Raw genomic sequence first — 288,358 nt, 5'->3', positions numbered from 1 at the left:
ATCTACTTTATAAACAGTTTATTTAATATTATTCAAAATAAGTGGACCCCTCTTTTAGAAAATTTGTTTAAAATATGATGTATTTCTCCTCTTTTTGAGTAAAAAAATCTATATTTTCAAAGGTTTTGTATAGTAGCACTATACAAATCCTTGGTATTTCTATTTTCTTTTCTACAACAGTAAAATTACACCTTGTCTGAGAAAGGGTTGTTCACAACCTGATAATAACAAACACAGGTCAAAGTACGACTTTTTACACAGGGCTTTGATCCAGACTAAACAGCAGGCTTTAAGGGACCCCACAATTATTGGTGTACACAATTCGAACAAGAAAACCAACTATCTAATTTATATGTCCAAAGGGAAAATACCAATGAACCACATCTACAAACGATAACTGCTGAAGGGCAGGCCCCTGAATCAATAAAGACAGGTACATAAAGATGCAGCGGCTATATATAGTTTTGTTTCGCCAGCATACAATATAATTGCTGTTCAAGACAAACCCTTCAGAAGTTCTTAGTACTTTATTCTAACAACGAACATTTTTTTTTATAGGGAATATAAGTAAGGGGGAAAGAAACCAATGTTTTGTTCTGTATAGGTATTCAGTTCCGCTGTTATATATTTATATCGGAACTCTCCCACGTTTCATGCTGAAAAAAATATTCTCACAGATATTTACAGTGTTATGGGGTGCTTATAGGTTTAAAATAAACAGGTTAGAATGGGATTTTAAAAAACAAATGTTGATATCTTTTTAATATATTTACAAAAAAAAAAAAAAAAAGTGCGGGAAATGGACATGATTACATTTCCGGATGCGGGAAGCGTGAATATAAAAAAAAATTAAAAAAATCTGTTTTGAAAAAAATAGGTGCGGGCGGGTCCGTCGAACAAGAAATTAAATTGGTGTGGCCTAACGATATATTGTGTACTCTTCGCGAATATTGTAAACCAGGTCTGCTATAGTAATGACTGTACCGTATATCTATACAACTATGTATCACTAATGCAAAACTATTGCTATTACTTCCTTCAATACTATTTGTACTTATCATGATACAAATTATAACGTTTGCGTTCTCGACTAATAAAAATTACAGAACCTATTAATCATTTCAAAATCACTATCGATATTCATATATTTTTTTTTGAAAGATTCACAATTGACGATGGTATTAACAAATATTGTACATAAAAAATACCCACATAATTATCATCTTTCTTCGTGATGGTTTTGAATGGTTTACACTAGTAATTTCAAGGCCCTTTATACCTTGTTGTTCGGTGTGAGCCAAGGCTCCGTGTTGAAGGCCGTACATTGACCAATAATGGTTTACTTTTTTAAATCGTTATTTGGGTGGAGAGTATTTCATTGGTTCTCACACCACATCTTCCTATAGTCAACAAAAGAAACGATACACGACTTTGGAAAAAAAATATAGCAAAAAGAATTAAATATAAAACAAGATACACTATTTTAAAAAGCTTTAATTTGCAATGTATGCGCATATGATAATGAGAAACTAATCCTGACGGAAAGTAACAAAATTCCGTGTAAACGATCTTAGGGTGCAAATTATATTTGCGGAAAGTTGGATAAAAAAAAGACACACAATTTTCAAAGTACTAAAAGAATTTTCAAATTTGTTTAAAAAACATACAATATGCTAATCAAGTTATGTTCATATTGTAATAAATGTGTTGAAATAATGTTTTTGTTTTAATTTTTGGTAAAAAAAATACTTTTTGAAATCTCAAAAAATGCAAAAAAAGAAAAAAAAAGTTTTCGTCTCAAATCAATGCTTTAGATATGAAAACAACACACTGTAAATTTTGGACCGTTCGGATTAGTTTCAAGATTGTTATAGTTTTTTTTAAGTTCACTTTACACATACTGTCTATGGTATATCAATGGATAATGTATACATTTGAACGATTGCTTGTGGGGCCGAACTTTGTTTTACAAATAAAGAGAGCAACAGTACGATTTTTTTTAAAAGAATTGATGGCACAAATTGTCTTAACCTTTCAATGACAGGTTGGCATCATTAGTAAATAGTTATCAAAGGTACCAGGATTATAATTTTGTTCGCCAGACGCGCGTTTCGTCTACATAAGACTCATCAGTGACGCTCATATCAAAATATTTATAAAGCCAAACAAGTACAAAGTTGAAGAGCATTAAGGATCCAAAATTCCAAAAAGTTGTGCCAAATACGGCTTAGGTAATCTATGCCTGGAATAAGAAAATCCTTAGTTTTTTTCAAAAATTTAAAGTTTGGGAAACTTCTGTTTTTAAAATTGTCGTTTTTTGTAAATGTTGTCCCAAAAAAATAATTTCGCCAAAAGACGTCATAAAGAATTTGTTTTTAAACGGATTTATATTTCCATGGTCATTATGTATTATTACCTTCAATACTGGTCCTATAAATGGAAAACTTCATCTTGAAATTTGAAAAAAAGTCGTGTATCGTTTCTTGTGTTGAATAGTAAAAGTTTCTTCTTTAACTTCTTCTAACGTCGAATCTGACGTCTTTTCAATTGAACAGTCACTATTGAGAGTGACATGGGGCTTGCCTGTACAGGAGACACAGGTGGAGACATACCATGATAGACTTTTCACGTTTCAGTGTAAAATGAATATATATATTTTCCTATTTGGCCTATCTTCGTAATTTCTTTAATATGTATTGAAACCAATAAAACCAATTTGTTGTATGTGGTTGATACAAAAGTAATTATAGAGATGGGTATGATAGAGAGAAAAAAATGTCCATATCCCTAGGTGGGCGATATTCTTATCCTGTTGAGTCATCACACACTGTCATTGGCTGTATTCTACCCTAAAAAATCAACAAATATAAATTCATATCACTGTAATCACTCTCGTATTGTAAGGACGTTGACATCTCCTGACATTTAGTTGTCAACATTTACATTAATACGGTAACGGTTATCCCTAAGGTCCGTGTATTGTTGGAAAAAGCAATATAGCTCTTATTAGCACACTAATATGTCTCTTACAAGAGTTGTCTTGTAAATTGTATATGTAACAATTTTACAATTCATAAATTCATACATTCACCAATGCTCATCCCTGAAAATCATGAAGTACGTCCTCTCTACTGATATAGATGATATATTCTGTAACGATTATACACACCATTATATAGGTTTCCCCTTGTAAGTGTTGGTGTAAAATACTATGCAAATATCTGAACGAAATGAATTACAGGCTTGTCATAATGCACAGCTCTTGTAACCCCGGAATATAGAATGCCTTATGTTGTGATTATATTTAACGCAAAATCTAAGGGGTCATATCATATTACGATCATCTACATTTATCTATCATTCTTTGATTGTCATCATTTCAGTATAAACGTGCAGGGATTCATACTGTTGTAGATAATAACATGTTAATATGGTAATCATTTAATGAATAAGAATCATATATCAGAATAACATAATTAATTGAGTAACATTTGTTTTGATGATTTCAGTTGTATGGAACCGTTAGTAGTTTTGTAATCATACGATTAATATCATGTCATTGATTACGGATCTGTAACTCAATTTGATACAGAAGATATATGTTTTAATACGGGCATATTTATCACAAAACACAATCAAATGGTGCAAATTATGGGAAATATTACAATCCTCCATGTGGTACGAAGTGGTATGCAAAATAATGTTGCATATGGTACGAAATGGGATACATTTTAATGTTCCATTATAATATAAAATTGTTATTGTACGAAATGAATTTTGTTAAGTAGGAAATAGGTCGTATGAGTCTTATGTAGACGAAACGCGCATCTGGCGTAACGTTCAAAAAATAAAAACTGATGTACAAAATGATATGTTGACATGTAAATTATGTAATGAATTACATCAATAAAAATTACATTATTAATTGAATTATTTTGATTTATCATTATAGGACAATGGGAGAGTAAGTAAACATATGATAATCGATATATTAACGGTAATTGATTAAAGGTATTTAAATCAATTAAAAATAGACATGTCTAAAAAACAGCATTTTGTGTTACGAAAACAAGAAATGCTATCGTACATTGTTTTATATCAAAATAAGTTGACATGCTTATACTGGATATATCATTAATGGTGTCTTAATAACGTTTAATTTTACCAGATACTGTACATGTTGTAAACTTTAATTTGCCGTTATAATGATTATTCAAACACTTCACATTTCAGGGGTAAAATGAATAAATATATTTTCATATATGACTATTCTTAATAATTTCATAAAGTAATATGTTCAAACGTGTAAATACGGTAACGACTGGAGACTTACTGTGATAGAGGTATTACTTAACGGGGTTAAATTTATATATATATATATATTTTTCTTCATATAATTTCTGTTTACTCTTAACATGAGTAATACAAAAGTTACCATAAAAATTAGTTCAAATAAAGAATATATATATTTATTATATACTTAGAAGTAAATACAGATAAATTGTATGTGTAATACAATCAATGGCAAGCGTGCTGTATCAGCCACCCGTGATGATATCGATATCAGCACGGTTGCAAAAGCTTTATCACACCTTTAATCTGTATGACGTCAAGTCATCGATTGCACTGTTGCAAAGGCTTTATGTTATCAAATCCCTAAGCTGTATGACGTCATGTCAACCCTATAATCTGTATGACGTCATTTCAAATCTCCTTATCTGTATGACGTCATGTTGTATAAAAAACATCTACTTGAGGTATATGTATATAATAAAGTGTATATGATATGGCTTTTTCAATATCACACACCGTATCAACCCTCAACCAATATAATCCCTCGAGCAAAGCTCTTGGGATTATATTGGTGTCTCGGGTTGATACGGATGCGATATTGAAAAATCCATATAGTATTCTCTATATATTTTTATCACATTATGTCTTTGGCTTATATGTTATCACCGAAATCTATTAATATATAGGCTAGTACTGTAATAAATCACTTTTTCTAAGGACATCGACATCTCTCACACGTTTTAGTTGTGTGTCAACACATTGGAGATTAAGTCAACGATTAGTCAAAGTAGATCCGTGCAACGTTTTGGAAAATCAAGATAAGTCTTGTTAGCACAAAACTATTTCTTAATCCCTTAACATAAAAAAAGAAAGGTTTGATTGCAATGTAACACATTCAATGAATACAATTGATGTATTAAATTAACTATATCAATAGAGTTATATTTGATTTAAGGTTGCGCAAGCAACAAGAGTAAGTCTTGCTATAATTATACAGGGTACAAAATGTATCTGCTGTCATTGATCATTGGTATGTAGTTTATTTAGATGAAGAAGAGACGTGTCTTAATCAGTGCATTTTTATGATTAAAAGAGTTTAAAAAAATCAAACATTACGTTCCTTCAACCTCAGTTTAAATGTTAATACTAGGACATATCAATAGTGATGTCTTAAAAACGTTTAGTCTTAGAAAATATTGTAAACTATGATCTACTATATCAATACTTGTTCGATAAATATACAAATATAGCCCTTTTATGAGGTCGATACAAGGATCTTTTGACATGAAAGAAGTATAATATCCTGTATTGACTTCATACAAAGGCTATATTGGTCCTCAATGCTCTTCAACTTCGTACTTTATTTGGCCTGTTTATCTTTTTTGGATTCGAGTGTCACTGATGAGTTTCTTGTAGACGAAACGCGCGTCTGGCGTCTATACAAAAATTTAGTCCTAGTATCTATAATGAGTTTATTTACAACCACTGGGTCGTTACCACTGCTGGTGGAGATTTATTTCCCCGAGGGTATCAGCAGCCCAGTAGTCAGCACTTTTCGTGCTGACATGAATTATCATTGATATGGTTATATTTATAAATTAACTGTTAACAAAATTTTGAATTTTTGAAATACTGAGGCTTTTCTTCCTCAGGCATATATTACCTTAGCTTGATTTGGCAAAACTTATAGGAATTTTGGTCCTCAATGCTTTTCAACTTCGTACTTTATTTGGCCTTTTTAACTTTATTGGATTCGAGCGTCACTGATGAGTCTTTTGTAGACGAATCGCGCGTCTGGCGTCTATACAAAATTTAGTCCTGGTGTCTATGATGAGTTTATTTGTTATATTAATAATTTACGAATATATTTGTATCAAAATCGTCATTTGATTTTGTAGGAATTTTATAGATACCGTATTGTGTCCTCACAGATTAACAAAATATTTGTTGTTTTTTTTTTATTTACTTTTTTGATTGTTTGACATCTTATGTATTTGAAGATTGTTTTCGTCAAATAATCGATCCCAGATATCGTTGTTTCAAAACGTTAAACAATATCCTGAAATTCATTACATGAAGTCACGAAGTATATCGGGTTTTAGATATTCTAAAAATAACCGTGCAATATGATTTTTGCTATCCACCGTTTTCTCTCTACCTTCCAAAATATAGTTTAACATGTGATTATCCCTAAACGAATCAAATTTATAAGAATATACGAATTAATAATATTTATAACGTATATCTTTACAACTCATTTATAACTAATGCAAACTTATTGATACTACTTCCATCATTATGATATTTGTATCAATCATGATTCAAATTATAACGTTTACTATTTTGATTAGTAAGAATTACCGATAGACAGGTTTTAAGTAATATTGAATTACCTAAATATAAGCATCTTTGTTTGTTACAGGGATAGCCGTTTTACCCCCTTTCAAATGTATAAGCTGCTCTATAAAGTAATTGTTTCTCATATTAATAAATATGTTAAGCATGTCATTTTGCGAAGTTTTTTGTATTCTTTTCATGGGAACATCTTCTGACTGGTCAAAGGAGTAGGTCCAGTAAGACCCCTTTTTGGCCCCAAAATATAGCAGTTTTACGAAATTGTTTAAATTTAAACTTTTGGTTATCTATTGGAAAGTAGAATGCTTCTGCTACATAAATATGGGCTGTTTTTGACAATACAATGCACATACATCGGGTAATAGCATCATTAAGTCATGCTAAATGACTGAAATCTTTACAATGTTAGCCTTTTAGTTAAATTTTAGACGGTTTCCGTCTTAAATGAAAGTTGCCGCATTTTTGTTTATTCTTAATATTGACATGTCAGTTGTATTTGATGATAATACATAACATATATAAAGGTTAAGGATGAATACGGATGCGGCCACTTTCATTTTTGACAAAAACCATCTGAAAAGTGACATTTTTTGGCTGATAGATTTTTCATATCGAAGCTTGAATCAGAGCGTTTTTAATGAGTAAATCAGTTAAAATCTTACACATAGACTTATTGAATCAACTGAAATAGACACTTACGTGTTTAAAAAGTGTCCAATATCTTTCGTCAGATGAACCTGAAATTTAAGGCCAAAATCGGACCTTACCAGACCTACTACTTTCAACGTCTTGAGGATTTAGACAAATGTACTTTAGAATCATTCACGGTTTAGAATTTTAAGATAGATATTGTTGACACCTTTAATAAATCTTACTCTCATTCCAAAATGTTTTTGTAAATTTGTGCATTCTTACTTCCTCTAGTGCTCGTCCATATACTATGTCCTCCGTTTTGATATAGATGATATCTTTTCCAATGCGTCACCAAACTATAACAAATAGTCCCATTTTAATATACAAATCTGTTTAAATTTCCAGGCATGATAAGGTACATCATCTTCATAATTCACAGTTTTTGTTACCCCTGACTTTAGTATGCCTAATGTTGTGATTTTATTTTAAACACAATCTAATTGGTCATACATGTACCATATTTCGATTATTATTTACAATCAGGAAATCATACTTTTGTAATGCATAACATCATGAACATTGATTTATTAAATTTAAAATATTAAGAGAGTTATATTTGATTGATGATTTCAGCTATTTCAGACGACGAGAGTAAGTACTGCTATATCTATTTATTTGCTGTCATTGATCATTTAAATGGAGAAGAGACATGAAAACGTAAAGAAAAATCCAACATTACGTTCCTTCAACCTCAGTTTAAATGTTAATTCTAGAATGTATCAATAATGCTGTCTTAAAAGTTCTAATCTTAGCGAATATTGTAAACTATATAAATGATTGATCAAATGATAACGTAGATTTTTAAAACAATATGTATCACTAATGCAAACCTATTGATACTACTTTCATCAATATAATATTTGTATTTATCATGATTCAAATTATAACTTTTGCTGTTTTAATAAATAAGAATTACAGACGGACAGATGTTAAGTAATAATAAATAGCCACATTATGAAAATCTATCTTTATATAGCCGTTTTCTCCCTTGCAAATGTATCTGCTGCTCTAAAAAGTAGTTGTTTCTCACATTAATAAATATGTTAAGCAAATGTCATTGTTGGAAGTTTCTTGTACATATTTGGATGATGACTCTGACTTCTCTTAACCGGGACATCCAACTTTTCAAATTTCAACGTCTAGAGCATTTAGACAAATGTTGTACTTCATAATCGTGCAGAGTTTAGAATTTCAAGATAGGTGTTTCTTTACACCTTCAATATGTCTTACTCCTATTATTACTCAAAATTTTGTTGTAAATTTTAGAATTCTCACTTCCTCCAATGCACGTCCATAAACTGTGTACTCTGTTTTGACATAAATGAGATCTTTTTCAATGCTTCATCAAACAATAACATAATGTTCCCACTTTAATATACAAATCTGTTAAACTTTCTCGGCATGATAAGGTACTTCATTTTCACAGCTCTTGTTGCTCCTGATTTTAGTATGCCTAATTTTGTATTTTTTCTTTTGACAAACAATCTTAGTAGTATTACGATTATCATTGGCGTATTTACCCTCAGGAAATCATACTGTTGTACAAACCAATTTTTATTACTGCTTGGTCGATTTCACTGCTGGAGTAGTTTTTGTTTCCCAAGGGGTTCACAAGCCTAATAGTCAGGACTGTTTTTGTTGACATGCATTATAATTTATATGCTCATTATTACAAATTAACTGTCAACACAACTTTGAGTTATCGAAACACTCACTAAAGGCTTTTGTACCTCAGGAATAAATAACTGTAGCTGTATATGCCGAAATGTATAGGCACTTTAGGTCCTTAATATCCTTTAACTTTGTACTTTATTTGGCCTGTCTTCCTCTTTGATCAGAAGGTTATTGAAGAGTCTTTTGTGGATCAAACGAGCAAAATTCAATCCTAGTGTGATGAATAAGTTATTTATATCTAACATGTAACTCCTTTAATGAAAACCATTCATATATTAAAAAAAGCATTATATAATTGATCAAGGATTTTTTACTTAATTTCACATAAAACAGACATGTCTAAACAAGTGACACTGTGTGTTTTTTTTAAATTGCGAAACATTAAATGATATCCCATATTACGTTCATTCAACTTCAGTTTAAATGTCAAAACGGTGATGTGTTTAAAGCGATGTATTTAAAACATTAAATTGAAGTGAATATTTAATAATTTGCAATGATAATGATTATTCAAATGCACAACGTATATCTTAACAATTATATCTACAATATTGATAATAACTCTTTATTATATGATTTTATATTTACTTTAATATTAATACACAACTTCGGCTGTTTCGGTTTTCAAAACGTACATAACCGTTTATTGTTTATTGTTATAAACACTGTCGATGTTCATGGTAATTGTTTTGAAAAGATTCACACTTGACATTGATATTAAAAAATATGTTTATCTTTATTCGTAACAAGACTAGCCGTTTCAGCTCTTTTTCAAATGTGTTTTGCTATTCTAAAAGGGATTGGTGTCTCATTTTAGTAAATGTTCTAAGCAAAATAATATCCTCACTAGGAAATTGTTTCATGATTCCATGTAATGATATTAAGTCCTAATCTATAAATAACTGTCTCGAGAAGGACAAAAGGTTTTATTAACTTTTATGAGTTTAAATATTTTATCTAGAGTACGGCATTGCCTCATAACCTCATTAAAGTAAAATCATATAAATACTGAACTCCGATGTTAATTTAAAACGGAAAGTCCCTATTCAAATGGCAAAATCAAAACTCAAACACATCAAACAAATGGACAGAAACTGTCATATTCCTGACATCAAACTAAAAGCCAAATAATAACTGCCACTCTTTATATAGCCACGAGCACAATCAATAGCCTTATTCATCAATCATTTAATCATTCAGTGCATGATTAAAACCAGTTGATTAGAACTGGTATGAATATTGGTTACATCAAAACTTTAAAAAAGACTGAAGTTTACAACAACAAATACTTAAATTTATTTACATGTATTAAAAGTATGAACTACAGTCAAACTACTTATATGTATTTCTTAACGTTATTTATCTTTCTATTTTAGGGCCAGAGAAGCAGCTAAAGCAGCTGAAGAAGATTGAAAATGGTTTAACAACAATGAGGCATAATGTAACGGAAAGGTTTATAAAATAAATGAAATAAATAAAGTCAGGATTCCTATCACTTGCATTGATTTCAATGATTGATTATCTGATGGCCATTACTTCATAAAAGAAATCCCTTTCAAAGCCATGTACTAAATTGAATGATCTATTTATACATCTTCACAGTAGACCAGTAAATATATTGAAATAGAATTGTATACATTATGGCCAATAAAGATAATAATTCGAACGAATATATGCAACTTCAAAAAATATGATCATATGATTTTATTATCTATTTATTCTGTACCTAGCTCATTTCCCCAATTAGTATTGTACTACATAAATATGTTCTTACCAACAGCTTTTCTTTATATGTTTTTGCGTATTATTTTCAATATTTAGTATGTTTTGCTATTTTTTATCTGTTCCTTCTTTCTATGTTATTATTCTCTATCTGTTAACCAATATGTGAACTTTATAAAGGCCCTTGCATTATAACTTGATGTCGATCCTCTGTCTCATTTGCATTATATTAATTCTTATTTAGTATTGATAACACGAATCTTTGTAAACTTTATAAACAATACGTGGTTAAAGTTTTTTTTAATAAAAATATGTTTCATAAGGTTTGATTGAAATATAAGAAAAGCGAAATAATATTGGGATGAATTTTAGAATAAAGAAATATATGCTCCCTAATAGATTGCAATGTGCATTGTGGAAAAGAAAGCAGATACCTTATATTAATAAGACTCTGTCAATTTCATTATGGAAAAAGAGCCGGCCTCGCTGAAAAAAACCAAGATATCTCTTTGCCAAAATGAGTCCATAGGTATAACAATAAAACAATTTACCATACAGTTGAGATCGGGAATTGGGAGAAATGTCAAACAGATAACAACAAAAACCTTACCAAAGAGCAGATAAGGACACTGATATGTCTTCAACAAAGCGAGAAAACCCCTGCATCCAGAGGTTGCAATTAGTTGGTCCCTTAATAAAAATGAAACTAGTTAAATGAAAATTAAATATCTTCATTTTTCCATTAATCACTTATTCACCTCTTTTTTTAAGAGCTGTTATTTTTATGGCTGTTCAGTGGTCATACAGCTATCAAAAATGTCATACTAAACTCCAAATCAAAAAAATTAACTAAATTTAAAATACATCACACAAGATCTAGACTTACAAAAGTCAGAGGCATCTGACTTGGGATAAGGGGTAAGCATTGGACGGGATTGAATATGCTTTTGAGACTTCAACCCTACCCTATACATATACTTCTAGCCAATGTAAAATGAAAAACACATAGTATTACGCACTATAAAATTCATTTTAAAAGAAGTCCATTTCGGATTTTTAGAAAAGTCGCAAAAGAAAACAATTAAACGACAATGATACATAAATTCACAAAGAACTACTTGCAGTCACTGACAGCTTCATAACTCATTTAAACTGACTTATAGGTTAAGTCTTCATCATATGAAAAATCAAACACCATCCCTCCCGTTAGTATCATACTACATGTTCCATCATAAAACATTTAAAAAGAACATAGCTTGAAGCATGTCAACAATAGGTTTTAGTATAAATGTGTTTATTTCCAATGCAAAGACCTGATAAGTGAATCAATATTAACACCAACATATGATATCCTTAATGAATTGACAAAAAGTCTGGATAAGTCTGTTAAATGGTTTGATAAGCTTTTGATGGGAAGTCTGATATTTATTGGGCTTTGTAAAGAAAATTACCATAACAGATTGCATGTGAAATGCCTGAACGTATAATACGTCTGCACGTTAATTGATATTAACGAATGATGTCAATGATCCAATGATAACATTAAGTAAATGTTTATGTGATATCAAAAACCCTGGTGTAATTATTTTGTCAGTTAAACAGAGATTTCTTTGGTTAAAATCAAATACTTTGTTACATACCCGATCGAATCTATATTTATAAACACCATAATTTTGGTACAAAGGGAGCGTCAATATGAAATGAATTATCAACAACGGAAAGTGAATATTCATCTCTTTAATCATACATTTTGACATTAAGCTTCTTTTTAAAATGTTGAAGATATAGATATCAAGAACCCGGAAAGGGCAATGTTCATTGCTAGTTTAATATTTATCTAAAGTCAGTTCGTCAGGGTATATCTCTTGTCTATATATATTGCCAAAAATTATGGTTCTCCTTAGTTGTGTTGCTGTAGATTAAAAACTATTAATATTTATGACACCATACTAGTATATCCTTTACTGTTGCCAACATTAAGGTTTAGGTTAAATTTTAATCTTATGATATGAAACTTGAGCTCTGTGTAATATTCTGTGAACTTTGGTGTCTCTTTGTCTTTCTCGTTTTAGTCGTGGTGTTTTTAAATTTAAGAACATATGGTATGCTTGTCTTTGAGATATATATCCACTATAGTCTAATGATGCAGATATTAGCAAAAAAAAGTCACTGTTAGACCTCCTATAATGCACTCGATAACGAATAAAAATTAGCCAAAGGATTATTATTCCAGGTTGTTTTCTTATGTGTGATTTTGCGTTACTTACTGACGCATACAATGCACATAATGAAGCAGCGATGTTTTTGTTTATTGCAAAGCAATTTGAAAAGTTGCAATGCCTACAGTCTGCAGAAAAATCAATTTACCAAACTCAAAAAGTTTTTTCGCAACATAAAAGTAAGGACATGTGGTGTTACTGCCAAGGAGACAACTATCATCAAGGTTCAAATGACGAAAGTGTAATTTATTATATAGGCAATCGTAAGTCTTAGGCATTGAGAAAAAAAAACCGGTCGGCCTCCTTATGACATGAAAATTGCGGAACTATTCAAACGTGAAAACTAACGGCCATATGTAAAGCAAGAATGAGGAAAGTAATTAATATTGTTACGTGGACAAAGTAGCACAATACAAACATTTTTTCACCCCAAATCAGACAACTGTAAACTGATGTAATTTCTATCATCCATCTTTAAATTTTACAAATCAGATACCAAAAGAAAGATTCAATGGAGATAATTTCAATATGACATAATACAAAATGAATCATTATGTAATTAGTTGCTGTTTTGTTATGTCCTTACTTGCGAATGAAACTAGCTTCTTGGATATTCATAGCATCCCCAACTATTTTAAAGATTCTTGTATAACACAGTTTGACCTTCAAAAAGAAGTCCCAGATATTTCCTATTGTGTTTCCTTCTCTCATAGACCTTCAATGAAGGTCACAACCTCAATTCATAAATGGTCACTAAATTTGTATGGTTGAACATTTGTTCTATTGTGGTTTTGAGAAAGCTAAGACAACCTTGTGACGATCACTGGTCATGGAACAACATGTGTGAAAATTTTGCATATAGGGGCATCAATCTAGGAGCTAAATGCGTTTAAAACTACATTTTCATGACAAAAATTAATGTGTTTCAATTAAATGAATAAGGATTTTCCTACTTTTATCCCATTAACTTCTATTAATTCACACTTGTAACATATTGATAATTCAGGATCGGTCTTTATTCATAAATCAATTAGGTTTTGACCAGTAAGAACACAATCTATTTCAGCAATTCTAAATATATAAAGAAAATGCACACCCTATGCACCAATAATTATATCTGGCGGGGTGTATAGTCTATTGACCTTGTTGTAAGTCAGTTGGTACTGATATGGTAAAAACTCTGCCAATCATGATAAACATTTACTATTAATTATCTCAGAAGTTTAATTACACATTGCATTAACTCTTTTTCAATATGGATTATAACCATTTAGTACATTAAATAATATTTTTTGTTTTTCTATTGTTACAAGAGGTTAGCTATGCATGTGTACACAAAATGTGTAGTTGGGCAGTCTTGAAGATCCTTATAGGTGATTTCTAGAATTATAATAGTATACAACGACAATATAGTGTTTTTGCACAAAGTAGATTTTTTTTTTCTTCATTTTTGCAGATTGAAAATGAAAATATTTAATTTCTATTTTCATTAAAAAAAGAATTCATATTTTAAGCAATATTCCTCAAATAATTATAGTATATACATCAAAAAGATTAACTGTTGTATACGTATATTAGTTAAATAGCTGTACATTAATATTTAGATTCCTTCTGTTTCTCCAAATCGTGGGATTTTTTCCTCTTCATAGTTCCAATTTAGAAATATATTATTGATTGGAATTCATTATCTTCATTTTCCATTAATCTCTTATCCACCTCTTTTTTTAATAACTGTTAGTTTTATGGCTGGTCAGTGGTCATGCTGCTATCAAATGATTATACTGATTAACCACAATGTACTGCCCACATGTTCTTATTTTGTATCAGTCAGTCACGTTTATAAAATAATTATCAAAACTATTAGCAGTGCGATAAATGTAAATTTGTTTTTCTCCTGTAGTTTTTTAATTTAAGGGTAAAACAAATGAAAACGAAATTCTAAAAACAATTAGTTGATTTGTATTGTGCTTCCTTAAACATGTTTTTGAGCGCTAATACATTCATAACCATGGATAATGGTGTAACAGCAAAAAACACAAGTTTTCAAGTCGAAGTTATTTTGTCCTTTTGTACATAAAGCATCTGTTAAGTCTACACCTATAACAATAAGGGGCACAATAAAGTTTTCCTTTTACTTTTTTGCAATTTGAGGTTTTTCTAAGTTGTTATGTCACACATTGACAAATCTGTGGAACCCAAAACTTATACAGTATATGCGCAATTTTGCTACTTAGTCCAGAGCGTACAATTGTATGGTGTCTTTTTCTGATTATTAACGACGTAAAGTAGTGTTCATTTGATTACACAATTGGATACTAGTCCTTGGTTTTGTAACCTCATGGTGCGTTGTTTAGTCTACTTTTACATCAAATAATACAATATCTTCTAAATAAATATCAAAGGTACCAGACTTATATTGTTATACACCAGACGTGTGTTTTGTCTACATAAGACTCATCAGTGACTCTCAGACCAAAATAGTTATATACTAGGTTTCAGTCTTAACAATTAACTGCCCTATAGGCTTACATGCAAAACAGTTAAAAACTTTGAAAATAAAAAAATAAAAAATGGTACATAGGAATTTGTTTTCATGTTCATATCATGTATATACTCATGTGAAATTGTAGATAAATCGAAAAAAGTGGGTATAGAAGAATAAAAAGTTACGCTACCTTGAAGTCAAAACATTTTTTTGGAATCATATCCCCAATAACATACAAGATTTTCTTTAAATTTATATATATATGTTTCAATTCAGCATAAACATATAATCAAACAGAAAAAAATAGTCCAGAAAAAAATTCAGAAAAAAATTGACAATTTTGTTTCCCTCTATGTTTTGAGATGCACCGGAAATTGGAGTTGTAATACAAGACTGGTACTTATAGACAAACAAGTATAAAGTTGGGGAGCATTGAGGACCCATAATTCCAAACAGTAGTGCCCAATACGCTAAGTTAATCTATGTCTGGGATTAGAAAATTCTTAGTATTTTGAAAAAGTCATTCTTTTGTAAACAGGAAATTTTTAAATAATGACCATGTAATTGATATTCATGTAAACACTGAAGTACTGACTACTGAACTGGTAATACCCTCGGGGACGAGACGTTCACAATCGTTGGCATCGACACAGTGGTGGTTCAAATAGTTATCAAAGGTTCCAAGCTTATAATTTTACACCAGACGCGCGTTTCTTCTACATAAGACTAATAAGTCACGCTCAGATCAAATAGTTATAAGGCTAAACAAGTACAAAGTTGAAGAGTATTGAGGACCTAATATTCCACAATGCTCTGCCAAACACGGCCAAGGTAACTACACATAAATACAGTCTCAGTTAACGATGGAATTTTCTGTTTAGATAATGGTATAAAATAATCAATCACCGATTTTAAGGAGGTCCGCTGGTCTAGCTATGAAAATACCGACAGACAAACAGAAAATAGCCAATAAAACATGTTAAAGTAATCTTTATGTTCTTACCAAGCCACTTTGAAGGCTAATCGTCAGCTGTCTAAAATGAAATGTATTGCACAATAACTTTCATATTTGATAAAACCATTATTGGCAACATGCGATACTACATTTTTAACTGTGTATTGCTTTCGTATTCGATAGGGTACATTTGAGAAAGAGGACACGATTGTATTTACGACATAGGTACATATTCGTCAAATATTTTTGATATTTTCAAATAATGGCCAACCAACTTGTGATGCAGTCTGTATCATTTACTAAATAATGCTTACAACTTGACCACTTGGAACTCCTGGTTAAGCAGCTTCCTTGTAAACAGCAACCCTGTCAATGTAATCATGACAGATGGTACAAGTCCTTGAATTCCGTATCGACTGGGAGATATATTCTATATTTATTAGCCTGGTTGTCGAACTGTTTTGTTTTCAACTGACCCACAATTTCTAGATTTGAGGCACACTTAACTGTATCTGTAGAATCTTTAGCTGCAAGTTAGATTGGATGAATACGTTCAACAAAGTCAACAAGCTTTGATCTATATATTTAGTGAGAGTAAATACATTATATAGCGAAAAGAAAATTACAAGATAATGGTTCCTTCTTTTCTGTCTTACAAAAAGGCTCCTGTATAAAGTCCGTCTCATAGCGGCAGGTAGTTCATGTATGTTCGGTACGATAAAGAAGAGTGTAAGTATTTTTAATGATAATTATCGTTTTGTTGTTATTGAAACAAAATGATTAAAAGTCACTTAATATCGAAGGTGGTATTACTCAATTTATTTCACTTGACTGGGCAGAGTTTAACTGTTTCGCTCATAATAAACCATTCCATCCATAGAAAGGTGTTTTAGGATAAACTCATCAAGGAAGTGTCCAGTTATTCTTTTGTTAATTCCTTTGATGTCACTGATAGGTGATTAGAAATAAGTAATAATTATAACGGCAATCATCCTAATCACAAACATCTTCAAATAGACTGTCCTTATGCAAATTTAAACGTAAGCTCCTCCCGATCAGTTGAAATGACATTGGTAATAAAAACTAGGGTAACTGTCATACAAAAAAAATCCATATGGCAATAAGCATGTTTCCAAAATTGTTCTTATCATATTTGATACAAACACATCTTTGTGGTATGTACTCAATTCTAAAGATTTAAGAAATTATTTTTAATGCGTTGTAAGTAAACTACTATCAACACAACGATTTTTTTTTATGTCAGATGTTTTATGAAGTTGGAAAATGTCTCTGCAAATTTTGCCATCTTACTGTTTTAATAATAAGCAGGGCTTTTTCCACGATATTTGAAACACGAGGCGGGGAATGAAATAGTTCGGACCTAATCTTTGCCAAAAAAACATTAAATCATTATGAAGTGCACTATTGTAACGGTTCCTGACTTAGAGAATGTTTATTTTACAGTTACAAGTGTCAGGGTTTGAATTTTTTTATGCCGAATTCTCTTCATTTTTTGTAGCTGAAGACCAATTACGAGAAATTCAAAATCCTACGGTATAAGGCGTTACTAAACATTTCAATTGTCCTAGTTTATGATTTTATGAACGGGAGTCGTAATTACGTTTGCCCTGGTAGAGGGTCCACGGGGAAGCTCAGAAGCTGGGTTTCAACATTTAAGCATCCAATTATGAAGAGGCCAGACTTATAAATATCTCTCTATTATATATTAGGTTCTGGTTTCACTGGAGAACACATATAATGCAAGACAAACAAACACTGAAGTATAAAGGTCGTTCGTTCTTAATATTGTAGGCTTTAATGTGGAATAGATGTTTGAATATGAAAATTGACGTTATTATACAACAGTACTAAATTAAAGCAATCATGTCACTGTCTTGTTCCGATAGATTGTATATGGTACATGAATACATATGGTGCTTTGACTTGATGGCAAAATGTAAGCCCGAAGGTACTCACTAATGCATATTGAAACAATATGATACTACCAAAAGCTATCCAGATTGGGAAGTAAAAATACTATACCAAATATACCAGTATATGTTACTAAAATTGAGAAAGGAAATGGGGAATGTGTCAAAGCGACAACAACCCGATCATAGAGCAGACAACAGCCGAAGGCCACCTATGGGTCTTCAATGTAGCGAGAAACTTTCGCATCCGTAGGCGTCCTTCAGCTGCCCCTTAAAAATATGTATACTAGTACAGTGATAATGGACGTCATACTTAACTCCGAATTATACACAAAAAACTAAAATTAAAAATAATACAAGACTAACAAAGGACGGAGGCTCCTGACTTGGGATAGGCGCAAAATTGCGGCGGGGTTAAACATGTTTATGAGATCTCAACCCCCCCCCCCATCCCAATACCTCTAGCCAATGTAGAAAAGTAAACGCATAACAATACGCACATTAAAATTCAGTTCAGGAGAAGTCCGAGTCCGATTTCAGAAGATGAAACAAAATTAAAAAAAAAAACAAAATGACAATAATACATAAATAACAACAGACTACTAGCAGTTAACTGAATTGCCCGGTCCAACCCCCAATTAAACTGATAGTATTAATATAACTTTTTAAACCACTAGGTTGATGCCCTTTGCTGGTGGACGTTTTGTATCCGAGGGTATCACCAGCCCAGTAGTCAGCACTTCGTTGTTGACATAAATATCAATTATATGGTCATTTTCTAAATTTCCTGCTACAAAACTTTTTCGAAAAAACTAAGGATTTCCGTATTCCAGGAATAGATTACCGTAGCCGTATTTAGCACAACTATTTTGAATTTTGGGTCCTCAATGCTCTTCAACCTTGTACTTGTTTGGCTTTATCACTATTTTGATCTGAGCGTCACTGATGAATCTTATGTAGACAAAACGCGCGTCTGACGTACTAAATTATAATCTTGGTACATTTGATTACTGTTTACTATTATTAATGTACATTAACGCAAAACTCCGAGACACGGCCGCCGGACTCTCGTGTCCAATGAATGGTTAGAGTAGAGTGGAATCATAAGAAGCATTTCACACTAATTCCATTATGGAGTTTAATGGCCCCCCCTCCCCTCCACATTAAATGTCCCTGTGATTCCGATTATACATAAAAAGGATTTAGATTATATGTTTATTTAATGAATATGATAAACATGATAAATTGCCATATTCAATAGTAGACTACGATATTTTTGTTATCTATTTTTTTTTTAAAGTGTGGCGTACGCGCATAACGCACTTACGTGGACCTGCCCCTGATAAGTATAGCTAAGAAGAATTTATGGATGGTGACTCATCAATTTCCTTAAACAAGAGTGACTAGGCAGGCGTCCCAATTCTCGAGCACATTAAATTTGCTGTAAGTGTTATCATGCGTTTTTTTTAGTTAATTTTCCTGTTAGTGTTGTTTTACTTTTGATTGGTTAGTACCTCTAAAGCACTTTCGCCATCTTTTTTATCATCTAAACAGCAACATTTCCAGTGCAGTTTTCAACATCTTTCTTTTTAGTCTTTGATTAGTCTTTGTTCCATTCCCAACCACGTTTGAAAGAGCAAAGTACTAAACTTCTTTGTCATCGCTTATTGTCATCTACCGTGACATCCATTTAATATCTGTCGATTTTATTAACTCATTACAAAAGGCTTAATCATTGATTAATGTTCAATAAGATGTATGCAATCTACATTTTACTTGCAAAATCACTCTAGATGAAAGTTCGAAACACCACTCTGCCTAAAGCTTTTACCTGCTTTGAGAGTGTTGTGTGTTTGCTATTAACCGTTCATGATTTAGAACATAATGTGCTTTTCTTTATTACATAAATAATTCAAAAGTGCATTGAAACTGGTTTTAAAATTACTATCATCATGATCATAATGATCATGACCATTTCTAGGCAACACACTTTTGAATGCAGTAGCTGTGCGATATTGATGGCCAATCTCAATTACCCTCCTCGTCCTTTTACATGTGTGTAGTTCTATTCATGGGCTTAATCTACATCTGCATGACTAAACCTTATGCATTATACATGTACTTGTAAATGATAAAACTAGTATACAAACATATTGACAAGGATTGTTATTCCCGTTTTGTTGTTTAAAACCTGCACAATTACCCCAAATTGTAAAAGATCTCGACAAAAAGGACAAACAAAAAAGGAGTTATAATTCATGATGCATGTACATGTAATACAAAGCCAATAGAATCATGAAACATATTTGACAGAAAACTTATCCACCATTACTGCGTTCACCTGAAGGCCGTATGGTGACCAACTGTTGTTAATTTCTGTGTCATTTGGTCTCTTGTGAATTAGCAACACGACGTCCACATCATCATTTGTATATTCATAATGATTAAAAATAAATATTACAACCTACAATCGACTTATCTGTATAATGACAAACAATTCAGTAAACACATGGTTTTTATATCTTGACAACTTTCACCATTCCAAAACATCTCATAAAGTTGCACGATAAATATGTATTTTATCTGTTAAACTCTTCTGCCTTGAAATAAACCTCACCTTTCCGTTAATGAAGAAACCTTTAACAACCGCAACAGATGATCATAATTCAATTGTCATCAATTTAAAGAAGTTGGGAACGAAACAATGAAAAAAGTCAGAGACAAGTTTCCATTGGCTAATATTTTTACATCACAAGTGACGGAAAGTTACTTATCAATCAGTTGTTCACATTTCCATAATATGTACATTGAAGAAATAGAACGAACTAACATCATCGTTAAAAGTTATAATTTCCAACGTTATTTGTCTCTGATTGAGAGATGTCGCATTGCAATTGTACCTTATCGTCAGTTTTGTTCAAATGATTGCATTCACAACTACTTTTCAACCTGGATAATAACGATTTTGAAGACAAAAAACTGTCTAGACACATGTATAAAGAAAGTATATTTATCCTTTAGACATGTTTTGTTCACTTTTATTGTTTTGAATTGACGAATGTCATACAACATATATTTTATCATTTTTTTCAACAATTAAGATATTTTGTAACAGTTTTATTGATTACGTAGTCGTTGAAATGATATGTAGCTTGTCACTGTTTGTAGCATCATTTTTCACCATAGAGACTTTTGGTCCACATTCCTTTTATTTTTCCTACCAGTCTCAGGATTAAATATATGATGTGACTGTTGATTGTACGGAAAAAGATCTAAAAGAAAGAAATCAAAATCAATGAATTTTATTACAAGTGTTTCTGTTATTCTGTATATCGTTAAACATATAAATGCTAAAGGAATGTGTTTTCTAATATTTTAAGTCAACTTAAAGGTAGACTCATCCGGTAGCCAAGATAGTTATCACAAAATATTTACAAGGTCAAGAAGCAATTTAAAGGTCGAATTCAGACACCAATATGCAATTCCTTCTTCGCATGCTGTATCCCTTTTTTATTACAAACTCAAGACCTTAATGGTTTTTCTTTTTTTCAAATTTTGACTTGGATTGAAAGGTGTCTAATTGACACTCTTGTCGCTTCGTAACTTCGTCTTATATCTCTCAATCGTTAACATTTGGAAACAAATACAACTTAAACACAAGCGGCGCTGTGTGACCTAAATAGACCTAAAGCATAAGTCAAATTTCTATAAGGACAACTTTACTTGAAGTAGTTGGAAAGCTAGTTTTTTTTTTATTCTTTTGTTTAATTTATCAACGAATAATTTAAGGATTTAATCCACTAATTTGTAAATAAGAAAATGTCCATACCAAGTTAGGAATATGACAGTTGTTAGCAATGCGTTTGATGTGTTTTATTAAATGATTTTGCCATTTGATTAGGGACTTTCTGTTTATCATTTTCCTCGGAGTTCAGTATTTTTGTGATTTTACTTTTTGTTGTAAAGCATATCAATACCGAATCATTGACTACATGCACGTAGCTGATCCTATTCTTTAACATTTACAAATTATGATACCAGCACTTGATACTACTATTGGAATTTAAATATATGTTAACTGTAAAATCAATTCAACAATAGGCATTATTTGTAACAGTAAATTAGATTTTTTTTAATAACACTGCCGTCAAATTCAACATTTGTATTGTGTATATTGAGTTGACCACTGTGCGTAGATCTAAGCTAACATCTTTTAGTTAATAAGGTTTGATGAAGCTTAAGGTTGTTTCTCTTTGATATATTGATGTTGGGGAACATACGTTTATACTAAAACATTAGCATGCATGTCTAGTAGCGGTAGAAAAAGGTCGCTAATTACTTACTCTTTGAAGAACTTAAACTATCGAATGAGTCCATTGACGATCTGTTAGCGTTTGTAGTGCCTTGGCTTCCTTGGTCTGAACTATTGATTGATTTGTCATCACTACGTTTATTTTTTCTGTTTATTGCAGGAGCAGGGTCTTGCTTCTGCAAAAATGTTTTAAAACATCGAAAACCATACTAGTTGAGCTTGTTATTACAAAACAGCTTCATTTATTGGTCAAATGTTAAATTTAAAAATAAATCTGATTTCAATTTACAGGAAAATTAAAAACAAAAGAAATGTTTAATATCTTTCAATTACTTATACATTTTGATTTTTTTACACGTATAATGTTGTTTTGTCTTCAACTTTCTTTTCAGTATTTTCTTGTATGCATTTCCTTAGTCTTATTTGAATTAACTTTTTTGGAACTTTGTGTCCTCAATGCTCTTCCACATGGTCCACCTTTTACTTCTTTGGCTTTATAACTATATTGATCTGAGCGTCACTGATAGGTCTTATATAGACGTATCTGTCGTATCAAATTATAAGCCTGTACCTTTGATAACTATGTGTGCTTGCAAATAATGAATGTCGTTTCAGAATGGGACATCCGGAAATTACTATGCAATTGCGTCTACTAAATTTTGATATCTGATAACTAATTTCAATATTCAAAGAAATACCTACTTCTTTATTAAAATGTTACTCGACTTATTTCCGAGTTGACATATTTAAATATTTTAAACTTCACCTGAACTAATAGTTTTAATTTTTCCATCTTTGTAATACATTTTAAATCAATCCTTTCTTTCTATATTCATTGAACGGTACCCTTATTACTCTTTCCAGGAATACTCATACTTTAGCACTAAATTATTTAACTAACCTCTGACACATTTTTACTTTGATACTTATTCACACTCCAAGGATCGTCTGTCGAAAAAAAATCAGATTGACTTTAGCTTTTCTTTCCTGTGCAGCCTTTATTCTATCAGCTCTCTTTTGGGCATCTGTCTTTTTGTCAATCCTACAACAGACAAAAATAACTGATATTTAATGAATTACTGTGGTATGTTTTTTTTTCTGTTTTTGAAGAAATAAATTCAAAATTTGGGATGCACAATAAAAAGCGCGTTTACCTCGTTTTGAAAAGTGTTCATCACATTTTTTAAGTTATTTCATATGGACAGAAAAAACAGTAACGTAAATTCTTATAATTCAATTATAAATTCCATTTCAAAAGAGTTGATCATGAAAAAAAACGTTGATGACGTCACGGTTAAATATGTCTATGATCTGATATACACAAAACTTTTAGCAAACTGGAAGCAGTGTTTCATCAAAAATACAAAAAAACACATACGACTGTAATATCAGACTCATGTTTAAAACCAAATGTACAGTACACCTCATCTAAGGTTTCATAAAGTCCACCCTGATCACACTTTGAAAGATGTATATACTTATATTAGTCTTATACTATATATTTTCTATATATTTGATCACGGTGTGCTCTGTATGTCAAAATGGAGGTCTGTTATATATATACTAGTATTAACAACCATTTGAAAGTTATTTGAGAGTCTCATAAGAGATCTTATTACTTACTCTGCACAAGGCCTGCAATATCTTATGCACAGCTTTGTTATCAGGACAGCATTCATCATCAGAACTATCCCTGCTAATAGATACCAGTACCCATTGTCAGGGTACGTTTCAGTTTTGAAAGGACGTTCAGTAGTTGTTGATGACGTTGTAGTTGTCTAAAATATATATCACATCAATGTGAGAGAATTTCAAAAAATTAATAGCTATATACAACGGTGAAAAGGGACCATTTGAATTGTTTGTTTCTCTTTTGTGTAAGGGAAATAATGTGGACGGGTATTGGATGGGCAGAAAATCAACACATTTAACTTTCAAATATGTTTTTTTTTCTCATGCGCATGTCTAGTGTATTTTTTTTTGGAGAAGTCGGGGTTCGATGTGATATGTTATTTTTTTATTATATTTTTGGTTATATTTCATAAAATATCTATTTCAACTAAATATTCGTATTTTATGTCGGTTTCAATGAAAGTTGAGTTGGTTGACTGTCAATTACATTTATAACCGCGTTTGTACTAACATGAGCAACATGGCGGTTGCCACCTGTGAGTCAGGATAGGCTTACCCTTCGGAGCACCTTAGATAATTCCAACTTGTTTTAATGGTTCAGTCTTTTGTTTTCTATTTTGTGTGTTGTGTGCTATTGTTTGTGTGGTGGTCTTTTTTCTGTTTAGCCATGGTGTTGTCAATTTATTTTTAGTTTATTATGCCTCTTGTATAGATAGTTTTTATGTTTAGACCAATACGTTTCCCTTTTCCCTACCTCTGGGAAAATCAGTGACAAGGTAGAATATCCCACAAGTCCTCCACCATCAGTTGCACTTAAGGTCAAGATCACTGTCTGGCCGTAATTAAAGGATGCAGAAATATCCATGGCCACAGTTATTGTCCCATTTTCATCGATATTGAAATAGCTATTCCCTAAACCTGATTGATCCAAGCCGTAGGTTATTGTATTCCAAGTTTCTGTAATGTCTCCATCCGATGCCGATACATTGATTAGTATCGTTCCAATATCTTCCGTTGGAAATAAGAATACATTGTAGTAATCTCGCTCAAATATCGGTGTAAAGTCATTAGTGTCTGCTATGTTTATAGTTAAAAATGCTGTATCTGTCAAACCTCCTGGATCTGTTACGGTGACATTGCATTCAGTGACCGGTGGATGACCAATATCAGAATCAAAATAGCCGCCAAAATAAACATCGCCGGTACTTTTGTCCATTTCAAAATATGTTGTATTATATCCATTACAGTCCAATGTGTATCTTAAAGTTTCATTTTCTGGATCTGATGCATCAATATTAGGTGATGACAGAAGTGTTTCTCCCTGAAATTGAAATTTCTTTAACATACATTGTACCAACATAATAATCTAACAGTCAATGTAACGTATATTATTTTTGATACATACTGCTACGTTATTTGACTTTTATAGTAATACAGATCGGATTTGATTTACACAAATATTACTACTAATAATGTAGAAATTCATCATGGTACACATAACAATGTCTTATGTCATGTGTGTGTGTGTGTGTGTCAACCTATAAGGAACGTGTTCTCTGTGTATTAGATTTGTAATAACATAACATTGCATAAGGAAAGGATTACAAATATGTAGATCTGTCGTGTCCGAAATACAATGACACATCTTAAAGGTACAAATGGTACTGCATTTCGACAATTGGTATCTCTTTGCAGTGATATCTGGGGCCACAATATTTGAAAATGCAAAATGTATAGGGCTTATTTAACCAACACAAAATATGTATAGCCATATCCGGGCAAGGGACTACGTCCATGAATTTAAAAGAATTTCCAAAAATTGTGTATACGAAAAATTCAATTACACACTATCCGTAAGGTGTTGCCAGTACCAGAGGTCTGGCTACTGGCTGGTGATATGTTTGAAACCTTACCTTACCTTAATAGCAAAATTATCGACCTAGTGGCGTAAGGATATTTTGACACGTTTTTACAATTTAAGGCTACATGTATTTTGTACATGGATTATTTCTTCGATAACCGTTACTTGTAGGTGTACTTATTATATATATTGTATTGTGCACTCATAAATACTAATTGTCTGTATTTACTAATCAGACTCAAACGCAATAACTAGTTTACTAGTTTTCGGGCTATAAAAATGCAATTAGGAGATAACTGTACTGTTTTTTAAGCTCCGACGGCATCAATAGAGAAAGATAAATTTAAAAAAATAAGAATAGAGATAAATGAACAAAAAGAATCAAGAATAGAGAAAAGTTGACAAAAACATTAAGAGTAAAGAAAAAAGGTCTACACAATAAAAGAAAAGAAACTTATATGAAGTACACCATCCAAACCCTCATAACTGTATGAAAACAATGTTTTTGAAATGCATAAAGGAAATGCGTATGTGTTAAATCATTGTTAGTGATTGTAAACCAAAACATTAAGCGTTTAAGACCATATATATTATTGGAAAGTATAAACAGATACATAAAACCTTCTACATATATGTTGGTTAGAACTTTAACTGCATTAAATGGTAAAAAGGTATTGACATGAATTTAACTTTATCGTACGTACCACGTTCTCTGTGTCATTTAAAACGTAATGGGTATTACTGAGTGTTGGAACATCGTTCACATTTACAACAGAGATTGTGACAGTTGTTGTTGCAGTGTCTTTCGTATCAGTGGCTCTCACAACGAACCGGAAGCTGGTAGCAAACCCAACATAGAACAGATTGTCGTAGTCAAATTCTGCAGTAGTTGAAATCTGTCCACCTGAAAAAAAGTAGTGTTACGACAAAAGGTTAATTTAGTTACCAATGAAACAGTGAGACGGTGAGAAATTACCTAGTTTTTGTTCTTACTTAGTGAATTTCCCCTAATATGGTGTTGTGGTCAAGTACAAACGAGTCATTCCATGCTATAAATCATTTTCAGAATGAGTAATAAATGAGTCACTTTTCATTCATGAGGTCAATGTTTTTTTATGAATATATATAAGGTCATAAATACAATTTTCAATATCAGTGTATCAAAAGATGTAAGCCAAACGCGTGCAGATGATTTAAAATTGGGGATTTTTATTGATGAATTGATGTTCACTACAATTGTAATAATAATATTAACTAAATGAAATACTTACTCGCTGAATCTATATCAAAGTAACTGTTTGTAGTCGGTGTCCATGAATATGTAACGACGTCTACCGAATCAAGATCTGTTGTAAAATATGTATATAAAAGTGTACCTACAGCGGTATTTTCTTCTACCCCGATTTTTAGGTCAGATTCAGCATTTGCGAAAACCGGAATATCATTAATGTCTGAAAGAAAGAAAAACTTGTGATCTAACAAAAAAATAAAATTGTCATCTCTGTTTAAGGACAAATTGGAGAAAAGACACTGAGGTTAACACTTAATTAGAAATAAAATAAACAGCTGCGCCATGAGCGCATGATACGCCCGTCGTCTTGTGTGTGAAGTTTTATTCAATAATCATAAATAGTTTCTGAGATACGGCGCAACACATGAAATCCCCCTTTTTTAACAAAATACTCAATAACTGTAAAATTAAAATTTTGAATCATCACAAAAAAGTATACAGATCTTATTATTAATATAACTGTAAGAAGTGTGTAAATTTTAAAGCAATAATCATTGATGGTTTTTAATATACGGTGTGAACCCCCTCCCCCTTTTATAAAAAACCTCCATTACTCTAAAATTAAATTTGGAATCATCACCAAAAAGTATACAGATCTTCAGATTAATATAACCATGGAAGTATTATATTGACAGAATCTACAACGATTTATTAGCACTTATTTATAACCCGGGGAGCTCTGTAGAAAAGATATGGAAACTGACTAATTAGTATGTTATCGTAATAGCCCTTTGCGACCATGTGCGATGCCGCCATCCTAAACTGACCAGACATACTTCTTATCATCACGTGGTTTTTATTGCGAAAGGTTATCTCTAATACCTGTCGGAAAACCCCTTTGTTTATTTCAATCTCGTCTGTGGTCTTTCAGAATTATTCAATTTTTCAAAACAAATCGACTGATGTACAAAACAAAAAAATCGGACGAGAACTTTGAATACTACAACGTTTTGAAATGGTGAGTGACAATATTTCATTAGTTTGTGGGGAAAGTTTAAATCGTAATTAAGGTGTGTTCCGGTTACCGCCGGTTAAAAATAAATATATTTGATAAAAATAAATACTGTGAAGTTTTGAGTAATCTATATAGTTAAGGTAACATGTACTGGATAATCCTGGAAAGTAGAAATTTCCAGTTTAAAATACGAAAATTAATCGAACAAGTACCAACATCAACAAAATACAGCAGAAGAAAACAGAGATCTCACTTCGTTATGTAGCTATTTATATAATGTTGGTTAATATCTTTTTAATTGTGAATATAAAATCTTCATGTCTACCCGCAATGGAAAGACCTCTCCGATCATATAAAGCAATGGTCAGTATTTTATCATTTGAACATGTATGACTATGCCAATACTAGTCAAGATTTAAAAAAAGTCTCATGACCCGAGTATTGTTTTCTCACAAGGACAAATCTTAAAGTTATCAACTTCTACTGTAAATCTTATACTTTATATATTCACTTAAAAAACAAGGTTTAATGTCTATATCAAACACGTAAATTGAAACTGTTTTACAGTGCACTTAACATATACATGTCCATGAAATCAGAATTCAGGGATGTATATTTGGCAGTCAGGATATTTCATATATAATTATATACGTAAAGCCTTATTTAACATGGTGTTATACCAACCCTGGATTTGGAGTAATTCTTATAATTGCTCTATAATCAAATTGTCTTTTTTTAAATCTTGAATAAATCGGCTCAATTTTCAATATGTACAGTCCCGAATATGAATGAAATACATGCCACTGGACGTAAGACAAATAACTTTCAATCACAACTTATGATGTGCTTTTTCTACCCTTCAACCCTTTAAAACAAATCCAATATAGTCTTTTTTGTCAACAGATATGGTAAATAATGAACCCAGACTATAACTGTCGTTTATGTGGAACTACAGAAAAGAGAACTGCTCACCACCTACCATACGAACAATCAAAATATGCTAGAGACATAAAACTCTCACTAAACAAATTATGGTCACTTTATAAAACTATTCACATCATATCCAATCCAAGGGTCTATCGCTGCCAATTTGCAATCCAACACATTGTATGTGATAAAACATTTTATTTTGCACTCTTTGCTTTTACATTCGATAAGATGTGACGAATCATCCGTTTTACACGAACAATATATCTCACTTTCAAAATGTGAGGAAAAAAAATCATCGGGTATATTATTTGTCTCAAATTCATCCATTGTCAAAGTGTTTCTTTGTAATTAATGATTGTATGTCTCGTTCACATTCATCTATACACGTGTGTATAAACTGTTTCCTTAGGATTTATGACAACATCCGCTTTCTTCGTGTATTGCCGTACCCAGGAAACAACCGACACATGACTTTATCGCAATGTGCCACACGCTGGTGTATTAATATAGTGCCATGTTTCAAGTTAATTAACATGTCATTAAATGGTACGCGGCATCGCGGATGAACCGTTTGAAGTCGGGTCGTAGTAGTTCCTGTCAATATAATACTTCCATGATATAACTAAGAAGTGTGTAAAGTTTTAAGCAATAGTCATTAATCATAAAACACCCCTGTTTTAGTTATAAAGTGCCGTATCTGAAAAAGTTGAAGGTTTTTTTCACCAAAAAGTATACAGATCATTTGATCATCATAAGAAACAACTATGTTAAGTTTCGTGAAATTTAAATGAGTGGTTCTCAAGTTACGGTGCGACATGCTTACGCAGGACAGACAGACAGACGAACATACGGACGACATTTGTATTTCACAATACATTTCGTCAAAATTTCGACGGGAGTACACATCCTTATCAAATAAAAGACAACAGAAATCAAAGACCATACTCAGAAGAAATAATAAACAGCTGCGCCATGAGCGCATGATACGCCCGACGTCTTGTGTGGAAGTTTTATGCAATAACCATCAATAGTTTCTGAGGAAGTTTTAAGCAATAATCATTTATTGTTTTTAAGACACGGCGGGACATGTTACCCCTCCCCGACCCTGTTTTTTTTTATACAAATATCACATAAATAAAATTGTGAATCAAACCAAAAAGTATACAGATCTTTAAATTAGTACAACAAAGAAGTCTGTACCGTTTCAAGCAATCATAAATTGTTTTTGAGATACGGCGCGACATGTAAAAAAAAACCTCCCCTTTTTTACAAAATACTCAATAACTCAAAAATAAAATTTTGAGTCATCACCAAAAAGTATACAGATCTTTAGATTAATATAACAAAGAAGTGTGTAAAGTTTTAAGCAATAATCATAAATCATTTTTGAGATACGGCGCGACATGTAAAAAAAACCTCCCCCATTTTTACAAAATACTCAAAAACTCAAAAATGAAATTTTGAATCATCACCAAAAAGTATACAGATATTAAGATTCATAAGAAGTGTGTAAAGTTTTAAGCAATAATCAAGAAACGTTTTTGAGATACGGTGCGACATGTGAAAAAAAGCACACCCCTGTTTAAGTTACAAAGTGCCATAACTCAAAAAGTTTAAATCTTATTTTTACCAAAAAGTATACAGATCATTTGACCACCATAAAAAACAACTATATTAAGTTTCATGAAATTTGGATAAGTCGTTCTCAAGTTATGGTGCGACATGTTTACGCCGGACAGACGGACAGACGGACGGACACTGGACATTTGTATACCATAATACGTCCTGTAAAAATTTTGACGGGCGTATAAAAATTGAACAATGATCTCAATTGTGAATTGCTAATTCGACATATCTCGAATGCTTTACTCAACATAAACCATAACCGAATGCACGCACTCTTTTAGTCAGCATACCCAAATCGTATTTCAAAGTATAAGAAATCAAAGAGAATGTGTCTAACATATATGCATAATGTAGACACATTACAACTCATCACCATTGAGCTGCTGACCAATCATCAAGTCATTCTACTTAGCAATTTAAGATAAATTGTGAGTATTGAAGGAATATAAAAAAAAAAGAAACCAAAAAAAAAAACCAAAAAAAAAACTCAAATTATTTGAAAATAGAAAGTAAAAATGTTTTAGTCATTTTTATTATAAACTTTAACATCAGGATTCTGTTGATCTATAAAATGAAATATATTTAGAAATATGTTACACAGGTGATACTGACACAAATGAATACTAGTACTATTCTTTTACTAGTCTGAAGTTAAAAACTCATCAGAAATGCAAGACATACTTTGGTATAGGACTGCCATACAAGTGAGAGGTTTAGCTAGCTATAAAACCAGGTTCAAGCCACCATTTTCTACATTTGATGTACAATGCCTGTACCAAGTCAGGAATATGAGAGTTCTTGTCCATTCGTTTTTGATGCGTTTTGTTATGTGATTTTTCCATGTGATTATGGACTTTCCGAATTGATTTTCCTCTGAGTTCAGTATTTTTGTGATTTTACTTTTTTTGGTAATAAAACCACGTATTGTTTTCTCAACAACAATCACAAATGGAACCCGCATTATAACAGTTGGGAATCAACAACCAATACAATCTTAGAGATCTTTGACATTCAGAAACCTTATGCAAAGAATAAGTTATTTCAGCCATGTGTAAGTATATTTTCATCACCTACTTATCAAAAGAATGTTTGTGAACTTAAAAAATAAATGCGTCGTATAATTTAGCAAGATAAATGAAATCGTTACTGCACTGTCCAGGCAGCAAGATGTAATTACTTGTCATGTTTCATTTGAAAGAGGATTAACGGTTAACAAAACTATATGATAAACCAAACTCATATAAATGACCTTTACTTTGCCACTGCTGGTGGACGTTTCGTCCCCGAGGGTATCACCAGCCCAGTAGTCAGCACTTCGGTGTTGACATGAATATCAATTATATGGTAATTTTTATAAATTTTCTGTTTACAAAACTTTGAATTTTTCGAAAAACTAAGGATTTTCTTACCCCAGGAGTAGATTACCTTAGCCGTATTTGGCACAACTTTTTGGAATTTTGGGTCCTCAATGCTCTTCAACTCTGTAATTGTTTGGCTTTTTAACTATTTTGATATGAGCGCCACTGATGAGTCTTATGTAGACGAAACTCGCGTCTGGCGTATAAAATTATAATCCTGGTACTTTTACGATAGGTTTCATGGCACAAAACGTCCCGAGTTTATCCAAGTATAAAAACAATGTTGCATACGAGCATAGAGATACATCACAATTTCAGGGACTGAATTTCGGCTCTCCCTTGACACCATTTGCAATTATGGTCTTGATGAAGCGATGATTGTCCGTCGGGAGAGGACGATAAATGCCTGACTCGCGTTAAACTAGAGGCTCTAAAGAGCCTGTGTCGCTCACCTTGGTCTATGTGAATATTAAACAATGGACACAGATGGATTCATGACAAACTTGTGTTTTGGTGATGGTGATGTGTTTGTAGATCTTACCACTGCATGAAAACGAACCTTTTGTTCATATTTTTCAGAAGCCAAAATGTGCTCAAAAGGTGATCCATTTTGGAAGTTTACATTTTGTTACCTTTCGTAGAACAAAAGGTGGTCTTTCATCTTTCGTCATTGTAAAAATGTCTAAAAATGTCATCTTGCTACTTTTGATGCTACAAAAGGTAAACAAATGTCGCCTTTCACCTTTTGTTGTTGAAAAAAGATTTATTAATATCACCTTCCACCTTTTTCTAACTTTTGAAAATATGCAAAAGGTTGTCTTTCATCTTTTCACACATTTTGAAAAGTTGTTTATGTTACCCTTCACCGTTTACACCTTTCCATATCTTTATTTAAATATGTTTAACTGGATTTTTAGAGATTTTTTAAAAATTCTGTTGTAGCAGCAGACAATTTAATTCCTGCAACATTCCATTGCCCTTCATTGATTATGTTTAGCTGTAACACCACTGTTCCGAGTTAGGGAGAGGGTTGATTGCTCACAAATATGTTTAACCCGCCACATGTATATATTCCTGTCTGTGGCTTGCCCCAAGTCAGGCGCCTGTTTTTCGTATTTGTTTTGTTATATATTGGACTTTAAAGTTTTCTCAATTGAATTGATTCACGTTTACAATATTAGAGCCTTTTAAAACTGATTATCTGGTATGGGTTTTCTAATTGGAGGCTGTACCTTTAAAACTTCCTGTTAATTGCTTAAATCGATCCACTTCATTTGAACTTTATTTGATATATAGTTGTCTCAGAAGCAAACATAGCACATCTCCATATGTTTATATCCTTCTTCATTGAATGGTTGATTTATTGTAAGTTGTTTAAAATCCAATACCTTGTTCATTGATCTCCGGATAAAACTATTGTTGATTTTTGAATTTAGTGTCACTATTCATAATTGAATTGGTCTTCATATAAACTAAAATAAACTAAAAACAAGGACCCAGTCAAATTTATTGTTCATACAGTTCTTTTGATTAAATCATTAAATTGGTTTCTCTGTTGAATTATTATTTTGATCTGTAAGTGCAGGGCCTTCGATTTCTAGAAATACTTGGTTTTGGGTTTTGCTCATTGTTGAAGTCCTTACATGATTTTTATTTGTGAATTCTTTGTCATTTCTTCCTTATTGAAAAGAGGTCTCATTGGCATTCATACCACATTTTCCAAATTCATAAGAAGATTACAATAACACATAGAAGATGAATGTGTTAAAAATAAGAACAATTAGAGTTACACTGAGTATTCATTTAATTTCATTTACAATTATTTCGATAAGGTGTACTTGTCATATTTGATTACAACATGTTTATCAAAAACTTTAATGTCAAATGTTTCTGTCAATGAACATACAAAGGTAAAATTATCCACCCTTTTTTCTATATACATATAAATAAAATTATTAACTTAAGGCTTAAAATTGCTTTAAACACTAATATAAAATAAATTTTTTGACAAAAAATGCCTATTTACATTCCTCACTTAAGTTGACATGCACCGACCAATATTATTGCACAAACTTTTGATGGTCAATAGTTTTGCACAAACGTTTCATATTATTTTAAGATGGATCATCACTTATTCTGTCCTCAGATAATTTAAAATACTTTGTCAAAATGTATATTTCATATAATTAACAAATTGGTTTCCTTGTTATTTTTCAAGCTTTGGTGTGTGCAAAGTTGACCAATATTGTATAGATTTTTTACAGAAGATTGTTTCCTTGACAGGAGAACACAATTTGTAAATGCAAAAAAGTCTACCAGATGAAGTTTAAAATGATAAAACAGTGGTGCAACCTTTCTTGTTAATTTCATTCTACTAAAGGCAAAGTAAAAAATAAAAATTTCATAATCATTCAAAAAATAAAAAATAGATATATGAGTTATCTTTTTTTTATGGTTCAGTTGAAAAATATTAATTTACAAAAACAAATATTCAGTCATAATCAAAATTTTCTAAATGATACAATGGATAACATTTTTTTTAATTAAGAACAAGTCTTGCATATAAATTGTGTACTACTACATGTATATTAAAATCATAGATTGTGATATAAACATTTATTTTGAGATGATCTACCTTAAAACTATTTTAGCATTAAGTTAGTAAAATTTAACACTGCTAAAAATCTATTACTTCTTTTTTTCCATTAAACCAAACAAAAAAATTTTACAAATTTTTAGGAATCTGTTTTAATGTTTACAGATAGGATTAATATTAATGCAAATAACATTTATTGAAAACACTATCTTTACCAAGCCTAATATTGTCTCATTATCATCTTGTTTGACCCCTCATACAATAAAGAATAGTCATATAAATTTTCTAAATAAGTAAATAAATGTAATATCATGTTATAAAATATAACGCTCTCTAGGTGAAATAACCAAAACATCTTTGTTAAACAATTTTGTCTTAGCAAACACAAATCTGCATTTAATTCTATGAACAGGAATAAATGAGGCAAAACCATTTTGTCTGTACAAATTCGAAGACCAAACTTCTACTGGCTTCCCATAAAAATGTCTAATTCGATCTTCCAACTTCTGAAACCAACGTACTTTTGCCACGTAATGAGTTTTTATTGTACCATTTAGAATAATAGAGTGTATAAGAAACTTTTCAATTTGTCCCGGAGAAGGATTGAAATCATTATTCTCAAGTTCAATGCTACCATTATCACCACACCAAAATCCCATTACATACGAAGACCTCACACTTCTACTATATTGTGATCCTAAAATAGAACCATGTAAATAGGCTTCTTTAGCCTTTTGGTATGATCTACAAATTTCAAATTCAGAAGTATACAAAGTACTATAAAAACCAGATAAAATTCTTGCATCCTCGTCACACAATGACTCAGATTTAGGTTTTTGTACAAAAATACCTTCAGATAAATTCCAAGGAACATCTGCTATATTACAATTAAGTGATGACCTTTCTATTAGACTAGCTTACTGCAAGCAATTTATTTCAGCTAAGGTTCCTCTTTCCCTAACTGTGCCAGATAGTTCTTCAAACAGCTGTGCAAAATTTGGACTTATGACCTCGTCTTTATCTCTTGCTCTGGATTCAGCAAGAAATCTCTTCATTATCTGCACTTCGACATTTTTTTATTGGTTTTATAAGATCCTAAAATTCCATTTTGCCTTTCAAAACTGAACAACCAAAATGAATTCTATTCAAATACTCTTACTTGCTATAGATTCAATTGTCAAATGAAATATAAAAGTTACAAAATCATTGTGTTACAATGTTTATATTGCTATTGATATTACAAAGTAGATTAAAAATAACAAAGTATATTAAAATATCTTAATGTATGAAAATAACAAAGTAAACTGAAAATAACAAAGTTTACAAAAGAGGGGAATAAACATGAAAATTTTCTTATCAATTATAATTAAACATTCTTTTGTTGCACCCTGTTGTGCAAGAAAGCAGAAAAACGTTTACATTTTTGGTATTGAACCATTCTGGAGAAGAGTGGGTCATCGTTCATTTCTTTGTAAAATTCATCTGTATCTGTTATTGCCTGATGTTTCTTTGGCGTGTTTTTTCTTTCTTGTGGGCTCTCAATTGTTTCAACATTATTTATTTCACACACTTGCTCTTCATTTTCTCTTTTTTTATTCAGATATCTGAACAATAATAAAATACAATAAATATACAAGTTTATTTTATCCAACAGTAGTTTCATCTTAGGCCAAACAAAAATATCTGTTTAAGGTTACATCATAAAAAGCTAGAGGCTCTGTCGCTCACCTGTATTTGCTAATACTTTGAAAATCATGTAAAATAAGGTTAAAACATAATTGATAGTATTAAATATTAAATATTATTAGATACTATATTGATCATGTTGATATCAAAGATAATAACAAAAAACTGAAAAATTTCTGTAAAACTACTTACTCAAGGCAGCAACCCAACAACAAGTTGTTGATTTTGTCTGAAAACTTCAGGGCAGACAAATCTTAATGTGATAAACATTTTTGCCACCCATCAAATTTGCTCTAAATGATTTAGTGTCAGAGATATAAACCAAAAACTGCATTTTACCCCTATGTCCAATTTTAACCATGTCCGCCATGTTGGTTGACAGGCAGGGGTCATCGGACACATGTATTAAACTTCATACCCTAGCAATGATGGTGGCCAAGTATGGTTTAATTTGGTTTAAAAGTTTCAGAAGATTTTTGTAAAAGATTACAAAATTTATGATAACTGTTAAAAATTGACTATAAAGGGCAATAACTCCTTAAGGGGTTGACTGACAATTTTGGTCATGTTATGAGAAAAGCTTACTTGACATGTCAATTCAGGTGAGCTAAAAATTGGGCAGGGAGGTCAATTTTTCCATTTTACTTTATTTTTTAATTTTAATTTTTGCACAATGATATTAAATTATGTGGTCTGTTTTTTATGGTCAAGTTGTCTATCGGGCAACTTGAACCATGTCTTTAATGGTTGGATTTATATTATTCCACATGGTTTATGTTGGAAAAAAATGGTTTCAGAGTGATTTGTTTCTTCATCTATCATCAACCAAAAAACTATGAACATTGGGATATCTAACTACACCTTTGAGACTTGGTCAATTAATTTCTTTCTTTTTGACAATGGAAATTAAATGCTGTTGATCAGCCCTAATCTTAGGGTCAGTATGGTATCCGTAAACAGACATATATTTTGTTTTGGCAAAGGTAAGACAACCTGATCGACACCAAGCTAAAAGAAAGATCAACAAGAATAAACACAGACCAGTGTGGATAGTTTTAAGCATTCTGAGAGTGTTGCACAGAGCTGTGAATCAACTCCCTACAGGATAAACTAGTTCAATTGTCTCCCTTAAAATATTTGGGACCAGGATTAGTTGCTCTTACAAGACATATGGACAGACAGAGAGACAGGGTGAATCGTTTTTACCCCCCAAAACTTTGTCTGTGGGGTATAATAAGTCTTTTTAGCAATGTAATTTCAAACTCAATAGTAAACATGATATCATTATATAATCCATGCAGTGAATCGTCTTTACGTTAGATCTCCCTTACCTCTGTTTCTTGTATATGCGTCGTTGTTTACTTCTGGCCTTTACAGCAGCTTTATTTTTCTTGCTTTTACCCATGGAAATGCAAAAACATCTAGGTATAATTCTGAAACTAATAAAGATGAAAGAACCTTAGTAAGTTCACTCACATATCCCACAACACCACTGTGTCGCTAGGCAAACAAAATATTATACATCTATGATTTGTAAAAAAAAACTCACATTAAATGATTAATATATCTTATGTACTTCTTGTATTATGCATACAAAGTACTGGGTCCTACAGATAACAAATAACTTTAAATACAAAAGATTACATAAAAAAATATGGAAAAAGTCGTTTATAATTAAACATGTAAACATATTTTTAGGAAATATTTTCTTTAATCTTAATCATATACATATATAACTGTCTAATAAATATACAATATATGGTCAATGTCAGGAAAATACTTTTTTTTTTTAAATTGACATTATACAAAATATAGCTATGTTACTATTTTTTTGGAAATAAACACAGGTACATGTAGTTGCAGTATAAAATAAAAACAAGTCATTTAGAGTTACTGTATGTAATTAATGTCACATTTTTGAGACAGTCCCAATTCAGGAGCCTCTGTCCTTTGTAAGTCTTCTAAGGTTTTTTTAAAATTTTAAACATTTATATGTTTTGGAGTTTATTATGGCGTCAATTTTATCTGAACTAGTACACCTTTTTGTTAAGGTGCCAGCTCAAGTACGACTCTGGGTGTATGATGTTCTCCGTGTTGAAGACCAATTGGTAGCCTTGTGCTGCGTTCTGCTCTTTGGTTGGGTTGTTGTCTCTTTGACACATTCCCTATTTCCATTCTCAATTTGATCTTAAATATGTTTTAAACCTTACCAAGGGTGTTCAAGTACATGAAGCAAACTTTCATAATACACTCTTTTTCAACAATCAAGCTCAAGCTCCATGTTTCTAGCAACCTCGGTTGTTAATTCAATGAAAATTCTTGTATATAATACTCTGAAATAAACAACATAAATAAGATTAAACATTAGCAATAGTATTGACCACAGGTACAGTCATAAAGAAGTTAGTCTTGTTAGCCTTGTAATCGTTTGAAAACAGTTTGGAAAAAAAAAATATTCAACACTTTTCAGTTTACTGTCAATAAAGCTATAACACGTATAAATCAGAACAGTGCATACACATGCAGCAGGTATGGATATTTTTGTTTCGCAAGCATACAATATAATTGCAGTTGAAGGCAACTTGGAAGTTTTTTTTGTACTTTATTCTAACAAAGTGCATTTTTTTATTAGGAATGAATGTAAGGGGAAAGGAAACCAATGTTTTGTTCTGTACAGCTATTTTCCTCAATTTTATATTTATATCGGAGCACTCAAACTTGGGATAAATGTTTCATGCTGAATCAAATATTATCACAGATATTTACAGTGTGGTGGGGTGCTTATATGTTAATAAACAGCTGCGCCATGAGCGCATGATACACCCTTTGTCTTGTGTGAGAAGTTTTATGCTATAATCATAAATAGTTTCTGAAATACGGCACAACATGTGAAAAAATACTCTAAAATAATCACCAAAAAACATACAGATATTTAGATTAATATAACTAAGAAGTGTGTAAAGTTTTAAGCAATAGTCATTTAATAATGGTTTTCAAGATATGATGCAACATGTGAAAAAACACTTTTTTACAAAAAACTCAATTACTCCAAAATAAAATTTTGAATCATCACCAAAAAGTATACAGATCTTTAGCTTTATATAACTAAGAAGTGTGTAAAGTTTTAAGCAGTGATCATAAATCGTTTATGTGATATGACGCGACATGTGGAACCCCCCTTTTTTTACAAAACAAGAGTGCACACACTGAAATGTCTCCCCTTCTTTACTAATCATTGATATTATGTTGATAGACCTAAATATAAAGCTTTATTACAACTGTCACATAAACTCAACATTAACCAAGAAAACAAAACATTGATCAATGAACCATGAAAATGAGGACAAGGTCAGATAAACCATGCCAGGCAGACATGTACAGCTTACAATTCTTCAATACAACAAATATAGTTGACTTATTGCTTATAAATTAAGAAAAACAGACCAAAACACAAACACTTAACAATCATGACAATTAGCAATGGAACGTGAAAATGATGTCAAGGTAAAATTAAACCTGCGTAACAGACATATAGATCATAAAATATTTCCATACACCAAATATAGTTGACCTAATGCATAAAAAATGGAAAACAACACGTTTAATGATTTAATGCGTCGAAGCACTTTTCTGGATTTACCTTCATCAGGAATGCTCAAAGCCAAACATTTGAAATCCGAAGATGGGTAAGTACCGAAAATCGTTGAAGAGCTATATGTCAAAAATACCTAAAATAAATAGCCAAATTCATCTGAAGCCAACTTTGCCTGAGGGAGTTGAAACCTTAGTTTTATAATAATTGAAAAATTTATAAACGGACAATTTTAGTAAAGTTTGTTAAATCATGTCAGTACTTAAGCACTGACTACTGAGCTGATGATACCCTCGGGGACTGATAGTCCACCAGCAGAGGTATCGACCCAGTGATGTATAAAGTATTCGAAAAATAGACCAAAACTCAAAAACTTAACTTTGACCACTGAACCATGAAAATGAGGTCAAGGTCAGATGACACCTACCAGCTAGACATGTACACCTTACAATCATTCCATACACCAAATATAGTAGACCTATTGCATAAAGTATAAGAAAAACAGACCAAAACACAAAAACTTAGCTATAACCACTGAACCATGAAAATGAGGTCAAGGTCAGATGACACCTGCCAGTTGGACATGTACACCTTAAAGTCCTTCCATACACCGAATATATACTAGACCTATTGCTTATAGTATCTGAGATATGGACTTGACCACCAAAAATTTAACCTTGTTCACTGATCCATGAAATGAGGTCGAGGTCAAGTGAAAACTGTCTAACAGGCATGAGGACCTTGCAAGGTACGCACATACCAAATATATATATAGTTATCCAATTACTTATAGTAAGAGAGAATTTAACATTACAAAAATCTTAACTTTTTTCAAGTAGTCACTGAACCATGAAAATGAGGTCAAGGACATTAGACATGTGACTGACAGAAAGTTCGTAACATGAGGCATCTATATACAAAGTATGACACATCCAGGTCATCCAGGTCTTCTACCTTCTAAAATATAAAACTTTTAAGAAGTTAGCTAACGCCGCCGTAGCCGCCGCCGGATCACTATCCCTATGTCGAACTTTCTGCAACATAAGTTGCAGGTTATACAAAAACTCAATAACTTTAAAATAAAATTTTGAACTATCACCCAAAAAAATATCCTTAAGAAGTGTGTGAAGTTAAAAGCAATAATCAGAAATTAGAGATACAGCGTGACATGTAAAAAATACACACCCCTGTTTTAGTTATAAAGTCCTGAAACTCAAAAAGTATAAATCCTATTTTCACCAAAAAGTATACAGATCGTTTGACCATCATATAAAGAAACATTTATGTTAATTTCATGAAATAGGGATTAGCGGTTCTCATGTTACGGTGCAACATGTGGACGCCGGACATACAGACGCCGGACATGTGTATAACATAATATTGATGGGGGTATAAAAATCGTTTTATACCGGTGAGACAGTGGTTTTAAAAACAAGTGTTATTTTTTTACAATATTTACAAAAAAACGGTGCGAGAAATGGACATGTCACATGATTACATTTCCGGATGCTGGAACACGAAAACATTTTTTTCCTGTTTTGAAAAAATAGGTGCGGGCAGGTCCTTAGAACAAGTAATAAAATTGGTGTAGCCTAACCATTTAATAACAGGCATTCAAAATGCATGTACACAACATGTACAAAAATGTACTTCATTAAATAAATATAAAAAAATGTTTATTCTAATTACCTGGTATATATATAGTCTTGCTCTACAATCAAACGCTTTCACTCTTTGAACCGCAATTGACACAACACAAAACCACCTTAAAAATCTGAAATAAACCGGATGAACTAACAATTACTAATGTGATTCGAAATTACATGTACATTTTTATATTAGCTACTGTAGTCTTTTAAACAAGTCAAACTTACCATCTCATAGCTATAGGCATGCAATATATATATATACATGTAAGGGTTCTCACTAGGAATTTTTCATGGTGAGTCCTGGGACTCATCACTTTTAGAAATGGTAAGTCCAAAAATTAAAAGATTTTGATGAGTCCAGGATGCATGTAATTTTTGGTGTAACCACATTGTGCGATAAAAATAAAATAAATCTTATACTTAATCATTTGTTAATAATACATCTTATACGGCACTAAAATTATCTTCCTCTTTGGTAACAAATTGTTTAAATGCAAGAAGTAATCTATTGTAATAGATTTTCATTATACCTTTAATCGTTTATTCACATATATATATATATAATTGTTTGTATTTTACTACCATGTATAGCAAATTGTTTATCCATTCGGTCATTACCATTTATTGTAAACATTTATTGTAAATGCATTTGTGCCAATAAAATATTGTCTATTGTCTATTGATAAAATAGAATCTTCCCAGAAAAGAAAACATTCTTTATGAAAAGAGAAACATTGCTGCAACCTTGCCAGAAGGCTGACAAAATTACTTGTCTGGTTGTTCAAATGTATGGGGCATAGAACATGTATTTCCCCACCCCTGTAGATACATACAAATGTACATCCAATCATGCTTATACAAAGTTCTGTCATTTAATACATGTACATAACATTGGTATTTAAATCAACATGTATTGGCTTTCACCTTACATGCCTTAGTTTGGAGGTCAAGCATGCACACTCCAAAAAAATTAATACAATGTAAATTGTTTGCATGTGGTTTGTGTATAAAACAAAGAAATAACATACAAATATTGTTTAAAACATTGAAATTTGTAAATAATTAAACAAAGTTAACATAAAACTATTATTTTTTCATATACTTACAATTTACAAGTATCAAAGTGCAAGCATAATTTCTGATGATAGTGATACAGTGAAAAATGACTGAAAAATTGATGGCGCCTTTTCTTTGTCTTCTTTCCACGTTGTTGGAAATTTCCATTCCGTAAATGGACATGGCATGGTTGTTTCCTTATCTCTGGCCAATCACCATCATCAATATTGAAGATTCAAGATAATCAGATTAATAGATAAGCCCGCCGTTAGAATCGTCTTCATTTGTATCACAAGCGCCATTATCATAGTCATTCCCAGATTATTAATTTAATATATTGTTGCACAAATTGAGAAAGTCAAGTCAAAATGAGCGATTTGTCAGAAATATCAGATGATGAATCAGGAACGTAAGTCCAGAATCAACGAAAGGAGAAGGGTATCAAGAGAAGCAGAGAACTACCAAACTTTGATAGTGAGGAGGACGATGATCTTCAACACGATGGTCTGGCTGACAGTATAAGTTCAACTGTAAGTGTAACATTCTTTAAACTATCCCAATTTCTTTCCATTTTTGTCATGTTTTCAGGTTAATAACGGCAAATACAAGGCTGACTGTTTGAATTTTGCGCCACTTAGGCCATTGGCAAGCGCCATCTTTTTAATAAACAAATATGGGAGTCACATGACTATCACTGACAGGAGTGAACATAACAAAAGAGGGACGAAAGTTAGATTCACGTTTCCATTGAAAAACAATAGTTTTCGGAGGTTTTCGCACCGGAACCAAATAAAGGATTTTTTAGTATGTTCAAACATAAAGGATATTGATCCAGCAACTTCGATACAAGGAAAAATTCCTGTTATACGTTAATATAATGCACAATCGTTCCTAGTCGTTTCGCCACACTTTCTCAGTAAGACAGCTATTTGGGACTAGGATGAAATTTGGAAAAAAAAACAGGACAAGAGTTTGATTAAAAAATGGCATCATGAGCAACTGGCCAAAAAAAAAACCAGGATGAAAAAATATTTTTAAGTCAGGATAAACTAAAGAAATGTGTGTGTTTTAAATAAAAGGCAGGAAAGAGCTTCATTTACAAATAAAAAAAATATGCCGGACACAATTTTCATCTAGCCCCATTCTCCTCTCCCACCCACAAGAATCAAATATTTATTCCACGAGAGATCATTTCCCATTTCATATAAGTTTCTTTAACTTTTATAACTTTAGATATTTCCATATTTATTCCAATTATTTATTTATTTGTTATTTATTTTATTTTTTTTCTTTCTTAGGGGAGGGGGAGTCCCTTGGTTGGAACCCTTTACAGTATATATGTTCATGGTTAAAAAATAAATTATTTTGCCCTTTTTTTAGATTTCATTTGACTGCACTTTCATGGCTTTATTTTTTTAGCATTTGAATATGATCAATGATGATACACTGGTTTATTTATTGTATTTCTAAGTTATATAACAAAGAAGATATGGTATGATTGCAAATGAGACAACTATCCACAAAAGACCAAATGACACAGACATTAACAACTATAGGTTACCCTACAGCCTTCAACAATGAGCAAAGCCAATACCGCATAACCAGCTATAAAAGGCCCCGATAAGACAATGTAAAACAATTCAAACGAGTAAACTAACGGCCTTATTTATGTAAAAAAATGTACTTTTGTTAAATGTATATGTACATGATGTACTATACTGACAACTAAAATACATTATTACAAGATAATGCTAAATATATAATAATACTTTATTCAGAAGCAATATAACTTCAAGTGTTGCATACATGTATCAGTGTGTATATACCAAATGCTAATGTAAACTTTATGTAAGTAAAAATAAGCCTATTAATTATTGGAATTTGCTAGGAATACCTGTGGTTTTTTTTTTTTTTATCATGCATGCCTCTTTGATTTACATATATGAGACAATATCTGAAAAAGTCTAATTTCCATGTCCCGCACTTCACCAGCAATTATTGTTTTATTCAACCATCTTTTTTGAAAATTTTAAGTTTTAGTATAAACTGAATTATATAATGCACCATGGCCTGCCAATTAAACACTCATTCTTATATTTCTTCCAATAAAATATTGTAATTTAAATGTTCACCCCCCCCCCCCTAAAATCATGTTGTCCCCTGTGTTTTTTTTTAAACTAAATCATTCAAATAATATCCAAATTAACTAAACAGGCGTCCGATTCTCACATATATGATGTATTATTTAATAAACTTGCCCCTAATTTGTCTTTTTATATTATAACTATAGCATGTAATAAAATTTTGCAAATTTTAAGAGAAAAAAAATTTGTCCCCAGGGGTGATTTCCCTCCTGTTACCACTGTTTTTTTTTACCTGTGGAAACGTTTACAAGACCAAAAGTTATTTTCCCATAATGTATTGTGAAGAGCATCATTCCCTGAATGTATTAGTACAAAGAAATATTTGGAAAGGCGGCCAGGTTTGAAAATTCAAGCCCATCCAAGGTAAGAATTTATAGAAAAATACTTATTGGTGTTCTATCCTGTTATAGCCTTTTTTTACACTTTCTGAGAATATTTTTAAGTGTGCACCACAACATTAAGTGTGTTTTTATATCATCTTTTTAAAAGTTATATGTCACAGGAAATACACTTACATTTAATGTGATAAAAAGGACAAAAACTATCGCGTAATTCCTTTCTGTTACGTTCTGTCATGTTACCTGATCAAAAGTAACAGCATAACCATCATCAGTAACAGGAAGGATGTTCAAGACAATTTCACTGAAGAATCGAACAGTTAATCTACTATATGCCAACCATTTCATTTAATATAAGTTATCACCCCCATATCAAATAAATTTCAAAATAATATACAGTATATTGAATAAAAAAATAGGTTTTTTGCTTTTGATAACAGCAGAGAACATTGTGCAATTCTAGTATAGTAGATAGTAACAGAAAGGAATTTATTTTAGAATTTTTCATTACCTGGGCAGATTTTTCATCTTGCAAATACAGTTTCAAAGGATAAATGACATTGTTTGCTGTTATCTTCCAATTGTGACCAATCTAAAATGATTTATTTTTCTTAAACTTTAAAATAAATTAGAAAAATCCTTTCTGTTACCAACTCTGTCCTGTTACCGTTGTCCTGTTACTCAAGATTCTTTCATGTTACCGACATATCTGACTATATTTAAGTATATTTCTAAACCTTTTGTATTGCAAATGCTAAAATCAATAATTGGCATTTGATAAACTATTGCAGGATATACTAGTAAACCACAAATAGTGTCTTAAACTTATTCCTTATTCCCATTAGAAACTTTTTAAAATTGATTCACTTTGGTAACAGGAAAGAACTGGATTTTTTTTATACCATTTTTTAAATTGCCATTGTTTCCTTATTAAACAAGTATTTGAATTACAGACAACAGTTCCTAGATCCCCAATGTGTGTTCTTCGATTTGTGAGCACTATTAAAATACCGGGTCTAAAGAATTTTTTGTGTTTTTTTGTTATTGCCAAAAACTAGACTTTTTCAGATATTGTCTCATATATATATTTCTAGACATTTCATAAAATTGGTTGAGAGCTTTATTAATTTATTCTAATTTTATACAGGATGACATCCAACCGCCTCCTTTCAGACAGTCTTCTTCAGGGAATACTCGACACTTGTCAGTTAATCAAGTTTTGAATCAAATTGATGATGAGGATAATGATGATGACCATGATGACAGTACAACTACAAGTATGGAAACTGTTCCATATACATGTAGTTCCACCCCAGTAAGGCAGACAATCACAGCAGCAGTGCATAGAGGTGAAACACCTCCAGTTCAATCAGCCCGCAGATGTCAAGAACCAGTTGCGAGAATGCTGAACCGGCCTGCATCATCATCACACAGTGCAACTACACCAAGTACTCGACACTCTGTTAATACATCCACACCATCACCAAACATGACAAAAGGAACATCTAGTAAGAGTGCATCTGCTATATTGTATTAGGGACCGATCATTTAATTTCAAGGGGGAAATTTGGGTTTTTTTTTTGTCAGTCAGAATATTATTTTTTTTAATCTGCAATGTTTTTGTCTATCTAATTGGGGATCAGAATATTTTTTCTTTTTTTTTATAGAAAAATCAAGATATATCATTTAAACAAATAAAAAAAAGCCAGGACTGAATAGAGTGAAAAAATAAATAGGCAGGTCAGAGATTACAGCGAAAAAAAGGGTTTAACCCCCCACCCCCCGAAAAAAATCAAATAACAGCTCCTTTAAAATGTTAAAAAACAAAACGGTTCATACAATGATTTTTTTTAAAATTCAAGTCACAAGCTTATTTAGCTACATTTATTAGATTAGTATATAGAGTAAGTTAATGATCACACTGTTGTTGACAAAATAGATATGAGACAAACCATATTCAACAGTGACAAAATTATGTGAATGTTTATTTTTTAACTTTAATATTGTAAATATAGTTCTCAGTCGTATCAGTAAAGCTTTCAACAATGAGTAAAACCTATGCTATATACTAGTACAGTTAAAGCTATTGAATATTCTAAGGAAGAAAAAAATGGAAAATCAATAAATTGAATCTAATATAACTGACACATTATGTTAACTTAAATCAATTAGCCTTTTCAAATTTAGCATTGCAAGGTAATTATGCACTCATTGAAACATATTTTTCATAGGCATTTTCTTGGAAAATGGTGGGTTGACAGAGATGGATGTTAGATTGGGGCTTTAATATACATGTTATATATATAGATTAAAATGGAATTTTAAATCAAAGAGGATAGGTCTCAAATACATTGAAATGGAATTTTAAGTTTAAAGGATGGGAGCACCACCATGCATAAATCTTGTAGGGAAAACACTGAAATACATGTATATATTTTTATATGAACAAAATTATTGTCAAACATAAATATATCATTAAACATATGTTTTTATTTGAAAGGTACACAACAACTGTTGCTAAAAGTATTGGAAAATCAGCAGAGATTCTTAAAAGAATAAAGACAATTGAAATGGAAGTAAAGATTAAAAAAACAACTGAAAAGCCAGTTGATATTAAAGTACCAAATGGAATGAAGGTTTGTATATCATGTCAAATAAATAATCATGATTTGATACTTTATAAATCTCAAAAATTGTGATAATAATGCTTCCAGTTCCATGATATTGATATTAAAAGAAACTGTATCAAAATTAATCATACATGTTTGTAACATTTAAAATTGAGAAAGGAAATGGGGAATGTGTCAAAGCTACAAGTGCCTGTACTTTAAAAGGATAAAAGTACATTTTTTATATAAAAGACTGATTTAGATTCTATCTTAATATCATATATATTAATAAAAAGATATATTATAGTTCATGATGAATATATAAAGCACAAATATATATTACCTCATATATGAAATATGCAAATTGTATGATTTGAATTTATTTCATTGTATTTTCAGAATGCTGTTTAAGTTGGCTATAAAGAAGGTGTACGGCAAGGTTTGAAATGGCAGTTTGAAGGAAAACGGTGAGCACATGTACAATTTATATTAATGTTTTCATATTTGCAGAAATCCACATTAAGTGACTAAATACTGAAGATGACCATGAAGATGACAGCAAACTCAGTATTATTTTTCATTCTTTCATTCAATTATCTCCTCTTCAAGTTTGAGATAAGTGGTGCCAGTTAAATGGTATCTATTATATATAGCAGTTTGAAAAACACTAATGTTGAACATGGAAAAGCTCGTTATCTCTTTTTTTATGTTAAAATTATTAAAAAAATCAGCTAATTTTTAAAGAGTTAACTCCCTTAGGTGTTCTGTCCCTCTAAACAACTAAATCGTACATTGTCCTGTAGGTTAGAGGACAGCTTATTTATTCTTATCCAGCCATGGTCTCATTTTATTCGGCAATCCTCTGTAGAATCTGCTACTCTACTTCTATCCTTAAGTTAGATGAGGGTACAGAATCGGCCGAGTTGATACAAATGGGGCTCATTTATAATTATTTTCAGTTATCAACAGACTGGATTATTCATTTTCAAAATGCCCCTCCCCAGCTATTAAAGGTGGTCTCTTTCAAATAATATCAAATAAAATGAATATTATATAGTTTTATAATATTTTTTGTTTACTTTGAATTTTATTTATTTTGATTTTATAGCAAATTATAGCTTAGGTTGCACCATACTTCTTTTAAAAACAGAAATTGAAGGTTCAACTGTTATTTTATTTCTTTAATTTATAAAAGCAGTAGTGATAGTTGTGTTTGCCATGTTTATTTATTCTGAAACTATATGTCATTCTATGGCTGTGTTTTACAGATGATATGTTTTGTATGAAGTTATTATATAGTCTATCAGACACAAAATAATTACATTTTGGTATTGTACATGTTGTAGGGTAAATGATGCTGACAACAGGGAGATGTCCGATTACATTATCACTTTTGTTAAAGGTTGGAACTCAGCCTATTCAGACCAGACTGTAATTAATTGTAAGTAGTGATAGTAGTGCATTTAAAAAAAATGTTTGACCACATTTTAAAATTTTTAAAAACTTTATATTTGAATAATTCCTATATGATTTTCATATTAGGGAATATGTTGATATGATTGGTTCAGAGGACTTCTGGTAGTTGTTCCAATTCTTGACTCGTTTATTTTTCTATCTATATATATAGACACTGTGACTGAACTTCTTTTTGTACACAATATTAATAAAATGGGCACACTAGGTTTGCGCACATTTGGGAATTAAAATGTTTTAATTACGTTTGCGCACAGCTTTTGATTACATTTGCACGCAATTATCTTACAGGTAAACTTAAGTAAAAAAGAGTATATAATGAAATATGAATAATATAAAATCCATTAACTTTGAAAATATATTTTAATCATATATTTATTTATCATTAGTATGTGATGAGTATTAAAATTTTCAGATTGATAGAATATAAATTAAGCAACTGACTTATCCTGCTTGTATCCAACTTCTACCTCCTCGTGGTTGAGTAGGTGACTTAGTCAAGGAAACAGAAAGGGTACTTTTACTTAAAATAATTGAATAGATTTATAGATAAAAAGGAGTTATTGCCAAAGCTTACCTGAGTTTACCTGTCAAATAAATGCGTGCAATTGTTATGAAAAGCTGCGCGCAAACGTAATGATTTTTTGCGTGCAAATGTAATGGTAATGCACTCAAACATAATGCACCACATAAAATGGTGGTGATATAATGACACATTCCAGATGTACACAAACAAAATTTATTTTCACTTCACATTAATTGTTTAGTTAAATAATAAACAAATGAAAAATATTTGTTTGAATTATAAGCACTCAGTTTTTGTAGTTTATTTTTTTTTTAATCAGAATGCAAATTTCATGGAGTATGCATATTTTTTGTTACAGTAACCAACAAATATATTCATGTGCAAGGATTTTAAGTGTGATAGAAGTTATGAATGTGGAAAAATACATTCCTAATCTTCAATTTTTAAGAATTATATTAAGGATTAAACAATTCTTTAAAGAAATTTATTTAATAGTGTATAGATAATAAAATGTATAAACTGTACACAGTCACTCACAAACATATCATTAAAGTCCTTCAGTGTGTGAATTGGTCAAGTTTTATAATACACCAATAAATTTCTTTACTTAATTAAGACATTAAAATGTTGCAGCCATAATCTTAGGTCTAAAAGTTTAATTAAACTCTCTTATTTTTTTTGTTAAGGTGCCTTGTCAAGATACTTTTTGACAAAGAGACAAGAGGAGACAGCCATAAAGAAAGACAGATTAGAAGGAGAGAAGAAAAGGAGAGCAGCATATGAAAGGAAAAAAGGAGGTAATTAGAATAACATGATTGTAGTTCTGTCATCAGATTAATTTGTTTAGGATTAAATCTCCTTATATGGAAGTTTTGGTGTGTAATAAAACATAACAAATCCATTCTATAGTCGTCAAGTGTAAACAGTGTCACAATGTTGTAAAACATATGTTATAAAAATTCTTATTTTCAGTTTAACAAATTTAAATCCTTAATTCTTAAAATCAAACCATTGTGTACAATTTGGAAATTAGTATGGCGGTCATTATCACTGAACTAGTATATATTTGTTTAGGGGCCAGCTGAAGGACGCCTCCGGGTTTGGGAATTTCTCGCTACATTGAAGACCTGTTGGTGACCTTCTGCTGTTGTTTTTTTCTATTGTCGGGTTGTTGTCTCTTTGACACATTCCCCATTTCCATTCTCAATTTTATTTATACTCACTATTCAATAGCTTTTTACAATTTAAAGAAATAATTAGATATAAAACATACATTGAACAATGATAATATAACCATAAATGTTTTTCTTTTCAGAAAGTAAAACGGAGACTATGTGCTTTGGAGAAAATGGAGCTAGGTCTTAATAAGAAGGCAAAGATAATGGAGGTCATGAAGCCTGCTTACATGTCTTCGGATGAGGAGAATGGCCAGGATGGGTTCATAACTCATCAACCATCCTGGCAGTCCAGTAAATTTAAAGACTATAAGTCAAAACTTGACAATGCCTACAAAAATGTTTGTTCCAAGGCCAGTTTAAGGCTGCTGCAGAAGAGGACAATTGGCAATCAAAGCCAAAAGGATGTGCCTCAGTTGGCTGAAAATTGCCAGTGGATTGTCCGAGATCTGGAGCCACAGAATATTGGGAATCAATAAAAATTTGAAATCTAATTGTATTTTAAATTTCTTTTAGCATTTATATAGTTATAACGTACTAAGTAGTGTGTTTTGTATAAAGATTCCCAAATGTTCTACTTTATTTGTAAAAGTACTGCTTTTGGATTAACAAAATTGAAATAAAACAACAAAACTAAAAACTGAAGTGCTTTAAGGAATGGTTAGCAGTTCCTGATGAACAAGCCATGAGTCATGGAGGTTATTTGTGCATTATATAACTCAGTTATAGTAAACTGGTTTGCCTATTGTCTAACAGTTGTATCATTGAATCCATTAATCTGGTTTCGATTGGAAGTCTTTCAATTGAAGTCAATGTGAATTTTTTCACAAAACACAATTAATTTGATTACTATATGAGAGACAAAACATTTGCTGGTAGTTCATCATTGGTAATATTTTTTTACCTGAAACAATAACTATGGTAACCAACCTTAAAGTTGTGACAAGAATGTGAAGATTTTTTGGTTTCAATCATCTTTTGGTCTGACGGAATAAACTGACAGTTCATATTTTGGTCATCTTTTTTTACTATGGAAAGGTATCTTTTGTTACCATTTGTGTGACAAGACTATACAGAAAGTTCATATTTTGGTCACCTTTTTTACCATGGAAAGGTATCTTTTGTTTCCATTTGTGGGACAAGACTATTTGGAAAGTTCATATTTTGTTACCATTTGTGTGACAGAAATGTATAGAAAGATCATATTTTGTTACCATTTGTGTGACAGAAATGTATAGAAAGTTCATATTTTGTTATCATTTGTGTGACAGAAATGTATAGAAAGTTCATATTTTGTTACCATTTGTGTGACAGAAATGTATAGAAAGTTCATATTTTGGTCACCTTTTTATCATGGAAAGATATCTTTTGTTAACATTTTTGTGACAAAATGTGCAAAAAGTTCATATTTTTCTCATCTTTTGATCACCAACAGGTTATCTTTTATTACCTTTTGTCATTCAAAAGATCCTATTTGACATCTTTTATAATTACACAAAAGGTCACAAGTTGTTACCTTTTGTTGTAAACAAAAGGCAACATGTTGTTTACCTTTTGTGAAAACAAAAGTGGGCCATTTGTTTACCTTTTGTTGCATCAAAATGTGAACAAAAGATAATCTTTTATATCTTTTGTATTTTTTTAAAAGGTCTAGAAAAGATCAAAAAAGGTATATCAAATGTGGTCTTTTAGCAATCTTTTGGTGAAAACAAAAGATAAGTTTTCATGCAGTGTACTTTACTAAACATTCTTGCCGCTTACAATTATCTCTATCTATAATAGTACTTTCTATGGAAAAAGTTATTGAAAATCTTCAAATTTTAAGAAAATTGTTAAAAATTAACTATGAACGGCAATAACTCCTTAGAGGGTCAATTGACTATTTTGGTCATACTGACTTATTTTTAGTTCTTACTTTGCTGTACATTATTGCTGTTTACAGTTTATCTCTATCTATAATAATATTCAAGATAATAACCAAAAACAGCAAAATTTCCTTAAAATAACCATTTCAGGGGCAGCAACCCAATAACAGAATGTCCGATTCATCTGAAAAATTCAGGGCAGATAGATCTTAACCTGATCAACAATTTTACCATTGTCAGATTTGCTCTAAATGCTTTGGTTTTTGAGTTATAAGCCAAAAACTGCATTTTACCCCTATGTTCTATTTTTAGCCATGACGGCCATCTGTGTTGGTTGGCCGGGTCACCGGACACATTTTTTTAACTAGATACATGTACCCCAATGATGATTATGGCCAAGTTTGGTTAAATTTGGCCCAGTAGTTTCAGAGGAGAAGATTTTTGTAAAAGATTACTAAGATTTACGAAAAATGGTTAAAAATTGACTATAAAGGGCAATAACTCCTAAAGTGGTCAACTGACCATTTTGGTCATGTCAACTTATTTGTAGATCTTACTTTGCTGAACATTATTGCTGTTTACAGTTTATCTCTATCTATAATAATATTCAAGATAATAACCAAAAACAGCAAAATTTCCTTAAAATTACCATTTCAGGGGCAGCAACCCAACAACGGGTTGTCCGATTCATCTGAAAATTTCAAGGCAGATAGATCTTGACCTGATGAACAATATTATCACAGTCAGATTTGCTCTTTATGCTTTGGTTTTTGAGTTATAAGCCAAAAACTGCATTTTACCCCTATGTTCTATTTTTAGCCATGGCGGCCATCTTGGTTGGTTGGCCAGGTCACCGGACACATTTTTTAAACTAGATACCCCAATGATAATTGTGGCCAAGTTTGGTTAAATTTGGCCCAGTAGTTTCAGAGGAGAAGATTTTTGTAAAAGTTAACGCAGGATGACGACGGACGACGACGGACGACGACGACGACGACGACGGACGACGGACGCCGGACGCCAAGTGATGAGAAAAGCTCACTTGGCCTTTCGGCCAGGTGAGCTAAAAAGAGAGAGATGTCTTTTGCAAGTAAAAGATACCCTTGTAGATTTCGAAAAAGAACAGGCTATTGACGCTACAAGGCATCACTGGCACCTGCAAAGTGGAAAAGGTTTAATTTAAGTTGCAATAACTTGTTTCCAAATCCACTATAAATAAATACGTTTAGACTAATCATATCTTATCCATGCGAATCATTTTAAATCAGATGTCTTACTTTCTATATAAACACTAAGAACATTTGACCCCACTGTAGTGTCTCCATCATTCATTGTAACATGGATATCAAAAGCAGGTACTTGTATTGTGGAAAAATAAACAGTGGTTTTTATATTTGCTCCTGTTGGTGCTTGAAATAAAAGATAACGAATAGATCAAAATCTTCATAAAATCTGTGTTTGTTTATTTTTTGTTGGGTTTAAAAATACAAATATCTGTTGTTCTTTGTTTTGGATTGGTTGTCTGTATATCATACCAGATTTTTAAACAAGACATTTGAATGAACCATTGTGACGACCGTTTGATGTAGCGGATAAAACCCAAAGTCATTTTTATTGACTTTCCCCTCTTTAAATATAATTTCTTGTTTTTTTGATGGTTTTATGCTTATTTCGTGTTGCCGGAAATTAATATTTCTTCAATAATACCATTTTTATCTTTTATTTTTTTCTATCACTATTCTGTGTGTGATTGTACATTTTATTTTTACTCATTTTTATGGTAATCTATTATGTTCAGCATCACAACGGTTTAACATATTTTGTACTTGCGATACTTTGTTGGGTGACCAAAGTTTATAAACTCATTCGTAATCTATATGATCAACAAAGTAATGAGTTATGCATTGTGATTATTATTGATGCATAACCATACTTAATAAATTAAAATATTCTGACTAAAATCAAATGATGTAACATTGTTTGGTCATTTTGAAAATATGAGGGCAATAGCTGTAAACATTACTGTCTCAACTATGAACGTTATTTGAAAAATTGCGATAGTAAAGCATTCAACCAGGATACAGAGGATTAAAACGGGATAACTATCCGAGATAATAAGTAATATTACAGTAAACATCTCTAAAGTCAAATTTGATTTCACGTTAAATTTATAAAATGAAAAAAAAAACATGTTGTATAATTTTCGCGCTTTATGAATTTACTTTCATATGGTGCGCTCAAATTTAAACATTTAATAACCTTGGGTAACCAAATGTAGAACGCAATGACCTATATAACTAAAAAGAACCTAAAATAGTTACCGATTTCAATTATTTCATTTTACTCCCACTTACTTGTTGTCCGGGAGAAAGGACATCACGTTGAAGGTTCGCAATTGATTGCATATGACAGTGACGTCGTAGCCGTATCGGCGTCAGTCACAACAATAGGAATCGTAAAATCGGAACTTGTTGACTGTTGAGACAGGATCTCTTCACCTAAATATAAATGTAAATATGATATCCATTTCAAAGATGTTTTTTATTAATCTATAAAAATAAGGATCAATATAAAATTCATAAGTTTTTGTACTAATTTAGTGAGTTGAAGAAAACAATTATCATAATTGCATGCACAAGAAAAAGACTGTAAAAATAACGAATGAAACTTTCATTTGGTACCTGTATTACTGTTATACCTGTACAGGATAATATCACATGTCAATCGTATACTTTATCATTTTGCACTTAATTTGGTACCATTATTGGGGTAAAATATTATTGCAGAAGAATATCGTTTTACTAAATTAAGAGTATCATTACATGTACATGATACAAATAAACAATGCAAAATGGTTACATTTAATCGTTATGTCAGAACTTTTGCAATGGGGTATTCATTGACATACAACATGTACAATTAAGTACAACGAGTTCATCATTTTTTCTACATCTTTCAATCACTTTCCATGTGAATGCTTAACTCCATTAGTGTGTATATGACTTATACACACTTTTATGTTATACCTGTCAAATTTGAAGAAACATCTAAATAAATTCTACATGTTTTATACTGCGGGTTGCAGTTTCTTAAACGTTGACTAAGCGATGTTTTTCGTTCATATCACCAAAACATAAAAATTTAAATGCAAGCAAAAACTAATTGGGTTTTACGCTGAATGCGGACAAGAGAAAAGTTATGACTATTATTATTATTATGTGCATGTGATTCATCGACAATTTAGTTTGCAATTAACCTTTGATAAACAGGAATTTCCAGTTAAGATAGATAAATACTTACGTGGAAGGTCTGTAAATTCGGGTCGTATGTTTTTGATTACATAAACCATTAAGTGTCCTTCGTCAGAAGGCTGCCTCCCATCTGTACACGTGACATATATTACTACATTGTCATAATCAAGGCTTCTGTTCTTGGTATATAAACATAATATATTCCATATTCTTAAAAAAAACATCAATATTTTGAATATATTTAAGTACATTTTCATAAATCAACAAAACAAAAGCGAATGGATACAAATGATTCTACTATATACATTTCATTATTGAATGCTTTCCCAATCTTGATGTTTTATTAATCAATGTTGGTGCGTACAAAATGGAGAGAATTGTTCAAAAGTATTTGACTTTCGAGTTTTTCGGAAACCTAAAAGAAAACCAATGATCATGTCACTATTTGAGTTCTCGCATTGCAAATATTTCATTTGATGGTATTTAATCGAAGACGATTCGTTTAAAAAAATGTCATTAGAAAGGAACGTAATACTAGTTTTGTTTATATCGATCATATTTTAATGTACTCGAAAACGCTTGACCAGCTTTAACTTAAAGCGAAAATTGAGCCATGGAAGAACAACCTGATCTAGTAATGCGTGCACTGAAATATAAATAAATCCATACACAGTACTTATAAAAATAGATACACTAGAAATACTGACACATTACTGACTAAATCAGTACTGAAACAGTACTAACGAAAACAGTACCGACAACATCAGAACTGAAACAGTAGTGACAAAATCAGTACTAAAACAGTACTGGGAAAATCAGTACTGAAACAGTACTGACAAAATTAGTGCTGAATTCATAGACAGTATAACATTATAAGTGTTTAGTCTTTCCTAACAGTACTGATATGTACGAGGGTAGAAATGTACAAAAAAAACGTGGGTAAATTCTTGGTAGTGATACAGGATACCCGTGATTTTATGTAATGAAAAATTACACATTTTAAATTTCGAGCATCCGTATCAATTATTTAGATGTATCTTCATCAGAAACGATCAACCCTTAAAAATTGAAAGCAAAGCATGTATACAACATAAACACATGTCGCGCTACATAACTTAAAGGAACCGTAAATATAAGCCAAATTTATCTAAGGTCAACTTTACATGAAGAAGTTGAAACACTAGTTTCTTTATTTTCTTGTTTAATTTATCAACGAGAAAAGTTTGTAATAAATCATGTCAATACCGAAGCAGTGTCTATAGAGTTAATGATATCCTTAAGAATCTACACATTATGTTACTAGCTCTCTATTCAACTTTTTAGAACATTACGTATATATCAAGTTATTAATTATAAAATTGATTCAACATTAGCCAAAATTAGTATTTGTAACAGCGATTCAGAAATGCTTCAATGATATATAAAATTAACATTGTAATGGTGTCTTCATTGTGTTTAACTGATTTTCGTCACTACGCTTATTCTGAGAAAACCGGTTCATCTATTTATGAAATGTATCAATTAGTGAATAGATTGGATTTCCAACGTGAGGAAAATTAAAAAAAAAAATGATGGTGAATGTCATTCAATTACTCATACAATTTTGAATTTTTCTTTTGATGTTTTTTTTTCTTAAATCATCTCTTTACCAAACAGTAGTTGGTCGTAGGTCCAATGTGTACTTGATAATGATGAATGTTGTAATTGAGATTGGAACATCTAGAAAATTACTGCTGCTTCTTCTTTATTTTGATATCTCAAAACTTATATTCAAAATGCATAGAAGAAAGAACCTTTCCATCTTCATTTTTCAAGTGTATTTCATTTTACTGCTTATTTGTGAATGGGCAAATTTAAAGAAATATATATATAATCATTAAAATTTCAATTTAATCACATTTAAAAATAAATGTGGTCATGTTTTATAAATTTCCTGTTTATAAAACTTTATTTTTTTTCAAAATACTAAGGATTTTCTTATCCGAGGCATAGATAACCCTAGCATTATTTGGCACAACTTGAAGGAATTTTGGATCCTCAATGCTTTTCCATTTTGTACTTGTTTGGCTTTAAAAATGTTTTGATATGAGCGTCACTGATGAGTCTTAAGTAGACGAAATGTGCGTCTGGCGTACTTAATTAAAATCCTGGTACCTGTGATCACTATTTACACCACTGGGTCGATACCACTGCTGGTGGACGTTTCGTCCCCGAGGGTATCACCAGCCCAGTGGTCAACACTTTGGTGTTGACATGAATATCAATAATGTGGTCATTTTATTTTTATAAAATTTCCTGTTTATAAAACTTTGATTTTTTAAAAAAACTAAGGATTTTCTTATCCCAGGCATAGATTACCTTAGCATTATTTGGCACAATTTAAGGAATTGGCTTCATAAATATTTTAATATGTGCGTTACTGATGAGTCTTATGTAGACAAAACGCGCGTCTGGCGTACTACATTATAATACTGGTACATTTGATAACTATTTTAATACATCCATTAGTAGAGCTAAACAAAATACAATTTAAATCAAGCATTTCATTATATATTTATCAAACATTTTGTCAAATGGTTTCCCTCTTATTCATCTTTTCAGGAATACTCATTCTTTTGTAGCAAAATATTCGACTAACCTCTGGCACATTTGTACTTTGATACCTGTTCACACTCTAAGGATCGTCTGTCAAAAAAACATCAGATCTAACTTTAGTTTTTTGTTCTTGTGCAGCCATAATTCTATCAGCTCTCTTCTGGGCTTTTGTTCTTTTGTCAATTGTATAAGAGGAAAAAAAATAAGTGATCTTGTTTTAATCACAAAAAAACCACATAAGACTAAAATATCAGACTCCTGTGCAACAATGTAAGTACAGTAAACCTCAACTGAGGTTTCATAAAGTCCACCCCTGATTAGAATTTTATATAATACAAATATTATTTGTCTATTTACTGTTTCATGTGTTTATAAAAAAGATCAAATGATTTTCTTATATACGAAGAAAAAAAAAACTAACATAAAATCCAGGATTGCATATTGAATCAATAAACGTATGGAAACTCATATGTCACCATCCTTGTTTTTAAGATAAATGGCTTCACAGTTGATCGATAAGGCTACAATTTGACTAAAAACGTGTGACGTTATAGTATACATAATATAGCGTTATCCTTTTTCAGAGAAATGATAAACAAAATATGTGTCGGGATCTGAATGAGTATATTTCATTTTTGTATAACCCCTGTGGTAAATTTTCGAGTAGTGCAATATAAAATTCTACAGATATAATTTATTTCGTCCTGCACATGGAATTTTATTCATATGAAATAACATTAACCTCGTCTGATTTTCACATCAAACGAGCATATACTTGAAACTTGCTTGAACTGGTTGATTCCACGTGAATATTATATATGATAATAGTTTATGCATACATCAAGGAATTTTGTACACGTTAAATTCACGTTATTTTATTTTAAATAAAATTATTCAGATAATGTCTTTATTCTAAAATTTAATTAAAATCCTGAAAAATACCTTAAGATTTTTGTAAAGTTTACAGGAAAATTAAATGAAAAATTTCACTTGAGATTCATTCTTATTACTGATTTTTAACTCCATCGTTTTACACAATGGAGGTATCATCGCTGTATCCAGAAATAGAGCACTTCAAAAATTTTGATTCAGTTTTTTAATTGTTCGGTTTGATGGTTGTTTAACGTTCAGTGGCATATAGTTTATGCATTTTTGGGACGATACAATACATTTTTGAAAATCCATTTGATGCACCAGTTAAACAAGGTTTAGCATTTTGTTATGTGCGTAAATTATGAGGGAAAAAACGATACAGATAAAATACACATTCTAAAAAGTAGACTAACAAAACTCCAAGAAAAATTCAAAATGAAAAAAGTTCAAAAAATATCAAAAGAATGATAAACAGCCGTCATATTTCTTGACTTGGTAGATACATTGGTATAGTGTACTCTGTGTGGTGAAAATGTGTGACTTGTTTGCTCAGCAAGTCGGACACATTTTGCAAACTGTATGCAAAATTTTACAAAGACAACATTTTGTCGTTTGTGAAAAATTGTTTCAAAATAAATCTTGAGATCACGCGGTCTACGTTTTTAAAACTATGTCGATTTCTTTGAAAAAAATGAGGAATTGATTCAAATTTTAACAACTTTTAAGTTTCAAACTACGGGTGTAAATTGTAGGATTGATTGATTGAATTGCTGTTTGGTTAACATCCAGTGCCAATGTTTCATGCATGTTCAGGACGAGAACAAGTTAACAATAAATACAATAGGAAGGTTTTGCAATACAGGCAGGCCACTAGGGATGGTGGTCGGGGAATTTTGGACAGGGACAGAAATTTTGCCTTGCAACAGGCCACTTACGGATCCCTACGGGTTCCTAATGTGCAAAGAGCGTGGCACTCTATTTATACACAGCATCGGATTTAACGCCCCCTGTCTGACAAGACGTGGCTGCAAACTTTATACATCCAGCACAGCCAAACGGACACCCCACTTTGGCATGCGTTTTACTGCCTGTCGGAAGAATACCAAATGACATCATTTCTATTACCCAGTCGTCCTGGAAAAAAGGGAAGGGGGTAAAATTGAGGAATAAAAACAACATAAAAATTATGTACATTGTCAGAAATATAAAATATAACATTTATTTGTACTCACTAAGAAACAAGCGGAAAGCTCGGCGAGTCTCGCATTTCGTCGTTTTTCGTTTTTCTAAAGCTCGTACGAATACATTTTATTTTATCCGGCAATGTAGATGTTATATATAGTATATTTATCCACACAAAGAAATACAAACACTTCTTTTTACATGTACATACTTGTATACTTTTTCTAAAAGCTAACTCCCCTGGCCTTTTCCGATGCCTATTATGTGGGCAATATGCCCCTCAGGGTCCGCTCAAAAGGCAAATTTGTAAATTTTCTTTCAGTCGTTTTGTCTCCAAACTTGTTCATGTACATTATTTCCAACTCAAAACACACAAAAAAAAACCACAGTACCACCGAATACCATGCAAGCGTAAATTAACATGAATATAAAATCTAAACGATTTCAAGATCTAGCATTTTTTACAGTCTCTTTCTGCCGGTTGAAATAAAATAATAAGTCAGTCGTTTGCATGTAAATTTCGATAACAATCAATATAACGGAATCAGGTACCATGGACGCAGTCTGACTACAGCCAGCCCTAGCGATCAATTTGCGCTTATAGACGCCATTGGATACTTTGGACTGGCTTTACACAGACCGTAACGGGACCTGGATTTTATAAATTTTATTTCTGCCGAATCAAGTGCCCATATATTTCTCAGCCTTTGTTAACTTTCTCAGGCCTCATCCGATGTTGATGTCTGTCCTGTGTAGACATTGTTTATACGATTACAAAGCTAGCACTTTATTATTAAAATGTTTCCAAAACTTTATCGGAATTACTCTGTACAGACCAAGGAATTTCAGAGACTGTTTATACTTAGACACAGGAAAATTTATTAGGCAAAAATAACCATTTGTTTTGCATTCTTTACAAACAAAATACTTTCTGCACGATTTTAAACGTCTGCTTTTATTGTTCCTTTTCGCCAAATTATATCCGCATTCTCATCCATATAAGTTTCAATTTTGTCCGAACGGTGTTTATTTATGAAATTTTTAAAACGAATTAATAATTGTATGTATTCCCCGTTTTTTCAAACATCATCTTAAGCTTCTATAAATTAGAATTCTACTTTAAAAACAAAGTTGCATGGGGATACGACGTGAATCATGAATACTTTTTTATCGCAAAAATTAACCAAGAATAAAATAAAGTGATACAACTCTGTTATGAAAAAAGAACATATATAGATAAATCGTACAGATGCTTAAATATCAAAGAAACAGAATATTTAAAAAGTAGAATAATACTTTTTAAAGATCAACAATGAGCAGGAGAATTACCCGAGGACGATAAACCAATCTTTGTTAAATAACCGTTACGTATTGCATCAAAACTCTCGGCACTCTGCATTTAGAGAAATTTACCGTTCAAAATGTCACATAATTACCAACAAAAAGGACTGTTATTATGTAATCACTTTGTGATTGCAGAATCTAGACTCTGCTGCAGTGGCTTGTATGTGTGAACGTTATTCAATATCGTCAGGAACGATAACTCGTGGCGTAACGTCATTCGGTATCGTGTTACCTTAACATAATCATATCAGTATTATAATCTATATTTCCTCCATTCCATATTTAATTCTTTTGGGATGATCTTGCTTTATATAATCGCAGAGTATTTTATATTTCAAAGTTGAGGTGTATTATGCCTATAACAGTAATAACAATAACTTAAAAGCAAATTTGAAGTCTCCACAAGAAAGAAAAAAACCTTAATAACTTACTCTGCACAAGGTCTGTTATATTTCATGCACAGGTTAATAATCAATACTGCATTCATCAAAACAACTTTCCTTGCGAATAAGTACCAGTACTCAGGGTATGTTTCACTTTTGAAATGACCAGCAGTAATAGTAGTAGACGTTTTAATTGTCTTAAACATATGACACAACAAAGTGAGAGCATTTTTAAATTCAAAAGCTAAATACAACGCTGGAAGAAAACGATTATTGATTTTTTTTCTCTTTTAGATCAGGGAAATCGAGTGAATGGGGTTGGGAACAGAAGATCAACACATATATCTTTTGAAATTATATATACAATAGTGTTTTTTGTCTTTGTTTGTATGTCTGATATACTATTCGAAGAAGTTGGGTTGAACTGATTGATGTAATATGTTGTGCTGTTTGGTATTTTAATGATTTTAGTCATCTAATGTGTGCATCAATTTAACCTTGCAATGTGTCAACTGATTTATTTTAAGTCGGGGGAAAATATAACATTTGAAATATTGCGACTTTCAATATATATACCAGGTTTGTGTTATTTCATGAAATATCTATTTTATTGATAACAAGTGTTGACACAAATCAATGTGAATAGTATGTTTGGAGGTTTGAAGGTTTTTTTCTGACATGAAGAGGTTTCTGGTTTTTTCTTTAGGGTACTATGATGAACTGTACATGTGGTGCACAGTGACAGCAAAACTGTACTAAACACTAAAATAGCAGTGTCTTTTATTCAATGTCCAAGATTGTCATGGAGGAGACACTAAAATTTAAATAAAAGTTTCGTTTTTTCGTACAAAAAATCTCTTTTCCTATCGAAATTAATTTAAAAGATTTACCGGTTTTCTCGACATGATTTGAAATAGAAAAAAAATAATAATAGTTAATAGAAAAACAACTGTATGTAAACTAAGTTATTAGCTTTTCTACAACTTAATAAATTATATGACAACACAATCCTGTATTTGACGTTTCTTGACCAATTTGTTTTATTTTATTTGATTTTCAAATCAGTTAAATTCACTTTTTATAAAGTAAATCATTCTTTTGCACTAATAAATTGCAGTGATGACTACATTTTTTCACAAAGTATCAGGGATTCATGGTATTGCAGGTAAAGTGCGGCTTCATGCAGTAGTGGTATCTGGGCATAAGATAAGTGCTGTTACATTTTTATCTCAGAACAAATTTTAAAAGGAAGGTTTCTGTAATAAAATTAATTGGATTTATATTCAGAAATTTATAAAACATGTTGTAGTTATTGTACGGCGTGTTGACGACAGACAGATGGTCATACAACGGAATACCATAATTTGTCCCGTCTACATCACAGTCGTATAAAAATAAGACAAAGCTGAAATTTTTAATCATTTAAAGTTTTTGTGATGTTTGGTTGAGATTTAAAAAGTACTACTTTCAACGAAACTGTTTTAAGTTATTACAGGAAACCTAAACTAAGATTTATTCAATACAATTGAGAATGGAAATGGGGAATGTGTCAAAGAGACAACAACCCGACCATAGAAAAAACAACAGCAGAAGGTCACTAACAGGTCTTCAATGTAGCGAGACATTCCCGCACCCGGAGGCGTCCTTTCAGCTGGCCCCTAAAAAAATATATACTAGTTCAGTGATAATGAACGCCATACTAATTTCCGAATTGTACACAAGAAACTAAAATTAAAAAAATACAAGACTAAAAATGGCCAGAGGCTCTTGACTTGGGACAGGCGCAAAAATGCGGCGGGGTTAAACATGTTTATGAGATCTCAACCCTCCCCCTATACCTCTAGCCAATGTAGAAAAGTAAATGCATAACAATACGCACATTTAAAATTCAATTCAAGAGAAGTCCGAGTCTGATGTCAGAAGATGTAACCAAAGAAAATAAACAAAATGACAATAATACATAAATAACAACAGACTACTAGCAGTTAACTGACATGCCAGCTCCAGACTTTAATTAAACTGATTGAAAGATTATGATTTCATCATATGAATATCAGGCACAATCCTTCCCGTTAGGGGTTTAATATCATACCATCATAACATATATGACAAGAACATAACCCGTGTCATGCCAACAACTGGTTTTTGAATAAATGTGTTTAGTTCCGATGCAAAGACCCTATAAGTGAATCAATATTAACGCCAAAATAAGCAATCTTTAGTGACCTGACAACAGTATCGTAACTATATCCTTTCTTGATAAGTCTATTTAAAGGTTTTGTTAGTTTCTGAGGTGAATACTGACATTTTTGTGCTTTATAAAGAATATTTCCATAAAAAATTGGATGTGAAATACCTGAACGTATAAGAAGTCTGCATGTTGAGCTATATTTACGAATGATGTCCTTATACCGATGATAAAGTTTAGTAAATGTTTTGACTAGTTTGTGATATCGAAAACCCTGGTGTAATAATTTTTCAGTAATACATAAATTTCTCTCGTTTAAATCTAAAACATTGTTACATACACGAGCGAATCGTACAAGTTGAGATATATAAACACCGTAAGATGGTGACAATGGAACGTCACCATCTAAAAATGGATAATTAACGATAGGAAATGAAAAATCATCTCTTTTATCATAAATTTTAGTATTAAGCTTTCCGTTAGTGATATAGATATCAAGATCGAGGAAAGGGCAGTGGTCCTTGTTAGTATTAGCCTTATTTAAAGTAAGTTCAACAGGATAAATTTCTTTAGTATACATACTGAAGTCGTCATTATTGAGAGCCAAAATGTCATCCAAATATCTAAAAGTATTATTAAATTTGTTTATGAGATGTTGTTTCGATGGGTCTTTGCTGATTTTTGTCATAAATTGTAAATCATAGCAATACAAAAACAGGTCCGCCATTAGTGGTGCACAGTTAGTCTCCATTGGAATGCCAGTAACTTGACGATATACGGAATCTCCAAAGCGAACAAAAATGTTATCTAGTAAAAATTCAAGGGCATATATACATGATATAGTATCAAAACATGTCCAATTGACATAGTTTTTTTGTTTATTATTACTAAAAAATGACCTAAAAGAGTTTGAACATATATATTCACTTTCTGACATTTTAAATGCCCATTTAATTAGGTGGGTGAATTTTTTCTTAATGAGAATGTGAGGCAATGTGGTATACAGGGTAGAAAAATCAAAACTTTGAACAGATTCAAAATCACCAATATAAGCATGCAATTTATCAAGTACTTACAACGAGTTCTTGACACTCCAAAAGTAATTAATTCCACTATTTTCGAAGGCCTAATTTGAACAATTTATTATCAGGTTTTTGATTGTACCAAGTCAACTGGTAAGAAGAATAGACAATTTAGTAGTGGAACAATGGCTTGAAGACGAAATAAATCTATATTTGTAAGGTGTTTTGTGTAGCGTCGGAAGCCAATACATAGTAGGGACTTTCATTGTATTCGGTTCTGCTTGTAAAGCGGTAGCTAAAAGTTTATGTTTGTTACAGATGTCGATTTCTGAAAATGGAGTCAGTTGGAATGTTGGTGAATTGGTAATTTCTTTTTTTAGAACCTAAATGTAAAATTTACGTCAAACAATAATAATATTATTAGCAGCTTTATCGGCCGGGACAAAAACAAATTCCCTGGCTAGTTCTTTTAGTTTATGTTTGATACGAGAAATAGGTTTATTGTGGTTATTGTTTATAATAAAATGTTCTTTAAAATGTTGAATACGTATATCAACTATGTTCATTACTGAATTAAAGAAAGAGTCCAAAGATTTGTTGCCAGCTTTTTCCCGTTTTATCCATTTCAAACAGTAAGTACGGAGTGAGTCGTGGATGATATTACGACACTCATTCCAATTTATAACTGACGGGGGACGATATTTAGGTCCTTTACTGAGGAATGAGTTTAACTCTCGGTCTTGAACGATGTTAAGATCTCCTGTTATAACATGGGAAATGGGTCCATAAATGTATGCGGAATTACTACAATTACATGAAGTAGGTGTATTTTCACTGATATTAGCATCTTTACACAATTGGTTATAATTAAACACAAATTTCCGGGTAGATTTCTTGTAAATATAACAAATAAGAGGGAGCTCAGTATTGTCAAAATATCCAGGAATTTGTTCTTTAACAGAATGGTCGTTATATTTATAAAATCAAAACCTTTATTGACATACTTTATTTTAATAAAATGTTTTTTATGATCTTCAGGGCGATCAATTTTTGGAAATAGTTTAGAATAACAATATGCCATAATAATTTGAACTATTTCATACTTTGGCCTGTTATATGAAATTGTGTTGCAATCCTCCAAAATTTTATTTAACCTATTAACCGGTAATGAACAGAGCTTTACACCTATTTAAGTGACTTAATCTACCGACCCTTGTAATGGAGGGTGAACATGGAATGATTACCACTTGCCTCCCCCTTACTTTTTTTTTAGGAGAAGCAGAAATCATTCCTTTTTTACCGTCGCCATCTGGTTCCTGCACTAATCTCAATTCCCTCGTACCTAAACCCCACTCATTCACAGAATCGTGTGAACTCAAGGGTATCTAGGGGAGGGGTTTCGTGGGTTGGAAGCCCTCTTTTTGGACGATCGATGCATTTGAATGGGACATATGGTTGAACCCCCCATTTTCCACTACCTTCTTGGTTGGGATACCCCTTTTAAAATTGACTGGATCTGCCCTTACACCTCTTCAATTCGTATTTGTATCATAGCGTGTACTGTGATTTCTCACCTGTGGGTCTAATTTGGAACAAAAAATATCTAATCTGTATGTGTCATAAAACAAACTGCGACATTTATGAAGTAAAATGCCAAATAAAAAAAAAAATATCAAATAGGTACTACTTCGATGGTATAACAGAATCTAAAGTATATCTTAAGCGTTAATTAAAGAAATATTATCATATAATTATATCACGGCCAGTTTTCTCATGATTTTGGATTACCTCTTTTATCAATAAGTTAATTCTGTTCGTTGTAAGTCTTGTTTTTGTTGCTTTTATGAATTTCTTATTTAAAAAGATTTATCCTCGTCCGTCTTTGGAATATCTAAATTGACCTCTGGTGTTGCTCTTATTCTTCCTTACATCATTTTCAACTACAATCAAAAAGAAATAAGCAACAAAGTAATGCTTCTAAAATTTGAAAGATCATGCCGCAAAACAAGGGCCATGAACAACCTAAACCTTATCCTGTGTACAAAGTACGAGTCTATAACTTACTTCATGAAATAGGGGTCTATAATAGTTTTTATCATTTGCAGGATACAGCGTTTATTGACAAGTTGTTGTTTTTAAGTCTCGTGTTATTACTTAAATATGAATGTAATGCAACAGTTCGCTTATGAACGACTATGAATATGGGAAGCAGAAAAAAGGAAAACAATTCTGCATTTTATCTGTCAAACAAATCAATCGTGTGTCCGATTTGCACTTTGTTCGCAGTGATCGTTTTATATTTAAAAAAAAAAATTCAAAAGAAAATGGAGACCCAATAACGTTTCGGTTACATTTAAAAAACACTATGGACTCAAAACCCACAGAAACAAAAAACGAAAAAAAAAAGAGCGACAAAACCTTGCAGAGAGAAAAGAAAAGGGGGTAGGGGATATTCAGGTAGTACCGTTTTGACATCCCTTGCGACCCATTTTGTTTACATCAGCTACAACGTAAGTGCAGACGCCTCTGACGTCATCACGCAAGTGTCAGATGACAACCACGTGTTTTTCCACATGACCATCTATATATAAATTCATTGCAATCCCGATTGTGACATTGAGACGACGATCAAATCTTGTTTACCCTTCCGTGACGTGACCGCCATTGTTGTTTTACGAATACTTATGGCGGAGTACTGTATTTGGTAGTTCATCAGACGATCAATACCATCTATAGCAGGATCCTCTGTCAAATGAACAAATTTTCTCGTTTCTCGTTTTGTTTATATAGATTAGACCGTTGGTTTTCCCGTTTGAATGGTTTTACACTAGTAATTTTGGGGCCCTTTATAGCTTGTTGTTCGGTGTGAGCCAAAGCTCCGTGTTGAAGGCCGTACTTTAACCTATAATGGTTTACTTTTTAAATTGTTATTTGTATGGAGAGTTGTCTCATTGGCACTCACACCACATCTTCCTATATCTATTTTAAACAATAGAAATCATAGTATATTTCATATTGATTAAGAAACGATATAACAACATAAAATCTACTCATCTGAACAAATAACAAACATACATATTTTGTTTTTAAAAATTATTATACAATGTAATATAAACCTGACCTTTCTTCCAAGTAAGAGTATCTAACAAATTGGTCCACAATTCAATTCTTATTAGCTTGAGGAGTATACTATGAAAGTTAAAAACACATCAATGAACAAACGTACCGATCATTCGTGGGACCTAAGTGCATTTCAGAAAAACGTCCATCATGAAAACTGAAACATAAACATGTGAAAACGGGGGTGTATATCAAAAAAACCTTTAACATATGTAAGACCAAAGGAGACAAAAATACTTTGTAGGATCAACCTTGCCCTATACAGTTTAAACATTAATTAATCAGATTACAAAAATAATGCTTGCAAAAGTATCGATTGTGTTTGCATCTATATTAGTATGAGACACATGTGATCCTTTCCTATAGGCATACGTATAGGCAAAGTGTCGTTTACAATTTTTGGTCTTCAATTTCACAATGTAATATGCTAATTTAAAAACACTCCGTCACATTTGCATTTGAAACAAGAGGGTAACACATACAATTTTAATCACATACAATCATATGAACCAATTAAAGGATTTGTTTACCCAGGCATAGGTTAGTTTAGCCGCATTTTGAATTTTGTTGTCTTCAATGCGCTTTACCTCTATATTTGTATGGCTTTTTACCAATTTTTACCTGAGCGTCACTGACGAGTCTTATGTAAATTATAAGCCTGTGATCTCTGATTACTAATTATAGTAATATTATATATATCAATGTCCACAACTGGTTTTTACCCTAGATGATGCCGAACCTGACAAATACACATGTACGGTTTAAAGTGTACCATGTGTACATGTAGGTTTTATCACCTGTATATGTTGTCTGTTCATTTTCGTTGTTTCGAATTGACGAATTAATTATTATCTGTCACAAAAGAGAAAACTCTATCGTGTATTTATAGTTGACTTTCAGTCGTAAAAATATGTTGAGAACTATTTTATAGTATGATGAAAAATCCTTCTTTTAAACATTTTAAAGAAGGGTTATTTATGGAAAACTAAACATGTACCATCAAAGAAACGAAAGAGATTGGATTGACAAATATATAAAATATTAAGTAGCACCTGTTTTCATATCTCTAGATCAAAATGCATTTGCCAAATGGTCTTTAATGATGTGATCACAACTATGCCATCTCATCGCCACAGCAATTTAAAATTCAAAACGACTTTTCTGTTTCGATAATTGTTGGAATATTTAAACAGCAAAGGGACAAATACAATCAAAACCAATTAGAAAGCAGCAAAATATGAAATTAACAAGACAACCATAACAGGAATAAAATCGGAAAGCACCGTCAACGACTTAAGCCGACTCTTCCGTAACAAATAATTAAAAAAACATAGAAACAATGTTATTAAACACTGCAATCCAACATGTTCAAAGTATATACATATTAGTAGTATTAGGGTATTTCAATGACCGTTTGTTTCATTGTAAAAACTGAAAATAAACATGTCATTTCTTTTCAAGTGCAATGTACTTTATTACAATTTCCAACATTTATTTTTACTATCTAAATTACACGTAGATAGTTGTATAAAGTCCAGTTATGTGGCAACTGATAGTGAACAAATATTTCATTGTGGACATGATAACGGAAATAACCTGTGTAGTCGTGTGACATAAATGAAAGTCCATATGACAGAATTACTACGACACGAATGATTTGAGATGGAAAAGACTTAAATAATCATGAACAATCTATACGTAAGTATTTAAATTTGATGTCAGTAATAAGTTTCTATTTTGTGTTACAATTTCAATTATCCAACGCATTTGGTGAACTTAAAAAAAAAGAGGTATGCGCTTCAAAATCACATAATTTGAATAGACAATGCACATAATTTAAACAACATGTTTATGATTTATGTAGTGATATACGCAGATGGCAGTACAGAGTCCAGTTATATGTTTACTGATAATGAATAAATCTATATTGTAAACATGAGAACGGGAAATAATATATAAAATCGTGTGACATTCAAATACATGGATGCCCGATTTTTACAGACCACATGATTTGAGATGTAAAAGACTTAAAGAAGCATAAGAAATCTTATCGCTAGTATTCAAATGCCAATAATAAGTTTCTACCTTTTCTTACAATTTCAGTTTTCCAACGCATTTGATAATCTTAAAAATATGTAAGCGTTTAAGAATTACACACTTTGATTAAACAATGCACATTGATGAAGCAATGCTTATTATAGTTTTTGTAGTAATAAAACTAAAATAAAACAGTATTAAGACTTCATGACGCACGATCGTCCGTGTACATTTTATAAAAAAAAAATCTTTTTCAGAATGAAATGTGAAATTTGTAATATTCAAGACGTTGTATATTTTTTCTGTTTCACGAGGATATTAAAAAAAAAGATAAATTAAGTTTATGTTTAAAATGATTTAATCTATCAACAGTTCGAATAAATTAAAACATTTGCATTTGCTTGTTTATGTAAAAAAAAACATATTTCAATCTCATTCTAAAGAGCAAATAATAAAATTGCTGACCTTAATCATTTTTCAATTTCATTTTGAATATGAAAATTAAAAATGCTCTAACGTGAAACATTTTTCATTTTGACTTTTAATATTGAAAAATGAAAAATACTCTAAATGATTTTTCGTAAGTGACTTCAAAAGATTTTTGTTACATTTTTAAAACCAATTAATTGAATTTTTTTTTACAGCATTTTGCAAAACTCTTTTTCCGTTTAAAATGTTTTGCGAAAATATATACGGTCTCACTGTGCTATAACTTATCGTTTCTAATTATCTTGATACTGCTAAATAGAATGTGATTTAGTAAACATACTCTTAACAGACATTAGATCACATTATCCTCTAGTTATCTCTTTCAAAACAAATCTGAAATAGATTAGTTAAAGTGTAAGATTAAAAAGTTACCGCTGTAGTGGAGTTTCATAAATTGATTTACCTGTACGTATTGTTTTTCATAGAGGTTCAACATCAACTTAAAATGGAAGTATCCTTTACTTTGTGTATGTAAGCATATTTAAGTTACGAAGCACACGTTTTCCCCTATACATTCAATACAAATATGTTTAACCGATTGATATTGAAAAATAACCAATAGTTATTACTCCATTTATTCAATGTCAGTGTCACTGATGAGTCTTTTGTATACGAAACGCGCGTCTGGCGTATATACAAAATTTAGTCCTGGTATCTATGATGAGTTTATTTACAATCACTGGGTCGATGCCACTGCTGGTGGAGATTTATTTCCAGGGGCGGATGCAGGAATTTTCGAAAGTGGGGGTGCTAACCCAGGGCAAAAGGGGGGTGCAGGGGGGTGCAAATCATATGTCTCGATACAAATGCATTGATCGGCAAAAATAAAGGGGGGGTTCGCACCCCCCGGAACCCCCCCCTGGATCCGCCACTGATTTCCCCGAGGGTATCACCAGCCAAGTAGTTAGCACTTTTGTGCTGACATGAAATATCATTGATATGGTTATATTTATATATTAACTGTTTTCAAGTTTTTGAATTTTTGAAATACTAAGGCTTTTCTACCTCAGACATAGATTACCTTAGCTGTATTTGGCAAAACTTTTAGAAAGTTTGGTCCTCAATGCTCTTCAACTTCGTTCTTTAGTTGGCCTTTTTAATTTTTCTGGATTCGAGCGTCACTGGTGAGTCTTTTGTAGACGAAACGCGCGTCTTGTGTATCTACAAAATGTAGTCCTTGTATCTATGATGAGTTTATTTACAGAACAGGCTATTTCTTTCGCACATCGAAGTCCTTAATATTGTTAAAATATATAAAATCTGATTTATTTGTATTCTTTAACAAATATTACATTGAAGAAATAGTTGAGTTTGTCAATATGCACATGCATGCACGTGTATGGTGATATTCTATTTATAAATACGACACTGTAGGAATTATGGTATATTTGTCTTGAGATTATCGGTGTGTAAGCTGGGGCCAATAACTCACAAATTCAATAAAAATCACAAGACTTTTAAGTGAAGTTTATAAGTTAGAGTTCAGTTATATGTATACTGATAATAAACAAATCTTTCATTGTAAACATGATACAAAATATACCGAATACGTATTACCAAGTATACCTAGAATATTAGCATATCAAGGGAAGAAAACACTTTGCTCTACAGAAACCGTACATTTCTTATATATTTTTTAGATACTTGTAACGGCAACTGGATATGTTTATTAGTTAAGAACAAAGGTTAACACATCAGTAACCTATCGAAAAAATGTGTGTTTGTCCTGAACATTTTTTAGTCAAACTCGCGTGAATTTTAATTCACACTTTTTGTAACGGCCTATACCATGAAATGTACAAATGACATGTTGTTACTATGGACTTAGCTGCCGTTATCAAATTTTATACATTTCCAAAGCTTTAGTGCATTATATCTTTTAATTATGTAAGCACATGATGCATTTGAACAGAAATAAAACGTTATGAATATTTTTTAAATTAATTTTTTAAAATCAAGTAATCCCTGCGTGCATGTACATCTCACATGAATAGATGAATATTACGAAAGTAGTATCGAACACATGGTTTATCGAACTCACCAAACAGTTTCCAGAATGTATAGATATGCAAATCAATAAAGAATTATAATTTTGTAATTATAATTTTCTTTAAACAAAGTTCAAGCAGACATTCAGAAAAATCCTCATGTTTTTATTTTGGATGAGCTCTAGTCCATCACTGGTAGACAATTGTCACGGATTCTACTAGCTATATAGGTTAGACATCTGAATTGAAAATCATTACACTAGTTTTCAATACAAACTTTTCTTAAACATTCTCAATTGTTTTCACTTTTGTACTTAAAAAGACAACACAATGGGTGCAGATTGTATTTCTCTTTGTAGGTTAGATTTATCAGAGAATGATGAAATGCTTGATGTTTAGCAAGTAATGAGGCAAAATGTTTACTAGTATTCTGCTGTTATTGGTAAATATTTGAAGAATATTATTTATCAAGAATTATCTACAGTTAACACTTTTGACTTCATTTGAAATTGTTTATAATCAGGCTTAGATATGAGATATCATATGCTTATTTACCTTATAATGTTTATACTAGAATATTCTATGAATCAATATAGGTTCACTAGTAAGAAATTCTAGATTAAGTCATAACCATAACCAATCAAACATAACATCAAGAAACTTGTTACGCTGAGTAAACTTCTAACACTTCAGTAAAAGGGTACATTATTTTGTCTTATATACCATTATATTTGTTCAAATTCACAATCTGTCTGTAAAAAAAAACAAAGTTCAGTAATAAGACAGTTAGTTTACCCTTATGGAAAGTATTAAAGAGTTGTTCAACTTGAATTAGTAATTGTATGTAATTAAGGAACATAATATTTTATATACTTGTATATAGTGAAATCAACAACCTATTTTCTACACCTACAAATATAGTTTTTAGTTTGGTCAGAATGCTTTATTTAACCCTTTGCAGTTTAATAAAACACGGAATTTGCAAACTCCAAAATAACTAGATTAGTAGATGACTGCAGACGAAATGTATCTTTACAGTAGACTTCACAAAAGTAGTGAAAACATTGAAGATATTATAAATTGAAACGCATCATTTCACATCGTGACTAAATACCATAAGTATTTCCTTTATAAGTTTATATATGTTACATGTGTATCTAAAGTCCAAAAAGCATTTCTAGTTAAAAACGTATTACAAAATATACCTTATACGGATTACAAAATATTCCTAATACGTATTACAAAATATACATTATACGTATTACAAAATACACCTAATACGTATTACAATATATACCTAATACGTATTGCAAAATATACCAAGCATATTAGCATAAAAAAGGGAAGAAACACTTTGCTCTACAGAAACCGCACATTTTTTTATATTTTTTAGATACTTGTAACGGCAACTGGATATGACATTAAATGTCCGGCCAAAGCTGAATGGAGGCTTAGAGGAAACATTTCGTGTTCTTCGGAAGACAAATATGTTTGTTTGTTCCATTCACTGGAAATGAAATATACGGAAAATTGTTTAGGTTTAGATCTAAGTAGAATAGGTAAAACATATTTAAAAAATAATACAACTTTTTAAGGTTAAGCCCATTTACATTCTTTAAAAAAAATTCTTCTTGATATTTTGAATTGTTCGACATTGTAGGAGATATCTTATAATGGAATATCATAGTGATTTTAATTATATAATAAAAAATACATGCCGTATGAGTTTGTTCGCATGACGCGAGTTTCGTCCATGCACAGAAGACACATAAGTGACGCTTTGATCAAGAAATATTAATGTCAGACAGTATATTAAAATGAGGACCTTTGAGGATCATCCTATTTCAAAATATACATATTCATAAAAGTAAGCTATCCATAAATTATTATGACTCATTTATGGAATGTGTTGCAGTATGTGCTGTAATTATGTTCATCAAAGTAATAAAACTAATCTATAGTCAAGACATCAATACATCAAGATGTCTGATTTAGCTTTAAACATTTGAAATAGTATCATGTTCATGAAGATTAAAGTAAAAGCTAATCTTATAATTTTTCGGATTTTTTAAAATAATTTTGTGAAAACAAATATTGATAATTATGAAATTGAGATAAAAATATGTTTAAGGAATATTCAAACGCATTAAAAAACAAACAGAAAAAAACGCGATCAGTTGAGAAATAACATTACACAAAACATAGCGATGAAAACCAAAGACTAACCAACATTAATTTCACTAAAACTGGGATATATCTCAGGTGCTCTGAAAGGGCAGAAAATCTTGTTCCACATGTGGTATTCGTTGTGCTGATCATGTAAATACAAACTACAATATTCAATCTACACTGTTACAATGAACTAAATATGGAACAGAAATCGTTATTTTCTTTAAGGTAGTAAGCTAGTGTTTCAACCGTTGTTTAACCTAGCCAAGTGTAATGACGGAAGATATCAACCTATTGTGTTCACAACCCATGGAAACAGTGAATGTATCTACAGTAAATCAAAGTGTGCTGATGAGGGACAATTAGTATTCAGCAATGATTCTTCTAGCGCCGATACTGCTTGTCGCTGTGACTACACAAAGGGGTATGCCTTTGTCACAAGACCAAAGAACCGTTGTTTCTGTAACCCATCTGACGAAGATTGCTCGTGTTTTAGATCTACGTGTACAACACTGTCTGCAGGTGAGTTTTTATTAAAATAAAAAGTGATCGACATGAACAGTTAACGAAAAAACAAATCCCATACCTTGTGTTTATCTCTTAAATGTGTACCCTTGTATATACCTTGTAAAATAAACAAATAGAAGATTTCACTACCGATACTAGTAGCTGATTGTTGGTTTCAAATCGTATGTTGTCAAGGCATTCAATCATCTGATATGGTGCAACAAACAAGCTATTGTTTAAATTATTTCAGCAATAACAAGACCGATACAAATTGCCTGTAGTTGTTTAATTGATGGTCAGGGCACATTTAAACATATCAATAACCTAACATCAACGTCAAAGAGAAGCAAAAGCCAAGCATTTCTGGTTCTGAAAAATGTTGTCCCCTTACTAAATTAAATATTTGTCTGTTTTTTTTTCTAATTGAGATTATGACACCGTGATGACTGCTGTATCCCTAGTATGTCAATTTTAACTATTATGTCTGTTTTGTTTACGCATCGTTGTAAATATAATTGAGTTTGATGTGACTGTCATACAAGTGAGAGGTTAAGCGCGTTAAAACCAGGTTCAATTCATCATTTTCTATATTTGAAAATGCCTGTACCAAGTCAGGAATGTGACAGTTGTTGTCCATCCGTTTGGTGTTTTGTATCAATTGATTTTGCCATTTGATTAGGGACTTTTGAATTTTCCTCGGAGTTCAGTATTTTAGGGATTTTACTTTTAGGTTACATAACCTTTTTTTTGACAAAATTTGTCGGAATTTCGGGTAATTAAAATTTAAATATTGTTATCTATGATGAGCTTTATTATAATTAAATAAATTGATTTGTCTTCTCCGTAGATTATCAATGCGTCACTGACGGGGATATAATGGTGAATTCAACGTGCCAGAAAATACTTCCAAACATGTAAGTAAGATCGTTGCTGGAAAATTCTATCCTCTAAGAAATGTTATTGTATTAACCTTTTTAAAAACATCTTAAATGTGGCTGTTTTGCTGAGTATAAATTGAAATAAGACGTGTACATTTTTACACATAACAATCATGTATTTACATATGCTGTATCATCTGTAAATTTGATCGGATATTGTTTTATATTGTTTTCGGATGTGTCTACTTTTGTGTTTCAAATGTCTGGTTATGTAAATGTATTTCAGTTGTTTCCTGTAATTAGTTAATACTTCAGCTTTATCATGTACATCTTTTGAATATTCATTTTATTAAATTTACTGTTTGCAAAAGTATAAATTACTCTAAATTATAGGGATTTTCTGGTAACTTAACAGAAAACCCTTGCCGTTTTTGGCACAACCTTTTTGATCTTTTGGTCCTCGATGCTGTTCAACTTTGTACTCGTTTCGGCTTTCAGACTTTTGTATCTGTGCGTCACACATAGGTCTTGTGTGGACAAAATACACTTCTGGCGTATTAAAATTTTGAACTTGTTGCCGTTTGTTGGCTGTTGTTCGTGTGATTCTTTGTCAATTGTGTTCTCCAATTTATTTATATTGTAGTCCTGTGTTGTCATTTTGATGTTATATTTCACATGGCCATAAAAGTGCGAGGTTTGGCATGCCACAAAACCAGGTTCAACCCACCATTTTTTTCCTTTAAAAATGCCCTGTACCAAGTCAGGAATATGGTCATTGTTATATTATAGTTCGTTTCTGTGTGTATTACATTATAACGTTGTGTCGTTTGTTTTCTCTTATTTTTGAGTGTAAATTCACATTGCGATAAGACGTGTCACGGTACTTGTCTATCCCAAATTCATGTATTTGGTTTTGATGTTATATATATTATTCTCGTGGGATTTTGTCTATGTGTGTTACATTTTAGTGTTATGTCGTTGTTCTCCTCTTATATTTAATGCGTTTCCCTCGGTTTTAGTTTGTTATCCCGATTTTGTTTTTTGTCCATGGATTTATGAGTTTTGAACAGCGGTATACTACTGTTGCCTTATTTATATCTTATTTTTTCTTTCTTCATATTTTACAATAGGTGAAAACTGTCAAGAAAACAAATACAGTCGGCTGGAATCGGTCTTACAGTTGTGATTATATAACATAAACATATATTATTTTAAAGATTACCATGGAACTTAAAACGGAGATTTTTAAAACATATTGAAGAACTTTTTTGCTGATTTAAGACTTTTTCCTTTAAGAATTAAAAATGTTATAAATCAGTAATATAGATCATTTTTTTTTTTGGGTACATTTACCTTAATCATCATGATCATGTTAAATCGTTAAAAAGTAGAAGCAGCAAAATCGCTTACTTACCACTGATTTGTTTTTAAAAATACACATTTTAGAAAATTGCGGAAGACATATATAATTGTGGTATAATGAAATATTTTTTTTTCATAAATTGTGAGTGAGGCACGAAGAAGAATTAAATTGATAACCGAATTGATGACCTTTTTATATATGCAATTGAGTAAATTGTTAGAACTATTAACATGACTCTTTTTCAGACCATACAACACAGATAAAAATACAGCCCAGTTAAATGAAAGCAGCACAAAAGGTTATAATTTAAAGATAATATTTTTACTGAAAAAAAACAATGTCAAAAACTTGTTAAGTCAAAAGCAAAATCCCCCCAAAAATGAACTCCGAGGAAAATAAGAAAAAAGGCAATATCAAAAGCTCAAACACATTAAACGCATGGACAACAACTGCCATCGGACCATATGAGTATATACCCATATGGTCATGACCATACGCGTATGGTCCAAATACTCATATAGTCCGGAACATATACACATGTTTTGTTTAAAATGAGATACGTCTTATACGTCATAAAAAAGCTGCATTGGCCTTGAGTTTTAATTTATTTTTTAATATTCAACAATGTTTGATAATGACGTTCGGACGCCATTCTTCATTTAATCAAACCAATGCAAACAGCAAAAACAAAAGTTCAAACAAAACACTTTAAACGAATTGAAAACAACTGTCATATTCTCGACTTAGTACTAGAATATTTTGCATGCCGTTTGAACTCTATGGAGATCGAATCTTATTTAAAAATGACATGTTTAAGTTATCATTTTAGGCAACTCCAATGCTCATCACGTTGCATATATCATCATTGCTAGTATAGTTGGTAAGTACACGTTTGTGATATATCTGTAACACGCAGAGTAACCCATTTTAGAAATGAGGAGGTGTGCCACTGAAACATCTATCCACCAAAAGTGTATGAGGATAAAATAAAGAATGGAAACAGTAAGGCCTTCAACAATAACGAAGCTGCTTAAAGGAAAAGTATTCTAACAAATCATACACGCTAGGTAATTAAAGAAAAAACACCATACGAATCGACTACAATACATTTAATACCACCAAAGCTAAAAAGGCCTGTTTGATTTAGCTTTCAAGTCTTTTCTTTGTTATATAATTAAGATTCATTGAGTAGGTGTGTTCCAATACATATCATTTGCTGTTATAACCTGAGTAAGCTGAATTCTTTTAGAATACATATAATATTCAAAATAAAATTTGATTATTAAACGGAAATGAATCATCAATGCATCTTTTATCAAAACAAAGAGGTTCAAATATTTTGTTAAAATGTGTTTTTGTTTTTAATAGTTGATTTTATTTAAGACAGAATTTTCATACATTTGTAACATATCTAGAACGAGTTTAGAAGTTACAGGTTATAGTGTATTCTTCTATGATCACTTACATATTTTGTTTTCAGAAACTTGGTTTAATAATTTTGTCGTCAAACATAAGTCATATTGTTTAGAGTCATTACTTTGAATAAAAAAATAGCTTATATAAAATTATGAAAAGGAGCAATACAATCTAATGATAAATTGCACTGTTTCCTTTTTTCAGGTTGTTTTGTTTTTGCTGTGATAGTGTTGTTAAAGGTCGGCGACTTTGGTAAGCTCTTTTCTACTAGTATAACAAAGACACCTAACTTATAGAAGAAAAGAAAAGAAATTGGGTCAAATAGGCAAATAAAGCGTTCATTGGATTCTTCAAACACTCTTACACGCACACAATAACCTGGAGAATGAAATTTGTATCCATAATTAGAAGTTTATCTATTTGAAGAGAGCACATATTTCCTGTTTGTGTAAATGTAGTTAATATGATATTCCGTGTATCAGCATTACTAATTTCTAAACAAAAGAAAACAAATATAAACAAAATATGAAAGTAAAGACAAGTTCAGTTGAAGGGATTTGAAAAATATCTTAAGCCACATTGTAATTGTCATGCGACAATGTGTCTTGAATATTGGCAAATAAAATGAATTAATACATGATAGTACATAATCTTTGTCAAATTAGGCTATAAACTGCACTTAGTAACCAAAAATTCACAAGAAGGTATCCTGTATCTCAAACAGATATCTACAATGTTCATATAATCTTCATTGCAAAATAGAGTAAAACGTAAGTGTTTAGTAATACCAGCTAGACTCATTTTTACAATATTTATGTTTATAATTATTGTTATGCAAAACACAATGATGCCAAAGTTTATGCCCGTATAAAGATGCAGTACGTGATGACAATGTTTTATTTATAATGCAATGTCTCTTTCATGTCAATTTCATCAATATTACTATATCTATTTTAAATAATCTTTATCTTTATCTTTGTCTTCTAACAATATATGTAATTGCAGATGACGTGTCCGTACGAACTAATGAAAATAAAACGACAATTATTTAAACATTCAATGAGCATTTTTGTTCTTATAATTTGCCGTTACACTACAATCGCAGTTTAGAGGAAGGGTTTGCGTCTTCAAATATTTAACATCGCCACATTATCTATGTTTCTGACCAAAGTCAAAAGCATACAGTTCTATGGTTGGCGTTAGTTCATATCTGTCCTATTTGTTTTAGGTAGAATGCATTATTATCAATTAAGCTATTTTTTTCAATTGAATTGTAAAGGTTATGTATGTTGGGGCTTTTTATAGATGAAATACGGTATGGTGTTCTGTGATTATTGAAGGCAGTACGGCTTATCGCTGCTTGCATCTATTTGATTTGAACTTTGGTTAACTGACAATTATACCACATCTCTTTATTTGTATAATCATCTGTTAGACAAAACATGTTTTGAGACACGTTATCAAACATACCGTTACTGAGCAGATATCCCTATATATAGTTGCAGATGACATATCAACGCAAATAGATGGAAATGAAACGACAGGTATGTTAAAGTGTTAATGAATATTTATTTGTTAGAATATACAATAAAGTAAATCAATGTCATTAGACGTAACAGAAAAATTACTCCAAGTTAAATTCAATATGGGCAATCCCTTATCAAATGACAAAAATAAAAGGTTCAAATACACCTAACGAATGTGAAACAACTTTCATACTCCTGACTAGGTACAGGCATTTCGTTGAGTAAAAAATGGTGAATTAAACCTGTTTTTATAGCTAGTTGAACATCTTATTTGTATGACAGTCGCATAAAATTATGTTATATTTAAAAGAATGTGTGAACTAAACAAACAGAAAATATGTTAAAAAGTCAAAACTGTGTTATAATCTTAATTACAAATAGAACAACACAAAAACTCCAACTTATATATCAACAAAAAAAAAACCACCAACATTAACATGTATATATAAGGCAAAAAGAAAAAAATGAAAGACAAGAAAACTGATCCTGACATGACACAATATAATGGCTAGATGTATGATATGAACCGAACAGCGCCAAATTGCAAAAAAAATGTACATTTTTTGAACTAATAGAAAATGTATTTGTTTTTGTTTGTCTTTTGTCAATTAGATGATGAAACACAAAAGTTTATACACGAACTTTTCCTAAAAGGTGAATGTGGAAAACATCATTTTGCAAGACTTGTTTTTATTGGAAAAAACGGAGTAGGAAAAACAAGTTTAATGAAAAGATTGCTGTGGCACAACAAGGAAGATGTCACTTCTACACAGAGTACAGACGGTATTGAAGTTGAGAAATGCAATATAAATATCGCTGATGGGAAATGGAGCCCATGTAATAGTGAGATTCTATTTGTTTATTCAGTTTAAGGTTTATTCAGTAAAAACAAAAAGTGTGCCGTTTATTACATTAATGTATTGCGTTACAAGTTTGAACAGCTGTGAAGACAGTGATGTTGTGTTAGTGGTCTTCATATTTACCATTTAAGCCGATTACAAAATTACTAAGCGACTATGAATAGATTTAAAAACCAATAATTTTTTTTTGGCAGGGAACTTAAACTAGAAAACAGTAAAATAATAAAATTCCGTATTCCAAGGAAAATTCAAAACGAAAACTCCCTTATCAAATGTCAATCATAGTACAAATGAAGCGATTTGAAGCAAATACCGGTAATCATACCCTTTTCAACAATAAGCAAAACACATACTGTATAGTCAGCTTTCAAAAGCTCCACTTGACAAAACGTGTTACAATGTTACAATTCAAACAAAACAATCAAGAATTTGCTTGATGAAAAAACAATATACAAAAAAGCTTAGTTTGCAGAAGGCTTTTCATTAGAAAATGTATCAAGATTTTGCTACCTATTATATAGTTATAATAATGAAAAAAGCAAATTGTTATGTCGGTATTGTCTTTATAGGGAATCATATTCAAATTGATAAAAATTTGTCCTAACCTAACGGCTTTTACAACTTTTTTGTATGACAAAATTTTATATAATATCACGATTAAGTGTTCAAAAATGTGTTGTACCATTTCTTCAGGAATGCTGAAATGATTAATCTGAAAGTAGAGCAGAGGCAACTGATATCATATATTCAGATCAATCCCTGGTGATTACTTTTCGGATTTTGATAATCGAATTGTACAAATACCAATAGACGAACAGTAAAATTTTATCCTAATTTCATTTTTTTTTCCATCTTACGGTAAATATACAATTTCTAATATTTTATACACGGGTACCCTTTTTACACAATGAGGAGTAACTAGTGAAACAACCATTGTTCCATCATCATTTATTCTTTATATGATCGTTTAATTCCGTCAAAATCGATCATAGAAATACCGTATTATTATCAACTAACTAAGTTAGATAAAGAATCTTTTTTATCTCATTTGTTTGTATAGTAGTGAAAATATTGATGTTGTAATTTTTATGCCCTTTGTGTCCCATAATTGGAAAATAAAATATCTTCTTCTTCTTTTTTCTTCTTCTATTATATAGAGATTATAAGCTGCTGAGTTAGGGTTTTTTCAAATAACGTTTTACCAGTTTTTTAAACACTTTCGTCAGAATGAATTTGATAAATTATAGATTTATATGCAATGCTTAACTTTTTTTAGGATGATCTTGAGTTTCAGATTCTATGTGCTGACGTTGTGTGTCGTGTTAACCTACTGTACAGTTCAACTTATTTGTAAAACCATGTCTTACAAACCTTTCCTTATGTACAATTCTTTATCAAGTGAGATGTGAAAGTGGTTTTCCTATTACTTCGTTGGTTGATACATCTGAGCATTTGATTTTGTCAGCTTTCTCGACTTTACCAATATCGAATTGGTTTGGATTTTTTTTTTTTAGATAAAAACCATAGAATACAACCCATAATAAATGTGACTTCGTCTTAATGACAGCTTTACTAGGATACTACAAAACACCTAAAAACACTTACACAATATTTGTATTTAATTTTAAAGATAAAAGAAACATCCAAATAATTGTTTACATATATATGTGTATTTGTTCATATGCTTTGTTGTCTTACAAGGAAAGAAACAAAACGTATACATATTGCTTTTGATTCACATGTTTACTTATATAAGTGTCGTTTAAATGCTTCCAGAGATTGATGATGATCTAACTAGATTGATTCACCAAGTTTATAAAGAGAAGAATCTTAATGTAGAGTATGCAACTGCAGAGATTGTTGATAACGAAGACCCTTTTCTACGTTCAGCCAATTCAAGAGGTTTTTTGGACATGCACCATTTCAAAGATTTTGATGAATCTGATGACATAGGTATATTTCACAACGATACTGACAGCAAAGGTTATGAAAGTGACGACATAAATATACTGAACTACGATGCTGAAAGTAATAAAAGTGACGATAAATATAGATTGAACGACCTGTACGATATTGACAGCGAAAGTAATGAAGGTGACAGTAGAACAGACATTAATTCAGTTACCTCCAACAATAGGGACAGTCATGTAGCAGAAGATAATGATTTTAATCAAATTCAACCGCATAACTTTAAATTAGAACATGTGAATGACAGAATCAAATCTACCAGCTACCAAAATGCAAATGAGTCTGAACCTGTTAACGATGACAATATAAACAAAATGACCTCTACAATTATGAAATCATATCTTAAATCTACGATAGAGGAGCAGAATGATATGTTAGCGTTTTGCTTGTTGTGGGATTTCGCTGGCCAGAAGGATTTTTATGCCACACACCAAGTCTTCCTGTCAAAATGCGCGGTGTATTTGCTTGTTACAGATAGTTTAGAGTTCAGCACTGTTGAGAACCAAGGTCTAGATTTTGAAGGCTCGGCAAGTAGGTTCTTAAAATGAAAATAACTAAAACAAAATACCTTCGTCATATTGTAATGCTTCTTAATTCTGTATAGGTTTCAATGATGACCTGGTAGCATAGTAAATGCAATAGTTAAGCTACCACCGGTACTGTGATACATTTTACAAACTTGAATTTTGAAACATGTGCTTTGAACCTTTTATCTCTAAATAACATAACACATCTATGTAACTGTCATATACATATTATTATTCTTGGAACCTAACGTTATGTCATATTGTAATTTATCAAACAAGACCAAAAAAAAATGTTCTGTTCGAAGAAAGACATCATTGCATTTATTTGGATGTCACATATTTACAGAAAATGAGATTTTATCACCATTATGCAGTTTATTGCGTCACTTGTGTGATTTTGATGAAAATGTAAATGTTTACACTAATTACTTTTTGGAACAATTCCGTTAATGATGTTTATTCGAATTTGTTGATGCAATTGAATATGTGCAACACAATTTGTAATAAGTTCCTTACGACTATTTATTGTTTTATTAGAATAAAATGTTTTATACCTTTAAAATTGTTTATATATATATATACATTGTATAAATATAAAAGTCTATAAAAAAGACCAACCAGCAAATTTACTATGTACCGGATCGTCTAAAATAGGCGATTCTATGCAGATAAGGAAAAAATTATATCAGTCTAAAGATTTGCACAACGGTACTGATATAAGATGTTATAATACGAAAATGTTGTTATCAAATCGTGTTCACAAATATTTCGGCTCAACAAGCTTCAAGTGAAGAAGGCCATTTGTTGAGCCGAAATATTTGTCAACACGATTTAATAACAACATTTTCGTATTATAACATCTTATATCAGTACCGTTGTGCAAATCTTTAGACTGATATATATATATATATATATAGATATATATTGATAGATTATGTCAGTTTCTGGTTTGACGCCATCCATTGCTACTGGTCAACTACAAAGAAAGGCAAACTCGACCCTCCGATCATTGTTGTTTGTACAAACGAAGATAAAAGAAAGGTACACATTTATAGATTTATAGTCCTGTAATTAGATTACTTCACATAACATGTTCACTATAATAATATTTGGAATACTCCCGTTATTAATCGCTCTGGTAACTTTTAAGTAATATACAAAAGTCAGTTTATCATATACTTGATGGTATGGTTATACCTCATGATAAAACTAATTTGTACATGTATTTATTCATGAAATTTTAAAAATTGCTTTAGTCGTGTGATATGACTTTTGTTATCAACAGCTTCCGGTTTATATCAACTGCTTCCGGTTATTATCGAATGGTTTTCTGTCACAGGCACTTGTCTCAGATTTGTTTCCCTACATACCTTAATATAACACTAGGTACTTAACAATTTTTTTTTTGAAAAATGACACTCAGTCCCGAATTCCCGTTATTTGTCGATTTCTCGGTTGTCAAACCTACTTGAACTTTTTTCATCATTATAGCACGCTTTCAAGAAATAATAAACAGTATAGAGATACGTGTACAAAACACAGACCACCTGAAAAATGAAATTGGTGTCAACGACAAAGAACGTTACGAAATATTACTAGATTCAATTTTCGGTTCCATCGGATTTATCCGGCAAAGCCCAGTATTGAGGACTGTACACGGCCGATAACTTGTAACTTTTCATTTTGAATTATCAGGTGTATAATATACATCTTTGTTTTGCGTGTCCGAAAGTGATATACTAGTCATTACTTGAAGGCCGTACGGTGACCAATAGTTGTTAAATTCTACGTCATGTGATCTTTGCTAGAGAATTGTCTCATTGTCAATCTTACCACATCTTTTTAGCTTTCTATGTTCCTCAAATTTCCCCCAGAACTATAAAACATCGATGTTCGGGATTATGAAAATGAATAAAATCTTTCCTTTATTTATAGATAGATAACCATGAAAATGCACCGGACATAAACTGTTCATTTCAAATTTCCCGTAGTTACTTTATAGAAACTCATTGACAGACCATGGTTATTTAAAAAATACTTGAAAAACATTTTCCGTATAACGTAAGATAGTCGGATAAAACAACCATACGATTGGAGCAATGCAATACAAACAAAGTATGCTATCAAACAAAATTAAAAACTTTTAAATGTAACAAGATAGTACGAATCTGTTTGATTTAACGAATTTGCATATTTTTTTTTATCGAAATGAAAATGTTATAAACTGCTGCCGGTTAATATTAATAAGAAGATGTGGTATGTATATCACTGAAGCAACTCTCCATCAAGTCACATAGTATAAAACATTCCATAATAATAGTACGGCCTGAACACGGAGCTTTGGCCCACACCGAACAGCAAGCTATAATTATAACGGTCCCTAAAATGACTAGTATACAACAAATCAAAACGGACAAAGAAAAGTCTAATCTATAAGTACGGCCATTTCGCTACGTTATTTTATAGCTTTTTGGTCAGTTCAAAAATAGCAAGTAAGCGTATCACTGGGGTTTTTTTTAAATAAGAAGTAACACTGGTGCTTAAAAACAATCTTACACGAAACAGAAATATAAACCGTACATTAGTTTTTATCAATCGTTTCTAACTATAACATTGTTTGATATTTTTCTGTGATCGATTGACTCCTGTATAAGTTTGTGCTAAAATTAATGGTGATCACAAAAATTTTAAACTATGCTTGTATTGTTTTATGTTTTATAAAAATGTTTTATTTGTAAATGTAATAATTTAAGCCGGTGAATCTTATAAAAAAACAACATATGAAACTTTATTCATTTAACATTCACGGATGGGTAATTATTTAGTTAGTTTATGAGAATCCCTATCGGTTGACTGCTTAGATAATCCGTTTATTAAAATGTAAATAACTTTCACCAAGCATCTGTCATCTGTATATAATTTTGAAATATAAAATAAAGTATATACTTGAAATATACATTTCTTGACCAAATATAGATAAGAACTAATAGTTTCATTAGAAACAAAAAAAATGTTAAAGCACATCTTTGAGATATATTACTGATCATTATATCGTAGAAACGGAATGAATGCATACAGGACTATTTTATGTCAGAAAGCACGACTGCAAAGTTTTTTATGACACATTTTTACAAAAAGTTATCGTTCCTTGCATATCCAATATCAAAATTATATAGGGAAAAATGAATTGTTTTTAAAGTTTTCATACTTTATTTAATGAAATAGATATACAGTCACATTAAAAGACCACAAAGGAATATCATTCAAGCTATAGAAATTTTATTCATAAAGGAGGAGTAACCCTTGAAAAAAAAACATATCAAGGGTGGTCCGTTTTATTCAAAATATTTAAAATCTTAACACGACTGAACACGATCTTACAGCTACCAAACAGATTTTTTACCTTTGGTCTGATTTGATCTAAACGTGATCTAATCAAGTCTTATTTGAATGCTAGAGGAGTCTGTCTTGTTTATCTTGACACGACTGATCTGACTTATCACGGTATATATGAAAAGAGTCTGAGTGTCTAAACAGGTCTTACCGTTTTTTCCTAGCGGTAAATTAAGTCGATCAAGACTTGATCAGACCAAAATAACCGTTTCAGATTTAAATCTGGCTTTTGGTGAACTTTTACACGGCGAGAAAGAAAGTTGAACAGTGGAGCTCGTTAGCAATACTTTTTCAATCTGAACATGCAAATTGAAGATTATGTTATATATTTTATAATGAACATGTTCGCAGAACAAAAACATTTATTTTGTAAAAACATTTATTTTGAGAGTCCCAGGGACCATATTACTGGACTGTTTTGTTCACTTATTCCACGTGTTTTCGAGTAGTAGTAGAATCTTAGTAGTCCACAATGCATTGTAGTTCATTGGGTCGATAGGTCAGTTTTTCAAGGCCATTTTGCCTTTGTGTTTTGAAAATTACTATGCAAATTTATTCTGACGTCAAGAATCTAGAGTTCTCGACCTGAGTAACGGACACCCAAAATTGAATGTCATTTTCCATTTGGCACCATGCACAAGGAGTAAAACCACTGTTCATATATGATTGAATTAATCCAAAATAATGTATTTTAATCTACTGAACGTAAATGAAGTTACAGTTATTTAAATGAACTTACTCTGCAATAATTCCAACTTGTTTAACTTTTTACACAAAGTCCCCGAAATTACTGGATTTATTATGTTTGAAATCGCAAAATCAAATGCACAAGCTGATTAACCAAAAAGCCTGAAGTAATATACCACAGGTAACATTAGTCGCTCAAGGGAGCTCGCGGGTAAAAGATTTTCAGAAAAAAAATAAACTTTAATTTTTCATTACAAGTTTTATTTCTTATCTTTAGTTGTTGTTACTTTATCATATGGTACAAACATCATTCCAAAAAATTAATTCGTGTTGGCCTTAGGTGACTTTTAAAATGTAAATATCATTGAAAAAGCTCCAAATTATCTCCCTTTGGTGCAAAAAAACCATGTTTGGCATTAAAATTGAAATATCTTTTTTTTTACTCATCGGTGACCTATATTTTTATTGTTGTTTTCAAATAAACTGTACATAAACTAAATAATTGTAAAATTTAAGCGATTTCTGTAATTAAGTTCTTTTTTTAATTCGATATTACCTCTATTTCTCCTAATAGTTCTACCGACAAAAAGGACATTTACAAAAATATATGCTTCTTTCAAAGGCAGATTGTGAACGTAAATGAACGGTGACTCCATTTTTTTATTTCATTTTGCTATTATGTATAAGATAAAATTCATTTATAGAAAAAAATAGAGAAATACTATAGTAAATAAAAAAAAATGATTTAGACCCTCGAGCCCCCTAAAAACATAATAATAAACAAAACCAAATATAAATAAAGTCTTCTCAATCGTTCAAAAATATAAAAAGAAATTATCTGAGGACAGAAATGCCCGGTTCAAGCTTTGCAATTTTCCAGAGTTTAAAGTACATGACTCGGTAAATGACTCATTGCCACAATTCGAACTTTTTCGCTGTGTAGTGGTTCTTAGAATTTTGTATGATTACCATAGAACTTGGATGAGAAAAACTGCAGTAAGAGAGCAGAAAAAATGAGAGAAATAATGGTAGGACAATGGAACTAAAGGACCACGGGACGGTCAAGCAGTTAATGTTCACATTGCCTTCGACTGAGGTTGATACATTGATTCGTATAGATCAAATTTTAAATTAGATTGTTCAATAAAAAATGTTGATAATTAACTATGCCTTTAATATGTTGAAGGAACCATCAGAGAGAGATAAACTACAAAAACAATTTAAAGAAAATTTAGGACAAGTTATGAAAGACCAGGACAAGAAAGGACACTTGAGAAACGTTTATTTTATTTCTAATACTGAGGATACTGATATTGTGTTTGAAGAGATTAGAAAAGACATTTCACGACAAGCTATGGATATGCAAGATTGGTGCAAAAATTGTCCGTTAAAATGGCTTTTATTTCAACAAGTCTTATTAAAGTTGAAAGACAGCAAAATACCAATTTCATCTACTAAAACATTGCTGAAAATTGCAAAACATGAAGATATTGATATTAGCGAAAAAAGTGAAGTCAAACGATGCTTGCAATACTGTAATGACAATGGAACAGTTATCTACTTTGATGAAGAGAACTTAGAAGATTATGTTATTTTGGACCCTAAATGGTTGATAAATGCCTTCAGATGTCTGGTGAGTGATAAAATTGATAATGTTATCGAAGTTTCAGATGACTGGCAAAAACTGAAAGACACTGGCCAACTAACAGATTCACTAATATCTCGGCTATTCCAAAAGGAACCAACATTGAAATTTGACGACAACAAAGCACATTTAATTGAAGTGATGAAACGATTTGATATTATTGTGAACTTGAAAGATTCAACCGAATTATACATGCCATGTATGATAAAGTCATGCTCTTTCTCTGAAGTTCAGAGGCAGTTTTTTGATGGAAGTCAATCAATTCACAAAACTAGTTGGTTATGCTTAGAGTTTAAGTTTCTTCCTCCAGCTTTCTTCAACCATATTATTGCCTGGTACACAAAGCAGTACCATGTGAGTGTTATACTCGATAAACAAATCCGACGCAAAAGAAAAGCATTATATCGCCAAATTGGTGTATTTGATTTGGATTTGTCTGGTTGTGAACAACTTGTGGTTTGTGAAGGACCTAATACCATAGCCCTCCAGGTATGGGATTCAAGTAAGCCAAATAAAACCGACCGAAAATTAGGATCCGATTTATTTCAATTCGTAGACACACTGCGGAAGCGCTACAGTCTTCACATACAATATTCACTTACATTTACCTGTAAAGATGGTGATTTTACAATCAATCGAAAAACAATTGAAGATTTAGTCCCTCAGGAATACCGGTGCCTTGAGCATAACACTAATCACGTATCAGACGATTTAGTAAAGCCGTGGGATTCTTGGGATGCATTAGAGTAAGTACACATAACGATTGCACAACACAAGGATTTGTTAACTCCCAATAAGACAACTTTAAACTGATGTAATTTCCTTCATCTAGCTTTAAATGTTGCAAATGAGGTAATAGATAAAAGAAGAAAGATTAATCTTTCAAATGGTGATAATTTTATTTGGACATAATTATTGTGTGATTAGTTGCTTTTTTGTGATGTCCATACCTGAATGAAAGTAGCTTTTTTATTACTCATAACATCCCAAAATATTTTATAGATTCATGTATAACACAGTTTTTGTTCTATTGGTGTTTTTGAAAATCTGAGACACCGTTTTGAAGATAACTGGTCTAAGGAACATGAGAAACAACATGTATGAAAATCAGGCATATAGCGGAACCCATCCAGACGCTAAATTTATTTAAAACAACATTTTCATGACAAAAAATGAATGTTTCACAATTGAAATAATAAACAAAACGTTTCTACTTGTACCCAATTTACTTTAATATGATTCACAAATGTACCATGAGGATACTTCAGAATTGGCATAAATCAATAAGGTTTTGACCAGTAAGAAAGCATTCCATTTCAACAGTTCTTATATATAAAGAAAATGGACACCATATGTATAAGAATCCAGATCTTGCGGGAGTTGTAATATTATCATTGACCTTACTGTAACGGTGTTGATTCCGGAAAAAATAAATGCGATGAAAAAGAAAAAAAAATGTAATGTATGTGTATAATCACAATAGTTTATCAAATATATTTTGTGAATTGTCTTATGTTATGAATACTAATCATGCTAATATTATGAACAAATAATATCTTGCCAAATAGTGGTTCCCTTAATTATTAGGTAAGCTAACATGAGGGATACTAAGTTAAAGCTGTAAACTTAGTAAATTGTTACAAAAAATATGCAATAAAGATATTGTTACGTTGGTGAAAAAAAGTCTGATAGCAAGAGATGGGTTGAATGAGTTTAACAAATTCATTTTAAATTTCAACAAATAATAATCCTGTTTTCCTGTCATGCAACACAATATGATGTGGCTACAGAGAAGTATATTACAATAGTTTTAATTTTTCATTCATGTCCAGTGCACGATGATTAATCAATATTGTAGACATCGCAATATCTACAATGTTAACACGATATTGTTTCAACATTGTTTACATTGTTTGAACCCTTATACATTGTTTACATCGTTGACATTGTTAACATCGTGATGTATACAATCTAGAAAATATATTGTGTTTACATCGCGATGTATACAATGTTAACACGATGTTGTGTCAACATCGCATACATTGTTTCAACCCTTATATATTGTTTACATCGTCGACATTGTTAACATCGCAATGTATACAATGTTAACACGATGTTGTGACACAACATCGTATACATTGCTTGAACTCCTATATATTGATTACATCGTTATCATCGCGATGTACAATGTTTACACAATATTGTGTGTACATCGTTTACATTGTCTTAACTCTTATATATTGTTTACATCGTTGACATCGTAAACATCGTTATGTATACAACGTTAAAAAGATTTTGTGTTTACTTCGCCATATAAACTATGTTGACACTGTTTTGTGTCAAATTAGAGCTATAACATCAAATGTAATTAAAATATTTGTTGTTAAAAAAACATAAAAATGCAAACTGTATACATGAAATCGACAAACTTCAATGAATAATTATTATATGAATGAATACAAAAACTTTTTAGTGATATTGTCAACATCACAGTCAATGTATACGATGTGAACGATGTAAATACAAAGGTATAGACTTGGTTCACATTTTTTATACGATGTTGATGATGTAAATGATGTATAAACAATATTTAAACATAACGATACAAACGATGTTAACGATGTTAACAGAAAGTGATAGAGTCGATATACAACATAAACACGATGTTGACACGATATTGTAAACATTGCGATGTATACGATGTGAACGATGTAAACACAAAGGTAAAGACTTGGTTCACAACGTCAATACGATGTTGACGATGTAAAAACGATATTGTCAACATCACGATGTATATGATGTCAACGATGTAAACAGAAAGTTATAGAGTCGATGTACAACATAAACACGATGTTGACACGAATTGTTAACATCACGAATATACGATGTGACAAAGGTACAGAACATAAAGATAGGACACAATGTTAACACAATAACGACACTATACAGTTGACATTGCGATGTTAACAATATCGACAAAACATCGTGCACTGGACATACTTCGTCTAGCGTACTAAATCCTGGTACCTTTGATAACTATTTTATAGCTAACTATGCAGTATGGGCTGGGCTAATTGTTAAAGGTCATATGATGACTAATATATGTTAATTTCTGTTTCCTTTAATTCAGTCTTCTTTAAAAGTTGTCTCATTGACAATCACACCTCATCTTATTTTAAGCTCACCGTGCCTGAAGGGCCAAGTGAGCTTTTCTCATCAATTGCCGTCCATCGTCGTTAACTTTTACAAAAATCTTTTCCTCTGACAATACTGGGCCAAATTAAACCAAACTTTGCCACAACCATCATTGGGGCATCTAGTTTAAAACATGTGTCCCGTGACTTCGCCAACCAACTTAGATGGCCGCCATGGCTAAAAATAGAACATATGGGTAAAACGTAGATTTTGGCTTATATCTTTGAAACCAAAGCAGTTAGAGCAAATCTGACAAAATAATTTAACAGATCAATTTCTTTCTGCCCGTAAATTTTCAGATGACATAGACAACCGGTTGTAACATTACTGCCCCTGAATTGATAATTGTAAGGACATTTTGCCGTTATCTTATTATCTTGAAAATTATTAGGATATAAATGAACTGTAAACAGCATTATTGTACGGCAAAGTAAGACGTACAAATAAGTCAACATGACCAAAATATTTTCTTTTGTAACTATTTGGGCCATGGAAAGATAGAGATAATTGTAAGCGGCAATATTGTTAAGTAAAATAAGATCTGCAAACACGTTACCATCACCAACACACAATTTTGTCATGAATCCATCTCTTTCCTTTGTTAAAAATATACACATATACCAAGGTGAGCGATACAGGCTCTCGAGAGCCTCTAGTTTATAATTATCATATAGTGATAAAGTTTGTGTCAAGTAATTTAATTAACAAACTGCTGGAATTTTCTCATATAACAAAAAGACTCCCTCTGTTTTTCCAATAAACATATTAAAGTCTTTCCACTTAAAACTCCAAGATAGTAATACAGTCATCTAATCATCTAATAAAAATTGTGTTATTGTTTCACATCACATAATTATCCATTATTCAATTCTTTGCCTGATTTACTTATCTTATTATAATCTTTGCTGTGTCAACTTTGTAGAAATTAAAAGTGTTTCTCTTAATAATAACTACAATATTTTAATGTTACTATGTTGGATATAACTCTAGTATAGTTTTTGGATCAATATATATACGCAGTTAACAGATAGCCAAATTGTAAACCAAATTATCAATAAATACTAAACTGGTAATATATACTTATATATTATAATGCTAACACAATTTTAAATTTACAGTTCAGTTTTTTTTTGTAATTTCCATCAATTCAAGTTATCGAACATAAGTTTTGTTAACAATGGTTCATAAATATGATCATGAAATTAATTGCGACACATACTTTGTAGAAAGAAAAGGCAGATACTTGAAAGCTTGCAATTCAGTCATTCACTATACAGTTACTAGTTTCCATGGCGTTGTCATTTTGTTTTATATTTATGAGTTTGACTGTCCCTTTTGTTTCTTTCGTCCCTCTTTTCCAACAACTTGCATGTAAAATGTAGATTGCTGTTGTCTCATCAGGGAAGATACGGAAAAAGTCAACAGACTAAGATTATTGAAAGGATTTTTTGTTTTATCATTTTTCGTACAAATGTACATGCTATTTATATCTAATAATATTTTTTTAATTGATTGCATTTATGTTAGGTATCAGAATATTAGTAGTTTATTTTCATGTTATTATATGATCATAACTTATTTTTTAATATGGAACATATTGTAATAATAACATTAATGCCTGGAATTTTTTTTCCTCAAATTAAAAAAAAAATCCAAAAATTATAATGTGACCTTTTTTCAAACAAACTTTGAAAACAAAAAAAAATATACCCTCTGAGATATTTTTATCAAGAATGCATCAGATGCAATATTTCGTAATGACGATCTTCGTTTATGCAAAAAACATCTGGAATAAAAAAAATTGGAGCCTAAAAAATGGGTTATTTTGACATTTTATGGCAAATCTTGATGTTGGGAACACATCAAATTTTAAAATTCAAAATTTTTACTTTAGATGAAATAACTTTCAAAACTTTCAAATATATTTTGAAACACTAATAGATGATAGTTTGATAGCAAAAAAAAACTGGGGATAGGTGTGTTCATTCTGATACAAGAAAAGTGGTAAAAACAGGTAAAAAAGGAGTTTTCATCGAGTATTTTTGAGATTTTCAACCAAATTCAGAGTATCCCATGGCAACGAGCATTTCAAATTTTGAAATGATATATTATATTTGTTGTCAGTGCACTATAACTTACCCATGATATTAAAATAAAGGAACTTTAGGAGTATGCATTTCTCATTACCTTTGAAATTATTTGATGCTTACGAAGAATGACTCTTAACAGGATGCATATTTTTGTTTTTTGATTGATACAAAAAGTATTGTATGCATGTGTACACAAAATGATCAGTTGGGCAGTCTTGCGGGTCCTTATTGGGAATTTCTAGAATTATAATTGTGACTTATTTCAAAAAGACGCTTAGACTTTCATGCACCCACCTAACACACAGCTGTATTATATATCATTCGAAAGCTAATAATCTGTACTTTCTGTTTTTCCTGGTCGTAAAATATCGTACGGTGCATTTTCTGTTAAATCTAGGTCAAAGGTCATGAAAAAAAATCCAATTTTTGCCATTACTAAACAAAAAGCTATTTTCTAATTCGTGTACCATAAAGTTTTCCAAAACATCATATGAATTAATATAGCATGATACATTATTTCCAAATCAAACACAAAATAAGTGGTTACATGCGTAATATTATTCGAAAATTGAAATTCATCAAAGAAACTAAAAAAAAAGAGAAAAATTGTTCCAAATTTAAAATGTATCTTGGGGGATTGATATTTGTTTGATAAAAAAATAGATAAATGTATATGCTTTAGGTCAAGGAATATTTGTTTTGTGACTTTTAAGGTAGATCATAAGTATATATTTTTTGAGACAGAATTTTCTTATAAATTGCTAAAAGGAAGATTGTACTATGCTCTTTTCAAATATTTAATAAAAAGTATGGGTCACCGTGCTATTTTTCAAGTCGTTGAAAATTGCAAAAATTTAGTTAGTTTGTTCATGAAAAAACACATTAGTGTGCCTAAAAAAAAATCTATGAGATCGAATTTTGAAATAAATTGTGGGAAGATAGGTTTCATTATATGTTTTAAGAAAATAAAAAGAAAACATGGTGTCACCGAACTTGTTTTCTTGCTAAAAGTAAAAATAAAAAATTTCCCTATTAGTCCAGTATAAATTGTGTACTAAAAGAGTTATCTCCCCTTAAATGGCTCATTTTAAAAAAATGTTTCTAAAACAAAACAAATTGATATTTGTTCAAACATTTTGTATAATACAATTAATTAACAAGTTCCTTTATATAGAAAAAACAGTCTAACCATTGAATTGCAAATCTGTCTCCAAATGTGCAGATTTAGGCAAACAACTAGACCGATTTTGTACTGAGATTGTACAATCCAAGATGGCGGTATACCATGTATCTACCTTAAGATGCAATTATCAATTATTGTTCATAGAACAGCCTTCTATTAATGTGTTTGCAGTTGCCCACATATCTGCCATCTGCAAATAATGATAATTTTGTTATTCTATGTTAAGATATATGTCAATATCAGGGAGGAGAATGATTTATCATAATAAAAAAATTGGTATTCAAAGTTAGAAAATAATGTAGACGAGTTTATTGAGGTAAAAATATGTTTTTTACGAATTCAAACTTATTCACCTTTTGTTATCATGTTTACATGCAAAACCTGACTTTGCGACTAAATCGTAGACAACATTAAAATAAGTATCCTTGTTTTGAAACATTTGGTTGTCTGAAGCGTTATGTAAACGAACTAAATATATTGCAGCTGCTTTTTATTTAGTTTAAAAAGTGTTAGACATATTAAATGTGTTTAAACGTTTAATCTTTTTAATAATTTGAATAAAAGTAAAATAATTTTAGCTTTTAAAATACGAAGGCAGGTCATCATATATATAAAACACTAAAAGCAGTTCTGATTTAAATAAATGAAACAGTTGAATACCCTTCCTGACCTCGTAAGATATTTCGCTGTATTAGGCAGTGATCGTTTTCATACTGTGCTGTGTGTTGTGAACTGCTGTTCGTCTCTTGGATTTTAATTCTATTTTGTTCATGGTTTTATTTAAGTTAATTTGATACATGGTTTGAGATGTTGATTGTTCCTTTGGTATTATTTTACTTCAAAGACATTAACTTCCAGAAATTCAAAATCGGCAAAAAATCGCCTAAAAGTAAAATGAAGAAGATTAACGCAATAAGACAAATATCAGTGGAAATAACTTACTTTGCTCACGGTGATATATATACCCCAAAGGGTAAGCAAATCATGTTCCACATGTGTCATCCGTCTTGAGGCTTATGTAATTCCTACCTCGGTGCAAAGCCTTATTCGGTAGGTGACATTAAAGGCAGAGATGACGGTATTTTGGTTAGGTCGAAAGTAACTTATCAGTCGTCATCTGGCAAAACAGATATTTCATAATTGTCAACTCGTAGTGACGTCCATACACGTTTCAAAGGGATGATTTCAACTTTGCATTTGAACTCTGTCTTAAAACCATGTTCAAACCACCAATTTTCTTCAAATATCCTGTACCAAGTCAGGCATATGGTTGAAGACATGTCCTGACAGGCACGAAGAGGATGAGTGAGTGAGTGAAGTCAGGCGTATGGCGGATGGTATGGGATAATCTGTTTCTTTGTATGTTGGCGTTTGTTTTTGTAGCAGTTCAGTGTTTCTGTTCCATTGTGTTCCTCTAATAGTTGAAGCGTTTCCCTCGATTTCGGTTTTTGACACGGATTTATTTCAGTTACTAGTAAATCCATTGATGACTATTGAATAGCGGTATTCTATATATTTGCCATTTTTTAATATCTTCATTATGAACAGTTACGCACTATCACGATAATCATGAAAGTAAATGCAACCTCTGGAATATTTTATCAACTTCGGGATATATACTCCACAAGAAGATGCCGTAAAATCGCGTTACAATTGGGTAAGTGATTAAATAAAGATTGTTATCTAATTTCGCGGACAGTATGTTGACTGATCATGCACAGGCAAACTTGGGAAATACAAAACTCTACATCTATACGTCATATCATGAATATTTCCGACTTGTTATTGGTTCAGAAAAATTGAGGCCCAATGAAATCAATCTCCTTCTTTAGTAGTATAGATAAGTAGGCATTGCTATAATGTTGCTACATAGAAATGAAAAGTTTATAATTGGGAAGTAAGGAGTGTTTTATGGGTTGATTTATGCTCATCTCTTTTGTCGTAAAGCTTCTTCTCAAACAACCCTCATCGTCAATTTCAAATACGTGATAGAGTAAACTATATCTGTTGAGGCTTTTTTTAATTTCAATGGAAAATGCGAGTATAACATTGTCACACATTTGGCACTATTCAGTGAGATGTTATTATCCATATAGTGGAGTGTGAAGTTTTAAGATAATGGTAGCTTATTTCAGTCGTCATCAGAAGCTCTCGCATGAAGTCATCCTCGTATGAAAAAAAACTAGTCATGCTAGAAATTCAGGAAGTCTAGTTGTAACTAGAATCAAGATTAATCTTATTAAATGAATTAATACATTTAAACAATGAACATTGCAATCTAAGCAATCAAGAAGTCAAGTGTTATACTGTATTTACTGGTTTTTCAATTCTATCAATTTTCATCAATCATTTTTTTATTCATTTTTGTCTAAATTTTCACTTTATGGTTCACAATATATAAATGAAAGGTCTTTTTCACTATTTTTGAAATGAAGCTACAAATTAAACAATTGGAAAAATCGAAGATGTTAATTTTTGTCTGGTAGTTACAAAGCAGAATGGAATCTCTTAGTTTCGCCCCCTTATTTGAACCAATAGTATGAATCGCAGACATTTTTTTTAAAGGAATTTTAAAAGATTCTTAGGAATTGGTGTATTAAATCTGATATTGACTACATACAATGTTTAAATAGGAAGAAATGATTAAAAGCATTTTTTCGCAGATGCCGGTATTTTGGACAAATGTATGAGTTGTTATGATTTGCTGTTTGATTAGAAGTAAGCATACTTTCAGGAAATGTATGATGACAAAAACTTCTTTGATAGTTATAACATGGTTTTACTTAGTTTCAAGTGATGAGCAATTGCATCAGAAAATAAATTAACGGTTTTCACACATTTTGTTTACTTTTACTAGAATTTCAGGAAACATGTGCTGTCTTTCAAAAACACGCTTTAAATATTTAACAATGCATATTTGAATTTAGTATTTTAAAGACATATTATGCAATCGAGCTGATATCTCAGAAAATATGCACTTATTCGTCCTTGACCTTTGATCTTTATTGTACGGAAATTGCACCGTACGATTTTGTTACAACCGGACAAAACAGATAGTAGTACATATTTGTATCTTTCAAATGATATATAATTTAGCCGTGTGATTGGTGAGTGCATTAAAAATTTAATATTATGGTTAAAGTCACTCGCCTATATACAATGACAATTTGGTGTTTTACACAATTTTTTTTTTCTCATTTTTGAAGCTTGAAAATTGAATATTGACTTTGTAATTTCTTTTTAAAGGAACTCATATTTAATAATTCTCCTCAAGAAGTTATAGTTTAAACATCAGAAACATTAACTGTCGTAATATTAAATATATGTACATCTTTACTGTGATTCCCTCTGTAACTTCAAGTTATTGTTTTGAGTTTCTCTTCTGTCAGCTCCAATATAGAAATGCATTTTTATTTGGAATATCTTCATTTTTCAATTTAATACCTAATCTTTTTCTTTTTCATAACTGTTATTTTTATTGCTGGTCAGTGGTCATAAAGCTATCAAATGATTCCATTGACCTACCACAAAGTACTGCTCACATGTTATTATCTTGTATCAGTCAGACACGTGTTTGTAAAAATAATTATCACCAAAACTCATTAACAGTGTACGATATGTAAATAAAGGTTTCTTCTGTGGTTTTGATATATAACGAAGTAACCAAAACTGCGGAAAATGAAATTTTGATAAAATTTTGTTGCTTTTGTATTGTGCTACCTTTACTAATTAAAATTGTTTTAGTATGTTTGCAATGATTTGACATCATATAACGCAGCGAAAATGTATGGTTCTATATATAATATTATAAATAAAGGCAACAGTAGTATACCGCTGTTCAAAACTCATAAATTCATGGACAAAAAACAAAATCGGGGTAACAAACTAAAACTGAAACGCATTAAATATAAGAGGAAAACAACGACACAACATTAAATGGAACACACACACACACAGAAACTGACTAAGCATTAGAACAAATCCTATGAGAATAACAAATATAACATCTAAACCAAATACATGAATTTGGGATAGATAAGTACCGTAACATGTCTTATAGTTATATAACTGTATATAATTATAATCATAGTGTTGTCAATTGCAAACACTTGGTTTGGTGCCCTGTTCCTTATGACACATACAACCATACAACCAAAATGTACGGACACGTCGCCATACAACGTCATCAAAATGTCATCTTTTTTAAAATTAGCAAACACAATATGTTAAAAATATCCATTTCTTAAGAAATGAAGAGTTCGCATGGACTAATATCCAATTGTTCAAAATATTTGAAGAAATTTAACAAAAGCACTGTTATTAGGCTTTTGGCGATGCGAATTTAAGCATGGATAAATAGGGGTACTTCTCATTACAGAATCATTGATGGTTTGGAGGTCAGTTCAGACCAATTTTTTATGATTCCATATGGATTCAACATTAAATTGGTGTAACCATAATGCAAATAATGATACATCTACATCTACAAAATGTAAACATAATGAAAACTTTTGTCTGAAGCATTTATAAACGTAGGTAAACAAACTGTCAAAATAGGTGCAATTTGGGTACTCTTATGTTATATAATAATGAAAATTGAATAGTTAAGTAAGTATTTAGCAAATACCTTTAAGAAAGAAAAACTAAGTGTTCGTATGAATATGTGTGCTTGATGATTCACATAAAATGCTTTAGGAAGAGAATTATAAAATAGTCCTATTTTGGGGAAAGTATATATTTAGAATGTAAAAACAGCCAATGACAATGACTTTCCTTTTATTAATTATCATAGTTATGGTGAGAATCATATTTGAATAGAGAACATATGACTTAAAAAGATGATACATTACAAAATATGCAATAGCATTGTGTATGTAACTTTGCTTTAAAGGATATTACTTCTACGTAAAGAACTGACTGATACATGTTATCTTCAAACTCTAGTTTTCAGAAATGATCATTTAACCAAGCGTAATTATCTTTAAAAATTGTAAATAAGTTATTAGCGTTTAAAAGCTATAGATACCTACCTCTAATAGTTTACTACGAATACATAAGATGTGATATTGTTAATGAAATATCCGTGTTGATAAATTTGAAATCAATATATAATTTCATCTGCGCTAACATGCTGATACTTAGCTAATATACTTATAATTATCTATAAAATATTGAGTGAATAAAATATAATAGATAGTATATGAATAAGACCGCTGATTTTCTCGATTTTTATCATTGTGTCATATCGGGGCCGTTTGTACCTACAAAAAAAAATGTAGATATTATTTTGGTTTGCTAATTTTGTAATACCGGACCTTGACCTATTTGTGCTCATATCTAAAGTGATATGCACAATTTTTTTTTTTAGTTCCCTTTAATGAATTTTTTTTAATCTGAAACAGTCATTTTGAAAGTCCATTACCGACTGATTAAAGTCATGTATAGTCTTTCATTTATTTTCACGATATATCCTCTGCAGTGTTTGCAGCTTCCAGCATTGCTCAGACAATCGACTACTGTCAATTTAAATTAGTTTTATCGATTAAAAATATAAAGATGTGTTGTGATTGCCATATATTGTTTTGCAATGTAGTTACCTGTCTTCACTTACCATTGTCTGAAGTGCTACTGAACATAGCTGAATAAACTCTAAGAAAATTGTAATAACAGTCTTGTATACCATACTCTGAAAATTGATAGAATGATTATAATGACTCAATGTTTGGACTTTTCAAACAGTCCTAAAATCCTAATAATCGTTTAATACTTTGAAAGTGTAATGTTGTTATAGAAGTCATTAAATGTATGTGCAACCTTTTCAAACGGTAAACTAAAACAGTAAAGACTCGGTTAGTGTAATAGGTATTAAATTTGTCAGCGTTTGTAAACGAGCGTTATTAGTGACCAATATTTGCATACATCTACCTAAATTGGTCCCTCGAAATAGATGTCACATTGTCATCCGTACCCATCTCTTTATTGGAACACTGTTATAATAAATCAAGTATGTCATATTTCTTGAAAAGCAGCATGATACAGTTGAAAATTCCAACAGGATGTGCTGCAACATTTCCAAAGCTTTATGACTACGAAAGTAAGTTCTTGTTGACCCTTATTGTTTATTTGACAATGCACAGATTATCAGTAATGCAGACGAAAGGAATTTACCGTATATTATATGACAAAGATGATTGGTCTATCATGTCTATCCTATTAATAATTAACTTCGTTTATCCTTTCATCCGTTTATTTGTCACCAAATTGTACATATGAAGTGTATAATATCTTGATACAAAGGCAACCTTTACGAATTATCAATCATGTTATATTGTATTTATGATTTCAGGTTTGAGAGATTAAAGAGGTAAGTAGCTGTTTGGTTTTACATGCTCATTAGAGTGTCGTGATTCGGACATGAAAATACGGTACAACCAAATTCATACCGTGATAACGGTATCACCTATCGGGATACAACATGTACAAGGAATATTCATATATCGTTTTTCTATATGACATATCTTCAAAATTTATTTGATACCTAGAGCAACAAACCGAACACGCTTAACATGCTTAATACAAAAGCAATAATACTACAGATTGGTTCAACAGATGTAAAATCTATCCATTTTGCGTTTATCACGATGAGTCATCAGATTAAGTCTAGGACTGTTCTGTACTCTCCTAAAGCTGTAGACATAAATTCATAGCACTGCATAATAACTCTTTGATTTTAAGGAAATCAACACCTCGTAACGCTTTGTAAATGTATTTTTTGGTCAAGTGCCAAAGTCTTGGACATAAAACAATGTAATGTTCAAAACTTTGCAATTATCTCAGCATACATAATGACAGCGTCGTCAATATTAACATATCCCTTTTTCACCCTCATTGCTTATGCATAATTTTATTTTTATGTTGAACGCACATTCTCAATATTTATACCATGTTGCGATTATCTAAAGTCATCTATTGATGAATCATTTCAATCGTCATTGAAAACGTTGAATTGTCTGAATATCAATTTTGATGCTCAAGATTATTTTAATAACAGAGGTAAGAATACGATTGGGATTTGTATTGGAACAATCGACGTACTAATGTAAACAATAAAAAAAGATATTATTTCCATTGTTGTTCGTAACGACGTTTGATCTTCTCCCCTTTCCAAATGTGATTACTGCTCTATAGAGCAATTGCTTCTAATTGAACAAATGTACAAAATAAAATACTGTCCTCAATGCAACTTTGCTACATGTAAGTTTCTTCTGCTTCATGTTAATATGAGGAAGGCGCTACCTTAATGCCAGCTTTATACTAAGACAATGTCCTATATATTGATTGGTTGTTGGTTGTTTAACGTCCAGTGGCAAATATTCCATGCATGTTCAGAACGAATGTCCTAGGCTACAAATACGTATTGTTTATGCCTAAAATAAAATTATAAGTTCAGATGGAAAATGTTTAGGGAACAAACATTGAACTTGAAAAAAACATGAGGGGTTATGCTATTTTTCCTGAAAAAAATATTCTGATTCCCAAATTGATGAATAAAAAATCTGTTCAAGCATAGGACAAAACAAATATTTTGAATCCAGATCTTCACCAAAAATGATTTTATCTTTCAGATGTGCAAAATAAATTTAACTTTTATATATATATCTAAAAACATAAAAACTTCCCAAATAATAAGTAAGATAATAAGGCCGTATTTGCCAATTAGTTTTTATAAACCTTAATACTAGTGTTAAATTTTGACTAAATAATTTTAATTGATAGCGCTGAAGGGCTTCGGTAATAAAAAACTGACTTGAATAAAAAAAAAACATTAGTATTTCTGATCATCTTCAGTTTGTGAGTTCTACATCAATTTCATGTACTAATTCAGAGTCGGTTTTATGTCATTTCTTGCATATATTTTTTTTGGTTACATGTACATGATGTAGCTTACTTTTCAAGTTTTTATGTGACAGCAAAATAAAATTGAGAATGGAAATGGGAAATACAAGCATGTCAAAAATTTGCTTTCGAGTAATGCTTAATCATATCATCAGTTGTTTTCACGAAGACACATTTGGTTTCAGACAATAACTTGATTATAAGTGAATGGATCTCCATGAAATTTTACTAGGAGGTTCAATACACAAAAGGAAGATTAAAATTGATTTTGGGGTTATGGTACAACATTATTGAGTTGGTGTTTTTCTTCAAAATTTTGGGTTTTTCTTCCAAAAATTACCTTATTTACATTGATTTACTCATCTAGTATATATAGATGCAACAAATACTGATTTGGCAGGAGATGCACTCAAAATAGGGTGTTTTAAGGTGATACCTAACACTTTAACAAAAATTTATTTGGCTCGCTTAATTTTGATAAAATTTTGACAAAGTATTTACTTTGACCCTTTAACAAAAATATAAAAATTTCAAAAATTTTGAACCAACCGCTTTGTCAGAAAAATTATACTGGTTATATAGCAGTTTGACAAACACCAATTTTGATCTTTGTGAAGCTTATTATTCCCTTTAAAATACAACGTAAATAAAACGTTTAGCTGACTTTACAGAGTTATCTCCCTGTAGTGTTAGGTACCACCTAAAATATTTTATCTGTAATTTGTGTATTTTTCCTATGATATATACTTCTTGATATTGATGATGTGAGTAACATGATAAAGAAAACATATTTGGTAAGTATATATTCACAATTGACATGCGCCAGTGCGCTGCAAAAGGATCTTCTTTCCCTTTAATTCCAAAAATTGCACATGATTTTTTTTTCTCACAGAAACACATAAGTTATTTGGTAAACGAAACACTTGTCATTGTTTGAAACTTTCAGTAATAAAAATTTAGTTTAGCCTGTTTGAATGTTTCACTGATTGTGTGAAAATTTTTACAGAAAATGTACAAAACACTTGATAAAATTGCATTATCTGCAGAATTATTTATAACTTTCCTCACAATATATTCACAAGGACATAGAACTAACATATTGTGCATGCTATTCTGATCTGAGTTTTATTCATACATACATGTATACTGGCATGGCTGGTGCTGTTTCAGGTTGTCTTCTTTTTTGGTTTCTTGAGAAGTATTTGTTTAACCTGTTCAGTCACTATAAAGTGTTACAATTCTTATTTAGACGCAACACATAAATAGTGACCAAAAAGGTACTGCTTTCACATGAGAGAAGCTAGAAAAAAAATTAAATGTACACATTTTCAATATTTTTGTAGGACTTGCTATCATATGAAATTAAGGAGATATGTAGTTAGAGACTCCTGCTGAATAGAAATATGTGGGTTCACCTGATACCTGTTTTCAAATTAGTCCATATTGAAGTTTAAAGGATCCAAAATTAAAATATGTTTGATTTCAACTGACATAAAAAATTTGGAGTTTTTTATAAGCTAAATATACATCTGTGGTCGTATTAGGCTGTGCGTGGCGAAGCATTTTATTGCTTTTAGGTTTGTACTTTTTTTGACTTTTTTGGTCATGAAAATAAATTTGTAGTTCTGTTGGGAGTTGCTAACATGAGAATACCCAAATTGCACCTAAATTGTCAGTTTTTTTACCATTTGTTTTTATGTACCAGACAAAAGTTTATTCTGTGCTAATTTGTAGACTATCCTTGTTTACAATATAAGTTACACCAATTTAATTTTGAGTCCATGTAGAGTCATTGAAAAATGGGTTTGAAATTACATCCAAACAATCCATGATACTGTAATGAGGTCAGTACCCAAATTCCATACATCATTACATGTATGGTTAATTTCAAATCCTTAAAACTGGGATATAAACAGAGATTTTGTTTTATTTCTTCAAATATTTTGAACAATTTGACATTATTCCATGCTTTAACTATTACTTTTTGAAGAAAAGGATGCTGGTAACAAATTTAATTTGCTCATTTTAAAAAGATGATAATAAGATAACTTCACATGGTGAAAGAAAACTTGTAAGATTTTTGCAGATTTTTTTTTTGCTGAAAGAGTGCAATTTGGTTACTGAGTACAATCAATTTTGGTACTGTGATGTTATATAACTATAAGTGTGTATTGCTAAATAGGTTGAAATGTGAACCTGATAGTAATATAGTGATAAAGTACTCGGTAGAGTGAAAATGTTTTGATCTGACAGGTTTAAACTGATGCATAAAACATGCAGGCGACTAGTCTGCTGCAGCTTTAATTTTATGATGTAGCCCACACACTTCCAAGTAACATGCCTTGTATATACCTATCAAAGTCATGGTATTCTATGGGTTATCATAAAATCCAATTTTGGACAATATGGGAGCATGCAATATATACAGTAGTCAGTTCTAAATGTACTACTCAGACTCAAGTCTCCTTTTATGATTAAACTTAGAGAGAGAAAACAAAACAGTTTCCATCTCCTGGGACTGTGTAAGGTGTGACATAATCAATGAAAAGATTTGTTGAGAGTTTGCCAAAGGAAGTACAGAATTAGAAGATTGTGAATTATTTGAATAATTTTTTATGTTTTAAACTTTTGTTATGTTTTGAATTAGTCTGTGGGCTACCATAGGATCCAGAAAGAGGGGGGGGGGTCCCCCCTTTTCTTCGGAAAAAAATGTTGACTGTATAGGGAATCACTGAAGCATCACTAGAGCGCCCCGTCAGCGGGCCCTCCTTATGAAAAATGCTGGATTCGTCATTGACTAACCGTGATCACATTCAACAGTATAATTATCAGTGTTCCTTGATGTGGGGAATAATGGCAGATGAACATAAGTAGTCATGGTCAACCAGTGTACCGGATTTACCCCACATGCCGCATGGCCATTATAAAAAAATTCCGAAATGTATTGCCTACAGAGTTTTTTCTGTGTTCCCATGGCTGGACGGAACTTTTACGCTAAATATGTTATCGTTTACTATGATTTTGTGACTTTTAAATGAAGTACCTGTTATTATTTAGGTAATTTGTTTTGACCTCACTGATAATGGACTGTTGAAGCAGACGAAACATGGCGTCAGATGTTGTTGTCCTAACTTCGGTAATTTCCGTGGTACAACATTTTTTTAAATAAGCTACACAAGTTACCAAAATTTCTGAATTCTTGTTTTATCAAACAAATAAAAATTCATGTCGTATTTAACATCGAAATTATTCCGATCTGTCCCGTTTTTTCCAGATCGCGTTGAAACGTTAAATTCGGCCGCCATTAAAAAAAATAATCGTACGAGATTTTACGAGAGTGACGAAACTTTTCAGATGGGTCGTGTAGAGAGAGTTATCGTTCTTTATTCCAAAACGATGCTTCTACCATAAGTGCCAGCTAAAGCTGGCATATAACGTCAGAGTACATTTACTGTTATATAGTGGGATATATTATGGACATAATTGTGCAAATCGTGATACAAGCATGAAATTTGGTATACTGGTTGACTAAACGATACTAAAAAAATCCGTTGCTGGCCAGAAAAAAAAATCATTTTTTCAAGATGGCCAACACACATTTGAAAATGACGTCATTATAAATTGACAATAATTCGTTAATCCTTTAAAAGGTGTGTTATATGTAAAATCCAATGTTAGATTTGATAAAAAGTAAATGACAGTTCCTAAATTACGACTAGACAATACATTAATGAAACTAAAGATGACTTCCGGTTTCGAAATGCCGGTAAAAAAAGTCAAAATTTCAATTTTTATACTTTCAAGCAACTTCACAAGGGATGTATAATCCAATGTAAGTTATGATAAAACGTTTAATAAAGTTCGACGAAACAACACATAATGAAGAAAAATAGTGACTTCCGGTTCCAAAATGGCGGCAAATACGTAAAAAATATTTTTATAATTTCCATCAACTTAACAAGTGTTAACACTCGTTGTTAAGTTTAAATGCCTAGTTTGGGTAGAAAGACAGGTTGCTTATTCTATAATTATCTGATAGTTGCCTATACAACAACCCGTACAAAGAAGGCCAGAACGGTAGCATCTACAGTTACCAACACAGCTCGGTTTTCGCCTCCGCGTTTCAAAATTTTCTGACACGAGGATGCAACGGCTCTCAAAGAAGTCCATTTTGGTTTCCAACTGTCATTGATTCTTTCTTTCATCCAACCACATTGTTCATGACTTCGAAAACGCACCTGTCGATTATATGAATCAGGCTGAGCCCAAGCAACTCCTCCTTGATATACTTCTCTTTTGATGTGCTCTGGAAAAGAACCTCTTGTAGGCGGAATTGCATCACAATGCCGCTGCTTCCTGGCAAACAATTCACATCGTGCCTCGCTCCAAACTTAAGCCTAAAAAGAACATCCTTTACATCTGGAAAACCTTCCATTGTTAGCCAAGCTGACCTTTTGCCTTTCTCATGACAATTCGACAAAGTGCCTCATCCACTAAATGCATGGACGAAAGGAAAAGCAGCTACACAAGGACAAAACGCATTTGATATGTCACGTGCGGGAAGCCATCAAAAGTCGTTATTCCTTCCATAACCTATCCGCAATTTGTTCTACCTAATTTGGCGATTGCTGCAATTCTTGATACTATTACATCTGTGTCAATACTACCTAAAATAACATTTTACAACACTTTTCATAATCATGCCGAACATGGACAAACATTCGTGTATCTGCTTCTTCATGATTACAAGGGGATATATAGCAAGTATCTTTATTGAAATTGCAAAGAATATTTTCACCGTGAGTAACATACACATTTGTATTAGTCTCTTAAGAAGACAGTTTCTAATGAAAGTGATGCGATTTTTACATGTAAATACAGTACAGCCGGAGACATATCGTGATAGTGGTAGCACGGTGTAAAATGAATATATATATATATATATGTAGGACTCTGAACCGTGATGGTCCTTTGAAACGCGATGGTCACGCTAAGGTGCTATGACTTTACGCTACGATGTTGGCATTGCGACTAATTCTTGTTGATAACTACACCGAAATGCGGTAGGCGTAACGCTGAAGTGCGATGGTCTGCACAGTTTACATTTTCAATGCTGTATATGTCAGTATAGTTAATACTTTACATGTGGGAAGTTGTCTTCCAGGTCTGTAAGTTGATAATAGGCTTACCGAATTTAAACAAAAATGAGAAACAGGGAGATTTGTAACCCTCTGTAGTTATTTTTTTCTAAATCTACAAAAGGTTAAATAAAAAAATAAACACGGGTCCGCAGAATTACGTCCATATTAACAGTTCTTACCCCGGATTACAGTATGCCTAATTTTGTGATTATATAAAACGCAAAATCTTAGTGGTCATACCATATAACGATTATCTAAGTTCATCTCTCTTTTTTTGCATCATTTTAGTATCATTTCAGTATCAACGTTCAGGGAATCAAAATGTTGTACATAAAATGCCAACATGTAAATCAATTAATGAATACGATTCATATTTCAAACTAACATAAATAATACTGTACTGTAAATTCAGAAATTATTGCGTGCATTTATTATTGCGATTTTGTCAATTTAGACTTAAATGCAATTTTCATTTTTACGATTTTGAGAAAAATCCTGATTAATTCATATAAAATACTTCAAAACGCGAGTTTAAATTATTGTGTTTACAACTCTGTCGCATTTTTCGCAATAATAAAAACCTAGCAATAATTTCTGAAAATGTTATCTATGTCAAATTATACATACCTATATATATAGAAGTCAATCTTAATTACAGAGCTTGAGTAAACATTTATACAAACAGCGCAAGGACGCCAACCAAAGTTTTACATTACATGCATTAGGAAATTAGCTGTAAGGCAAAAAATTATTAAAAAAATCAATACTCAGCAAATGTGAATTAAAATAAAAATTTTTGGTGTTTAAAACTGAATTGTTGTAAATTTAACTTATGACAAAAGCAATTGCTCCAAGAATAATATCCTACATAAAATCGCTCCCTTTCATTTAGCTACAACTGTGACCGGAGAGATTACAAACTAATTTCAATTTTTAATGCCGGCAACAACTTTTTCTTTGTTTTAATTCTCAAAAGCAGCAATTTAGATTTATATTATTTGATCCTGTTCGAGAAATCTTACTTTGTAGTTTTCAACGGGAAATTATTTCTTAATTAATTTTTGAGTCAAAATCTTTTTGTATTTTATATTTACTGGCTCGTTTATTCAAAACACGTGAGGTAGTAATACAAGGATTGTATTTTAAGATAGACGTATAACGTTTTAGAATCAAAAACTTTCATTCATATATTATAAAATGTTATATCTATATTTTTAATTTCCTTATATCTTCAATATTCAAAAATAATGAATTCACAAACTTGATGCAATAATTTCTAAACGTTCGTCTTAGTCGGGGAAAATAATGGTATAAAGTAGTCCGTCCATTCTTTTGCATGTCCGTCTGTCAACAGTATCGAATGAGTTCGTTACGGCAAACTTCTAAAATTGACGCGAAAAGAAACAAGCACATCTAGTCTGATATAGTCAAATACTATATAAGTTAACCAGTACCATCTTTCATTTCTTTTTTAATTTTCAATAATTTTGCTAATGAGGGACAGAGGACAAAAATAGACTTTCAATACAAAAGCGGCATGAAAGGTTATTTCAAACAATATTCCATTCCGACGGATGGTGTTTCTGAAGGTTAATATTGTGTCACAACAACATCATAAGATCTGATACTGGTACATGCTAAATCTCTTGTAATACCTGATAATTAAGTAGGTAAATATAGTTGTTATTCTTGGAAATTAAAACGTGGGTTTCAAACGTCCAATTTGCGATTTTTTTTTTCAAATAGTGCGCCAGCAAGGAAAGTTTGTACTATGACGTCAGATGCAATGTTCTGAAGAAAGACTAACTCTTTTCTTCAAAACGAACGAGAAAAAACATGAAATTTTTTTTGAAAGGTCGGTAACATACACTTTTTTGCTTTATTTTGAAGAGTACATATGGCACTTTCCTTTTTTTTAATTTTTATGAAGAAATCACTGGTAGATACTTTTTAATACTGGAAACATTGTTTTCCTTTTTACGTTTAATTTTTGGCGGGAATGAAATAAATCATATTTTTAAAGATCAAAACAATATGAGTCTTAAACTCTTGAACCTGTTTTTGAAAGATACAAATCTACTGTTTAACGTGAAACAAGAATTATGCGTGTTCGATATCAAGCATTTTTCGGAGAGTTTAGATAACAAGCAAATATAATGTTAATATTCGGGAAAACACGAAACCGAGGTTGCTATAGTGACAAAACTATGTCGGAGGGCTCCAATTTGTTTCATCATATTTTGTTCCTCAAATCATGCAACAAGGAACAATCAGTGATAGAAATGAATAGGCTGTTTGGTCTTTAAGTAAAACGTCATTGTGCTAAGTTTCTTCTTTTTCTTCTTCTAACGTCAAATCTGACGTCGTTTGAACTGAACAGTCACTATTGAAAGTGACATTGGGCTGGTCTGTGCAAGAGAAACAGGCGGACATACCATGATAGAATTTTCACGTTTCAGGGTAAAATGAATAAATATATTTTGCTATTTGGCCTGTCTTCGTAATTTCTTTAATATATATTTAAAGCACAAAAAAAAACCAAGCGGTATTACGTGGTAAATACACAAGAAATAATAGAGATGGGTCTAAAAGAAATGCCCATCTCCCTTAGTGAGCGATATTATCATCATATTGAGTCATAACATACTGTCATTGGCTGTACTATACTCTCCCAATCTGTACATTTAAACACATACCACTATTATCATTCTCTTAATGTAAGGACTTCGACGTCTCCTGATATACAATATTAAGACAATGTTTATATGTAAGGTCAGCGCACTGTTTGGAGATGCAATATATGTCTCATTAGCATAGCAATATGTCGTACTCCCTTACTCTTGTAAATCTTACATTTATACTTTCGCCAATGGTCGTCCATGAATATAGATGATATTTTATGTAATGATTACGACCATCATTGTCTATGACCTCCCTAGTAAGGGTTGGTGTACATAACTGTGCAAATTCTCAGCAAAATGGATTGCAGTCCTGTCATTATTTACAGCTCTTGTTACGCCGGATTATTGAATGCCTAATTTAGTCCTTATATTTAGTGCAACATCATAGTGGTCATACCATATAACGATTATCTAGGTTCATCTGACATCATCTATCTTTCTTATGTCGTCATCATTACAGTATCAACGTTCAGGGAATCATACTGTTGTATATACTATGCTAACATGTAAATTATTTAATGAAAAATAAGCATATATCAAAATAAGATAATCAATAGAATAATGTTTGTTTTATGATTTCAGGGATTTGTACCTCTAAGTAATTATATAATTATACGTATTATTTTAGGTCATGTTCTATCAGTAACTCAAATATGATCAGAAGAGATGTGTATAAAGAAGGTCATTTCTATAACAATAGTTATCAAAGGTACCAGAATTATAATTTAGTATGCCAGACGCGCGTTTCGTCTACATAAGACTCTTCAGTGACGCTCATATCAAAATATTTAAAAGCTAAACAAGCACAAAATTGAAGAGCATTGAGGATCCAAAATTCCAAAAAGTTGCTAAGGTAAGCTATGCCTTGGATACGATAGTAATGATTCTCGCACATTACGTACTTTAACCCTCAGTTTATACGTATACCAGTCCTTCCATATGCCTATATATCACCTTACCTAGCCGCCAAAATTTTAGTATTACGGCTTTCAGGCAAGAGCGGGCATTATCAGTGACGTCAAAATAACTGGGGAGAAGTAATCAAGGTTTAGGTAGAGGAAAAATACCAGTAATTGAAAGACAAACTCCTAAACGGGTTTTATTCACATTAATATTGTAAAACACTCCCACTCCAAAACGGTTCACATTGTGGCTTGCAGCTGATATTGTACGATACGGATAGGAAGAAAATCCCATATAATCTATACATATAAATAGTGGTGTGCAAATAACGATTGTTTGGGGAGGATATTGTAAACTTTGATTAGCTATGATGTTATTCAAATGCATAAGCCATTTTTTTCTTACTCATTTATCAATGAAATCAACACGAGAAACTTCCGTCAATATTACATTTTTTTTATTTATCATGATATCAAATAATTTTACATGTCGCCATTTTTAAATAATACAGACACGTTTAGATGTATAAATATGAATGTCTATACTAATGATCATTTTACTTAAATAAGTGAGATTGAAACATTTGACGAAATATTCTAAATTTTGGAAACGAATATTAATTCAAGTGTTGTTCTTAGCAAGGCTCTTAACGTCCCTTCCTTTTTAAATATGTATACTGTTCTCAAACGTAAAGGTTTCTCATTTAGGTAAGTGTGCAATACAATCTATTGTCCTCCATGTAATGTCATTTATTACAACTTTAGACTTTTACCTCTTTTGTTCTAGACAGTCACTAATGAGAGTGACATGATTTATACATGCAAATGCAGTCTAACCGGAGACATACCGAGATAGACGTTTAACATAAAGGGGTAAAATAAATATATATATATATGTAGGACTCTAAAGTGCGATGGTACTCTAAAGTACGATGGTCACGCTAAAGTGCGATGGTCTACGCTAAAGTGCGATGGTGTCAGACGCTAAAGTGCGATGGTTGTTTGTTCTTTATATGCGATCAGATGACACGCTAAAGTGTGATGGTATGCCACGCTAAGGTGCGATGGTATATGACACGTTAAAGGACGTTGGTTTTCACGCCAAAGTGCGATGGTTTAACGGGAATGGTGTTCAAGCAATGTATTTTGATTTTTACTGTGTTAATATTAGTTTTTGTGTATTGTTTATAAATTATGCCGTTGTTTTTCTCTTTTGAATAGTTGTACACGAGTTATTGTGTGGTTTATATTACCAGCTATTCGACTATAGCCGATACTCAACGCCTTGGGTCATAAGTTATTAAGTGCGCACATCATCAACACGTACCAATTGTTTTGCAATGGTCGTTCTGATAACCTGAAGTCACAAAACTACTATGTATCTGCTGGGTTAGCCATACGCTTCCGTTCTTAGATCGAGATTTGTGTCATCGGCAATCATATGATGATACTTCACGACATAGAAGGAGTTTCTAAATTAAATTTGGACGAATTGAAATACTTTGACACTTGGTATATTTTGACTTTTTCTCTCTCTTTTACGGTTTACACCTTCCCCTTACTGTCGCCAGTTTTCTATGTTGATGAGAAAACCTTTTATCCACTATCCTGACAGAGAAACGTTTGTCCTCGCCGACACAGCGAGTTCAAAGGTTTTGTACTGTGGGTGATTTTGTTGGAAAAAAATCGTCCGCATACAGTCTTCTATATCACCTATTAAAAATGTTTTGTTTCATCTATATCTCTTTTTTTGTTTTGTAAAAAACCTTCATCGGGAGCCACAAATATTCTCGTTTACCGGCATGTCAATTTTTGTATTTTCAGACTGCTTGAAGCATCATAATGCAAACATGTATTCGCGGAAAAAAGCACTTTAGCGTGTCGTGTCATAGCATTTTAGCGTATACCATCGCACTTTAGCGTGACCATCGCACTTTAGCGTCCTACATATATATATATATATATATATTTGTTCTGTATGACCTAGATTCCTAATTTGTTTTTTATTTTGAATGATTAAACTGACCACTTTCAACATGATTTATACCAAAGTAATCATAAAGATTAATTAGAAGAATATATATAGTATCACCACGATAGGTAAACACATTTTGTCAATTGCTAGTCTGTTATCACCAAAATCTGTAAATATAAATTCAGTGCACTGTAATAATTTTCTGTGTAAGAACGTCGACCCCTTCTGACACTCCGTAATTGTATGTCAGTACATTCGAAATTTAGTCAGTTGTTATACGTTTGGTCCGTGCAACGTTTTGGAAAAGCAAGATATATCACCACAATATTTCTTAATCCCTTAACATAGCTGCTTTGTCACTTTTAGAATTCGTTAATCCTCTAATTCTTATGAATGCCTCCGTTCTGACATGTTTAAAATCCACACAATATGACATATATGTTCCATCTTATGATTGGTGATGTACAAAACTCTTCAAATTTTTAAAACAAAAATAAGTACAGCCTCGTCATAATTCACAGCTCCAGTTTCCCCTGATTTTAGTTTGCCATATTTTAGGATTATATTGATTGCATTCTAACTACTTATACTATATTACAATTATCGAAATTCATCTACTTCGTGTTTGACATCATTTCAGTAATAATGTTAATTAAATTATACTGCTGTACATAAGAAGTTAACAAGTAATATATTCAATGAAAACAATGTATTTCTCAAGTTAACAATATTAAGGGGGCTCGCGGGTCTAAATCACCTTTTTTTTTTTATCTAATATAGGATTTTGCTATTTTTTCCTATAATTAAACTTTATCTTATACCTAATAGAAATATAAAATAAAAATATGGGGTCACCGTTCATTTAAGCGCACAATCTGCCTCCAAAAGAAGCATAAATTTTTGTTAATGTCCCTTTTTTTCTGTAGAACTAATAGGAGAAATGTTGGTAATATCGAAATAAAAAAAGAACTAAATTACAGAAATCGCTTAAATTTTACAATTATTTACTTTATTTACAGCTTGTTTGAAAACAATAATAAAAAATTTGGTCATCGATGAGTTACAAAAGATATTTCAATTTAAACGTCAAAAAATTACATTTTTGCACCAAAGGGAGATAATTTGGAGTTTTTTCAATGATATAAACATTTTAAAAGTCATCTGTGGCCAACCTAAATCGATTTGTCTGTATGATTTTTGTACCATACTATAAAGTAATAACTAACAGTGTATTACATAAAATTTGCAATGAAAAAACAAATGTTTAATTTTTGGCTGATATTTTTTTACTCCTTTAATAGAGTTATATTTGATTTTTTTTATTGCAGGCAGCAAAGACAACTAGGGTAAGTACTGCTATATTTACCCGATTAGTTTGCTGTCATTGATCATTGTTCTGTAACTCGATTTAAAGAAGAAAAGCAGTGTTTTTTATGTGCATTTTTTTACAGTAAATGTTTCTCAGCATTACGTTTCTACAACTCTAGTTAAAAAGTCAATACTTGGATAAATCCAAATTAATGTCTTCATAACGTTTAATATTCGTTAATATTGTAAACTATGATCTGCTATGGTAATGATTGTTCAAATGATAACGTATATCTTTAAAACTTATTGATCACTAATGCAAAACTATTGATACTACTTCCGTTATAATACATTGTATTTTTATTTATCATGATTCACATTATAACTTTCGCTGTCTTAATCAATAAGAATTACAGATTGATTGAAATTTAATCCACGTTATGAATTACCACATTATTAGAATCTTTGTTCGTAATAGGGATGGCCGTTTTATCCCTTTTTCACACTGACTTCTTAATAAATTAACAATCACTTATGAGAGTGACGCGATTCTTACAAGTACACACAGGTCAGTCAGATACCTTGATAAACATATCTAATAACTTGATAAAATAAACACACATTCTTTTTCTGTTTGACCTATCATCTAAAGTAGTCGTGTATTTTAAGCAATAACATCCACCATTCTTAAGATGATTTATGTTAAGGTTGCCATACTGCATATGCAACCTGGTTAGTATCGATGTAAACAAACTGCGAATTTCTCACACCTATTGATTACAGCTTCGTCATAATACATAACTCGAGATACCTCTGATTGAAGTGTGATTCAATTTATGATTTAAGTAAGGAAAAATCTTAGTGATCATAACATATTACGATCATCTATTTATACTTTTTATCATTATCATTATGATATTAACGTCCAAGGAATCATACTATAAATCATGGATTCTTATAAATTCTATATAACTTTTGGACTATTTCAAATCTCGGTCTATTTCTGACTTTTGATTTTTTAACCCTGTATGTTAACATTGCCTATGTGAAATTTTAAAATTGTTTGTGTGTACATTGAACGACAAATATATGTGACGTATAAAATATTCTGACGTCAGACACGCAAATCAATGAAATTCAATGTGTTTGTAAATAGATGTTTTTGTGTTCTGTTTAATTGATCCTTTTATAATTGTTACACGATGATGACTGCTGTACACATATTTTGGCTATTTTATTTATTGTGTCTGTTTAGTTAACGCATCATTGTAAATATAACGGAATTTGATGAGACTGTCATCAAAGTGAGAGGGTTGGCGCTATAAAACCAGGTTTAATCCACCATTTTCTACATTTGAAAATACCAAGTCAAGAATATAACAGGTCATGTCCATTCGTTTTTGATGCGTTTGTTTTTTTTGATTTTGCCATGTGATTATGGACTTTCCGAATTGATTTTCCTCTAAGTTCAGTATTTTTGTGATTTTACTTTTTCATTAGGTTAATTTCGTTCATATATATTTTTTTATGATATCAGGAATATACTTCAGTAAGTAGTGATATAATTATACGATTTATTTTCTGTCTTTACTTATGAATCTGCAACTCAATTTAATACAGGAGACGCGTGTGTGAATATGTCCATTTTGTTACGGGAACAGTAAACAATCTCACACATAAACGTTCCTCCAAACTTTTTTTAAGTGTCAATACCGGGATAAACATATAGCAAAATTGATATCTTAATAACGTGTAATCTAAGCTAATATTATAAACTAAAATTTGTCATGATATTGATAATTCAAACACATGAAATGCATTTTTAAATTCATTAATTACTAATGCAATAAAATCAACAGTATACATAGTATTTTCGTCAATAAATAATTTTCATTATTACAGATATGCTTAATTGTATTAATATCACTGTATGTAGATGTGTATGATTATTTTATCAAAAGACGTACCATCCACAATTGGTAAATATCATTGAAAAGTTTTCGTAATATTGTAATATTGTTATAATGTGTCCAAGTGTTGAGCATTACTGACGGCAATGCTTGGTATAATACTTTTAGCGGTATACTACTGTTGCCTTTATTTAGACCATAAACTGTTTGGGAAAGCAAAACAGGTGTTGTTTAAAATTTTAGAAATCTAACTTCCTCCATTGTTCGTTCATGAACTATGACCTCCTTTGTTACATGAATGAAATCTTCTATTACAGTAATGATTCTACACAATATAACATGTGTTCCCCCTGGTTAATGTTGTATATTTTAGCCGAAAAAAAAATACCTGCACAGTGACCCTATCTTTTCTCTTGATTTTCTCAAAGCATTTACGAAAAGTTATTTTTTCGTATTTTATTTTACAATTCTATGAGTTAGCTTAGCTTCCTATCTCATGAGTTTTTTTTCCTGTATAATCGAAACATTTTGTCACCACCTGTTGTATGAGAAAATGTCCTGTGACCTATCATCTTTATAATTTTCCTGTGACCTAACATTTTTATAATTGTCCTGTGACCTATCATTTTTATCTTTTTTTGGAACTTATCACAACATATACTACGTTTTGGCAAATTGTGTACAAGTTCTATCATTTTTTTACCAAGACTCAAATACCACCTGAATCGGTACTGTTGTTATATAAAAATGACATATTTAGCGTAAGAACTTTTTTTTATAATTTCAGGAACTGGCAACAGTGAGTAGTAACATTTTTATTTTCTAATTAAACGGTTTATTTGCTGTAATTGATCATTGATCAGTAACTCAATATAATATAGAAAGACGTGGTATGAGTGCCAACTCTCCCTCCAAGTTACATTCTGTAAAAGTACATCATTGTAGGTCGAGGTACGGCCTTCAACACGGAGCCTTGGCCCGAACAACAGGCTATAACGGGCCCCAAAATTACTATTGTAAAACCATTCAAACAGGGAAACCAACGATCTAATATATATAAAATCGAGAAACGAAAAACACTTATGAACTACATAAACAGATAATCTACTGTTCATGTCTAAATAAGTGTTTTTATTACGAAACCAGTAAATGTTTTCGAATATTACTTTCCTTCAACCTCAGTTTAAATGTCAAAACTGGCATATATCAAAAGTGGTGTATTTATAACGTTAAAATAAAGCGAAAATTATAAACTATATTTTGCATAAGAATGATTATTGAAATACACAGCGCACATCTTTATAACGTTTTTATCAATAATGCAATGATATTAACAGTACATATAATACTTCAGTTCAGATTTATTGTATTTCTCAAAATTTTAATAAACACCTTCGGCGATTTAGTTTAACACAATTACAAAAAATGGTTAGATATTCAAACATCATTGTCGATCCTCATGGAAATATTGTTGAAAGATTCTTATTTGACATTGGTATTGACATTTTTTGGAGCAATATTTTCAAATATATGTGATGCTCTATAAGGGAATGGTTTCTTATTATTGTAAATGATGGAAGCTTTAATAAATGCATCGTTGTTTTCAAGGCTCAACAGTTTTTTTACTTTTCCAATATATGTGATGCTCTATGATGGAATTGTTTCTTATTATAGTAAATGTGTAAAGCAAACTATTGTCCTCTGGAATATTGTCCACCAAGAAAATATTTCATAAATCTATTAATGATATTAAGTACTTATCTAATAAAAGGACAACTTCGATATTAGTTTAAATGTTTCGTTTTCATATACAGTACTTCCATGTCTCATAATCTTATTAAGAAATAATAATACATCAGAAAGCAAATGGATTTATAAAGTTAGAATGTGTATAAATGTGAAAACTCTCACCAGCTCGGTAGTTAACACTTCGGTGTTGACATGAATATCAATAATGTGGTCATTTTTATAAATTTCCTGTTTACTAAACTTTGAATTTTTCGTAAAACTAAGGATTTTCTTATCCAAGGCATAGATTACCTTAGCCGTATTTGGCACATTTTTTTTGGAATTTTGGATCCTCAATGCTCTTCAACTTTGTACTAGTTTTGGGTTTATACATATTTTTGATTTGAGTGTCACTGATGAGTCTTATGTAGACGAAACGCGCGTCTGGCGTACTTAATTATAATCCTGGTACCTTTGATAACTATCATTGAAATTGTGTAAATAGTGTTTTATTAACGATTTATTTTTTGTCTTCACTGGGTTATATTGTAGGTCCGTGCACTGTAGTTAAGACTAATGAAAGCTAACCCAATGTAAAAATATTTCTTTGCAATTTTTTAAAACTTCCTCAGAAAAATACTCGAGCCACTTGACTTTCATAGCTCAAAATTAACGTTTTTACACAATATTTGAATAAAGTAGATGAAGATTATTCGCTTCTCAAAGTGTAAGACGCAATAAAAATCGTATGCTTGTACCATCCTACCGAAATACGGATTTAATTAAGTCCTGAACATTTCGACATTTCTTCGTATTTTTTTTTAACAAAACCGGTTTTAACCAAATCACAAGTACGTGTTAAGATCCGACTAAATACCTATTTTCCTATATGGTCAGGTAAAGTTGCTACATGATGTATCAATGCATGTTGTTTACCTTCAGCTGTACTTTCTTTTTGTCTATTTATTACGTTAAACTACTGTTTAAAGGGGCCAACATGTAGGGTATATTTTAATGTAAGAAAAGTTTATTCACAAAACAATTTTCATACTTGATGAAAATATATCTTTGCTTGCTTTTTCTTTTTGATTTACCCTTTCCGCCATGTTAAACAATGTTTTAAGTACAGGTGTCTCCTGAGGAATCAAGAAAATGGTGATATAATGAAATTTTAAGATTTAGTAAGAAATGTAGTTTACTTATCTATTTAAGTGTAAAAGTATGATTTATCATTAAAAAAAAATGGGCAAATAAATTGTTGCCATGCTAACAGTGTTAAAACCATTAAATAAAAAAAAATTGCTGTTTTTCATTGAAAATATATTAAATATTAATCTGATTATGGATATGATATCGTTATTTTTTCCCGCCTTTATTTATTATCTTCATTATGAGCAGTTGCGCACTATCACGATAATCATGAAAGTAAATACAACCTCTGGAATATTGTATCAACTTGGAGATATATATTCCACAGGAAGATGCCGCAAAATCGCGTTACAATTGGGCAAGTGTTGAAATAAAGAGTTTTATCTAATGTCGCGGGCAGTACGTAATCGAGCATGCAAAGGCAAACTTAGGAAATACAAAACCCTACATCTATACGTCATATCATGAATATTTCCAACTTGTTATTGGTTCAGAAAAATTGAGGCCTAATCAAATCGATCTCCTTCTTTAGTAGTATAGATATGTAGGCATTGCTATAATGTTGCTACATAGCAATGAAAGGTTTATAATTGGGAAGTAAGGAGTGTTTTATGGGTTGATTTATGCTCATCTCGTTTGTCGTAAAGCTTCTTCTCAAACAACCCTCATCGTCAATTTCAAATACGTGATAGACAGGGCCGTAACTACCTATGAGGCAGGGGAGGCAACTGCCTCCCCTGAATTTTCTACACCAAAATTTTGTTTGAAGTAATAAAATGAAATATAAATAATTGACAATATGTCCACGAAGAATTTGAATTTATAGTATAAACAACACAAGTTTACAGTTTTTACAGTGTTATAATGATACGTGATATATGTCATTTTCCGGATTTTTGATCGATAGTGAAACATTTCAGTATTAGTTTGGTTTTTTTTGTGTGGCCGTCCGTCTGTTATTCAGTATTCGTACGCGGAGAACACATATTAAACTTTGCTTTTCGATAATTTTGAATAAAAAATAACTGTTCACATATATTTAGGGACTCAATTAAGCATAGGAAGTTCCCTTTTGTATTGTGAATCTTTAATAATATTGGAAATTCGTTACCAGCTGAATCAGCAGTTGGATCATTTTTTTAACGTTTCCCGATCGTACGAGAACATTATGGTCAATGCCTTAGTAGATAAACACTCCCATTCGTTGTAGCAGGGACTTTCTATACTAAGTATATATACTAGTATAGAAAGTCCGTGGTTGTAGTTATATACATGTTTGTTCAGCTTTCAAAAATACTGAAATTCCATGTCCTCGATAAAACAAATATATCTTGCGTTCTATGATCTTGCTTTATATGTTTTTTTTTTCACTTACCAGTTTGATTTCTAACAAAAAGATTTTTAAATACAAATAATAATTGTTTGCATAAAAATTGCTTCCAGGATCCAGCAATACTGATGTTTCTTAAAGAAAGGAAATCGAAGGAAAACGGGTCATTTTAGGTAGATTTTATTGAGAAAAACATCCGCGATTACAATGTATTTAATAATAAAAGGTCAAAGTAATGCCTTCAAAACGGAGCATTGGCTCACCCCGAACAGCAATCTCAGCTTGTTTTTGCATAAAAATTGCTTCCAGTTTCAAGCAAAACTGATGTTTCTTAAAGTAAGGAAATCAACTGAAAACTGAGGGTCCTGATGAAGGGAAATCCAGAAAAGCGCTTCGGACGCAATAACTTATTAAACGTGTTGTTTTCCATTTTTTTTTAGCCATTTTAATGAGAGGAAAAAATCGGCGGGGGCTGCGCCCCCAACCCTCTCTTTTAGGGGCCTCATTCGGCGGCCCCAAACCCCTGCCTCCCCTGAATTCGAACCCTAGTTACGGCTCTGATAGAGTAAACTATATCTGTTGAGGCTTTTTTTAATTTCAATGAAAAATACGAGTCCAGCATTGTCACAAATATGGCACTATTCAGTGAAATGACATTATCCATATGGCGGAGAGTGAAGTTTTAAGATAATGGTAGCTTATTTCAGCCGTCATCAGAAGCTCTCGCATGAAGTCATCCTCGTATGAAAAATAAACTAGTCATGCTAGATATTCAGGAAGTCTAGTAGTAACTAGAATCAAGATTAATCTTATTTAATGAATTAATACATTTAAACAATGAACATTGCAATGTAAGCAATCAAGAAGTCAAGTTTTATCATGTGTTTACTAGTTTTGTAATTCTATCAATTTTCACCAATAATTTTTTCGATTTTTGTCTAAATTTTCACTTTCTTTTTTATTGTTCACATTATATGAATGAAAGGTCTTTTTAGTACATCAATTTTCATAATGAAGCTACAAATCAAACAATTAGAAAAATCGAAAGATGTTGATTTGTGTCTGGTAGTTACAAAGCAGAATGGAATCTCTTAGTTTCGCCCCCTTGTTTGAACAAAGAGTATGAATCACGCACATATTTTTTTTAGGAATTTTTAAAAGATTCTTATGAATTTGTGTATTAAATCTTATATTGACTACATACAATGTTTAAATAGGACGAAATAATTAAAAGCATTTTTTTCGCAGATGCTGGTATTATGGGCAAATGTATGAGTTGTTATGATTTGCTGTATGATTAGAAATATGCATACTTTTAGGAAATGCATGATGTCAAAAACTTCTTTGATAACATGGTTTTACTTAGTTTTAAGTGATGAGCAGTTGCATCAGAAAATAAATTGACGGTTTTCACACATTTTGTTTACTTTTACTAGAATTTCAGGAAACATGTGCTGTCTTTCAAAAACACGCTTTAAATATTTAACAAAACATTTGATTAATGACGTAATTGCAATACTCATAGAAGAAGACCCTAAATCAATACTGAACGAATAACAATGAGATGAAGGACAACGATAAACAGTTGTTGACGCATTTTCTAAACTATGTTGAAGTCCTTTAATGACAAAGTGAGTTAAAATTAATATAGAGTTGTATGTTTGTCTGTTGGTAACTTATACAAAAACAATCTTTTGAATTAAACATACATTTTATTACACCAACTTGTATTTACATGTTCCTGACAAGAATATTCATTTTTACTTTGTGGCATTACTTTTGCCACAGAGTATTCTAGAATATTTTGTTGAGGCGCCAGGATGACTTCCAATTACTAATACACAATGGCTATTAGCTGACCTATGTTGACATAGTGTCATAAAACCCCTGGTAGTTAAACACGGTTACACCACCACCTAACATGGGGAGTGACCGGGGAAAACACTCGTATTACCAATGCTCTAGTTATCAGTGTCCCACCTGTTGGCAGGCGTAGGCCTCCCCTTTATAAGATGAGGTGGAGGAGGTCTCAGAGCTACCCATCTGTAGACCCCACCGTTACCACTTACCACATTTTCAAAACCTGCAAATTGTAGAACTTGTCAGGCCCAGAGCAATGACCGAGTTAAATAATCCCCCAATAACAACCAGTCTCCCTGGACCGCCACATGAGAGCTCAAGTCTGCTACAAAATCTGACTTGGGTTCTCACCTCCTCAACATTTTGATTATTGAATCATTGGAAAATTTGATTTTGTTGTGCGAAGACTCACCCCTCCTTGTATATTATTTAAAAAAAACTTGATTTCCAGTTTGTGACAAATGAGTTCTATCTGTTTGTATATTCTCATGTAATATAGCTTCCCCTCATTTTCTATTACAACGTTTTTGGCCATTGATTTCACTCTTTTTCTCTTCTGTTCGATTATTGCACCCGCATTCAAGGGTGCATAATGCCAGTATCTGCGTTGCAGCATTGTAGGACCATATTATACTAAATATTTTAAATAAAGCCTGGTAACGGAGGATAGAACATTTTACATTTTCAATTAAACCCTTTCCTGTCAATTCTAAATTGATCAAATCATTAGCTCCACATTGAATAATAATAAAATGAGGAGAAGGTAAAAAAAATCCAAATCTTTAATCTGCGTTAAAGGAGAATCTGTGTTAGTTAGAGACTATAGAGACAATAACTTGTGGAAACAAGGAGTTATCGTTCAAAAACTTGGACCAGTAACTTATCAAGTCCCAGTTGGAGATTTAGTACGGAAGAGACATATTGATCAGAGTCGTAAATTTGAACCGCAGGAAAATTAACACTGAATCAATTACAGTACCAACATGAAGTTCAAACCGCGATACCGAAATCTCTGAAAATAACAATGAATCCGAACAAAATAAAATAACCGAAAATAAAACAGTTGAAAATGCTAATGACACTATCGTTACGCGACGCTCAGAAAAAGTAAGAAAAACACCAGAGAGACTTAGTGATATAACTGTAGGTTAAGAATATCATAATGGAACATTTAAGTACAGCTCTTCATAATAATCAGGCAGATTGCCATATACACGTGATTTATGAGGGTTTCACATTTTATCTATAAATGGCCTAGAAGAAGTAGTAACCACATACTGCTAAAAAAAAAATTTGAGTGGGAAAATATGATTGGTTGCCATGGTAACGGACACTCTTTTTTTGGTTGTTAAGAGTGGTAAAATCTTTCAAAAATCAGCTAAATCACTACAATTCAGAACCTGATTATGAATAGAATCAAGCATTTTTCATTAATTATCATATGTAACATAGATACAACTTGTTTTAAGCTTCATTTTAGTTAAGATTGCATGTAAATCAAATTTGTAAATTTTTTGAAAAAATATTTTGCCAAAAAATGCATATTTTTAACTTTTTTGAATTTGGGATTTTTGCAAAATTATCAAATTTTCTCGGTTTTTTTTCAGAAAACTGCAAATGTGTACAGCATAGTTAGCACTGTACTTATGAAGTTTGGATACTACTTTACCAAATTAAATAGAAAAATGCTTGGGACCTTTTCAGTTTGATCACATAGAAACTGAATTTTTCCTTAGAAACGGAGTTATTATTTGCAGATTATAGCAGTTTAAGAGCTTAAATGTACTGAATTGTTTCATAACCGATAAGAAAATACATAAAAGTATACGCTAGCTCTAAATCACCATCAGTAAGAGTTGCTGACTTCAATAATTACCATGGAAACACATAATATCCATAGCAACATCTATTTTTAAATCTATCAATGGATTTATGTAAAAAAAATACATATATAGAGAGTATATATTCAAATTTGAATATGACAGCATGCTTTTCTTCTCTCACAATCTCTTCTGTTCTTTTCAGAAGGTTCAACAAATGTAATATATAATGTAACATTGGGGTTGGAAGGTTGGGAAAAGGGAGGGGGTAGGTTTATTTAAAAAAAAATGCATGTAGATTCTTGAAACAATAATGTTTGGTCATAGAGCCTGATTATGAAAAGTATCAAACTTTTTTTCAGAAATTTCATATATAACATCGATATAACTGGGGTTTAGCTTCAGAGCTTAGTAAAGATTAAAGTTTAACCCGACTGTTACATTTTTTTGTAAAAATATACTAAAAAAACACATATTTTCTTTTTTGTTGAAATATAGAGTTTTGTGAAATTATAAATTTTTTTCGTGTGTTTTTCCGAAAATGCAAATATGTAAAACATAAAAAAAATGCAAGCATTGTAGTAATAAAATTTGAATACTACTTGACCAAAATAGATAGAATATTGCGTGTTGCTCTCTTGAATTTTATCACCATATTAACGTATTTTCCCCTTGGCAAACATAGATATTATTTGTAGAATTCTGCATCATAGGAAATATAATGTTCCCAATTGTTTCTAAAACTTTATAAAAATACAAAGAAGCATACATATATAACTCGTCTAAACATCAACCCAACAATGTTAGATCTGTAAATTTGCTTTCGCAAATTTTTGGTTCTTCCCTCGCCGGGATTCGAACCCATGCTACTGTGATATCGTGACACCAAATCGTCTGCACTGCAGCCATCCCGCTAGATCACACGACCACCTGGGATCTCAAAAAAAGAGCTTTCGCTGGCCGTGTGTTACCTTTCTTCGTCAGTTTTAATCTAGCGGCGTACTACAGTACATGATGTTGGGTTGATGTTTAGACGTGTTGTATATACATTATGTACACAGGCATGTATCACAATCATTGATGGCGATCCGATGGATACATCTGTTGTAGAGTTGTCACTGACTCAGACGTACTTATATATGTATGTGGTCTAGCGGGACGGCTGCAGTGCAGGCGATTTGGTGTCACGATATCACAGTAGCATGGGTTCGAATCCCGGCGAGGGAAGAACCAAAAATTTGCGAAAGCAAATTTACAGATCTAACATTGTTGGGTTGATGTTTAGACGAGTTGTATATATATATATATATATATATATATATATATATATATATATATATATATATATACTCTATATATATATATATATATATACTCTATATATATATATATATATATACTCTAACTCTAAACTACAATCCTTAAGTATTATTACAACAGTAGCCATGGTAAAAAATATCACCAACACCCAATTAAAAGATATATAATATAATTTTATGCTAAAAATTATATATAATTAAGTTTGATAATGTTAATTTTTCTAATGGGGATATAACTGCATGCTTTGCTTTGTCTCACTCTCAGTCCTGTCTTTGCTCTTTGGGAAGACTCAACAAATTTAAAAATATACACTGTGGCATTTTGGGGGAGTAATGGAGGCTGGGTGGTTTTTGTTTGAATCTTTCATAGATTCTTAAGAGGAAAATTGAGAGGTTTAGCTATAAAACCAGGTTTAATCTATCATTTTCTACATAAGAAAATGTCTGTACCAAGTCGGTAATATATGACAGTTTTTATCTTTTCGTTTGATGTATTTAAGGTTTTGATTTTGCCATTTGCTTAGGGATTTTCCATTTAGAATTTTCCTCAGTGTTCCGTATATTTGTTATTTTACTTTTTCCTACAACGTTTTGTCAGGTTTTGTTCAGAGTTTCAATCTGGAAATCTATAATTATTCATTAAATTTTACTAACAGATGATGGACATCATGGGGATTGAAATAGCACATTCTAACTTTTGTCAAGGTCCATATAATTTTTGAAAGTATAGCTGTGACAATATAATGTCCTTTACCACTGGTAGGAAATAAAGAAAGTTTGGCAAACTTCTAATTTTCCTAGCGCAATAACACTCCCAAGTCAGGAGCAATCATGTATGTGTTACACATTTTTTTCCGTTCACCTTTTGTACATAAATTAGGCCGTTAGGTTTTCTTGTTTGAATTATTTTACATTGTCATTTTGGAACCTTTTACAGCAGATTATGCGGCATGGGCTTTGCTCATTATTGAAGACTCCATGATAACCTACAGTTGTTTATTTCTGTGTCTTTTAAGTCTCTTGTTGAGAGTTGTCTAATTGGAAATTATACCACCTCTTCTTTTTTTTATATTAACAGAAATGATAAAAAATAATCTACACTAAAGTCGAAAAATATTATATGGTATGTATGACAGAAAAAAGGGCTCCAGAAAGGTTTTCCTAAGAGGAAATAGTTACGTTTAGAAATTTCGCCAGTTAACCAGGCCATTTAAGACAAACTATACAGTTCTAACCTTGTCTGGTTCTGGGTTTTAAACATTTTTAAAGTATCAAACATTCTAACTTTTGTCAAGGTCCATATAATTTTTGAAAGTATAGCTGTGACAATATAATGTCCTTTACCACTGGTAGGAAATAAAGAAAGTTTGACAAACTTCTAATTTTCCTAGCGCAATAACACTCCCAAGTCAGGAGCCTGCATGTATGTGTTACACATTTTTTTCCGTTCACCTTTTGTACATAAATTAGGCCGTTAGGTTTTCTTGTTTGAATTATTTTACATTGTCATTTTGAGACCTTTGACAGCAGATTATGCGGCATGGGCTTTGCTCATTATTGAAGACTGCATGATAACCTACAGTTGTTAATTTCTGTGTCTTTTAAGTCTCTTGTTGAGAGTTGTCTAATTGGAAATTATACCACCTCTTCTTTTTTTTATATTAACAGAAATGATAAAAAATAATCTACACTAAAGTAGAAAAATATTATATGGTATGTATGACAGAAAAAAGGGCTCCAGAAAGGTTCTCCTAAGATGAAATAGTTACGTTTAGAAATTTCGCCAGTTAACCAGGCCATTTAAGACAAACTATACAGTTCTAACCTTGTCTGGTTCTAGGTTTTAAACATTTTTAAAGTATCAAACAAAGAAACGTAAAGCAAAATGGGCATAACTCGGAAAGAGTTAAAGTGACACCAACAAATTAAAACTTGATACCTGTTTTGTGTTTATCAGCATTGCCTACATTTTTCATAATATTTGGTTGATGCAAACTAAAATTAGAAAATGGAAACAAACTTTGAGACGACTACCGTACTGACAAGACATGGGTAAAACTTACTCCTACCCAACATTGCGACGCGGCCATAAACATGTGTATTTTAGTTTGGCCCTTATAGATAAAATGTGTGCAATGCGCGAGACACTGACATTTACTCTTTTTTTCACATGGGACGCTAGTCTTATATTTAACTTGTTGGGACTAGAAAGCATTGATAATTACAAAGACAAATAAGATTGGTATTTACTGCACTGTTTCTAGTGTTGCAGTTAATTAAAAAATACCATGTGTGTATTTTGTCTTAAAATTTACTGTTATTAATCTTGTATTTCTTCACACATTCTCAGCTTAGTGGTTTCATTCCAAATCTCGGGATTACTGCACAGTCTTTTATAAAGGTTACAGAGACAGATACAGAAAATAGAGGCGTAATTAAAGAAAAGGTTAAAAAAAGACATTGAGAGTAGCAAAACGATTTTTTTGAAGATTTCACCTAAACAAATGATACATATTTACTATCTTAAAGGAGAAGGGGATTTCAGAAGGATTAGAAGTGTGCCTCAGCTGAACCCCCCCCCCCCCCCATCACACACACACACACACACACACAAAACAAGATATAATGTTATCGGAAGCATGAACATATGAGATGTTACAGTATGTAGTACGGTGCAGAGTAAGAAATGATTCATAATTAATACAATTATTTGTACAATAATTTTGTTTTGATAATTTTGCCGGTAATAGCATAATCATTTTACCCGGTAGCACAATTCTAACCTAGCAGATGTATCTTTTTCGGAGATCCTGAATTACAATTGGAGTTATTAATGACTATTATTATTTTTGAAGTCCCCACCGACTTAATAATTGTTCAATTTGTCTGTACATCACACTTCAGTTTCAGTTTAGAAATGCTTTGGCCAAATGATTCTATTTGTTTTTATTTGTAAGCTTATTATTATGTAACAAGTTTGTGAAATATGCTTGTGGGATAACATCTCAAACTTGTATGTGCTCTAAGAAATCAAGAATTTTCTTACAACTGTTAAGGGCCATATTCATCTTGCCTTAGGTTTGCCCGGCTATTGCAATCCAATGAAGTCCATCATCTGTTAACTTTTAAAAAAATGATTATCAGATTATGAACTCGAAATTAAGTCCGACAAAACGCAATTATCTATCCAAAGATCAACTTGTATGAAACATTTGAAAAAATTAACATACCCCTTTCTTTCCCAACTCTCCAACCCCAATGTTACATTATATATTACATTTAATGAACTGGCTGAAAAAAAATATCAGACAAGACTGCCAGTGAAGCTAAGAATAAATTTATATTCCAATTTAAAAATAAACACCCTCAATTTGTGTATTTTTTTACATGGATTTCCATTTATTCAGTTTTTAGATGGATGTTGCTATGGATAATCTTCATATTTTCTACTTGATTTTTGGTAATGTTCAAAACTTTTCAATTATCTCAGCATAAATAATGACCGCGTCGTCAATATTTGCATAGCCCTTTTTCGCCTTCATTTGATTATACATAATTTTATTTTTATGTTGAACATACATTCTCAATATTTATACCATATTGCGATTATATAAAGTCATCTATCGATGAATCATTTCCGTCATCATTGAAAACGTTGAATTGTCTGAATATCAATGTTGATGCTCAAGTTTACTTTAATAATAGAAGTAAGAATACGATTGGCATTGGTATTGGAACAACTGATATACTAATGTAGACAATTAAAAAGGATATCATTTCTACGAAAGCCGAGAAGGATCATTCAAAATTCAAAATTCAAAATTCAAAATTCAAAATTCAAAACAAAAAAATAAATATTGCGAAAACATAGCACGTGTTTCCGGTATGAAGAACTGTCATCCTGACAATTTTTAGACAGTTCTACCTAGAACTGATCCTGACAATTTTTAGACAGTTCTACCTAGAACTGATCCTGACAGTTCTACCCTATAGAACAGTTTTAGACAGTTCTACCTAGAACTGACCAAAGTTTTAGACAGTTCTACGACTAGAACAGTTCTACGACTAAAACAGTTCTACGATTAGAACTGACCAAGCTAGAATTGATTTAGTCAGTTCTATTCATAGAAAACTTTTAAGAACTCTTTGTCTTAAATATTGATTAGTCAAAAGAATATAATATATTTTGCGTGTGGCTGTATCAACGATAGTAATAACACTGATTGGTGACCAGTGAGATACCGTAACTGCAGTGACGTAATTTAGAACTGTTCTACAATCCTGACAGGTTTGGTAAGTTCTACGGCTAGACAGTAGACAGTGACAGTTCTGTTGACAGTTCTACGGTTTTAACTGATTTAATCAGTTCGGATGACAGTTCTACAGTTAGAATTGATTTGGTCATTTCTGCTGACAGTTCTACGACAAGAACTGATTTGGAAAGTTCTACCCTAGAACTGATTCTGACAGTGTTACTTAGTACAGTTCTAGGTAGATATATTTTCTAGTGACACGTTTAGAATTTCCTTATTATTTGACGGAATAGAAAATCCTAGTTTGTCGTAATTTGAAATGTCGATTATACATGTGGTTGTTTTGTTGGTGTGTTTCGTTTTTGTTAACTCTATAGTACGTCGGAAATGACTAACAGTATTTTACAATCCAAACAATTTAGGCCCGTTTTACTGAGTTGATAGAGGTTCCGTACTGGAAAGTTATTGTAAATCAATACACGAGACTGGATACATGAACGTTCACATACTTTATTTTTCCATCCAACATATATACAAAATTAATCACAGTTCATAAAGCATATTTACAAAACAGTAATCATGGCAACATATATATTAACCCTGATCGTAGATCGAGAGTGGGGCGAACCGGTGCGTCACATGGTTCTCTCTATTTCTCTCTACCCCTTCGTTATAAAATTAATCTTTATAAAACATGATCATACAAACGCTTTGACCAATGAAAAAAAAGAAAAAGGTGCTTATACACAAATAGTTTCCAAACAATGAAACGTACCAAAAGCAGATTAAATTAAGACTTAGTGTTAATTGACATTATTCACTCTATATACAGTTTGAGTGTTGACAAATAAATTACATTGATGACCATTGTTGTCAAAAAGTATTCTCACGACATAATCTTAATCTTAATCCATAAATATTTCCTAGTAAGGCCAGGATTTTTTAATTTGTTGGTTTACGGATCCGCCGACCCGATTTTGCCGATTCCTAGAATAAAAATAAAATTGACTTTTCATGCTTTTTTATTCCCGCCGACCCAAACAAATACATTATCCCTGAAAAATAATTAAATGATTCTTTTTTTATGAAATGAAATGCATGAATCAATAACAAAATTGATAACACTCTCTGTTGTGAAAAAATAAAACTTCCAGTTTACGTTTCTAAAAATAGACAAATCAATTATAACTGACCTTGAAATATCGTTTACGCAAATAATTTTGCGGAACGAAATCTGTGTTTAAAACCCATTACACAATAAGTTCGTTTCCCTTATTTGTCATCAGTCTGTAAGATGCATAATCTCCTAGAAATAGACTTGTCCAAATAAGCACCTTGGAAGTAAAAGTTCAACAAGTCATTTAGAATTTTCTTGTTTCATGGATAATAAAAAAAAAATATCGTCCATTAGGATAAACAACGGGAATGCATGACACTAGATTATAAACCCGATATTCTCGTTTTTTCCGTGGACGAGTCTATTACGTTTTTGACACGTGTGTTGAAACTTATTTTCGTACGACGTTTTTTACATTTTTTTCTTTATCAGTTTTCGTTTTTGAAGATCATTACTCACCAAGTTTTCTGGAATTGATTAAGAGCTACGCGAATTTGTTTTTCTTGTTTGTGAAAAGACGATTTAATTTCGTCTTTGTCTGTGAACACCCCCCTTTTTTACGGCAAATCATTAGACAATGTCATGCGATATTTATGACAGCTGAGAAAGAATATTTCATGAACTAAAATTTGAAATGATGACAAAATAGCATAAAAAACATTTTGTTAGAATGGTGAAATGCATATTTATTTTGCATTTTTTTTTCTGTCTTGAAAGATATTTTTTTTTCTTTTTTTTCCCGACCGACCGACCCGACTTTTTCATGGGGAAAATCCGTAAACCAACAAATTAAAAAATCGTGGCCTAACGCTAAAATGACTAATACATGTTTTTTATAAAAGTATTTGAGAAATAGTAATGAATGTTGTTTTCCGACTAAAATGCACTTCTGGCGTAATAAAAATATTGAAACTTAATTACACATAAGGAATAATGACTGTCTATACCAAACACGACACTAAAAGATGAAAATGTTAAAATTCACAATTTCACGCATTTTTACAACATGACACTAGGACAGTCTAGAACAGTTCTATTACAGATTATTCTGAGAGTTCAAATGAGAGGGTAGAAGTGATCTATAATGTACAAGGGCAATAACTTTAATAACCAAAAACATTTTTAATTTGTTCTTAAAAACTTTTTATTAATATCTTGAAAGCTTCAGAGCAAAAGCTGGTGACCAAACCTTTTACACAAAATAGACTGACACGATCGCGAGATAATTTAGATTATAGCTAGATACCCACTGCCGATCAGATCAATTCTATACCCGATTACTTAAATTTCCACGATCAAGCGTAACCAATTTTTTGATCGGGCCTGTTTGCATTTGGAATTTCTAACCGACTGCTAACAGACCGTAAAAGACTCAAAATCGACCATTAACGACTTCTTCATAACTGATCATGGAATCCAACCACTAATTCAATATCTTTTCGATGATTCTGACCAATTTACGATCCTTACATGACCTTTACTCGCTCGACTTTCTCGACTAAATCAACAATACTCGATCTCAAACCGATTCTGACCAGACCAGAGCGACCTGATCGTATATAATAGTATTGGTCGCAGAAATAATCCATATTGGTCGGGTGATAACATATTCAGTATAAAACGTACAATGAATGAAATGTCTAATTTTCGAGCCCCCGCCACAATAGAGGAGAAATTAAGTGTTACCCTTTTCAGTCTCATCGCCCGACAGACCGTACGCTGTCTAACTCTAGTTTGCTCCAACAAATAGTATATAAAACTTATATGCAATGTTTTGCACCACAAATCACAGAAAAAAATAATCTAGGTTGTGTCAAATTTTCAGTTCTATCGTTATGCCCCTTTAGAAATGAAAAAAATAGCCGAATTTTTCGTTTCCATTCTCTAAGTTATGTTTGCCTAAACAAAATGTTATAAAACTTACACAATACATACATGTATAACCCCAAAACTCAGATCAAGTTGAAATAGCGGGTCATCGTATGTGTATGTGTCCCGTGGACAAAACTTGAAGTGTGGCGAAGAAAATGAACATGAAGCCATGACGCCAAGAATTATGTGTGAGGCTTATGTTGGCTGTCACGTCGATTCTTGTATGAGTTGCCCGAGAGACAGTTGCGGAATGTTTTTTGTTTTTTGTTCCTTGTAGAACAAAAATGCCTTAATTTTCCAAAAGGGTCTAAGAGAACTGAAAATTGTAATGCAGTAAAATAAATTCTTCACAAAGCACACTATGAATGAAACAAGAGGCTCTGAAGAGCCTGTGTCGCTCACCTGTGTATAATGGTTTTGGAAATCATGTTAAATAAGGTGAAAATCATAACAAATAGTACAAGATACCCATGTAACGATTAAGACTAAGTTTGGTTTAATTTGACCTAAAAGTTAAATTGATAAATGTAGTGTAGTCTAATACTGAAGACCACTTGTCATTATTTAAAAAAATGTTCAAGTTATGACCATTTGAAATTGTTTTTTAACATTTCCCATGGACCTCTATACAGAAAACCCCTATGCTTTAATTTCGTCCTGAACATGCATGTAATTTTTGCCACTGGATGTTAATCAAATAATCAATAGATTTTCAGCCATGGCGGCAATGTTAATTGGATGGCAGGATCATCAGATACATTTTTTAATCAAGATACCCTACTGAAAATTGTGGCTAAGTTTATAAATCTATTTGTACGAGTTGATTGAGTGAAGAAGATTTTTGTAAAAGTTTACAAAATTTACATAAAAATGTTAACAATTAAGTATAAAGGGCAATAGCTCCTTAGGGGTCAATTGACCATTTTGGCTATGTTTGATTATTTGTTGATCTTACTTTGCTGAACAGTATTGCTGTTTACAGTTTACCTCTATCTATAATAATATTCAAAATAAACCAAGAACTGCAAATTGTCCTTACAATTACCAATTCAGGGACAGCAACCCAACTACGGGTTGTCTGATTTGTCTGGAAATTTCAGGGCAGATATATCATAACCACATGGAATCTTTTACCGCATTTCAGATTTGCTTTAAATGCTTTAGTTTCAAAGATATTTATATATAAGCAAACATTTGCATTTTACCACCTATGTACTATTTTAGACATGTCAGCCATGTTAGTTGGTAGGTGGGGAGATCACACCACGCCCACAAGTTCTGGTAGATGATGGTGGCATGTCAGTTTTGTGTTCGGGAATTATACGCATCAATGACAATTGGAAGGAATGGAACAGTATTAATATGGAACATGATATTGACATTATTGATGAGAGCGGTATGAACGTGATAAGATCGTATAATGATCGTGATAAGAGCGTGCTATAATTGCAGAAGATGCTTGGTAAGATCGTGTTTCAATCGGATAAATCGTGGTATGTCGTAGTGAGAACTTGATGAGCGTAGTAAGATCGCAATAATCGTATTGATGTCGAAGAATAAGAGTGGTGAGAACGTGGAATAATCGTTACGGGATCGTTGAAGAAGCGTAATGAGAACATAGTAGCATCGTGGAAACAACAAAAATTTACATTTTTATGCCGCTCATACCGCGACTTCACCACGATCTGAATTCATTTTAGATCGTAGTGAGCGTAGTGCGATCGTGGTCTAGTGTGACTGGGGCATTAGGGGTGTATTGACAATTGTGGTCATTTAACTTATTTGTAGATCGTAGTTTTCATAACATTATTGCTGCTTACAGTTTATCTTATACTTATCTATAATAATATTCAAGATGATAACCATAAATTTCATAATTTCCTTAGAATTGCTAATTCAGAGGCAGCAACCCAGCAGCGGGTTCTCTGATTCGTCTGAAAATTTCAGGGCAGATATATCTAACTCTTATCAACATTCTTACCTTGTCAAATTTACCTTAAATGCTTTAGTTTCAACGATATACTGAAATTTCATTTATTTTCGATGGTATCAATTTTCGTGGATTAAGGAAAACTTGCATATTCGTGGATATTTACAAGCCTTTATGAAATTTGACATTCGTTGATCATTTTAAATTCGTGGTTCACTTGTACCAACGAAATCCACGAATATATGTATCCAACGAATAATAATGAATCTACAGTAAGCCAAAAAGCTGCATTCACCCCTATGTTGTATTTTTAGCAATGGCGGTCATGCGGGATCGTCGGACGCATTTTCAAACTAGATACCCCAATGATGATTGTGGCCAAGTTTGTTTTAAATTAATTGGCCCAGACCGCGACGACAGAAATGAATATCTTGATTAGATTGTTCTTAAACTAAATGCAATCAATATTGAACTCTACGCCAGGTCGACTGTTGCGGTCCTACTAAATAGCGCCCGGGAGCGCCCGGGAAAAGAAAATGCGCCCGGGGAAAAGAAAAAGCGCCCGGAGAAGGAAAATTAGCGCCCGGAGAAGAAAATTAGCGCCCGGGAGAAAAAAAATATAATATTTTATAACAATATTTTTTTCCCTTAAAAAATAACTAATCATTGCTTGTAAATTTGGTCCTTAATATAAATGGGGATATGTACGATGACATCATGTTACATCTGAAGTGTTGTTGTACTTTTACATTTTAGATTTCAAAATTATATATAAGTAAGTAAATAGATATAAATAAGAGTATATAGAAGAATCATGAAAGATATTGTCCTCGATCAAAATGTATATTTTGTTACTAAAACTAATCGGTGCCTGAGGTCTAATATTTTCACAACTGCATGGTGAACACTTTTTTTATACAGATGCTGAGATAGATATATTATATCTTTTTATAAAACTAAAACTGTGAAATTTGAGTTGTCTTATACACTTTTCATTTTGATATCGTTTTTGAAAAATACGTCTTTTGATGTCTTACATGTTATAAATATTCAGCATAAACTGTGATACATTATTATCAGTCTTTCGAAATAGTATTCATATACTATTGTTAAATTTGAAATATTCATATTTGTTAAATTTGAAATATTCATATTTGTTAAATTTGAAATATTCATATTTGTTAAATTTGAAATATTCATATTTGTTAAATTTGTGCTTTATTACAAATGTCTATTATCTGAATTTTCAAATTACTTGTCCAAAAATCAATGTCCGTACCTTAACAAAGTTGTCGCATGCCAATAAAATATCTAAATATTTACCCCGGGCGCTTTTTCTGTTCCCCGGGCGCTATATTTTCTTCTCCGGGCGCTTTTTTTTTCCCGGGCGCTTTTTTTTTCACCCGGGCGCTCCCGGGCGCATTTTAGTAGCACTCGACTGTTGACCGCAATTGACTTGAGAGTGCAGACGCATATTTGATTGCATCGGCAACATAGCATGAAAGGAGAATCAATTTAAAATACGATCTAATAAGAAATAAATAGTTCTGGCATGACAAGCTAGGGGGGTCTAGGATTTTGGAAAGGGGGCGAGGTATAAAAAGATCTTTTTTTAACGTTTTTTTTTTGCTAAAACTACATAAAATAAGTGTAAAATGCACTTTTGAAACGGTTCTTGACGCTGGACATGTATATTTTATAGTTAAAGTGTAATGGTTGGTTGTCTCTTATTAAACTATTGAAATCTGTTGGGTTTTTTTGCCAAAAAAAAACCCATTAAATAAGTGTAAAATGCACTTTTGCAACGGTTCCTGGCGCGGAACATGTATATCTTATATGTAAAGTGTAAGGGTTGGACATTTTTTATGCCGTATTCTCCCTATCAATTGTCTATTATAAAATTATTGAAACCTTTTTTTATGGCTAAAAACCATAAAATAAGTGTAAAATGCCCTTTTGCAACGGTTCCTGACGCGGGACATGTATATTTTATACGTAAAGTGTAAGGGTTGGACATTGTTGATTTCATATTCTCCCCATTAATTGCCTGTTATAAAATGATTGTATGGATCCAAAGAAACCTATGTACTACTATATTTGATGTGGGATTTGTCAGAAAAAAATGTACATGGAAGATTTTCATTTGTTGTATGTTTAGGTATCATAACCTCACAGACCTCTTGTGTAAAGGAGGTATAAGCCGGGCTATTCAATGAAATTACTATAATTAAACTGAGAATGGAAATGGGAAATGTATCAAAGAGACAACAATCCGACCATAGTGGAGACAACAGCTGTAGGCCACCAAAGGTTCTTCAATGTAGCGAGAAACTCCCGCACATGAGATAAGAAAGACAAACAAGCAATGATTATCCGAGTCAGTGGCGAGTTAAGAAAAACATCAAGCAATATTTGTCCAAAAATGTCTGAAACCCAACAAGGGAAGTGAGGGGTTCCAAATCAACCAAGGCTACGAATGAGTCTGAAATGACAGCGTATTTATGAATGATGGTCAGCAAATGGAGACATAAAGGTCACATCCAGCAGACAGGTTGCACTCGTGCCTTGAAAAAAATATTAAATATATCAGTCCGGCGAAACAGACACTCTGGTCAGATATGGGATTTGCATGCACACCGTGAATCCAGACCCCCCCCCCCAAAAAAAAAAAAACAAAAAAAACGACGCCGTTTTTTATTTGAACATCATGTTCATTTATTTTTAGAAATGTTTGTTTCTAATAGCCAAAAACAAAAACCCGGACAAGATTATCGTTTTTAATGCAGATATATACAGCCAGAATCTTTGTTTAAGGCAAAACTCAGACTGCCACCTTAAATCAAATGGTTCTTACCTTAGAATCAAAATCTATTTGGAGCTTACTGACTGGGGATCATTGTTCAGCTATGTTAAAAAAAGACTGTGGCGTGTGGGGTTAAACATTGCTTTCGCAGGTAAATACTATTGATGTGGAACTTTTTCACGAGAGTGTAATAGAGTATTACTTTCTGTTTAGTGAAATTGTGAAATAGAAGTCTATATATTCTTGCTTAATTCTTTTCCGCTTTGAAGGTGTCATGCTTTTCATCCTCAGCCTACGCAATGTGAAACTGTAATTTGAATTTCAAAATGACTTGAGTAACGCCTTTTTCGACGCACGGGTCAACTCCACCGCAGCGAATCACATGACTTTGACATAATCAATAATATATTACAGTAAATACGAGCGAAAAATCTCTTTATAAGTACAGAATTGTCGCATAAAAATTAGATACACGCACGGGAAATAGCAAAGTTCAAGAGGTCTGATCTGACTAGTCTGATTAATCATTGTACAAAAAACGAAAGTGCAAGCAAAAAGGGGGGCTACGCCCTCTACGACCCCCTCTGGATCCGCCACTGCAAGCACAAATTAAAGGAAATGCTGTAACAGAAAGGAGATGTCATGAGAAATGACTTTGAAATAACTTATTAAACCCGAGATAATTGCATAGAAGAGATACATTCAATATGTAACTTGACCGAGGGGGTCGAGGAACGACACTGACACAGACGTACGGACATAATCATACTATGGCACAACAATACGACAATGTATCCTATAGTAATTCACTTGAACTAAATAAGACGTTAATAATAGTTGCAAGTTTATTAACAAATTTCATTACTTCAGATGCATTGACAAAGTTAGCTACAAAGTTTTAACCTTATAAACCAAGTCTTTCAGTATCTATACTAATTAAAACAATCAAAGAAAATTCTTACAGTCGTGACAGTACTACAGCTTCTAGTTTATTGACCAACTGACCTTTATCATAGAGTTTTATTACTTCCTCTTTAGACAAAACAAATAGGCATAACTAATTTTTATTACCCTACACCTCGAGACATCGTTACTTGTGTTAATTAATCTCACAGTTCAACTTTAACTGCAGATAATAAAACTAGCCATTTGACAAATAAGCCTTGCGTCATTAATATTCTATGTACACAAACAAACAGTTATAAAGCAAATGAGTAAGAGGTATATTTACAAAACATTAAAATATTTCAATATTAAAAAAATATTGGTTATTTATATTTTGCCAAAAATGCTCCTGTTTCTTTTATTTAAACTTTATATCAAAGTAGTTGTTGAGCGGAAACCGTTTTTGAAAGAGTCCTATTCATCCAATCTTTTTTTTGTAATTGCAACAAAATTGTTAGCTAATTTTCTTTAGCCTTTTTGTAATTATTATTCATTATTTCAATTAATAAATTAGTATACATTTCTTAACATTATAATAAACACTGTTACATATCTTAACCGGCAGCCATCCTTCACCGAGGTAAATCGAGGCACAGAGACCACATGACAAAGAAATGGCGGGAACTGGAATCGGAATTCTTGATGTGAGAATTTTGAGTTTTGAATTATGAATTTTGAATTTTGAATTTTGAATTTTAAATTTTGAATTTTGAATGATCCTTCTCGGCTTTCGTACATTTCCATTGTTGTTCGTAACGACGTTTGATCTTTTCCTTCCTTTCCAAGCGTAGTTGCTGTTCTATAGAGTTTTATCTGCTTCCTGTTTTAACGTCAGAGTACATTTTCTGTTATACTAAACAGTTTTTAAAGAAAGTGATGAGATTCTTACTTGTAAATACAGCACAGCCGGAGACATATCGATGGTCACGCTGATGTGCGATGACTTGACGCTGCGATGGTTGCACTGTGACTAATTCTTGTTTAAAGCTACACCGAAATGCGTTAGGCGTAACGCTAAAGTGCGATGGTCTGCACAGTTTACATTGTCAATGCTGTTTATATCAGTATAGTTGATAATTTTCATGATGGAAGTTGTTTATCAGGTTTGTAAGTTGATAATAGGCTTACAGACTTTAAACAAAAATGAGAAACAGGGAGATTTGTAACCCTCTGCAGTTATTTTTTTGAAATCTACAAAAGAATAAATAAAACAATAAATACGGGTTCGCAGAATTACGTCCAAAATAATAGTTCTTGCTACCCTAGAATACAGTATGTCTAATTTTGTGATTATATTTAACGCAAAATGTAAGTGGTCATACCATATAACGATGATCTAAGTTCATCTCTCTTTTTTTTTTTGCATCATTTTAGTATCATTTCAGTATCAACGTTCAGGGAATCAAAATGTTGTACATAATATGCCAACATGTAAATCTAAGTAATGAATAATATTCATATTTCAAAGTAACATAATTAATAGAGTAATATTTGTTTCATGATTTCAGGCAATTGGAACAGTAAGTAATTATGTAATTATAAGATTAATTGTAGATCATTGCGGGTCTGTACCTTAACTGAATACAGTAGAGATATGTCTAACTAAGGTCTTTTTTTATTACAAAACAGTAATTGTTCCCGCAAATTACGTACCATAACCCTTAGTTTAAATGCGAATACTGAGATTTATCTTCATCCTCTAAGGTTATATAATCATGCTCAGTCGTTAAAAAAATGCTCGTCTCATGTCTTTAAGACGAGAGCGGGCATTATAATCGACATCACAATGTCTGATGAGAAGTTACTAGCGACGTCACAATGTGTGAGGGGACGGTACTAAGATTTGTTTTTGTCAATTGTAAATCTGTTGAGAGACTTGTAATAGAAAGACAAACCCATAATCGGGTTTTATACACATTGATATCGTAAAATATAAGCCATTTGATACAATGCAAAACTTTTTATCACGTTCGATGTACTCACATGTGTAACTAGTTAACATTATAGCTTGCAGCTGATATTTGACGATCTACATGTGAACAGAACCCAAAAATCTAAGCATAGAGATAGTGGTATATTAAAAATGATTATTTGAATCTGATACTGTGAACAATAATTTGCCGTTTTAATAATTATTGAAATACATAACGTATTTGTTTCAAACTTCTGTATAAATGAAATCACCATTAGCATGATAGGATATTTCCATCAATAATACATTGCTATCAAATAACTTCATCTGTCTCGATTTTCAAAATGTACAAATATCAATATCGATGCTCATGGTTATTTACTTGAGAGAATCAGATTTACAGTGGACGTTGGAATTAAAACATTCGACGAAATATTCTAAATGATAGAAACGGATATCATTTCAATTGTTGTACATAGCAAGGCTATCACTTTCCTTTTCTGTTAAATGTATTTACTTCTCTATAACGTACTGTTTCTCATTCAGGTTAGTGTGTTACATAAACTATTGTCCTGAATGAAATGTATCACAGTTTTTCCCAATTACCTGTGACAACGTTAAACTCCTTTCGAAATAGACAGTCACTAATGAGAGTGATATCATTCAAGCATGTAACAAAAGTACAACATGTATATAAATTTTTCTGTATGACATATCTTCTACGTTTATCTTGTATTTAGAGTAATTAAACTAACCACTCTTAACATTACTTATACAAATAGAATTATTGAGATTGTACAAATGAAGAAAACTTATATCCCTTCGCAAAGGTGTAGATGTATCACGTTGATTCATAACATGATGTCACTGGCTGTTCTGTTCTCGCCAAAATCTATAAACTGATATCGCTTTAATAATTTTTTGATTGTAAGGACGCGGATATCTCCTGACTCATGCAATTGGTAAATTGTTTTTGTCCTGATATGTCAACTTATTGAGTATTAATGCCATGGTTATATTCAAGGTCCTTGTTCTGTTTGCAAAAGCAATATATATCTCATTAACACCACAATATATATTGTCCCTTAGCATAGGTCTCTTGATTATTTTATATCAGTGTGTTGTTTGTAATATCTTTATTTTTGCTGTTGTGTTTATACGTGCTACTTTTTATGTTTGTGTGGTACATATGACGTAGTTTCGTACTTTTAAATAGGGGTGAATATCAACAATACAACTATACAATTAGAGCTAGCTAAAACATCCCTGGACAGATTTAAGGAGAATAATCTTGAAGTTCATACATATGTAGTACGAAGAAGTGAAAATTAGAAGATATTCCAAATAATCAAAGCTGGTATATAGACAAGATCCATATCAATATAAAATAACAAAAAAAAAACATTATAAACAGTATAACAGGTGTATGTTATTGATCTTTAATAATTTTATTGTTCTATTATAATATTGTAAATACTTTGAACGACAACATTTTTTAAAGGCACTAGCTACGGTTACATGGAAATGTAAAAATAATAAAAATAGTATTGTTACATTGGAGACTAAATGCCGGAATGCATGGTTGGGTAAGGACCTGATTAATTTCAAATGTAACAATTATTATTAAGGCTACTGTTACATTGCGTTATTTTTACCTGCAAAACAGCCATGTTTGATGGGACTAACTTATTAATAAAAGTTAAAGACATTTATTCTATATAAAAAATAGAAATTGTAATATGAATCTCTTCTTCCATTTTCATTCTCAATTTTTATTCCAAGCACAATTTCAATTTTTAATATATAGTTCTTCATGGATACATGTATACAGAAGTTCACAGTTTGCAAAATCTGCTTTTGTGTATCAATTTTTTTAGTACTGCGTTTGTACAGCTGTATGAAATTTGTGCCTTGATATTGTTTCAGTTTCGTTTTCAAACGCATCCCAAGTTTAAAATTTTTCATCCCAAAAACAATTTATAATATGAATCTCTGCAAGCATAATGACAGTAATAAGACTGTATGTGTGCAGCTAGATACTTAAAAGTGAACAATTTTCTCAGTCCGAGTTCTCAACAATAAACCATTGAACTATATTTTTTCGTCTTTGGCACCAGTAATCTGAAGTAGTATATTGAAGAACATCAACACCATTAATACATAAAACCATTTAAACACCATTTGTTGAATAATAATATTTGTTATTCAAGGAATGAATGTAATATTTTTACTGTCTATGAAGAAATAACATGAAAAATTTGGTGCACAGTGAATAACGCGCGTAGCAGGTTATTTAGCAGTGTGCACCACATTTTTTTGGTTATTTCGAATAAACAGAAAAAATATTACAGTCATTTCTTATAATTTAATTCTAAATTTCATTTTAAACTGTAGAAAACCATGACAAAACGTTGATGACGTCACGGTCACATGACTAAATTATGTCTATGGGCTCATAACAAAATAACGTCAGCCAATCAGAAGACGCGTTACATCCAAAATTAAATTATTTATCATTATTTACAAGTATTAATTAGTACATACGAAAGAATTAAGCAACACATCTATAGAAGATTTAAGTTTAATAAATCTAGCATACACTGCTGTCATGTAACAATAGCGTAATGTAACCATAGCCTCAATAATTATTGTTGACTTTGTAAATAATCTGTTCCGTTACCCATGATTTTAATATGCCTTATTTGTCATTATTCTGAACGCCCGATCTCAGTGGTCATACCATATTGCGATTGTCAAAATTTATCTATCTCAACATCATTAGAGTAGTAACGCCAAAGGAATCATACTGTTGTATATGATTATATATTTTAGCATGTAACACATACAAGTAACCACATTGTTAAATCATAGTAATGATAACAACCGCCTCAGTGGTCTCATGGTAGCATGTTTACTTATAGTGTAGGAGGTCGTGGGATCGACCCATTTCCGGGTCAAATCAAATACTTCGTAATCGGTATTTGCGTCTTCTCCGCTAAGCTCTCATCTTTAAAGAATAAGAGGAAAAACTGGTACAGTATAAATTATCTTGTACAAACTAGGGTTACAAATTACATTCACGTCAATAATATACAGATCAGACGTTAAACACTAATTCATCATCATCATCATCATCATCATCATCATCATCTACATATTTATATTCCTATTAAAATATTAACATGAATAATATATTTTTATTGATCATGATTTCAAAATATATCTGCGGACGTCTCAATTAAACCAAAATAATAAAAAAAACAGTTAGTTATTCAAACATCGATGCTTAAGATAGTTGTTTTGACTTATTCACATTTGACATTGGTATTGTCTTTTTTTTTTAAATGATATTGTAAATGATGAAAGCTCTTATTATATACATTGTTCCGTGTAACAAGGCTTGCCTGTATCCTTCAATTTCAAATGTATGTGTTTTAAAGGAATGGTGTCTCATTTGAGTAAATGTGTTAAGCCAAATCATATCGCATGAATATTTCAGAATTTAATATATATATATATATATATATATATATATATATATATATATATATATATATATATATATATACAAAGTCCTTATCTATGAAAATTTGTCCAAAAAGGACATAAAGTTTTATGAATTTTGATATAAAATTTAAATTTTCATTTACAGTTCTTTCTTGCCCAAAAATCTCATTTAGAAAAAAATACATAATAAATACACGAGAAATAATAATGATGAGTCTAAAAGAAATGCCAATCTCCCTAAGTGGGCGATATCCTTATCATTTTGAGTCATCACATACTGTCGTTGGTTGTACTGTACTCTCCAAATCTGTACATATAAACAAATATCACTGTTGTCACTCTCTTAATGTAAGGACGGCGACGTCTCCTGATATACAATATTAAGACAATGTTTATATAAGGTGAGCGAACTGTTTGGAGCTGCAATTTATGTTTCATTGGCATAAAAATATGTCGTACTTCCTTGCTCTTGTAAATCTTACAATTCATACTTTCTTCAAAGGTCGTCCATGAATAATAAATAATATGTTATGTAATGATTACGACCTTCCTAGTAAGGGTTGGTGTACATAACCGTGCATATTCTCAGCAAAATGGATTGCAGTCCCGTCCTTATTTACAGCTCTTGTTACGCCAGATTATAGAATGCCTAATTTAGTCCTTATACATGTATTTAGTGCAACATCATCGTGGTCATACCATATAACGATGATCTAAGTTCATCTCTCTTTTTTTTGCATCATTTTAGTATCATTTCAGTATCAACGTTCAGGGAATCAAAATGTTGTACATAATATGCCAACATGTAAATCTAAGTAATAAATAATATTCATATTTCAAAGTAACATAATTAATAGAGTAATATTTGTTTTATGATTTCAGGCAGTTGGAACAGTAAGTAATTATGTAAATATAAGATTAATTGTAGATCATTGCGGGTCTGATTCTCAACTGAATACAGTAGAGATATGTCTAACTAAGGTCTTTTTTTTTTATTACAAAACAGTAATTGTTCCCGCAAATTACGCGTCATAATCCTTAGTTTAAATGGGAATACTGAGATTTATTTTCATTCTCTAAGATTTTATAATCATGCTCAGTCTTTAAAAAATGCTCGTATCATGTCTTTGAAACGAGAGCAGACAAAATAATCGACCTCACAATGTCTAATGAGACGTTACCAGCGACGTCACAATGTGTGAGGGGACGGTACTAAGCTTTGCTTTTGTCAATTGTAAATCTGTCGAGAGACTAGTAATAGACAGATAAACTCATAATCGAGTTTTATACACATTGATATCGTAAAATATAAGCCACTTGATATACTGTAAACATTTTAGCCGTTCGATGCACTCACATGCCACAAAGGTTCACATTGTGGCTTGCAGCTGATATTTGACGATCTACATGTGTACAAAACCCTAAAATCTAAACAGATAGATAGTGGTGTGTTAAAACTGATTATACAAAGCTGATACTGTGAACAATAATTTGCCGTTTTAATAATTATTCCAATACATAACGTACTAATTTCAAACTTGTTGATATATAAAATCAACATTAGCATGATAGGATACTTCCGTCAATAAAACATTTTGTATGCATCATGTTATCAAATCACTTCATTTGTCTGAATTTTCAAAATGTACAAACATCAATATCGTTCATGGTTATTTTATTGAAAAAAAATACAATTACAGTGGACATCGGTATTAAAACATTCGACGAAATATTCTAAATTATAGAAACGGATATCATTTCAATTGTTGTACGTAGCAAGGCTTTCCCTTTCCTTTTTTTTTAAAGGCATATACTTCTCTATTACGTACTGGTTTCTCATTCAGGTTCCACAAACTTTTGTCCTCAATGTAATATATCTCAGTTTTTCTCTATTACCTGTTACAACGTTAGACTCCTTTTGAAATAGACAGTGACTAATGAGCGTGATATTATTCAAGCATGTAACAAAAGTACAGCCGTAGACATACTGTGACGGAGGTATCACCTAACGGGGTTAAATTGCTATAAACATATATATATTTCTGTATGACATATCTTCTACATTTATCTTGTATTTAGAGTAATTAGATTTAAGGAGAATAATCTTGAAGTTTATACATACATGTATGTAGTACGAAGAAGTGAAAGTTATTCCAAATAGTCAAAGCTGGTATATAGACAAGATCCATATCAATATGATAACAAAAAAGCATTATAAACAGTTTAACAGGTGTATGTTATTGGTCTATAATAATTTTATTGTTTTATTATAATATTGGAAATACTTTGCACGACAACATTATATTAATAAAGGCAATAGCTACGGTTACATGGAAATGTAACAATAATAAAACTATTATTGTTACATTGGAGACTAGATGCCGGAATGCATGGTTGGGTAAGGACCTGATTAATTTCAAATGTAACAATAATTATTAAGGCTACTGTTACATTGCGTTATTTTTACATGAAAAACAGCAGTATACGATGGGACTAACTTAATAATAAAAGTTGAAGACATTTATTCTATTTTAAAAAAAATAGAAATTGTAATATGAATCTCTTCATCCATTTTCATTCTCAATTTTTATTCGAAGCACAATTTCAAGTGTTTATATAACGTTCTCCATCGATACATGTATACAGTTCACAGTTAGCAAAATCTGCTTTTGGTGAATCAATGTTTTAGTACTGCGTTTGTACAGCTGTATAAAATGTGTGCCTTGATATTGTTTCAGTTTCGTTTTCAAACGCATCCAAAGTTTAAAATTTGTCATCCCAAAAAAAATTTGTAATATGAATCTCTTCATCCATTTTCATTCTCAATTTTTATTCAAAGCATAATGACAGTAATAGGACTGTAGGTGTGCTGCTAGATACTTAAAAGTGAACAGTTCTCTCAGTCCAAGTTCTCAACAATAAACCATTGAAGTATATTTTTCCGCCTTTGGCACTACTAATCTGAAGTAGTACCTTTAAGAACCTCAAAAACATTTATACATAAAACTATTTAAACACCATTTGTTGAATAATAATATTTATTATTTATCATTATCACAAGTATTATTTAGTACATATGAAAGAATTAAGCTACACAACATTAGACGATTTAAGCTTAATAAATCTAGCATACATTGCTGTTTTTCATGTTACAATAACGCAATGTAACCGTATCCTCAATAATTATTGTTGCATTTGAAAATAATCGGTTCCGTTACCCATGATTTTAATATGCCTGATTTGTCATTATACTGAATGCACGATCTCAATGGTCATACCATACTGCGATTGTCAAAATTGATTTATTTGACTCATTATCAATAGAGTAGAAACTTTAAACATGTTAAAGGAATCATACTATTGTATATGGTTATATATTTTAGCATGTAACACATACAAGTAATCGCATTAAAAAATAAAAGTTATGATAACAACCGCCTCAGTGGTCTCGTGGTAACATGTTTACCTAGAGTGTGGGAGGTCGTGGTCATATACATATCAAAATAGCATAAATAATACAGTAATATTTGTTTTCTAATTTCAAATGGAATAAAAAGTAAGTAGTGATGAGATAATATGATTTATTTGTTATCATTGATTAAGGATCTGTAACTCATTTTTACAAAGGTTATACATGTCTAATAAGAGATTTTGTAATTCGAAAACAGTTAAAGTTCTTTAAGATTACGTCCCTTCAAATACTGGGATATATCAAAAGTGATGTCTTAATAACGTGTTATAGTGTAAATAATGATTCTTATAATAATGATTATTCAAACACAAGACGTTTATCTTTAAAACTTATTAATCTATAATGCTATCAAATCAAACTTAAAGATTTAACTTGCGTCAATGTTATATTTTTATTGATCATGATTTCAAAAGATAACTTCGGACGTCTCAAATTAACCAAAATAACAAACAAAACAGTTAGTTATTCAAACATCGATTCTTATGATAGTTGTTTTGAAATATTCAAATTTGTCATTGGTATTGACTTTTTTGAAAAAATAATATTGTAAATGATGAAAGCTCTTATTATATGCATTGTCCTATGTAACAAGGCTTGCCCTTATCCTTCAATTTCAGAATATGTGTTTTAAAGGAATGGTGTCTCATTTGAATAAATGTGTTAAGCCAAGTCATTATCTATTGAATATTTTACAATTTAATATATATATGTTAGCGATAATAAGTGAAATTAGGCATTAAGCTTTAATCCTATGCAATAAGCTAACGTCTAGGCAGTAAGTCTATTGCCTAAATGATGTTAGTCATTAGTCTAAAATCATGAGACATATGTGCAGGCATTACTCATGTTAAGCTTAATACCTGAAATATAATGCGAGTAAATAAAGGACATTTATTCATTTAAATAAAAATATATTTGTTACATAATAATAGTATGAGAACTAGGTTTATCGAAACTGTCCTAAGATTGGTCCTTTATATACTTAGGACAGAAATGCTGATAAAGTAAGGACCGACTTACGACATGTCTCAGCATGCACATCGAAGCTATCTGAGCTTTATCTTTGAGGGTAATCTTAGCTAGGATGTTCTAACCGCTGTCCTAAGTATTGGCGTAAAAGAAAATAGCAAATGAAAAATTTGAAATATTGTATCAAACTTAACCAATGCAAGTTAACCAACAACTTTAATTTAAAGACCAGTTAATTATTAGAAAATACTTATAAATTTTAGATTTAAGGGTAATAAATAATTTTGTTATTATAAAATGTACATTTAAACTCTTTGAAACAAAAAATAAGCAAAAAAAATATATAACTACGTTTTATATTAGAATTGAATTGTTAAAAGTTATAATTAAATATACAATCGTACATCTTTCATATAAATACTGAGTACTTCAAATAATTTATTTTTTTACTGCAAAAGAACAAAAAAATAGTTTACTGATGCAAAACTACAGGGCCCAGTTTCATCCTGAATATAAAAAAAAAATGATATCGGAAATGTTCCTTACGTCGTAACTACAAACCGTTTCCCTTTCATACATGTGACCTACCAAATTATACTATTTACCGGATTTATCATCTAATAAGCAACACGACGGGTGCCACATGTGGAGCAGGATCTGCTCACCGGAGATCACCCCTAGTGTTTGGTGGGGTTCGTATTTTCATTTTTAGCCATGGCGTTGTCAGTTAATTTTCGATTTCTGAGTTTGACTGTCCCTCTGGTATCTTTCGTCCCTCATTTTCAATTGGATACAGTCGCTTTTATTGATTTTAAATCTTTTTAATATGTTGTAATACCACAAAAGCATGAAAAAAGTATGAGTTAATTCTGTTTTTTAACTGTTAAAATTACTAATTAAACAAACTTTTGAAGATCTGTCAAATGAATGTAATTTATATATGTAGTATTAGAAATATAATTAAGAATTCTTATATCTATATGAAGAATAAATCACTAAATATGCAAAAATTCCAGAGTTTACTTATTGCCTAAAATTATGTTCGGCAATAGGAAGAATAATCATTATCAAATTTCAGGAATAAGCTTAATGCCTAAAAATTTCAGGCAATAACTTAATAACTAGGCGTTAGGTTATTGCATAGGATTTCAGCGTAATGCCTAATTTCACTTATTGCCGCTAACATATATACAAAGTCTATGAAAATCTGTCCAAAAAAGGAAATAAAGTTTTATGAATTTTGATATAAAATTTAAATTTTTGTGTTCATATAACCAACAGATACGGAAAACAAAACTAGCCAATTTAACCTATATATGGACATGATTACATTTCAGTTTTTCTTTTAATTGATATGAAAAGAATTCTGACATTCATTATGTTTGTAATTATATGACTTTTAGGGTTGTTTCGTTACGCAGATCTAAGTAAAAATACTTGCCGACTATGTTGTTTTACACATTATGTTTTGCAGAATGCACATGATGTCTGGAAACTATTCACACATTAGACGCTTGCAAATAAAAACTGTTTATAATTCTGCTATTTCTATATTTAATGTGATCACCTTGTACTATAGCATAATGCCAACGGACCAAATATAAAAACTAAATAGTCAAGAACAATTAGAAATTACAAAAAAAACACTGAATTTTCTTTATCAGTCATTCATACCAACATCCATTTCAAATAAATCCTGTATAACTACAAAAACTTTAAATGTTAAAAGTATCGATGTCGACATTCATGAATAATTTATTGAAAGGAGTAAAAATCGCGTAATATTGATTATGATGGACACGAATACTATGTTCATCTTGTTCGAAACAAGGTTATTTCTTACCCCCTCCCCATTTCAAAGTGTATGTACAGCTTTATAAAATAATGATTTCTCATTTAAGTAAAACGTCATTGTGCTAAGTTTCTTCTTTTACTTCTTCTAACGTCAAGTCTGACGTCGTTTGAACTGAACAGTCACTATTTAGAGTGACATGGGGCTTAATTTACAAGAGAAACAGGAGGACATACCATTATCGACTTTTCACGTTTCAGGGTAAAATGAATAATCTATATTGCTATTTGGCCTGTCTTCGTAATTTCTTTAATCATCATCATCATCATCATCATCATCATCATCATCATCATCATCATCATCATCATCATCATCATCATCATCATCATCATCATCATCAAAATAACATAAATAATACAGTAGTATTTGTTTTCTAATTTCAGATTGGAAAAAGAGTAAGTAGTGATGAGATAATATGATTTATTTGCTAACATTGATTCAGGATCTGTAACTCATTTATACATGTTTAAATAAGTGTTTTTGTAATTCAAAAACAGTAAAAGTTCTTTGAGATTACGTCCCTTCAGCCTTCGTTTTATCTAAATACAGGGATATATCAAAAGTGATGTCTTAATAACGTGTTATATTGTAATTTATGGAACGCCACAGCTGTCTTGTGTTTAATTCTGATATTACTTTATGTTGTTTTATTATTACTTAATGAAATTTTGTCTTTACTTAATCATGTTAATATGGGTTTGACATTACGTAATGATGTTTTGATATAACTCAATATGGAATAGTCATCACTTAATGATATTTCGATATTACACGATATGGTTTCGTATTGACTTGATATAGTTTTGTCATTACACAATATGGTTTTGTCATTACTCGGTGTGGTTTCACAATTATTCAATATGGTTGTGTCATTAGTCAATGCGATTTTAACATTTATTGATGTGTATGTAAAAAGTAAAATCACAAAAATACTGAACTTAGAGGAAAATCAATTCGGAAAGTCCATAATCACATGGCAAAATCAAATAACGAAACGCATCAGACGAATGGACAAGAACTGTCATATGCCTGACTTGGTACAGGCATTTTCAAATGTAGCTTAACGTAATGTAGTTGTTTCATTACATGATGTGGTTTTGTTATTTCGTAATGATGATTTGTCTATTCTTTATATGGTTTTAACATAACGTAATGATGTTTCAAAATTTGACGATTTTACATTACTTGTTGTGTTTGTTTCATTATGTGGTGTGGTCTTGTCATTCTTTGATGTGGTCATTATGAAAAAGGGGAACGGCAGACAAAAATAAAAAAAAAAATCTAAAAAGTTTACAATATTTCGGACATAAATTGGATATCCCCAAACCACTTGGTCCTATTATTTTATCCGAGGTTCTCAAATAGAAGCAGTATTATAATAAATTTGTAAAATATTTCACGGAACGCTGTTTCTCGCCTGATATCGCTGCTTTTAGTGTAAAAGCGTAATGTTGATCGTCTGTACATTCATCGGTAAAAAAAAATGTTTTTTTTATATGCTTTTTCTTAATAATGAGGAACAACTCCTATACAAGTTTTAAAACACTTCATGGAGGTTATAAATTTATCATGTCAAAACAGTTTGATTCGGTTTTATTTAACTAAAGAAAACTGTATGGTTTTCAACAATGAGCAAAACCCATACCCCATTGTAAGCCATACAAGGTCCCGAAATGACGTCACTATCGACGACGTTGTTGTGTCTCACTACCGCTTCATTGATGTTGCAGGCTCGACACAAACCAAAAGACTATTACTTTATTGTTAACAAATGAAACAATTCATACCAACTCACACTTTAGTTACAGGAAAATCGGGGGAAGGGGCTCGGACTAAGCGTCAAAGCATCAATACTATAAAATAAGAATTCTCCAAACTTTTTTTTTTTAGCGTGAATGATCATTTAAACCTATATACGAATATCAATCTTTTATTTTTAATCAATTGAATTCTCTGATCTACCTCGCACTAATTCAAAAATAAACTTTTGGAATATATTTCACATGTGACGACGAATATGTTCCAGTTGTCGTAACCATAATACCGTCATCTTTTAGGTTTGGATTTCAAATATTTTGGCCACGAGCATCACTGAAGAGACATGTATTGTCGAAATGTGCATTTGGTGCAGGTAAATTGGTACCGTTAATGTTATTATTCAAATGTGAACTATCAAATAAAACCAAATCACTCAGTTTGAAATTTCGCGAATAACACGATGGTTGCCACACGTTGAACAGAATCTTTTTACCTTTCTGGGGAACCCGAGATCACCCCGATGGGTTTAAATTACCCAGTAGTACCGATCTATTGAGTCAGCCAATTGCAACTGTTTTTTAAGCCACCACAACTTTACCGCAACTGAAAGTTGGGGGCATAGTGTTTAACCTCTGTCCGTCCGTCCGTCTGGCCGTCCGATTATTGGTATATATTTATTACGTATACCTCCCCAACAGTTTGAATCCTAGGCATTTTTTTCTTTACTGTCTGTTTGTACATATATTGAAGGTGTGCTGCATGTCGTCAGGGTTTAATTTTTATTAATTTTTGCTCTTTTGTGAGAAAGAAATTTACTTGCATAAGAAATTAGACCGTTAGTTTTTTTCGTTTTCATTTTTTTTTTCACATAGTGCATGGTGGCCTTTTGTAGCTTACTATATATATGATTTCTTATATCCACTGCATTTAAACTATGGTGGATAGTTGTCTCATTTCCAATCACATCATATCTAACCCTATTTCAACTCCTATCATATGTTGCGTTTTGTATACTGTAACACTGTTTAATTAGTACGCATACCCCGGAGCCGTCTTTTCTAAAGCCCGAGCAAAAGCGCTTGTTCCGCGATAGGAAATTTAATTACGAACGTAAAAAGACATAGAAAATAGCTCGAAATCTTAATTAATCTAAATGAGACTTAAATTCGAATCTTACTCAAACTCTTTCTCAAGAAGTGAATCAAATTCAAAGTTCTAACTAGAACTCTGCTTTTAAATATAACTAAAATTCAAAGTTGTAACTAGAACTTTGCTTTTAAATGTGACTCAAACTCGAAGTTCAACTCGAAACTCAATGCTTACAAGAACTTTAATTCTAAGCATGACTTGAATTCGAAAACTAACTCAAAGTTTAACTCAAACATTAACCCGAAATTTAATTCGAATGTTATTATTCGATGGATGGCCACACACATTCAAGGCACATACAACATTGAAATATATCTTAAAATAGAACAGGTTTTTCCGAATTGGTCACGTGGTTTTACCTCAACGAGTAATGGGATAACCACATCAAAGAATGACAGGACCACATCAAAGAATGACAAGACCACATCAAATAATGAAACAAACACATCAAGTAGTGAAAAATCGTCAAATTTTGAAACATCATTACTTAATGTTAAAACCATATAAAGAATAGACAAATCATCATTACGAAATAACAAAACCACATCATGTAATGAAACAACTACATTACGTTAAGTTAAATACACATAAAGAAATGTTAAAACCGCATTGACTAATGATACAACCATATTGAATAATGGTGAAACCACAGCGAGTAATGACAAAACCATATTGAGTAATGACAAAACTATATCAAGTCAATACGAAACCATATCTTGTAATATCGAAATATCATTAAGTAATGACTATTCCATATTGAACTATATTAAAACATCATTACGTAATGTCAAAACCATATTAAGTAAAGACAAAATATCATTGAGTAATAACAAAACAAAATAAAGTAGTATTAGGGTCCCACATAAGACAGCTGTGGCGTTCCATAGTAAATAATGATCTTCATAATAATGATTATTAAAACACATGACGTTTATCTTTAAAACGTATTAATCTATAATGCTATGAAATCAAAATTAAAGATTTACCTTGCGTCAATGTAATATTTATATTTATCATGATTTCAAAAAATAACTTCGGACGTCTCAAATTAACCAAAGTAACAACAAAAAAAACAGTGAGTTATTTAAACATCGATGATTATGATAGTTGTTTTGAAATTTTCACATTTAACATTGGTATTGACTTTTTTTAAAAATAATATTGTAAATGATGAAAGCTCTTATTATATGCATTGTTCTATGTAACAAGGCCTGCCCGTATCCTTCAATTTCAAATGTATGTGTTTTAAAGGACCGTTGTCTCATTTGAGTAAATGTGTTAAGCCAAATCATATATCTTGAATATTTCAGGATTTAATATATATATATTCATACAAAGTCCTTATCTATGAAATCTGTCCAAAAAAGGACAAAAATTTTTATGAATTTTGATATAAAATTAAAATTTTCGTGTTCATATACAGTTCTTCCATGCCCAATTATCTCATTTAGAAAAAAAATACATAATTGATCAAATGGATTTGAAAAATGTGAATGTGTATATAAATGTGTTAACTCTTTTGTAATTTTATAGTAAAAATAAAGTACTGAAAACAAAACTAGCCAATTTAACCTATATATTGATATGACTACATTTTAGTTTTTCTTTTACATCATATAAAAAGAATTCTGACCTTCATTATGTTTGTAATTATATGACTTTTTGTTTGTATCGTTACGCCGATCTAAGTAAAAATACTATTTTGTTTTACACATTGAATTTTGCATAATACATATGATGTCTAGAAACTATTCATACATTAGACGCTTGCAAATAAAAACTGTTTATATTCTGCTATTTCTCTATCTAATGTGATCACCTTGTACTATAGCATACTGCTAATGGACCAATTATAACTAAACAGTCAAGAACAATTAGAAATTACAAAAAAACTGAACTTTCTTTATCAGTCTTTCATATCAACATCCATTTCAAATAAATCTTGTATAACTACAAAAACTTTAAATGTTAAAAGTATCGATGTCGACATTCATGATTAATTTATTGAAAGGAGTAAAAATCTCGCAATATTGGTTATGATGGACACGACTACTATGCTCATCTTGTTCGGAACAAGGTTATATCTTACCCCTGTTTAAGGGTATGTACAGCTTTATGAAACAATTATTACTCATTTCAGTAAAACGTCATTGTCTTAAGTTTCGTCTTTTACGTTTTCTAACGTCAAATTTGACGTCATTTGAACTGAATAGTCACTATTGAGAGTGACTGTACAAAAGAAACAGGTGGACAAACCATGATAGACTTTTCACGTTTCAGGGTAAAATGAATAAATATTTTTTCTATTTGGCGTAATTTCTTTTATATGTATTTTAATGAAAAAACAACAACTGGTATTACGCGGTAAATACACACAAGAAATAATAGAGATGGGTCTTAAATAAATGCCCATATCCCTAAGTGGATAACATCCTTATCATGTTGAGTCATCACATACTATCGTTGTACTGTACTCTTTCAATCTGTACATATAAACAAATATCACTGTTATCACTCTCTTAATGTAACGGCGACTTCTCCTGATATACAATATTAAGACAATGTTTATATAAGGTCAGCGAACTGTTTGGAGATGCAATACATGTTTCATTGGCATAGCAATATGTCGTACTCCCTTACGCTTGTAAATCCTACAATTCATACTTTCTTCAAATGTCGTCCATGAATATAGATGATATGATATGTATTGATTACGACCACCATTGCATATGACCTCCCTAGTAAGATTTGGTGTACATAGCTGTGCAAATTCTCAGCAAAATGGATTGCAGTCCCGTCATTATTTACAGCTCTTGTTACGCCGGATTATAAAATGTCTAATTTAGTCCTTATATTTAATGCCAGTATATCACCTATCCCTGCCGCCAAAATTCTAGTATCACGGCTTTCAGGCAAGAGCGGGCATTATCAGTGACCTCACAAGACGTTACCAAGGTTGCTGTCGTTAAGCATACAACTATCGTAGGTAGAGGAAAAAGACCAGTAATTGAAAGACAAACTCCTAATCGTTTTTTTTTACATTAATTATGTAAAACACTCCCATGCCAAAACGGTTCACATAGTGGCTTGCAGCTGATATTGTACGATATGAATGTGTAGAAAATCCCATATACTCTTTATATTTAAATAGTGGTGTGCTAATAAAGATTGTTTGAAGAGGATATCGTAAACTATGATTAGCTTTGAGGTTATATAAATACATAAGCCATACCTTTCTAAATCATTTAACAATGAAATCATCACAAGATACTTCCATCAATACTATTTTTTTTTTATTTATCATGATATCAAATAATGTTGCGATTTTTCACTAAAACAGACACATGTAAATGTATAAATATGAATGTTTTTACTAGTGATCATTTTACTTAAATTAGTGAGATTGAAACGTTTGACGAAATATTATAAATTTTCGAAACGGATATCATTTCAATTGTTGTTCTTTGCAAGGCTGTCACCGTCACTTTCTTTTTAAAAGTGTATACTACTAATTAACGTAAAGGTTTCTCATTTAGGTAAGTGTGTAATACAATCTGTTGTTCTCAATTTAATAGACATGTTATAAAAATCGACACTACTGGTGATGTTCGTTATGGATGGAACATGAATAAAATATGGTGTGGGGGTCATCTCAAATAGTAAAAATACTTTATCGTTCTTTTATTCAACATTAATAACTTAATGCCAATTTAAAAATAGTTTACGTGGGATACTAGTATTAAAGATTATTATTAAAATACCTGTAACTAATTATTTGATTAAAGAATGCAAAATATAATAAAACAATTAGGCTATTACCTTTTGTGGGAAAGGGGGAGCATGTTTTTCTTTTAGTTTCGAAATCAACAAATTCTTTCAATAAAAGGAACAAAAATTTTGTCCCACCTTATCGAAAAAAAAACCAACATCGTTTTAATATCATTCTGGAACGTTTTTAAAATACAAATAAGAATTGAACAATTTTGGAAACTAGTCACAAGTTCCTCAATGCTCGATGATTTATTTTAAAATACAAATTTGGGAGTTTGTGATCACGTGCCTATAAACATAAGCATTCAGTTTCATTGTGTGACAAGTTCGTAACACAATTCACCTATTTCATTTAGTTAAGCCCTTTGACGTATCCAAAAAGTTTCAGACGACCCTGTTTATATTTAAACGTCTCATTGCGTGTTCGACATACACACAACACTGTAAAATTAACGATTTTACATTTCGTTTTACGCTCCACGTTGTTCGCCTTAATTGATGTCTCATATATGGTGTAACAAATTGCGGTCAATTGAATTTTGACGCTGAAATTGAAAATGGATTAGGTTCTAGGTATTCATAAGAGTAAAGTATATTCCAAGTAACCTTGACCTTTGACCAAAAAAATTAATAAGATTCTAGATATTCAGGAGGTAAACAATCCTGAAACGATTAAATATAAAGTGTTAACAATGGTGTTACGGACGAGGTTGACAAACGGACGGACAGACGATATCGTTACAAGATCCCCAAGATTACAATTTTGTTAGCTCGCGAGAGGAGAAATACCATTTGAATTGGAAATGCAGACACATTTTATTTTAAATGATGGCTATGGGAGTGGGGGTGATGGGAAGGGGCACGAATGGTTTATGTATTAACATAAATGAAACCCGTTGTAGGATATACGATTGTAGCTGCGAGAAACAATGTCAACTGAATCTAAAGTTATTTGTCTTCTTTTTCAGAATGTCTTGATAACTTTTAATTTCTTAAGTCGACACAAAGTAATTATATCACTTACTGAACGCTGACGAAAAGTAGATAACAACATCATCCAAATGTTTAAATGACTTTGATCTAGCTTTCGGTAAATGGAAGTTGTATCAAATAAAAATGTGATTGAATTGTCACACATGTAATTCTTTAGTTCAGGATTACCAATCCGTGATTACAGATTAGTAATTCATATAAACAGATAAGCAATTTATTAACACAGATATTCAATCCGAGATCACGGATTTCAATCCGCGATCACAGATTTTCAATTCGATGTTCACGGAACAATTTTTTATAATGTTTCTTTATCATGGCTTTCGTACATTTAGATATACGATTAGACCGTTTTATCATTTGTTTATAAATTATTTACAATATTGATATTAATTGATCTAGAAATGTATCTTTTTAACCTTTACTGGTTCTTAAAATACAAAATTTTATTTTGATCTCCTTCTGCGTACTTTAATTGCTATAACTGTCTAAGATTAATCTCAGAGGTATTAAACACGTCTATCCATACAAGTAACAAAAATATATGAATTTTACTTTTTGAGATGGTCCACTCATCATATTGTATTCATCCAACGCGAGCGCCAACTTTAGACTTTGACTACTTCAAAACTAGACACTCACTAATGAGAGTGCCGTGATAACTACTTGCAAAAAAAGTCTACCAAGAGACATACCGAGATAGACGTTTCACCTAACGGAGTAAAAGAAATATATATACTTTTTACTGTATGACCTAGATTCTTATGTGGGTTTTTTTTTTTTTTTTTTTGTATTTTAAACGATTAAACCGACCACTTTTCATGAATGTGACCTACTGAATTATACTATTTACCGGATTTGTTATCACATAAGCAACACCACGGGTGTCACAGATTTTGTGATCATATTGAACGTACAATCTAAATGTCCATAATATATTACGAATATCTTAGTTCAACTATCGTTCCCCCCTCATTTCAGTAATAATGTTTAGTAAATCATTCTGCTGAACATAATACTATGTTAACATGTAACACATTCAATAAAGAAAATGTATTTTTTGAATTAACAATATTAAAAGAGTAATATTTGATTTAAGATTTCAGAGTAAGTATTCCTATAATTTTCCGATTTATTTGCCGTCATTGTTCTGTAACTCAATTAAATAAAGATGAGAATTGTCTTTATAAGTGCTCTTGTATACAGTAAATGTTTTCCATCATAATTTTCCTTTAACTTCAGCTAAAAAGGCCGATACCAGGATAAATCAAAAGGGATATAACGATATAACGTTTACTCTTCGCGAATATTGTAAACCAGGTCTGCTATAGTAATGATTGTAACGTATATCTATAAAACTATGTATCACTAATTCAAAACTATTTCTTCTACTTCCTTCAATATTATATTTGTTTTTATCATGATTCAAATTATAACGTTTGCGTTCTCGACTAATAAAAATTACAGAACCTATTAATCATTTCAAAATCACTATCGGTATTCATATTTTTTTTTAAAGATTCACACTTGACGATGGTATTAACAAATATTGTACATAATAAATACCCACATAATTATCATCTTTTTTCGTGATGATTTGATTATTCAAATTTATATAACGTATATTTTTAAAACGTATTTATCACAAATGCAAAGCATTCAACAGTTTCTTTACAATGACATCAAATAACAACTTTGGGATTTCCGATTTTTCAAAATAACAGAAAGTTTAATCATTTGAATATTCATATCGATGTTCATGGTTAATTTATTGAAAGAAGTAAGATTCAACTATGACTTAGGTATTGGAACATTTGACGTAATATTGTAAACGATTGAAACTATAAGCGCTACAAACCAGTTAAGTCTGAAATGGTCTACATCTGTACAAGACTTTACTGAATTAACTCAACCAGTCTGATTTGTTCTGATAATACTCGAAAGTAGTCTGAATTATACTAATAAATAGTCTTCATAGAAGGAGGGGCAAAAGATACCAAAGTGACAGTATTGCGAGTACCTAAATTCATGTATTTATCTTTGTTCATTATCATTTGAGCAGTAACGTAAAAGGAATCATATTGTTGTATATGATAATATGTGTTTATATGAAACACATATACGTAATTACATTGATATATCAAAAGAGAATAACAACCACCTCGGTGGTGTTGTGGTAGTATGTTTGTTTAAAGTGTGGGAGGTTGGGTGTTCAAACCATCGCCGGGTGACTTCACTGGTTTATATTTAGGTCCGTGTACTGTTTGGAAAAACAAGATATGTCTTATTGGCACAGCAATATGTCTTACTCCCGTAGCATAGTTCCCTTGAAATTTGCATAACCATTTTTTTCATTATGTCTCAATGTATTGAGCAGTAAGGTAATTGTTATACTTTCGGTCCGTGCACTGTTGGAAAAAGCAATAGTGATCTTGTTAACACAACAAAATGGCTTACTTCTTTAATAGAGCTCTCTTGTAACTTAGACTTAAGGAAGTAGTGATTACTGATACGGTTTATTTTCTGTTTTCACTATTGGTTCTTGAACTCAATTTAATTAAGGAGAGCCGTGTCCTGATAAGTGCATTTTACTAAGGATAAAGAAAAAGCAATCCCACTCATAACGTTCCTTCAACCTTTGTTTAAATGTCAATACCGGGATATACATATAGCAAAAAAGACCTCAAAAAAGATGTTTAAACTTTCAGAATTCTTACTTCCACAATGAATTATAATCTCCTTCCTAAATGATTTATCCTTTTAGTAAATATGTAAGGCAAACTATTATCCTCTGGAATTGTTGTCAACCAAGAAATATTTTATGATTCTATTCATGATTAAGTAACTGCGCAGAAAAGGACAAAACGTTTGATTAATTTTAATATTAGTTTGAATTTTTCGTTTTCATATAGAGTATGTCAATGCCCAATAGTCGTATTAAGAAAAACAAAATACTTAAGTAATTAAATGTATTTTAAAGTCAGATTGTGAATATAAATGTTCAAATTTTTTAACGTCATTTATAGTAATAAAAACGGTAATTGAACCTATTCATTGATATGATAACTAAGTTCTACATGAACAAGAGTTCTGACTTTCATTGTGTTTGTGATTATCATTATTATAATATTTGTTTGTATCGTATATGCAGATCTATATGTCTAAATAAATGTTTCAACGTTTACATAATTACGGTAACGGTTAACCATTAGGTCCGTGCACTATTTAGAAAAGCAAGACAACTCTTTTTATCTTAATAATTTTACAATCCATAAATTCACCAATGTAGGTCCCTAAAATGATGAACTACGTCCTATAAACTGACATAGATGATATATTCTCTAACGATTATACACACCATTATATAGATTTATCCTTGTAAGTTTTGGTGTACAATACTGTACAAATATCTAAACAAAATGAATTACAGGCTCGTCATTATTCACAGCTCTTGTTACCCGGATTATAGAATGATTAATATTGTGATTATATTTTACGTAAAATCTAAGAGGTCATATCATATTACGATTATATACTTTTGTTTACTATCGTTGGTCTTCATCATTTTAGTATAAAAGTTCAGGAATTAATATTGTTGTAGTTAAAATGTTAATATGCTAATAATTTAATACAGAATCAGATATCAAATAACATAATAAATAGAGTAATATTTGTATTGATGATTTCGGGTATATGGAACCGTCAGTAGTTTTGTATTCATATGATTAATATCATGTCATTGATAACGGATCTGTAACCCAATTTGATACAGACGATATATGTTTTAATACGGGCATTTGTATCACAAAACACCATTAATTTGTGCAAATAATGGTAATGATTATAATCCTCCATATTGTACGAAATGGAAAGCAAAATAATGTTGCATTTCGTACGAAATGGGATGCATTTTAATGTTCAATATAGTATAAAATGGTTATGCTACGAAATAAATTTTGTTATGTTAATAGGTGGTAACGTTCAGGAAATTAAACTGATGTACAAAATGATATTTAGATTTGTAAATTATGTAATGAATAACATTAATCAAAATTACATTAATTATTAAATTATTTTGATTTATCATTATAGGAGGAGGGCAGAGTAAGTATATATATATATATATATATATATATATGATTAACCGATATATCAACGGTCATTGATTACAGATATGTAAATCATTTGAATATAGACGTGTCTAAATAACAACATTTTGTATTACGAAAACAAGAAGTGTTCTCATACATTGCTTTAGATCAATCTTAGTTTAAAAAAGCTTATACTAGATATATATGGTGGCTTAATAACATTTAATTTAGCAGGTATTGTATACGTTGTCAACTATTTTTTACCATAATAACGATTTTTCAAACACATCACGTTTCGGGGCAAAACAAATATTTTCATGTATATCTTTGTAATTTCTGTAATTTGTATTTAAAGTAATACAACCAACCGTTCCTAATGTGGTTAATACACAAATATAGATAGAGATGGGTCTTATAGTAACAAAAAGAAATATCCATCTCCACAGGTGGCTGATTCCCTTATCACTTTGAGTAATCACATTATGTCATTGGTTGTACTGTACTCCCCAAAACCTGCAAATATAAATTCATATCACTGTAATAACTCTCCTATTGTAAGGACGTCGACATCTCCTGACATTTGGTTGTGTGTTTTTTTATCATGTTTCCACGTAACAAAAAAGTAAAATCACAAAAATACTGAACTCCGAGGAAAATTCAATCGGAAAGTTGCTAATCATATGACAAAATCAAAAGACAAAACAGACTAACGAATGAACAACAACTGTGTCATATTCCGTTATATTTACAACGATGTGTGAACAAAACAGACATAATAAATAAAATAATCAAAATATGGGTATACAATTTTAAGTAAGTAGTTAGATCGTTCACTGTTCGTAAAAGCTGAAGTAACAGAGTTTTCTTTGTCACTTTTATTACCTTTTCTCCAAGGCTCGTCCATTAACAATGTCCTCCGTTTTGACATAAATAATATCTTCTGCAATGATTCAACAAACCATTTCCCCTGGTTATTTATGATACACAATTGAACAAATTTAAAAATAAGTTACACAAAACGTTAGTGGTCATACCATATTATGAATCATTAATTGTTGATTATTAAAAATTGCGTATCTTTCTTTTGTCGAGTAATTCTCAGCTCTTGTAACACCTGATTTAAGTATGGATTTTTTTGTGATTTTAATTAACGCAAAACCTTATTGGTCGTGCCATGTTACGATTATTTATATTCATTTATCTATCTTTTGTCGTGAGCATATCAGCATTAAATTTTAGCGAATTAAACAGTATGTAATAATATGTTATCATATAAATCATGAATAACAAGGATATAGTAGAATAACATACAGTTCTACATAATAATATGTTGACATGAAAATTGTTTAATGTATAACATGTATTTATTAAAATTACATTATTAATATGATAATTTTGATTGATGATTTCAGGTTACGTAAAGAGTAAGTATAGATATGATTATCTGATTAATTAACGGTCATTGATTAATGATCTTTGAATCAATTTTACATAGACCGGTTTGAATAGGGGTATTTTTATTTTACAAAAACAAGAAATGTTCTCGCACATTGAGTTCAATTACCTATAGTTTTAAATGTTTATACTCGACAAAATCATTATTGGTGTCTTAATTACGTCTAATCCTAGCAGATATTGTAAATGTTGTAAACTATAATTTGCCATATAATCATTTTTCAAGCACGTCACGTTTCGGGGTAAAATAAATGAACATATATTGAAATTTTAAAGCTTTTCTACCTAAGGAATAGGTTACCTTAGCTGTAATTGGCAAAGCTTTTAATAATTTTACACAGACCGGTCTGAATAGGGGTATTTTTATTTTACAAAAACATGAAATGTTCTTGCACATTGAGTTCAATTACCTATAGTTTTAAATGCTTATACTCGAAAAAATCATTATTGGTGTCTTAATTACGTCTAATCCTAGCAGATATTGTAAATGTTGTAAACTATAATTTGCCATATAATCATTTTTCAAACACGTCACGTTTCGGGGTAAAATGAATGAATATATATTGAAATTTTAAAGCTTTTCTACCTAAGAAATATATTACCTTAGCTGAATTTGGCAAAACTTTAAATAATTTTGGCCCTCAATGCTTTTCAACTTCGTACCTTATTTGTCACGTTTAACATTTTTTTTTTTGGATTCGAGCGTCACAGATGAGTATTTTGTAGAAGAAACTTGCGTCTGGCGTAAATCAATATTTAATCCTGTTATCTATGATGAATATATTTTCTGTATAGCCTATCTTCTTAATTTCTTTGATTTATATTTAAAGCAATAAAAACAACCTGTTTTTTACGTGGTTAATACACAAGAGACATAGAGATTTGTCTAGTAGTAAAAAGGAAATACTAATCTCCTGAGTTGTGCGACAGCAAGTCATGGAATCACTTACATGTCAGAGTAATTAATTACAAATTAATTACATTCATTTTTGAAAGTATTTAATTTCATCACAATTGCATTGATTTTCGACTGAATTAATAACATTTCAATTACTTTTGTCCAAAAAATGTAAGAGCTACACAATTAAAATTATAAAAATGACAATGGGTAGAATAAAATGAAATTTTTATATTGACATACACTTTTAACAGTAAAAACATCTGTAAAAATACAAATTTTGTTGCTATATTTAATCACCATAAGAGTTTTACTGTGATGAATTATTTGATTGCATTTCATCTTTTTATTGGAAGAATGTTTTATAATCTATATATTGATACGAATATCCTTTTAATTCTTAAAAAGCTTTTTCTTGAAAATTTCAAGTTTCTTTTAAAAAAGTTTAACTAGGTGTTAATGGGTAATCACCCCTATTTTTTGGTAGGTTCGTGTGGTTTATTCTTTATTTATTTCTATGTTGTGTCATGTGTGCTGTTTTTGTTTGTCTTTTTCATTATTAGCCTTGGCGTTGTCCGTTTGTTTTAGATTTATGCGTTTGACTGTCCCTTTGGTATCTTTCGCCCCTCTTTTATAAACCACAAGTGAAATTTGAAGAAACTGCCAAGTTTCGATTTATTACAGAATACATGTAATGGTAGCCTTCATCAAGTATAATCTTTTGGCAAGTGAAAATTGCCAAGCACAAAAAAAAGTGTAAATCAAACTGAAAGCTTGTATGTCTTGATTGTTGCTTTTACAATTTAGTGAACAATGTTTAAATAATATTCCTCTTAAAGGGGTACTTATTATTATTTTTTTTGTTCAATCATTAATAAAATGCAGATAGTGAAATAATAATTCTCTTTTTACAGTTAGTAGGGTTCAATTTTCTCAAAAAAAGCTAAACAAAAACTTTGATTTTGAATTATTTACTTACTCGTACTTACTCGCTTCAGGTTAACGTTTCTGGTCGAGTTAGTGTTTCTTAATGATTTTGATGTCACAATAAGTTTGAAACTTAGGACACATATTCCTTTTGATATAATCTTTCTTAATTTAAATGCGAATTGCAAATTAGAGATTTTTCCCGATTTCTACGGTCCACTTAACATATAAAATGACAGTGCGGATTGGGCATATGTGTATAATTTACACATTCTTGTTTCGCCATGTATTTTAAGTGATGTATTTATAACGTTTAATTTGGGCGAATATCTAATAGTTTGTTGATATGATAGCGATTTTTGAATACACAACGCATATCTTTACACTATTGCATTAATATCAACAAATAGATTATAACTCTTTATAATATTATTTTATAATTATTTTAATATTAACATACAACTTCAGCTGTTTCAAAACGTACATAACTATTGATTGTTTTAAACTCCGCTGTCGATGTTCGTGGTAATTGTTTTGAATAGATTCACACTTGACATTGATATGAAAAAAATATGTTAATTTAATCTTTATTTGTAACAAGGCTAGCCGTTTCAGCTCTTTTTCAAATGCTGCTTATTACATGTAATGGAATGGTTTCTCATTGTAGTAAATGTACAAAGCAAAATATTTTTTTTCATGATTCTATGTAATGATATTACGTCCCCATCTATCAATAGCAGTCTCGAGAAGGACAAAAGGTATTATGATTTTTTTTAAATATTTCATTTTCATGTAGAGTACGTCCTTGCTTCATAACCTCATTAAAGTAAAATCATTTAGATACTGAACTGTAAGGTTAATTCCAAACAGAAAGTCCCTAGTCAAATGGCAAAATCAAAAGCTAAAACACATCAAATGAATGGACAGCAACTGTAATATTCCTGACATGGTAAATCACACTCAAAGCCAAATAAAAACCCTCACCCATTATAGGCTCGAGTGCAATCAATGGCCTTATACAACAATCATTTAATTAACTTGTGCATAAGCTCAACATAAGAAATGACACAAGTTGATTAGAACTTGAATGAATATCGATTATATCAAAACTGTGCGGAAAGACCTTTACAACAATAACTACGTCAATTTATTAACATATATTAAAGGTATACAGTCAAACTACTATTATGTATTTGTGTACTTTATTAATCTTTCTATTTTAGGATATTAAGGGCTAGGGAAGCAGCTGAAGAAGGTTGATTGACAGTGATTTGAGAACAATGAGGCATAATGTAGTTGAAGCTTTAATAAAATAAATGAAATAATTAAAGTCAGTAGGCTTATTAATTGCATTGAATCCAATGACTTATTATCTGATTGCTATTACTTCTTACAAGAAATATCTTTTGAATCGAATGATCTATTTATACACCTTCACAAATTATTAACAGTCATTTGATTTCAGTACTTTTTGTACATCAAGATTGGTTGATCTTCATAAAATATGCTTACTTTAAGGAAAATGATTTTAAATTTTTGTACGCGTTGCCTAAAATGCAAATATTTCTTCATTTTACTGAAAATCATTGACCGCCATTAAATTTTTGTATTTTTTATAGCTTAGAATAGTTTTTTTTTTATAAAATTAAAGAATATCAGAAAAACATACTAAAATTTTGTTCGCATTGTTTCAAATTACCAAAATTATTCTTCTTTTTATCAAAAATTATACTATTTTTTTTTAAATCAGTTATTTTTTCCATCTTGAGACAAATCTTCTAATCAGAATTGAGATATAATGAGAATTAAAATACTTAAACTTTTATTTTTGTGGAATAAAAATGCAGTTATTGATTTATTTTGATACAACTTATTAACCGTCATATGATTTGAGTACTTTTTGTACATCATGATTGGCTGTTCTTCATAAAATAATCTTACTTTAAGGATTCGGATATTAATTTTTTGTACGCGTTGCCTAAAATGCAAATATTTCTTCATTTTACTGAAAATCATTGACCGCCATTAAATTTTTGTATTTTTTATAGCTTAGAATAGTTTTTTTTCATAAAATTAAAAGAATGTCAGAGAAATCATAATAAAATTTTATTCGCATTTTAAAAAATAACCAAAACTATTCTTCTTGTTATTAAATTGATACTATTTTATTTGAAATCAGTTATTTCTATCATCTTGCATTCTTGAGACAAGTCTTCTTATTAGAATTGCGATCAAATGAGAATTAAAATACTTAAACTTTGATTTTTGTGGAATAAGAATGCAGTTATTGATTTATTTTGATACAAATTATTAACTGTCATATGATTTCAGTACTTTTTGTACATCAGGATTGGCTGTTCTTCATCAAACATGCCTACTTTAAGGAAAAAGATATTAAATTTTTGTACGCGTTGCCTAAAATGCAAAAATTTCTTCATTTTACTGAAAATTATTGACCGCCATTGGATTTTTGTACTTTTTATAGTTTAGAATAGTTTTTCTTTCATAAAATTAAAAGAATGACAGAGAAATCATACTAAAATTTTGTTCGCATTGTTTAGAATAATTAAAATTATTCTTCTTGTTATTAAAAATGACACTATTTTATTTGAAATCAGTTATTTTACCATCTTGAGACAAGTCTGCTAATTAGAATAGAGATATAATGAGACTAAAATACTTAAACTTTTATTTTTGTGAAATAAGAATGCAGTTATTGCTTTATTATGATATACATTATTAACAGTCATATGATTTCATTACTTTTTGTTCATCAGGATCGGTTGTTCTTCATAAATTATGTTTACTTTAAGGAGAAATATATGATTTATATGATAACGAATAAAAATTAGCCAAATGATTATTATTCCAGGTGGTGTTCTTTTCTTGGGTGTGATTTTGCGTTACTTACTGACGCCTACAATGCATATAATGAAGCAGCGATTATTTTATAGCAAAGCTATTTGAAAAGTTCGCAATATAAAAGTAAGGACATGTGGTGTTATTGCCAAGAAGACAACTATCACCAGGGTTCCAATGACGAAAATGTAAATTAGTATATAGGCAATCGTAAGTCTTCGGTATTGAGAAAAAAAAATTGTCGGTCTCCTTATGACATGACATGAAAACTGCTAAACTATTCAAACGTGAAAACTAACGTGAAAACGGCCATATGTAAAGCAGGAATGAGGAGAGTATTTAATATTGTTGCGTGGATAAGGTAGCACACTACAAACATTTTTTCACCCCAAATCAGATAACTGTGAACTGAATTAATTTCTAGCATCCATCTTTAAATTTTATAAATCAGATACCAAACAAAAGAAGAAAGATTAATCTTTCAAATGGGAATAATTTCAATATGACGTAATACAAAATCAATTATTATGTAATTAGTTGCTGTTTTGTAATGTCCTTACTTGATAATGAAATTAGCTTCTTGGATATTCATAACATCCCCAACTATTTGAGAGATTCTTGTAAAACACAGTTTGACCTTCAAAAAGATGTCCCATATGTTTCCTATTGTGTTTCCTTCTCTCATAGACCTTCAATGAAGGTCTGAACCTCAAGTCATAAATGATCACTAAATTTGTATAATTGAACATTTGTTCTATTGTGGTTTTGAGAAATCTAAGACAACCTTTTGACGATAATTGGTCAGGGAACAACATGTGTGAAAATTTCGCATATAGGTGCATCAATCTAGGAGCTAAATGCATTTAAATCTCCATTTTCATGACAAGAATCAATGTGTCACAATTAAATGAATAAGGTTTTTCCTACTTGTACCCCATTAACTTCTATTAATTCACACTTGTAACATATTGATAATATTCAGGATCGGTCTTTAATCATAAATCAGTTAGGTTTTGACCAGTAAGAAAACAATCTATTACAGCAATTCTAAATATATAAAGAAAATGCACACCCTATGCACCAATAATTAGATCTGGCGAGATGTATAGACTATTGACCTTGTTGTAAGTCAGTTGCTACTGATATGGTAAAAACTCTGCCAACCATGATAAACATTTACTATTAATTATCTCAGAAGTTTAATTAAACATTGCATTAACTCTTTTTCGATATGGATTATAATCATTTAGTACATTAAAAAATATATTTTGTTTTTCTATTGTTACAAGAGGTTAGCTATGCATGTGTACACAAAATTTGTAGTTGGTCAGTCTTGAAGATCCTTATAGGTGATTTCTAGAATTATAATTGTATAAAATGACAATATAGTGTTTTTGCACAAAGTAGATTTTTTTTTTCATTTTTGCAGATTGAAAATGAAAATATTTAATTTCTATTTTCATTAAAAAAAGAATTCATATTTTAAACAATATTCCTCAAATAATTATAGTATATACATCAAAAAGCTTAACTGCTGTATACATATATTAGTTAAAAAGCTGTACATTAATATTTTGATTCCCTCGGTTTCTCCAAATTGTGGGATTTTTTCCTCTTCGTAGCTCCAATTTAGAAATGTATTATTGATTGGAATTCATTATCTTCATTTTTCCATTAATCTTGTAACAGTCAGTCACGTTTATAAAATAATTATCATCAAAACTATTAGCAGTGCGATATATGTAAATTTGTTTTTTTTCCCTGTAGTTTTTGAATTTAAGGGTAAAACAACTGAAAACGAAATTCTGAAAACAATTAATTGATTTGTATTGTGCTTCCTTAAACATGTTTTTGAGCGTACATACATTCATCACCTTGGATAGTGGTGTAACAGCAAAAAAACACAAGTTTTCAAGTCGATGTTATTCTGTCCTTTTGTACATACAGCATCTGTTAAGTCTACACCTATAACAATAAGGGACACAATAAGGTTTTTCTGTTACTTTATTGCACTTTGAGGTTTTTCTAAGGTATTATTTTACACATTGACGAATCTGTGGAACCCAAAACTGATACAGCATATGCGCAATTTTGCTACTTAGTCCAAAGCATACAATTGTATGATGCGTTTTTCTAATTATCAACGACGTAAAGAACTGTTCATTTGATTACACAATTGGATACTAGTACTTTGTTTTGTAACCTCATGGTGCATTGTTTAGTCTTCTTTTACATCACAATAATCCAATATCGTCTAAACAAATATCAAAGGTACCAGACTTATAATGATATACGCCAGACGCGTGATTTGTCTACATAAGACTCATCAGTGACTCTCAGACTAAAATAGTTATATACTATGTTGCATTCTTGTAATTAACTGCTCCATAGGCTTACATGCAACACAGTTAAAAACTTTGAAACTAAAAAAATAAAAAATGTTACATAGAAATTTGTTTTCATGTTCATATCATGTATGTACTAATGTTAAATTGTAGATTACTCGAAAAAAAAAGTGGTTCATGCCACGAAGAATAAAAAATTACGTAACTCTAAAGTCAAAACATTTTTTTTCTACTTTCTGTTTGCTGTTTTTACTAGGCCCGATCACTTCCAGTAAACAAGATATCCTTCCACTTTTCAGGAATGATATTCCCAAAAACATACAAGATTGTTTTAAAATCTATATATATGTTTCAATTTAGCATAAACCTATAATCAAACAGAAAAAAAATGAGTCCAGAAAAAAAATCAGAAAAAATATTATTTTGTTTCCCTCCATGATTTGACATGCATCAGAAACTAGAGTTGTAATACAAGACTAGTACCTATATAAAAACAAATATAAAGTTAAGGAGCATTGAGAACCCATAATTCCTAAAAGTTGTGCACAATACGCTGAGGTAATCTATGCCTGGGATTAGAAAATTCTTAGTATTTCGAAAAAGGCATTCTTTTGTAAACAGGAAATTTATAAATAATGACCATATAATTAATGTTCATGCAAAAACCGAAGTACTGACTTCTGGACTGGCAATACACCTACAATTTCACAAAGCTCTGCCAAACATGGCCAAGGTAACTATGTATAAATATGGTCTTAGTTAACGATAGCATTTTCTGTTTAGAAAATGGTATATAATCACCGATTATAAAGAGGTCCGCTGGTCTACCTATGAAAATACCGACAGACAAACAGAAAATAGCCAATAACACGTTAAATTAATCTTGATGTTCTTATCAAGTCACCACTTTGAAGGCTTATTGTCAGCTGTCTTAAATGAAATGTGTTGCACACTAACTTTCATATTTGATAAATCCATTATGGGCAACATGCGATGCTACATTTTAAACTGTGTATTGCTACCTTATTCGATAGGTCACATTTGAGAAAGAGGACACGATTGTACTTTCGAAATATATACATATTCGTCAAATATTTTTGATATTTTCAAATAATGGCCAACCAACTTGTGATGCAGTCTGTATCATTTACTATATAATGATTATAACGTGACCACATGGAACTCCTGGTTGATCAGTTTCCTTGTAAACAGCAACCCTGTCAATGAAATCATGACAGATGATAGAAGTCCTGGAATTCCGTATCGACTGGGAGATATATTCTACATTTAGTAGTCTCGTTGTCGAACTGTTTTGTTTTCGACTGACCCACAATTTCTAGATTTGAGGCACACTTGACTGTATCTGTAGAATCTTTAGCCGCAAGTTCGATTGGATAGATACGTTCAATTAACATAGTCAATACACTTTGATCTATATATGTAGAGTAAATACTGTATATAGCGAAAAGAAAATTACAGGATAATGGTTACTTCTTTTATGTCTTACAAAAAGGCTCCTGTATGAAGTCCGTCTCATAGCGGCAGGTAGTTCACGTATGTTCGGTACGATAAAAAAAGAGTGTAAGTATTTGTTCTGATAATTATCGTTTTGTTGTTATTGAAACAAAATGATTAAAAGTCACTTTATATCGAGGGTGGTAAAAACTAGGATAACTGTCATACAATAAAAAATCAATATAGCAATAAGCATGCTTCAAAACTTGTTCTTATTATATTTGATACAAATAAATCTCTGTGGTATGAACTAAGTTCTAAAGAATTAAGAAATTCTCTTTAATGCGTTGTAAGTAAACTACTATCAGCACAATGATTTTTTTTTATGTCCGATGTTTTATGAAGTTGGAGAATGTCTATGCAATTTTGCCATCTTACTGATTAATAGTAAGCAGGTTTTTTCCAGGATATTTGAAAGATGGGGAGGTGAATGAAATACTTCGGCGAGCGGAGCGAGGCGAAATTTTTTTTTGACCTAATCTTTGCCGAAAAATATTAAATCAATATGAAGTGCACTAATGTAACTGTTCCTGACTTGGAGCATGTATATTTTACAGATTAAGTGTCAGGATTTGAAATTTTTTATGCTGAATTTTCTCCATTTATTGTCTATGGTATATAAAGATGATTAGATGGATCTTATTTGCAGACGACCAATTACGAGAAATTCAAAATCCTACGGTATAATACGTTACTAAACATTTTGAATTGTCCTAGATCAGGATTCGTAATTACGTTTGCCCTGGTAGAGGGTCCACGGGGAATCTTAGAAGCTCCTGGGTTTCAACAATTAAGCATCAAACTATGAAGAAGCCAGACTAATAAATATCTTTCTATTTAAGATTAGGTTTTGGTTTCATTGAACAACACATATGATACAAGACAAACAAACACTAAAGTATAAAGGTCGTTCGTTCTTAATATTGTAGGCTTTAATGTGGAATACATGATTGAATATAAAAATTGACGTTATTGTACGACAGTACGAAATTAAAGCAATCATGTCACTGTCTAGTTCCGATAGATTGTATATGGTACATGAATAAATATGGTGCTTGAACTTGATGGCAAAATGTAAGCCCGATGATGTCACTTAGGTACTCACTAATGCATATTGAAACAATATGATACTACCAAAAGCTATCCAGATTGGGAAGTAAAAATACTATACCAAATATACTAGTAAATGTTACTAAAATTGAGACAGGAAATGGGGAATGGGTCAAAGCGACAACAACCCGATCATAGAGCAGACAACAGCCGAAGGCCACCAATGGGTCTTCAATGTAGTGAGAAACTCTCGCACCCGTAGGCGTCCTTCAGCTGGCCCCTTAAAAATATGTATACTAGTACAGTAATAATGGACGTCATACTTAACTCCGAATTATATACAAAAAACTAAAATTAAAAATCATACAAGACTAACAAAGGCCAGAGGCTCCTGACTTGGGATAGGAGCAAAATTGCAGCGGGGTTAAACATATTTATGAGATTTCCCCCCCCTCTCCCCGCCAATACCTCTAGCCAATGTAGAAAAGTAAACGCATAACAATAGGCACATTAAAATTCAGTTCAGGAGAAGTCCGAGTCCGATTTCAGAAGATGAAACAAAATAAAAAACCAAAATGACAATAATACACAAATAACAATAGACTACTAGCAGTTAACTGACATGCCGGGCCTAACCCTCAATTAAACTGATAGTATAAATATAACTTTTTAAACCACTAGGTTGATGCCTTTGCTGATGGACGTTTCGTATCCGAGGATATCACCAGCCCAGTAGTCATCACTTCGTTGTTGACATGAATATCAATTATATGGTCATTTTCTAAATTTCCTGCTACAAAACTTTTTCGAAAAAACTAAGGATTTTCGTATTCCAGGAATAGATTACCGCAGTCGTATTTGGTACAACTATTTTGAATTTTGGGTCCTCAATGCTCTTCAACCTTGTACTTGTTTGGCTTTGTCACTATTTAATCTGAGCGTCACTGATGAATCTTATGTAGACAAAACGTGCGTCTGACGTACTAAATTATAATCTTGGTACATTTGATAACTGTTTACTATTATTAATGTACATTAACGCAAAACTCCGAGACACGGCCGCCGGACTCTCGTGTCCAATGAATGGCTAGAGTAGAGTGGAATCATTAGAAGCATTTCACACTAATTTCATTATGGAGTTTAATGCCCCTCCCCCTCCCCACATTAAATGTCCCTGTGCTTCCGAATAAATATAAAAAGAAATTAGATTATATGTTTATTTAATGATTATGATAAACATGATAAATTGCCATCTTCAATACCAGACTACGATATTTTTGTTATCTATTTTTTTTTTAAAGTGTGGCGTACGCGCATAACGCACTTACGTGGACTTGCCCCTGATAAGTATAGCTAAGAAGAATTTATGGATGATGACTCATCAATTTCTTTAAACAAGAGTGACAAGGCAGACGTCCCCATTCTCGAGCACATTAAATTTGCTGTTAGTGTTATAATGCGTGTTTTTTTTAGTTAATTTTCCTGTCAGTGTTGTTTTACTTTTGATTGGTTAGTACCTGTTAAGTACTTTCGCCATCTATTTTATAATCTAAACAGCAACATTTCCAGTTTTCAACATCTTTCTTAACAGCCTGATAAGTCTTTGTTCCACTCCCAACCACGTTTGAAAGAGCAAAGTACTAAACTTCTTTGTCGTCGCTTATTCTCATCTACCGTGACATCCATTTAATATCTGTCGCTTTTATTAACTCATTACAAAAGGCTAAATCATTGATTAATGTTCAATAAGATGTATGCAATCTACATTTTACTTGCAAAAGCACTCTAGGTGAAAGCCCGAAACAACACTCTGCCTAAAGCTTTTACCTGCTTTGAGAGTGTTGTGTGTTTTCTATTAATCGTTCATGATTTAAAACAGTATGTGCTTTACTTGATTACATTATATCAATTCAAAAGTGCATTGAAACTGGTTTTAAAATTACTGTCATAATGATCATGGCCATTTATAGGCAACACACTTTTAAATGTAGCAGCTGTGCGATATTGATGACCAATCTTAATTACCCTCCTCGTCCTTTTACAAGTGTGTAGTTCTATTCATGGGCTTAATATACATCTGCATGACTAAACCTAATGCATTATACTTGTTAATGATAAAACTAGTATACAAACATATTGACAAGGATTGTTATTCCCGTATTATTGTTTAAAACCTGCATAATTACTCCAAATTGTAAAACATCTGGACAAAAAGGACAAAAAGGAGGTATAATTCATGAGACATGTACATGTAATACAAAGCCAATAAGAATCATGAAAAATATTTGACAGAAAACTTATCCACCATTACTGCGTTCACCTGAAGGCCGTATGGTGACCTACTGTTGTTAATTTCTATGTTATTTGTGAATTACCAACAAGACGTCCACATCATCATTTTTATATTCATGATGATTAAAAATAGATATTACAACCTACAATCGACTCATCTGTATAAATGACATACAACTAAACACATGGTTTATATAACTTGACAACTTTCACCATTCCAAAACATCTTATAAAGTTGCACGAGAAAGATGTATTTTATTTGTTTAACTTATTCTGCCTTGAAATAAACCTCAACTTTCCGTTAATGAAGAAACGTTTAACAACCGCAACACATGATCATAATTCAATTTTCATCAATTTAAAGAAGTTGGGAACGAAACAATGACAACATTCAGAGACAAGTTTCCATTGGCTAAGAGTTTAAGATCACAAGTGACGGAAAGTTACTTATCAATCAGTAGTTCACATTTCTATAATATGTACATTTAAGAAATAGAACGAACTAACATCATCGTTAAAAGTTATTATTTCCAACGTTATTTGTCTCTGATTGAGAGATGTCGCATTGCAATTATACCATATCGTCAGTTTTGTTCAATTGATTCCATTCACAACTACTTTTCACCCTGGATAATAACGACCAAGAAGAGAAACAATTGTCTAGACACATGTCAGTTTAAGGAGGTTATTTTTTATCCTTTAGGCATGTTTTTGTTCACTTTTATTGTTGAATTGACGAATGGCATACAACATATATTTTTATTCATTTTCTTCAGCAATTAAGATATTTTGTAACATTTTATTCATTACGTAGTCGGTGAAATGATATGTAGCTTGTTATTGTTTGTAGCATGGTATTTCACCATAGAGACTTTTGGTCCACATTCCTTTTATTTTTCCTACCAGTCTCAGGGTTAAATATATGATGGGACTGTTGATTGTACGGAAAAAGATCTAAAAGAAAGAAATCAAAATCAACGAATTTTATTACAAATCTTTCTGTTATTCTGTATATCGTTAAACATATATTATTAAATGCTAAAAGGAATATGTTTTCTAATATTTTAAGTCAACTAAAAGGTAGACACATCCGGAAGCCAAGACAGTTATCACCAAATATTTACAAGGTCAAAGAGCAATTTAAAGGTCGAATTCAGACACAAATATGCAATTCCTTCTTGGCATGCTTTATTCCTTTTTTTTTTAAAACTCAAGACCTTTAATGGTTTTTCTTTTTTCAAATTGTGACTTGGATTGAAAGTTGTCTAATTGACACTCTTATCGCATCTTCTTATATCTCTCAACCGTTAACATTTGGAAACAAATAAAACTAAAACACACGCGGCGTTGTGTAACCGAAATAGACATAAAGCATAACGTCGCTGGGCTTCTAAAATGTCGTATATGACTATTTTGGCTAAAAATACTTTTTTACACCAATAGTCTGGGCGGGAGGAAATCTATGGTATTACAAAATAGCATACAGTTAGACAAATCAAAATGTGTGAAATAAGACATATTACAAAATTGCCAATGTCAGTTGTTTGTAAAGTTTGCTTCCAAAATGTTGTATGAAAACTTGAAAATCGTTGTAGAATGGCTTTGGGAAAAAAAAAATGTCAAAGTTTTTATTTCACTGCTATTTACAAAAATGTTCAAGTTCACATACGACATTTTGGAAGCATGCATTTTGCCAAAATTTTCAAAGCCTGTTTGTGAGATATTTTTTTAATAAAAAATTTGTAATTTACAACATTTTAGAAGCCCAGCGACGATAAGTCAAATTTATATAAGGACAACTTTACTTGAAGTAGTTGGAAAGCTAGTTTTTTTTTATTCTTTTGTTTAATTTATCAACGAAAAATTTAAGGATTTTATCCACTATTTTGTAAATAAGAAAATATCCATACCAAGTTAGGAATATGACAATTGTAAGCAATTCGTTTGATGTGTTTTATTAAATGGTTTTACCATTTCATTAGGGACTTTCTGTTTATCATTTTCCTCGGAGTTCAGAATTTTTGTGATTTTACTTTTTGTTGTAAAGCATATTAAAACCGAATCATTGACTACATGCACGTAGTTGATCCTATCCTTTAACATTTACAAATTATGATACCAGCACTTGATACTACTATTGGAATTTAAATATATGTTAACTGTAAAATCAATTCAACAGTAGGCATTGTTTGTACGTAGATCCAAAGCTGACATGTTTTAGTGTATAAGGTTTGATGAAGCTTAAGGTTGTTTCTCTTTGACATATTGATGTTGGGGAACATACGTTTATACTAAAACTTAAGCATGCATGTCTAGTAGCGAAAGAAAAAAGTCGCTAATTACTTACTCTTTGAAGAACTTAAACTATCGAATGAGTCCATTGACGATCTGTTAGCGTTTGTAGTGCCTTGGCTTCCTTGGTCTGAACTATTGATTGATTTGTCATCACTACGTTTATTTTTTCTGTTTATTGCAGGAGCAGGGTCTTGCTTCTGCAAAAATGTTTAAAAACATCGAAAACCATACTAGTTGAGCTTGTTATTACAAAACAGCTTCATTTATTGGTCAAATGTTAAATTTAAAAATAAATCGGATTTCAATTTACAGGAAAATTAAAAACAAAAGAAATGTTTAATATCTTTCAATTACTTATACATTTTGATTTTGTTACACGTATAATGTTGTTTTGTCTTCAACTTTCTTTTCAGTATTTTCTTGTATGCATATATTTCCTTAGTCTTATTTGAATTAGCTTTTTTGGAACTTTGTGTCCTCAATGCTCTTCCACATGGTCCACCTTTTACTTCTTTGGCTTTATAACTATTTCTGAGCGTCACTGATAGGTCTTATATAGACGTATCTGTCGTATCAAATTATAAGCCTGTACCTTTGATAACTATGTGTGCTTGCAAATAATGAATGTCGTTTCAGAATGGGACATCCGGAAATTACTATGCAATTGCGTCTACTTAATTTTGATATCTGATAACTAATTTCAATATTCAAAGAAATACCTACTTCTTTATTAAAATGTTACTCGACTTATTTCCGAGTTGACATATTTAAATATTTTAAACTTCACCTGAACTAATAGTTTTAATTTTTCCATCTTTGTAATACATGTCCTTTCTTTCTATATTCATTGAACGGTACCCTTATTCCTCTTTCCAGGAATACTCATACTTTAGCACTAAATTATTTAACTAACCTCTGACACATTTTTACTTTGATACTTATTCACACTCCAAGGATCGTCTGTCGAAAAAAAATAAGATTTGACTTTAGCTTTTCTTTCCTGTGCAGCCTTTATTCTATCAGCTCTCTTTTGGGCTTCTGTCCTTTTGTCAATCCTACAACATACAAAAATAACTGATATTTAATGAATTACTGTGGTATGTTTTTTTTCTGTTTTTGAAGAAATAAATTCAAAATTTCGGATGCACACGAAAAAGCCCGTTTACCTCGTTTTGAAAAGTGTTCATCACATTTTTAAAGTTATTTCATATGGACAGAAAAAACAGTAACGTAAATTCTTATAATTCAATTATAAATTCCATTTCAAAAGAGTTGATCATGAAAAAAACGTTGATGGCGTCACGGTTAAATATGTCTATGATCTGATATACACAAAACTTTTAGCAAACTGGAAGCAGTGTTTCATCAAAAATACAAAAAAACACATACATTTACGACTGTAATATCAGACTCCTGTTTAAAACCAAATGTACAGTACACCTCATCTAAGGTTTCATAAAGTCCACCCTGATCACACTTTGAAAGATGTATATACTTATATTAGTCTTATACTATATATTTTCTATATATTTGATCACGGTGTGCTCTGTATGTCAAAATGGAGGTCTGTTATATATATACTAGTATTAACAACCATTTGAAAGTTAATTGAGAGTCTCATAAGAGATCTTATTACTTACTCTGCACAAGGTCTGCAATATCTTATGCACAGCTTTGTTATCAGGACAGCATTCATCATCAGAACTATCCCTGCTAATAGATACCAGTACCCATTGTCAGGGTACGTTTCAGTTTTGAAAGGACGTTCAGTAGTTGTTGATGACGTTGTAGTTGTCTAAAATATATATCACATCAATGTGAGAGAATTTCAAAAAATGAATAGCTATATACAACGGTGAAAAGGGACCATTTGCATTGTTTGTTTCTCTTTTGTGTAAGGAAAATAATGTGGACGGGTATTGGATGGGCAGAAAATCAACACATTTAACTTTCAAATATGTTTTTTTTTCTGTGCGCATGTCTGGTGTATTTTTTGGAGAAGTCGGGGTTCGATGTGATATGTTATTTTTTTATTATATTTTTGATATTCGTATTGTATGTCGGTTTCAATGAAAGTTGAGTTGGTTGACTGTCAATTACATTTATAACCGCGTTTGGACTAACATGAGCAACATGGCGGTTGCCACCTGTGAGTCAGAATAGGCTTACCCTTCGGAGCACCTTAGATAATCCCAACTTGTTGTAATGGTTCAGTCTTTTGTTTTCTATTTTGTGTGTTGTGTGCTATTGTTTGTGTGGTGGTCTTTTTTCTGTCTAGCCATGGTGTTGTCAGTTTATTTTTAGTTTATATTTTATTTATTGCCTCTTGTATAGATAGTTTTTATGTTTAGAACAATACGTTTCCCTTTTCCCTACCTCTGGGAAAATCAGTGACAAGGTAGAATATCCCACAAGTCCTCCACCATCAGTTGCACTTAAAGTCAAGATCACTGTCTGGCCGTAGTTAAAGGATGCAGAAATATCCATGGCCACAGTTATTGTCCCATTTTCATCGATATTGAAATAGCTATTCCCTAAACCTGATTGATCCAAGCCGTAGGTTATTGTATTCCAAGTTTCTGTAATGTCTCCATCCGATGCCGATACATTAATTAGTATCGTTCCAATATCTTCCGTTGGAAATAAGAATACATTGTAGTAATCTCGCTCAAATATCGGTGTAAAGTCATTTGTGTCTGCTATGTTTATAGTTAAAAATGCTGTATCTGTCAAACCTCCTGGATCTGTTACGGTGACATTGCATTCAGTGACCGGTGGATGACCAATATCAGAATCAAAATCGCCGCCAAAATAAACATCGCCTGTACTTTCGTCCATTTCAAAATATGTTGTATTATATCCATTACAGTCCAATGTGTATCTTAAAGTTTCATTTTCTGGATCTGATGCATCAATATTAGGTGATGACAGAAGTGTTTCTCCCTGAAATTGAAATTTCTTTAACATACATTGTACCAACATAATAATCTAACAGTCAATGTAACGTATATTATTTTTGATATATACTGCTACGTTACTTGACTTTTATAGTAATACACATCGGATTTGAATGACACAAATATTGCTTCTAATAATATAGAAATAAAAATATGCTGGATAAAATCTGTATACAGTAATAAACGAATGAGAAATCTATGTTGACATTCACATTTATTGATAAAAAAATGTTTTCCTTTTTATCAAATATGTAGATACCGTTTAGGGTGCTTTAAGGCTATGTGAACTTGCACTTTTTATCACTAGACTATCAACAATAAGGTTATGAGCTTCCTTAATCTGTGACCTTAAAATGATTGTTTTATCAAGGTTCGAATGACAAAGAATTGAAATCAACATTACATACCTTTCTTTTCTGTCAAAATCAAGAATTGGTTGATTAAAATAGTGTGTGTGTGTGTCTCAACTTATAAGGAACGTGTTCTCTGTGTATTAAATTTGTAATAACATAACATTGCATAAGGAAAGGATTACAAATATGTAGGTCTGTCGTGTCAGAAATACAATGACACACCTTAAAGGTACAAATGGTACTGCATTTCGGCAATTGGAATCTCTTTGGTGATACTTGGGGCCACAATATTTGAAAATATGTATAGCCAAATCCGGGCAAGGGTCTACGTTGATGAATTTAAAATAATTTCCCAAAATTGTGTATAAGAAAAATTCAATTACACAATATCCGTATATTGTTGCCAGTACCAAAGGTCTGGCTACTGGCTGGTGAAGTGTTTGAAACCTTACCTTACCTTACTAGCAAAATTATCGACCTAGTGGCGTAAGGATATTTCGACACGTTTTATCAATTTGGGGTTACATGTATTTTTTACATGGATTATTTCATCGATAACAGTTACTTGTAGGTGTACTTATTATATATATTGTATTATGCACTCATAAATACTAATTGTCTGTATTAACTAATCAGACTCAAACGCAATAAATAGTTGACTAGTTTTCGGGCTATAAAAATGCAATCAATATTGCTAATCAAATCACAGTCAAATTAAGACAAAGCAGCAGTTGTTGGTGAATATGATTCAACTATAAATGCTGCGTAACAGAAAAGTTAAAACATGTAAAGAATGGAAAAACATTAAAAAATAAATTAGGAATAAAAAATAATAAGTTGCTTATAAATACGGAATCGAGAAAAATGGCTAAAAAGAATTAAAAGTACACAAAAATAGACAAAAAGAATTAGGTACAGAGAAAAATTGACAAAAAAAATTAAGTATAGTGAAAAATGAACAAAAAAGAATTCCGAATAGAGAAAGATAAATTAAAAAAAAAATAAGAATAGAGATAAATGGATGAAAAGAATTAAGAATAGAGAAAAGTTGACAAAAAAAATTAAGAGTAGAGAAAAAAGGTCTACACAATAAGAAAACATATACTTATATGAAGTATACCATCCAAACCCTCATAACTGTATGAAAAACAATGTTTTTGAATTGCATAAAGGAAATGCGTATGTGATAAATCATTGTTAGTGATTGTAAACCAAAACATTAAGCGTTTAAGACCATATATATTATTGGAAAGTATAAACAGATACATAAAGCCCTCTACATATATGTTGGTTAGAACTTTGACTGCATTAAATGGTAAAAAGGTATTGACATGAATTAAACATTATCGTACGTACCGCGTTCTCTGTGTCATTTAAAACGTAATGGGTATTACTGAGTGTTGGAACATCGTTCACATTTACAATAGAGATTGTGACAGTTGTTGTTGCAGTGTCTTTAGTATCAGTGGCTCTCACAATGAACCGGAAGCTGGTAGCAAACCCAACATAGAACAGATTGTCGTAGTCAAATTCTGCAATAGTTGAAATCTGTCCACCTGAAAAAAAGAAGTGTTACGACAAAAGGTTAATTTAGTTACCAATGAAACAGTGAGACGGTGAGAAATTCCCTAGTTTTTGTTCTTACTTAGTGAACTTCCCCTAATATGGTGTTGTGGTCAAATACAAACGAGTCATTCCATGCTATAAATCATTTTCAGAATGAGATATAAATGAGTCACTGTTCATCCATGAGGTCAATGTTTTTTTATGAATATATGTATGGTCATAAATTAACTTTTCAATATCAGTGTATCAAAAGATGTAAGCCAAACGCGTGCAGATGATTTAAAATTGGTGATTTTTATTGATGAAATGATATTCACTAGAATTTGAATAATAATATTAACTAAATGAATTACTTACTCGCTGAATCTATATCAAAGTAACTATTTGTAGTCGGTGTCCATGAATATGTAACGACGTCTACCGAATCAAGATCTGTTGTAAAATATGTATATAAAAGTGTACCTACAGCGGTATTTTCTTCTACTCCGATTTTTAAGTCAGATTCGGCATTGGCGAAAACCGGAATATCATTAATGTCTGAAAGAAAGAAAAACTTGTGATCTAACAAGAAAATAAAATTACCATCTCTGTTTAAGCACCAATTGGAGAAAAGACACTGAGGTAAACACTTAATTAGAAATAAAATAAACAGCTGCGACATGAGCGCATGATACGCCCGTCGTCTTGTGTGTGAAGTTTTATTCAATAATCATAAATAGTTTCTGAGATACGGCGCGACATATGAAATCCCCCTTTTTTTACAAAATACTCAATAACTGTAAAATAAAATTTTGAATCATCACAAAAAAGTATACCGATCTTATTATTATTATAACTGTAAGAAGTGTGTAAATTTTAAAGCAATAATCATTTCTGGTTTTTAATATACGTTGTGAACCCCATCCTCACTTTTATAAAAAAAAACCTCCATTACTCTAAAATTAAATTTTGCATCATCACCAAAAGGTATACAGATCTTCAGATTTATATAACTAAGAAGTGTGTAAAGTTTTAAGCAATAGTCATAAATCATAAAACACCCCTGTTTTAGTTATAAATTGCCGTATCTCAAAAAGTTGAAGGTTTTTTTTACCAAAAAGAATACAGATCATTTGATCATCATAAGAAACAACTATGTTAAGTTTCGTGAAATTTGGATGAGTGGTTTTCAAGTTAAGGTGGGACATGTTTACGCCGGACAGACAGACAGATGAACATACGGACGACATTTGTATTCCACAATACGTGTCGTCAAAATTTCGACAGGCGTATACATCCTCATCAAATAAAAGACAACAGAAATCAAAGACCATACTCAGAAGAAATAAAAATTGAACAATGATCTCAATTGTGAATTCGACAAATCTCGAATGCTTTACTCAACATAAACCATAACCGAATGCACGGTCTCTTTTAGTCAGCATACCCAAATCGTATTTCAAAGTATAAGAAATCAAGGAGAAAGTGCCTAACATATCTGCATAATGTAGACACATTACAATCATCAAGTCATTCTACTTAGCCATTTAAGATAAATTGTGAGTATTGAAGGAATAAAACAACAACAAAAAACCGCAAATTATTTGAAAATAGAAAGAAAAAATGTTTTAGTCATTTTTATTATAAACTTTAATCATTGTTAATATCAGGATTATGTTGATCTTTAAAAGATATGTGTTATACAGGTGATACTGACACAAATGAATACTAGTACTATTCTTTTTCTAGTCTGAAGTTAAAAACTCATCAGAGATGCAAGACATACTTTGGTAATAAAACCACGCGTTATTTAAAACAACACTCACAAATGGAACCCGCAGTATAACAGTTGGGAAGCAACAACCAATACAATCTTGAAGATATTTGAAATTCAAAAGCCTTATTCAAAGAATAAATAATGTCATCCATGTGTAAGTATATATTCGTGACCTACTGATCAAAAGAATGTTTTTAAATTAAAAACAAGAATGTGTCCATAGTACACGGATGCCCCACTCGCACTATCATTTTCTATGTTCAGTGGACCGTGAAAATTGTGGTTAAACCTTTAATTTGGAATTAAAATTAGAAAAATCATATCATAGGGAACATGTGTACTAAGTTTCAAGTTGATGTAACTTTAACTTCATCAAAAACTACCTTGACCAAAAACTTTAACCTGAACTTCGCACTATCATTTTCTATGTTCAGTGGACCACGAAATTGGGGTCAAAACTATAATTTGGCATTAAAATTAGAAAGATCATATCATGGGAAACATGTGTACTAAGTTTCAAGTTGATTGGACTTCAACTTCTTAAAAAACTACCTTGACCAAAAACTTTACCTGAAGCGAACGGACGGACAGACGCACATACGGACGGACGAACGAACGAACGGAGGCACAGACCAGAAAACATAATGCCCCTCTACTATCGTAGGTGGGGCATAAAAATGCATCTTATAATTTAGCAAGATAAATGAAATCGTTATTGATCAAGAGAGCAAAGTGGAACCCGTTGTCATGTTTCATTTAAAACGGTAAAATAAATATATGAAGAACCAAACTCGTATAAATGACCTTTACGATATGTTTCATGGCACAAAACGTCTCCAGTTTATCCAAGTATAAAAACAATGTTGCATACAAGCACACATATAAATTATATCTTATTTATGACAATCATTTTAAATCAGATTTCTTACTTTCTACATAAACGCTAAGAACTTTCGACCCCACTGTAGTGTCACCATCGTTCACTGTTACGTGTATATCAAAAGCAGGTACTTGTATTGTGGAAAAATCAACATTGGTTTTTATATCTGCTCCTGTTGATGCTTGAAATAAAAGATAACTTATCAATCAAAATCTTCACAAACTTTTGTCTGTTTATTGTTTGTTGAAATAAAAATATGATTGTTTGAAAGAGGTTTAAAAATACAAATATCCGTTGTACTGTGTTTTTGGATTGGTTGTTTGTATACATGTCATAACAGATTTTAGATTTTTTTTTTAAACAAGACATTTGAATGAACCATTGTATGTAAAAACCAACGTCCGCTTTAGATTTTCTTCTTTTTTTTTTAATTTCTCGTTTTTTGTTTTGCCTTTATGCTTGTTTCGTGTTGCCGGAACTTAATATTTTTTTTCAAAAATAGCATGTTTATGTTCTATGTAATTTTCTATCCCAATTTTGGGGTTGTACATTTTGTATTTAGTTATTATGCTTAGCATCACAACGGTTTTAACATATTTCTTTTTACATGCCATACATTGTTGGGTAAACAAAGTTTTGAAATCTCCTTTGGTATTGTTATAATAAACAAAGTAATGAGCTATGCATTGTGATGAATATTCTTGCATAAACATACTTAATAAATAATAACATACTAGTTAGCGTTAATCATTTTGTTAATGGTTGTATCCTTGTGAATTTATTTGAAAAATGTGGGTGCAAAAGGGTTATTCTTTCTGTCTCAATTATCGGATTTGCTTGAAAAATTGCGATATTAAATAATTCAATTTGGAAACAGAGGACAGAGACGCGATAAATATCCATGAAAATGAGCTATAGTATTGTAAGCATCTCTAAAGTCACAGGTTATTTCACGTAAGGTTTACAAACAGAAAATAGCATTGTATTATTTGCGTGCTTTAAGGATTTAGTTTCATAAGGTGCGTTTAAATCTCAACATGTAATAACCGTGGTTGATCAAATGTAGAACGTAATGACCTATATGACTAAAAATAACCTAGAACAATAAACAGTTTTTAATATTTTCATTTTACTCCTAAAATACTTACTTGTTGTTCGGGAGAAAGGACATGACGCTGAAGGTTCGCATGTGATTCCATATGACAGTGACGTTCTAGCAGTATCGGCGTCAGTTACAACAATAGGAATCGTAAAACCGGAACTTGTGGACTGTTGAGGCAGGATCTCTTCACCTAGATATATAATGTAAATACAAAACTATTTTCAAAAACTTTATGTATTATTACCAATACAGTAATGATCCATATATTTTACTTACTAAATGGATAATTAATTTAGAAAGTTGTTTACCTTTAAATTTATCAATAACTTACCTAGTACAAATGTACTACTGATTGCTTATCCAATTAGAATTGATTCATAATGCAGTTATGAGAGAAAAAATGAATAACAATGAAATCATATGCGCAGATAGAATGACCGGAACAACGAATATAGCTCTCATTTGGTTCTTTTATCTCTGCTGTTAATATGCAATTTCAGGATGATATCGTATGCCAGTCGTATATTTCAACATCTTTTAGAATTTGAAGCCAATTTGGTGCCATTTTCGGGGTGAAATGTTATTGCAGATGAATTGCCTTTTACTAAATGAAGAGCGTTATCATATGAACATTTTACAAATAAGATCGATGCATTTTGGTTACATTTTAACGTTGTTTTACAAACTTTGCAAGTGGTTTATTTATTGACAATCAATTACGAACAACGAGTTTATTATCAACTACATCTTTCAATTAATATCCATGTTATCTTTCGAAATGGTTTTCTCCAAAAGTGACTTTATGACATTTTCAGACTTTTTTCTGTCAATTTTGAAGACACAGTTGTCTTTCGTTCATATCATCAAAATCATGAACTCGAAGAATTACAGCGTCCCCTTACGGTCCGGTCCATGCGGTCATTGTCCTCCGATGTTGCAATCGAGGTGAGTGAAAAATAAAGACTGGACTATTTGGGTTTACAAAAACATGAAAAAAAGCAAACACCAATGTTGTCGTATGCTAACAAAAAATGATGACTATTTTGTGTATAAAATAAATCGTCAATTTTGTCTAAAATGTACCTTGATTAAAGGAATGTTTCTGGTTAGAATAGATAAATACTTACGTGGAAGGTCTGTAAATTCAGGTGGTATGTTTTTAATTACATAAACCATTAAGTGTCCTTCATCAGAGGGTTGTCTCCCATCTGTACACGTGACACTTACGTCATATCTCACTACACTGTCATAATCGAGGCTTCTGTTTCTTGGTATATATACATAGTATATGCCATATTCTTTAAAAAAACATAAATAGTGATCAAATTTGATTATATTCAAGTACATTTTTTTAAATCAACATAACAACGGCGAATGGATAAAAAAGTATTCTACTATATACATTGCATTATGGAATGCTTTTTCGATATTGGTTTATTTATCAGGTGTGTACAAAATGGAGAGACGTGCAGAAAAGGATCTGACATTAAAGTTCGTCTCAAACCCAGAAGAAAACCAATAATCATATCACTATTTTGGTTGTAGCATTCAAAATATTTCATTTTATGTTGTTTAATCGAAGACGATTCGTTTAAAAAAAACTGTCATTAAAATTGATTGTAATACTAGTTTTGTTGTTAACGATCACATTTTAATAAACCCGAACAAGCTTGACCAGCTTGGACTTAAAGTGAAAATGGACCCATTGAGGTAATCATTTAAGCCAAAAGAAGTTACTCATAAATAGATAAAAATTATGTAATAACTATGTATATGTATAGATTATATTATTGTATATTTTCAATTGTTCAGAGGGCATCAGGGGAGATTAGTATTGTACTAATAAACTCATCATAGATACCAGGAATAAAATTTAATATTTACGCCAGACGCGCGTTTCGTCTACAAAAGACTCATCAGTGACGCTCGAATCAAAAATGTTATAAAGGCCAAATAAAGTAGGAAGTTGATGAGCATTAAGGACCGAAAATTCCTAAAAGTTTTGCCAAATACAGCTAAGGTAATCTATTCCTGAGGTAGAAAAGCTTTAGTACTGATGTTACCCTCTTTAAATAAAGTGTTTATTATTATCAAAAAGACAAATCAATATAATAACGAATAAATAGTAAGAGAATATAATGAACTCAAGTTCACGCATAGTCTAGTGTGTAAACAGGTCGAGCGTCTTCTGCTATGACAAAACAAAATTAGTAAAACTACATGATTTCAAGAGAGTTTTATATATATACTTATATGATAGCCGCATAACATTCCATCACATTCACAAAAATGCATACATGCGTAACCTTCATGCTAATCCACACATCCAAAATGTTACAATCGGGAACAGAACACATACGATTAATTACAGAAGCGACGACTATTCTGATTAGAATGCAGAACATTTAGTTAGTGTCCTTAGATACAAATATATAAATGGAAAGTATGAAAGGTTAATAACTTGCGTTTATGTTGATTGAATTAATTTCAAATTCGAAAATAAACACAATGTAAACGATTTTTTAAAACATTTATTGTACCAGAATTCAATGATTGGTTCATTGCCTAAGTGCATATTATAGTCTCTACACCTTTCCTTTACCGATACATCTTGTATCAAATATTGAAACATTCAGATCATGTATGCACATGTCATAAGTAAGGAACCTAAACTTCAGTGGTTGTCGTTTACTGATGTGGTTCGTTTCTCGTTTTTCTATAGATTATACTGCAGTTTTCCCTGTTTAAATGGTTTTAAACTAGCCACTAGCCATTTTGAGGGACCTTTATAGCTACCTGTTCGGTGTTATTCAGAGCTTTGAATTACTTTAAAACAGTGTGACTTGAATAGTGAGTTGTCTCACTGGCACTACGACCGCATCTTTTAATATCTACTTATAGCAAATACACACCTCCAGGAGTTGCTGTTTCTTTAACCTCAAATACCGTATCGTTACTAAATGGAAGAACACTGTGAAGTTCACAGATCAAAGTCTCACCATCTATAGCGTCTATTGTATGTAAGAGCGTTTCAGCTTTATTGTTCTCACTGATTTCAACAGACATTGGCAATGACGTAATTATGGGTTTCTGGAATAAGAAATATGATTGATGCTTAGACAAATGTTATTCTAATTAACCTTTATATAAAAAAAATAGTACTGACCTCCAAGGCCAATTCAAAAAGGGGATTCCATAAAAACTAATAAAATGAACACTATTTTCATATTCCTGACTTGGTTTAGACATTTTTTTCAGAGAAAATGGTGGATTAAACCTGGTTTTATAGCTACATGAATTTAACCTTTAACTCGTTTTACAGTTGTGTATAGTTCTGTTACATGGACAACATTGAGAAAGCCACCAAAACAGATATAACAATTTAACTGATTTCACTGAGGTGATACAATGCAGTAACTTTCCACACTTCACAGAATCTATCATTTTGAGACATTATGTATTTTGTTGTCATGCTGACGGGTTGTGCAGTAGAACCAATGAATGACAAGGAAGCGACAACCCCTTAATCTATTTATAAAAAGCAGTTTTCTTTTACTAAATTACTAAACTTTGATCATATGGTGTATTTAAATTAAAATAGATTTCTAGTCCATCTGGTAGATCTATTCTATTACATGTTCGATTTATCTTAATTTTGTGTTTCGCATATCGTAGGGAATACTGGAATGTTAAAAAAAATCTTATCCATGTGGTAAATCTATTCTATTCCATGTTCAATTTATTTTTGTGTGTTTCTCAGATCAGGGGTATACATGTATGCTAGAATGAAAAAAAAAACGTTCTCATCCTAATCATGATGATGAGAAATCTGTTTTATTCCATGTTCAATTAATGTAAGGTTATTTCGAAATCAGAATCTGTGTTTTGTTTTTGTTAGGAGAAGTGTTCTTTGTCGTTTTTTTTTTCTCTCCGTCTATTGCTCTGTTTGTACGTTTTCGTCTGAAATTTACCTCGTTTTCTACGATGATTCTAAATGTAATTGTTTCGGAGTAGACACCACAAGAGTCTCTGATCTGTGGATACAAGGACGTTGGAAATGAATTGGTGGTACTCAAACTGGACTTTACTTTTATTTCATCTACAATTATTACAAATAAATAAAGTCAGTTAACTGTAAATACATATATACATGTCATGTTTCGAAGAAAAGAAAAAAACAATCTTATGGTATATGCTTCCTGCATTCAATTCACACTAGATTTATTATAAGAAATGTCTTCCATTCTTTACTCTTATTTTCCATTTTTAACAGCTATATAATTAGGTACAATTTTAGATCATGAAAGATTGTTAAAACTGTTGTTTGGGAAATTGTCATACACATTTATTTCCATGGATATTCTCAACCACCACAAAAAAACTGTCATAAAAAGTAAAGAAGTGTTGTTTAGTTTTGAAGTAAATTTTTGTTTAACTGTTGTTTGTTTTCTTTGTTATTCAATGTTCTCCTTCATTTTGTTGATACCGCTTCAACGTATGACTTTTGATTTTTTTCGTCTTTTTATTTCTATCATATAAAAATTGACGTAATACAACATGCACACAATGCATGTGTAGGTTACAGAGCCCAGTGATGCAAATATTATAAAAATATAAACCTTATTTGATATTGCATCAAAATTGTGTTCCCTAATGTTGTCGTCAAAGCGATTATACAAGAACTTTTTTCTCTGACTGTGAATAACATGTTTACCTCCACTGAATTCATTTTATACTGGATGTGTGCTGATTGATACGTAAGTCTTAGATACGTTGTGTGGTTTTTTGTCAGTTGGTATTGGTTTTGAACTCGCTTTCAGTAACTATCGGTAGTCTCCAATCTGTACTAAGTTTCTGTTTGTTATGGGGATGTTTAAATACCGTGTCACGTCTTTGGTTGTTACTTGTGTTTCTGTGATGTATCGATCTGATGAGTAAAACTTTCCAACTGATTGACACCAGTATCCCAGGGTAGGGGAAAGTTGTGTTCCGGTTTCATGGTTTAAACCCGTCACATTCTGTATGTATTTGCCTGTCCCAAGTCAGGGGCCTGTAATTCAATGGTTGTCGTTTGTGTTTGTGTATCATATACATCTTTTATTTTGTTCATTGTTTTTACATACACCAAGCCGTCATCTGTTGCGCTTGATTTAATTTACATTTTTCATTTTGGGGACTTTTAAAGATGACTCTGCAGATTGTTGAAAGCCGCACATAGACCTATGGTTGTTAGCTTGTATGTTATTTCGTCTCTAGTGAAGAGTTGTCTAATTGGAATTTTTATACCATATCGAGTTAGTTTTAAGTTATAGGTTTTGAAGTAATGCTTGCTTCGTTTAGTTGACAATTACGGCTAATTAATACATAACATTAAAATACTAGTGTTTACAGTATTTAATACCGCAGTCCCACTACGATCTCTGAAAAAAATGAAATTTTGACGATCGTAGTGTGATCGTGCAGATTGCAGTAAGATTTTAGTACGGTCTTCATGATCGTGATGAGCATGGCCAACTTTTAACATGTTCAAAACAATCATGGTGTGGTCGTGGTGTAATCAAGTCGTAGCAGATACGTAGTGAGAGCGCATTCAGGTCGTGTTAAGATCGCAAATGTCGCTTTACCATCGTGGCGACAGCGTAAAGCTAGGTTCACAATGCCGATCAGATCAACTCAATGATCACGATTTTCCAACTTTCCACGACCAAGCGTAACCAAATTCTTGATCGGGCCTGTTTACGACTTCTACCCGACTGCTACCCGACTGTACACGAACTTAACTCGACCATTCACGACTCATTGATGACTCTATCACGACTCCAACCCGACCACTAATTGAATACATATTCGATAATTCCGACCAATTCACGATCTCTACACGATCTTCACTCGACTAGCTAGACAAAATCAACTATACTCGATCTTAGCCTGATCTCGGCCAGACCAAATCGACTTGATCGTAAAAAGGTCGTAGGGATAGTTGGGCATTGGTCGTATATATACAATTTCAGGATAAAAAAAGTCTGATTTTTTATTTATATCACCCGCTGCAGTGTAGGGGTCATTAAGTATTACCCTTGTCCGTCTGTAAGTACGTATACGTACGTCCTAACAATTAGATTCCGTTCTCTAATTTTATTTTTCCGCAACCGTATACACAATGCTTAATACAATAAAACCCAGATCAAGTGCGAATTTGGGTGGCGTCATTTTTAACGTTCTTGGGTAAAGACTCTTTATAACGTTATATGCAAGCTGGTGCATTATCTGTGTCCCATGGACATATTCTCCGTTTATTTGGTTAGATTCAGTAGTTCACAGAATGTCTAAGTAAATTTATACATTTAAAATATCTACATGGAAATAAAACAGTTGGAGTATTTGGCAAGGTGGTTAGAGTTCAGATATACAGGTTAATAGCTGTGACGGAGCTTGAAGAGAGCGTGAAAGACAAACAAAAAGGGATAGACAGTAATTGCTGCCGACAATCTAGATGATGCAGTGGCTGATACGGCGACCACTGTGTGGGCAGTATAAATTGTAATTACAAAAATACTGAACTCCGAGGAAAATTCAAAACGGAAAGTCCATAATCGAATGGCAAAATCAAAAGTATGAGAGACTTACAGGAGCTCAACAAAGAAGACCCCAATATTATAAAAACTTCCTGTAAGTAAAGTAAGACGTTGATTTGTTATGGGAGTTTTACTGCTCATTTCTTAAAAAATGACACCACAAAATGAGATTTGTCACTGGATTAGTACTGATGATAGATATCAATACACCTACATTTTACAATCCTCTTTTCCTTGCTTTCTTACAAATTAAGCCTACTCGCAGTGTCATATATGTGCATATGTATGTAATCAGTAGTTGAATGGTTCAAGATATTTCTTTTTGATGTATCCATGGCAACAACCTGTTTGTTTTTACTAACAAAGGTAACAGAAGAATACCACTGGTCGAATATTGCAAAAAGGGGGTTAAGTTGTCACATATTTTCACAAATTTGGTCAAAAATAAATTTTCCATCCCCTGGAGGATACTTTTTCGGAAACTGTTTACATATATCTATCACGAATTCAAATAAAAATAATTTGTCTTTCGTCTCATTTTTTTTAAATTAAATTGCGTCAAAAATCGTAAGACAAAAAGTGTTTGTTAACATTTGACTGTACGGTGACATATAGTTGTTAATTTCTGTGTCATTTGGTGTCCTGTGGAGAGTTGAATTATTGGCAATTATACCACATCTTCTTATTTTCATACTACAAAAAAAAATCTGGACATACGGAAATTACGGACAGTCAAACAAAAATAACCCATGTAAATAAATAGGTAAAATATAATAATGAAGTTCCTAAAACTAACTTTGAGGGATTAACTAGTCATCAGCTATCTAATAATGAAATTTAATGCACGATAACTTTGAGTATTTTTCATATTTGAAAAAATCCTTTGAGACCAAAATGCAGGGTCTACTCCCTTCTGGAACACCTGAGATAATTCCATGTTTTGTTGGGTTTTGTGTTGCTAAGCTTTTAGTTTTTTGTGTGGTGTTATGTAGACTGATGTGTGTCTTCTCGTAGGCTTTCATTTCTCGCTATGGCTGTGTCAGTTTGTTTTCGACCTTCGAGTTTGAATGTTCCTTTGGTATCTGTTGTCTCTCTTAAAAAAAAAGTACACCTCCTTGCAAGAGTACAGACGCGTATACGTACTGTACATGGAGGGATTTGTGTACATTTAAAAATAAATATTGACAATACATTTTTGCAGAATCAAAGTTATGAAAGTTAATCAGAGCTGCACACATTTTTAAAGAATCGTGAAGCAGTTATGTTTACTCATGTATGGCCGAGTAGAGATCGAAGAGTGGTCGAATGTGGTCACGTAGAGATCGGGTATTGGTCGAGTTGGTCTAGGATGAAAAATATATTGATGTCGAAGTGATCATGAAACAATCGGGCATTGGTCTAGTTAATTATCTAGACCACTTATCGTACAGGTTGGCGTTTATCAGGAAATGATCGAATTTTAGTCGAGCAAAGATCGAAATGATCGAGTAATGATCGGCAAACTATTTGTATTCCGACTAAACTCGAACTCTAGACGATCTTTCCGGATCAATTCGACCGCTTCTCGACGAATTCTCGATCTCTTCTCGAGTGACTGGCTTCTCGATCCTTACTCGAATGTTTTTGACATGTCAAAAACTCTCGGGTAGAAAGTCAGATCGATGACGACCAAGGTAGACCATCCCGAACAAACTTGTCGATTGAGTCAGACCAGTCTCCCAATCGCTTAATTTGTCTTTATCGAGTTTGATCGTGTTGGTCTGATCGGCAGTGTGAACCTATCTAAAGCTAGGTTCACACTGCCGATCAGATCAACTCGATGATCCCGATTGTTCAAATTTCCACGACCAAGCTCAACAAACGCTTGATCGGGCCTGTTTACGACTTCTACCCGACCGCCAGCCGACTGTACACGACCTTAACTCGACATGACCAGATCGACCTGATCGTATATAGGTCGTAGGGATGATCGGGAATTGGACGAGTATGCACATTTTTAGTAGAAAAAGGTCCGATTTGTTTATTCCCCGCCGCCTCGGAGTGGGCATTTTAAAAGTGGTACCCTTGTCCGTCCGTACGCACGTACACCCCAACATGACCCTTCATAATGGTGTATATGCTAGCTGGGGAATTATCAGTGTTCCATGGACACTTTCTCCGTTTACATGTATTTGGTTATATTCAGTAGACAGGTCCGAGTAAAATCATACATATAAAATATCTACTTAGAAATAAAGCAGTTGAATTGGTGGGCAAGGGGCATCTTCGCTAGCTAAGTGTTACGATCCACTTCCCTCCTTGGAGAGGAGGGAAGTGGATCAAACCCCTTTGCAGGCGAAGATGGGGTAAGGAGGTAAGAGCTCAGAGAGACAGGTTAATAGCTGTGACGGAGCTTGTAGAGTGCATAGAAGGCGAATAATATGGTGTAGACAGCAACGGGCGCCGAGAAATCTAGGCGAGGCAGTGGCTGACACGACGACCACTGTGTGGGCAGTATGAGAGACTTGCAATAACTCAACAAAGAGGAACCAAATGCTTATAAAAACTTCCTCATAGTGGACACTGATATGTAATGGTAGTTTTATTGCTCTTTTTTGGAAATGACATCACAAAAAGAGATTTGTCACTGTATTAGTATGTATGTTAGATAGCAATATACATTAACTTTACCATCCCCATTTCCTTGCTTTCTTACAAATAAAGCGTACTGTTTGTCAAATATATTTGCATAAGTATGTAATCAGTATTTTTTATAGATTTGATATCCAGTAGTTCAATGATTAAAGATATTTCTTTTCTTTTTGCTGTATGGCAACAACCTGTATGTATTTGCCAAAAAATATTGCAAAAAGAGGGCAAAGATGTCACAGATTTCCCCAAAATTTGACCAAAAGTAGAATTTCAATCCCCTGGAGTGATACCTTTTCTGAAACATTTTACAACTTTACATATATCTTTCAAGAGATCAAGAGTGCATTTCTTTCTAACCAAAGTTTGTTAAACTTTGTGCGCCGTTTGTTATAGTTTGTTAAACGTTACAGATGAAGAAACAAATGTATCGTTTGGTTAGAGGGGATTGACATTTTGAGTAATTTTATAAAATGTTTTGAGTTATGACAAGCAAGAACACGTTTGGATAATTTATTTAATGTTAAAGTTAAAAAGAAATGCATCGTTATGAACTAACAAACGACGAACGACAAACTGTAGACGCATTTGCAGCGAGTGTATTGTTTGTCAAAATTTATGCAAACTTGCCAGAAGTATGTTAGAAACAAATGATTAAAACGTGTGCCCGCTGAACAGTTTGTATCATTACTCTTAGAAGTAAATTCGCACCAAATAAAACATATTTGTCTTTCGTCTCATTTTTGTGTGAAATTACGTCAAAAAGTTTGTATGAAAAAAAAATTACTGTAAGGTGACCTATAGTTGTTATTGACAATTTCTGTTTCATTTGGTGTTCTGTGAAGAGCTGTTTCATTGGCAATTGTACCACATCTTCTTTTTTATGCTACATTTCTGGACAAACGGAATATACGGACAGACAAAACAGAAAAAAAGCCCATAAAATATAGGTAACATATAATCTTGTTCTTATAAACCAACTTTGAAAAGTAACTTAGTCATCAGCAGTCTAACAATTAATTAATATTTGCTTATAAAAACTTAACAGGTTAATAGCTGTGACGGAGCTTGTAGGGATTTATAAACAAATCATGATCCAGAAGATATAGGACCGACCAATCCAACCTGAATCTCAACTTGTGACTTATTGTTTGTCAATCAAGATCAAATGACAATGTTTTAGTGAAAGATAGTAGGGATGACACAGACATAGATACAAATAAAAGCTGAAGAGCTTTTATAATTTTATATAACAATGAGCATGATGATCGTAGTATGCATGTAGTCAGGTTGTAAGAACAGCGTGATGAGGACAGTATGGGCGTGTTAAACTCAAAATATGGGCTTGAACAGCGCGGTATAAGCTAGTGATTTCAGAGCAGAAGATTTTTTGTAAAAGATAACGACGACGGACGACGACGACGACGGACGACGGACTCCAAGTGATAAGAAAAGTTCACTTGGTCCTTCGGGCCAGATGAGCTAATAAAAAATTAATCCTGCGTTTTGAAAATCATTACGATAATAACGTACTTGAACTTAGTTTGAAGTAAGTATTAGTCTGTGATAACGACACTGAGATGTCATCATTTTCAGTATCTTGAGGATCAAGAGTCCACACAACATCATTGATTGCCAGATGGTCAAACACGTGGATCTGAGAGGGAATATTATCGAAGTAAGGTTTCTTGTCTGAAAACAAATAAATAAATCTGAAATTGAGACTTTCGAGGTTTGTTGAAATGAAGCTGTGTGTTTTGATCAATGGAAATATCATAACATTGAACGGTTTCTTGAATGCAGTTATATTTGTTTATCAATAATTACATATTAATTAACTGAATAATTTTGTGAAGTGACATTAATTACTCCAGCAGCGCTCTCTTTACAATAAACCTGGCAGCTTTTCTTAAATGCAGGTGTGTTCTTTCATCAATTCCATAAATTGTTGTTGCCCGTTGGGAGCCTGTACTCTAGTGGTTGCTGGTTGCCGCTGCTTATCGCATTTGATTGTTTTTTTAATTTGATTACATTTTGTCATTTCGAAGCTTTTTTATGGATAACTATTTAGTAAAGGCTTATTGTTGACGGTCGTATATAGATATATACATGTAGTTGAACCAATGCTTACACAGTACCGTATACACAGATAAATAGTAAACAAAACATTTAAGCATATTTGAAGACTCTGGTATGAAACTATGCGCTGACTATGTATGTATGGTTGTATTTCTAAAAGAGATTGCTTAATAAACTTACTTGCTGTAACTACGGCAACAATGGCATAAACACGGTTGTCATAGTAAGACGTAAAGGGATATGTCCAATCAACTGACACGCTTGTACTCATATAGTATGTATTATCTGGTGTCGATCCTCCACCATATGGTATCATATCATTTCCAGATGTGTGCCTGTAAGAAAAATCATATGGTCTAGACCTCAATGAGCAAAACAACTTGAGTAGCAACACAATGCTGTCAGAGAACTTGAAATTTTAAGCTTCAGTGACAAGCGTGTTTAAAAAGATTAATGACATGACACATGGCACTGACTTCCATTCTGATGAAAATATATATCACTAGAACACACCCGTATATCGCGGGTCCGTGACTGAATTAAAGTATATAACTATGCGCAAGCCTTATTTTAGTATTAGTATTGTCATCTGATAAACATGATAAAGTCATGCTGATTATAAGATACACCGTTTTCTCTGATTTCAAATCTTTCTGTTTGAACCCGTGGAACTGGAACTTATCAATTATTGATAATACATGTATTAATTATTTGGAAAACAAAAGGTCCTGGAATGGAGTATTTTTTAATCAACAGCATTGTATATTAGTTATAAATATTGAATTCTTTGATTCGCTGTTTTACGTCATGCCCGCTAACAATTTGAAAACTGTACCTATACGCCTTACTTTAGTCCAGATTTTTAGTATTCGTATTGTTATCTTAGAAAGTCTAACTGATTAAAATACTACAATAGGTAACAATTTGACAATTAAGTAGTGTCAACCCTTTGATTATGACCCGTGTAATACTATAAAGCATGTTAATCCTGAATACACCGTTTGGTGGTGCGCCTGTCAGATGCGGAACGTACAGATAAGGTAATCGGTAACAGGTGAATATGCTATTGGTATCGGTATCGGACTCGACCCGGAACTTCTTAATTATTGGCAATATTAATTAAGTGGAAAACAAAAGGGCCAAACAGCATTGTCCAATATTAGGTATTAATAAAGTTGAATTCTTTGTTTCGCTGTTTTGCGTCATGCCGGCTAACAAATTGGAAACTGTACCTATACTCCTTATTTTAAGTTTAAGTTTTTAGTATTCGTATTGTCATCTTTTAAAGTCATACTGATTAAAATACTACAATAGGAAACAATGTGACAATGATAGAATTTAGTAGTGTCAACCCTGTGATTATGACCCGTGTATGTAGCAAATCCTAAATACACCGTTTGGTGGTGCGCCTGTCAGATGCGGAACGTACAGATAAGGTATAGGTTACTAGTGAATATACTATTGGTATCGGTATCGGATTCGACCCGGAACTTGTTAATTATTGGCAATATTAATTATGTGAAAAACAAAAGGGTCTGGAGTGGTGTAATTTTTAATCAACACCATTCTCCTATATTAGCTATATATAAAGTTGAATTCTTTGATTTGTCGTTTTTATCCAATAACGGCTGACAAATTGGACCTCGTTATTTTAGTATTATAGATTGTAAATTGACTGAAAAGCTACTTTATAGTACTGAATTTACCGCAGCAGTCAAATTGTCTTAAAATTGGCCGAAAGACTACACGCAACGTCAGATATTGCTACCATTAAGTGTAACAAAAAATGACGTTAAATTGGAAACGGCCTTTATCTAATTAAGGCCGTTAAAAAAAAAATAAAAAAATAATCAGAACAAAATCAATAGGTCTTTCCACACGGAAAGGTGGAAAGACCTATTGCTTTTGTTCTGATTGTTTTTTTTTTTCTTACGCCTAATTTTTTTCTTGCGGTGTAAAAATGTTTCAAAAGATGTCGCTTAGTTTTTTTGTATATGAGATCATACAGTCTATACGCTTTTGAAACTCACCCTGTTTAACCGAACACTTTTCTTTGTAAGAGTTATCTCCCCAAACACTGTTTTTCTTGTTATCAGATCTCCTCCGCAAGCGTAAAAGAAAGCGACAAATTTATTTTTCCAAATTGCTCATTATATCCTCAGGATGTTACGTTTTATTTTGACCGAAGCTTTACGAGGAGTAATTTCCCCTTTTGTATTGAAATAAGTGAAATAAATTTGTAACTGGAAAACCATAAGTGATAGATGCCAAGGGTCTTTTGATTTGAGGCCCTTGGTCAAAAAGTATGAAATGAGGTCAAAGTCAAAGGTCAAGGTCATGTTCAAATTTTTGATTTTGGCTTGTTATCTCTTATTTTCAGAAATCATACAAGATATCGAAAAAATTGTTAATTGCGACATGTCGTAACATGTAAATTTTACTTAAGGTGGTACCCAACACTTTAGCTAAAATTAATTTGGGTCGTTTAATTTTCTTAAAATTTTGACAAAGTATATACTTTGACCCTTTTACAAAAATATAAAAATTTCAAAACATTTGAACCAACCGTTTTATCAGAAAAATTACACTGGTTATATAACAGTTTGACAAACACTTATTTTGATCATTGAGAAGCTTAAAATTCCCTTGACCTTTGCTTCTTCCTCTTATATTTACATGATAAAGCCATGGGACTTATGGCAAAAGTTGCAAGCAATGTGACCTTGAAAAATCCAACTGGAAGTGACCTTTTGTAAACCGGAATTAGCCATTTTTTGTACTAATTTTATGTAAAAGTATATAGAACCATCTATTTTTGGAATCAGTGTCAAGTAAACTATCAAAACATACCAAAAGTAACATTTTTTAAACCCGAAGTAAAAAATGATCTCCTTATTTATATCTGTTTGTATATAAACCATACATTTTTGGAATCAGCGTTCAATAAGCTGTCATTTGACGTTAAAATTGACATTTAAAACCGAATTTTAATATTTTCATATAAAAAAGATCCTTACTGATGGAAAAACCATCAATGGTTCTCTGAACAATTAGTATTTAAATCTTCCTACTTTCCTTTTTGGGTAAATGCTAAGTATAACACACAAGTATAAATGCCGTCAGAATCCAATCCAATATGATTTTATTATTAGCATAGGATATTCGATTTTACTGCTAGTAATTATGTGTTTTTGGAGGAATGTTGCTGCATTATATATTCAACCCGAGTATGATTTTATTCAAGCAGTGATATACAATAGCTTATACTTATGATACTGAAGTTTTCTTACATTTTGATCGTCTTATAGATGTGTATTTTTGTAATGTGTGCATCATTTCGTTTTGCTGAAAGCAGTACATTTATATTTAGTGGAGGAAGGATCAGGCGAATGCAGTTCAAGCCGTCCCTAGCATATTACGCTTGTGGCGACGTCAAATTATGATAACGGACAAACTTGCAAGACATTACCATTAATCCGTAATTTTTTTTATAGATAACCCTGTAATCTTAATGCTATTTGGTGTACCAACTTCAACTTTAAAAGTACTTTTTATTGGTGTAGTTATCAAAGCCGAAAAATAATCTTCACGAAATCAAATCTCTGTTTTGTTGGCTGTAAAAGTTTTGTGAAGGCATGAAAGTTTAACTCGAACATTTCCGCAAGACATAATTTGCAAATCTATTGTTTTGAATAGAATATGTAGTTCAATTTATTTTTTCAATTCGAATTTTGGGAGCTAACACTTAGTGCAAAACGATCGTGCTTACAATTTAATGAATTATCTGTCAAAATTTTATTTTTGAACTGAAATGTTTCAAGTTTCCAAATTAAATTTCCGATGGGACATTTCCGTACATCATATTCTTTTGAAAATATGTATGCAAATTTTAAATGGCGACAGCCATGTTAAACAATACTGAAATATATCACGTCATAGAATGTTCATGCAAAATTTCGAAGAGTTGCGTGAACATTTCGCGAATTGTTTGAGTTTTATGTTTCGAGTTTGTTACATGGGACAACGCTAAGTAAACGTTTTTCGGATAATCTCTGTCTTCCTAAGCCTATGAATATTATATTTTTATGCTTTCTCTATCATAATGTGAAAAATTAAGAATCAATCTTTATTTTCATGTATAATTTGAAATATTTATTTCAGCATTTCTATAAAAAATTTCCCGTCAAATATTTACTTAACGCTATTTTTCGTGGTAATAGCAATATCTAACGTTGCGTCTGAACATATGGCTTAATAATCTATTGTTCAGTCTTTTCAGAAAAGTTATGTATTCCGTAAAAAACAATTTACTTTAATGAATCACTCACCATCCAATGTAATCATTATTTTTAATTTGAATTCGATGTTCTTCAGCAACTTCATAGTGGATTTCTTGATTCGTGGCATCAACTAGATAGATATAAAAATGCCAGATATTATTACAAGACGCGTGGTGTCGATTCGTGAAAAAAAATGTTACATTGGAAACCAGGCCAATTGTTTATCATACTTAAATTACAGACATGTTGTGGTTAAACGGGCGATATAACTTAAAGATGGAGAATTCATTTAAATCATATTTTAATATTTGAATACTCTGATAGCTTTAAAAGTTCCTAAATATCATCATTTGTATCTGTACATTTTGTAACGAAGCACAATTTCCAAACGTTTATTAAATCAATTGTTTTCCAAAAACAATTAATTCAAGGCTCTGTCTTGAAGACCATACATTGACCTATTATGGTTCACTTTAAAAAAAAAAAAAAAAAAAAAAAAAAAAAAAAAAAATACAAATTGTGAATAGGATGGAGAGTTGTCTTATTGGCACTCGTACCACATCTTCTTATATCTATAAGAGAATTACCTGGGACTACAAAAGTATTTTCGCCAACTAGTGTGAAGTTTGTATTAAACCAAGTTCTCCAAACTTGTAGTTTGATTGTTCCTGATCTTCTAGCATAAAACTTCCACGTTTTGATCATACCACAGCAACTGAACTTTACAGCAGCGTCAGTCATAACGTACGCGGTGTCTACAACAAATCATCAACTAACATGAGTAGAAGAATTGAGTTGTCTAAATATAATTCTAAATATGAAGATAATATTATTGTTGTCTTTCCGTCTATTGTATTGCTATGGATTGCCTACATGTATGTCAATGGAATGCAAATGCAGGGGCGGATGCAGGAATTTTCGAAAGGGGGGGTGCTAACCCAGGGAACCCAGGGCAAAGGGGGGGTGCAAAACATATGTTCCAATACAAATGCATTGATCGGCAAAAATAAAGGGGGGGTGCGCACCCCCGGAACCCCCCCCCCCCTGGATCCGCCACTGAAATGTATGTAAATTAGAATAGTCTTGTGTTTAAATGGTTGTATGTGAAAAAAAAACAATCACACCGTCTTACTTGTTAATTTCTATTAAGCTGGTTCTAACCCATTGCAATATTCGAGTAGTAGAGCCAAACAGATAAAGACAGGGTATCAGTTTATAATCTTAATGTATCATACTGTATATATGAAAAGGGCTGCCTTATGAAATTGTTGCTGGAAAATGGTAATTTGATCCAGTGTGAGGTTCTGAAAAGGTCGATATTCTTTAATTTTGTATGCTATAATTCATGTCTATTCAATATAACTTTCATCTACCTGACTGCTCTTTAAGTACTCTTGATTGTATGCGCGCGCCTGGCGTATTAAATATTTAACCTGGTACCTTTTGTTAACTATTATTCGTTTGTTTCTCTATCCTATATTTTTCCCATTTATTTGTATTGTAGTCCTGTGATATAATATACATGTAGTAATTTTGATGTAATAATCAACATTGCCATTAAAGTGGAAGGTTTGGCATGCCACAAAACCAGGATTAACCAACCGTTTTTTTCTTAAAATGCCCTGTACCAAGTCAGGAAAATGGCCATTGTTATATTATAGTTCGTTTCTGTGTGTGTCACATTTTAATGTTGTGTTTCTGTTGTGTCGTAGTTCTCATATATTTGATACGTTTCCCTCAGTTTTAGTTTGTAACCCGGATTTGTTTTTTCTCTATCGATTTATGAATTTCGAACAGCGGTATACTACTGTTGCCTTCAATTACTGTAGAATAAAGCCCACGGGTCTGCAAACATCACCCAGACCCTCGAGTATCTTTAAAAACCATAAATGATAATATGTTATATATTTTGTTTACATCATAATATGATTTCAATGTAATACAATCATTCCGATGGGAAATACTTAAGAATCTTGATGGGGTTTACAGAAAATGGGGCCTCATTCCACAGTAAAATGGGAGAACAAAAACTCACTTGAATTAGAATTTAAATTTCCATTATGCGATGACGGAGGGTCAGCCACTCCAATTGTAGAATCACCACATACTGCAACAGATAAAATATTGTCATAATTATAATTTCTAATTTAAGGAAATTAAGCTTTTTTATATGTTTGGGGGTGTAAAAGCGTTGACCACTTGCATCACCTTATATATTTCCGCTCTTCAAATTTAACTATTCGCACTAACACCGCTTTTATGATTCCGTAAAAAATATGAAATAGCATTACATTTCAATATTTTGCTACAAGCCTGAAATCATGCGTGATATCAATCTTTTCGTTTTTTTCAATGGATTATTTTAGTCATAGCGGTTGTACTGTTTAATACATGTATTGAAATTTTTTGTATTTGTTAACATGATAAATTATTGTATTCTAATTGCGAATTTACACACGAGGGAAATGTATTTTACAAGCTGAATTTCGGAATAGAGGTACCATTTAATTTATAAATCATCGTACCTCTGAGTTTTGTCCATATATAAAACCAAGCTATTTAGGTGAGAAGTTGAGAAGATGGTGTTTACCAAGTAATACTACCAATTTGTCTGGTCTATTTGTACTTACATGTACTAACAAACAACCCCTTTCCGTTTGATAGGCAAAACATATTCTTCGTTATTTATGTGATTTTTCAAAACTCAATCGTCTAAAAAAAAATCTCGCTTCGCTCGGTCTAAAACCTGATATAGAACAATCCTTTTAATACTACTTGATCAATTCCTCTCTCTCTCTCGTTGCTCAGTCTCTAGTTTATTGAAGTGTTTATTAAACCGATCTTCGTCGTTTTTCGTTCTTTGTTATGATGTTATCCGTTTTTTTCTCATCTTCTGATCTTGGATTCTGCCGTTAGTTTCCCCCTCTTTTTAATAATTGATAACATGATTCAATACCTTTCTTATCAGCTGTTTTTGTAATTCAGAAAGGATAGGATGATGATAAGACTTATAACCTATGTTCCGTTTGCAATATTGTCCTTCTCTGATCGAATAAAAGTCAATTTGTATTCTGTTTATTAATTTATTATTATGATTATTATCATCATCTTATTGACCATTTAAACAGTTTAGTCTAATTGTAATACAGATCCCGTCTACGCTTTCTAAGAAGGATCTTGCTCTAGGTTTTTTCTTTTTTTTTTGGGGGGGGGGGTCCTCTTTTTTTCAGTGATATAAAGCGGGTTACATTTGCAGTCTAATGAAAATAAAAAAGTGTATCTTACCTGCTGTCAATACTGTTACGATTTGTGAAAACAAGCACAAGTATATCAACAGAACCATTAGGGATGAATTCTCTCTTATAAACTTTCCATTCATATGTGTACAAACATATATTTTTGGGATGGTATATAACTAACTAAAATAAACTTGTGAAATAGCCTTTTATTAATACAGACATGATTGTTTTAGCCATGCAGTGAATATTTTGAAAGAAACTACGATATGCTACGCGTCCGACTTTGATTTTTTAAATGTTTCTTTCAGCATTGATTGACAAGTTCGAGTTTCTTTGACCTAGTCGCGTATTGATTAAATTGAATATCTCTTAACACGGACTATTAATTATTCGCTCGGTGCAGTATTTCATTATCTTTAATCATAAAGGTTCCATTTCTATAATTGAAAAACTATACGCGTATTGCATTTCACGGGTCAATTTATAATTTGAACTTTGAATAAATCGGTCGAATTTGTTTCAGATTATTTTTTATCTTTTTAAATATGTCAGAGCAGATGTACAGTTTAAACGTTTTTATTACTTTTAAGTCGAGTTTTATTTGGATTTTTTTTTAATTCGTTTACAAAACATTTGTCTTTCGTCTATTTTCGTTGTTTTTCACCATGGAATTGTCAGTTTATGTTCCACTTACCGATGTTAAAATCTGACAATTGATGCAGAAGATACAAAATATGGTAGCAAAGAAAACATGCGCGAAAATAAATGCGCGGTATATATCTTCGAGACAGAAGACTAGTACCCTGCCGTTATTGAAATTCTTGAAATTAATATGTTTATATTCCGAAGGCATACTGGATATTTTACAGGAAGAACCAACCTAACGAGACAGCAACTATTCGACAGAGACCTTCCAATATATAATCGTTCATCATTTGTTTTTATAGAAGAGCCTAGGTACCATTTTATAATGGTAACATTATGTGTCTAGACAATACAATTTGAGTTTTTATGAGTATTCTTATAAGAGTGAAAACAAGTTTTGGAATATTATAAAAAAAATGATTACCTGCATAACATCTTTTTAACCATCATGGGTACCAAAATAACTCCCGGGTGCCGAATTGACTTCTGGTATATCAAGTGCCGATTAAGTCATGTGATGAATTCACTAGAATTATTTGTTAAAACACCTCTTTAAGGACGCCTCGTTTCTGTCGTCCTTTTTTTAATGTAGACTTGGCGTGTTCAGCCGTTAATCAACACTGAGAGGACCGTTTTCTTTCTAAATTGATTAATTTCAAATTTTTCATCGGGGCCTTTTATAGCCGACTGTACGGTATAGGTTTTTACTCATTGTTGAAGACCGTACGGTTGACTATAATTGCTACATCCACTTCACTTGAACTAAGAGTCACTGTCAATTATACCGCATCTCCTTATTTTATATCTAATCTATACATTGAAATATTCAAAATATTGTTTAGATCAGATACGTACTTGTAATGCTTGGTGGTTGAAAGTATATTATGTGTATGTTCAAGTGTAGTTACTGTAGTTATATGCTGTTTGCTTTTGCACTTTTGTTCCCAATGACTATTGTATTGGAACAACTGTTTTACAACTGAAAATGAATCCTGTGCGACTCAGCACTATCATTCGCTGCTGAAATGTTGCTACATAGATATTGAAAGGTCACAGTTGGAAAACTGAAATCGTCTCTTTTGTCGCAAAATTGTTTCTTAACCGAATCTCATTTTAAGTTTTTAGATGCAAGTCAAAATATGAGACAGACTTAATTGCTGCATTCTGTGTTTCAGTTTCTGATGGAATAGATGGGTTAAATATACTAGTACTAGTAGTCACAAAACGCTGTATTATTCAGTGAGAGGACATCATCATTCACAGCGGGAAAAGAAGTTAAAGAATAATACTATCGTCTTTTCATTCTGTTTAAGAAGCTCCTGTATGACGTCAGCCTTATATGAATAAAGGAACAAGAATAAAGTCAGCAAGAAAAGGGGCACAACTTTTTCCCATGGGAGTGCCGATTGTTTGTTGAAAAACATATATGAAATACTGCACACCAACTTCAATGTTTATTTTATTAGGAATGGAAAATACTTGTGTAATGTGAACAAAGTCAAATGATAAGTGTTATTGCAAGAAGAAAGAGTCTTAGATCGAATGTGCTCTATCAGATCTATTGATTTTGTTTAGTATCCACATCTGATTCACTCCAGCCATAAAGAAGGAAATATTACTATAATAACTTGTAGTCTGTTGGTTTTTTTTAGCCATGGCGTTGTCAGATTGTTTTCGACATATGAGTTTAAATATCACTTTTTCGCCTCTACTTTTGAAGATCGGCTGATAAAATTAATCTAACCTGATTTTAATAATTTAGATAGAGATTCGTTCAACACCTGAAAGATCCAGCAATATAACGTTGTGAGTGAGGACACTTTTGATATCCATGCAATACAGCAAAGGAGAAGATTCAGTTCTTCATCTTTGGTTGAAATTCCAAAGGAATGTAGCATAGAAATAAGAAGCTGTGGTGTGAGTCCCAATGAAATAACTGAACTAAAACGAAAACAATTGTAGGTCAAATTACGGCCTTCAACACAGAGTATTGGATAACACCGAACAGCAAGTAACAGAGGATCCTAAAATGACTAGTGTAAAGACGATATTAAACATAGCCCTTTTTGGCCGATAATTGGTGTAATAAAGTATATGGTTTCGTACACACAAAAAATGACAAAAACTAAACTATTTATTTCAAAACTACCTCACAGCTGAGTGGACCGATACTTCAAATAAATACTTTATAATAATATTAGTAATATAGTTGACTATGTTAAGTAACCAACAACGTTAAACGAGAACATTTGCAGAAAATGGTCAAACATGTAGAAAAATATACACATATGTACTTGTAGGACCTCCATACACATGAGATTCAGTAATATATGTGCAAATTGATAATTATATCAGTCTGTCCACCATTGAGTTGTAAATGCAAGTTTTGTATTTGATTAAACAATCCTACATTTTATTTAAGTCATATATCTATACAATCATATGTTTCACTAATCTTCCTTTTATTCACGATCTATACAATGCCCCTGTCTCCCTCTCGCATTCTCTCTTTCCTATAAGGACAATTCTCTCATGCAATCTATCAACAAACAAACGATAAGAGGATTATGTTGACCACTTTGTCTTTTCATTCAGAATAACTTTGCGCATATTGTCGAATCTACAAATTCTGAAAAAAAGAAAAAAATAGTATCTAATTATGAATAATGTCTGTATATTACTAGTGATATATATAGAGAGAGGTGAACAAAACAAATCCAGTCTTTTTTTTTTTTGTGTCAATTTCGTAGATAATGCATTTTAAGGCTTGATCTCCAGTTAAATACTTATTAGAAGAACATATCATTTATTTTAAGCATGTCAACACTATATATAGAATAATCTACTTACATTTGTACTTTAGGTTTATTTTTATTCTAATAAAAAGAGGATTAATAATTTAATGATATTTGATTAAATTAAAACGCTTTATAACTCTCATCCCGTGCGTGAAAATACTATAGTATCAAATCCTAAAATCTATCAATATTTATAATCAAATGCACTATGTCAAATATGAGGTCAAACATAATAATTGGACCTCTGCCAAAAAAACAAACTTTACAATTGAACTGAACATATAAATTCAGGTCTGTCGTCATTTTTGAAAAACACCAATTCGCTAATTTATAGTTAAAGCTTGACTCACTCTTTCTGTATTCAACAATGAAATAAAACCCTGTTTAGCTGCATTGGCGGATACAGGGAGGGGGATGTTTCGGGGGTTGGAACCCCCCTTTTTTTTGGCCAATCAATGCATTCGAATGGGGACATATAGTTGGAACCCCCCTTGGTCCTGGGTTGGGAACCCCTCCTTTTTAAAATGGCTGGATCCGCCCCTAAGCTGGCACAGGATATTGAACGCGGTTTGATATGCATTAAGACAAAATGGTCTTATTTTACCATAAATGATATCGTTGTTTCTGTCCTTTTGTCATTTTCTTGATAGTAAGGAAACCCCCTCCCCCAGTTCGTTTACTAATTATCCATTCAATTTAGTTTGGTCTATCTTTTATGTAATTTTAAAGTTGTTTACATCAGCACCTTTTATAACTGACTATACGATATGAATGACTGCATGATTGATTCGTGTTTAATGCCAAATTCCGCCCTGTTGGCTATTTCGTGCCAATTGACCAGCAGGGATAGAACCATCGACCTTCGGTTGGAAATTAGACAGTCCTCGTCAATAAAAATTGGATTCAAATACACTGCCACGAGACGGGTTCAAAATCACAACCTTAGTTTTAACAGGCTTGTGGAACAGTAAACTCGATCACTGAGTCCTCTTTTCTCATTAACAATCATACATTTTCCACATTTCCTTTTTTATTAAAAAAAAAGTACCATTAAAATCAATTTGGTCATTTCCATCCATGTCAGCATCATGTAATATTTCGTCAATGTCTTCTACTGTTATCCCGGACTGTTTAGTACATAGAGCCGAGATAAGCTCTTGTTTGGTAAGGAAACCATCCCCATCATTGTCCAATAAACAAAAGGCAGCTTTCATTCTCTCACGTTCTATATCAATTGTGACGTAATTCTTTCTCATCATTTCTACATATTCATTAAAGTCTATAAATCCATCATCTAAAAAATAAGCAAATTAAAGTGTTGAAAAATGAATGAAAATATATTTTTTCAGATCTAAATTACATTTAAATATTATTATATCTTATTTTACAAACAAACAAACAAACAAACAAATATAAGGGACCATATGTTAAACCTCAAATGAATTTGGAAATTTATTATGTTTTTTGTTTGCTCTCTCATTGACGTAAACCATACAATTTCATTTATTATTATTTATCTATATATATGGAAAGTTTTTCCATGCTAACCATCAACAAACAGTATATGCACTGACAGAACTAGCGTGTGCACTTTGTTTAGTACTCATAACTTTTTGTATGTTAAATCTACAAAATGCAATGTAATATAATTTTCTGGTTATTCAAATTAAAGCCATGCAAGAAGTAAAACATTTAGACAAAAGTTCCTGTTTATAAAATAAACTGATTTGATACATACTGTTTTTATCAGACGACAGAAACATTTCATCCACCTCGGCATCCGTGGGATTCATTCCAAGTCGATAAGCTCCGAGAATTAACTCTCTTTTCGATACTCTCCCATCCTTATTAACATCGAGATCGTTGAATGATTTTTTTATTTCTAAAAGTATTTAATAAATATTTCAATTCAATTCACTGAAGGAAGCGAGAGCCGGGAATTGCTTTATCAACTATCGTAGCTTCTCAAATTTTACAGACTCTGTGATTAAAAAAAAAAAATGAAAAAAAGAATGTACCGCTTACACAATGTTAGTTCCAAAAACTCAAGCTTCCGAACTTACGAACAAGATCTCATGCATTTAGTTTGTATAAACATACAAAGAATAACATATATATTCCAGATGAACGAAAAGAATAAATTCAGTAGCGGGTGATTCCAAGAGAAGGATCTGTTGGTAGGAACCCCCTTTTATGGACGATCAATACTTTTAAATTGAGACATAATATAAGAACCTCCCCTTTTATCCTGGATTGGGAACCCCCTTTGAAAACGGCTGGATCAGACCCTGCATTTCATTTAAATATATTCTACGCAAATGTATCGTTTGCCTTTGAAGTTTACCCTTATTATATATTGGAAACAAAGAGGGACGGACCCCAACGTTGTTTCGCATTTAGGCCATTGTCTGTTATACTTTTTATAGCCAAATTGCACTTCACCTTGGGATATGATATGATTTTTTTTTTTTTTTTTTTTTTGCCAAATTTGAAATAAAATACAATTTTTGCAAATGGGTCATATAGATAATTATGCAGAATTGAGAAAAAAATATGTTCGTTTAGGTCTTTTAATGCCTTTCAAACGTCAAATATTTACAACTTTAGGGACGACATCAAAAGATCGATGTAAATCAAATAGTTTGGGGGTGGGGGTCAACATTGCTGCAAGTTTTGTTAATCTAAAATCGATTTTACATATATCCCTATTGGTCAATCAATTTTTCCCAAATTAAGTTAAGAGGGGGGTGTGGGGGTCAGTGAAAAAACTATGCAAATTAAGTTTTTATACGCCCGTCAAAATTTTGACGGGACGTATTATGGTATACAAATGTCCGGTGTCCGTCCGTCCGTCCGTCTGTCTGTCCGTTCGTCCGTCTGTCCGTCTGTCCGTCTGTCTGTCCGGCGTAAACATGTCGCACCGTAACTTGAGAACGACATATCCAAATTTCATGAAACTTAACATAGTTGTTTCTTATGATAGTCAAATGATCTGTATACTTTTTGGTGAAAATAAGATTTAAACTTTTTAAGTTACGGCACTTTGTAACTAAAACAGGTATGTGTTTTTTTCACATGTCGCACCGTATCTCAAAAACGATTCTTGATTATGGCTTAAAACTTTAAACACTTCTTAGTTATATTAATCTTAATATCTGTATACTTTTTGGTGATGATTCAAAATTTTATTTTTGAGTAATTGAGTATTTTGTAAAAAAGGGGGAGGGTTTTTTTTACATGTCGCACCATATCTCATAAACGATTTATGATTATTGCTTAAAACTTTACACATGTCTTTGTTATATTAATATAAAGATCTGTATACTTTTTGGTGATGATTCAAAATTTCATTTTTGAGTTATTGAGTATTTTGTAAACAAGGGGGAGGGTTTTTTTTACATGTTGTGCCATATCTCAAAAACAATTTATGATTATTGCTTAAAACTTTACACACTTCTTTGTTATATTAATCTTAAGATCTGTATACTTTTTGTTGATGATTCAAAACTTTATTTTGGAGTTATTGAGTATTTTGTTAAACAGGGGAGGGTTTTTTTTACATGTCGCGCCGTATCTCAAAAATAATTTATCATTATTGCTTAAAACTTTACACACTTCTTTGTTATATTAATCTAAAGATCTGTATACTTTTTGGTTTCGATTCAAAATTTTATTGTAGTGATATTTAGTTTTTTGTAAAAAAAAAACAGGGTTGGGGGTTTCACATGTCCCGCCGTGTCTCAAAAACAATATATGGTTATTGCTTAAAACTTTCTCAGAAACTATTTATGATTATTGCATTAAACTTCCACACAAGACATCGGGCGTATCATGCGCTCATGGCGCAGCTGTTTATTTATCCTTCATTGAACTTTTGATGTCGTCCCTTAATAAATAGATACTTACCGTCAATTTGCTGTTGGGTGAGTCCTTTTACATCCTTTACAGGTAACAGCACATAAGATTCTTTTCTTCGAATACTCTTCTTCTTTTCGGCCATTTTATTGTATATTTGTACTTCATGAACTGAGCTTTGTCTCCTTGTTGTCCTGTTTTTACTTGCGGGTCTACTCGATTGTTCTTTATAATTTGTTATGCATTTTTCCTTGGAATTTCTTTTTGTATATCGGTTATCATCGATAATTTCACTATAATCGTCTTCGTCCGATTTATTTTCAGATTTTACAGAAACATTATCACATGAATCCGACCTTTCAAGTCTTGCAGATTTGATTACCCGTAAAGCTGTTTTAGCTGCGTATATAACTGTCTGTTCAAAAGCTTCTTTTTCAAGAGGGTCTACACCATCCAAGTCTATGCTCTTCCGTCGTATTTCTAATCTTGAATTAATATCATGCAATAAGTTTTCTCCCCTTTTACTAGATTCATTTATTGAACTGTCATGGGATGGTGCTGGTTTTAACTATACAAATACAAAAATAACGATTATAAAGCCACAAATAACAATGTAACACATGTTTTATCTTAAAAGTAACTGAGTGAGATTATCTTTGCAGAAAAGTATTGATTGATTATTGGTGCTTAACGCCACTTTTAGCACTATTCGCTATGCCATGGCGCTCAATTTTCTGAGGGAAGGGAGCTTAAGTACCCCGATAGAACAATCGACTTTCGGCTGTAAAATCGACAATCTTAGTCAACATGATCTGGATCAAATGCACATGCTACGTGTTGGCTGGGTAGTAAGGAATAATTTTGGTGTATTACTTATTTACACAACATTTCTTCTTACTCTTGATACAAAACTTAATGACAAGGAACAGTGCTCTAACGGCTGTTCTTCATTTCAAAGTCACAGACAGTCTTTCATAACAGGACAGTACACATTTTTTTTTATTTGATCGTTTCTTATATTCCTCAATCTAATTTTCCTGTTTCACTGTTCTGGTTATTGTTTTTTTTTTATCTTGTCACTTTGATATTTTGTTTCCCTTCTTATAATATTCATTATTATTCGTTTGATACCAATTTTCGTGCATTTCGTAGGTAAAGGTGAACCACGAAATTAATTTTCAATGAATGACAAGTTTTCTAAAGGCTTGTATATAAAGACTTCGGCAAATCCATGAAATTAAATGTTCACGAACATGCAAGTTTTCTTTCATCCACGAAAATTGGCGCCCACGAAAATTAATGAATCCACAGTATGAGATAACGTGTCAAATGTGAGTGACAACAATGTGCTACAATTATCGAAGAAAAAGAAATGCAAATGAGAACAATTAACAATAACTTACCGGCGATGAAGAACATGCCAGTGTGTGAAATCAGACCGATTTTGAAGGTGTTTGGATTTATTAACTTCTTCTAAACAACCATATTATGTTTTATAAGCTGTAATAAACATTTCAATAAAGACCTTACCCGTGACATTATTCCGGTGTCCAACAGCTAATATCAATTTTAATTATTTTATTCCATTCAATTTTCACAATAGCACTGGGCTACGAAAATTCATATAATTGAAGTTAATTGCAATTAAGTTTATTTTGTTACTTTATTGCTGTGATCACTTATCGTTGTAATATAATATGTTAATCATTTAATTTTAATCTGTCAAAGCCTCATTTTCTCAACTTAATCCCACTTGTTAAATACTTCAGAAGGATTATATTTGATATACACGTACTTTGTAAAAAGTCAGGATTGAACCGTAAGAATCTAGATATGGCAAAAAATTAAAAAACTCCACTGACAATTTAAGTATGGCTCCACCTAACAATCATGCACAGGGTGAACCAGTGATAGTTGTAAAATTGACTTTTTAGGCTTCATATTTAAGCTTGTGGCGTGATTTTCCGTTTATATCTGATAAAAGATGACTGTATATTGACTTTCTTGTAAACAGTCAGGATGAAATAGGTGTCATCTTCATAGCAAAAACGTCTATAACTCTGTTCTCTGCATAGTTTAAACATATTTATTTATAGTGGATTGGGAAACAAGTTTTGCAACTTATATAAATCCCTTTCCACTCTGCGGGTGCGAGTGCTGCCTTGTAGCGGCATTAGCCTGCTCTTTTTTTTTCGAAATCTACAAGGGTGTCTTTAACGTGCAAGAGATATGGCTCTCTCTTAACACGGGTCAGCCATTTATCGTCCCCTTCCGACGGACTATCATCGTTTTTTCAAGACCATACTCGTAAATGGTGTCAAGGGAGAGCCGAAAATTCAGTCCCTGAAAATTTCATCCCAGATGGGAATCGAACCAGGAACCCTGGTGTTAGTAGTCCGATGAACTAACCACTACACCACGGCTCTCTGCATAACATTTGACTCCTCAGAATGTTTTACATGTCCTTTCAATTGTAGATTGGTAAAGTAATAAGGAAAATAACTATTACTTATTAATTAATTACATGTAAGAACCATTACTTTAAAGGCACTGGCGACTTTAAATCCGATGTCTCGTGTAAAGAGAGTGCCACGCTCTTTGCACGCTAAGAACCCTTGCAACAACTCTTTGAGGGCCCGTAGGTGCCTAGTTGCAAGGCAAAATTTCTGTCCCTATCCAATATACTCTCATTTTCCAGTGGCAGCCCAAATTTCCCCGACCATCATCCCAAATGTCCTCCATTATGACAACCTACCTATTGTATTTATTGTGAACTTGTTCTCGTCCTGAATATGCATGAAATATTTGCCACTGGACGTTAAGCAAACAACAATCAATCAATCATTTATATACAGGCACTGGCTATGATCACCCGCAAAATTAAAGAATAAGATATATAAGTAATTTAATACCTCCACGAATTTCCACTACTAGCATTTATATTTCCCGATTAAATAAAAAATAGTTCGGCAGTTTGTCTAGGAAATTATTTTATGCTTGTAAACGTAGCCAGAGCTTCTCTTAATATGTGCTAGATAATTAGATGTTTTTTGTAGATTTGAGTATGTTATTATGGTATTTCATTGCTATTTATCTGTTAAAGAATAAGTTAAAGAATAGTAAAATTATACTGCAATTAGCCAACTATAGTACAAATAACAAGTACAATACATACACAAATTATCCTGCAATTAGCCAACTATAATAATTGAACAAATAACAGGTTTACACACATTTTCTTGCTTTTTGTGTACATGTGCATGTACAAAAAAAATCTCCTGTTATCCCGCTTCCATGTTTCCATGTTGAGCAAATATTTCTTTTTCCGTACTAATTCATTACGGGGCCCTCTTCGCGGTCCGTACCCCGTTTAAACCCCCGCCACATAAAGTATGTATGTGCCTGACCCAAGTCAGGAGGCTGTTATTCAGTAGTTGTCGTTTGTCTATGTGTTAAGCCCTGGTCACAATAGTTCGTACGATTTTTTGTCGTGGAAGATCTATAAAATAGTTGTCGTGGCACTGTCGTGCAAAAAGTCAAAATAATATTTCGAGTGGTCACATCGATCAGCTACATGTACGACATGCCCACGATGGTTCCACGATGGGTACAAGATAGAAAAAAAATGGAATTCTACTGTCGTGGGCTTGTCGCAAGTCGGTCGTGCGCAGTCGTGCGACAAACGTACGTTTTTCATGTATTGGGATGCGCGTGTGAGTGTCGTGTTACTGTCGTGCCATTATCGTATGACTGTTGTGTAACTGTGTTGCGAGTGGCGACTCTCAGCAAACGCTCTTGAAACATGCCAGACTCCATCCGCATGAATCCAACGAAATCACTGGCAGATTCCCATTCCAACTCTTGTATCAGTGTACTATACTGCCCCAACATCAGGCTCCGTTCCATCCATGGCTTAACCCACCAACGTCGGGCGTTCATATACTGTTCCCGGGCTCAAATAAATGCTAACTTGGCTATATGTTGCTCTTGTTGGGAGTCCGACAAGGCGCCTATTCAACAGGGTCGAACATAATCGTTCTGGTGAAAAAGCCATCCTCTTTAAACGGTAGACGGTATGTTTTTCCAAACATTAATTCCCGCCGAACTGTATTCTTCTTAATAAATGTAAATATGCTGCACGACGAACGTACCACTGTTGTACGACAGACAATCAATGCTATGGATAGTTGTCTCATTGGCAATCATACCACATCTTCTTTTTTATATGTGCGAGCATTGTACGACATTTGGCATTCGTAAGAAAATCGTGCGACTGTATCACGAGTGTCTTGCGACAGTCGTTGGATTGCCGTACGACAGTCCTCCGACGATTGTTTTATTTCGATGGTTTATATTGGTACCCACAGCAATTTATTTATCGAACAACAGTCGCACGACTGTGGTAAGACACTCTTGACAGCCACAAGACAGTGATAGGACAAAAAATCGTAGAGCTCAAAAGGTGCATGTCCATTTTCGTCCCACGACACACGACAGCGCAACTGTCGTTCGATTGCAATTGTCGTACGACGATCAGAGATGACCCACGAGTTGACCAAATGTTATGTCGTGGAGCTGCATAGATGTGTCGTGGGTTCGTTTTGACCAGGGCTTTACATGTTTGTTTTTCGTTCATTTTTTTGTACATAAATAAGGCCGTTGTTTTTCTAGTTTGAATTGTTTTAAAATGTCATTTTGAGGCCTTTTACAGCTGAATATGAGGCATGGGCATTGCTCATTGTTTAAGGTCGTACGGTGACCAATAGTTGTTAATAACTGTGTCCTTTGGTTTCTAGTTGAAAGTTGTTTCAATGGCAATAGTAACACATCTTTTTTTATATGTAGATTTCTTTGATTGATTAATTAAAGAGACAAGGATTTAGATTTTAAGACCTTAAGTTTCAAGTGAGTAAATTTAAAGATAAAAACAATATATCAATATTGTCGGAAAATATAAAATTTTGAATTCGCTGCGAAACAGGGGAAAATCTCGGCAGAGCCTCGCTTTTCGTCCAGTTTCTAAAGCTCATTAAAATAAATCTTATATTTTAAGACAATGTACATTCAGTGTATATCGTTTGTTTGTTAAACACAAAATGTTCTTAGCTTTATTTAGATAAGCTACAAACTAACAAATACATAAGTTTTAATTGAATGCATAAAACATTTACAGCAATATAAAAAAACATTATCATGCAAGTAACCGACATAGACAGAAGCTACATGTAGGTTAAAGTAAGTGAATAACAAGCATGAGAAAACAATACAGACATGGTCCGAGACCACCATTGTCTGTTCACAAATATAGTCCCTAGTGTTGACAGTGGGTTACTTGCCATTAATTTATATACCCCTTCCAAATTTATTTCTCCATGTGTTATGCCTCAAATTGCAAGTAGGGGGGGGGGGGGGGTGAAATTACACTGTAAAAAAGTTTGGGTCCAGAATTTTAAAGGAAAGTAGTGATTTGGTCCAGGTAAAAAAGGTTGAAAAATAGCACTTCGGAAGCTGTCAAAAGATTTCAAGACGCCCTAAAGATAAAAAAAGAAGTTTAACTATAATTTTGATATAATCTGTCCCAAAAGTAGTACAACACACTGTAAAAGTTTCTTTGAGAAAGCGCAGGTGGGATCTTTTTTATTTTCATTTATGTTCTAAAAGAAATGCACTACGAAATAATTGTGGTCTCGGACCACATGCTATTTCTCAAACCACGCCTTTGTACAATGTATTTAATATTCATAGATAATCAGTTCTGTTTACATGTACGTTCTAGTTCCCAGAATTGATCTCATTTTTTCATCTCGTAGAGACATAACTCGGGAATGTTACATGTAAATATACATATATATTTTGGTTAAATTGAAATCTGTGAAAAAAACTAATGAATAGGTAGGGGTAGTAGAGAAATTTAGTGTTAGTTTAAACTCTTTTAAATATCGGGGCAATTACACGTTGAAAATATGCCAAACATCACTATATTTTAACCTTTAAAAAAAATAGTAGTACATATGAACTTTCCATTCTATAATTTCATTTTTTTTCTTCAAAACTTCATAATAAAAGTGGTACAGTTTAAGCCGTAAAAAGGAGTTCCTATGGGAAATTGTATTGTAGATATTTTTAGAAATGCAACCTATAAGAGAGCAAATTAACATAAAAGAAACAGAGTGAAATAAATGAAAGCATATCTTCATGAAGAACAGCAACCATTTCAGGAATGTATAAGACTCTGGATATGAGAAAAAAAAATGTTCTCCGACCTGAAATGGTCAGGAAGACTGTTCCACAATGTAGCAGCAGCAAATTTGGAATTGTTATTACCGTACTAGTAGTTTTAGTATGTCGGAGTATTCAATATCCAATATCTGGAAAAGTGACGAATTTAACCAACTTATAAGCATTTTTGTAAAACATCTTATTTACAATGAGCAAATATAAAATTGTAGAAAATACCAATTGATTGATTGTTGTTTAATGTAACTTCGGCACTACATGTATCATGTTACATGTATTGTATGGCAGTTTGTTTTAATTGTAGAAGGAAGACAGAGATCCAAGAGAAAACCACCGACCTTCAGTAAAAAAACTGATAATCCTAGCTAATTGAAGATGGAGATCTGGCGGATTAGAACTCACAAGCTTTAAGTGTAGACAGGCTAGTGATACAGTAGTAAAACTACTTATACATCTTCACAGTCCACTGAGGCCCAGTGGATCACAACATTTTTTAAGATATGATTATTTACCTTCGTAACAAGGCATCTAGCTGCTTCATCTATATTTACATTTTCTTTCGCTGACGTCTCAAACCATCCAACAAAACCATTTTCTTTACAGAAATCATCCATCTGAGAGACATTGATCTCTGGTCCTTCCTTGGCTTGATCACACTGACAAATAGATATACAATTAATATAAGGTCAATACCTGGAAAATATATTTTTTTTATGAGGCTGAGAAACTGGGAAAGGGCGAGGTTCTACTGAGCCCTTTTCCAGTTTTGCGCCAAGTATAAAAAAGTTTATATTTTTATAGCATTAACCTAGCATTGGTTTTATACTGCAACTGAAATCAAACATTGATAGCTTTTTAAATCGTAACACAAACGTCAAACTTAGTTTCATCCCTTAATGGACCCCTGATTGTGAAGAAAGTGTTCCATGATGAAATCAGGGTTATGATCCACTTCCGCTCTCTTCACTCTTGACGGATTGAGATAAACAAGGTACAAATTTTTATTGGCTGCAGTAGAAACTCGCTGCATCTAATCAAAAAGCGCCTGTAACATGATCACGTGTAGATGTAGAAAGTGTTTTTTTTTTATTTTAAACAATTGCCATGTGTTTATTGTGCAACAAGTCTTTACATCACTAAACTTCGACTATATTTAGTGACAACAAGAATGTTTTTAATCAACTATTAGAAGTTCCTGTGTATGTTTCATACACAAATGCATGAATGTTGACGTATATTTTCGTTTCCACCTTTACCAAGGGTGTAGAATCTAGACGCTAAGTAAGGTATGTTTTTACCTCCAAATTGAAGAGTTGAAATGCTACCATTGGTCAAGAATAATGAATTCAGAATGGGTGCGACTTAAATCTTCCGATAGATGGCGCAACATTGATTTTTACAAATGTTGGTTTAATCTTCCAAGGGTGAAGACAGCGGGAGTGGATCGTAACCCTTGACTAGCGAAGATGTGATGAAATTAACATTATACAAAATATAACTACGTTACCATATTTAGGAAATATACACAGGTAGTTGCAGTATAAAAATAATTCTTAAATGGAAGCATACATGTTTGTATCAGATGCCCGATTCATAGAAAAGCACAATTAGCTTGCTGAAGAACAAAGGTACCATTTATATTGATGGTAGTTTAAAAAAAAATTAAAATATATTTCCACCGTGGTTGCATGATTCTATTCTAGTTTTGAGATATACGGATTTCAAGTAGAAAAAAAGGGGTCTTGTCCGATCCAAGGTATAGCTTAAGTCTTGAACATTTTCTACATACAATCAGGACACCAATATGACCGTAACATCAAAAACTTTATGGAATTGCAGTTCATATTTAGATGTAAAAATTAATGATAGGAATGTGTTTATTCTCTTTGATGACGCAATACTTAAAGAATAGCTAATCGAAGAATTTAAATATAGTAAAATATATAACAAGTGACCAAGCAACACAATAATTCACAAATGCGTGTAGTGCTGGAGGCCTGAGTAAATTATCAGTGTTGTTCGGTCACAAGTATTTTATTTTTTTCATTATTAAAAATACCCATTGACAATGAAATAATAATAATAAAAAAAAACTAATCAAAGAATTAAAATATCGAAAATATCCAACTCGTGACAGACCTACACTGATAATATAACAAGGACATATGTTTGTGAAGGCTGTATATTGACCTATATATATAGTTACTATGATCTTACTAAATATTTGAAAGCTGGTGGAGTGTTATCGTGAACCCAGATCTAGATTAACCCCACTCCTTTATGAATCTGCATGTATATGATGCATGCATACTATTTACTAGTGTGCCTTCAAGTTTGGCTTCACAGTCCCCCCTTTTTTCAAATCCTGGATCTGCACCTAATAACACATCTTATATTTTCAGGTGACATTATATACTTACTTTATTTGCCAGTAAAACACATGGTACAGGCGTTGAATCTGGTAGTGTTACTTTACTGTCTAAATCTGCTTTCCATTTAATGACAGCATCAAAAGTTGATGGTTTTGTAACATCGTAAACTATAAAACAGCCACTAGCTCCGTTATAGTAAACACGAGTCATGTTACCGAATCGTTCTTGACCTACAAATAGAGACAACAAAAATGTCAATATTTTATTTGTTCTGTGACAAAATCCTTGACAGAGTTTGCAGTATTGCCAATTTCATAGATGATTGATGCTTGCATGAGCAACTGAAAGGAAGCCACACGTAGAATAGGAACTCATTGCTTACTCTTCAATGACACATGGATTCAACCACGGTTTTAATTTTCGGTGTGGTTCCTGTTGCTCAGTCTAAAGTTTTCTATATAGTGTTAGGGATCATTCATCTTTTCGGGTTTTTTTTTTTTGCGTGTTTTCTTCTTTGCCTTATGAATTTATAGCTTCAGCCTATTCATTTTCCATAGATATAGGAAGATGTGGTATGTGCGCGAACGAGACAACTCTCCATCCAAGAAACAATTTATAAAAGTAAACCATTAAAGTTCATGGTACGGTCTACAGCACGGAACTTTGGATCACACCAAACAGTAAGCTATAAAGGGTCCCAAAATTACTAGACAGTGTAAAACCATTCAAATGGGAAAACCAGCGGTCTTATCTATATAAAAACAAGTGTGTCCCTAGAACACGGATGCCTCATCCGCACTATCATTTTCTATGTTCAGTAAAAATGGGGTAAAAACTCTCATTAATTTGGCATTAACATAAGAAAGATCATATCATAGGAAACATGTGTACTAAGTTTCAAGTTGATAGGACTTCACTTTAATAAAAAAATAAACTACCTCGACCAAAAACTTTAACCTGAAGCGGGACAGACGGACGAACGGACGCACAGTCCAGAAAACATAATTCCCATAAATGGGCATAAAAACGAAAAACTTAAAAACCAGTGGCACTGTCCTAATGTCCTAATAAACAAACGACAACTACTGAACATCAGATTCCTTACTTAGGACAGGTGCAAACAATTGCATGGTTTCCATAAAAATTTGTTTAAGATAAAAATAAAAATAATAAACATTGGAACAAAAACCTAAGTTCTGTTTAGTACCCATTTTTCCCTGTTTCCGTAATTATCTGATCCTGTTGATCAATTTTTATTGCATACAACATCAGATGTTAAAACCCATTTATTCTTTACTAACAAGTATACACAAATGTAAACAAAAGTAAAAGTTAAGTGTTTATGTATGGTATGGCTTTGTCTGTGTTGTATGACCTACCATTGATATGTTAATGATTATAGACTACCTTAATTATACATGTTTACAAAACTTTTTCAAACCGTATATGTATATTAATTAAGAATTAATAATAATCATTGTAATAAATTGTTTATAATTATACTGCTCTTTATTAGGGCGTCCTTGATCGACAATATTAATATTGTATTGTATTGTACATGTATTGTATATATATATATATATATATATATATATATATATATATATATATATATATATATATATAAGTCTGAAAATTACACCAAACAGTGTTAGAGTTAGGTTTTTATACTGACAAATTTTTGTCCGTCCCTCAGCGGGATTCGAACTCACACCTTTGATACACTACAGCACCAATCGCTTAGCCTCATGTCCAGCGCTCTAGACCACTCGACCACATCCGCTATATAAAAAATATAACTTCAATAGTCGTAGTGTTACCTTGTCACGGAAGGTGAATCTAGAGATAGACATGCGACACGTGTTTTTTAAGCGTGTGTAGATGTTATATTATTATTTTCATACACAATGTATTTATTATTTGTCAGCAATCTAACTCAACAATTTTTATATATCATATAGGATCATGATTCATTTCATTATACAGTCACTAGAAATAAGTATATTTTACAAACAAGTCTAAACATGTGACAAACCATACAATATACATGTCCACTGGATCTAAGAGTGATATAGATACAAGGTTAATGCAAATATTTAAATATATATATATAAGTCTGAAAATTACACCAAACAGTGTTAGAGTTAGATTTTGTACTGACAAATTTTTGTCCTTCCCTAAGCGGGATTCGAACTCCTTTGATACACTACAGCACCAATCGCTTAGCCTCATGTCCAGCGCTCTAGACCACTCGACCACATCCGCTATATAAAAATATAACTTCTATAGTCGTAGTGTTACCTTGTCACGGAAGGTGAATCTAGAGATAGACATGAGACACTGTGTTTTTTAAGCGTGTGTAGATGTTATATTATTATTTTCATACACAATGTATTTATTATTTGTCAACAATCTAATTCAACAATTTTTATATATCATATAGGATCATGATTCATTTCATCATACATATATATATATATTTAACAAAAAGAATACCCCGCCACATTCTATATGCATGTGCCTGCCCCAAGTCAGATCCCTGTAATTCATTGGTTGTCGTTTGTTTAATATATGTTACATATTTGTTTTTCGTTCATTTTTGTACATAAATAAGGCCGTTAGTTTTCTCGTTTGAATTGTTTTACATTATCATTTTCGGGACTTTTACATGTATAGCTGACTATTAGGTACGGGCTTTGCTAATTGTTGAAGGCCGTACGCTGACCTATATAATTGTTAATGTCTGTGTCATTTTGGTGGAGAGTTGTCTCATTGGCAATCGTATCACATCTTCTTTTTTATATATACAAAGGTACATGTACATGTATATTACACCATTTCGAATTCAATGAGGGTAAAAATCAGTGGTTTTAATGAGGTGCGGACAGGGGGTACCTTTCTCCTTTCTCCTACCCCTTCTCTCCTTTCTCCCGCCTCTCTTCTCCTTTTTCCTTCCCCTTTCTCTTGTCTCCCGCCAGAAAACATGAAAGACTAGTGTAAATGATGCTAATTTTAAAAAAAAATTGTTCAAATGTCAAGTATTTTTGTATGGCCGTCCCCGTCTAGTCCTTTCACAAGATAGAGGTGTTGTTTCTTCTGCTCGAAGAACCTCTATTACTTTTTCACTGACTGTTAAGCTGTCTGTTTGCATTGAATTTGTAAGTCTGATGCACGCCATTTATCGATGTTTTTTTAAAGTATAAACGCAGGATACTGTGTGAAAATACGGGGAAGTTTTGTGACACTATTAGTGCAATTTCTTTGAGAAACCAATTAGTTTTAAAATGGTTGCCGAGAAATGCTGCTTGCAAAATAGAAAAATTGAATTATTTTGGAAAATGATACGGGATTTAATTTATCGAAAATACATAGTACAAGAAGTCGTTGAAAATTAGGCAGAAAAAGATTTTAGGAATGGAATTAACAAAGAAGAAGAATAAAATTATCCTTGAACATTGTTATTTTGGCGCCCAATTTTTCCTATATGTTCCAAGTGTAACCAGTTTTGAATATTATTAGACTGTACAGAAAATATATTGCCAATACAGTAATCGTATATGCGCAGTTTACACAGGACAGCACCATTGGAATGAGAAAAAAAGTTAACAAAAGCCTGTCATTTTTGGGATGTAAAAACTGTGTCTTTTAGTCACAATAATTTCAATTTGTATTGTATCGTCCTAAACATGCCTGAAATATTTCCCACAGGACATTTTACAAACTTAAATCAATCAATTCCGAAATTGTGTTTGAAAATCAGTTCACTCGATCAAATTTTTGAAGCTGAATGTGCACCCTGTTAGTTCGAAATAAAACTAAATCAGTAGAATTATTAGACATTTGCGAAACCAGACAGGGCAATTGAAAACAAACTAACAAACACCATTCAGATCCCGTTAAATAGTTTTTCAATACCTCTCAGTAAAAAAAAACCGTTACTCTATATTAAGTAATGTTATCCCTTTTCTGCCAAATTCTATGCATATCGGTCTACTTTGAAGCAATTTATCTAAAAAAAAAAAAAAAACAAGGATGGTGACATGTGTATTTAAATACGTGCACAGGCTTACAATAAAATCCTGTAAATTGTTAATTTTTAATCTTTCTCCATATATAAGAGATCGTAATGAATTAGTGACGACGTTCGGGAAATTTTTTCGTTATTATGCCATTTTGGGGAATTTTCTGCGACTTTCAGACAAGTGAGAGGTTTGGCTAGCCATAAAACCAGGTCTAATTTACCATTTTCCATATAAGAAAATGTCTGTACCTATTTGGAATATAACAGTTGCTATCCATTTCTTTGATTTTGCTGTTTGATTACGCACTTTTCGTTTATTTTGATTTCCTTTGAGTCGTTTTTTTTGGTTATTTTACGTTTTATAAGCATGTTCTTGAATCTTTCGATTAACTAATCTATTAAATAATTGTTTTCCTGTTGAATTTTAAAGATTTTAATATACATTTTTGTCTCCTTTTTTGTCCCTTTTCTCCTTTCTCCTGCCCCTTCTCTCTTTTCTCACGCCCCGCTCTCCCTGTCTCTCTTTACCCTGTTCGCCCCTCTATAATTAAATCTTTGATAAATTTTACTCAAACCTTCCTAAAAATTTAAAACTATGCTTATATCTATAGATAGTAGTATCGTAATCTGGTGGATATCATACGCACTTAAAAAAGGAAATGCTATCATACCCAAAAGCAGACTATACTAATATATATCAATCACATACCTGCAATCTCCCATAATTGTAACTTTACCACTGTATCATCATCCCAATCTATTACCTTTAATGCAAAATCAACACCTATCTATTTTTGACAGTTAGGGAAAGCAATGTTTCATATACATTCAGTATTAATCAGACGTACTGCTGTGGTTTAAACACTCCTAGTGCAGGTGCATGAAGGAGATTTACTCTTAAATACATACATGTGTATGTCTATCATAATATCCGAATGGCAATAATGTAAAGTGAGAAATTTTCATTGCGGTTTTATTTCAAAAATTTCACGATAAAGATCAAATTTAGAAAATTTCCTCTCAGTTAAGAACGATCAAATCAAAGGCAAAACTAATAGATATTTATCATTAAAAAACGTCTTAAAAAAATGTGTATTCCAATTTTTTAGACGTTTTCATTCTTGCTCAAATTACGGCAATATTCATGTTTTTTACAAAAATGGGTAACGTTGTAAAATGCCTGTACCAAGTCAGGAATATGACAGTTGTTATTCATTCGTTTGATGTGTTTGGACTTTTGATTTTGCCTTTTGATTTTTGATTTTCCTTTTTGAATTTTCCTCGGAGTTCAGTATTTTTGTGTTTTTACTTTTAACGTACCACATTTTAAATTTGGGCAGTATTATCTTTGTGCCGGATCTTCTTTAAGGGAGTTCGCTTCTCAGTTTCAAAGTAATTAACTTTTCAAAACACTCGTTTGTATAGATAGGGGATTAATAAAGGAATCCAAAGAGCACAAAAAATATATAATTTAGGTCACCGTGCTTGTTTTCGAGATATAAGCCATTGACATTTTGGCGGGAAAATATTCTCTCTTGACTTTCATACAATGTAGCTTTATCATTGACAAGTTGAAGTTCTCAAAAACTGTTAAAAAGTATTTAAAATTTTATAAGACTTTAACAGATGGCTTATCATTATACATGTAAAAGATTTACAAAAAGAAAAATGAGGGTCACCGGGCAAATTTTTTTCAAGGCATTCAAATGGATAAAACCAGAGGATTCCGAAAATCTGAAAAAAAGATCTAAAACATGACAAACCAGCTTCCTTAATCAAAAAGTTTGGTATATGTGACAGTTGTTTTCCATTCGTTTGACACTAACATCTGGGTCTCGTTTTCAAATTGCCTAGGAGTTTGGTATTTATGGATCTCTACTTTGTCTTCTCACATATTTGGCAGTACAGGGGCGGATGCAGGAATTTTCGAAAGGGGGGGTGCTAACCCAGGGCAAAGGGGGGTGCAGGGGGGTGCAAAACATATGTCCCGATACAAATGCATTGATCGGCAAAAATAAAGGGGGGGTGCGCACCCCCGGAACCCCCCCCCCCCCCCCTGGATCCGCCACTGCAGTAGTTCACTGACATCAGAGCACAAAACGGCCGACATGTATGTTAATATAAGGATACAGTAGCTTTGTATTGTTCAGAGTATATGTTATAAACGTAACGTGATTTGATGCTGGTTTTCCCTGTGCAAATATCTCCGATCAATAGAAACTTGTATAAGAGCTCTGTTTTCTCCACTGCAGCCGCCTGCAATAAATTCATTCAATTTATATTTCAAATCATCATCAACATGTACTAAAACCTAAAGAATGTGTTAAAGTTGATGCGGTAAATTCATTTATTTGCTTTTGAACCATTTTTTTTATGAATTCATGATACTTGATTGCTTTGGTTCAGTAATTCGAGTGCCCGATTTAGGGGAGACTAAGGGGACCCTCCCCCTTTTAGAGCTACATATGTGGTTAATGTATAGACGTATTGCATGTAAAATTGCAAATGTTGCCTTGTCTGGGTAGGTGAACATTCACCTGGATAAAATCTTAGGAACATAATAGATACTAACCCTACCCATAAGCCCCTGCCGTGCATTTAAAATTCTATGGCATACATGTAATACATGAACACAATTGATTTGACAGAAACTAAACAACACAATAAAAACAAATCATAATCATATTAATCGGTCAATTGATCATGAGACAGTCAGCAGTGGTTTTACAAGATCGAACATCACATTATTCTTATTGATTCTTGCATAAAGGTTTCAACACACATTAGCGTGTATACCGACGTGCATCAGACGTACACATTTATACGTTAAGTGCACGGAAGGACACGCAAGAGGAACTCTAAGCAATCGTTAGACTCACGTTACATATATAAGTTTGAAGTACTTCGAAATGCAAAGGTATACGCTTGGTGGAATTCAAGAATATTTTATGCAGAATGAAATTTTAGCGCTCTGTAACGTATAAAACGCACATGTGGTGTAACAAAAACGTATTCTGACTTTCGACGAAACTTGTTTTGACATTCATAGTGGCATAATTTTATGTCCGTGAATTTGCATATAAGTGCATTTATAAATAGGTACAAAAATATTAAGAGGTGTTCAGATTGGCCCTTGCTATAATGAATTGCCTGTTTTAATTTAAGGGGCATATCTTATCAATACAACATGTAGACCAAATTCACAGCATTGACCAACATTTACCAACACTTACAATTAAATAAAGCATAAGAAGGTATCGAAGACGTCAACGAAAATATTCATTGTAGCAGCCATGGGTATCACAGAGATAGCAGTTCGCATTGTATGAACAATTATTAGTTAAACTTAGAGAAAGGGCTATTTTCGTGCAACGTTTTCTGCCTTTTTATTTCACGTGTTTCCGTGTTTTAATTCAATGTGCGAGCTTTGTGCTTCTCCTTATTAATTTTCCGTGTTTCGTGTCGGTACTGTTTACTTTTCGTGCTTGTCCCGCAATTGATAGAAAAGTCAATAGGGTCTAATTCAAAGTCAGCCCTGATATTGTTTATGTATGGCATGTAATAAGGTCCATCAAAATACTACGAATATTATTTTTTTTCAAATCTGATGAAATTAGCGGATGATAAAAGGTGACCACAGGGTTTTCATGTCTATTAACATGACCTGCATGACTTCAAATTACGATTTTATTTCTCGTTCTTCGAGTTTCCTGAATTTTTCTTCCCTGACGTCTTCGACACCGTGAAGTTATTATTAGGTAAGGTATACTACCCTCCTTTAGAAGTAGCCTTGTCCTACAGACGGATAGATTGATTATCTGTAGGACTAGTCTTTTCTATAGAGGAGGGTAGTTTACATACATGTAACTTAATAATAACTGCACGGTTCAACTACCGATCAGGCTAACCAAAGATATTACCTTTAGCTACACACTCCAAGAAATTGGTTGTAAATAGATATGATGTAGCGCTGACTGTAGTTAATAATATGTGAAAGAAACATGTTTTAATATCTCAAGTCCACACGAATTTTATCAATTTTCACAATAGTATATGTGTAATAGACCAAGGGTTTGTATAGTTGATATACAAATCCTTAAATAAACTAATCAATGAAATTTAAAGGTCAAATTAAAGGCCCAACAACGTGTATAACCTATAAATATATATTTGTTTATAGATGATAATTTTAGAAATATGTCTTTCGCCTGTGACACATCTTCACTAGTTTCACAGAACTACAGACCTCTGCTATGGCTATTTTTATGAAGATAAGAAGGCGTCTGTTTTATAGTGAATCTGGAGGCTGCATACAGGTCTGAAATTCTAGATCTTGACAATATCGATTATTAGTACTTACCATTTCAATCACATGTATCGTATTATATACTGTTTACAATGTATGAGTGTGTACTCTTTAAATATCCTTAATCATGTTAATTAAGACATTTCTTTTCACTGTAGCAGGCAATTAAACTCAAACTTGTCTTCTGTTTCCATATTTATATATAAAATTTAGTACATGACCTACATGTATGTATACAAAATACATGTGTAGTTCGTAATTTCTTTGATAATCATATAGATTGTTAGCATAAGTCTAGAGAGTTAAATTATTTCCCGCGTTGACATGGTTAATACGAATTCCAAAAGTAATATATTTGAAGTGCGAATCCGAATGGCTTTGGGGAAGTAATTAACAATTTATTTTTTACTAACAGAGATTATTTTAAAACTTTAACATACATTATGTATTATTACATGTAGTCTTTTACAATTCTGCGTGCGAAATCGATCCCCCCCCCCCCCCCCCCCACTTTCCTCCTATTTGTATAAAGTTAACTATTCCATACAATCATTGTTCTTTAATTAATCTTTTCGTTTTAAATTTTAGAACAAGATTCGTATTAATTAGGGCCGGTGGTGACAAGAACACTTCTCGGACTAGTACAAAGGCGGATTTAAAGGGGAAGGCAAGTGTCCCCTCTTCATTATTAGGAAATTTTGTTGATAAAATGGTGAATCAATGAAGCATAACTGAAGCGAGCCCCCTTTTAGGCAATCAGTGAGCTCTGACTCCCTTATGAAAATTTCTGGATCTGGCACTTTAATACACTATGTTTTCGTGACTTCCAAGAAGATTTTACCCACCCATGTCATCAATAATTAGGGTGGTACCTAACACTACAGGGAGATAACTGTAAAAATCAGCTAAACGTTTTAATCACATTGAAATGTTCGTGAAATATTAAGCTTCTCAATGATCAGAAATAGTGTTTGTCAAATTGCTATATAACCAATGAATTTTTTTCTGATAAAGTTGTTGATTCAAATTCTTTGAAATTTTTATGTTTGTGTCAAAGGGTCAAAGTAAACATTTTGTCAAAATTTTATGAAAATTAAACGAGCCAAATTAAAATTAGTTAAGGTGTTGGGTACCACCTTAGGAATTAGGAATATCATATGTCGAAGATGTTTGTCATCTATACTATTAAACGAGAAGACCTCATTTTGGGTGTCGCTTCTCCTCCTTCCACAATAAATTAATCATCATGCCTCTGTGTCCTATAGGTAACATGTATAGTCGCATTTGTCATCCATTCTTATGATCATTCAGTTGGGGTTATTTTGGGATAAAAACGAAAAAGAATGCGTCCGGATCTATACTATTAAACGAGAAGACCTCATTTTGGGTGTCGCTTCTCCTCCTTCCACAATAAATTAATCATCATGCCTCTGTGTCCTATAGGTAACATGTATAGTCGCATTTGTCATCCATTCTTATGATCATTCAGTTGGGGTTATTTTGGGATAAAAACGAAAAAGAATGCGTCCGGATATTTTCCCCTCATTGGACAAAACTTTAAGTCAGATTAGACTTCCGGTTTGTGTTTTTCTGTACTTTGAACATACAAAGATTATGAATAAAGTATATAAATTTGCTTTCTGCTGTCATTTTGAGTTCTAGCATGTATCATCCTTGCTTAACGTGTTTCAGTTTGGGTTATTTTGGGAGGAAAACGAAATGAATAATATTTGCTATTTACTATCAATTAGTTTACAGTGGCGGATCCAGAACTTCTCATAAGGGAGGGGGCACTGACTGACCAAAAAAGGGGGGCGTTCCTCTCATGCTTCAGTGATTCCCAATATATATAATCAACAAATTTTTTCAACGAAATGGGGGGAAGGGCCTCCAGCCCCCCCCCCTGGGATCCGCCTATGGTTTATAATCAACGGATATATTTCTGTACATACTTACATGTATACATTTACTATGAATAACTGTATTTGTTATAATTTACTATAAATTCCTTTTCTGTACCTTGAACATACAAAGACTATGAATAAAGTATATAGATTTGCTATCTGCTATCATTTTGAGTTAGCATTCATCATACTTGCTTAACGTGTTTCAGTTTGGGTTATTTTGGGAGGAAAACGAAAATGAATAGTATTGGCTATTTATTATCAATTAGTTTACAGTGGCGGATCCAGAACTTTTCATAAGGGAGGGTGCACTGACTGACCTAAAAGGGGGGCGTTCCTCTCATGCTCCAGTGATTCCCCATATAATCAACAAAATTTATTCAACGCCCCCCCTGGGATCCGCCTATGGTTTACTTTCAACGGCGGTCACTGCGGATATATTTCTGTATACATACATTTACTATGAATAACTGTATTTGTTATGATTTACTATAAATTCCAATGGTTATCTTGGGGGGGGGGGGAGGGGGCTTTTTATTATTCATGGCGTTCACTGATGTATATATATATATATGTAAGTACCTTTGACTTTTGAAACCTCTCCTGAAATTCTCTGTATAGTAATTAAAGTATATATGCATGTTCATAGAGTACAGAAAAACAGAAGGTGTAAAAATCGGTATTTGGAAAATAGGGGGAGGGCAAAAAAATGGGCCCAGTCCCTAAATACCTTTGACTTTTGATACCTCTCCTGAAATTCTCTGTATAGTAATTAAAGTATATATGCATGTTCATAGAGTACAGAAAAACAGAAGGTGTAAAAATCGGTATTTGGAAAATAGGGGGAGGGCAAAAAATGGGCCCCGTCCCTAAATACCTTTGACTTTTGATACCTCTCCTGAAATTCTCTGTATAGTAATTAAAGTATATATGCATGTTCATAGAGTACAGAAAAACAGAAGGTATAAAAATCGGTATTTGGAAAATAGGGGGAGGGCAAAAAATGTGCCCAGTCACTAAGTACCTTTGACTTTTGATATCTCTCCTGAAATTCTCCAGTCAGTATATTTTTTTTTACAGTTTACATACGCTCTATTTCCCCGCGATTTCGCGGGTGTGTTCTAGTGTTTGTTATGAGTGTACTTTTAAGTTTTTTCGTTACTATTATAGGTTAACGGGTTTTATAATGTGTATGACTTATAAACACTTGATCCTTATAATTAGTGACCCCAAACTTCCAGTTTATTTATTTCAAGCTTTCAAACAATAATAGTTGAATATCAAACAATTAAAATCTTAAAGTTAAAAAATATAATCTTTGGTCAGTAGATAGAGCTAGCTTAACTGTATTTCATGAGCTTAACGTTAAGAGAATTATTATTCTAATAAAATTTGTGTATTATATGTTCAATAAATTAAGTATTTTTAATTCCAATCAACCAATATTTTGAAATACTTTGCCAGTCTATATGACGCCAATTTAGAGTTTATGTAATTCCACGAACTGGGGTGTGACAATTACCAACAACTATCTGTAATTAAGTAAGTAGTACAATGTAATTAAGTAAGTAGTACAATGTAATAATCAGTTGTTTATGTAATCAATGATATGTATACTATGATTTTATATCTCTTTTCTATATATTTCGTATAAATTCGTCTTCGTTGGATTTATGTATAATTCGAATCGTGTATTTTTACAGATGAGACGTCTCATACATTGTACATGTATATATAGCAACAAGGTTGTTCATGCGACACGTGACGTCATTACATTTTGTAATATTATACATAAATTATGTTTATCAATTTCAGTGGGCTTAAAAATAAAAATTAAGTCTAAAACTGTAGGTCCACGAAGCTGTTTTTTTTTTTATTTATGTTAAATATCTAATATGACTCCACACTATCCATATTCTGTATTATTTATCATATTTCTTGAATATCAGGTAACTTAGGGTATTTGGAATTTGAAGAAATATAAAAATAAGGAGATGTGGTATAATTGCCAACGAGACAACTTAGAACTATCCACCGTCAAACATTTTTGCATTACTTATTAAAATTTACAAAGTGATTACCACGATAACGTGCTAACTTTAAACTTTATATCAGGTTTTTCGAAAGAGAGTGTGAACTGATTGATATTATAGTGTTAGATACATGATTTTTTTCCTGTAGCTTTTATTACATTGTAAATTTATACGAGTACTCTCAGATCTGTACTTTACTGTTTTTGTTTAAGTTGTGTTGTGCTTTGTGTCGATCTGAGGATGTAAGTTTTATGAATTTTATAGTTTGGGCTTATGCTGTTACATGTACGCTGCAAGTTACATTATCATCAGAGGTTAGAAAGGCTTTTGTATCGCAAATATGTTTATGCCCACCACATCCTGTATATGCATAGCCTAGGTCAATACGTTTGGTTGTCGTATGTGTGTTGCTGTGCATCATGTTTGTTTTCCGTTTAAGGATCTGTAAATGAATCAGGCTGTTATTTTTTTCTTGTATCAATTGTTTTATATCTGTCATTTATGGCTTTTTTGTATTTTGATGTGCATCATCATGTATGAGTTTTAATCATTGTTGAAGGTCATACAGTGAATATCCTCAGTTTCGAGATCTACGTCAATTGGTGCATGCAGAGTTGTCTCACTGGCAACGTAACCACAACTTCTTATCAAATATTATGTATTCAGTTCATAATTTTTCTTTTTTTTTGTACTAAAAGAATATCTCTTTTCTAAAGATGTTCTAGTGAACCCGTGATTTCTGATGCAGTTCTAAGATGGAAGGAGAAAATACAAAAGATTCAAATTCAGAGAAATACAGAAAAGGTATAGCGTGTTTGTTTGATAGTACATGATGTATAAGTACATTTGAAAGTAACCAATGATAATCACGTTCATTAGATTTGTGTGTTAAAAGAGAAGCGAAAGATTTGTTTGTACCAGAGGGACATTCAAACTCATGAATCGAAAACAAACTTCTGAATAATTCGGGGCCTTTTACAGCTGACTACGCGGTATGGGCTTTGCTCATTGTTGAAGGCAGTACGGTGACCTATAGTTGTTAATTTGTATGTCATTTTGGTCTCTTGTGGAGAGTTGTCTCATTTGCAATCCTACCACATCTTCTTCTTTATATTGACAACGCTATGTCTAACCTCCCCCCCCCCCAAAAAAAAAAAAACAAAAAAAAAACAACACAAACAACAAAAAACACACGCACAAATAAAAATACAAAAGACATAGAAAAAAAAATCTATGCAACAAGGCTCTGAGGTAAATGGTATAATCTGTTAACGCACTTCGTATGTTAGCTCCAACTGATTTATGGCGGTCTACACTTTTGCCACTCTATCGCATATTTTTTCCCGATTTGGAAGATTATAACTCTTTAATAACTTGGATATTCAGAAAAATGAAATAAAGAATTCTGATTCATTTTTGTTAGCATTTTATTTCTAGGCCTAATAACCTGAACATGCTTGAAATATTTTCCAATGGACGTTTAGTAAACAACAAACAATCAATAAATTGGACCTAATAAAACCAAAAAAAGTTATGTCGACAAAGAAGCCGTTCCCTAAAATCTACAAGGTATACCCATGCATGATTTATGCATCGATGCATATGCCTACTTTGATTGATAGTTATCAAAAGCTTTTGGATAAGTTTGGTTTAATTTCACAGCCTCCGATATGACAGAATTAATTTATGATGCGTAGCTTAAAATTGAAACAGTGGTTGCTTAGCTTATTTCTGTTTTTTGGTTTGCTTAAAGAGAAGTTGTCTGCAAAATTGAGGTTATATAATGACAAGGAGAGTCCTTAACTTAGTGCTGTCCTTGATATTTTAACCCTACTATAAAAGAAAAAAATCAAGATAGAGTGGATTTTGTATATAATAATAATCACTAAATATGTTTCATGTTTCAATTATAGAAATAAGAAAAGCATGGAATGTCCTTGACCAGAATGGAGATAACCAAGTCAATGCCAGTGAAATAGTTCGTGGTTCAAGGGTATTAGGCATGAACCCTACTTTGCAAGAGGCAGAAAAATGGATCGCAGATATAGATGAAAATAGTAATTGATATTTATCTTTTATATATATTCTTTATAAAAGATGTGGTATGATTGCTAATGATAAAACTCTCCACAAGAGATCAAATGAATTAACAACCACAGGTCATCGTACGGCCTTCAACAGTGAGCAAAACCCAAACCGAATAATCAGCATGATTTACATGAATAAATTAAAGAAGAAAAGATATATGACAGTGGCAATCAAAACCAAAAGCTGAAGAACAACCGACGTGCTGTAACAAAAATCAATACAAAACAATAAATAAACAATATATAGACAAATATATGGACAAATAACTGCCCGCCACAACTACACAGAAAACAGGAGAAGGAACAACACGAACCTATCCAACCAAAATTAGAAATGACCTTTTGCGCTCAGGAATGGTCAACATATAGGTGCAAATTTTTATTTATATACAGTTTATAGCTGCATCTTTTTCATTCACTTATACCAATTGAATATACTAGATAAAAAATTTGATCAAGATGAAACCTATGTATGACTATAGTGAATAAAAAACTTCAATTACGAATAGATATTCATTATTTTTATATCCCGAGAAGAAGAGATATGATATCGTGTTTCCGAGGTTTTAATCCAAATTGATACATACATGTATGTGCCACACCTCAGCTAGACCATCAAAAACAATTTCAGTATCCGAAATAATAATTTTTTAAACTAAAATTGACTATTTTTCATTTAAGGCCGTTATAATGTTAGTAGCGTTTTGACGTAATAAATTGTGTTGATTATAATATATATTATATGTAAGTTACGAATAATAAGAAATAATATTACCTTATACCGGCGTCACACATCAGCTTGTTGCACCGATGTACGCCGGGCTTTGTCAAAATCTTTGTACGCTGCAAGTACGCTAGTAATTATGGACGCACTCAAATTGTCAATCAAAGTTCCTCTTGCGTGCACCTACCGTATACGGACTTACCATTTTCTCTGGACGTCTGCTGCGCATTGGTCTATACGCCAATATGTAACGCCGGCATAAGTGTGACCAATCAAATTGTTTGGGACACATATTCTTGAATAATTTGCTTTTTAATAGCTACTCTTGTTTGGCATAGGCATAAACACACCAAACACACTTGACGATCTCCTTCGGTTAATAATAGTATTATCTGTAGATCTGATATACTAGAATGATATTCTTTCTTCTTCAGAAAACGGATACATTGGGTATGATGAATTCGAAACAATGATGACGCAATATTATGACGTTCTTGATTACCAGGAACAGGAAATAAGAAAAGCATTTAAACGGTTTGACACAGACGGAACGGGATTTCTGGATCACACACAACTAAAACGAGCTCTTAAAAATATTGGTGATCAATTGACGGAGGAGGAATGTGATGAATTCTTTAATCTAACTGACACTAACAACGATGGAAAAATAGACATTGAAGGTACGTTAGTATATGAGGTTACACCATATCATAGGCAGTGTTTGTTAGACACAACTCCGACCAACACTTAAATACTTATATAAATTCTAGGACATGCATGTGTACCTTTTCCTTTAATAAACACCACAAACTGGCACCACACACTTGCACAAAAAGTGCATCGTGGTTCCAAAAACTTTTAAGAAGTATATGATACGACCAAAAGATAAAATTAGGTACAACTTGAAAAAAATGTCCATTCATTTCAAAATTGCATTGAAAAGACATGTATTTACAGGTCACGTATTTTTATTAGTTGTTGAAACACTGTAAAAGCAATTACTGTTATAGATATGCACATTTTCATTATGAGGATATGAATTCTATAAAGGTACATCGGATTCAGTTTGTATTTGCATCAATAATTCAGATTGATATGTAGAGTGAAAAAAAGCAGTACCAAACGATTTATTCATCATCCCTAAAATTTTGATAAAGAAGACACAACAAAGGTGCAGATGGTCCTATTAAGATTTGATATTATACAAACGGAAATATTAAAAGTGAATAATTCTGCGAGAAAGCTCAATTTGAACTGGCAAACTGCAAATGTGCGTAAGTTAAAACATGAATGACCTCATTCTTGAATTGATTGTAGTATATTTGGTACATCAATCATTTTTTTATTATTTAGATAATTTCATATACTATGCCTTAATTCAAATGTTTTTTTTTTCTAATTTCAGAATTTGTAGTACTATTTACTGCAAAATAGAACAAGAACAAGGAAACATTCTTCAATCAGTTATATGGAACATACAACATTATTCAATTTATCAACAAATGGTCTATCAAGATAACAGTAAAATAAAGCATAGAGACAAACAATGATAAATACATAAAACTTGTTATCAGTAACGTTACATACTTGACTGGGATAACAGGAATAATATAAACAGTATATTGAGCAATGACACAGTGGACACAGATCATACCAACCACCAGCATTCGTTTCATTTAGAATACAATTTTGTTAATAGATCATATTCCTAAAGAGAATTTTTCATTAAAAGCAGTTGCTACCATTTCCTATTTCACATTCCTCTAATGTATATGGAAAAGTAAAATAATAATAATACCGAACTCCGATGAAAATTCAAAACAATAAAACGCCAAAATCAAAAGCTCAACCACACCAAAGGAAATAAATTTATCACATATACTAGGAATACAATTTTGTATTTTCGTCAGACGCCCGTTTTGTCTACAAAAGACTCACCAGTGACGCTCGAATAAAAAAATTAAAAGGCAAAATAAAGTACCAAGTTAAAGAGCATTGAGAGCCAACAATTCCCTAAAATTTTGCCAAATACAGCTAAGGTTATCTTTTCTTTTGGTAGTGCAGCCTAAGTATTTCCAAAAAACTTACAGCTTTGTAAAATGTTAATTTGTAATTATAACCATATCAATGATAACTCATGTTAACACAGATGTGCTGACAACTGGGCTAGTGATACCCTTGGGGAAAAAACTCACCAGTAGTGGCATCGACCCAGTGGTTGTAAATAAACTTATCATATATATATCAGGAATGACATTTTATATTTGCGTAAGACGTGCGTTTCGTCTTCAAAAGACCCAGCAGTGACGCTCGAATCAAAAAAGTTTAAATGACCATAAAGAACGAACTTAAGAACCATTCAGGACCAAACTTTCCTAAAAAATTTGCCAAATACAGCTAAGTTAATCTATTTCTTAGGTATAAAAAGTAGTCTTCAAAAATTATTAAGTTTTGTGAAAAGTTCATTTATAATTATGACCATATCAATTGATAACTGATGTCAGCAAAAAAGTGCTGAATGGACAACAACTATCATATTCCTGACATTTTCGTATGTAGTATAACAGGTTTCTGTCTGCACTTAACACGCGTCTTAAATTATTCATAACCAATATGCCCAATATAAAAATGTATTATGGTGAAACAGCATAATAATTTAATGAACCAGATGCTCAAATAAACGAAAGAAACCCCGGTATACGAAACAAACATGTCCGGCTCGCATCATTACATTATTATGTAAATAAACTGTGAACTCTTGCTCATAACTCTCATCCGTGACTTATATATTTTAAAATAGTTCAATTCATAATAAACCTATTTACGAGATTTTAAGTGACCACAAATTATCTTAAATCAATACATGCTAACATTTAGTAGAACGCACAAAAATGCTCCTTGTTTAGAAAAGACCATAATAGCTTCTGTCCACGTTCATTAAATCCTGGTAGATACAAATATAGTTGTATCATCGAAACTCATACCACATGGTCTTTTTCTTTCTTTGCAGAAAACAAATTGTTCCTCTACTATTGTAGGCGGGTCATGAATTATCAAACTATATGTGGTACTACATGTACACATGGTCTAACAAATTACGAAGGTCATACCACCGCTACTTTTTGCCAGATCTTATCAATAAGACAATATTCAAGAAGAGTCAACATACCTAGAATAAATCAGTCACATGTCACCACAAATATGATAGTAATTTATCCCGTATAGTCTGTTATAAAATGCACCGAAATGCTAAATTCTTGAACAATTCGAACAAAACACCAACGGGTTGACTTAAGAATACGGAAAACAAATATATTGGAAAGAGAGCAGCTACAACTAGTCTACGTATACTAAATGGAACAACACATACATAATAGGGCGGGATAAACATGTTTTTGAGCTCTAAACCCTAGCCTTACCTAAAACAGGGGTTCTTTTATATCAGTGAAATTTAAGAACAATGTGTAAAAAGTTAATGGAAATAGCTTGATTCATTCAATTGACACAAAGAGAACAAAAACAACTATCACGTAGACAAACGATGCAAAGTTACAGTTTAAGAATGGGTACTGTTATTGTAAGCTACAGAAAATGAAAACGATCCACAACCAAATACAACTAAACGTTATATTGCTTACGGTTTTATTAGTGTTGAACTGTTTTATTTCACTTAGTTCATCTTTCCTTGTTTCCATTTTTTAGAAACTGATTTACCACTTACTAAGCAACACATAGGCGTGTATCGATCAGTATTGTCGTTGCTCCATTTTGGTTCTAATGTATCTATATGTTCATGTACTGAGCATTATCGTCACTAGAAACACGTAGTTCGTTTTCATAGTCATTTTCAAAAGCAGTGTTTTTCTTATGTAAATCGAGTTCAGTATATTGGTCATTCGGATCATTGTTTATCGTCATATGCATATCGTTATATACTGTATTCTCCTGAAATGCTTTTCGTCTCCTAAAATGTAGAACATAAATAGTTTTAAGATTTATTGACCTCTTTTTATTAATGTTCAAATAACCTATTCTTTTTTTTTGTAACAATACATTAATTTAGCAAAAACAGTTTTCTATCTAGCTTTTAAAGTAGCCTTTATCCATTACACAACTTGATATATTGTCATTTGGAATTCAGTCACTGGTTTGAATAGACTTTGGAAGTCTTTTTCAAACTGTCGCATGGTCTAACGTGTAAAAGTCAAAGATTTTAGTAAATAAACCTCTGTTGATAATTATATATACCGATAAATTAGAAAACAAATAATTGTTTCTTCCATGTAAAAATGAGGAGGTAGAATGAAACATGATCAACCAAAAGTACATTTGTGTACTTACCACAATCGATAAAATCCCAAAATACCTAGGAAGACCAAAATGATGACAACAATCACTGGAACTGACACATAAACGATAAAACCTAGATTAATAAATTTATGAAAGGAAAATAAATTACACGGTAATGATAAATGAAGTATGAGGAAAAGAACAACAGTTGACAATTGATAATATATTGGTTGATTAATTGTTGGTTGATTGACGTCCAATAACATTTATTTCGTGTATGTACAAGACGAAATAGCAACTGACAAAAGTCAAATACAAAGTCCCCCTGAAATAACTTACTCGTCTGGATACTACGAGAATTTCTCACTGATTCACATTACTGGTTTCATTATAAAATGAATATGGATTTTTTTAATGCTAAAAATAATAAAAAAAAATTAAAGTTCAACAAGATATAAAAAGAAGAAATAATATTGTCATGGGGCAGTCTGCCTACCAGCACAACATTATCTACAAATGTGCATGTGATATTCGATGTTCATTAGGAGTGCACTTAATAGATTGAAAGGGTACATTTGTGTAAAAGTGATTGACACACATTAAAGATTGCAATCTTGTAATTGACTGTTATATAGGCTTACATGCAAAACAGATGATCTTTGAAAATAAAAAAATAAAAAAAAATGTTACTTATAATTTTCTTTCATGTTCATATTATGTGTGTACTAATATGCAATTGTGATTTAATCGAAAGAAATGTGGGTAATGCCACGAAGAATAAATAGTAACGTAACCCTGAAGTCAAAACAATTTTTTCCTACTTTCTGTTTGCTGTTTCTACTAGGTCCCGCCACTTCTAGTAAACATGATATCATTACACTTTCCTGGATTGATATCTCCAAAAAGACGCAAGAACGTTTTTTCTAAATATATGTTTCAATTCAGCCTAAACCCAGAATCAAACAGAAAAAAAAATGAGTCCAGAAAACAAATCCAGAAAAAATGGACTACTTTGTTTCCCTCTATGTTTTGACATGCACCGGAAACAGGAGTTGTAATACAGGACTGGTACATAAAACTGAATAAGGTCTGAAAGATTATATTTACAGTTTGTTAATGAAAAGTTTGAGTCCAATCAAAAAATTACTCTTTAAAGTAACATGTTTTACTTATTACTTCAATGAAGTGCAACACAATTATGCCTGATTAAACTAATTAAATCAATGTGGCCATGGCTTGAGTTTGCACATTGTTGCCATGCAGAACGTACATCAATGAAATAAGACTTATTGTATGACATTTACAATTTATCATATACACTTAAATATAACTTTTACTTGAACATATCCCTCACCCTAGCTTGACTATCTACCATATTACATTTCGAGCTATTTGTACTTTTTTATTCAACGCCCAGTGATTTCGTATATTTGTTGCTATGCATATTTATTCATATTTTATTTGCTATATTAAAGAAAAATGGATAATTTATGGAATAAATTATTAGTATGAATTCTTCTCCATCTAGCAATATGAATAAATACAATAATAGTAGAATGGAAATGCATGTAAATCAAACAGTTTATAGAATATAATACAAGCTATCACACATGTCATAGGTAAAAAAAAGAACAGAGAAAGAAAAAAAACCCAAACAATTCTGTGTTGATGACGTGAGTATTGATGATGATGTTCCATATTAGTATCAAAAAGCGCTTTATGGAGGTAAAATAAAACTGTTTAAGCTTTTGATGAAACTTTAAGCATGTTAACAAATTTTATTGTTTTTGTATATCTGTATTAGCATCAATTATGGTTATGAGATTGTTAAGGAATTGGAAGTTTTGAATTCAGGAATATTTATTTTGTTTCATTAATTTCATTATTGCAACATCGTATTTGACGGCTTACAATCTACACAATGGCTTTTACATTTATTTTATAACTATTGAAACTCAATCAAAGTGCGCAGGGAATGTGTTATTTGAACATCAGGCATCAGGTACGATTGAGATCGATAGGATGTAAAGTCTAAGAAGAATTACTTAAGCCATTATTTCGCCATGAAAGTGACTATTTGAAGTTTTTGATGTCCATGGACAATGCTTTCTTACATCAAACATGTCATTCAGAATAATATACAAACTCAAATACCCACTTATTAAAAACCCTTTCTGTCACTTGCAGTTTTTGGTGGATATCGTTTTGCTCGATCTTATGTTCTCTATCATTTTTTGTTGCTTGAAGTGTGTTTAGTGTATATTAGTGTTTGTTTTTTGTCATTGTCAATATTATCAGTTTTTTTTTTTCAATATACGGTGTTTGATAGTCCCTTTCTACTATATTGTGTCTCTTTTAGAATACCCCAACGATCTATTGTCATTCACATTATCAGACCGATATCTTCAATAAAGAAATAGAGCATGACACTTTTTCATAAATAGTCCTTATACTATTCATTCACTGTACTAGCAAACATTGTTACTTAGGGGCCAGCTGATGCAATCCTTCGTGTGAGTGATTTTCTCTTTTCTCGCTGTATTGAAGACCCATTAGTGGCCTTCGGCTATTTTACTCTTTGGTCGGGTTGTTGTCTCTTTGACACATTCTTCATTTCTATTCTAATTCTATATCTAATTTCAACCAAATTTTGACACAATGTATCATTTGTCATTAGCAAAGAGGTTTGTGTGGTAAACACTATAACTTAAACATCATGTTAGGTGGATCAAGTACAGTTGTGATTTATTTTTAAAGTTCAAGGGTTGCAGTTGGTCAGAAAGATTAAGATTTTTTTTAATGATAACGTCTGTACTTTGAATTCGTATATGTATTTAGAAGAGGACTTCTTTATGAATCCACACTGTCTAACTGTACCTACCGTTATTATCTGTGACTTGTTTAATATATTGTTCCGTTACAGCTGCGCTATACACGGTGTTAGACATATCTATAATTTTAGTTATAGCTGACTCTGCACTAGTGTCTACAGATGAGCTAATTACATGTGTTCGGGGATGCTCGGAAAAACGTTGTAATGAAACACTGGTAGGAAGTATCGAACTTGCTGTGTGATAATGTTTATAAAGTGATACACTGTTCTTTGTCAACACGGTTGTAAGAGCTGTAGATTGTAGTGGCATGTACTTAGATTCGTGTTCCAAATTCAAATAACTGGATTTGGATGAACGAACGATACCTTGTGATAATGAACTTTCTGGACTTGCTTTCACTAAAATGAGTTACCGTTGTTTAATTAAAGAAGCAGTAATTATGTTAAAATATTGCTATGCACATATATATATGGATATCGTTTTGCTCGATCTTATGTTCTCTATCATTTTTTGTTGCTTGAAGTGTGTTTAGTGTATATTAGTGTTTGTTTTTCGTCATTGTCAATATTATCAGTTTTTTTTTCAATATACGGTGTTTGATAGTCCCTTTCTAGTATATTGTGTCTCTTTTAGAATACCCCAACGATCTATTGTCATTCACATTATCAGACCGATATCTTCAATAAAGAAATAGAGCATGACACTTTTTCATAAATAGTCCTTATACTATTCATTCACTGTACTAGCAAACATTGTTACTTAGGGGCCAGCTGATGCAATCCTTCGTGTGAGTGATTTTCTCTTTTCTCGCTGTATTGAAGACCCATTAGTGGCCTTCGGCTATTTTACTCTTTGGTCGGGTTGTTGTCTCTTTGACACATTCTTCATTTCTATTCTAATTCTATATCTAATTTCAACCAAATTTTGACACAATGTATCATTTGTCATTAGCAAAGAGGTTTGTGTGGTAAACACTATAACTTAAACATCATGTTAGGTGGATCAAGTACAGTTGTGATTTATTTTTAAAGTTCAAGGGTTGCAGTTGGTCAGAAAGATTAAGATTTTTTTAATGATAACGTCTGTACTTTGAATTCGTATATGTATTTAGAAGAGGACTTCTTTATGAATCCACACTGTCTAACTGTACCTACCGTTATTATCTGTGACTTGTTTAATATATTGTTCCGTTACAGCTGCGCTATACACGGTGTTAGACATATCTATAATTTTAGTTATAGCTGACTCTGCACTAGTGTCTACAGATGAGCTAATTACATGTGTTCGGGGATGCTCGGAAAAACGTTGTAATGAAACACTGGTAGGAAGTATCGAACTTGCTGTGTGATAATGTTTATAAAGTGATACACTGTTCTTTGTCAACACGGTTGTAAGAGCTGTAGATTGTCGTGGCATGTACTTAGATTCGTGTTCCAAATTCAAATAACTGGATTTGGATGAACGAACGATACCTTGTGATAATGAACTTTCTGGACTTGCTTTCACTAAAATGAGTTACCGTTGTTTAATTAAAGAAGCAGTAATTATGTTAAAATATTGCTATGCACATATATATATATATATAATATATAAATGAAATATGGTGTATATTCCTAAAAACTATACGAACCAGAACAAAATATAACTTTATACAATACAACAATTGTAGCTTTTTATTTTCTAACAAAAGAAAATGCTCAACGTTTTTTTTTTACACTTATTTTCTCAAAAGACAAAAAACATTTAAGGAATGAATAGCTCGCGTAGTGGGTTCTTTTAAAGTGTGCACCAAATGTTTTATGTTATTTTGAATAGACAGATAAAATATTACATTTATTTCTTATATTTTAATTTAAAATACAATTTTAAACCGGAGTAAATCATGAAAAACGTTGATGAGGTCAGCCAATCATAAGACGCGATACATCCAAAATTAGAATAATTTTATTCAGATTTAAAAAAATAAAAAGACATTGTATTTGCGTGATTTGGTCGAGTGTCTGTACTAACATAATTCTTTGATCCGTTTTATTCTATAATAAAGCAGTTCAAGAAAATTGAGGAATTATTAAAAGTATAAGACCAGTAAAATAAACGTATGCTATTTATTAAAGTTATCATGACACGTGCTACCTGGACGCCTTGAATCAGGTATGCTGTGACAAAATATTTAAGGAAGACAAATGCATTCAACTTTTTTGAAAAAAAAACAACCAAAAGGGCTTAGAGAGAATAGCTTAATACATCTGTTATTTATTTTTTTTTTTTGCTTTTTCAAAGAGTTTTGTGTATCGAGATCACAATTTGGTGCCATATTCTGTTTCGTTAGTGTTTTATGAATATTTTTACCTTCAAACCTTTTTTTGTCTCAGTTAAACAATCTATACAATAAAATTGACACTTTTTGTTAGTGCATGTACATTGTACTATCTGGACATTTCATATTTTACCAGTCATGAATTTCACGGAGGGTCCATGAAAAAGGCAGGCAAATCCATCAAGTCGTCGTCTGCAGTTTTCAATGTATTCAAATGCGTTACGGCCAGATCCGGTTGGACACCACCTAGTGTACACACAGTTATATATGTCTGTAAAAATATTGAACACATATTCTTATGAAATGAATAATTGATGTAAAAATGTATTAGCAACCTTAAGACTCGAATTATCACAAACACACCCAGTCTAATTTATAAAGGTGTCAGACCACGAATTGAAAATCCCTATGTATTAAACCGAATTTTGCCATGTTCAATGCTTTCCACATCTTTTACCTTTTTATCAGGTTTATCCTGAATTCAACATGTCACACCTGTCAACATATCAATTGTCAATCAATGTTGAGGATTATTGTGCTCCATAATTTACTAATTTAAGATTTCCAGAAGACCAGGTTTTAATGTAGGTTGAACTTTGCTTCCAAAGGATATTTCTTTCTAATAATTAATCCTCAATTTGTTATACAAACTCCTAGAAAAGAAAATTTTGGCTTAAAATTGTCTAAACATAATTTTCTTTCACTATAATTTTCTTTTCTGCGAATTTGTCGGGTAGTTTAAGTATTTTTAACAGTGTAGAATTAACTTTTTCGTTTTAAATTAGAGGGAGGGAACTGGTGGTCTGACATCTAAATTTCCATTAGAACATTCCGATTTGTGATTGGGGTTGTGTTGATCTGTCAATAGTGTGTGCATGTTTTTGTTTGTCTACTTTTTGTCTTTTGCTCGTTTTTCATTTTTTGGCTATGCCATTGTCAGTTTGTCATAACTTATGAGTTCGAATATTCCGTTGGTATCTTCAATCTAACTCTGAATATGTTGTAACCATATCTGTTCTTTGAAAATGTAAATATTTATGATATTTCACTGTAAATCAACTGGTAATAATACATAACTAACAACAATACGATAATCCAAGGATGCTACAAATAGAAGAGTTCACGTGTTTCTGAAATAACTTTCATCGATTACGCTCGAGCTTTTACAGTACTTGTGGTTTAGGTATGAATAAGGGAAACGTGTTAATGCCCTACTTACAACATTTCCAATTTAACAGTTCACCATACTACGTTCCCTATAGCACCAGTTTTTATTTACCTGTATTGTTCACATCTTTTATTTCATTGCCTGCGAAAAAACAAAATGCTTCAATTGCGCTTAAAACATAAAATCTGTGTTGGTAAATTGTTCTAAAAATATCACTGTATAAATTGAAGATGATATATACTCAACTTTTATGCAATTTAATAATATTAGTAATGTTACGTTAAAGGGGAAAACTAACAAAAGTCCAACCAAGTACTTAATTTTGAAAACTTTACGACAGAAAAACAAGGTGACAAATATGATCCAATACTATATTATGAACTTAAGGAAAACCTCTTAAACATTTCGAAAAAACGAAGACAACGATGATCAGAACGGAAATAAGGTTAGATCATTATTCATAGTAAACCAAATTATGAATGTTATGACATTGATACGTTAACTAGTCTTATTTACCTTAATATGAATTACCTGTCAAATATGTTGTATTGTAACGAAACCGGTGTATCCCAGTCCAAAATTCGGCTGTAGTCCTATTGCCGTTACCAAATGGTGAACATACTTGCGATGAGGCCAAATAACTCATTTGCTGCTTGCAGAATCTTTCGCTGCTGGCTTGAGTGCTTTTATGAGCAGTAAAAAAGGAAGAAAAACCTGTTGCCTCTAAAAGATATGTAACTTTAAACAAGTATGTCGTACAAAAAGTAAATAACAAAACTACTGAATTCCGAGGGAAATTCAAATCGGAGAGTGCCTAATCGAATGGCAAAATAAAATGATAAAACACATCAAACGAATGACAACAGCTGTCATATTCCTGACTTAAAACTGGCATTCTCAAATGTAGAAAATGGTGGATCAAACCTGTTGACAATGATGCATAAACCAAATGTCACAAATAGGGATACAAAAACAACACGGACCCACCAAAAAATAGGGATGATTTCATACAACGTGTACATTTTAAAAACTCAGGACATATATATAAGGTGTTTGTACATATACTCATAAATTAGTTTAATAATAAATACTAGTAATAGAAAATTTAAAGACAGAGATTAAAAGTGGAAAACATATTAAGAAAAGGAAGATACGTGGAATTTCCGCAAATCTGTCTACTATTTCTTATTATTTGATGTCAATATTAGGTTATAATCAAACAACATCTCCTCTCAAGACAAAAATAGAAAACCCAAACATTATTAGAGAAAAAATGCAAAATGATACGCATATCAATCATTTGTTTGTCTTCTGGTCTTTTTAGTTATAGACATGGCTTTATCATATACAAAAACATATATTAAAAAACTAGATTTAAAATACATTTTTTCCCAAAAAAAATCCATTACCATGTCTGAAAACTGACAGTTGTTTCCATTCGTTCCGTTCATTGATAGAATTGAGAGAATCATTTGAATTTCTCAGAATTTATGAACTTCCCCTTTTTTTAAAAATTGAAATAAATTGAATTTGTTTATACTTTTTATAGATACCACACAGTTCTGTGAATATTGGTGAAGATCGTGTGTTGGTCATTAGACGTCTTTTGGGAATTCCATATCAAATATTCATCATCCACACACGAACTTGTCTATAACACATTGACCTTACTTTCAGGTATAGAAATATGAGACAAGTGCTTGTGACCATCCACAAGAACGTACAGTCATCCGATTTTGAGTACTGCAGTACTTTGATCAATCATACCTCCTCAAAACTCTGCTCGAGAAGTCCCCGCGTCAAAAGCATACACTTGTACATGAAGTTTATATAGTGTGAAGTTGCAAGAGCATAATATATCAACAGACATATGTAAACACGATGCCTACAAATTTTTCATTGTACGTTTGTTATACTGTACACGATTTATATATGTTTTAATAATGTAATAGGTGTATTTAATATGAACCTACAATCATCTTCAAATGTTAAAAGCATTATATTCACTCACGGCAATTTGCAGCTTTTTTCAGGCTACAATCCTCTGCTTTAAAAAATGTCTCGTTCGCCGCACATTGAGCTGTTATACAATCCATCTTCAAATCATCGTTACTCAAAGAAACATCTAAATCACGAGGAGAAAAAGAGCACCAATACATATAAATATTTAAAGAATAACTTATTCAAGAATCCATTCATGGAAGAATATTCAACAAGTGACCATAAAAACACTTTTTTTCACGAATGCGCAAAGTTATCCTTGTTGTTCGGTTAAGGTGAAATAAAGTTTATATAAGATTGCTCCCACTTTATTTTCTTTAACAAATTCAATCCACCTGACTACAATACTATTAATATTTATTTTGTTTTAACTTGACTGACAAGCTCTGTTTAAAGATCGAAATACAACAAATAGTCAACACGTAACAGAAAAAAAACCCGCATTAATTCACAAATGCGCGTAGCGCATGAATTAACGATAAGTGTTATTCGGTCATCAATTGATATTTTTTAATGATTTTGATTTTCGGATTAGTTATTTTTTTATTACATTTACCATTCACCTCCAAATACATAAATACAAAAGAAAAAATAGAGGAAACGATCGTGTTTTCTGCGCATTCTCATGTGTTCTGAAACTAATCCATCGACAAAGTCTTGACAGCACCCAAAATAAACCCTTATTAATGTAACCCATTTAACTTAAGTTATCTTTAAAAATATGTGACATAAAATTTGCAATATCCATCATATTCACGAAGTCCTACATTTAGAATGAAGAAATAAGATTATTGCAGTTTATTGCAGCATAATTATTTACCATAGCATAGTATTTACTATTATTTAATTATAAGGGTACCTGAGGTAACCACCCCTCCCCTCCAAAAAATAAATAAATAATAAAATGGAATATAGGCTATTTAACTCAAGTTAACTCAAGTCACCTAAACAACAAGTATATTACATAAACAATACAACGTCCACGAAGTCTTACATTTAAAATGAAGAAACTAATTTACGACAGAATAAATATGTACCCTAATCTTGTATCTATTATTATTTCATTACAAGAGTACCTGAGATAACCGAAAAAAAACCCCCAATAAATATAACCCATTTAACTCAAGTTAAGTCATGTCACCTTAACAAGTACATTCCATAAATAATACAACATCCACGAAGTCATATATTGAAAAAAAAAAAAAAAAAAAAAACAACACCCAATAGATATAACCCATTTAATTCAAGTTATCTTAAACAATATTTGACACAAACTATGCAATGTTCATCATGTCCATGAAGTCCTACATTTTGAATTTAGAAAAACTTTTTTTAAAGCAAATTATAAACTCTAGCATTGTATCTATTATTCTCTCGTTACGAGGGGTAGCTGAGGTTACCTAAAAAATTGTAAACCTTACCATTGGATGTTTTATTATTTCATTACAAGGGTACCTGAGGTAAACAAAAACAATAAATACAACTCATTTAACTCAAGTTATCTTATAAAAAAAAATGACATAAACTATGCAATGTCTATCATGGCCATGCAGTCTTACATTTAAAATGACAAATTCCACCGGATACCTGAGTGCAACTGATTACCTCAGGGCCTACATCAGCGGGCGTTTCTTCCACCTGCCCTTCAGGATGTCATTCTCGGATATAATTTCACAAGGAAATTACGTTAATCCATTGCAACCAATGTCATAGTATATAATATTCAGGTCTCAGACAGGGTACAAACTATGCCAATCCCGGCGGAGAGATTATATACCCTGATTCAAAGGTAAAGGTTTTATGTTTGCAATTGTGTATGGTATTGTTTTTTACAACATATATATTGAAAAACAATTATACGTTCCGCAAACGTAACGGGTCTTTTTAAGTTGTTGTCAAAAAAAGTGTAAGGTGTATGTATTAATTGCAATTATAACATTTTAAAACATTAAATTGTAGTATTTGAAGTGAACATTACATGATTTTGTAATAAACATATATTATTGATGGATGGACTTTATTATTTTCCTTCTATGAGCCTCTGACATTGTTGGGGTTTTTGTATAGCTTTTGACTACGTTACTTAGTAGTAGGTTTTATGATGATGTTTATGAAGAATCAATTGAGAATTAAACGTCGTATACGCTCCTTTTACTAACCACGAAACAAAACACATAAGACGACACATAGGTGATTATCATTAAGACAGCCATCTACTTCCTCGATATTTTTGTTATGTGTATAAAGTGTGTACATATACAGCATGTTTTTTTATATAATATTTATTATTTGATTTACTTGATTTTGACTACGATATGTTTTTATTCGCTGTAATTTTAATTTGCACATTATGTACAGGTTTAACAACGTTAGAAATGTATTGTTTGTCCACGGAACAATATAACAGCAATGCCATATCAATTATAATATGTAAAGTGTATTAACATGATAACAATGCATATCGGAGTTGTTACCATCGAAGTTATTATCGAATTATTCATTTTAGGATTATTCAGTAGTTTCGATCCATGTCAAAAGACATATTTTCGTACAGGAACTTAATTGTTTCAAATTCTTATGTATGATCCCGTGTCTGGTGAAGGTCAAAACACGCCCAAACAATACCTAACCCAACACCTCAACATATCGAATATAGTAGACATCTTGAATGGCAAAACAACAGATTTATATTTCAAAATTTCCTGACTTTACTGGTTAATCTTCTTTTGTTCCGTAAAATACATACCAGTTTTCTTATATAACCACAAACATTTAATGAATTCAACGAAACACGGAGAGGCAGATGCATTATTAACAATGGCGTCTTCGTCACAAGAGCACCAAGGTTCCTGGAAGAGCATTTTAAATCTATAGTTAAAATGAATTCCAATAAATATATGGCGTCAATAAAGAAAAGATAGTCATTCATTTCTATGATATCTATAATCCAAAAGTTACAATTGAAAAAAACACCTTAACGCATGTATGTATTTTAATTGTAATAGGATCGATTTATTAGTAATTACGAAAGTTAATATACATATGATGAAGACATAATCTTTCAATCAGTTCAATTAAGATCTGGAGCTGGTCTGTCAGTTTCTGCCAGTAGTCTTTTGTTATCTATGTATTATTGTCATTTTGTTTAGCTTCCTTTGTCACCTTTCCCAACATCGGACTCTGACTTCATTCAAACTCAGTTTTATCGTGCGTACTGCTGTGTATGTTGTTTCTACATTAGCTAGAGGTATACAAGGGAGGGTTTAGATCTCACGAAACATGTTTAACCCCGTTGCAGTTTTACACCTATACCATGTCTTGTATAATTTTTAATTTTAGTTCATTTATATATTTCGGAGTTTAGTATGATGTCCATTATTATTGAACTACTTCACATCTTTGAAGAAGCACGATTCCGGTTAGGGGATTTTTTCGCTGTGTTGAAGACCGATTGGTGGCCTTCGGCAGTTTTCTGCTTTTTGGTCGGGTTATTGTCTCTTTGAGATATTCCCCATTTCAAATTCAGGAACATTGTTTGGTGTATTGGTGTCTCTAAAATTAAGAAGTAAATGCTTTTTTTTGTTTTTTTTTTGGTTGTGAAAGCGTTGACCGAAATAAATTTTGCATAAACGCACGCCTTTTAAACCTTTGAAAATTACTAAAATAAAACCATGCAATACTTATAATTGCATTTTCTTTTGCTAGGATCATGAAAAAAAAAAACGATTTTTATTTGGTTTTTGTTTTATTTATCTATGCTTGTGTCACTATGAATGTTAACACATGACATGGGTAAAATCTCTTTGTTCTTACTGTGCTATAATCTGAATAATGCACAGCTAAGGTGTACATTAACTACCTCAGATATACTGATAAATCTGTTCCTACCTTAAGGGGCGTTTCTATAAAGTTGAAAAATATCATCGGTTGTAGCTAGACTAAAAATGTTACGTTGTCCAATTCAAGGATGAACAACATATTCCCCCCATATAAAAAATTATCAAATAGAAAATCCTCCATCTGACTTGTTGATTAATTAAACACTTTGTAAACACATCGTAGTTTCAAAATAAGAAGAAAAAAAATGATTATGGGTGTTTAAATGTCACTTTTAAGCGCCACATTTCGGCTATTTCGTGGCCTCCGTTTTTATTGGTGGAGGGAGCCGGAGTGCCCGGAGAAAACCACACACCTTTGATAGGAAAACTGACAATCCTAATAATTTTGGACTCGAAAACCCCTGCACGGGGGAGTTCGCCCTCAAACCCTCAGTGTTAAATGTCTAGCCTAGTGAGCAAAGTAATGTAACTGCTTAGAATTCTTGACAAACGAGGCCTCTAATGAAAAAAAGAAAGGTTTATCTTTCCTTTTTTATTATCTAAACTGGGACATATTTTTATTTTTATTTTGTATACACAGTGTTATTTAAAATCTTCAACCAGTGTTTTAAAAACAGAACAGATAATAACGATTTTTTTTTAAGTTTCTGCCAAAAAAAGAAATCGTGTATTTAAAAATATTCAAATAAATGAAATCTGATTTGATTAATTTTCAGACTCAATGAAATTCATTACGATTTTTGGCATATGTATTCCTATCAAGGGACTTTATCAAATATAAATTTGGATTCGGGAAGATGGTGTTAAAGATTGGAAAGAGATTCGTTGTTTCTGTTTATCTAACATTTTAAATCTATGTACTAACATCTTTCTCGGTTCATCTTTCTCTAAGCATATCACTAAGGACAGAAAAGCAATTAATCTTTACTCAATACCACCGATTTGAAAGTACAATATGTGAAAGTAGTAAACGTCACTGATTTCCAAAAAAAAAAGAAATTATGATTTAATTTAACAGAAACGATAGAAATAATTTACAATTTAATTGCAATTAATGTAACAATTAAGGAAGAGGTCTAAATATAAAAAAAATAAAATAATTTAAAACTTACCAACCTCTTCTATATTAAGTCTCATTTTCCCCTTTTTATATACTCTACAAGAAACATTTCTAGGAACCGTGGATTGCGGAATATCGTTTGCATATTTTTTAAACGTTCACGTTAATTGATGGCGTCATGTGTTAAAACAGTTATTGGTAAATGAAATCGGTATATTGGATTTAATTTGCACGGCTCTTGTGACCCTTTAACCCGGACTCCTACGTCGTTCGGGTTAATCAGGGTCACCCAAGCCGTGTAGATTAAATCCAATTTACCGACTTGCTTGGTCAACAACTATAACTTACATTTCTTTCTGATTATAAGTAAATTAGCAATATAAAATTAAAATTTCATTATGATATAAATATTACATGCATGTATGACAGTTGCATACTGTTCTATTATGAAATGAAAACTACATTATGAAATGAAATGAAGGTTGATTTCATAATGACGCGAGATTCCTGTAAGTCAATCGTTAATAACGTATTATTATAAAATATACATGTAACGTAATTATAAACATGATTAAGATGTGAAACTTATTATAAAAAGTAAGAAAAACAAAAATGACGTAAAATCCCAATCAGACAGTCCCTTATTTAAATGAAAAATAAAAGGCTGAATATAAAAGAAAAGATGTGTTATTATTGCCAATGAGACAACATTCCACAAAAGACCAAAATGACACAGACATTCACAACTATAGGTCACCGTACAGCCTTCAACAATGAGCAAAGCCCATACCGCATCGTCAGCTATAAAAGGCCCCGATATGACAATGTAAAACAATTTAAACGAGAAAACTAACGGCCTTATTTATATAAAAAAATGAACGAAAAACAAATATGTAACACATAAACAAACGACAACCACTGAATTACAGGCTCCTGAAAGCGCATCAAACATATGACAAACAACTGCCATGTTTTTGGCTCGGTACATTTCATTATGTATAACATTTTCGGACGTAGCCTGATTTATGTCGGACTTAATCTCCCAATTGTATGAATATTTCGTAAAGTTTTATTTTATCGACAACACTGTGTTTACAAAACAATAATATGAAAAAATAAGGGTTCAGTAGTCAACATTGTATTGTTGTTTTAATCGCTACAAAGTCAAACACATATGTCACAACGAAAACTAAATGGCATATAGACAAAACACACTAGCAAATATGAAAGACATTTACTCTTATAAATCAATATTTTATACGCATGCAATAAAAAGTTTTAAAGAACATTATTTGTGTATGATTTAAAATGTACCTTGTATCCAAACGCTGTTGAATTACATGCACGATAACAATTTAGTAAGGATGATTTTGTAAACAATTGCTTTCTTCTGTCAGTAATACAAAAGCAACCTAAAAAATAGACAAGCAGTAGAAAGAGGTAAAAGCTAAAACCATGGACTTTCTGGTTTAGAACGAAAGTTAAGAAAGTTACTAAACCAATATCGTACACGATGACAATCTTTATTTGTTTTTTTTTATCGCTTAAATGCTTATAATTTCTGTCTTTGATTATATCGGAATTTTGTTTTTTATTAGACAATTATCAAAAGAGTATATATAAACATTGACGTGCAAGCTAAAAAGAAGTTATTAAAAAAAAAAATCGAAAAATTACCTTGTTTTGCCATCCAGGTTGTTAGCCTCTCACGATCGAATTTACCCAACCAAATGTTAATAGATTTAGCAGTACAGCTACTGTGGTTCATGTCATTTGGCTTGGCAAGCCTTCCACCATGGACTGAACAATAATTGCTAGCTTCAAACCAATTTGAGCTCTGGAGAATGATTTCAACATATGCTAAAAAAAAAAAATGATAACAAACTCTTACTAGCGACTGCCCGAAATATCAAGCCAGCTATGAACAAACAAGTAAATAAAATATTTTACCGTTTGTATCCAAATATGTTACTGTTTATTAATGCAAGATAACAAAGTGTAAATCGGCTCTTGTTAAAGGAAGATATGTACATTTCCTCGCTTGTTTTCATGTACAGCTTTTACGTTTCTGCATGACAAATTAATACATTGACCATCTCTCTTTTAAAGTTCCAACTTTTTATTTCTAACCTGATATGTGTTTGATTCCAACATGCTATTTCCCAGCTCGAATTTCAAAATTCTCATTTCTAACATGGCATTTGTGATTTCCTAGTTTGTTTTTCTTATTTCAAAGTTTACATATCTCACTCTTAAATAAACTGAAATGTTGTGCTTCTTTCGCTCTCACCCCATATGGAATTAACTGACCCGTATATATCGTATTAGGTCACTACATGGGGGAGGGGGCGGGGGGCGACTTAATACAACATGATAATGTTCGGCACCCCAAAGCATGTCTATAATAATGTACCAGAAGAGGAAAAATATTCAAATATAACTACAGGTCTGTATTTTTGTTAATTGATATCACTACAAACCATTAAAGTTTGAAATGGCATATATCTGTACTCGTCTGTACTGATTTTTACTCGACCAGTCTGAATTGGTCTGACTTTTACTTGACATTACTCGACCCCAGTCTGAACCATACTTGACTGTACTGAATCGTACTTGACCCTTATCTTCGCCGTTGAAAGTAGTCTGAACTATTACTCGACCAGTCTGAAACAGTCTTAACCCATTCTTGACATGTACTTGACCTATTTTTCCAGTCTAAACCATACTTAACCAAAGGTCTGAACAATACTCGACCAGTCTGAATCATACTAGACCAAAAAACTGTTAAAATAAATTTCTTTTTAACTTATATATATATGTATATATAAAAACAGCCAACAAAATTTATAACAAAATTAACCTTATAAAAGAAATATATCTCTGATTATATTCAAGATAAAAAATATATACTATATATAGCTTATATAAAAAAGGGATAAAATTAAATAAATAAATAAAAGTGTTTTTCTGATTAGTGGTGAAATATAAAGTATAACCTCTGCTTGGGGGCAAACTCATAAATAAGATCACACCTGGCCAGAGGTATTAAATTCTAAATAACATTGATTCAAAATTGCAACATCCTGTTTAAATTAAATAACAAGGCCTTTCGAATATACATGTATGTACTAGATAAGTAATACACGAATTTAAGAAAATAGGGTTTTCTTTTTACCTGTAAAACACACATGTACTGAGGTAATAAGAACATATTAAAGTGCGTTATGTATGCCATGTTAATTTGACAAAAAAAAATACTTAAATTAATTGAAATATTTTTTTACTGTTACTTTGGAATACATTTCCTTTTTTAAAAAGGTTATCAAGGATTGCTATGGAAATTCTATTATCATGATTATATTAAATTTTTGGTTTAATAAAACAAAACAATTAAGCTCTCATTTTTTTTTTTAAATTTATTAAGTTGTTTTATATACTATTTTATATATATCTTAATAAAAACCTTCACTGCATTATTACCTGAACTCAACTGACAACATATATATCTATACTAGGCTTAAGTTAATGGTGAAAATAGTCCAGTTACCATAAAACACTTCCGAAATATTTATAAAATTTTGAATAATATTGAAAATATACATATACATATACATCATTATGTAAGTGTTGATTAATATTTAGTTGAAGTTATATTATGATTGATTTAAATTTTAATTTCAATACTGTATTAAATACATTTTTAATTTCAAGTTGCTGTTCAAATTTCATTTTTATTAAAAGAATTCCTAAATTGATAAAATTCAGTTGATAGATACAAAGAAAAGGTCTAGGTTGGTTAAGACTTGGTCGAGTATGGTTCAGACTAGGTCGAGTATGGTTCAGACTAGGTCGAGTACGGTTCAGACTAGGTCGAGTACGGTTCAGACTCGTACAAAATGGTTAAGTACACATTCAGACTGTTAAGTATGGTTCAGACTATAGTCGAGTACTATCAAGTAAATCTCAGACGAATTCAGACTGGTCGAGTAAAAATCAGTACAGTCGAGTACAGATATAGGCCATTTCAGATTTTTAATGGTTTGTAGTGTATATGACAAGGTATATTTTTGATAAACTACATAATATATGAAAATGATGGGGTACTTGATGTCTCAGCTGCTTACCCCTACCAAAAACATATTGGAGTGCCCCTTCCCCCCGAGGGTCACTAACACACTATGTGTTTAATGATATCCGATAAAAAAAAACCAATTTGACTGAGTACTGATAATGTATATATTAGGCTCATTAGTACAGCTCATTATGAAATTATAAATTCAAATGAACATAATAGTAATGTTTGAAAAATCAAAATTACTAATAATCTTCAACCTGAAAACTTTTAACTACATCAATATATTATGTTATACATTCCATAAACTTTTATTTTTCTCCGGCAAAGTTAAGTCACTTCATACACTGAACACGTGTTGGACGAAGTTTTAAAATTTCATACATGTTTGCAACCAAATTGTCGAAACAAATAAAGGTTTAACTATAAGAATATTGTTTTGATATCACTTCACTCGCTATTATGATACGAAAACAAGCACATTATATCATTGTTTATCTCTTACTATAATTTTAATGTACAAGTCAGTAGTGTTTCATGCTATATACTTACAGTTTGATGATGATATCTGCGAGATTACACAAAGAATCAGATATTTAAACATGTTAAAATCCATTTGTCTTCTCTTCCAAAAATGCACTTCCTTGATGAATTGTCCTTTTATATTTTTGTTTGAATTTATCAAGTCAAATATGTACTAAGACTTATTTATTATAGTATAGTTTATCTTATAAATTCTTGGGTAACTAAGAAGTATATTATATCACTAGTAACATTTGAAATTCTTTTGACTACTTTATCACTTTGAATTTTTGACAGCCATAAGCATAATATTCGAAAACAATAAGCAGGTTTTGAGTAATCAATATTTCAAATTTTATTACCAATCCAGTAAGTCTTTTTTAGCCAACATTTTGAGAACATGGATGTAGGATACAAGAAATGACTTTACCAGAATCCAATATCCCTTTTTACTTTTCAAATGTCTTCGATATGTTTTTTTTTCAATCATTTATAACAAGGAAGTTTGAAAAAAATATTCACTTTGTTCTTAAAACAGAGAAAAATAACGAATTTACACAATTTACAGCGTGATAAATTTGACACAAAAAAGCATCAAAATATGATCAAACTTTCGTATATCAACCATTCAATTTATTCAGATCGATCCAGTTCAACTTTATTGAAAGTATGAAAAACAGTTTAATTGTAGAACTGTGTTTTTTTTTATACGAACAAATGTTATGGCAATCAACATCTACCTACTTCTTTTTTCACCAAACTGTTTAGATGACTCTTTCATGTGTTATTTCCCTTAAAGAACATCTTTTGGCTAACTTATATTGTTTGCCTATTAACTGATCACCTTTATATTATGTTAAATAGGTGAAACATGTCAGGGCACACACTATCAGTTATTCTAGATTAACGAGGATATCAGATAATCGAAACAATGTGTGATCCTTTGAGGAATGATTGCCGTTTAATTACGATTTGTTCCTACTAATTACAGTTATTTTACCTTTTATCTCAAGTATCTAGCATAAAATAAGTATTTGTATATTCGGTAAGCCACGAAAAAAGAACATCAGGCTATTATGCATTGTTTCTATCATGAGCTTCATAAGTATTGAAGCTATTGGATAACGCCCAATTATTTATTTTTTTTGCAAATTATCTTGAATTGGTAGGTAAAATGTAAAATCTAATCACAATATGGCATCAACCAGTTTTGCAATTGCTGTATTGTGTTGCAGTATATCATCTTTGAATTTCTTTTGTTGTTCTGAACATACATCAGAAAACGTTGGTTTCTCACTTGAATTGTCAATTTGGTTTTTCATTTTAAAGTTTGCTTTATTTTTGCGTTATGCTTATTAGTGAAGGGGTCCGTAAATCTATAGTTGCTATCATATTCGTAACTTTTGTCTCTGGTAGATATTTGTCCCATTGTCAGTCATGCCTAATCTCAAAATAAAATGCTGAAAAAACAATCAGCATCACCAGATCTACGAAAATAACATTACTAATTTCATGTAAAGAATATCGAGGGTCTCATCTTAACGAAATTGATTTTCTCACTTGAACCGGTACGGAGAAAAATAGAAAAGCATTCGAGTTGAGATGACCGATAATAATCTGTTTATCGCTATTTTGCCTATGCCAACGTTGATGTTTTCATTGTCATGTGCGCCCTAAGTATCTAGCGATACTATTTTTTAATACTCTATTTTGGGGAGAAAGAAATTATCAGTAGCTAAGATCTAAGAAAAATGTCACAAAATAGCGATATTAAAAAGTATCATTAAGATCTGTAAAAAATAGGTGAAATGATAACCTTTACGATCGACTTTTTTTATATTCAGTGTGCCTAGTTTGAAGTATTATAAAATTCTCAAAAAGAGATAATTTTAATTTCTTCATACCATATCGTATAAAAGACAAAACACAACTGTGAAGTCAAACGTCTCATTTGACAGTAACCCAACAACAGAAAATTAAAAAAAGACATTTAGAATTCAAAATACCGTTTTTTGACAACATATACAAACATTTACAAAATATAAAGCGATATATATCTCTGAACATAAATCTGCAGAAGCAATGAATTTCGAGACAACTGAAGTCTTACAATACCATCTTATTCCACTCGAACACAAACTATAAAGATACAACTAAAGACAATAAACGTCAAGGACTCTGACATGGAACAAACAGTAAAAAACTATCAAAAAACTGAGCAACACGAACCCAACCAAAAACCTTGTGTTAACTCAGGTGCTCTAGAAGGATAATCATGTCCTGTTCCAAATTGGGTATCCTTCATGTTGCTAGAGTAAGGACATACATATGATAAGTCGATGTCATAAATATGACCACCGAAAGAATGGGATTATGTTTCCAACAAGTGGGTCATACCCGTAGTCATATGTTACGCAGATATTCTATATAACGGTCAGTTTGCGTATAAAATGTTATTTACCTTATCGTTGTTTTACCAAACCATAAATCAAATTCATTTGTTTAACAGTTTAACAGATTAAATTGTGCATAAACCCATCAGTCATTTATAAAATATATCGTAATTTTTGCATCGCTTTTAATGTGTTGCCCTTATTCATCTACAATTCTTGTATTTTCAAATATACCTTTTTAGGAAAATGTTTGATGAGTGCTGATAATTTTATGAAATCTATATCTATCTATATTATGTATATGCTAAAGATCGATCTTCTGACAACACATGCGATTATTGATATGTAAAGAAACGAATGTACAAATTTGTTCATTTATTTGTCTCTACATGCACTCATAATGATAAAACGAGAATCTGTTCACAAAATAATATGACTGAAATTTAAAAACAAAATATAGATATAATATGTAAACTCATCATGAATCCCAGGTTTAAGATTGTGTACGCCAGACGAAACGTCTTGAAAGACTCAACAATGACGCTCGATACGAAAACATTAATAAGGTCATGTTCGTTGCTAGTTTTTATGAATAACTAATCATAGTTTTTTTTTGTAAGCATTTAACATTTATACACGCTTTATAAAATACATTTGTATGTCGTAATAAATTAATAATGATTGATAACATTTTTTATACAAACTGCATAGCAAACAAATACCCATAATGAATGATTATTATTTCCCATTAACTTATGATTATTTTGATTTTTTCAAATGTTCAATTTACATTGACATAAATTACAAAAATGCATTGCTAAACATATAAATAAAAAGATGTGGTATGATTGTAAATGACACAACTCTCTACAAAATAACAAAATCCCTTAAATAAGCCAACATCGAAAGTTTTGGAATAACTTTACAAATGATCATAGTCTGATTCATTATTCTCTTCTTTTGCTTAAATGTGTGTTTTAGGATGGATCGGAGTCATCACAATGTCCTGTGGAAGTATCGGATATATTGCCAGATTCATTATCACTTATGGATCTTGGTTGGTGCGTGCTGTCGTAAGTACTGTCGGGAATATCTAAAGATGTCTGTTCGTCCTGGTTCTGATTCTTCTCTGGTATCTTTACCACAATAGCGTATGGGTCATCTGCGTTATTAGATTTGGTCTCCTTACCGTTTGATGTGGTATCAGATTTGTTAGAAACTGCTTTCTTCACCACAACAGCGTATGGATTGTTAGGTTTGTTTGTATTACTATTTGAGGTAGTATCTGTCGGTCGAAATGATTTATCATCGTCGTTGGCAGAAACCACAGGATATGTTGAATCATTTTCAATAACTTTTGTTTCTTTCTTAGTATTTATTGGAGACGAGAAGTCCAACGAACTTTCTTTCCATGCACGTTGATTTCTAAAAGAAAGCATGTCAAGCAATTATCATTTATTTACAAATTCTAACACTTTTTAATATTAAGATATATTTTTTTTGTTTACTTCCAGATTATACACTTTATTAAAACTAGAATTAGTTTACATAATGCATTGTGTAATACCTCGATCGATAATTAACTTTAAACGCTTTCTGGTATTCAGTATCGTAAAAGTCTCTTTTTCAAACATGCATATACATGTATGTAAATTTTTGCAATGTTTATCATACAGTTACTGGTTCATGTTTGGTGTTTGTCCTATGTATAAGTGTCGTTATCTTTCTGGCATTTACACAAATAATTGAATATCTCGGAACAATATTTTAAGAGATAATTCATTTCAACCGTATTTTGTTAATTTATACGCTGCCTCCATTTATAATATTGAATTTTGTTAGTCGTCAGATACAATTATATTAGTCTTTTCACTGTCGATATATTTCATTTTTTAATACGAACGTAAGAACTAACACAGAAAACTTGTTGCATTTATTTTTGTAGGTAAACATGCATTGGTCGAATATCGCGTGTACATAAATTTAACGTAAAACCAGACTTTTATGGAAATTTTAAAGACACACCTTATTGTTTTAACATAATTTTTAGAAAACGGACGAATACATACAATGTACATGTATTGTATAATAGATAATATATTTAACTCACCTTAGTCGACGAATGCCGAATACACCAATAATCAGAACAAGTAGAGAAAGTATGGAAACTGATATACCAACAATTAATCCTGAGTAAGAAAAAATAGAAAAGCAAATAAGCAGAATTATCAAGTAAACAGAAAGTCATACGTCATTGTTCACATGCTAAATGTCCGGTCAGCCAGGGTCAAACAAACAGGAGCATCTCTCCAAAAACATCAAACCAAGCGAACTGATTTTCACACCTAATGAGCTCAATATCTGTAATTTTGTAAATAAGTCAATAGACCAAAGAATGTATACAATATCTTTTAAGGGGAACATCCAGAACAAAATGTATACTGTTTATGTACAGATATATAGCGATGTTTTAGAAAATTATCTGCAATTAAAACATTAAATAGTTGAAATCATCTTTTGTGTCGTAAAGATTTATTCACAACCGAACCGTATTATTATTTTGTAGGTATAATCTAAGATATGAGGCTAACTTGACTGTATCTATTGTATCCAAGGTTTTTTAAGTTTGGTGGAAAAGATGCGTTGAATAGTCTGATACATGTATAGTGAGAGAACATCACCTAATAAGGGGACCGTGAAGTTTAAAGAGAACTCATCATAGACATCAGGATTGAAATTATATATTTACGCCAGACGCGGGTTTCGTCTTCAAAAAGACTCATCAGTGACGCTGGAATCAACAACTGTTAAAAGGCTAAATAAAGTACGTTTTGCCAATAAAACCCCGCGCTGGCCTTTTTTTTTTTTTTATTCTTCCTTGGATATGTAACAGTGTATCCTAATAAGAATGAATTCCAGTTGGTTACAATAGGCATGTTGGTTCTTTGTTTAAAAAACACGTCCTCCAATCGTAACATGTGTTGTAAATCAAGAAATTGAGCATCTTGATAATGAATTATCAGCAGTCACTTCACTTGTCACAACAAAATCATATCAGTATGCGTTACACATGTTACATAACTTAAAAGTAGTAACTTTATTGCTCAAAAATGTAAAAGGTGAACATACCATTGACAGGTTCTTAGAAGATTTACCTGTATTTAATTGATCACTGCTTGAATCATTTTGAGGCCTGGTGACAGTACTGGATATCTTCTTACGTCCATTCAACTCTGTTCCACTTTTATTATTCAGATCTGAGGTATGTGCTGTGCTTGACATGTAAGTATTACTAAATATAGGTAATTTAGAACTGGTGTTCATAAACGCACTAACTCGATCTTTGTCAGAAGTTGTTTCTGATATAACACTGGTTGGCAGTATTGAATTCCCTATGTTTGAGATAACGAAATAGGCTAAGATTAATTAATCAAAGATGATATAAGCAAACTAACAGTACCCGAATACACCAGATAGTTTAACCTTTGTTTAATGGAATGAGCATAAAAGACATTATCATATACCTAGACTAAATAACATATGATTTTTACCGTATAATGATAGCATTAAATTTACGAAAATTCCATATTTTTTGAATTGGTGATTAACGGGCTGATATGAAAAGATTATCACATGCTTCGACTTTTATCACATGCCTCTCTGTAACGTTATCGCATGGTGATTCCTGTGATACTTGGCAAATTCCGGAAAATACACCTCAATGGTACGTTTTCAGTGAAAAACTTTACGAAGTAGGATAAAAAACAATTATTTAGATACTGGAAAATATATTGTGTAAAATAAAAAAAAACAATAACAACAAACAAATGATAAAACAAATGCATTTTTGAAAGTTTCAAACATAATTTAGAAAGTTAGTTTTAAAATGTTGACTTTTCCATTTGAATATTAGGTTTATTATTGAATTTGTTTTATCGTCCATATTAAAATACATCAAACTGCTGGTTTTCTTCTCTGCTGAGGCATATCATAATGATTGACAGGTTGCATATCTAATCTACTACATCTTGGGTTCGACGTACGTGAACTTTTCACTCTTTGAACATCTAACTGAGAACCACGTAAAAGGATCAATATATTAATCTTTTATTTTTCTCCATTGTTGAAGCATATGATAAAAAGATCATAACATGTCATTTTTAATATCGCATGTATTATCAGCCCTCGGTCCATATAAGCCCTCGAGCCATGCGACTCTTGGACTGATATGGAACCTAGGGTTGATAATACATGAGATATAAAAATGCCATTTAATAATCTGAAAATAATAGATAAGAAGCCATTACATATGGCTAGAACTAAATCGTTATATTTTACACTCAGTCATTAAAATTGGAGACAGGGCATGCTTCGTAAAGCATTTAACAAATATTGTGGAATTTCATCGTTTCGGTTTCGTTTGAAAATACACGTACACGAACGTTGGTTTATCATGGTTACTATGTGCAATACTATCGTTTGTACACGTTTATATACATTGTTCAATTTAGTGTTTTGCGAACGTTCATGCATTTTCTCTATTTTAAGAAGAATGTTTTGTTCTAATCTAATGATTACAACTGACGAATGAGTTTAATATATTTTTCTTTTTACACTTTTCAAACATACTTGATATTATTGTACAAAAATATGTATCCTAAATAAGGATTGTTACGTTGGTTGGACACATTTATATTCCTTATTGAAGTTTGCAAAAGTGATTGATTAAGAAATAATTAATGGTAGCCGTAGCTAACGCTCAGGGTAAACTAATCGAATATAAATGCCCAACCTATGGTTAAATGTAAACAAATGTACAGCTGCCATGAATTATTTTGACTCTTATAGTAAAAATTCGGTAATTTTGTTAACCGTGTAAGCCCTATACATGTGATACTGTTTTGACTGTTCCGTTATACCCAATTTTGATAATATTAGTATTATTATATAATTCAATGATTATTTCTTTATATCTGAATTTTGGTCTACGTAAATTAGGGGTTTTGATGTAGAAAATTAAAAATATCTGGCAGTATAAATAAGTTGGTCGTAATCCGGAACAGCCGTCTTTGTGTATTACTGCGTTTTAACTAAAGGTAGATATATAAGTCGTCATATTAGAATTGATCACAATTTACCAGAGATTTTCGTATCATATCCTTCACTATATTAAGCGGTCAGTTTGAATTGACGGTATGACCCATTGAAATTTCGTTATAATGATCAAACAAAATAAACTTAATAAATGAAAACAATCCAATTTGACGACATAAACATGATAGTACGTTTTTTGTATACTGACCAGGATAAAAAAAACGAACTAGTCATGTTTTGATTGATAACAGAGGTAACATCTATTTTTTATATCATTTTTTTAGCTATTTTTATACTTAATGAACGGTAATGTTTACCCTATAAAATGCTGTTTTAGTATTTAGTGAAACTAGCACAGACAAAAATTGACAATTAGGTATGGAAACTGCCGATGACGCAATCAGACTAGAAGTGACAGTCAATACAATAGTTGTACAGAAATCATCTCCAGACGACAGACTTTTATATGCTAAACATACATGTATTTCGCGTGCACGTAGGCAAGATTTGGGATTTGTTTTTTTTTAAGTTTTACCAAATTTCATTGCAAATCTGCAAAAAAAGCGAAACTAATACCAGTCTGAAATAAATTGGATCAATGTTAATATTTATATTGGGCATGACAGTAACATGCATGTACCTTCATTTTATATACATGTACACATACCTGTCTTTGAAGTATGACGTCTTGTATATGATTTCCAGGTTGTTTTACTGTAAATAATTTCACTTGCACTATGGTTCGTTTCTGGTTTGTTTGTTACTGTTGTATTATATGCTAATGTTGACTTATCAATATTGTTAGTTTTAATTGATGTGGTGTTTTGCGACGAACTCTCTGAGGTTTTGCTTGCATCTTCAGAGGAGTATTCTGATATTTCACTAGTTGATTCTATATGTAAAAAACAAACAAGAGTTGGTAAAAACGAAATTTTAAAACCCGGCTTTTCTAAAGGTTTCCTTAAAAAATATTTAAACATTAAAGAAAACAAATTATGTCTTAACATTTGTTCACTATACAAATCATGTAATTAAACTTAATCATGCAAAAAGCGCGAAGTAATATCTTTATCATTTTGACTCAGCAAAGACACCAACTCTGTCAGTGATTTTGTGTTTGAAAAGTCGTAAAGTTAACCATTGTAATGCAATCATATAACATACGACTATATAATATATAATTCAAAATTCGCATTTTTGACTTTGTCATGTTGCCGAAACATATGAACGATGCTATTAGATCTAACTTGAGAAGTGTAAGAGGGGTTATAGCACTGAAGTAGGATAGTTGGATTGATAGGTGTGGATAGGATCAATCTAACAATGTCATGGCATTTTCTGTCTTTCGTAGATATAAGCGACTTGTTGTTTGGACTATATACTTTATGGACTCATTGGCAACTTTACTGCATCTCATAATGACTAATATGTTTACAGAAACATATTACCAAAGATATCTGGTGTATAATTAGAAACATAAGATGCGCGGTTTTTTTTCTAAATACGACCAGCAAGTGTTGTAGAAACCATACAATAGAAATATAATTTTCTAAATAGAATAAAACTTAATTACAACTACAATTGAAAGAATCATATGGAAATATTATTGGATCGTATTTTACAAAAGATTGAAAATACCTATTCGGTTCGAATGCTTTTCATATCTTATAAACGACAAAAAATGCTGTTTCAGTTATGAATAATGCCAGTACAGATGTGTTAACTTCTAGGCTTGTGATACCTTCTATGATTGAATGTGATCAGAAGTGGCCTCGAGCCGGTTGTTGAACAAATAATCTTTATATACCGAGCTTTAAGGTTCATGTACAAAACATACGTTTGCTTTTACGAGACGCACATGTTATCACCGTAATTACCTGCCTCGTTAACAGTGTATCATTATTTCAAGAGGTATGATAAATCAGTAATTCTTTTATTTTTATTTTTACAAAAGTTGATTGCAAATCTGCTCTGACGTTGAAAACTGTCGAAAGACTGATTTAAATTAGACCAATGAGAATATTCTAGTTTAATATTAGATTTGCATGCGCCTTAATTTAGTATACAAGTACCTGTATTCAAAGTTGAACTTGTAGAATATGAATTCCATGTTGTTTTTCTGTTGATATTTTTATTTTCAGTAAATACTGTTGTATCTGCTGTGGTTGACGACTCAATAATGTCAGTTGAAGTTGAAGTTGTGCTTGCTTCGTCAGTAAATGATTCCAATTTTTCACTAGTTGATTCAAAATGTAATGGAATGGGCTCGGGTGAAGTAACGAGAGTTGGTAAAAACGAACTGTTTGGACTTGATTTTTCTGAAAGGTAAATCAGGTGTTGACAATATATGAAAATTCTTGTTTTGAATGATTTTCATATGTTACGAACGGTCAGATTTTAACCAAAATGACGTTTCAGTGATTTTTTTATTCCACTACGAAAGGGTTGCATCTACGTTTGTTCTACATTCTATGAAAAATTGGACCGTTATACGTCATGCCGGAATTTGTACAAATGATCTATTTATGCCAAGCTTATCATGTCATGAGAAAGACATACTCTCCATCTACAACAAACGATTATGGTATAATTTACAATACGCTGAAAAACTATCCCAAACATATCTGTTTTAAACCTATTGTAACTTTCACTGTTTAAAAAAAGTTTGCAGATATTGTTTGTTTTGCAGTTAAAATAATTTGATACAATATTCTCACATAGCGTGGACATCAATCAAACCCGTCTAATTTCTAAAAATAACAGTCTTCTAATATGATCGTTATCTGTGTGCTATGACATCACCCTTATACAAATATGTTGAGATTTAGATATATAGGAAAATATCTAATTCTTGACAATGACAATAACAGACTTTCACGGATTGCAGTATACTATAAAAGAACTTTAATTACAAAAACATTTTAAGGAATGACGGTTTCAATAAAACCAATTATCGGACTATGATTACGTTACATTAAAGTTTTAAGCATTACCTACATGGACGATTCCCCGTTGAAAATTAAATAGTTAAAATGCATAGGATGAGTATTTGTTTAATCAATCAACATTGTTTAGTTAAAAATGCCTTGATTTTTACCTTTAAAATTAAAAAAAAAAAAAAATCATGCCCCCTTTAATTTATATCAAAAGCCGAAATCTTCATTGTTTTTTTCAATTTCTAGATTAAGAAGATGCTACTGAAATTGGATTAAAATTTAAGACTCGTTTAGGGTTACTCGATCCTAAATTTTGTACCTACAGTTTGATGCAGACCAAGCATTACATGAAGTAAACGCAAGTAAACGCCACGTGCACATATTTCGTAAGTTATCTTCATTGTGTGCGTTTACTATAATTACGTTAACGCGGTTCAAATGGAAATTTCTAATGTCTACCCGAGAAAATGGGCGTTTACTCTAGATCTGTGTCTAATAAAAAAAATGTGATTTTATTCAAGCTTAACAACAAAAAAAAAAAACAAAAAATCCAGGATGGAAGTTTCGTTTAAAAAGAGAAAAGAAGACACTTATGATGTCGACAAGAATCAATGTACGTAAATTAATATTGAATAGTAGTAAGGACGCTTGTTGGAAGACGTCAAAAGAAGGAAATTGAATCTTGACAACGCAGAATTACAAGTCTAAAGCCAACATGATATTTTTAATAAGAATCCTATTGCAGTCACATCTAAACACTATAGTATAATTAGGGTCAAGGTCAGTTCTAGCCAAATCACTTGCTAAACAATTATCATGGCCTAACTCAAATAGACCATAGTTTGCTATGGAACAATTTTGAATATATTAACTTAAACTTATGTCTGCCTTCATAGGTTTGACAGGAACGGTATAGGCTATATTTCTAGGACAAAGCTAAAATCTGAAATTCATGTGTGAACTTTTACCAAAATTCATTAAAAATCTACTCGGACTGTGAAAAACAGTAGACAATCTAATATTTAAAGGACCAATATTGAAGTAGAGCATTTAATTGACAAGATACCTACAGTTAGCATACACATACCTGTGTTCATATTGTGACTTCTAGAATATGAATTCCAGGTTGTTGTACTGTATACACTTTTACTTTTACTATGGGCTGTTTCTGTTTTGTTTTTGTCTGCTGTGTTATTTGATGTGGTTGATATATTATTAGCTTCAGTTGATCTGGTGTTTAGTGATGACCCCACGAAGTTTTTGCTGGTTGATTCTACATGTAGCAAAATAGGCTCCGTTGAACTAATGAGAGTGGATTCTAACGAACTTTCTGGACTTGGTTGCTCTGAAAGGTTCAACTAATATTTAGAAAAACATTCTTACACAATCTTGTAAACAAGTTCAAAACGTATGTCAATATCTACTGTAAAGAAACTAAACGAAAGAAAAAAACCCACAGTCATTGTATTAAGAAAATATACTGTTAATACACATAATTACGTACTTTACGATGTCTTACTCATTTTTCGTTTTTGAACTTATGTTGAAATTCACACATGACCTTGCTCCTTAACCGATGGCGAAATGGGTCTCTAGGATTTTGGGATACTTTATCATTTTTTAAAGACTATCAACGAACCAGCAATAATTTTACCACCGTTTTAGTTTATAAAGTGCTAAAATTGATATAATAAATTATCTCGTTCCAAATCTGAATGAAAGCACTATCAACTTTTAAATTACAAATTCATGTAACAATTTGAAGTAGTAAGCTTTATTGAATATTAAAAACCTGTTGAATTTTGTAATAGTAAGCCTGATACCAGCATTTTGCTTTTAGCTCATTTTAATCATTTGCACAGGAATTTCTGTGTAATTGTGATTTTGATCTTTTTAGTTTGAAGTGCTTTTGAATATTCATGGAAAAGTGAATGTTAATTCCTGTTCTAAAAGTTTTTCATATTTTCATGCAGTTTTTTATAATCTAAACGAAATTTTGAAAAAAAAAAGATATTGACCTTTGATCTTGATTTGACGGAGATTATTAAACGGCCATAAAAGATGATATAAATAATATGCTTTCGAATAGTATCTGATTAAGCATATGATAGATGGGTGCGTAGAACATTTACTTGTATGGTTTATATCACCTGTCTTTAAGTTACTGTACAGTTTCATTTTATCACGATAAGTGATTTAAATATAACTTAAATTGAAAAGTAATATTTAATACTTCATAACTGAAGAATAAAAAGTTTCAAGACTATTTTGATAGAATATCAAAATTATCTAAATAGTTATCAAAGGTACCAGGATTATAATTGAATGCCCCAGACGCGCGTTTCGTCCACATAGACTCATCAGTAACGCTCAGATCAAAATGGTTACATAGCCAAACAAGTACAAATGAAGAGCATTGAGCCCCAAAAATTTCTAAAAGTTTTTTTTTAAATTTAAAAGTTTGTCAACAGGAAATTTATTAAAATGACCATATAATTGATATCCATGTCAATACCGAAGTACTACTGGGCTGGTGATACCCTCGGTGACAAAACGTCCACCAGCATTGGCATCCAGTGATGTAAATAGTTATCAAAGGTACCAGTATTGTAAGTTAATACGCCAGACGCGCGTTTGGTCTATATAGACTCATCAGTGACACTCAGATTATAATAGTTTCAAATTGAGGACCCAATATTCTAAAAAGTTGTGCCAAATACGACTGAGGTAAGTGTCAAGCAAAATTGTGTGGATATCTTCTATTTCATAGATGCCAATAATTATAATCAATCATGTTTTATTCGAAATGTTTCACTGCAGGGCATACATCTTCCCGTGTAGCATCTCCAAAATGGGTTACAGAGAAAACACATGTTCGTCTCATAAATTTCTTATTTACCTGTTAAGGATTTTTATGTAAATGTTTGTATTGCATTTACAATATATTCCCCGAGGATATCATCAGCCCAGTAGTCAGCACTTTTTGTGCTGAAATGAATTATCATTGATATGGTTATATTTATAAATTAACTGTTTACAAATTTTAAAATTTTTGAAAAACTAAGGCTTTTCTACCTTAGAAATAGATTATCTTAGCTGTATTTGGCATTACTTTTAGAAATTATGGTCTTTAATGCTCTTCAACTTCGTACTATATTTGGCCTTTTTATATATTAACTTTTTTGGATTCGAGCGTCACTGATGAGTCTTTTGTAGACGAAACGCGCGTCTGGCGTATATACAAAATTCAGTCCTGGTATCTATGATGAGTTTTTTTTTACCTGTATTGACAGTAGTAGATGTTCCATTAAAAAAACAGGCAAACCCCTCAATCTGTTGTCCGCAGTCTCCAGTATTTTCAACAGGTACATTACCATTTTCACATCTTACGTATACGCAGTTTTTTATATCTGTTAATAGACATATATGCATAATTTTTTACATAAATGTATGACGGTACTGATTTACCAATTTTGTATATTGTAGATTACTAAATTTAAACAAACTGCCGGCAAAACGATTTTATGATAATATTAATGAATTGAAAAGATATGAAATATGAATTTCATCCTTTTAAAAATGGACTGGTATTTCTCTAATTTTTACTAATGATACATGTTAAACACAATCCGTTTGGGCCTTGAAAAGACAAAATCTTACATTCGATGCATACTCTATATATATCTTTAAAATCGATTTTTGAACAAATCTACACATGAGACTAAAATACAACAGAAATTTTGATTTGATACACACTACACTGAGATATAAAAGCTCAAGACCGTTTTAAATTTCTTTTACTAAAATATGAGTAGAACATAATGAAAATGATTGATTTTATAAAAATAAAACTTGACAAAAACAATCCTTTGTAGTTGAGTATGTTAACGAGTGGACAAAATTAAATTCATTTCGCATGATTATTCACACCACTCGTTTAGAAAACCTTTACATAAAGTTTTGAAATTAAACTTGCATTTCGATAAACTGCAATCATGTTGAACTATACAAGAACGTGAACATTAAGTACAAACTGCTGTTCATAATAATACATAGTAATTATTATGGTTGATGAGTATCAATATCAGGTACGGTCTTTCAAACCATTTTTGAGTTGACAAAAGAATCAGTAAAGAGAGTGAAAGATACAAGAGAAATTTTCAAAAAATCTACAATAAACTGACATCAAAAGCAATATCTGTAAAAATTTTAGTAGTTCTTGTACAACAAAGTACCTGTTAAACTTTCAGTGTATTTGTATCGTTGTATTCCCGTCCAAAATTCTTGACTACTATTGCCGGTAGAAAATGATGAACATATTTGATTTGAAATCAAATGATCTTTTTTTCCTTCGGCATTACACTTTTTTTCACTGTTGGCTTGTGTATCCATCTCGGCATCGGTGAACGTAGAACCTCCTTTCTCTACAAAATATTAAAATTTTATAATAGCTGTTCAACTAAGACACGAATATGTCATTTATCTTATATGTGGTAATGTTTACTCTAGTCCTTATTTTGAGTTCGGTAGAGATAAATATTGACTAGTTTTAGCTTAGTTCTTCTGAGTTCTCCTCCATTCCAATATAAAAAAAAAGATGTGCGGTATCTATCCATGACACAAAAACAATACACGCAAAGCAAACATAACATTTATGTAGCACCTACAAGTCATAAGATTGCCTGGTTAGATGAATTTTTGCCCCTTAAAATAACCTTTTCTCCCAGATTCATCTTCTGTGAGTGCGTGTCCCAAGTTAGAAGTCTAGAAATCTGTGATTTTCTTTTATTGTGGTTATTAAATTTGTGGTTCATTTATTGTTTTATTCTTATATCAGGACATTAGTTTTCTCGTTTCAAATGGTCTGATTTAGTCATTTTGGCTTTATCGTTAACTTGCGGTATTGTTTTTTTTTTTTCATTTTTGGGACTGTAATGTGACTTTTTTAAGAACTGTTGGTCTCTAGTTGATAGTTGTTGTTTTTGGGAGTCATAACACGTCGTCTTATTTATATGTGTATGCAGAAGATTGAAGATAGTACACATTCAATGAGTTTACGGTCACAATCACCTATTAATTTACAGATACTCTTTGTTAGGGTCTCAACTCCACTGTTATATGTATTCACGAAATCACATTTTAATTTCAATATCATCTTTTGTAACGTAATCGATGGTGTCAATTTCCCCAGTTTAAGGTGATAAGATAAGAATTCGAATGACGGGTGACGTACGCATTGTAGACGACGCTTACATTGACGACGTAAACGGTTTCAATATGAAGTTTATAACATCGCCTCAGTTTTTGTTTGTTGATATGATTTTTTTTAATACATTCACGAGATTTTGACTATCGCTAACATTTGATATTATAATTAGAATAAGGAAATGGCAAACGACAAAAGCGACACTGATAGCACGACGGAAAATAGCACTAGATCTTTCAGAATTGACATCAAAATCGAAAAAAAAATTTAAAGCATACTTTGCCAGCCGTAGACGCCACATTATTTACTATAGATCCAGTCAAAAAATATCCACTACTTAAAACAGCTGTGCCTTTCTAAATTGCGGGAATCGGATGTTACATCGCATAATTAGTGTCCCTCCTATGGATCACATCTTCCTTGAACCCATCGGCAAATTGTTCTAGAGGGATCATGGATAGTGTTTTCCTGAGTATTTTCGAAAAGTTTCGACAGCGAACAACTTTGCCGAAGTGGGCGACTTCTTATATTGCGTTATTTAATTTATTCACATTAACAATGCAATGATACAGTGGAGTGCATGCATTATTCCTATGCTAACTAGAGGCTCTAAAGAGCCTGTGTCGCTCACCTTGGTCATTGTGCATATTAAACAAAGGACACAGATGGATTAATGACTAAATTGTGTTTTGGTGATGCTGATGTGTTTGTAGATCTTATTATACTGAATATTCTCGCTGCTTATAATTATCTCTATCTATAATGAACTCGGCCCAGTAGTTACAGTGGAAAATATTTTGTAAAAATTTACAAAAATTTACAAAATTTAAGAAAATTTTTATATATTGACTATAAAGGATAATAACTCCTTAAGGGGTCAATTGAGCATTTTGATCATGTTGACCTATTTGTAGGTCTTACTTTGCTGTACATTATTGCTATTTACAGTTTATCTGTATTTATAATAATATTCAAGATAATAACCAAAAGCTGCCAAATTTTCTTAAAAATTACCAATTCAAGAGCAGCAACCCAACAACGGGCTGCCTGATTGGTCTGAAAATTTCAGGGCAGATAGATCTTGACCGGATAAACAATTTTACCCAGTCAGATTTGCTCTAAATGCTTTAGTTTTAGAGATATAATCCAACATCTACATTTTACCCCTATGCTCTATTTTTAGCGATCGCGGCTATCTTGGTTTGTTGGCCGGGTCATCGGACACATTTTTTAAACAAGATACCCTAATGATGATTGTGGCCAAGTTTGGTAAAATTTGGCCCAGTAGTTTCAGAGAAGAATATTTTTGTAGAAGTTAACAGACGACGACGACGACGACGGAGAACAGACGCATAGTGATGAGAAAAGCTCGCTTGGCCCTTCGGGCCAGGTGAGCTCAAAAGGGAAGTATATCAAGGTAACATTCAAATTTATATTTTGGATTAAAAACAAAATACGATGAAAAATTCAACACCACGAAGGTACAAACATGTTAATCAACACTAAACAAAACTGAGCATTACGAACCCAATCCTTGTTAATTTACAATGTAAAGATAAAAGGCAGATTTAACGTATTCGGTCGTATCCTTTTTATCAAATTCGATGGGATAGTTGCTATTAACATATTCACCAATATGTACATTGTTTGGTGAGAGGACAGTATCTTTATAGCATATCGTAAATTTAACTGATAAGAAAAAGATCTGACTTCTGATGCTATCTACAGTTATATTTGTGTCTTAGTTTTGAAGAATCATTAATGATAAACAATACAGGTCATTTTTGATAGAATATTTAGGCAATCACGAAGACTAAAACTAATCACCGCAGCAATTGAGATTAAATTTACTATTTAAGTTAAGAATTACTTATTTTCACTACAATAAAGTTTTTTTATAAATAGAATCAAGATACTAGACTTTAAAATGTTCACGCCAGACGTGTTTTTTGTCTGCGAAATACTCATCAGCGAGATCTAAAAAAACACAGAAATATCAAACCAAACTCGTGAAGGTCAAATAAAGTACGCAGCTATACAGCTTTAAAGACCAAACAGTCATAAGAGTATTAGAATTACAAGCAAGATGAAATTGTCTTGGCTCAGAAAATCCTCAGTATTTCGAAACATATACAGTTTTCATAAGTATTCCCTGTAAAAGTAATATTTCATCTTGCACAACTATCTTATTTCGAATTTACTTTAAACGGGTATTATTTCTGTAAAAGATTCTGACTGTCATGGACCTATAAATTGTTGTGCACTTACTCAAATGTTTCATGTTTCATCTGTAACATTTGAGATAACATGACTCACTTATCCCATGTACCTGTTGTACATTTATTTCAACATGTCTCAATACAATTTCCATAATTAAGTGACACTTGTAAAATAATGAAATGTATTTATATTTTATCAGACCAAATTTAAAAAGAATCTAAAAGCACTTTAAAACTAAATTAAACACGTTACTCACGACAATATGCGATTTTTTTTAAGCTGCAATTATCCGCTTTTAAGATGGTACCATTCACTGTACATTGTGCAGAAATACAATTCTTCGTTATATCGTCATCAATTATGTCAACATCTGCATCATAGGAAAAAGACACAAAATAGATATCTATATTAGAATAAACACAAAAACAAAGTTTTCAATGGTTTACCAAATAATTGATGCTGATTTTAATCATTATTGACTAGTATTGTTACTTTTAGTTATATTATATCCACGCTAGTTTTATTCGGGGTTTGTTTTTTTGCAACATGTTGGTAAAGTGGGTAATAACACAACCGCTTAACGAAATCATCCACAATTCTTTTCAATATCAATGACAAATATTTGTTAAATTTGCACTTTTTCAAAACATTGTCGGCATTCCTATGTAAACAAACTATGTGCCTTTCCTTGCTGACCTCCTCTTATCTCATATGAATCAAATTTCTCTAGATACTGTACTTGTAAAACTGTCAGACAATTTATTTGCTACAATTAAAACAAGAAGATCTTAATAGCCATATAATATAATTCGACATTCATATATATTGAAGATGTTCTCACCATTAACATTCCCAACTTATTTAATTAGGTTCCATTATATATCCCCAAGAACTTGAAAATATACATACAACAACAATTTCTTCAGTGTCAATTTTAGACTCACACGTTGAATTTGGCATAAGCGGTTACCAAAGTACTAGAATATATGACAAAGGAGACTATTTCATTTTTGAGATTAAAAATGTTCCCCTCTATAGCAGCAAAAAAAAACCAAATTCAACCTGCAAAGGGGATTTTGTATTTTTCAACTCATTCGATATTTAAGAGCCTGCAGCTCATGCAGCTGCTCCTTAGGTTTTATCAAACGTTACTAGTGTCCGAGCAGACAGTTAATAAACCTGTGCTATGCCAAAAAGTATGTCGTCCTTTTTTCTGAAAAAAAAGTTCATCTAAAATTACCAATATCTTGTTGATAAAACTTTACAATTAATACATTATTTATCATATTGATTAAGTGCATTCTTTACTTTTATATTTTCCTGGATATTTTTAACTATTACTGTTAAGTTTATTTTTGGCAATACATTTTTGGCGTGGATCGGTATTTAGGCATTGTGTTATTGTGCTATAGACAAGTTTGTATTCTTGTCTTTCATGTTTGCCAATGCACTTTGTCTCTACAGTTTGTGTATGCCATTTGGTTTTTTTCTGTTTTGTTTTTATTTTGTTTTATTTTTGGGGGTGGGGTGTTTGTTGCTACAGTCCGTTTGTTTTCATTGTGATTAAGATTGTAACACTACTATATACCTAAAAAAAAATGTATGTTTTGGTCATTTTTACCTTATACGTTTGTTTGTTTTGGTCACACGTTGCTGTCAATATAACGCGGTTCTATGGAACTGTCATACAGGTGAGAGGTTAAGCTATTTTAAAACATGTTCAATCTACTATTTATAACATAAGCAAATACTTTCACCATGTGAGCAATATGACAGTTGTTTTCAATGTGAGGGTATGTTTGAGCTTGTGGTTTTGCTTTTTAATAAATGACTTTCTTTTATGAATTTTCCTTGGAGTTTGGTATTTTTAATATTTCACCTTTGAATTTCTTTTTTGTATAATCATTAACAAAAAACGTAACGAACCAACGAAGGTTGAAATATAAACTATGTGATCTTTTTTATAACCTTTTATATTCAAGTATGAATATACAGTTTTATTTTTAAACAATCGATTTTACGATGAAAAATTAATAAACTTAAATTGATAATGTTTCAACTCCCCCAGGCAAAATTTTCTGTAGATCATTTTGGGTTTACTGGCGTAAATGTTTTTCATATGATCATGATTTGAGGTTTCCACGATCATTGACTTTCAAATATAGAATACACAACAGATTACAAGTAATACACTCATCATAGAAATCAGAATTGAAATTCCTATTTGTGCCAGTTACGCTTTCGTCTACAAAGACTCACCAATGACGCTCGAATAAAAAAAAATGTAAAAAAAAAGTATAATAACATGGCAAAATGAAAAGCTCAAACAAATCAAATAAATGGACAACAAATGTCATATAACTGACTTGTACAAGCATTTTCTGAAGTAGAAAATAGTGGATAAATATTAAATCATCTTTATACCAAGGACAATCCGATTGACGACTTCTCATTATCCTTAATCACTTTTTATTTCCTATCTAAACATTTTTCATAAGATTTACACTCGGTTCGTTACATAAAGTTGAAAAGAAATATTATAGTGATAATTAACTTTGGACGACAAATTTGAATTCACTATTATATTAATTTTTCATAATTTGTTTTCTAATTTAATTCCAGATTTGGTGACAACAAATTTAATTTCTAAACTTTGTAGTTTGGATTTATCGGTAATATCACTGCTAAAATCCACAACAACGAATTCTAAAATATACAATATTAAATGTACACAATTGTTAAAGAAATTAAATAGACTTTTATTAAAATAGTATATTCTTAAATCCGTTTTAAATGCATTCTTGTCAGCATTTACGTTAAGTTTTGCTAAATTTAGTTCACATTCCGCTTTAGACCCATTCCATCTCTCTCTTTATCTCTCTCTGTTATCAAATACCTACTACTTTTGTCATATAACCAGCGATAAGTATTGAAATCACCATTTAGACATGGGGAATTTGCTGTCACAAGTTTAACTTTATTTTCTTTTTCACATTGGCACCAATAATCCTACAAAAGCCAATTATCAGAAATATGAAAAATGTATGTTGAAAAAGTATAACAAATATTTTGTTAGATAACAACAATCAGTATCTTGAGAATATCAGTTTTTTCGAGATTCTTTGTTAAAATTCGTTTTTAATATAGTATACATTGTATATGAAGCCATATTTTTTTTTGATGTACAAGTAATGATTGATGAGTAGGCAAATACATATATATGTACATATTGACCCAAATGTGGACAGTAATGATTTTTTGTTTCCTAATAAACAAAAGTAGAAGTCTAAAAATGTATTAGATATAGATCAGCTTACCTTGTAACCAAACGGTGCCGATTTACAGAAACGGTAACATTTCAATACGTCATCTGTGTGATTGGTCACCAGTTTTCCTCCATTGTAGCAACCTAATAACAAAGTAAGTTTATTTCATATTTCACACCAGTATTTAGGGTTATACTTAAGCCATTAACGTGCATTTGTTTTGTATGTTTGAGTATGCTATTCAATCTATTGCATGGTTGTTATACCTATGATAAACAAATCAATAATAAACTATCAGACTCATTATCATAATAACTAAAGAGTTTAAACGGTCTTGTAACGTAAAAAAACAAAAATATAGATTTGTATTTATTCATACAAGTACAGGCAGTCGTGAAATGACGTTTGTTGGTTTGTTCAGTGTGTACAGCAGCCCATTGTTATCAATGAGAAAAAAAACTATAAGGAAATCGATTGACTCTTATTCTAGAATACCAGTTTTATTAAAAGTATTACTTATTTAAAAACGATCATTTTTCCATTTTTTTTTATAGCAAACAACGCAGAAATGGTATATATTGCATTTGATAAATATAACCATGTAGCTCTGGATTTTTATTTGGACCTTAAAAACTGGCATTTTGTCATTAATTATGTACCGATTTAAGCAAAGGACATCTTTCGTGTTCATTTTAACTATGCCATTCTTTTATGTTGATATCTGTAATGGTTTCAATTCAACTTTGACGAGTTTGACTCGCCTCTCTATTATATGACCATGATTTGCAAACTAATGTGTCATGACAGTAACTTTCATTATCATAATTATTTTCTTTACCTTAATTGTTTTGTGCGACCTTATAATATGTTTACACAATAATTCTATAATTGTACCGTTAACAAATCATGGAAAAACCCATAGATACTAATGGAATGATTATATCTGTTTGACTTTCATGTATAATTGTATAATTGTCATAATAATATTAACGGTACCAATTTTCCTGCACCAGATGCCCATTTCGATTATACATGTCTCTTCAGTGATGCTCGTGGCCGAAATATTTGAAACCCAAAGCTGATATAAAAGATGAAGAGCTATAATCCAAAAGGTCCAAAAAGTATAGCCAAATCCGCGAAAGGATTAAGAGCTTTTCATAAGGGAGATACATTCCTTAATTTATAATAATTTTGTAACAGCAAATTTAAATTACACAAAAGTACCGACGTACGGGTTACTGGGCTGGTGACTCCCTTAATTTTCCTGCACAAGATGCGCATTTCGACAATACATGTCTTTTCATAAGCTACGAGGTGTAATTTAAACTGCTACAGTACTGTAAAAGTTTTCCTACAACAATTTTCTTGGAGTTTCCCTTTTATATTTTCCGTGATAACTATCTATACAAACACCGAAATCTCGGGAAAAAAGACTATGGATCGGAAATATATTTGTGTAATATTTCGAGTAAACATTTGAATAATCATTATTTTTATTATTACTTTGTGTCTTTTGCTTATTTTTTTACCATTCTTAGTTGAATTTTGGCCGTGACATTTTAGAAGCCATAAAGCTGTGCGTTTTTGATTTGTGGAAGCGACACAGTACACATACTGCCACTTTAATGTTGTGCAATCAGATTATAAGAAGGCGATTGTTTATCACGGGTTGAAGCGGAATCACTCATTCCATTTTAACCGACTATTTGTTTGATCTTTTCGCCGTTAAATGGATGAGATAATGTAGAAATTCAGGCCGGATCTGCTTACTCTTTCGGACCACCCGCAACACCTCCAGTTTTAGAATGCCTAGCCTAGTCTTTAGTTTTTTATGTTTTGCATTGTGTACTATTACAATGTATTTGTCTGTTTGTCTTTTTCTGTTTTGGCCATGGAGTTGTCAGTGTAATTTCTAACTATGAGTTTAAATGTCCCTATGGTATCTTTTGTCCTCTTTTACGAAAGCTTTCATTCTTTCATAAATGACATTTACAAAAAACAATAGAAAATAAACTAACACTTATCACGGTAAGTACGGTCGTCATATCGAGGAGCGTTTAGTACAGTGATTATGTCATAGTTTGGTTAAGTTGGTCATGGATAAGTTATGTTACTTCCAAAAACGATTGCCTCAGTTCTTTACAAATGAGCAAATAAAAAGCAAATTAAATGTTTGAATCTATATTGTAAGTCAAACTATCTAAATTGGAATTGTTGTTTTTTAAGAAATTAACGCAGGATAACCAAAATATCCAAATTGGTATGATTTGGTTAAGCGATTGACATGGTTCAGTTAAGAGTCTAGAAATTCGTCATGGTTTTGATTACATTTGTCATGGTTTAGATCCAAATTAATACATATTTGTGGCACCTTAATATTGATAATTTGTTTGAAGGCGATTGTGCAAAATTAAAGTAACACAATTAACTAATTGACTAAAGAGGGAAAAAACCTTCTGACCAAATTTGGTGGGCGTAAACGGCCAATTGTACATTTTAAATATTTGTATATCCCGCGTAACGCAACCGTCGGTTAAATGGAAATATCTGGTGTCCGTCCTTCCGTCCGTCTGTTTGTGCGTTCATCCGTCCGGTCTCACGTTTACAATTCTTGCTTGATTTTTTATGGAACTTATATCATATTTTTTTAGTATTAACTTTTAGCTAGTTCGAAAATCAGTTCCGATTATCCATTTTTTAAAAGAGTTATGCCCCTTGGAAACATTAGTTTTTAAATTTGCATTGTTAGCACTTTCAAATGTACAATTCTTGCCAGATTTTTTTTATGAAACTTACATCATAGGTTTATATTAGCAATGTCTTGGACGACTTCAAAAATTGGTACCTATCAATTAATTTTAAAAGAGTTGTGTCCCTTATAAATATATAACTATATGGAAAACCACATTTCAAGCCGAATTTTATGAAAGTTAAATCATAGGTTTATATCAGCAATGTTTTTGACTGATTTGAAATTTAGTACCGAAAGGTTGTTTTTTTTACTTTCTCATTGTTACGTTTTGCAACTCTAAGTATACGTCATTGATCATTTCTCACGATAATTATCCCCGCACACCTACTTAGAAATGATACCGTTCATGATACAATAACTCAACTATAACATTAAACAAACAATATCGAGAGGACACCATACAGCTTTCGAACATTCACGGAACAAAATGATAACCTGGACAGCAGTTTAAACTTATTTATTTAGTAAACTGTAAGTGAAAATAATATGAAAACTTATTTCAAAGTGTGGAATTTAATATATGAATGATCACAAGTTCGTATTAGAAATAGGTCCATAATGTCTATTTTTACGAACGAATAAACATGCTTATGTTGTTTGTTTTAATATTGTTTAAGTGTTAATGCAGTACCACTTAACTCGTTAAACCATTTTTTCTCTTATGTCACAAAGTTCCGATAATATCAGAAAAAAGCTCTGTCGGTTTAGTAGTATTTAGTATAAAAAAGGTACATTTTTAAATGTAATTGAAAAACATAATTAAAAAATTCAATGATACTCGTACTGTTGTGCTTAGTACAAGTACGTTTAAACTGTGTTCAGCCTCATTTCTGACCCGACAAGGCGAGAAATCACAGACAACAAGATACAATAGTCCTTTCTGAAATAAATAAAAACAACTTTTTGATTTAGATATATATGTTTTGTTTTGTTTTTTATTGTTATTGGCTTGGAATATAACCACAGATCAGTTCTTTCTTTGGAGATTTTGTTCCTTGATTACATTGCTCTGTATCGATCTGATCAGTCAAGTCCTTTTCAACTATTTTATTATAGTTTGTTGTGCTGTATCCTGTATGCCAAGATTAAGGCAAGGGGTTGGTTGGGAGCCCGCAGACATTCAAACGACATCATATTCTGTATGACATTGTATAAAGTCTACAGTCTGTGATGCACTAGCTGTCTTTTTTTTTTGTATAACATATTCATTTTTTGCTTATTGTTTTAAACATAAGTCAGACTGTAAGTTTCCTTATTTGAATTGCTTTATCTTTAATTTTGTCGGAGACTTTACTTGCTTGCTACATGTAAAAGGAATGAGATTTGTTAATTGTTAAAGGACTTTGATGATCTAATAGTAACGGCAACACGACGGGTGCCACAAGTGGAGGAGGATCTGTAAACACTACCGGAGCACCTGAGATCACCCCCCAGTTATTGGTGGGGTTCGTGTTGCTTATTCTTGAGATTGATAAGTTGTGTCATGTGAACTATTGTTTGTCTGTTTGTATTTTTCACTTTTAGCCATGGCGTTGTCAGTTTATTTTCGATTTATAAGTTTAACTGTCCCTCTTGTATCTTTCGTCCCTCTTTGGTCTTTGCTTGATGGTTGTCGCATTGGAAATCATACTGTATAGCGCTTCATTCTAAAAATGTGCACACGGTCAACACATTTACAGCCCAATGAATTTACAAAAAAAGCATTCAATACTTATAATTACATTTTTTAGCTATGATCATGAAAACACGAATTTTATAATTTTTTTATTTCATTCACCTGTGCACTTTATTGTGGGACCAAGTGTTATCATGAATGAAAAGTTTTATTGAGTGATGCAATTGCTTAAGGAATAACACGTGATGTGCAGTTAGCCGATCAGAATAAAGTATTATAATGAAACTTACAACTAATGTAATAACTATATGCTTTCTTATGTCATATTCGAATTTTGAATATACCAACTTTACAGAAATTAGCTATGATGGAAATTCATTAATAAAGTACTCTAGTGATCTCATTATACTTGCGTGTTCTGTTATTATAATGATAGTATCTGAGCTTTACTGTAGACGACTTATTTTCTCGAGCGCCACGGTGTATTTTTGCGAGTAGAAGATCATCGTTCATATGGAAAACTCAGATCTACTCGTTTGGGATAAAAACAACAACAAAAGAAAATAACGACACTATATTGACTCACAATAGGATAGAATGGGTTTAACACGAAAAAAAGTATCAGCGAAAATATTGTTAAACAGTATTTAAATAGTTGTACATAATGTCTGTTTATTTTGATCGTTAACCTTCCATTATCATAACATGAATCTCATAACTGAACCATGTGAAACATGGACTAAACCATGACACTTATGAACCAAACCATGACACCGAATTTTCTGCAATCTTTAATTGAGTGCAAATGTAGTTTTTTTTTTTCTCGGAATAATTGACGGCAGATTTATACCATATCGAAATATGGGATGCAACATTTTAAAAGCTGCAGGACACATTAGGCTATCAACCATAGAATTTAGATATTACAGAGTTATAGGATACAATAAGGCCTACAACAATGATCAAACCGAAAACATAAAGTTATCTATAAAATATGCATGGACGACAAAATGTGAATAATTGTTGATGGTTCTAATGAACTTCATCTACAATCAGCATGAATTTCTCTGTATTATGACGACAAAACCAGGGAAACAACTGTTGAGAGGTACAACATAATACAGGTTTTACCAGGTGTGTATGCGCCCTACCCACGAGAATTTAAGGACATTAGGGACTGAAAAGGATAACAGAATAAGAACAAACTTTCAAAAGACTTAGCTCGTCAAATCAAAGAGAAGCAATTATATAAAGAAACCAAGAAAAAAAGAAGGAAGCAATAAACTATTTTTGTTATTTCTGCCGTGTAATATCCCTGTACTGGTATGCGATATGTATGACATTTCACATGGAAAACGTATCAACCCTTTTGGAGCATATGAGTTCACTCTCTCTGTTTTGTCGTTTTCGTAATTTTCAGTTTTTTGTGTTGTGTTTTGTGAATTGTTTATTTTGCAGTTTTTCTTCTTTTCTTTCTAAACCATAGTTTTATATGTTGTATTTATGGTTACTGTTTTAAATATTTGCTGATTTAAATATTTAAAAGTTTGATTTGATTAACTTAAGTTGTTGACTTATATGTTAAATAAGTGATGAATAAACAAAGATTTGTTACATGTGAGCGTCTTGTAATTTCATACTTAATTGTTCCTTTTGTATCCTTCTTTATTTGATATAGATTCGTTCACCTAATTATAAATTGCAGATATTCATTTATCGCTGTATATGAGTTTTTTGTTGAAACTTGCATCGGGTATTGAACATCAGAATATTTTATTTTTACTCACGACGCTTTAAGAGAAAGCTACTAAAATTTACGTGTACAACGGTAAGAATAAATAAATGTCCATGAGCTGGGTTAACAATTTATATCTATGTCTTTTTGGTCTCTTGTTGAAAGTTGTCTCGTTGTCGATATACGTCGTACTACATCTTCTTATTTTTATATATCTTCTTATAAAGTTTTATATTCTATTGTACTTCCAACATACGCGTGGACAAGATACTATGAAATGCAAAACATTGATATGACGTAAAAGTACAGTACGTTGTATAGATATGTAAATGAATAAATGAATGCACCATTTTATATTGCTTTTTTTGTTATGCCAACGTGCTTGACTTGGTACATATTTGAAAACACTAGTTTTTATCTCTGTTTGTTTAAGAGGAATCCAGTGTAGAATGGTTTGGTTTTAAACGACAACGTTGGCACCTTTAAAGGTGCACATTTTGATATGTTTTTCTTAATCGTTATTTCCTCTGTGTACTTGCTCGTTTAGTGTAAACAAAACTAACTAACTATACCAGGCCGACTATTTCATACGTAAGGCGCGCTTATTTTGCCTTCATTTTTTTATATTGATTATGTCTATTTTATTTTCCATGGAGTGAAATATTACCCACGATTTCATCTGTCACCTTACATTCGGTTGTCCTTTAATTTG

General features: G+C 31.7%; 5 protein-coding genes and 4 long non-coding RNA genes across 10 annotated transcripts; 2 read left to right on the top strand and 7 right to left on the bottom strand.

The window, feature by feature from the left end:
- Nucleotides 1-21,444: 21,444 nt before the first annotated feature.
- Nucleotides 21,445-23,607, bottom strand: LOC143053544 (uncharacterized). Its single transcript, XR_012971398.1, has 3 exons — nucleotides 23,541-23,607; nucleotides 22,671-22,815; nucleotides 21,445-21,599 (listed from the first exon to the last, which is right to left on the bottom strand). It is a non-coding gene; the product is annotated as an uncharacterized LOC143053544 (long non-coding RNA).
- A 662-nt stretch (nucleotides 23,608-24,269) lies between these two features.
- LOC143055080 (uncharacterized) lies at nucleotides 24,270-27,577 on the bottom strand. The gene is made up of 4 exons (XR_012971938.1): nucleotides 27,404-27,577; nucleotides 26,837-27,036; nucleotides 25,026-25,592; nucleotides 24,270-24,417 (listed from the first exon to the last, which is right to left on the bottom strand). It is a non-coding gene; the product is annotated as an uncharacterized LOC143055080 (long non-coding RNA).
- Nucleotides 27,578-36,314: 8,737 nt separating this feature from the next.
- On the bottom strand, nucleotides 36,315-38,846 carry LOC143053501 (uncharacterized). Its single transcript, XR_012971379.1, has 3 exons — nucleotides 38,785-38,846; nucleotides 37,906-38,013; nucleotides 36,315-36,492 (listed from the first exon to the last, which is right to left on the bottom strand). It is a non-coding gene; the product is annotated as an uncharacterized LOC143053501 (long non-coding RNA).
- A 34,986-nt stretch (nucleotides 38,847-73,832) lies between these two features.
- Nucleotides 73,833-168,833, top strand: LOC143055269 (uncharacterized). The gene is made up of 18 exons (XM_076228400.1): nucleotides 73,833-73,915; nucleotides 74,867-75,032; nucleotides 75,871-76,164; nucleotides 76,997-77,063; nucleotides 78,636-78,688; nucleotides 79,220-79,270; nucleotides 80,011-80,058; nucleotides 81,306-81,350; nucleotides 81,945-82,175; nucleotides 83,969-84,691; nucleotides 85,619-85,728; nucleotides 89,954-91,158; nucleotides 103,227-103,244; nucleotides 113,227-113,307; nucleotides 116,804-116,821; nucleotides 164,295-164,306; nucleotides 165,706-165,717; nucleotides 168,797-168,833. Exons 1-18 carry the CDS (start codon nucleotides 73,889-73,891, stop codon nucleotides 168,831-168,833), a joined length of 3,198 nt encoding a protein of 1,065 aa, XP_076084515.1. The 5' UTR covers nucleotides 73,833-73,888.
- A 9,546-nt stretch (nucleotides 168,834-178,379) lies between these two features.
- On the bottom strand, nucleotides 178,380-207,548 carry LOC143055094 (protocadherin-like protein). The gene is made up of 18 exons (XM_076228243.1): nucleotides 207,391-207,548; nucleotides 206,141-206,212; nucleotides 204,693-204,860; nucleotides 204,154-204,235; nucleotides 200,006-200,160; nucleotides 199,280-199,438; nucleotides 192,515-192,642; nucleotides 191,456-191,633; nucleotides 189,671-189,841; nucleotides 188,590-188,733; nucleotides 187,491-187,622; nucleotides 185,163-185,342; nucleotides 184,596-184,795; nucleotides 182,306-182,872; nucleotides 181,570-181,724; nucleotides 180,843-180,984; nucleotides 179,982-180,126; nucleotides 178,380-178,588 (listed from the first exon to the last, which is right to left on the bottom strand). Exons 1-18 carry the CDS (start codon nucleotides 207,482-207,484, stop codon nucleotides 178,494-178,496), a joined length of 2,967 nt encoding a protein of 988 aa, XP_076084358.1. The 5' UTR covers nucleotides 207,485-207,548; the 3' UTR covers nucleotides 178,380-178,493.
- Nucleotides 207,549-210,360: 2,812 nt separating this feature from the next.
- LOC143055044 (uncharacterized) lies at nucleotides 210,361-253,787 on the bottom strand. 2 transcript variants are annotated; one of them, XM_076228185.1, is made up of 17 exons: nucleotides 253,683-253,787; nucleotides 250,947-251,060; nucleotides 249,467-249,658; nucleotides 249,047-249,076; nucleotides 247,901-248,038; nucleotides 246,605-246,955; nucleotides 245,498-245,848; nucleotides 242,668-242,749; nucleotides 241,965-242,290; nucleotides 229,403-229,528; nucleotides 227,982-228,060; nucleotides 223,300-223,481; nucleotides 221,392-221,535; nucleotides 214,694-215,210; nucleotides 212,526-212,669; nucleotides 211,836-212,081; nucleotides 210,361-210,618 (listed from the first exon to the last, which is right to left on the bottom strand). In XM_076228185.1, the coding sequence occupies exons 9-17, from the start codon at nucleotides 242,019-242,021 to the stop codon at nucleotides 210,581-210,583; spliced, it is 1,533 nt and encodes a 510-aa protein (XP_076084300.1). In that variant the 5' UTR covers nucleotides 242,022-242,290; nucleotides 242,668-242,749; nucleotides 245,498-245,848; nucleotides 246,605-246,955; nucleotides 247,901-248,038; nucleotides 249,047-249,076; nucleotides 249,467-249,658; nucleotides 250,947-251,060; nucleotides 253,683-253,787; the 3' UTR covers nucleotides 210,361-210,580. The 2 variants fall into 2 exon arrangements, with proteins under 2 accessions (XP_076084300.1, XP_076084301.1); XM_076228186.1 differs by lacking the exons at nucleotides 241,965-242,290; nucleotides 242,668-242,749; nucleotides 245,498-245,848; ... (4 more) ...; nucleotides 250,947-251,060; nucleotides 253,683-253,787 and adding an exon at nucleotides 231,633-231,704.
- On the top strand, nucleotides 234,920-240,070 carry LOC143054709 (neo-calmodulin-like). The gene is made up of 5 exons (XM_076227725.1): nucleotides 234,920-235,024; nucleotides 236,232-236,319; nucleotides 237,429-237,572; nucleotides 238,761-239,006; nucleotides 239,732-240,070. Exons 2-5 carry the CDS (start codon nucleotides 236,271-236,273, stop codon nucleotides 239,758-239,760), a joined length of 468 nt encoding a protein of 155 aa, XP_076083840.1. The 5' UTR covers nucleotides 234,920-235,024; nucleotides 236,232-236,270; the 3' UTR covers nucleotides 239,761-240,070.
- A 3,355-nt stretch (nucleotides 253,788-257,142) lies between the features above and the next one.
- LOC143055043 (uncharacterized) lies at nucleotides 257,143-260,578 on the bottom strand. Its single transcript, XR_012971924.1, has 3 exons — nucleotides 260,460-260,578; nucleotides 257,513-257,695; nucleotides 257,143-257,247 (listed from the first exon to the last, which is right to left on the bottom strand). It is a non-coding gene; the product is annotated as an uncharacterized LOC143055043 (long non-coding RNA).
- A 2,816-nt stretch (nucleotides 260,579-263,394) lies between these two features.
- Nucleotides 263,395-278,642, bottom strand: LOC143053965 (uncharacterized). The gene is made up of 8 exons (XM_076226793.1): nucleotides 278,535-278,642; nucleotides 275,088-275,276; nucleotides 274,134-274,262; nucleotides 271,940-272,197; nucleotides 268,584-268,808; nucleotides 265,978-266,214; nucleotides 264,933-265,011; nucleotides 263,395-264,247 (listed from the first exon to the last, which is right to left on the bottom strand). The coding sequence occupies exons 2-8, from the start codon at nucleotides 275,242-275,244 to the stop codon at nucleotides 263,800-263,802; spliced, it is 1,533 nt and encodes a 510-aa protein (XP_076082908.1). The 5' UTR covers nucleotides 275,245-275,276; nucleotides 278,535-278,642; the 3' UTR covers nucleotides 263,395-263,799.
- Nucleotides 278,643-288,358: the final 9,716 nt, after the last annotated feature.

This window comes from Mytilus galloprovincialis, chromosome 12, assembly GCF_965363235.1.
Source record: "Mytilus galloprovincialis chromosome 12, xbMytGall1.hap1.1, whole genome shotgun sequence".
NCBI classification, from domain to species: Eukaryota; Metazoa; Mollusca; class Bivalvia; order Mytilida; family Mytilidae; genus Mytilus; species Mytilus galloprovincialis.
The sequence above is the reverse complement of the archived record's forward strand: the minus strand, read 5'-3'. Positions and strand labels throughout refer to the sequence as shown.

Excerpts from the sequence above, each read along its gene's own strand:
- LOC143053965 (XM_076226793.1), bottom strand. The coding sequence starts at position 275,244 with ATGGATACACAAGCCAACAGTGAAAAAAAGTGTAATGCCGAAGGAAAA. Across the intron at positions 272,198-274,133 it reads ATCTACTACTGTCAATACAG|AGCAACCAAGTCCAGAAAGT; the intron begins GTAAAAAAAAAC and ends TGAACCTTTCAG. Across the intron at positions 266,215-268,583 it reads ACGTCATACTTCAAAGACAG|GGAATTCAATACTGCCAACC; the intron begins GTATGTGTACAT and ends TCTCAAACATAG.
- LOC143055044 (XM_076228185.1), bottom strand. The coding sequence starts at position 242,021 with ATGGAAACAAGGAAAGATGAACTAAGTGAAATAAAACAGTTCAACACT. Across the intron at positions 212,670-214,693 it reads CACCCAACAGCAAATTGACG|AAATAAAAAAATCATTCAAC; the intron begins GTAAGTATCTAT and ends AAATACTTTTAG. Across the intron at positions 212,082-212,525 it reads TCTGTCGTCTGATAAAAACA|ATGATGGATTTATAGACTTT; the intron begins GTATGTATCAAA and ends CTTATTTTTTAG.
- LOC143054709 (XM_076227725.1), top strand. The coding sequence starts at position 236,271 with ATGGAAGGAGAAAATACAAAAGATTCAAATTCAGAGAAATACAGAAAA. Across the intron at positions 237,573-238,760 it reads CGCAGATATAGATGAAAATA|AAAACGGATACATTGGGTAT; the intron begins GTAATTGATATT and ends TTTCTTCTTCAG. Across the intron at positions 239,007-239,731 it reads TGGAAAAATAGACATTGAAG|AATTTGTAGTACTATTTACT; the intron begins GTACGTTAGTAT and ends TTCTAATTTCAG.
- LOC143055094 (XM_076228243.1), bottom strand. The coding sequence starts at position 207,484 with ATGAATGGAAAGTTTATAAGAGAGAATTCATCCCTAATGGTTCTGTTG. Across the intron at positions 192,643-199,279 it reads TTACTTCAAACTAAGTTCAA|ATGAAATAAAAGTAAAGTCC; the intron begins GTACGTTATTAT and ends TAATAATTGTAG. Across the intron at positions 180,985-181,569 it reads TATTGCAGACCTTGTGCAGA|GATTGACAAAAGGACAGAAG; the intron begins GTAAGTAATAAG and ends TGTATGTTGTAG.
- LOC143055269 (XM_076228400.1), top strand. The coding sequence starts at position 73,889 with ATGTTTACTAGTATTCTGCTGTTATTG. Across the intron at positions 80,059-81,305 it reads GTTAAAGGTCGGCGACTTTG|TTGCAGATGACATATCAACG; the intron begins GTAAGCTCTTTT and ends CCCTATATATAG. Across the intron at positions 84,692-85,618 it reads AGATTTTGAAGGCTCGGCAA|ATTATGTCAGTTTCTGGTTT; the intron begins GTAGGTTCTTAA and ends ATATATTGATAG.